The 244,233-nt window shown below is 42.5% G+C and overlaps 67 protein-coding genes and 1 non-coding gene across 68 annotated transcripts; 38 read left to right on the forward strand and 30 right to left on the reverse strand.

Moving 5' to 3' along the window:
- Nucleotides 1–43,390: 43,390 nt before the first annotated feature.
- Nucleotides 43,391–44,256, forward strand: HO173_001165 (uncharacterized protein; the record flags this gene model as incomplete). The annotated part of the gene is made up of 2 exons (XM_037303109.1): nt 43,391–43,580; nt 43,637–44,256. The coding sequence occupies 2 exons, from the start codon at nt 43,391–43,393 to the stop codon at nt 44,254–44,256; spliced, it is 810 nt and encodes a 269-aa protein (XP_037169756.1).
- A 409-nt stretch (nt 44,257–44,665) lies between these two features.
- HO173_001166 (uncharacterized protein) lies at nt 44,666–47,249 on the reverse strand (the record flags this gene model as incomplete). The annotated part of the gene is made up of 3 exons (XM_037303110.1): nt 44,666–46,366; nt 46,436–46,496; nt 46,555–47,249. The coding sequence occupies 3 exons, from the start codon at nt 47,247–47,249 to the stop codon at nt 44,666–44,668; spliced, it is 2,457 nt and encodes an 818-aa protein (XP_037169757.1).
- A 530-nt stretch (nt 47,250–47,779) lies between these two features.
- On the forward strand, nt 47,780–48,819 carry HO173_001167 (uncharacterized protein; the record flags this gene model as incomplete). The annotated part of the gene is made up of 3 exons (XM_037303111.1): nt 47,780–47,782; nt 47,859–48,351; nt 48,416–48,819. The coding sequence occupies 3 exons, from the start codon at nt 47,780–47,782 to the stop codon at nt 48,817–48,819; spliced, it is 900 nt and encodes a 299-aa protein (XP_037169758.1).
- A 228-nt stretch (nt 48,820–49,047) lies between these two features.
- HO173_001168 (uncharacterized protein) lies at nt 49,048–50,493 on the reverse strand (the record flags this gene model as incomplete). The annotated part of the gene is made up of 1 exon (XM_037303112.1): nt 49,048–50,493. The coding sequence occupies one exon, from the start codon at nt 50,491–50,493 to the stop codon at nt 49,048–49,050; it is 1,446 nt and encodes a 481-aa protein (XP_037169759.1).
- Nucleotides 50,494–51,051: 558 nt separating this feature from the next.
- On the reverse strand, nt 51,052–53,976 carry HO173_001169 (uncharacterized protein; the record flags this gene model as incomplete). The annotated part of the gene is made up of 2 exons (XM_037303113.1): nt 51,052–52,202; nt 52,257–53,976. 2 exons carry the CDS (start codon nt 53,974–53,976, stop codon nt 51,052–51,054), a joined length of 2,871 nt encoding a protein of 956 aa, XP_037169760.1.
- Nucleotides 53,977–54,625: 649 nt separating this feature from the next.
- HO173_001170 (uncharacterized protein) lies at nt 54,626–57,377 on the reverse strand (the record flags this gene model as incomplete). Its single annotated transcript, XM_037303114.1, has 3 exons — nt 54,626–55,816; nt 55,869–56,042; nt 56,184–57,377. 3 exons carry the CDS (start codon nt 57,375–57,377, stop codon nt 54,626–54,628), a joined length of 2,559 nt encoding a protein of 852 aa, XP_037169761.1.
- Nucleotides 57,378–58,247: 870 nt separating this feature from the next.
- On the reverse strand, nt 58,248–58,994 carry HO173_001171 (uncharacterized protein; the record flags this gene model as incomplete). Its single annotated transcript, XM_037303115.1, has 3 exons — nt 58,248–58,589; nt 58,613–58,818; nt 58,988–58,994. 3 exons carry the CDS (start codon nt 58,992–58,994, stop codon nt 58,248–58,250), a joined length of 555 nt encoding a protein of 184 aa, XP_037169762.1.
- A 705-nt stretch (nt 58,995–59,699) lies between these two features.
- On the reverse strand, nt 59,700–62,314 carry HO173_001172 (uncharacterized protein; the record flags this gene model as incomplete). Its single annotated transcript, XM_037303116.1, has 3 exons — nt 59,700–61,694; nt 61,745–62,109; nt 62,164–62,314. 3 exons carry the CDS (start codon nt 62,312–62,314, stop codon nt 59,700–59,702), a joined length of 2,511 nt encoding a protein of 836 aa, XP_037169763.1.
- Nucleotides 62,315–64,107: 1,793 nt separating this feature from the next.
- HO173_001173 (uncharacterized protein) lies at nt 64,108–65,229 on the forward strand (the record flags this gene model as incomplete). The annotated part of the gene is made up of 1 exon (XM_037303117.1): nt 64,108–65,229. The coding sequence occupies one exon, from the start codon at nt 64,108–64,110 to the stop codon at nt 65,227–65,229; it is 1,122 nt and encodes a 373-aa protein (XP_037169764.1).
- A 1,151-nt stretch (nt 65,230–66,380) lies between these two features.
- On the forward strand, nt 66,381–67,341 carry HO173_001174 (uncharacterized protein; the record flags this gene model as incomplete). Its single annotated transcript, XM_037303118.1, has 3 exons — nt 66,381–66,634; nt 66,687–66,986; nt 67,035–67,341. The coding sequence occupies 3 exons, from the start codon at nt 66,381–66,383 to the stop codon at nt 67,339–67,341; spliced, it is 861 nt and encodes a 286-aa protein (XP_037169765.1).
- Nucleotides 67,342–67,780: 439 nt separating this feature from the next.
- HO173_001175 (uncharacterized protein) lies at nt 67,781–69,019 on the forward strand (the record flags this gene model as incomplete). Its single annotated transcript, XM_037303119.1, has 1 exon — nt 67,781–69,019. The coding sequence occupies one exon, from the start codon at nt 67,781–67,783 to the stop codon at nt 69,017–69,019; it is 1,239 nt and encodes a 412-aa protein (XP_037169766.1).
- Nucleotides 69,020–70,244: 1,225 nt separating this feature from the next.
- HO173_001176 (uncharacterized protein) lies at nt 70,245–72,203 on the forward strand (the record flags this gene model as incomplete). The annotated part of the gene is made up of 6 exons (XM_037303120.1): nt 70,245–70,469; nt 70,519–71,033; nt 71,089–71,328; nt 71,379–71,744; nt 71,795–71,867; nt 71,922–72,203. 6 exons carry the CDS (start codon nt 70,245–70,247, stop codon nt 72,201–72,203), a joined length of 1,701 nt encoding a protein of 566 aa, XP_037169767.1.
- Nucleotides 72,204–73,018: 815 nt separating this feature from the next.
- HO173_001177 (uncharacterized protein) lies at nt 73,019–73,863 on the reverse strand (the record flags this gene model as incomplete). Its single annotated transcript, XM_037303121.1, has 3 exons — nt 73,019–73,230; nt 73,449–73,577; nt 73,623–73,863. 3 exons carry the CDS (start codon nt 73,861–73,863, stop codon nt 73,019–73,021), a joined length of 582 nt encoding a protein of 193 aa, XP_037169768.1.
- A 2,212-nt stretch (nt 73,864–76,075) lies between these two features.
- Nucleotides 76,076–76,877, forward strand: HO173_001178 (uncharacterized protein; the record flags this gene model as incomplete). The annotated part of the gene is made up of 2 exons (XM_037303122.1): nt 76,076–76,443; nt 76,574–76,877. 2 exons carry the CDS (start codon nt 76,076–76,078, stop codon nt 76,875–76,877), a joined length of 672 nt encoding a protein of 223 aa, XP_037169769.1.
- A 159-nt stretch (nt 76,878–77,036) lies between these two features.
- HO173_001179 (uncharacterized protein) lies at nt 77,037–78,755 on the reverse strand (the record flags this gene model as incomplete). Its single annotated transcript, XM_037303123.1, has 5 exons — nt 77,037–78,147; nt 78,198–78,338; nt 78,387–78,528; nt 78,596–78,626; nt 78,693–78,755. The coding sequence occupies 5 exons, from the start codon at nt 78,753–78,755 to the stop codon at nt 77,037–77,039; spliced, it is 1,488 nt and encodes a 495-aa protein (XP_037169770.1).
- A 1,054-nt stretch (nt 78,756–79,809) lies between these two features.
- Nucleotides 79,810–80,436, forward strand: HO173_001180 (uncharacterized protein; the record flags this gene model as incomplete). The annotated part of the gene is made up of 3 exons (XM_037303124.1): nt 79,810–79,821; nt 80,042–80,367; nt 80,421–80,436. The coding sequence occupies 3 exons, from the start codon at nt 79,810–79,812 to the stop codon at nt 80,434–80,436; spliced, it is 354 nt and encodes a 117-aa protein (XP_037169771.1).
- A 1,029-nt stretch (nt 80,437–81,465) lies between these two features.
- HO173_001181 (uncharacterized protein) lies at nt 81,466–83,344 on the forward strand (the record flags this gene model as incomplete). Its single annotated transcript, XM_037303125.1, has 4 exons — nt 81,466–81,738; nt 81,794–81,868; nt 81,920–83,002; nt 83,060–83,344. 4 exons carry the CDS (start codon nt 81,466–81,468, stop codon nt 83,342–83,344), a joined length of 1,716 nt encoding a protein of 571 aa, XP_037169772.1.
- Nucleotides 83,345–84,197: 853 nt separating this feature from the next.
- HO173_001182 (uncharacterized protein) lies at nt 84,198–86,497 on the forward strand (the record flags this gene model as incomplete). The annotated part of the gene is made up of 3 exons (XM_037303126.1): nt 84,198–84,909; nt 84,971–85,438; nt 85,491–86,497. The coding sequence occupies 3 exons, from the start codon at nt 84,198–84,200 to the stop codon at nt 86,495–86,497; spliced, it is 2,187 nt and encodes a 728-aa protein (XP_037169773.1).
- Nucleotides 86,498–87,547: 1,050 nt separating this feature from the next.
- On the forward strand, nt 87,548–89,781 carry HO173_001183 (uncharacterized protein; the record flags this gene model as incomplete). The annotated part of the gene is made up of 3 exons (XM_037303127.1): nt 87,548–87,808; nt 87,861–88,489; nt 88,542–89,781. 3 exons carry the CDS (start codon nt 87,548–87,550, stop codon nt 89,779–89,781), a joined length of 2,130 nt encoding a protein of 709 aa, XP_037169774.1.
- A 3,331-nt stretch (nt 89,782–93,112) lies between these two features.
- On the forward strand, nt 93,113–95,286 carry HO173_001184 (uncharacterized protein; the record flags this gene model as incomplete). The annotated part of the gene is made up of 3 exons (XM_037303128.1): nt 93,113–93,601; nt 93,658–94,753; nt 94,808–95,286. 3 exons carry the CDS (start codon nt 93,113–93,115, stop codon nt 95,284–95,286), a joined length of 2,064 nt encoding a protein of 687 aa, XP_037169775.1.
- A 705-nt stretch (nt 95,287–95,991) lies between these two features.
- Nucleotides 95,992–97,094, reverse strand: HO173_001185 (uncharacterized protein; the record flags this gene model as incomplete). The annotated part of the gene is made up of 2 exons (XM_037303129.1): nt 95,992–96,651; nt 96,714–97,094. The coding sequence occupies 2 exons, from the start codon at nt 97,092–97,094 to the stop codon at nt 95,992–95,994; spliced, it is 1,041 nt and encodes a 346-aa protein (XP_037169776.1).
- A 2,682-nt stretch (nt 97,095–99,776) lies between these two features.
- HO173_001186 (uncharacterized protein) lies at nt 99,777–103,190 on the reverse strand (the record flags this gene model as incomplete). The annotated part of the gene is made up of 2 exons (XM_037303130.1): nt 99,777–102,915; nt 103,006–103,190. 2 exons carry the CDS (start codon nt 103,188–103,190, stop codon nt 99,777–99,779), a joined length of 3,324 nt encoding a protein of 1,107 aa, XP_037169777.1.
- A 469-nt stretch (nt 103,191–103,659) lies between these two features.
- On the reverse strand, nt 103,660–106,025 carry HO173_001187 (uncharacterized protein; the record flags this gene model as incomplete). Its single annotated transcript, XM_037303131.1, has 3 exons — nt 103,660–104,046; nt 104,090–105,453; nt 105,515–106,025. The coding sequence occupies 3 exons, from the start codon at nt 106,023–106,025 to the stop codon at nt 103,660–103,662; spliced, it is 2,262 nt and encodes a 753-aa protein (XP_037169778.1).
- A 272-nt stretch (nt 106,026–106,297) lies between these two features.
- HO173_001188 (uncharacterized protein) lies at nt 106,298–106,724 on the forward strand (the record flags this gene model as incomplete). Its single annotated transcript, XM_037303132.1, has 3 exons — nt 106,298–106,300; nt 106,355–106,435; nt 106,533–106,724. The coding sequence occupies 3 exons, from the start codon at nt 106,298–106,300 to the stop codon at nt 106,722–106,724; spliced, it is 276 nt and encodes a 91-aa protein (XP_037169779.1).
- Nucleotides 106,725–107,292: 568 nt separating this feature from the next.
- HO173_001189 (uncharacterized protein) lies at nt 107,293–108,500 on the reverse strand (the record flags this gene model as incomplete). Its single annotated transcript, XM_037303133.1, has 2 exons — nt 107,293–108,350; nt 108,404–108,500. 2 exons carry the CDS (start codon nt 108,498–108,500, stop codon nt 107,293–107,295), a joined length of 1,155 nt encoding a protein of 384 aa, XP_037169780.1.
- Nucleotides 108,501–110,786: 2,286 nt separating this feature from the next.
- Nucleotides 110,787–111,572, reverse strand: HO173_001190 (uncharacterized protein; the record flags this gene model as incomplete). The annotated part of the gene is made up of 1 exon (XM_037303134.1): nt 110,787–111,572. The coding sequence occupies one exon, from the start codon at nt 111,570–111,572 to the stop codon at nt 110,787–110,789; it is 786 nt and encodes a 261-aa protein (XP_037169781.1).
- A 410-nt stretch (nt 111,573–111,982) lies between these two features.
- Nucleotides 111,983–112,354, reverse strand: HO173_001191 (uncharacterized protein; the record flags this gene model as incomplete). The annotated part of the gene is made up of 1 exon (XM_037303135.1): nt 111,983–112,354. The coding sequence occupies one exon, from the start codon at nt 112,352–112,354 to the stop codon at nt 111,983–111,985; it is 372 nt and encodes a 123-aa protein (XP_037169782.1).
- Nucleotides 112,355–113,442: 1,088 nt separating this feature from the next.
- On the reverse strand, nt 113,443–114,063 carry HO173_001192 (uncharacterized protein; the record flags this gene model as incomplete). The annotated part of the gene is made up of 1 exon (XM_037303136.1): nt 113,443–114,063. The coding sequence occupies one exon, from the start codon at nt 114,061–114,063 to the stop codon at nt 113,443–113,445; it is 621 nt and encodes a 206-aa protein (XP_037169783.1).
- Nucleotides 114,064–116,954: 2,891 nt separating this feature from the next.
- Nucleotides 116,955–117,826, forward strand: HO173_001193 (uncharacterized protein; the record flags this gene model as incomplete). Its single annotated transcript, XM_037303137.1, has 2 exons — nt 116,955–117,602; nt 117,662–117,826. 2 exons carry the CDS (start codon nt 116,955–116,957, stop codon nt 117,824–117,826), a joined length of 813 nt encoding a protein of 270 aa, XP_037169784.1.
- Nucleotides 117,827–119,095: 1,269 nt separating this feature from the next.
- On the forward strand, nt 119,096–119,810 carry HO173_001194 (uncharacterized protein; the record flags this gene model as incomplete). Its single annotated transcript, XM_037303138.1, has 2 exons — nt 119,096–119,372; nt 119,650–119,810. The coding sequence occupies 2 exons, from the start codon at nt 119,096–119,098 to the stop codon at nt 119,808–119,810; spliced, it is 438 nt and encodes a 145-aa protein (XP_037169785.1).
- Nucleotides 119,811–120,290: 480 nt separating this feature from the next.
- HO173_001195 (uncharacterized protein) lies at nt 120,291–121,661 on the forward strand (the record flags this gene model as incomplete). Its single annotated transcript, XM_037303139.1, has 1 exon — nt 120,291–121,661. The coding sequence occupies one exon, from the start codon at nt 120,291–120,293 to the stop codon at nt 121,659–121,661; it is 1,371 nt and encodes a 456-aa protein (XP_037169786.1).
- Nucleotides 121,662–122,766: 1,105 nt separating this feature from the next.
- HO173_001196 (uncharacterized protein) lies at nt 122,767–123,894 on the forward strand (the record flags this gene model as incomplete). The annotated part of the gene is made up of 1 exon (XM_037303140.1): nt 122,767–123,894. The coding sequence occupies one exon, from the start codon at nt 122,767–122,769 to the stop codon at nt 123,892–123,894; it is 1,128 nt and encodes a 375-aa protein (XP_037169787.1).
- A 913-nt stretch (nt 123,895–124,807) lies between these two features.
- Nucleotides 124,808–128,509, forward strand: HO173_001197 (uncharacterized protein; the record flags this gene model as incomplete). The annotated part of the gene is made up of 6 exons (XM_037303141.1): nt 124,808–124,965; nt 125,029–125,461; nt 125,513–127,862; nt 127,921–128,219; nt 128,317–128,445; nt 128,501–128,509. The coding sequence occupies 6 exons, from the start codon at nt 124,808–124,810 to the stop codon at nt 128,507–128,509; spliced, it is 3,378 nt and encodes a 1,125-aa protein (XP_037169788.1).
- A 592-nt stretch (nt 128,510–129,101) lies between these two features.
- HO173_001198 (uncharacterized protein) lies at nt 129,102–130,856 on the forward strand (the record flags this gene model as incomplete). Its single annotated transcript, XM_037303142.1, has 1 exon — nt 129,102–130,856. One exon carries the CDS (start codon nt 129,102–129,104, stop codon nt 130,854–130,856), a length of 1,755 nt encoding a protein of 584 aa, XP_037169789.1.
- Nucleotides 130,857–131,983: 1,127 nt separating this feature from the next.
- HO173_001199 (uncharacterized protein) lies at nt 131,984–133,235 on the reverse strand (the record flags this gene model as incomplete). The annotated part of the gene is made up of 4 exons (XM_037303143.1): nt 131,984–132,452; nt 132,516–132,649; nt 132,796–132,951; nt 133,011–133,235. The coding sequence occupies 4 exons, from the start codon at nt 133,233–133,235 to the stop codon at nt 131,984–131,986; spliced, it is 984 nt and encodes a 327-aa protein (XP_037169790.1).
- Nucleotides 133,236–133,497: 262 nt separating this feature from the next.
- Nucleotides 133,498–135,491, forward strand: HO173_001200 (uncharacterized protein; the record flags this gene model as incomplete). The annotated part of the gene is made up of 3 exons (XM_037303144.1): nt 133,498–133,676; nt 133,732–133,843; nt 133,944–135,491. The coding sequence occupies 3 exons, from the start codon at nt 133,498–133,500 to the stop codon at nt 135,489–135,491; spliced, it is 1,839 nt and encodes a 612-aa protein (XP_037169791.1).
- A 2,188-nt stretch (nt 135,492–137,679) lies between these two features.
- Nucleotides 137,680–138,728, reverse strand: HO173_001201 (uncharacterized protein; the record flags this gene model as incomplete). The annotated part of the gene is made up of 3 exons (XM_037303145.1): nt 137,680–137,855; nt 137,931–138,605; nt 138,662–138,728. 3 exons carry the CDS (start codon nt 138,726–138,728, stop codon nt 137,680–137,682), a joined length of 918 nt encoding a protein of 305 aa, XP_037169792.1.
- Nucleotides 138,729–139,090: 362 nt separating this feature from the next.
- Nucleotides 139,091–139,592, reverse strand: HO173_001202 (uncharacterized protein; the record flags this gene model as incomplete). The annotated part of the gene is made up of 3 exons (XM_037303146.1): nt 139,091–139,414; nt 139,464–139,517; nt 139,578–139,592. The coding sequence occupies 3 exons, from the start codon at nt 139,590–139,592 to the stop codon at nt 139,091–139,093; spliced, it is 393 nt and encodes a 130-aa protein (XP_037169793.1).
- Nucleotides 139,593–140,296: 704 nt separating this feature from the next.
- Nucleotides 140,297–140,965, reverse strand: HO173_001203 (uncharacterized protein; the record flags this gene model as incomplete). Its single annotated transcript, XM_037303147.1, has 4 exons — nt 140,297–140,423; nt 140,521–140,717; nt 140,792–140,863; nt 140,951–140,965. 4 exons carry the CDS (start codon nt 140,963–140,965, stop codon nt 140,297–140,299), a joined length of 411 nt encoding a protein of 136 aa, XP_037169794.1.
- Nucleotides 140,966–141,263: 298 nt separating this feature from the next.
- On the forward strand, nt 141,264–142,405 carry HO173_001204 (uncharacterized protein; the record flags this gene model as incomplete). Its single annotated transcript, XM_037303148.1, has 6 exons — nt 141,264–141,396; nt 141,562–141,695; nt 141,746–141,851; nt 141,903–141,926; nt 142,073–142,284; nt 142,331–142,405. 6 exons carry the CDS (start codon nt 141,264–141,266, stop codon nt 142,403–142,405), a joined length of 684 nt encoding a protein of 227 aa, XP_037169795.1.
- Nucleotides 142,406–145,213: 2,808 nt separating this feature from the next.
- HO173_001205 (uncharacterized protein) lies at nt 145,214–145,597 on the forward strand (the record flags this gene model as incomplete). Its single annotated transcript, XM_037303149.1, has 3 exons — nt 145,214–145,231; nt 145,321–145,462; nt 145,515–145,597. 3 exons carry the CDS (start codon nt 145,214–145,216, stop codon nt 145,595–145,597), a joined length of 243 nt encoding a protein of 80 aa, XP_037169796.1.
- Nucleotides 145,598–146,985: 1,388 nt separating this feature from the next.
- Nucleotides 146,986–148,319, forward strand: HO173_001206 (uncharacterized protein; the record flags this gene model as incomplete). The annotated part of the gene is made up of 4 exons (XM_037303150.1): nt 146,986–147,069; nt 147,123–147,287; nt 147,337–148,010; nt 148,064–148,319. 4 exons carry the CDS (start codon nt 146,986–146,988, stop codon nt 148,317–148,319), a joined length of 1,179 nt encoding a protein of 392 aa, XP_037169797.1.
- Nucleotides 148,320–150,687: 2,368 nt separating this feature from the next.
- On the forward strand, nt 150,688–151,213 carry HO173_001207 (uncharacterized protein; the record flags this gene model as incomplete). The annotated part of the gene is made up of 2 exons (XM_037303151.1): nt 150,688–150,904; nt 150,978–151,213. 2 exons carry the CDS (start codon nt 150,688–150,690, stop codon nt 151,211–151,213), a joined length of 453 nt encoding a protein of 150 aa, XP_037169798.1.
- A 1,031-nt stretch (nt 151,214–152,244) lies between these two features.
- Nucleotides 152,245–154,423, forward strand: HO173_001208 (uncharacterized protein; the record flags this gene model as incomplete). The annotated part of the gene is made up of 4 exons (XM_037303152.1): nt 152,245–152,912; nt 152,966–153,765; nt 153,834–154,317; nt 154,369–154,423. The coding sequence occupies 4 exons, from the start codon at nt 152,245–152,247 to the stop codon at nt 154,421–154,423; spliced, it is 2,007 nt and encodes a 668-aa protein (XP_037169799.1).
- Nucleotides 154,424–155,089: 666 nt separating this feature from the next.
- HO173_001209 (uncharacterized protein) lies at nt 155,090–156,079 on the reverse strand (the record flags this gene model as incomplete). The annotated part of the gene is made up of 1 exon (XM_037303153.1): nt 155,090–156,079. The coding sequence occupies one exon, from the start codon at nt 156,077–156,079 to the stop codon at nt 155,090–155,092; it is 990 nt and encodes a 329-aa protein (XP_037169800.1).
- A 974-nt stretch (nt 156,080–157,053) lies between these two features.
- Nucleotides 157,054–158,224, reverse strand: HO173_001210 (uncharacterized protein; the record flags this gene model as incomplete). The annotated part of the gene is made up of 4 exons (XM_037303154.1): nt 157,054–157,212; nt 157,321–157,906; nt 157,984–158,051; nt 158,105–158,224. 4 exons carry the CDS (start codon nt 158,222–158,224, stop codon nt 157,054–157,056), a joined length of 933 nt encoding a protein of 310 aa, XP_037169801.1.
- A 1,807-nt stretch (nt 158,225–160,031) lies between these two features.
- On the forward strand, nt 160,032–160,275 carry HO173_001211 (uncharacterized protein; the record flags this gene model as incomplete). Its single annotated transcript, XM_037303155.1, has 2 exons — nt 160,032–160,104; nt 160,163–160,275. 2 exons carry the CDS (start codon nt 160,032–160,034, stop codon nt 160,273–160,275), a joined length of 186 nt encoding a protein of 61 aa, XP_037169802.1.
- Nucleotides 160,276–160,939: 664 nt separating this feature from the next.
- HO173_001212 (uncharacterized protein) lies at nt 160,940–161,966 on the reverse strand (the record flags this gene model as incomplete). The annotated part of the gene is made up of 2 exons (XM_037303156.1): nt 160,940–161,391; nt 161,438–161,966. The coding sequence occupies 2 exons, from the start codon at nt 161,964–161,966 to the stop codon at nt 160,940–160,942; spliced, it is 981 nt and encodes a 326-aa protein (XP_037169803.1).
- Nucleotides 161,967–162,918: 952 nt separating this feature from the next.
- Nucleotides 162,919–163,446, forward strand: HO173_001213 (uncharacterized protein; the record flags this gene model as incomplete). The annotated part of the gene is made up of 1 exon (XM_037303157.1): nt 162,919–163,446. One exon carries the CDS (start codon nt 162,919–162,921, stop codon nt 163,444–163,446), a length of 528 nt encoding a protein of 175 aa, XP_037169804.1.
- Nucleotides 163,447–163,457: 11 nt separating this feature from the next.
- HO173_001214 (uncharacterized protein) lies at nt 163,458–163,658 on the forward strand (the record flags this gene model as incomplete). The annotated part of the gene is made up of 1 exon (XM_037303158.1): nt 163,458–163,658. The coding sequence occupies one exon, from the start codon at nt 163,458–163,460 to the stop codon at nt 163,656–163,658; it is 201 nt and encodes a 66-aa protein (XP_037169805.1).
- A 136-nt stretch (nt 163,659–163,794) lies between these two features.
- HO173_001215 (uncharacterized protein) lies at nt 163,795–164,929 on the forward strand (the record flags this gene model as incomplete). Its single annotated transcript, XM_037303159.1, has 2 exons — nt 163,795–163,821; nt 164,294–164,929. The coding sequence occupies 2 exons, from the start codon at nt 163,795–163,797 to the stop codon at nt 164,927–164,929; spliced, it is 663 nt and encodes a 220-aa protein (XP_037169806.1).
- A 5,138-nt stretch (nt 164,930–170,067) lies between these two features.
- Nucleotides 170,068–171,987, reverse strand: HO173_001216 (uncharacterized protein; the record flags this gene model as incomplete). Its single annotated transcript, XM_037303160.1, has 1 exon — nt 170,068–171,987. One exon carries the CDS (start codon nt 171,985–171,987, stop codon nt 170,068–170,070), a length of 1,920 nt encoding a protein of 639 aa, XP_037169807.1.
- Nucleotides 171,988–173,213: 1,226 nt separating this feature from the next.
- Nucleotides 173,214–173,766, forward strand: HO173_001217 (uncharacterized protein; the record flags this gene model as incomplete). The annotated part of the gene is made up of 2 exons (XM_037303161.1): nt 173,214–173,393; nt 173,431–173,766. The coding sequence occupies 2 exons, from the start codon at nt 173,214–173,216 to the stop codon at nt 173,764–173,766; spliced, it is 516 nt and encodes a 171-aa protein (XP_037169808.1).
- A 712-nt stretch (nt 173,767–174,478) lies between these two features.
- Nucleotides 174,479–174,584, forward strand: HO173_001218. Its single transcript has one exon. It is a non-coding gene; the product is annotated as a tRNA-Leu (tRNA).
- A 383-nt stretch (nt 174,585–174,967) lies between these two features.
- HO173_001219 (uncharacterized protein) lies at nt 174,968–176,512 on the forward strand (the record flags this gene model as incomplete). Its single annotated transcript, XM_037303162.1, has 4 exons — nt 174,968–175,111; nt 175,184–175,403; nt 175,454–176,001; nt 176,054–176,512. The coding sequence occupies 4 exons, from the start codon at nt 174,968–174,970 to the stop codon at nt 176,510–176,512; spliced, it is 1,371 nt and encodes a 456-aa protein (XP_037169809.1).
- A 2,625-nt stretch (nt 176,513–179,137) lies between these two features.
- On the reverse strand, nt 179,138–182,095 carry HO173_001220 (uncharacterized protein; the record flags this gene model as incomplete). Its single annotated transcript, XM_037303163.1, has 4 exons — nt 179,138–179,205; nt 179,263–179,515; nt 179,609–181,937; nt 182,007–182,095. The coding sequence occupies 4 exons, from the start codon at nt 182,093–182,095 to the stop codon at nt 179,138–179,140; spliced, it is 2,739 nt and encodes a 912-aa protein (XP_037169810.1).
- A 1,893-nt stretch (nt 182,096–183,988) lies between these two features.
- Nucleotides 183,989–185,042, forward strand: HO173_001221 (uncharacterized protein; the record flags this gene model as incomplete). The annotated part of the gene is made up of 3 exons (XM_037303164.1): nt 183,989–184,157; nt 184,220–184,887; nt 184,944–185,042. 3 exons carry the CDS (start codon nt 183,989–183,991, stop codon nt 185,040–185,042), a joined length of 936 nt encoding a protein of 311 aa, XP_037169811.1.
- Nucleotides 185,043–185,422: 380 nt separating this feature from the next.
- HO173_001222 (uncharacterized protein) lies at nt 185,423–188,075 on the forward strand (the record flags this gene model as incomplete). The annotated part of the gene is made up of 2 exons (XM_037303165.1): nt 185,423–186,000; nt 186,050–188,075. 2 exons carry the CDS (start codon nt 185,423–185,425, stop codon nt 188,073–188,075), a joined length of 2,604 nt encoding a protein of 867 aa, XP_037169812.1.
- A 498-nt stretch (nt 188,076–188,573) lies between these two features.
- Nucleotides 188,574–190,986, reverse strand: HO173_001223 (uncharacterized protein; the record flags this gene model as incomplete). The annotated part of the gene is made up of 3 exons (XM_037303166.1): nt 188,574–190,262; nt 190,315–190,460; nt 190,578–190,986. The coding sequence occupies 3 exons, from the start codon at nt 190,984–190,986 to the stop codon at nt 188,574–188,576; spliced, it is 2,244 nt and encodes a 747-aa protein (XP_037169813.1).
- Nucleotides 190,987–191,526: 540 nt separating this feature from the next.
- Nucleotides 191,527–192,948, reverse strand: HO173_001224 (uncharacterized protein; the record flags this gene model as incomplete). The annotated part of the gene is made up of 3 exons (XM_037303167.1): nt 191,527–191,704; nt 191,755–192,548; nt 192,598–192,948. The coding sequence occupies 3 exons, from the start codon at nt 192,946–192,948 to the stop codon at nt 191,527–191,529; spliced, it is 1,323 nt and encodes a 440-aa protein (XP_037169814.1).
- Nucleotides 192,949–193,633: 685 nt separating this feature from the next.
- Nucleotides 193,634–194,094, reverse strand: HO173_001225 (uncharacterized protein; the record flags this gene model as incomplete). The annotated part of the gene is made up of 2 exons (XM_037303168.1): nt 193,634–193,823; nt 193,886–194,094. 2 exons carry the CDS (start codon nt 194,092–194,094, stop codon nt 193,634–193,636), a joined length of 399 nt encoding a protein of 132 aa, XP_037169815.1.
- Nucleotides 194,095–194,933: 839 nt separating this feature from the next.
- On the forward strand, nt 194,934–196,646 carry HO173_001226 (uncharacterized protein; the record flags this gene model as incomplete). Its single annotated transcript, XM_037303169.1, has 4 exons — nt 194,934–195,242; nt 195,299–195,370; nt 195,430–196,417; nt 196,477–196,646. The coding sequence occupies 4 exons, from the start codon at nt 194,934–194,936 to the stop codon at nt 196,644–196,646; spliced, it is 1,539 nt and encodes a 512-aa protein (XP_037169816.1).
- A 1,236-nt stretch (nt 196,647–197,882) lies between these two features.
- Nucleotides 197,883–202,547, reverse strand: HO173_001227 (uncharacterized protein; the record flags this gene model as incomplete). The annotated part of the gene is made up of 4 exons (XM_037303170.1): nt 197,883–200,572; nt 200,696–201,204; nt 201,423–202,420; nt 202,476–202,547. 4 exons carry the CDS (start codon nt 202,545–202,547, stop codon nt 197,883–197,885), a joined length of 4,269 nt encoding a protein of 1,422 aa, XP_037169817.1.
- A 472-nt stretch (nt 202,548–203,019) lies between these two features.
- On the reverse strand, nt 203,020–209,758 carry HO173_001228 (uncharacterized protein; the record flags this gene model as incomplete). Its single annotated transcript, XM_037303171.1, has 7 exons — nt 203,020–203,133; nt 203,189–204,793; nt 204,847–205,110; nt 205,266–208,643; nt 208,693–209,165; nt 209,444–209,536; nt 209,665–209,758. The coding sequence occupies 7 exons, from the start codon at nt 209,756–209,758 to the stop codon at nt 203,020–203,022; spliced, it is 6,021 nt and encodes a 2,006-aa protein (XP_037169818.1).
- Nucleotides 209,759–210,598: 840 nt separating this feature from the next.
- Nucleotides 210,599–211,687, reverse strand: HO173_001229 (uncharacterized protein; the record flags this gene model as incomplete). Its single annotated transcript, XM_037303172.1, has 2 exons — nt 210,599–211,515; nt 211,564–211,687. The coding sequence occupies 2 exons, from the start codon at nt 211,685–211,687 to the stop codon at nt 210,599–210,601; spliced, it is 1,041 nt and encodes a 346-aa protein (XP_037169819.1).
- Nucleotides 211,688–224,899: 13,212 nt separating this feature from the next.
- Nucleotides 224,900–225,545, forward strand: HO173_001230 (uncharacterized protein; the record flags this gene model as incomplete). Its single annotated transcript, XM_037303173.1, has 2 exons — nt 224,900–224,905; nt 225,249–225,545. 2 exons carry the CDS (start codon nt 224,900–224,902, stop codon nt 225,543–225,545), a joined length of 303 nt encoding a protein of 100 aa, XP_037169820.1.
- An 83-nt stretch (nt 225,546–225,628) lies between these two features.
- Nucleotides 225,629–225,991, forward strand: HO173_001231 (uncharacterized protein; the record flags this gene model as incomplete). The annotated part of the gene is made up of 1 exon (XM_037303174.1): nt 225,629–225,991. The coding sequence occupies one exon, from the start codon at nt 225,629–225,631 to the stop codon at nt 225,989–225,991; it is 363 nt and encodes a 120-aa protein (XP_037169821.1).
- Nucleotides 225,992–232,581: 6,590 nt separating this feature from the next.
- On the forward strand, nt 232,582–233,644 carry HO173_001232 (uncharacterized protein; the record flags this gene model as incomplete). Its single annotated transcript, XM_037303175.1, has 4 exons — nt 232,582–232,677; nt 232,776–232,933; nt 233,030–233,101; nt 233,254–233,644. 4 exons carry the CDS (start codon nt 232,582–232,584, stop codon nt 233,642–233,644), a joined length of 717 nt encoding a protein of 238 aa, XP_037169822.1.
- Between the last annotated feature and the right edge of the window lie 10,589 nt (nt 233,645–244,233).

The raw sequence follows: 244,233 nt of genomic DNA on the forward strand, positions 1-244,233 counted from the left end.
TAGCGAATCTAGAGAATAAGATAAATTTAAATAAAATATACTAAACGATAATAAAAGCGTTAATCTTTAAATTTAGACTATTATTATTTTATCGAGATATTATAAGTTAGAGTATAATAGTAATTATTAGAAAGTATTAAAGATAGATTTTATTAGGGCTAGAAAAGAGAGATTATAAATAAATTATAATTTTTATATTAAGATTAATTATCTTCTAGTAAATTTTAGAAATAGTAAATTTATATAGCTTAATTCTTATTATATATACTTTCCCGCATAGCGATCTTTCTTCTTATTACTTTTTATCGATATTTTTACGTTAATCGCATCTTGCGAGACGTGAGCGCTATATAAAAATTATTAAGAATTACTAAGATTAGAGAACTTTAAGAGAGAAATTATAAATTATACGATATAAATGTTAGAATAAAAGCTTAAGATTAATAAGAGTAAAGAGTAATAAATAATTAAAGGTTTAAAATTGAAAATCTTACTTAAAAGTTCTAGAATTAAATTCGTTCTAACTTATTAGAGAGCCTTTTCTAGATAATATTTCTTATTTATTCTCGCATTAATAATACTAGTTAATAATATTCTATTATCGTAAAGATAGATATAGTACTATTCTATATCGAGTTATTTATCTCTTTATTTTAAGATAATTTTAAATGCGTTAAACGCGTTTATTTCTTTTGTAGTTTATAACCTATAGCGACTATATTCCCTTCTCTATTACTTTTATTATACGCTCTTTTACTAAACTTAACTTTTTATCTATTATTATTATTCTTATTTTTTTAAGAAAGTAGCTAGCTCTTACGTTATGCTAGTAAGTATAGCATCTAAATTTTAGATAATATAAGATCCTAGATACTTATAACTTTCTTAGATAAAATAAGTAATTTCTTTATATACTCTTCGATATAATATGGCGGGACTAATATAAATAAATTTATTAAGATTAAAATCGCTATTAATATCGATATAGCGTCTATACTATTAGATATAGGTCTATATCTTTAAATTCTTAATTTATTAACCTTCGAAAGTAATAAGAAGCTATCGATTTAGGGGAATTAGAAAATCTTTAAAATTAAAATAACTATTATAATCAATAACGATTTATTTAATTTCTCGAAAATAGAGGGCTTTTTAATAATCGAGTTTTTCGACAACGCTAATTATCGGAGTTAATAAGAGTTCTATATCGAATATTAACGATTATAATATCTATATACGAAGATTACTTATAATAATAAATATAAAGCTTTTTAAGCGTTTAAGTAATATTTTAACTAATTTAAATAGATAATAAGATATATAGCGAAATCTTAATATAAATATTAAATATATTAGATACTTATTAGATAATAACTTAAAATTATAAATTATTACTTTTTAGTTAGAGGAGAACTACGAAGGTAAGAGTAAGATAAAAAAAAGATATATTTACTTACTTTAAATAATAAAGATAAAAAGAGTTCTAATATCTTTTACGACGAGCTTGCCCTCTATAATAAATATAAAAATATATTATTCGATATAATTAATCTTAGCGATAACGATATCTTAGTAAAAATCTTGACGAGAAGTATATTAATAGATATTAAAATGAAATCTACGATGGCGAGAGTAGAAAGTAATTTAAAGACGCTTATAGCCTATCGATAAAGAGGCTCTAAACGCCCTCGATATTGCCGACATTATCGTTAAGGCTTCTTTTTTATTATTTTAGATTTTATAGATTATAATTAAGTTGGAGAAGTAATTAGCGATATCGTAGACCTTACTACTAATATTGCTATAGATACTCTAATTACTAATTTATTAAATTAAATTATTAAGGAAGTAATTATCGCTCTCTTTAAAAGTAGATTATCGCTAATAACGCTTTAGAATCTCGGCTAATTTCTATAATCTAGTTTTTTCTAATTTATTCTTAAACGTAAATCGATTAGCCGCTATAACAAATATTTAAGAGATTATTTAATAGAAGATATTTGATAACGCCTCTCATATATCGGTAATAATACGTATTATCTTTATCTATCATCTACGGTCTTAAAATACGTATTCTTCTACTTTTCTCGAGATTTATATAGTTAATATTAATAATAGAGTAATATTAAAAGAAAACGACTAATATCTTAGATAATTTTAATTATATAGCAATATACAATTTAGATATACTATCCTCGATTCTAAGTCTAAATAACTTCGATTTTATCGCTTTTCTAATTTAATATAATTAGAAATATTTAATAAGTATCTTAGTATATTACTTTATTTATAGAAACTCTATATTAAAAGTTACCTTAAAGAGCTGAATTAATAACTTCGTAAAAATTATATAAAGTAGAATATCGTAGTTATATGATTTATTATTAACTCGACTATTAAAAATAACGAAAGTAATAAGATCGCGATAATTAATTATAATAATAAGAAATATATTAAAGCTAGTAAAGCTAAATATATAGATAGTAATTCGCTATTATTATATAATTATCTTATATTTACACTTAATAGATACGCTCGCTATACTTAAGAACTATATTATCTAAATAAGATATCGACTTATTACTACCGCGCCCTTTAGTTATTATCTTTTACTTCTAGATTCTAAATATTAATATTAATTTCTTTTCTCTTTTATTAGAGATTTAATTATCTTATTAAACCTTAACGCTAAAGTATTCGATATTTATAATAAAGTTATTCTTAATCTAGATGAAGACTATAAGTTTATCGCTTATCTCGATATTTAATATTATAAAATATATAATCTCTTAGTTATCGATCTCTCATCCGCTATAATCTATAGACTTTTCATCTTCTTCGATATAAGCGAAGTTTCTCTTCTTATCGATATCGATATATTTGATAATATTATTAATACTATATCTATTAATAGCTAAGATAGCGCCTATATACCCGCTCTCTTCGCTAGTTTATTCGCCGCTCTCTTTAATAACGACTATATCTATCTCTTCTATAGCGATATATTTCTTTATCTATCGTTAGAAATATATTAAAAATAAAGCGAGCTAGGCTTTAAAATTAAAAATATGAATATTCTAACTATCTTCGTCGGCGGCTATAAACTCTAAATCTATTAAAAAGACATATTTATCGCTTATAACTCTCGCTTATAAGACTATATAATCGATTAATATATTATTAATTAATTCCCTCTTTCTAAATTCGATATCTTCTATAATTTCGCGGTTAATATATAAGCTATCGATTAAAACCATAATAGATAAGCTAAATTTACTATTTTAGACTCCTCGATTAGAGTCTAATCTTATTTACTATCTTTACTTTACTACGTCTTTAAGAGATAATATATAATACGATAGTATTAAAGAAGAGCTACTATTCACGTAATAATAGAATTAGACTTAGAGCGTAAAGTATTTTAATAGTAAAAATATGTGAATTTATGCGTAGACTTACGAAGATAAGAGAGACGCGATTATTAAGAATAAGATAAATGATTTAACTAGTGTATTATATAGAGATATATAGAGTTTTTCGAAATAGATTAAGTCGATATAGATATTGAAGGGAAGCTAAGGGAAAGAGAAGTAAAGTGTCTATTACTCGTATTGTGAAAAAGCTATTAGCCTCTTATTTAATAGCTTAGAATATATAAAAGCTTCGATTACGATATTTACGTCTGCTTTATCTTCTCCTCTATAGTATTTAATTATCTTATTAGCTATCTATTCGCTAGTCTTAATATATATTACTTTTATTTAATCTATATCTTAACTCTCTTTATTTCTTTTAGTTTATACGCTATTAAATCGTTAATCTATCTATCTCTCTAACGCTAGCTTTCTATTACTAAAATTAGAACGAAATATAATCTAAATCTTTAGACTTTTTAGCGTATGTAATTCGGTTAGAATACGCTAGAAATCCCCTTAGCGCTCGCGCTTAATGTTTTCTAATATCTATTCTCTTTCGAATTAAGAACTATTAGATTTAAAGATATTCTAGCCTAGCGCGTAGTAGATATATAAGAATTAAATATACTAAATCGATTAAAAGTATAAGAAATAAATAATAGACTTTAAACGAAATAAGGCGAGTAAATCGTATATTGACTATATTATACTATAATAAAAGATCGACGTAATTTCTTTATATATAGTTCTATACGTTAGTAGAATAGCTCTTATATTATAATTAAATAGCTTATAGACGTATTCGAAAGAATATTAACGTCGATCTTAAATAGTTTATTTATTCCCTTTATAGATAAAAGATAGCTTATTTAAATCGTTTAAATTAAAGATAGATAAGAAGAAATAACTAGAATAAGAGTTAATATTAGATATTTCTAGAGCGTAACGACGTAATAGAAGATCTTTATATGTGAAGGGTTATATAATATAAATAAGATTATATTAAAGAAGAAAGTAATAGTAGATTTAAAAATGGATTTCGCGCGTAAGAGCGGTAAGAAAGAGATATAAGAGGCTATTAAGAGAGTACGTAGGGTTTTAATATTTCGATAACGCGGAGAAGAATTATATAGTAAATTCTAGATTAAATTCTTTATAAGGCTTACTGGCCGGAAAGATATGGTATGGTATAAGATATTGACCTGCCATACCATACTCTGGCATGGTATAAGTTATTGAGATTTGCATGATCTCATACCTGGTATGGTATGGGATCTTGGCGGTATATCCCACGGTATGATATATCTGTGGTATCATACCATGGAATAATATATGTATGGGATATCCCCACTGAGATTTCTATATTTAGAAGTATAAGTAGCTATTCTGATCATCATTCTGGCTAACTATGGCTACCACTACCACTATCATGCCTGCCACTACTATGCCTGCCACTACCATGCCTGCCACTATCATGCCTGCCACTATCATGCCTGCCACTATCATGCCTGCCACTACCATGCCTGCCACTACCATGCCTGCCACTACCATGCCTGCCACTACCATGCCTGCCACTACCATGCCTGCCACTACTATGCCTACCACTACTATGCCTGCCACTACCATGCCTGCCACTATTATGCCTGCCACTACCATGCCTGCCACTACCATGCCTACCATCGAAATGTGACCCCCGCGCATCCCAGCCACCATGTTTTCCAGCGACCCAATTTTATACTATATTTAGAACCTAGCCTCGGAGAGGTTCTAAAGAATTGATCCGTTCGTTCTACACATTATATATCTGATATTCTAATAGCTACCACTATCATGGCTACCACTATCATAGCTACCACTATTTATTATTAAAATAGCCTACTATCATATGGTAGCCATGGTAGTGGTAGTTATGGTAGGGGTGGCCATGGTAGGGGTGGCTATGGTAGGGGCGGCCATGGTAGGGGCGGTTATGATAGGGGCGGTCATGGTAGGGGCGGCTATGATAGGGGCAGCCATGGTAGGGGCAGCTATGATAGGGGCAGTTATGGTAGTGGTAGCTATGGTAGATGATAGTAGTAGCCATGATACCGTGGGATATACCGTTAAGATCTCGAACTTATATTAGAAAAATGGTATGGTATCCGACTCTACTTATACCATACCCGGGTACGGTATAGTATCACTTGATATGGAATATCCCATGGGATATATTATACCTTTTCGGTTAGTAATAAGACTTTTTTACTTTATAAGACGCTAGAGTATATTATAAGTACTTATAAATTCTAATAAAATATAATAATTTTAAGTCGTATAAAGGTCGTTTAGAATAATATTATTTAGATCTAAGAATAATATAATACTTTATAAGAAAGTAAAAGATCTAATAGAAGTAGTTATAGATTTTATTAAGAATATCTTAATAACTATAAGAAGAAAATGACTAGCGCGTATATATATTTTAAGTTAATTTATCTTTACTTATTAATAGCTTCGTAAATATAAATAATTAAAGATTTAAAATTGGAAAACTTTCTAGAATTAAATTCGTCCTAACTTATTAGAGAACCTTTTATAGATAATATTTCTTATTTATTCTTATATTAATAATGTCATTTATATTCTAATTAAAATAATTTATCTCGCTTAAGAAATCTGAAATTAAATTATATAAGATTTATCTTCGTTTTTCGTAAAGAGCGTTACTTAGATATTTAAATTTAAGTTTAATAATAAATTATAGATTAAGTATATTTAAGTCTAAAGCGCTATCTTTTAAGATTTAGCTTAAATAATAAAAGTTAAAGAGAGGGAATTAATATTAATATTAATTGATTTAAGTTTAAGAGTCTATTATAATTATTAACGAACTTTAAATATAGTATATATAACTCTTTATACTTAAGTATATACTCGAATAACTAATACGTTTAAAGTCGATTTAAAGAATTTTAAACTATTTCTTAAGTACTTAATATTATACTTCTTTAATTTATCTATCTATGAAATTAAATTTAAATATAATATTACTCTTAATATATCGAAAGTTCGTAATTGCGACTCGATAGTAATTAAGCTTATAAAACTTTTAATCTATCGTTTTAAAGGCTTTTAATCGAAGTATTTAATATAAAATAATATTATATATAGTCTTCGATAGGTCGATTTAATCTTAGCTAAAAGATTATAAATATTAGTTATATAATTCGCTAATCTATATAAAGATTATTATCTACTTCTATTAGACTATTTAAATTCTTTTTATTATTTTATTAATATACTAGTATCGAAAGAGTATTAAAGAAGATTAGCGAAATAAAAGCGTTAATATTTAAAGGTACGCTAGTATATCTTTTCTAAAGATTTAAGAAGTCGCTAAGAAATTAAAATAAATAGTTATTAATTAACGTTAAGGATTAAATTTAATAATTAATTTAATTAAACTTCTAGTCTTCGTTATAATTTTTAATTCTATTAACTCTTATAATAAGTTATAAATATCGATATAAAGACTTTTATCTAAGAATTAAATATATTGCTAATTAGATATATTTAGAAAGCTCTCTTAGTAGAATTAATACTCGAAATAGTTGCTAATATCATATACGTTCGATAATAAGTTTTTTTAAGATCTCTTATATATTCTTATACACTTTATTAATACTACTATTAATATTATTATTAATATAATTTTGAAAGCGTCTTAGTTATTATATAAGTTTTATAAAGCTTTTATTTTCTTTAATAATAGTACTTCTTATCTATAGATTATCTAGATATATATAAGCGATAAAGTTCTCTATAGTAAGACTAACTAATAAATATACGACTAGACCTCTTTAGAAAGAATTTAATTATTTACTATTATCTACCGCGCTTAAGTTTAATAACTATACTTTTATACGCCTTTATCTATATTTTTAAAATCTACTATCTATTACTTAAGTCTTTTTATTTTATTTTAGATTATAATTCTTAATCTCGATATTAGATATTTAATAAGAGAGCGTTTACGTCGATTTTAAGAATACTATAACTTATTTAATTATATCTTTAATAACTAATAAAAAGATTATAATAAGAGCTAATAATTCTTTTAATAATAGTATTAACTAGTAGTTATTTTATAGATTAAACTTCGAAGACTATCTTTTTATATTAATAATAGAGTAATTTAATATTAGCGAGTTTTTTTATATAAGAGTTATTTTATTTAATAGCTAAGTTTAACTAATATTTATTAAGATATAAAAGATCTATAACTCTTTAAATCTTTCTTTAATAAGAAACTAACTTTTATTTTTCGATAGAATTCTACTTATATTAAGATTATTTCGAAATTAGAATATAGATGTAATATCGATAACTCGCTTTTAAACTTACTTCTTATAGTATAGATTATAGAGAGCTTCTCGAGATTGCGGCTATCGCCGTCTCGGCTATACTCTTATATTATCTACACTATTTATTTCTAAATATACTAAATTTCATTATAATATCGTATACTTATCTCTTATTTTCGTCGAATATACTATCGAGAATATAGAGGCGGATTTTATATTTTATAGTCTTATAAGTATAATAGATGATTAAGATAGATATATCGCGTTTTAACTATATATTTTAGTCGCGATATAAATTTATAATTTAGTTATTTAACGATTATAGTAGAATAGAGTTATATATAATTATATAGATTATTAAAGTATATAATTTATATACGCTTATCTCTATATAAGTTAATATCTTATTTATATTATTCTTTCTCTAACTTAAATAGTAGCTTTTTATACGCTTAAATAATATATTAAGAGAAGATTAATAAGAAAATTAGTAAGAAATAAGTAGTTAAGACTCGATGTAAATAGAAGTAATATTCGAGTTAAGTACTCTATATTCTCTTATTAATTAACGATATAACTTCTTATTTAAAGATCTTAAGAATAAGCTTAAATCGAATTTTAATAATTCGATAATTGAGAATAATATATACGATAATATTATAAATAATAAATCTATAGATATCTATAAACTTAGCTTATTCTTCGCTTAAATCTCACGTTACGGTAATAATAATGGATTCTAGAAAGAAGACGCGATAATTTCTTTTTTGTAGTTATTATAAGGCGTTAAAAGTCTAAGTTAATAGACTTAACTTAGAAAAGATCGATAAAATAGAAGATATTAGACTCGATTATATACTATATAATAAGCTTAATATAAATTTAATAGATTAATATATTTAAAAACTATAGAATTATAAATATTTAATTATATCTAAGAAAATTATTTCACGCTTAAATTTTATTATTCTAAAGTCTCTATACTCTTATAGCCTTTAACTACTCGTTAATTACGTTTATATTAAAATCTAATAAATTTCTCTTTATACTATTATAGTAGCTTTTATATAATATCTAAATTCTCTTTTTATATTTATATATCTTTTTAAGTAATTTTAAATTCTAAGCTTAAGATCGTAGCTCTATAACTCTTTATTTATTTTATAATTTATTTATCGTCTATAATTAAATTCTAAGTAGATATTATCTATATTCTCTTAAATAAGAATTAATTAATTTATTAAGTATTAGCGAAGTACTAATCTATATAGTTATATCGATATTTATTTAAACTATAATTAACTTTACTAGAGAGTCTTAATAGAGATAGATTATAATAGCTATTAATATCTAATAAGTTGTTAACTAATATAGCGAGCTCGTCGCCCTCTATATTTAATTTTTCTTTATAACGAGTAATTTAATTACTATTAGATTTTCTTCTTATAATTAATTCTACGCTTATATAGTAACTAATAAAATAAAGATATTAGATCGATCTCTAGCTTTATAATAAGTTATTAAATAGTTATAAGATTATTATATAAGTAGAGTTTTATTAATTCGATATTAGATTATTTTAAAAGCTATTAAGTATAATAGAAGTAGAGACTTAAGATCTTTATCTTAATCTCCCTTTTCATCTAGAATTAAGTCTACTATACTCGCTTTATACTTATATTATTATTTAATCTTTATAAAGACTATAATAAACTAACGCTATTAAGAATTCTCTAAGATCTATAATAAGAGATATATCTCTAATTAATCGACTTACTAAGTCTTCTCTAATTCTAAAAGCTCTATTAAGATTATTAACGATTTAAAAGAATAGATCTAATTTAAATAGTCGAGGTTATTCTTATAGTTAAGCTATACTAAGTCTTTAACTTCTTAATAAATATTAATTTTAACTCGATAATAATAATTAAGTTCGGCGAATTACTAATTTATTCTCGATAGCGTATTAAATCAAATCTTACTCTAAGAGACTTTATTAACTCTATCGAAGATCTAAAGAAATATATTAATTATAATTAATTGAGAATTCTCTCTCTAAATAGACTTAATAGATATTTTAAAGTAATAAGCTATCTTACTCTTTCTTAATTATAACCTTTAATTTATTAAATAAATAAGAAGGCTTTATAGATAGCCTTAGATATAATATAATATTAAATAAAGTTATAAAGATTAAGAGATTACGAATTTTTAATAATTATAAATCTTATGATAAAGATAAGAAAAGATATAAAAGACGTAGATTTATATAGACGAAATTTTACTTAATTTCTAGATTAAAGATCGCTAAGCTATTTATAATATAATAATATCGTTAAGAGAATTAGATTAAATAGAGTATCTTAAAACTTAATAGCTATTATCTAGTATTAGTTATTCTTATAATAATTTGTTTTAATTAAGATTGTCGATTAAGCGTAGCTTCGCCTTTATAATTATAAGCGTATTATCGCTAAACTTTAAATATTAAGTCTTTATGTTATACGATAAGTAATTAATAGAGATATTATAAGACGTTTAATTTATATAATTAACTTTATAGTATTAATTTTTAATCTTTCTACTTTAACTATATCTAGCGACTATTATATAAATTCTTACTTTTTAATCTCTATCGTTAATTTTAAATTTATAGTTTAAGAGGAAAGAGTAGAGAGTTAATAAATAAGATAGCTTATATTATAAAGCGACTAGAAGATATAACAAAAGAAACTAAAAGGAGTAAGCTATATAGCGATTTTTAGCTTTAAAAGATATCTTATAATTATTAAATAATCTAAGTTATTATAGAAGATAGATTAAGAGTCTTATTATCGTTAGAGAGACTCTTAAAGAGATAAGAATCGAATATTCTATTCTCGATCTAGAACCTCAATTGATAATTTAGATTAGTCGAAGATTATTAATAAAGATTAATAAGATATAACGAAGGCGAAGTATATTAGCTAGAAGTATATATAATATCTAATAATACTTTTAAAGTTAATAATAGCTTAATATAAATAATCTAATTAATTTAAGATAATAGAATATAAAGCTTAACTCTTAGATAGCGTAACGCTATAATCGCTTAAGAAATTTAAGAATAATTAAGAGGGATAAGAATAATAAGTATAAATATCTATAATCTCGATATACGTTGAATTAAAAAAATAGCGAGGGAAATAAAGTATATATTAATATTCTCGAGATAAAGTTAATAAAGCGACGAGGCATATTAAGTCTACGCTTATTCTATTATAGCCTCGCTAAATCCTTCCCCGTATTTTAAAATTTAAAAAAAAACGAAATAGCTAAAGGCTCTCGAGAACTATAAGACTCTTCTTATTAATTAATAGCTTCTACTTATAAAGAATATATCTAAGATTATTCTTAAGTATCTTAAGAGTAGTCTTACTAGTCGAAAAGATATAATATAATATAAGATATTAATCTACTATATCATACTCTAATATAATATAAATTATTAAGATTTATAGAATTCTATATCTAATATAATATGAGATCTTAACGATATATATTACGATATAATATATCTATAGAATTATATTATGATATAATATATATATAAAATATCTCGATTAAGATTTCTATATTTAGAAGTAGCTATTCTAATTATTATTCTAATTAATAACTACGCTAAATTAATAAGATATAAAATTAAATACGATTATATTTTATTACTTTATATATATAAAAGAAAGTAAGCTATATCTACTAATAATAAGAAAAACTTATTTTCCTCTAGTATTAACTACGCGAAATCCGTCGATACTTTATAATTAAAGCCGTCAACGATAATTTTATATATCTATTATGTATTTTCGATATCGCTATCTAATATAAAATTATACGTATTATAGTTATAATCTTTTTATTAAACTATTAATCTAGAAAAATTAATATATTTTTTAATATTCTTTTAAAAGTATCGCAGCTTAATATAATAAGTCATATTTTTTTAAGCTATCTTCTCGCGATATATAAAAAAAAGATTAGATATAGAAAGTATATAAAAGTATATTTAATAATTTTAAAATGAATTAGCGATATCTATAATAATAATTAAAATTAAGAATTAGATATACTTAAATAAGAGGTAGCTTTACGTTACTCGTATAATAGCGATAATAATAATTAAGATTAAAATATTAACTTAGATAACGTAGCTTTTGTAGTAAGCTTTTTATTACTATACGTTAAATTAATTATATATAAATAAAGATCTATAATTCCATCTTTTAGATGTAATTATATTTAATATTTTAAGATTTCTATAGTAGCTTGATACTTATTAACTAGCGCGTTAATATTATTATATCTAAATTACGATAGCGCTTATTATTAAGTTCTATATTACGCTCTTAAGTAGCTTAAAAGATAAGATCTATTTAATTATTAACGCGTATAATAGAATTATTCTTAATACTTATATCTTATTTAACTTCGATATTATTTATTTCTTTCTAATCTAAGCTTTTATCTTTATTTATATATATAATAATTTACGCGATAAGCGAAACTTTAAACTTCTTCGCAATTACGCTCGCGTATTTTTCTTATATAATATTATTAAAACGTAAGTTTATTAGAATAATAATTAGAACTAGAAATTACTTATCGCTTATTTATTATATCTTATTTAATCTATTTAAGAGCTTACTTCTATTATAATAACGATATATTAATATATTTAACTTTATACTTTTTAATAATTATAGTATAATTAATAACTAAGATATTAACTTTCTTTACTTTTTTAATTAACTTCTTCTTAAATATAAACGTATTTATTCGCTATCGCGATCTCTTAATATTTTTATTTTAATTAAATTTATTCTTTATTTTTTATTTTAGTTAAGAGCTTAATCGCCGTCTAATTAATTTATATTAAGACTCTTTAATATCATTATTATTATTAATATTTAATATTTATTATAATAAATTATTAGACTTAATCTCTTCTACTTTAATTATTATAAAAAGATAAATTAATAGATATATATAAAAGAATTAAAGGGCTTATACGAATATCTACGAATATTAAGCTATTCTTAATTTTAATTAAAGCTCGTTTTATTAAAAAGTGCGTTAATTCTAGTAAGTATTGATATTAGAAATAAAGAGGATATATATCGCGTATTATTATAAGTGTGTTATTATAAAGTCTAATTTAAAGAATAATTATTTCTATAAAGATAGTAAGACTTAAAGATAAGAAAGTAAGAATAAAATATATAAAAATTTTAATAAGTTATAGTAGTTTAATATTAGCTAAACTAGATAAAGATAATCGCTTATTAGCTCGCTCTCTTAAATCTTTTATCTTTTAATCTATACGGGCTATAATAATAATTATAATTACTATAGAAGTAGTTAAAATTATATTAGATAATAACGCTTAATAAGCGTAATTCGCTTAAATTTAAATCTTTAAAATTAAAAAGAAAGCATTTTATTAATATCTAATTTAAGCTAGATAATTTAAAGTAATCTAAAAATTTAATATACGCGATAGATATCTAAGCTTTCCTTTCTTTCTTCTTTTTCTCTAAGACTTTCTTTTTTATATTAACTCTTCTTATTATTAAATTATCTTCTTTATATATTAAACTTCTATTTAAATAATTTAATATTATTATAGCTATACTAAAAGTATAATATAATTATTAAGTCGTATATTTATTCTTTATTTTTTAATAACTTTAAGTTAATATATAGATAGACTACGCGAAGAGCTTAATTTATATATACTTAATCTATTATTAATAACTTTTCGAAAAAGCTAATACTATTCTAGAGTATTAAATATAATATTAAAATAAAGTTTTTATTAGATATTACTATCGCTTTAATTACTATCGTCGCTATTTTAATAAATATCGCTTTTACTTTAATAAATATTATCTTTATTTTAATAGTATTAAAACGTCGATAGAAATTAGATAATATATTCTTCTAGTTATTATTATACTTATTATATATAACTAATATAAGCTATAGCTCGAGCTTTACGCGAGATTTATCGCTATTAAAAATCAATTAATCTTATAATTTCGAAATTTCTCTTTTAGTACCTAGTTCGTTAGATTATATTTATTTAAAATCTATTAAAGCGTTATTATATTTAAAGATTTACTCTTAAAGCATTATATAAGATAATAGAAATTTTTCTAATTCGTTAGTTTAAAAGTAAGTTTTTTATTACTACGCTTTATAGTTAACTCTAATAATCTCTATTTAAATAAATATTTATCTTTATATAATATATAAAAAGCGAGTTATATTATAGAAAAAGAATTTAAATCTCGTAATTATCTTAATTAAGTTATTTAAATTAAAGATAAGAGTATACTTATCTTTATATAATTTAATTACTAAATTAATTAACTATTATAAATATAATTATAAGATATAATTATATATTATCGATTATCTTAATAATTATAAAAAGTATAAAAGAAATAAAATTATATAATTAAGTACTTATAAATTTTTCTCTTCTAAGTATTTATTTTAATTTAGAGTTTAATCGCTATCTAATTAAAAAAAAGATAAAATATAGAAAATATATAAAAGTAAATTTAATAATTCTAGAACGGATTAACGATATCTATAATAATAATTAGAATTAAAAATTAAATATATTTAAATAAAAGATAGCTTCGCGTTACTTATATAATAGTAAGAGTAATAATTAAGATTAAAGTATTAACTTAAATAGCGTAGCTTTTATAGTAAACTTTTTATTACTATATATTAAATTAATTACGTATTAATAAAAATTTATAATTTTATCTTTTAGACGTAATCGCGTTTAATATCTTAAGATTTTTATAATAGCTTAATACTTATTAGCTAACGCGTTAATACTTTTATATTTAAGCTATAATAAAGCTTATTATTAAATTCTATATCGCGCTTTCGAATAGCTTAAAAGATAAAGTCTACTTAATTATTAGCGCGTATAATAAAATTATTTTTAATACTTATATTTTATTTAGCTTCGATATTATTTATTTCCTTCTAATTCGAGCTTTTATCTTTATCTACGTATATAATAATTCGCGTAATAAGCGAAACTCTAGACTTTTTTTAAATTACGCTCGCGTATTTTTTTTATATAATATTATTAAAATATAAGTCTACTAGAATAATAACTAGAATTAGAAATTACTTATCGCTTATCTATTATATTTTATCTAATTTTCTTAAAAGCTTACTTTTATTTTAATTACGATATATTAATATATCTAGCTTTACGCTTATTACGGGCTATAGCGTAATTAATAATTAAGATATTAACTTTCTTTACTTTCTTAATTAGTTTCTTCTTAAATATAAATATATCTATTTACTATCGCGATTTCTTAATATTTTTATTTTTATTAAGCTTATTCTTCGCTTTTTATTTTAATTAAAGATTTAATCGCTATTTAACTAATTTATATTAAGACTCTTTAATATTATTATCATTATTAATATTTAATATTTATTATAATAAATTATTAGACTTAATATCTTCTACTTTAATCGTTATAAAAAGATAAATTAATAGATATATATAAAGAAATTAAAGAATTTATATAAATATCTATAGATATTAAGCTATACTTAATTTTAATTAATATTTATTTTATTAAAAAGTATATTAATTCTAGCAAGTATCGAAGTTAGAAATAAAGAGAATATATATCGCGTATTATTTTAATTATAGAATTTAAATTAAAAGAATAATTATTTATATAAAGAAAAGAAAATAAAAATAAAATACGCGAAAATTTTAATAAGTTATAATAGTTTTATTTTAATTAAGTTAGATAAGAATAATTATTTATTAACTCGCTCTTTTAGATATCTTATCTTTTAATCTATATAAGTTATAATAATAACTATAAATATTATAAAAGTAGATAAGATCGTATTAGATAATAATATTTAATAAATATAATTTATTTAAACTTAAATCTTTAAAATTAAAAAGAAAGCGTATTATTTATTAATACTTAAATTAAATTAGATAATATAAAATAATCTAAATATTTAGTATACGCGATAAATATATAAGCTTTTTCTTTTTCTAAGACTTTTTTTTTATATTAACTCTTCTTCTTATAAGACTATCTTCTTTATATCTTAAACTTCTATTTAAGTAATTTAATATTATTATAATAATATCTAAAGTATAATATAGACGTTAAATTATATATTTATTCTTTATCTATTAATAATTTTAAATTAATATATAGATAGATCGCGTAAAGAGCTTAACTTATATATATTTAATTTATTATTAATAGCTTCTTAAAAAAGCTAATATTATTTTAAATTACGCGAGGTAATAATCTATTTAAAAGTATTATAGTAAAGTATTTACTAGATATCGCCGCTACTTTAATAAATACCGCCGTTACTTTAATAGATATTATTACCACTTTAATAGATATCGTCTCTACTTTAATAATATTAAAGTATTAATAAAAATTAGATAGTATATTCTTCTAGCTATTATTATTCTTATTATATATTACTAACGCGAGCTATAACTTAAACTTTATACGAGATTTATCGCTATTAAATTTTAATTAATCTTATAATTTTAAAGCTTCTCTTTTAGCGCGTAATTCGTGAGATTTTATATTATATATATATTATATTATTCGACTATTATCTTTAAAATTTCGCTTTTAAAAGATAACTCTATATTCTTATAATAAATAAGATATTAAATAGAATAATTAATAGAATTTAATTTTTTATTTACTAGCTAGTAATAAGTCTTATAACTTATATATCTAATTATATTTAAAATTATAATTATAATTATCTTTATAATTAAAATTAATATAAGTTAAGACTTTTTATTAATATATAGCTTTTTTCGAAAGATTTATATAAGTGTAATTAAAGATTAATATTCTTCTTTTAAGCGTTAAACGCTTAGCGAGAAGTATTAGAAGATTTATATCTAGATATTTATTAACTATATATTAGAATTTACTTACTTTAAATTCTAGATATAAATATTTTTACTTTTAAATAAGATAAAGAAGCTATAGATTTAAGATCGAATATTATTAAGAGTTATCTACTATTTTCTATCATATTTTAGCTATTTACGATTATTAATATACTCGTTAATAAAAAAGATATATTATTATTATACGAATTTAGTCGCGATATTAATAATAACTATTAAAATTAAAGTTATCGAATATAAGGATACTCGCTAATAAGAAAGATATACTATTATTATACGAATTTAATCGCGATATTAATAATAACTATAGAAATTAAAACTATTAGATGTAAAGATACCCGCTAATAAAAAAGGCGTACTATTATTATACGAATTTAATCGCGATATTAATAATAATTATAAGAATTAAAGTTATTAAATATAGAGATACCCGCTAATAAGAAAGGCGTGCTATTATTATATGAATTTAATCGTAATATTAATAGTAATTATAGAAATTAAAGCTATTGAATATAGGAATATAATCTTTAATTTAGTATAGATTTTAGAATAAGAAGTCTCTTTTACTAGAGTAGTAGTATTTTTATAAGCGTATATTTATATTTAAATTAATTTAAGAAGTTTTATTCTATAAATATAAAATATATAAAGTTACTAGATTAAGTATAATAATTAAATATTATTAATTAAGCGTAATAAATAGAAAGATAATTAGAATATCTTATTCTTAACTTAGAATAGTTTTCCTTTTATTTATTATATATTTTCTTTTTATAAAAATTACGTCTAGACTTTAATAATACTATATTATTATTTATAAACTTATATCTTATTATAATTATCTAAAAAGCTATATATCTTTCAATTATAAAATAATTCTTTTTATATAAAATATATATAATTAAGCCGCTAAGTATTAGTTAGTAATTTTCTTTATTTATAATTACTAGAGAGTAAGTTATATTATTAAAATCGCTCGCTAATTTTATCTTTATAGCTTCTTAAAGTACGCCTAATATAGAGAATTAAATTCGAAGCGAATTAATCGAATTTAAAGTTATATAAATTAAGATCTTCTTTATTACTCGAGCGAATACGATTTGAGAAATAATTAAGTTTATTAATTTTTATAATTCGCGGATTTCTTTTAATGTATAGACTTTAAAGTCTAATTAGTAATAATATAATTAATATATATAATTAACTTATTATCTAGTTTAGATATATATAATTAATATAATTACGTACTTTTCTTATTTATAGTTATACTTCTTAAACTTCGTATATAATCTTCTAATTTTTACCTTCGCGAAGTTTTATCTTTACTTCGCTTCGATAATTTAAACGAGCCTAAATTAGTAGTTAATAAATTATTAAGAATTTCTTAAATTTTCGTAATTATCGAGTTAATAGCTTTAATAAATAATAATATTATATATTAATAAACTATAATTAGTATTATAATTAATTATTATATTAAGAGATATAGCGCTATTAAGCGTATACTTACTTTATAAAAATAATATTATTAATTTAATTTAATTATAAAATATAGAGAAAATAATTTTATTTTCTCTAGATATAGATAGTATTATAATAAATGAGTGTATTATAATATAAATACTATAATAATAGAAAGAATTTTTAAGAAAAAGAGGGTAGATTAGAAAAGAATAATATTAAATATTTATTATCGAGCTAACTAATATTATATAACTAAAATCTTATTAAAATAAAATATTATTTAAAGATAGATTAAGTCTAAACGTTAATTAGAAAGCTAATTAGAAAAAGAAATTAATTTCTTTTTTATTAATATATATCGTAGAGCTATATATAAGCGCTTCTTTCTATATTTTAAATATACTTTAGATATTCACAGCTATATATATATACCCCCTCTCATATTTCATATATATTTCGTATATTTCGATATTCTTTATATACGCGGTATATCTATTAAAGATAATCTTATTAATCTAACTAATTTCTATTTAATCTTACATTTATTAGTTATAAGAAAAGCTCTTTATTCTAATATTATAACTTTATTAATTCGTTATTCTTAAATATCGAGTCGTTTATAGCTTACGATTAATTTACTTACTTTCTTCTCTTCTTCTACTCTAAAGATAGAAGAAGATATTATTTCTTTTTCGCCTTCGCTTATAACGAACTAGTTATTATTTTTATAAGATTAAAGATATCGACTTAAAGATAAGACTATTTAATTAAAAGCGAAGAATATAATACTTTAATATTTTAACGCTCGAGTAAAAGATATTATAATATTACTCGAATAAAAGAGAGTTATATTAATAAGAAAGATTTTAAAATTTAAAAATAGTCTTAACGCGATAAAAGATTTAATTTTTATATATAAAAGATTTAGATAATAATTAGTTTAATTAATTAAATTATTAAAGCGTTTAAATTAGATTTTAATTCTATATTAATATCTAATAAAATTTATTTAATAGTTTTAAAATATTAATATACGCTTTTATTAATATAGCTAGCGATTAAAATATTAATTAAATAAATATAATCTCTAATTCTAATAGTTAAAATAATATAGTAATAAATAAGTAGTATTAAAGTAAATTAAGTATATATTATATTAAGTAGAAAAGCGTTAATAGCTAAACTAATTAGAGTTTTAAATTAATTAAATTAAATATTAATTCTATATTAGCGTTATTATATACTCTTAAATATATAATTACTAATTATAATATTAATTAGAAAGAATTAGTCTCTAATTTAAAATATTAAGAATAATATAGTAATATATTATTAAAGCGGTGTAAGTTATTAAAGCGATATAAGTTTCTATTATAGTAAGAAGATAGAATTTATATATTAAATATTAATCTTATTTTATTTCTAATATTTTATTCGTTTACGTATTTCTTTTAATTTCTCTTTAAATATCTTAATTTTAAGATATTAATTAGACCTTTATTTAGCGTAAGTTTAACTTTCTTAATTAACGATACTTAGTATAAGATATTAATAAGTATATTTCGACGTAAAGATAGTAATAAACCTTACTTTCTTTTTAATATTAATAATAAAAAATAATAAATATAGTAATAAATAAAGATAGTATAGATTATATAGAATTAGTTTAAATCTAATAGCGATTGTTAGCTTATTTATTAGGGCTTAGAAATTAGAAAATCTTAGAAGTAGATATAATTTAACGAATATACGCTTATCGATTTTAAGAAGTTATATATTATTTATCGTTATTACGATAAGATTTTAATTTACTTATTTATAGATTACGAAATAAGCGATATAATAGTATATATTAAGTCTAAGAAATATATTAAGAAATTTAATTTAAATAGTTTATAATAAACGAACCTAGTTAATAGTTATAAAAATTAGATATATTTCTAAATTAAACGATATAAACTATTAATAAATAAAATAATAAATAGAATATCTAATTTATTATTTACTCTAGAAAAGATAATATTAAGATTCTCTTATAATACTAGAAAGTCGAAAGCTTATACGCGAAGACTTTTTAAAATAATTTCATCGCTAAATTATAAATATTAATATTCTATTTACAGTCGCTAATAATTCTAAAATACTACGACTCTTACGCTATCTCGACTCTAATATATAATTAAAATTAATATTTATTATAAAGAATCGATTAATAAGAAAAGCTATAAAGCTAGAAATAGAATTATTAAAGAATTTACTAGTTAATAGCATTAAAGTCTCTCTAGCTCTAAATTATTAATTATCTTATAATTATTAATTATTTATAATAATCTTAATCTTTTTTATTAATATTAATTAGTAATAATATAAGATTCTTATAGACTTCGAGTATATCGAAGGTAAATATATTAATTAGAAACTTATAAGTATTATTAATCTAATTCTTATAGAATATAAGATTTAAAATTATATATTTAAACTTATAACTAATAATGTTAGTAATAATAATATACTCTTTAATAATTTAATTACTTATCTTTCTATTTTTATAATAAAAAATTCGTTTAATATTAAAGAATTTAAGTTTTTAAATTATTTATAATATATTTTCTATATAGCGTATATTATTTAACTAGCTTTAAAAGAACTTTTAGATAATATTAAGATTACTTTAATAAATAAGAAATTCTAGAGAAGCTAAGATAATAAAGAAGATAAGAATTAAGTTTAAATAAATACGATCGATTTATCGATAACCTTAGTAAAGATATAATATTTCTTATTATTATTCTAATTATTATATTATTAATTATATTAAAATTCGAAAAATCGCTATATATATTAATATTAGCGGCTAGCGTAAAGAGATCTTTTTTATATTATAAACTAAACGACTTTAAGATAAGAATATTTTAATATTAGACGAACGTTAATTTTCTAAAAAAAAGTAATATTATTAGAGACGCCCTCTTAAACTTTTTTAGAATATTAAAACTCGCTAAAATTTAACTTATTAGATATTAATCTATACTCTACTTCTTTATATTAATATTATATACTTCTTAAAAAATAGATTAACTATCTACTTAAGATTAAGTAATAAAAAATAATTATAAATAGAAATTATAATCTAGGCGTTTAAATAATTTTTAATTAATTTCTAATAGATTTAATATTTAATTTAGCTTATTAGATCTTTTTATAAATTTATAAAATTAATAAGTAAAGAAAAGAAGGCTATAATTTATTACGTCTTTAATATTTATAATTATCTATTTAACTATATAGATAAAGAGCTTAAAAAATTAAGAAGAAAGAGAATTTCTTAGAAAAAAGAACTTCTTAAAACTTTTAAGGCGGCTCGCGAGAAATTAATTATCTATTATAATTAAACTTAATTAGATTTAGACTATTTATATAAATAAATTATACTTTTATATCTAAGTTATAATAATATAAAGTTAAAGAAATTAAATTAAAAGATTAATATTAAAAAGAAGTTATAGACGAAGATCTATTAGAAAGCGCTTAAAAGAATATTTTAAAATTATTAAAATATTAATATAAGTAGTTAATTATAAAGAGCTAAGCGAATAAGTTAATTAAATAAAAATACGCTTAATTAAGCGATAAAATCTAAGATTAAAAATTTAAATAATAAGAATAGATATAATTAGCTTTAGTAATATAGACGAAATAATAAATCTTCTAATTATTATTCTAGTTATAATCTTATTTCTAATCTTTATAAAGCTTCTTTTAATAATCTAGCGAATCTTTTAATTCTAAAATAATAAAAGAAATTAAAGTCTAAATACGCTATAGTTGCTTAAATAGCTTATAATATTCTTTATTTTTTTATAGAGGCTATTACGTATAAGCGGTGCTTCTTAATAATTAAAAGATATTATAATACTTAGAAGTATTATTTATTAGCGATATTTTATATTTTAATAATAATTTTTTATATAAAGTATTAAGAAAACGAGCTTAAATAGGTTAAATTTGATTTTAAAGAAGATCTTAGTATATCGAATTAAATTAAAAGAGCTAATAGTACTTTATATAAAAATTTAATTAATAATTATAATAATTATATTAGTAAAGATAACGAGCTTATAAAAAGTACTTCGATAAGTTTAATATTTATAAGTTTATTAAGATATATCGCTAATACTCTATAATATATAAAGAGATAATTAATAAATTTATAATTAGAGAGAATTAGTAATAATAGATTTAATCTTAATAAAGAGATTTAAGATAATTTAAAAAGCGAATTTATTTATAAATAATTAATAAGTTTAATTAAATAAAGATAAACTTAAAATATTTAAAAGAATCGCGATAGAGTAGAATAGAAGAGTGGCGGAGAATTCGAGAGAAGAATAAATATAAAGTTTATTAAGCTTATTTAACGCGTTAAAACGAATATATAAATAGAGATAATTATAGAATTTTATTCTTATAATATTTAAAGATTTAAAATTTAGAATATTCTTTTATATTATAATTTTAAGAAGAAGAATAAAGACGCTTATAATTCTAATTATTATTCTAATTATTACTATTAATAAGAAGATAAATAGTTATATTAAATTATTCTTTATATTTTCTCTCTCTTAATAAAGAAGAATAAATATATTCTATATATCTTAATTGAATTATTCTATAAATATAGAAATCCCAACCGGGATATTTTATATATATATCATTCCATAATATAATATCACAAATATATCATACCGTGGAATATCCCGCCAAGATCCCGAATCCATACTAGAAAAATAGAATAATATCCGACCCTACCCATACCATATCCGAATACGATATAATATCACTTAATATGAAATATTCTATGAGATATATTATACCTTTCCGATTAGTAAGTAATCTTAATAATATTAAATGCGAGTATATATCTTATATGATCGTCGAAGCTCTACTTTATATAGTATCTTTAGTAATTATAAAAATAATCGATTAATTAAATAATAAAGAATTTCTTAACGCTATACTACGTCTAGAATAGTTTATTAAGCGTATCGAAGGCGATGTAATAACTATAAAGAATTCTATAGAAATAGTTATTATTAAAATTTAAAAATTTATAAAAGCGTAGATGAAAGGCCTTCTAGTCGCCTTCTTATCGCTATTATAAAGTATAATAATATTATATTTTATATAGCTAGTATTACTTTTAGATTTAGAGAATAAAAAAAATTATTAGATTATTATTAAAGTAAAGAATAATAATATCGCTAAAAGATTTTATATTAATACCCCGAAGCAGCTATAGAACTATATCGAAATTTATCTTAAGAAATATTTAATATTTAAAGCTATAGAGATCGAAGTAGTTAAATAACTTAAATCTAGAGATCTTTAACTTCTAATAAAAACTCGAGAGAACGTTGAAACTTTAAGAAATATTAAGAAAGCTAAGAAATGAGTAATATATTTCAAGAAAGATGCGTTTATTTTAATTTTTATATTTAATATAATAATCTATAATATCTCTATTAAAATCTATTAATTCTCGAGAGATATCGAGAGTCTCGTTAAAATCATTATCGATATTAATATATATAGAATTCTTAGAGCGGAAATTTAATATCTAGACTGGCTAAATAAAAATAAAATTAGAAATTTATCGATTAAGATCTCGACGATAGTCGTTAAGTTTATCGACTTATACTATATAAATATTATTCGAATAGATAATTTAAACTAAATATTATTAAGAGAAAATAAATATTATAATTACGTTAATTATATATAAGAGAGTAGAGTTATTAGATACTTTCGCTACTAAAAACTTAACTATATTATATCTTTATACGAAGCTAAAAAATCTATCTATATATACTACGTATAAAATTACGATTCTTATATATATGCGAAGCTTTAAAAATAGAATTTTAAATCTAAATATGTTAATTACTAAGGCTAATATATAGTATTTAATTTCGAGTATAAAAGAATAAAAAGTATCGTCGTAAAAGCGATTAAGAAAAGAATAGAACTCTAAGTTTAAGCTTTCTATCTCGAGAATAGTATTAGTTAATTACGAATTAAAAATACTTAATTATAAAACTTAGATATTAATATAACTATATCTCGAGATATAGAGTTAATTATATTTAAATCTAGAAAGATTAGAAAGTTTTATATTAAGAAATTTATAAAAGAATTAGATACGATAGAATTAACCGCGAAGGAATTTAGCGAGAAGACTATAATTATAAGCGTCGAAGATATCTTAATTAAGAAGTCTAAGAATCTCTCTTAATTAATATTAATATCTTAAATTAACGCTTAAAATATAAGTATTATAGCGATTACGGATATAGATACCCTCTCGTCTACTTTCGCGATTTTATAAAGTTTTAAAGAATACTTATAAAAGATAGTAAATACGGGGAAAAAGAGAAGGATAGATGCGAGAAACCCTCTCTCGTTATCGTATAAAGATCGCTATCGAAAGTAAAAGCTAAACGATAGAATAGTATTTTAAACGCCGTTAATAATCTAAATAAGAGCCCTTAACCGAGCGAATATAAGAGATATTATTTCCTTTAAAATTAGGCTTTCTTTATTATAAAAGTTTTATAATCTCTTCGAGAATATAGATAAAAAGAATTAGTTACCTATTATAACGATAAAGTTTATAAGTAAAAAAATCGATAAATTATTAAACTCTCTATATTAGAACTAGTATAGATACGATATTAGTATAAATGAGATAGAATTAGAATAATAAGACTATCGAACTATATATATAGAAAGAAGATATAATATAGTAGGGGATACCTCCGTTAAGGCCCGCTAGCTATAGGGCTAAGGAGTATATTAAGAATACGCTTATAATACTATCTCTCTCTCTTAAAGAGCTATGATTCTCATAGCTAATAGATCGAAGATATAGATCTATTACTTACCTTATATCTTTAAATATTCATAGTCGATATAGGCCTTAATCGAAGATGATTGAGATCTCGGAGATATAGTTACATCTTATCTACGTATCGATAAGATTCTCTAAGTTCTTCTCTCATTCAATCTGTCTATTATAGACCTTCGAAAGAAGTAAATAATTTCATTATATGCATATGTTTTATACTCGCTAAAAATCTATAAAAATAAAGAACTTTTAATATTAGTATACTAGGTTAAATTAATATCTTTCTTCGACGACGACGGCGATAGTAATATCGCATCTCGGAGATTCCGCTAGCGTATTGTCTTATACTTTATTATAGCGTTAAGAAGCTTTTAATTTAACGAGAATCTATAAAGAATTAAATAAATAATAATCGAAAAATGATTTACTATACGATAATCATCTAATTTTATATTTATAATAGAGAAGAAATCGATGAAATAATGTAATTTAATTAATTAAGGCCTTCTAAATCGAATCGAGCCGTAAGCGCTAAAACTCTAAATTAATATCAAATAATTCTAATATAAGTTTCTTCATAAGGTGTTATATAATCGATATCGATGAAGACTATCGACGGGGATAGTAAGGTCTATAGGTAATATATTATGGCTTCGGAGAATACTTGAGTATTCGTTAATAAGGGAAGCCTACTTAATAGATCTAATATAAGATTATTATTAAGCAATATAGGCCTAAGAAATCGATTTTACGAATGTAAAAAATAAGGCTATTATCGAGTTATATGCTAGTCTTAAGTTTATAGAAAGCCCTAATAACTAAGCTCGTATACTTCGTCGAAATTTATATCGGGCTTAGAGTATTTATTATACTTTTATATATAAGCCTAGTTCTCATCTATAAGATTCTCTATCTTAGTAAGACTTAAATTCTATATATTAAAAATAGGGCGAGTTATAATCGAGTATCTCTTCTTTATATTAGTCTCGACCTTTACTTTTATATATTACTCCGCGAATCTTTTAATCTTCTTCTCGACGAATTCCTTAATAAATTATTAATATTAAAGCTATATTCTTATAATATATTTCTTTAATTTAGATATAGTTTAATTTCTTATTAATAGATTAATTAAGTTATATAAACGAAGTTTTAATTTCTTTTATATATCGTTTATTAGACTATTATTTCTAAGATCGTTAAAACTATTATTTCTAAAATCATATTCGATATACTTGATGAGATCACCGTAGAATTTAAGAAATGATTAACTTTCTTAATTTATTTTGTCGTAAGTATATTAATAGGTTTCTCTAAGAACGAATAAGGGTATCTTATATACGTTACTTAAATAATCTAGAAGATTATCGACTATAGAGTATAAGCGATATCGTCGTCTGATAGATACGTGCTAACTGGCTTTCCCTTTAAGTCTCGCTATAACGTAAGTAATTTTGAAGGTATTAGTAAGGAAATAATCACTATTGTGGGTAAGCTTGTCTTGGATTCTCATTTTTCAGTTATCGAATGGTATTGAATTAGTGTCTGTGAAGATAGGTGGATCTGGTAGCCTTAGGCTAAGTGGTTGCCTGACTGGCTGTGGAGAGATTAGTCGATGTCGATGTGCTCTTAGTGCCTCAAAATCTCGTGGAGTGGGTGGTGGTGGGGACGGCGGTGGGAGGGCAGAGATGCCCGTCGAGTTTTGGCCCTGCGTCTCCTCTTGACTGGTGTGGAATGGGGAAGGGGGCGGAGGCGGAGCAGAGATGCCAGGCGAGTTTTGGCCTTGTGTCTCCGGTGCTCCGTGATATCGCTGGTGTAGGTCCTCAGCAGATAGAGATCGCTGCACACGTGGCATGTGAAGTCGTGGCGAATTTGGAGGCGAATATCTCGCATGTAGGTCTTCGTAAGTAAGATAAGGCTGGCCACGGTGTGTAGGAGATCGTGGTCTGGAGGGAGTATTCTCATGTCGACGGTGTGGAGGGCGATATCTTGGTGTTGATGTAGGTGGATTTGGTACAGGCTGGAGTAAACCATGTTCCCGATCGCGAGGTGTCTTAGTCCTCTGACAGGTGTAGCAATTCTGAATGTAGGTGGCCACTGTCGTCCTCATTCCTCGCCAGTAGTATTCCCTTTTGAGTAGTTTATAGGTACGTGCTACCTCGGGATGGCCGCAGGACGGTTGATCATGCACCTCTCGGATAACATCGGTGTACATATCATCGGATACCCACAAATGATCCTTGCGGTAAAGCACCCCGTCTTGTATGGAGCACTTATTGAGAGTGATCCCTCGAAACTTGTCCTTGCCTTCGGTGATAGCGTCACGGATTTCCGTACAATATTCGTCTTCCTTGTTGGCCCCTACTACTTTGTGGTAGATAGGGTCGTCGTATGTAAGATAGGGCTGGCCGCGGTATGTAGGTGATCGGCGATGTGGAGGTATGTATCTTGGTGTTGATGTAGGTGGATTTGAGTGAGAATTTGAGGAACTCATGATGTGTTGAATGTAGGTGAAAACAGAGCGGAGAAGATAGGCGTAACTCTGGAACTCCGGTACTATGAAGGCGTATGAGAGTCGAGAAAGGTGATAGATCTCTGTGTTGAGTGTTGAAATTTGGCTGTGACGCCCGAAATAGTGTGGTTTCTTCGCGGGAGTTCACAACACTCGTTTCTTGACCAATCAAGTCGCCGTGAAGTCTGTAAGTACTCTGAATAGTGTTCTTTCGAATGGTAGAAAGTCCGCCGGGGGTCTGTTGGCCGGTGATAAACTTTTTGCGGGGAACGGAGCGGAGAGATCGATGCGGAGCGGAGAAGGATTTCTTATATTCGGTGGAGGGGACTCGTTTTTTGATGGATTGGACTACCGTTGATAATGAAGGCTGTTTGATGTAGGTTCTTTCGAATGATATAGGTAGTTTGTAATTTAAATGTGTGGTGGGGCTTCTGTATGGTAGAAATACCCAGCGTTTTCTTTATCAGGCTCGATCGCTTGCTCCGAGCAGAAAGTAAAAAATACCCGTCAGTTCTCTTCGCCGGGGGGTATACGAAGGAGCCTTATTATAATGTCAGGACCAGCATAGGTGCGATACCAGTATGGGTGAGATAGAACTAGGATAATAAGGCTACCGAACTATGTATGTAGGAAGAAGATATGATATAGTAGGGGATGCCTCCGCCAAGGCCCGCTAGCCATAGGGCTGAGGGGTGTGTCAAGGGTACGCTCGTAACACTCTATTCTACAATAGATAGAAGAATATAAAAAAGACTTCGATGTAAAGAGAGACTAGGGAAAACTATATAGTATCTCTTAAAGAATCTAAATTAGAAATTATATAGAAAATATTAAGTAAGCGAACTTTTATCGAATCTAGCGATCGTATTACTTAAAGCGCTATTAAATTTATAAATATATTAAACTCTATAAGTATTATAATTAGTAAAAACTCTTAATAAGTATATATTCGAAAAAATAAGTAATAAAGCTATTAAAAATATAACTTAAGATATTATAATATAATATCGATAAGTTATTAAACGTAATAATTTCATTATTTCAAAATATTTTAAAGTTTAAATACGATATCCTCGCTATTTAGAAGCTCTAGAAGTACTCTTAAAAAAATTAAATATATTATTTAGCTTTAGCGAACTTTTATTTATACTATTTAAATTAAAAGAATATAACTAGAGTTTATATCTATATTAGTATCAAGATTCTAATAAATTAATAATACTCTCGAGTCTATAATAGCGATTTAATTATTATAATATTTAAATTATAAGAATTAAAATAAAGAATCTTATATATTTATAATATATATAACGTATCCCCCTTTTAAAGATAAAAAGCGTATTTTCGAAAATATAAAAATAAGATCGCTAGAGATTACTTAAAGATTATAACTCTTAATACTCTTTAAACCGCGATTATAAGAAATATAATCGATAAACATCTAATAATAAACGATTTTAATCTATATTATTCTCTATAGATTAATCTAAGAAAATATTAATATATAGAAGTAAATTAGCTAATAAATATAATCGATAAAATAAAACTTTAGCTTCTAACGTTTAAAGATTTATTAATCTTTAAATTGAGAAAGCGAAGCGACGCTATTATTATAGATTTAATATTCGCTATAACGACTATAATTAATAATATAATTAAATGCGATATTATAAAGAAATAAAACTTCGATTTAAATTACGAAGTAATTCTTATAGAATTAAATCGAAATATTTACTTTAAGCCTCTAAAAGAAACTTAAAATTAGAAAAAGATTAATATAATAGATTTTTAAATTAAGCTTTAGGCTAGATTATTAATTATAAATAAATTAATCGTAATAATTAAGAATCTCGATAAGTAGATATATTAACTTATTATAACTCTTATTAAAGCGACGATAAAGACTATCTTAATTAGTAGAATTATTATAAAATCTAAGCCCTTTATAAATAAAGAGAGTAAATAAATTATATCGAAGATTAGAAGCCTAAAATAAACGTAATAACTAACCCGCGATCGCTAAGATTAAAAAATATTAAATTAAGCCCGTAACGCTAAAAAGAGGCTTCTTAAAAATAAGAAAATCGAAAGCTAAAGATAATATATAAAAGAATACAATAGCGATGAGAAGCTATAAAGATTTAATAAATAAATTAAAAGTAAATAAATTAGAATCTCTTCTTTTACTCTCGAACTAGTAAAATTAAATAATACTATTATAATCGAAGTCGAGAAGAAGATAATACTTTTAAAGAATACTTTCTTTTTTTAAATAAAATAGGCTATACTAAATAATCTCGAAGAATATTACTATTTTATATTAAAGAAATTTTTAATTATTATAATCTAAGAGGTTTAATAGATAATACTTATAAGTTATTTAAATAAAACCGCGGGCGAGAATAAACTAATTTTTCGAATTTTATAACTCGCTCTAAAATATATAGAAATATAGCTAGAATATATTTATAATATATATATTAATTTAGAGTATTATTCGAAATACTTTCATTATTTAAAGATAGTAGTATTATAAAAGTTTAATAAGAATAACTATATTTAACTTAAACTATATTAATTAATTACTCTTCTTAATATACTAGAAAAGAGACTTAAAAAGATTATTATTATAAGAATTAGTTATCTAGTAGAGGAATATTAATTTCTTTTTAAGAAATATATAAATAAGCGAAAGCTATCGTTAATCGAGAACGTAATTTATATAATATTAGAAGAAATATATTATTATTATTATTATTATTATACTGGCCGGAAAGGTATAATATGATATGGGATATTGATCTGCCATACCATACTCTAATATAATATGAGTTATTGAGATTTACATGATCTTATACCTGGTATGATATGGGATCTTGGCGGGATATCCCACGGTATGGTATATCTATGGTATCATACCATGAAATGATATATGTATGGGATATCCCGTTGGGATTTCTATATTTAGAAGTATAAAGTAGCTATTCTAATCATTATTCTGGTCAACGGCTAATCGTATCTACCCCCATTCGAAATACTATTATACCTATCACTATCATGCCTGCTACTATTATACCTGCTACTATCATACCTGTTACTATCATGGCTACTACTATTTACTATTGAAATAGTCTACTGTTATATGGTAGCTATGGTAGTAGTAGTTATGATAGTGGTAGCTATAGTAGTGATAGTTATAATAGAGATGGCCATGATAGTGGCAGTTATAATAGTAACAGTTATAATAGATGATAGTAGTAGCCATAATTAGCTAGAATAATGATTAGAATAGCTACTTATACTTCTAAATATAGAAATCTCAGTAGGAATATCTCATATATATATTATTTCATGGTATAATACTACAGATATATCATACCGTGAGATATCCCGCCAAGATTTCGAATTCATACCAGAAAAATGATATAATATCCGACCCTATTTATATCATATTCGAGTACGATATAATATCACTTAGTATGAAATATTCTATGGAATATTTTATATCTTTTCGACTAGTAAATATATAAAGTCTAGAAGTTTAAGAATAATTAGATTATATTACTACTAATATTAAATATTAAGAATACTTTTAATAATATCTTCTACTCTTAACTAATTTATAATCTATAAAAACGAGATATTAGCGAAAAAGTTATTAAATAAATTAATAGCTTTCTAAGTAATAGATCTATAGTTATCGTTATACTCGAGAACGAGTCTCTTAAATATAAAGTAGAAATAGAAATCCCTTAAGAGTCCCCTATCTTCTCTATCCTCTATCTATTCTATAACGCCGATATTATCGATATATATAAAGAGAAAAATTATCTAATATCGATGTATATTAACGATATTAGCGTACTTATAAGAGGCTCTATAACTTAAGCTAATTATAAAATACTAAAGAAGATTTATATAAATATCTAGTAATAAGTATTAATATATATCTTAAAATTCGAGATAAATAAATATAAACTTATTTACTTCTAGTTAATTATAATAAGAATAATAAAGAAATAGTCGAATAATAACTTAAACGCGGAATTAGACTTAGATATTTATAAAGTTAAGTTTAATAAAATAATAAAGCTTCTAGACTTTATACTTAATCTTAAACTAACTTAAAAAAATTATATCGAGTTATTAAAAGTAAAAGTCGTTATAAAGTTAAATGAACTAGCGAACTATATAAGATCGACTTAGAAAATCTTATATAAAGATTTAAGAAAGCTCTATTAAAAAATAATCTTATTTACGCTATTATTTAAATATATTATATAATATATATTACTAGCTATGAAATATAAAGTTAAAGAGAAAAGAATCTTTAAAATACTAAGAGTTATATAAAAAAGGGCGATATATATTATTTTAGAAGAATTTAAAAACGTCGTAAACGATATCTTAAATATCGAATATTATTAGCTCTTAATATACTTAACTCTAAAGAAAGCTATTATAAAGATTACTCTTAGAATCTAGATTTACTTTAACTATAATTATTAGACCTAATACGTTATAAACCTTAGCGCTACTTATATTAAGATATCGATATCGTATATTCTACGTTAGAGTTTCTTTTAGAGTCTAGTTTTAATAATATATCTTATATACTTAGAGGCTTAACGAATATAGATTTACTTCGTATATCTCGAAGTTTTAGTATTTCTTAGAGATTAGTTCTACTATTAAATATACTATTAAACTTTATAATAATATTATATCTTTTATAGTCTATATCCGCTAATTAATCGCTAATAGATTACGCTTTTATAATTCTAATCTCTCTATCTTTTAAAGAAAAAGATCTATTATTATTACGATGTCGAGTTTATCTCTAAATTATATAATAGAAAATAAAAGTAATATCGAGAGTCGTTATAGCGTCGATAATAAGTTTAAGAATTTCTTATTAATAAAAGATCTTATTATAAAATAACGTTTTATAATTATTAGAGTCGAAAATTGTCGTTTAAAATAAGAATAAGAATTAGCTATATTAAAGATTTATAATTATAAACTTTATAACGCTAGCTTATTATTTATAATTAGCGAGAATTTATCTATATTAATTACTATCGCGTTTTTAGTAAATATATTAATTAAAACGAAAATACTTCGCTCTAAAAGAATATATTTTTATAAGAGTATTAATAAGAAAGAGTATCTACGCTAGTTTCGCGAAGTCGAAATTAAGTTTCTTATAAGTTCTAAATATTTTATTATTAATTAATTAAGAATTATTTATTATATATAATTCTTAGAAGACGATTTTAATATTTAATAATATAAATACTATTAAGTTTATAGTCTAGAGAATATAACTTTCGAATTTTTTAAGTAGTTTTTATTTAATTTAATAGCGAATTTAATAAATTACTATCTTCTCGTCTACGAAAAGTAGAAGAAAATTAAATAACGCTTTAATTAGAAGATATCTATTTTTAAGATCTATTTAAAAGAGTTAGAGGTTTATATAATCTTATTTTTTAAGAAGTATTAAGTTAATTTCTTTTTAGTTAAGCTTAAATTAGAGTTTAAGAATAAGATTCTAAGTACTAGTAATATATTAAAATAATAAAAAGAAATTCTTATCTAGACTATTATATAGAAAAAGATTTTAGAATATATACGCTTCGATGGCGATTCTTATTCGAAGTCTTTAAGAGAGTTCGCTAAGGATAAGCCTCTAAAAAATCGAATTTCGAAATCTAAATCGATTTTAAACGGCGGCGCTTACGTAGTATATATTTAAGACGATAATATAAAGTATAAAGTTGAATTCTTTAACTCTAATTATAAAAAGAATAGTTATTTTTATTATAAAAAATAGGATTATTAGATATTTAAGTATTTAGATTTTAATAAATCGCTTATAGTCTATATCGGCGTAATATTAATAAAAAAAGATTTAATCTCGTAATTATCTTAGAAGCGAGGTAAGAATAACGATTAATAGAGATAATTTCTTTTATTTTTACGAAGAAATAGATAAAGCTTTAAAATAAATAGAGGTAATTTATTACTCTACTTAATATTAAAGTATATATTAATTTAATTTTATAAAAATTCGTAGTTTAATAAGATTTAAAATCTTACGATGTTATTTTATTATAATTAAAAGCGCTAAGTAATTAAAGTATATATTACTATAGCGCGTATTAGCTAAATTATTAATTAGTAAATAGCTAGAGTTAAAATAAGAAATATAATATACTCTTCTATATTATTAATTAAAAAGATTTTAATATTATATTAAATATACTTAGATTAAATTAATTATAAATACTATTAGACTTAACGGCGAAGTAATAATAATTTAAGATTAACGCTAATAAATTATAGATTAAAAAATCGATTAAATTTACTCGAATTATTAAATAGAAATTAAATATATTTATAATTATATACGCTACGATAGCGTATAGCGAATCGGAAAATAAATATAGTCTAAAGCTTTCTTAGAAGTTACTAGAGTTTAATAACGTTTTTTTTAATAAAAAAGTAGAAATCTTATTTATACTTAAGTAGGGGGATTATATTATTAAGATTAAGAGCGGTAAAAAGTCGCTATATAGCCTCTTATATAATCTATCTTAAATAGAATTAATAAAACTATAACGCTATCTAGAGAACTCTCTTTAGAAAAACTAAATTCATTATTCGACTTCCTTAGCCGAAGTATTAATCCTTTTCATTTTTAAAAAGAATAAGAAACTTCATTTTTATATTAATTATTAAAGTCTAAATACGATAACTATTAAAAATTAATACTCGTTACTTCTAATTATTAAGACTCTAAATTACTTATATAACGTTAAAGTCTTTATAAAGCTAGATCTTAAAAATATCTATTATTAAATTCGAATTAAAGAAAGCGATAAGTAGAAAATAGCGTTTTATAATCGCTACGGCTACTTCGAATATTTAATTATACCTTTTAAACTCGCTAATATATTAATAATTTTTTAAGCGTATATTAATAGAGCTCTTACGGGTCTAGTGAATATAACGTATATAATATATTTAGATAATATTCTAATTTATAATATTAATCTAGCGAAATATTAGCGATACGTTAAGTAAGTACTTAAGTATTTACGCTAATTTTAATTATACGCTAATCTAAAGAAGTATTAATTCTATATTAAGCGAGTTAAGTTTCTAAGATTTATTATATTTATCGAAGGTATCGCGATAGATTAAAAATATATCGCTATTATTAAGAAGTAGTTAAAATTAAAAAGTTATCGAGATATATAAATCTTTTTAAACTTTATTAATTTCTATTAACGATTTATCTATAGCTATTTTAATATAATAATACTACTTATTAACTTATTTAAAGAGAGTAAGAATAATAAAAAACCTAGGTCGTTAGAGTGAATAAATAACGCTAAGTAGGCGTTTTAGTAGCTTCGAAATACTTTTATAATCGCGCTATTTCTATATTACTACGATCTAAATTTAAAGTTATATCTTAAAATTAACGCTTTTAACTTCGATATAAAGATTATACTTTTATAATTAAATAAGAATAGCTATTAGCGACTAGTAATATTTTAATTTAGAAAAATAATTTCTATAAAGTAAAACTATAAGATCTATAATTAAGAGTTACTCGCTATTATAGCGTTTATAAAATAATAATATTACTATCTAAAAGATAATATATTTTATATTAAGATTTTAACGAATTATAATAATCTTAAGAGCTTTATAAAGTAGAAGAAATTAAACTTTAGATAAGCTCGTTAAGCGCTAAAGTTAGCTATTTATAACTTTAAGATTTTTTATCGAATAGATAAATTAAACTCTATTAATTCGCTATCGCGACGCTCTAATTATAAGAGAATTTCGCTATTAAATATTAAACTTTTATTAATATTATAGAATAAGCTTATACTTTAAACTAGTAATAAGTAATTATAAAGAGATAAAAAGCTTATAGCGGTTATAGCGTCTATATTTCGTATTATTAGCGTTTAAATAATTATTTCTAAAAGAGAGTCTAAGATCGTATAAGAGATTATTTATAACGTATTTTAAAGGCTAATAAAAATATTAATTTAAGATTTATAAGTTTATAATAATTAGATAAACTCTTTTCGAATTAATATTAATAAGTTAGCGATTAAGCGTTATATACGTAGTTAAATATAAATCTTAAACTTTAAAAGATTATTAAGATATAATAATCGCCTTTATATCTTTAAAGATAAGATTTTAAGAGAAGAGCTTATTAGTAAATATTATAATAATTTATTATTAAGATACTTTAGCGCTATAAAAACGTATAAGCTACTTACTTATAAATATTATTAGAATAAAAATCTAAAGTAAGTTATCGATTATATTAAGATATATAATATTTATTAGCGAATTAAAGCTTCGCGATATTACTTATATAGCGAATTAAGCTCGCTTTTTATCGCTATTAAGTTATAAAAGAAAATTTCTATAGATTTTATTATTAACTTATTAGCGAGTAAGTATAAAGATATTATCTATAATACTATTCTAGTTATAGTAAATTAATTTATAAAAATAATAAGATATATTTCTATATCTATTATAATCGATGTCGCTTAGCTAGCGAAAGTATTTTATTTTAAAATAGTATATCGCTATAATATATTAAACGATATTATTAGTAATAGAGACTCTATATTTATTAATAGCTTCTAATTTATCATTTACTTTTATTTTAAAATTAAGCGATATCTAAGTATTACTTTTTACTCGTAAATTAATAGATAGATTAAATAATAAAATTAGATACTAAAATACTTCTTATATATATTCGCTAATAATAAGTAAAATATTTAAGCGAAATAACTATTAATAGTAGAGTTCGCTTATATAAATAATTAATATTCCTTTATCGAAATAATATTATTCTTTCTAATATATAAATATTATTCTAAAATTTATTAAGAGATTAAGAACGACTTTATCGAGGGGGAGATATCCGCTATAAATAATAGAATAAAGAAGTTATAAGTATTAAGGGATAAGATAGTAGAGCGCTTTCGCAGCGCTATTACGACTTAATTTAAGTATTATAATAAAATATATTAGTCTTAAAGCTATAAGATAGATAATTTAATAATATTAGCGATTAAAAATCTAAAGTAGAAATATCTAAATAAGAAGTTATTTTATAAATTTATAAAATTATTTTAAATTATAGATAAGATAGAAATATAAATATATTATCTACTTCTATTCTCGATATATAAAATTTATAATATCTTTTATATATTATTACTTAAGCTTTATTATCTTCGCGATTATAATAATATAGCGAAAGCCTTTATATAGATTTTTAATCTTATTAATAATAATAAGCTTTAAGAGATTAAAGAAATTATTAATAAGATTAAGTATAAGAAAGACGTTTAATATAAAATTAAATAAACTAATTAAGGCGAAGAGTATAATTAATAATTATTAAATAACGAACTTATTAATATTAGCGAGCTAATTTAAGTCTATAAATAAATAAATAATAAATAAAAGTATTAAGTAATAAATAATAAGTCTCTTATTATTAAAGAGCTTAATTAATTATATAAATTAATAGCGAGTAAGTAAAGGCGATAAAATAAGATATAATTATTAATTAGATTAGATATATTTCTAGATAATACTTATACTACGCGTATACTCCTCTATATTTACTACTATTAAAATATAAATTAATAAAATAATTATATTATTTAGCTATCTATTAAACTCTACTATAAAAGAGATTTATTATATTAGAGTATATACTATTAATATAAATATATTTTTATCTAAAGTAGTTATTAAAGAATCGTCTAAGAATCTTACGCTAGCGCTACTACTAAAAAAAGATCGTTATTTAAATATCCTTCGCTATCTTAGCGTTAGATTTTAAGTTAAATTTATTAATCTAATTCTTTAACGAGAAGATAGTTAAAGTATAGTCTTTAAGTTAATATTTATTAACGTTCGTTATATACTAATAGAGGCTCTCGAGCTCCTTCTTTAGTAACTCGTTTATTCTCTTTAATTTCTCTATACGCTTATATATTATTACGAGCTAGTCTTAGAGATTTATAATTATAATAAAGATAATCGAAGTTATTATTATTATATATTTCTATAACTTATACTATTAGATAATCTCTTTATTAAGCTTAACTCGTCGATAAGATAGCTTTCGAGATTATCTAACGCGGCGATAGCGTTATATTAATTTTCTTATTTATATTTAAAGATATAGAGAGATTTTAATATAGCGATTAATATCGCGCCTTTCGACTTTATAGTTATTATAAAAGAAAAACTTATCTTAAATATATAAATCGTCGTCTCGATAAAAGTAAATTCTATATAATAAATTAGATATTAGAATTTATTAATAATTATATATACGAAGCGATAGTAATAGAAATAATTAAGGGTTAATAATCGCGTCTATAAGACGACTATATACTTACTATTAAAGTTATTATTATTATTAAAAAAGAGTACTATAAAATTATTAGTCTACGTATTAATATAATTAATAATAATAAGATACTTATAATAAAGAGAAGTAGATTATTAGTATAATAAGATATACTATATTTATATTAGTATTAATATTAATATTATAACGCTAGAGTAAGTACTTATAAGAGAGATATTAAAAGTTATAAAGAATAAAAATAAATAATTTAAAAGAAGTTTTTATATTCTTTATCGTAGTATTAATATTAGCGAATAGTATCTAATAACGTAGATAGTAGCGATATAGTAATATTTCGCTATTATTTATAGAGTCGCGTCGCCTAGCTATTATTATTATTTCTACTATTATTATTAATTAATAATTAAGAGCGTTATCGCGAACGCGTCGCTCTATTAATTACTCCCTTTAAATTTTTATAATAAAGATTATTATTACGTTATTTCGCTATAAGTGTAATACGCTATAAAAACGACGTTATTTATAGAAAAACTCTTCTCTCTTCTTTTATCTATTAGATTTTTAAGATTTTATTATAAATTTTTAAATCTAATATTATTCGCTATAGAGATTATTAACTAGCGCTATAAGAATATTAATATTAAGCGTATTAACTTATTATAGATTATTATTAATTAATATTATAAAAGCGATATTATTCTTAAAGATAGTATTAATATTATTATATAATATATTAATTACGCGCCTACGGCGCGTAAGAATTAATTCTATTATATTATTAAAACGATATTATAATCTTAATAAATCGACTCTTTTCTCTTATTTCTCTATTAGAGTTTAAAGATTTTTTAATAAGTATTCTATTTTTACTTAAGCGTTTAAGAATTAAGATCTAGAAGAAAAAATAATTATTAAATCTAATACGTTATAGATCTTAGCGCTACTTATATTAAGATATTAATATTATATATTCTATATTAAAGTTCCTTTTAGAGTTTAATTTTAATAATATATCTTATATACTTAAGAGCTTAGCGGATATAGATCTACTTTATATATCTCGAAGTTTTAATATTTCTTAGAGATTAGTTCTATTATTAAATATACTATTAAATTCTATAACGATATTACGTCTTTTATAGCTTATATTTACTAGCTAACTACTAGTAAACTACGCCCTTATAATAATACTATTAAATTAATTCGAGTTATAAACGAACTATAAAAATCGATTAATAAATAAATAAAGTTTAAGAGTTCTCTAGAATAATTAGAGTTTAGAGTTTACGAATAATAGATATAAGGTGATATAAAGAGACGCGTTTTCTATATTACGCCTTTATAATAAAAATTATTAAGTATTAAGATATATAAAAATAGAGAAAAGATTATTAAAGAATATAATAAGATTATAAGTATAGATTATAACTTTTTATATATATATATCGATGATAGCGATATCGATAATAAAATAGGTATATTAATCTACGCTTCTTAAATAAATAAGACTTAAATATAATATCTCGATAATAGCGAATATTATATTATCTACTTCGAGAAACTTAAAGAAATTAATATAGTCTATGAGATCGCTATAGATATTATATTTCTAGCGCTTATTATTTAAATTAATAATTAGATAATAATATAATTAATAGCGAATCTATAGAGATAATTAGAATAATATATCTTTAAGAGAATTATAAAAAAGCTAGTTAAGCTAAGAGAGAAAAATATATTAATTACTCTACGCTAAATCGCCGTCTATAAAGACGTCTTAAATAATAAGATAGTAGATAAGCTTATAAAATGGGTATCGTAATAAGATATTAATAAGAATTAATACTATCTACTCTTAGCGACTAAATAGCGTATTAGAAAACTAATTAATATAAATTAAGAGGTACTCTAAAAGATATATATAAGAGGTATTAAGCTTAAAAAATATATTTTTAAATTATATTATAGTACTATAAATTTTTATATAGAAATAAAAAAGGTTATAAGCTTAGTAGTAATATAGCTACGAATAAAGATAGCTTTTAAAAATCTTCTTTATATATATCGAGTAATTAATATATTTAAATATATCTATAAGAAGAGTAATTAGACTTAAAATTATATTTTTAGAATATATCTCTTATTTAAGAAAGATAGACTAGTTACTTAAGATAACTAGTCAATTAATATTAAAGAGATTTTATCTAAATCGAATCTAATAATAAAAGCGATAAAATTTATAATAAAGATATAAACGCTGAAAGTTTTTAGTAAGATTAAGATCTAATATAAATATACGATATCGTATTAAGATTTTCTATATTAAAATAACTTATAATCTATATATTAAAGAATATAAAGATAATAATATATCTCTAAGAAGTTATAGATTAGAGTTAATCTATATATTTTAATATTCTTAAATAAATAATATTTAATCACTCTATCTATAGGTTATTTTATTAATATTATTAATATTATTTTCTTTTTCTTTTTATATTTATCTTCTACTCTTCGATATAATATTAATCGAAAGTACTAGATATAACGCTTCGAGAACTCTAAAAATCTTATAGACGTTAGCTTTTATAAGAAATATCTTTATTTATTATTACTCTCTAATAATAATAGAATATTATTATTAGAAGTTATTATTCTTACTATTAGAGATTAAATATAATACCTCTTATAACTTATTTAAAGGTAATTATTATATCTCTAAGTAAGCTAAAAATATATTAATTATATTAATTAGTCTTTTTATATTTAAAAACCCGATACGCGCTATAGCGGGGAGTCTTCTTAACTTAATAATTAAATATAATAGCCTTATAGTCTATAGAATAATAAATATATAAGTTTAATAGAATAAGTATAATATTAGAAGTAATAAGCGATATAAGAGATAAGGCTTTCGAGGATCTTAGAAAGAGAAGTAGATATCTTATAATTTTATTATAGTCTCGAATAGTAAAATAAAAGTAATATCTCGATTCTAATTTTATAAAATAAGATATATATTATATAGACTCGGGTATAGATTATAGGGCCTTTTTAATATTAATATTATTATCTTCTCGAGATAATCTCTATCGCGAGAATAATAATAAGAGAGAGAGCTTCTAAACTTAAGAAGATCGACTAAATCTTAAATTAATATAGAAGAATATAATGAATTTAATACTTATCTATAGTAATATAATCTTATCTCTTTAATCTTACTCTCTCGAGTAAATAGCTTATAATATATCTATCTATAGAATTAATAGACGAAATCGTATATATAAAATACTCTTATTATAGATAGTTACTAGAGAAATAATTACTCTATTAATAAAATAGTCGATAGTCGTAATTTATAATAAGAGATTATATATAATCTCGAAGCTTTTATCTTTCTTTTAATATAAATTATATCTAATTTTCAGCTCTTAAATCTTTATTTATATTAATAAATCTTAGATATAATCTCTAATCGATTAAGTTAAATCTTATTATTCTCGATCTTATCTATAATATCTTATAATATCTTTCTACTCTTAATAATAATTATCGTAATTAAGATATTTAAAGAGATATAAAAATACTATATTTTATATATAATATAGAATATATTAACGTTATTATATTTAAAGATAATCGTCTATAGCTTTAAATATAGTCGAGAAAATAGAACTAGAATCGAATATAATACTATTAAAGACTTATAAAATACTCTTTTAAAGAAGTATAATAATAATTATATCGCTTTATTAAGGGAGCTAGACAATTTATAACGAATAATTAAACTCGAATACCTTCGCTTTAAAGCTATAGCCTTTATATAAGACGAGAATTTAAAGAGATAATACGTTTTTATAATAAATATGAGTATAGACTCTCTTACGGAAGACTCTCTAGCGAAACTAGCCGATCTACCCCCGAGCGAATATATGATCTATTATTTCGAGGCGATATCATAGATAATAATTATTGATGTATGGAAAAGAATATATCTAATACTTACTTACTTACTATGCGATACGGTAGTAGTATACTTAGAGCCCCTTCGATAACCACATATTTTCAAATTATGCCAACATATTTTCAACTTAGCGTACTCTTAATACACGGTTACGTTCGGTAACCATATTTTCACTTCATATACCAGGCACATATTGCACATTAAAATATGTAAATTAAAGTTTAACCCAAAAAAAAAAGGCCCCCCCCAGCAACCCCCGGCCAAAATTATAAAAAAAAAAAACAGGCCCAAAACCCAAAAAAACAAACCCCCCAAACAAAATTTTTAAATTAAACTAATATTAAAACCTACATTCGATTCTTACTCAGCGAGATTACGAGGTTACCGAACCGAAACCGTACATATATTTAACATATTTTCAAGTGTCTACTAGTGCTGTTTTGAACCCACATTCCATTTGCCAAGAGGTGGGGTATTATACGTTGGCATATTTTGAAAATATGTGGTTACCGAAAGGGGCCCTTAGAGAAGCCGACGTAGAAAAAATCCTTAGGATGGATTTTTAGGAGCCTTTTTGTGAAAAAAAAAAAATTTAAAAATTAATAAAAAATTTATAAAAGGGGGGGGGTAAAAAAAAAATTTAAAAAAAGGGGGGAGGGGGGGGGAAAAAAAAAAAAAAAAAAAAAACCAAAAAAAAAAAAAAAAAAAAAAAAATATAAGAAGAAGGACCGCCTAAAAAAAAAAAAAACTTAAAAAAGGGTAATTTATAAAAAAAAAAAAAAAAAAAAAAAAAAAAAAAAAAAAAAAAAAAAGTTTAAAAAAACACCCCCCCCCCCAAAAAAAAAAAAAAAAAAAAAAAAAAAAAAAAAAAAAGGAAGAAAAAAAAAAAAAAAAAAAAAAAAAAAAAAAAAAAAAAAAAGAAAGAAAGAGAAAAAATGGGGGGTATGGCCCTGAAGATAACCCCTTTAATTAGCACTATTTCTTCTCTTCTCTTTTCTCTATATCTTTGTATATATCAGATATATGGGTTACTCTAGATAGCACATTGTATAAAAAAACCGGAACAGGCCAAAAGGCCGGGGGGGAAAAAACCCCCCCCCTCTTCCCTATATGGCTGGGGGGCCCCCCCCCAAAAAAAAAAACACACACACACACACACACCCAGGCCCCCCCCCCCCCCCCAAATTTTGACGCATCCCCGACCATCATCTCGACCACCAATCCCATTAAAACGATCATCAACCTGCGGAGATACTTCGATTGTGTCTTCTCAAAGCTCTCGAGCTCTCGTTAACCATGGCATGACTTTTCACACAACGTCCATCCTTCAAGCACTCCCTCCATGACCACGCGCCATGGCTTCTCCTCCGCCGCTCTCCGTCTTCTTCGCCGGCCACCACCGTCTGCCTCGTACGGCAGAAGCTTCAGCGCCTCTAGGCACCTGAAGGAGCAAGATCCGGAGGAAAACGATCCTCCCCCCGAAAAGACCGACTATGATTACCGGAAACCAAGCTATGCAGCTCGGCGCAACTGTATGCTCCACCGTTCCGAGCACCCTGTCGGATACTAATGACCCGTTCGACCGCAGTCCCGGCTCATATACGACACCTGATGCGCTCCACGCCGAATCCTCTCACCGTGATCACATCCCGTTGGCCACCCCAACAATCCCAAGACGATGCGTCTGGCGCATTGGGAAACCAGCGTGACGGACCGGCACCAGAGGTTCAGGGAAAGGACGCGGACCAGCTGCCCAAGACCGCGGGCCTTCTCGTCTCCTCGTTCAATACCGTCACGCTGACTCCCAAACCTTACGTCTCCTTCAACATCAGACTCCCCTCGAGTACTTACTTCGCCATCAAAGCCTCCTGCGAATTCACCGCCAGCGGCCTCAAAGATGCGCGGGTCGCCGATGCCTTCGTGAAGCGCAAAGTCGCGCGGGGGGATCCGTACGGTGAGAGCGTTTGGCATGGTTTGATCGAGAGTGACGGTCGCTTGAAGGAGGGCATGGGCGGAACGTGGTGGATGCGATGCAGGCTTTTGGGAGAGAAGTGCGTGGAGGTGGGAGACCACGTGGTCGTCGTGGCGAAGGTTGTGGAGTCTGGGGGCTACGAGGGCGGAGAGGGTATAGGGTTGGTTTATGCCGAAGGCGGTTACCGGAAGGTTGGGGACGTGGTGGGTGTGGACGAAGAGAAGGCCGATGGTTGAAGAGAAGATTGGATTTGTAAAGGCTATCTTTGCTGCTGACCGAATCTCTCGAGCTTCTAAATGCCACCCTGATCCATCTGACTGGAAGGGCAACATGGCGGACCACTTCATCCAGCTATACAGAGACGTTCCTCCTTGTTCCCTGGAGAAAGGATGTAGATCTTAAGAGGTGACTGCATATGTTAGCAGGGAATTGTGTTGCCATAGCTGTGAGGCATGCGGTAGAAGCATTGATTGAATCTGCTTTGCACGGGCAATACACCACTATTCACGGGGACACCTCGTCAACATAGCTCTCAGTAGTTTTACTACCATCCGCTCTTAGGGTATTTAGACTGCGTAAAACCTGGTCCACGGCAAAGCAAGTCACAACAAATCATTATCATCAATCGAAAAAGGCTATGAACAATCAGCTCGCTCTTCCCCTACCAGCTCTCACCCTAGCATCCAATCCCAGGCCCGCCATGTTCTCCACAGGACTATTTCCTGACTCACTGCTTTTCATAATCTCCCTCTTCGCCCTGAAGAAAGCCAGCTTGGCGAACCGGCCCAGCTGAGCCCAGAAGTGCCGTCCAACTTCATGTCCCATCATCCGCTCCAGCAGCTCGACAGTTGCTACCCTGACCCTGGCACCAGGATGGAAGAGACCTAGGCTGATGTAGAACAGACCCGCATTGCTCTCCGGCGTTACGCACAACAGCTGGCACACTTCATCGTACGTCTTCACCGAGGCTGAAAGCGCAAGGTAGATAGCAGCGCTTTCATCATGGCTAAGCTTCAGACTTCGAAGACGGTCGTGCTGATGAGCAAGATCCAGCGACCGGATTGGTCTACGTTCCCACATCGCAGCAAGATCTTGAATGAAAACATAGTAGCTACGAGTGTTTCGCCAGCCTTCGATCCGCCAGACATTAGCGCCTAGCTCGCGGGCTTTTGTCCCATCATCAGGCCAGACGTATCCATGGCCGCGGACACCGTGAGCGCCAGCATCAGCTTCCGAGGCTCCGATGTATAATGCAGACGCACCGTACACTGATTCCTCGAAGGCAGCAGCAATCCGAGTAAACTTGATGATGTAGTCTCTCCATTTTGATCGGATGGCTGATTCACCATGGCGAGAGCTAATGCTACGGACCGTGTCCTCAATAAAAGCAGTGTCGCCGGTCGGATCACCATTCGAGGCCAGAGCAGAGGCGGTTGAACCTACTCCGTTGGCGTTTGGAGCGTAAAGGGGATTTTGCTGCTGGAAATAGACCAAGCCGTCTGTTATGCCGGCATTTTCTATTCGGCTGCTAATCTTCATTCGACCCGTGGGAACATCACAAAGAAGATCCCACCATTCCGGATGATTGGCAAAGGTTGGATTTGTGACACCAGCGATGAATCCAGGCACGTTGAGTAGATCGTCTATTTTGGTGAGGTCCGTGTAGGGGAATGCATGCCGTGTGAAGCCTCGCAAGACGCCTCCAGATGCCAATGCACACGCAGCGAGGACCGCTTCAGCAACTTCACCAGAAGGTCTGTTGTGACCTAAAAAGATGACACGCTTCTGGGTAAGTAATGCGTTAACAAGGACAATGATTGGATGGGTATAGGCGCCGCTAGGAGTCAAATGAGGGTGTAGGGCGAAAGGCTGAGGTGTAGAAGTATGGGGCGCTGAGAAGGTCTGGATCAGCCTTATGAGAGAGAAGTCGCCGACAGTTTCCGGTGAGATGCCAGTGGGTACTTTGATTGGGACGGGGATTTGATTGTACACAACCTTGGACTCGAATTCGTGTGTATCCCGGGGGACAATGTATCGCGGTCGGTGACCAACAAGATCCGGGGAGGATTTTGATGGCGAGGGTCTTGATGGTGAGGGTCTTGATGGTGAGTCTGGCGACGATATTGCATCGTGTTTTGCCTCCTCCGCAAGACGTTGTTGTATCATGCGATCAAACTTTTCAACGAATAAATCTTTGGTGTCGCTCGCTAGCAGAATATGTCGTTCAAGCATAGATAGTCGTGGCATTAGGGATAAATCCATGGAATTAACTGCGTTGTATAGATGTTCTAAAGTCTCCGGGAAAGGCGATTTGAAATACTCCTCGAGGGCTAATAACAAAAGTGGCTTCAATCTCGGTCAGCTTCTGCACGAGATCTCCTCGATTGCCAGGAGGTAATTAAAGGGTTTGTGTACCTTGTAAATGTGAAGAAACGGATGCCGCGTACAAATCGCCATTGCTTTTACTACTGCACCTCTGCCAAAAGTGTGGGTTAGAACAGCATGTCCTTGGTTCGGACAGGGTACGGACACACCTTTTCGCTGATGCGTCATGTTTGGTGTTTACTAAATTTAGTACATAGATCAACGGCGGTCCTTCTCCTCCTTCTGCATCTTCTTCCTCTTCTTCCCCACCAGCCTCTGCTGTGTTCGCATCGCTGTCAACATCAGTGATGCTTTGTTCACCATCAGCACCTTCTGCATCATCCTCCGTAGCTGCTTCCTTCTCTGCACCGTCGCCTTCTGTCGCTTCCTCCTCTTCACTTGTGTCTTTATGCAGAAAAAAGATCGTCCAATCCTCCTTTCTATTGTGTACTTGGTCCGGTAACATGAGCTCCGCAAGCATATTTTCGTCACCGCTGATTGCTCCTGGATATTGATGTTCCATGATAGGCCCCCGGTCAACGTGGAAAGATGCAACAAGGATATACTCGACATGCTTCTCTGTCGTATCTGCAGGGTACTGCGATCTCAATATTCTTGCCGGCCGTGTCACACCATTGCGTTTGGGGGTCTGCTTGGTCGAGGAAGGGGTCGATGAAGTCTGTGAGCTGCTGACCGACTCCCGGTGGGGCAGACGGGGTATTGTGCTCGTACCATTGCGTATGGAAGGATTGGACGGTGTTCGAGTAGACGGAAAGGATGACAGAGAAGTCTGGCGATTAAGAACCGTGTTTGCACTACCAGTGGTGCCGCTTGTAGAAGGTCGATAGGATAGGACAGAGGTCATTTTCGGTCAATTCGCTGGCAGGACGGTATCTCAAAGGGTGTATACAAGAAGAGAAGCATGGAAAAGAGGTATTCACTTCGCCATTACTTATATTTTGATCAGCACAAAGTCTGGCGGTCTGACGGGAAGGCGCATACTTGTATGCATTCGACTCACAAACACCGAATAACGATAGCCAATTGCAGCATGTGTACTCATCACGGTCGTATCAACAGATTATGAAATAGATATTAAGGAGACACCACCACTATTAGTTCGTGCCACAACTTCCCGTCTAGGGTGACATGGTCGAATCGAGGGGTTCTGTGATCTTCAACGACCCTTGCAGCTCAGGGTTTCTACACCCTAATCTATAGATTGCGGCTGAACCCTTGGCGCGGGCTTGGCAGTAAATCGAAGCTCTGTTTACTTTTTGCCAATTTCGGGCCCCTACAAAAGTCCATACCGATTGACGCGATTTGAAGATACCCTGGCAACTTCGGCTCCGTATCAACTATCAGAGAGACATACATTGCTGCGCCGAGATCAAGATGGTGACCTCTCCACTTCCCCAATCCGTGCTCAAAACCCCCCATTGCACCCAAATCGACACTGACAAACAACCCCCAGTCCCTACCACCAGCCTACAAACCCTCCCCCCTCTCATACGGCTCCCCACGGACTTCCCCGTTCAAACGCCCGGAATCCCCCGCTTCACCTTTCCGCCGCCCGGAATCTCCTTCCCCACCTTCCCCAGCGAACCTCGCGACGACACCCACAACCTCCCCAACCAAGACCCCACAAACTCCACTCACGTCCCCTTTCAAACTACAAAATGCCGCCACGCCACCCTCCGCCTCCGGCAGCTGGACGCCGCGCGGTCCCACTCCCTCTCTGACAACGAGAGAACCCCCGATTTCTCCTACCCGCAGCTCCAGCACCGCTACCATGATAGCCGCGAATCAATCATACGCTACAGGAAAGCCGATGGTAAACGCTGACGCGTTGTCCAAACTGCCCGCTTCCCAAGTGCGCGAGATGCGCGAGGGGTTTCAGATTTTGGATCGGGACAATGATGGGTTGGTCAATAGGGACGATGTGGTGGACATGCTTACGAATCTTGGTGCGCGACTCCCGACAGACCTACATTCACAACACAGGATGCAGCCCGCTGATACGCAGGACAGGCCAAGATGCATCCACAACCGCAACTTCGCAATTCTTCCCGCCTGGGGCGCCACAAACGCTGCCTCTTCCCACATTTCTCTCAACGCTGTCGTCTCTCCTCGCGCCATTATCCTCGCAGACAGAATTGATAAATGCGTTGGCTGCATTTGATGATCATGACAGTGGAGAGATAGATGTAGGGGAGCTGAAAGATGCGTTGTTGCACACTGCGCCTGATCCGGGCGAGAGGGGAGTCAATGCTAGGGAGATAGAGGAGGTATTAGGTGGGTTTGTGGGGAGAAAGGCTTTTGGTAAGGAGATGAAAGGCTCCGGCGGCGGTGGTGGAAGAGGAGAGGTATTCCGGTATAGAGAGTGGGTTTGGGGGCTGATGGGTGGAGAGGACAAGAATGATGGGGAGAAATGAGGCTGCTAAAGTGCGAAACGATCGAGACGATATTCTACAAGCCAGAGATACGGAGTATAATCTGAGGGCTATACTAGCACATGTGCAATCTTTAACATAACAGATGAAGTCCAACCAAAGCCATGCCGCAAAATGCTCATGCAACGAAGGAGCGTGCAGTCACGTACTTATACATAGCAACACCCTTGCCATCAAACTGACCCGCCAGCCTAAAAGATCCCTACCGCCTCATTTCGACGCCGTTCGGAGCTTAACCTTTGCTGCAGTGCTTAGCCTCTGCGATTCCCTGTTGCTCGGCACGTTCTCTTTCTTAATCTCGGTTCGTTCTTCTCCTCTACCATCCAACCCTTGGACCTCATCCTTGCCCCGGCTCTCTTTGCTGCCCTCCTTAGTCTTCTCAAGACAAGCGAGGAACTTATCCAAATTTCTATGCTTCGCATCGAATTCCGCCATGCACACCCCACAGATTCTCAGCGCGCACCATATGCATTTCCACCTCGCTTCGCCCTCCGTCTCCCCACACGTCATGCACGGGACCGGATTGACTTTGTTCCTCGACAACAATATACGTCTGTGTGATTGGTAGCATCTGTGATGGGTGATTGTCAGTGGCGGCGCAGGCACCGGAATCGGACCGTCCGGATATGTTTTTGGCAGGTGGATAAAGGCTGGTATCACCGAATTTCGAGAGTTAAAGGAATGCGCTTGCGATGAAGCTGATGAGAGCTGAGAGGTGGAGAGTGGGGGAGAAAGCAATGGTGGAGAGAGGAAGGCTGGTGATAGCGTCTCACGTTTTTGTACCTCGATCGTGGGCGTTGTGTCGCTGGAAGATGTCACGATGGTGGTGATGGGGCGTCTTGTCTCTGAAAGAATGCTTGGCCGACGGCGCGGCTCCGTAAGTGTACTCGCTCTATGTTGCAAATTTTGATGCTGAGGGTCAGGTGTCTCGAAGTGGGAGCTGTCGAGATGAAGGACGGTCAAGGAAGAGCGCCGCCGCGGCACATTGACTATGATGGAAGATCCGCGTGCTGGGAAGGTCGCCGGCTGTTGTGCTCCAGTAGACGCCTGCTTGCGTGATGGTCCAGGAGATTTATCTGGGTCCGTGGTGATTGTCGCTGAGCTCTGCTTACCCTCGGGTGGAATAGGTTTCCTGAGCACCGTCGAGGCTTTGTTGCCCATACTCTTCCGCTGTACAGGAGAGCCTGATTCGAGTAGTTGAAACGCGGGGTGCTTTGCCGGCGACGGTGTTGTTGCGTAAGTAGAATCGTTTGAGATGCCACTCTTATCAATGGGAAGTGATTCGACACTGGAACCGCGAGAGTGTTGCAACCCGGAACCTGACGGTAAGGGAAAGCCCGGGTCTTTAGCTGCAATCGGGTGCCTCACTTCTCCATCTTTTGGCGGAGAGCAACCGTGAGAGTATGGCTGCTGGTACGTAGCTGTTGGAAGCGTGTGAAGTGTCTGGCGTGAGGAGGATCTAGCAAGCTCTCTAATCGATGAGAAGCCGAGGGCGCGATGAGGATGCTGAGTTCTTGCTAGATTGGATGGAGATCGAGATGGGTTGTTCGCTGGTCGAAACCAGCTCTGAGGTGATCGATTCGGAATCCGCTGGTCTGATGACGTGGGAGGGTCAGGCGGTTGCGGTGGCCGACGCTTCTGGAGGAGTGGAGACATACTCGTTCTTTTTCACTGACATGAAAGAGCAAGAAGTCAGTCGCTCCTAGGCTTGGGGTCTGACCTTAAATTGTCACGATGAGAGAAGTATTTAGATCCGGAGTGCCCTGTAAAGATTCATTGCGAGAGATAGATACCGTGAGTAATTACTTGCAAACTTTTGGGGCAGGAGCGAAGCGAGAATTAGGATACATCAAAGTCGTTTGGTGAGATGATCTTGGTCGAAGGCAAAACTTGATTAGTGGAAAGACGATCTGTTCTTGCAGTTATGCTCAGGTCTGCATGTTATATTATGAAAAGCATGTCACTCGATCATGGAGGACATGATATTAGAGGAGGAGCTATACTCAAGGCTTCCACATGGGCAATGGAGATTTTCGAGGTTCTTACCAACCATCCTAGTCTAAGACGGCATCAGAACAGCATCCGATCCCTGATTTCCAGTTAGTATTCCATAGAATTGATTCACGTAGATCACACAGGATATATGAAGATAGACTGCTTGCTTGACTTCTGGAAATGCCTACGACGAGAGCGGTAGCGCAGCTTGCATCATACTCAATGATTCCATACTGGACTTCTCTTGCCCGGACTCAGCAGTGCAGCACTACCCACGATCGGACTCGCTGGATCACGCTGACTACCAGAACTACCACTGCCACTGCCTCCACTCTGTTTCCTACCCCTCTCTCTAATCACTTCTACGGCTCTGGGCGGCATCGGTGGTGCTGGATCTTGGTCTTCAAAGTCAGCATAAACACTGTTGCCGGAAAGCATGGAAGTTGAGCGCGGTCGATTGTCGCTGTGTCGGAAAGAGCCCGAATGGCTGCGGATGCCGTTGGGTGGATCTGGAGAGCCAAAGGCTGGGAAGCGGAACGCTGGTGCACCGCTATGATGAGGTACGGTACCAGGAAGGTCACCTTCGGGTGTGATTGGACGTTCTTCGTCCGGAGTGCTCATCATTTGCTGCTCATGAAATGCGCTTTCAACTGTTTGGGCTTGGTGCCAGATTTGCTGAGTCACATGTCGACTATCTTGTATGGTTTGTCGGCAGTGCGCCATTTGATCGACGGACCTGTGCTCGATCTGAAGGCGCTCCACATCTTTTGCAGCTTGCTCAGAGTTCTTGCGCTGCCTTTCGTCGAGACCCTGGCTGGTAGCTGACTCAAGTCTGTCGTGTTGATCATTGAGTTTGGACTTTCGTGCAACCAAGCGCTCCTTTTTCTGCTGTGTCGAAGTAGCTTCAGCATGGATAGAAGACTTCACTTGATGCGCAGATTCTTTGCAACGGAAGAGGTCGTCTCTCGTAGCCGTTTGATGCGTCCTTGCCTCGTCCCAGCCGGCTTTCCTTTCTTTGGATACTCTGATCTCATCTTCCGGAAGGCAGCCCATTGATTCAATTTCCCATGAGAGGGACGCGACTGCTTCATCCGCTTGCCGGGTATGCTGGTTCCACTGCAAGTGACGATTCAGATGAGCCTTGTCCTCGCCTCCGAGTTTGGAAATTTTAGCACTGAAAACTTCGATATCTTTCTTGAGGGACGCAGACGCTGTCTTATTATCCTTTTTACTCCTTTTCTGGCGAGCTTGAGCTTCGCTAAGACTCGACTCGAACGCTGCAATTGAGTTCTTCAAGGTCGTCGTGGGACTTGTAGGCGACGATGGGCGGTGTGGTCGATGGGCAGGGAGGGCTGACGATACGTAAGAATCTGGCAATAAATTAGCCAATTGAAATTGCCAAGATACAAATGGCCTGGCAGTACCGTTCTCGGCAGGGAGCGAGGGTGGTGTGGTGACTATTACAGAATGGACTACCGCACCATCCTCGCTCTGGACGAAGCTGCACTTGTAGCTGGAAGACGGCGAAAGTCCGAAGACTTCGCCAGTCCACTGGCCATCTGCGCTCTCGTCCGTTGCAGTCGCCTCGAATGTCGTCGATGTCCAATCAGTGTCATTAATGCGCACATAGAGGGGTTTCGAACGATCAATGCCAGCACTGGAGTTGATAATTAGTTTTTCGGGACCAGGAACACCCGACCTCGGCATTGTGAAGGAGCTTGCGTTGAAGCGAAAGCTGGTGGGCAGCACATCCGATATCCAAACACAACCGTCCTCGGAAACAAATGGAGCACTCCCAAGGTTTCTTGTATCGATAGCATTGGCCCCTGAGACTTCTGAATGGGTATGTGACTGCTCGTACTCGCGCAATATTGTAATCTTAGTGTGAGCGAATGCGGCCCACAGAGGTTGCTGACTTCGGACATAGGTGCCCTGCTTTCGCTTCTTTTTGCCGCTTGAGATTTTGTCTCGTGCTTCTTTTGTGCTCGCCGATGGAATTTTCGCCACGGAATCAGGAGCAACGGAAACACCCTGAGTACTTGGCTCGGCAGAGGCTATGACGGTGGGACGGACTGGGGAGCCCGCTCTTGCCTCCGGGTCCATTTTGTTGTTGGCAGAGACTGGCTGAGAGTATTCTCGCTTCTGGATCCATCTCCTGGCAATGTGGACCAACCCTTGAATTAATACGTGAAGCGCAATCAGAATACGAAACCAGCCAGCTGGCGAACGTGTTGGTATGAAATCATTCGTAGAGAATAACGTGGGACTTTTCGATGCATAGGGTATGGAAGATAGGATAGCGGACCAGTCGTAGCCGAATAGTCGTTTTGGTATCCATTGATGACGGGCCATGTGACTAGCTGTTACTATGCCCATGCAGAGCAGAGTCCGATCCGAGCCCTTCTTCTTACTGGCGTTGCCGCCCCCTAACTGTGTCGCTACCACGGCTTGTGCCAATTCGATGCAAAGCGTTTGCATTGGTGCCCATATGACCAACCATAGAAACAAGCCGAAAACATCCGTCACAATGATTGTGGCCAACGAAGGAGTGCCTCCTGACCCTTGGAAGATATCGCCGAAGCTGGTTGGTAAAGATGACGAGCCAGTGGGAGTGATGAAGGTCAGCACGGCAAACAGAGCATTGGTGACAGTCAACATTGTTGGAGGCAGCGAGAGAAGGAAGATGAGGATCGCAAGGGTGTCGCCAAGTGGACAAGATCTAAGAATTGTGAGAGCGAGGTGCCATATGCTATGATCGTGGACCATAGGATTCTTTGCGGCATTCACATCGATCTTGCGATGTGCGTGCTCGACGGAGCCGTTGGTACAATTCATTTCACTTGACTGTCTCTCTGAAGCCTCGGGCAAACTCTCTATTGGCCCCTTCTCTTCCGCGTGTTGATAACCACCTTGTGTATTTGAGGACTCATCGTTCGTCCTTGTGTCAGGCAGCCGCGTTGTCGTGCGAGCAGCAGAAGAGGGTGAAGTCGGCAGAGGCTTTGAATGAGAGGTCCCATCGGCGCTCCCATTGAGATGACCATTCGACTTCTGCTTTGCTATTCTCTTGCCCGGGGCGACGACGCCGTTCTCATGGCGGGTGTTGTGCTGATTTAAACCTCGTGCTTTGTTTCCTGCTCGTGGCATGAAGAGGCTCTTCCTCCAGCTCAGTCAGATGCACTGAGGTCCCTCATCAGCTGTACGAACAGGTATAATATCCGCGCAGTTTGAGGAACAAGATTGGCGTGGGCCAGCTGTTGGTATTGTTATGGTTGTTGTTGAGGTTCAATCGGCAAAGCTTTGTGTCGCTTAACTTGTACGGAGGTCTAATTTTGAGTTTCGGGAAGCACGGACTATACGATGGCAGTTTTATTTCCTGCCAGCTCACAATTTGCTTGATGATTATCATCCATTCGAGGAGCCCATCAGTATTACCGTACATTGAGACCATTAAACTTATAACCCTCAGGAATCAGGATACGTGTTATCTTCATCAATATTGTGAGGCGGAGTATGCACTGTGCACCTCATCTCCGGCAGTGTACAGGCAGGCTGTCAGAACGAGTGGCCCAGGAAAAGTGGTAATGCATGTGTAGGTGCAGTCTTAAGGAGGCGTCTTGTGGACAGCAGACCTCTTCTGCTCTTTTCCTCGTTTCATTATCTATGGAAGTTTCGAGAAGATACACCTGCCGCAGCGCATTGAGTACGCCAAACCATCGACAATTCTAAGTATATTGTGGTCGAGCGTGAGGCTCTTCGGATAATCGCGGGTCTTCCTCCTTCCCACCGCTACTGTTTATAGCCGACTTGTCCTCTGCCGACCAAGCTCGCTGTACATACTCTCTATCGGACTCTTCATTTCGAAATCTGTCTGCCGCGAATGGCTCCGTTTGTGCGCGTGCTTTGGCACACCATTTCTGCTTTCAATGTATAAGTGCTCCCGCTCACTGTCGTGCATGATACGCCAAATTGCCCTGAACTGCTCTTTCTCTAGGCTACCTCCACAGCTACCGTCGACCACCGCGCTAGGTGGCGAATTGACGGATAGAGGGAACATATTCTGCGGTTCCATGAAATCCGTGATATGACTGCCGCTGATAACGAAATATACCAAGCAGAAGACGTTGGCGACAAAGACGACGACAAGCACAATATAGAACATACTCTGCCAGGTTTGATCTCCGCCAGATTGGTACTCTTGTGTCTTGAGCGTGGCGTTGAAAGCTTGATACTGCGGACCCGTCAGGATATTTTCCGGTGCCGTGTAGTTCCAGTAGTGGATGAAAGGTGCACCTTGGGAAGAGAGAATAAGCGTACAGCCCGCTAGCACGGCGAGCGCTTCAGAGATCGATGGAAGATCGGGGTCGAGCGCGCTCGTCGTGGGTATGAGCTGGGTGAGGAGCCGAGAGATGGCACCGTTTCCGTCGGTGATACCAGCATTTAAGCTCAATCCGAAGCCCCATTCCGAGGCGACATTGACCCAGTCTTTCTCCCAGAAGCCGTTGGGAGCTTTTGGTTCCGATTTACTGTATGCAAGGGGGAGATCGCCACAGTGCGAAGTTAAGGATCCTCCACTCATGCTGGCATTGTATTCCGTGAAGCAATCTGGTGACTGTGCCACACGCATCGAGCACATTGTATATGTGCCGGTTGCAGAAGTAGCGAGCAGATAAATTGATTCGTGACCATAGACACTTGAGACATTGAGGACAGTGTTGTTTAATTTCGGAAAATTGGAGAAGATCGGATGAGTCTGGATGTCGTCGAACTCAAAAAGATCGTCCACAGCTGTGTGAACCAGCGAGCTGGGAGTCGTGAGGTTATAATCAGTAGTCCAACTAGTCACGTTCGGGCTGCTACCATTGAGGTGTGCTGATGGCCACTCAGTAAAAACCATTGGAGCCATATCTTCGCTTGATACATCTGCGCAAAGAACATTGACAACAGGCGATGGAACCGAAGCCTGAACGGAATACGTGCCGAGCCCCTTGTAACAAATCAGATCAGAGAAGGGACTTCCTCCTCGGGTTTCGACTTACGTTGAGGTCCGATGGCTGTAGAATGCCATTGAGTGGATCCATCGCCGCTGCGACAACGCCAGCATGCGGCATTACCATAGTGACATTGTTTACGATTCTCCCGTAACGCTCCGAAAGAAGACTCATGTCCTGTAGATGTGTCCAGCTTCCTTTCAGAGTCGTATTGTCATAGAGCTACGCAGGACTTGGAGTTAGCACGTCTGTTTCAATGCATGAATTGAAATGATGAGATAGCTCTGGCGTGTGAAAACGAGCCTTCGCTCCCAGAACACTTCTTGCAATCTAAGCGTCGGTGCCAGTGAAGAGAACACGTACCATGCCCACTGGATCTGGCCGGTTTTTCATGTTGGCCGAGGTGTTCCCCGAGCTGATGTTATCCACCCAAGTTGTCAAGTATTGCATATAATTATGGAATGCTTGGCCCGCATGCTCTATTTGGATGCAAGTTTCGCCGTAAGCTTCAGGGTCCGTTGCCTGTTGAATCGGCGTATTGCACTTGTCCTCGATATAGTATTTGTTCGCAAATGACGTTGAGACTTTGCCATACATTAATCGATTTTCAGTCTGGCCAAACTTTAGTACTGGTGTCACTAGAGCGTCTGATGCTGTCGTATAGATCATTGCCATCAAAGCCACTAGCAGAGCAAAAACGCCTAATCCTGTAGCACCGGCGTACCGTACAGATCCCCAATGGCTGATCATCGTCCCAGGCTGCATGACCCATGATCTCATGGACATCTCTGCAATCGTGACGCCTTTTGGTTGAAAGAGCGCTCTTTTACTCAGGGCTTGCCCAATGAAAGCGACAAACACTGTGACGAAAGACAACTCAATCGTTTTCGCGAAAGCCGCAAACAGAGTAGATGCAGTTGTAAAAGGCAATCCGCCGGTTTTTGAGACAGTATGCCCATATCGTGGTCTTATGATCGCAATCGAGAGCCACAAACCCGAGAACACTGTTGAGTAAATTGACAGTATCAAAATCGAGACTGCCAACCAACTGCCGCGGCGGCTCTCCGGACGTTTCTTCAGTCTGCATTCGAAGTCCCCTTCGGAGCGAGGAAAGGCGTTATAGAGCGGTTCGTGATCTGAACTTGCCGTGAACGCTTGGTGCGATGAAAGGTTGGAGTCACTGTGGAGGTTTTCATCTTGCTCATCGTCACGGCGATCCTCCCCTGGTCGATATGCCGACATTGGTGAGAGCAGGTCAGCGGATCCAGGATTTATCGAGCTGCTTTTGCTTTCAACAGGTTTCCCAGTGATCGACACTCGTTTCTGCTCGTTGAGACTCGAAATGCCCAGCCCATGGCCGTCTTGCTGTGGTACGTCGGCTCTATGGTCTGAGGCATCTTCGTCAGCGACCGAGGTCGCTCGTCGATGACCGTGACGATGAAAAGGTGGCGAGGATGGAGAAGTCACTAGTGTAGAGTTGGAGTTGAGAGAGTAGTCCGACAGATGTGAGCTGGGTTGTCGAAGGAGGCCATCAGTTTGTTCGGAACCGTGCTCCATGATCAGAAGACGTTCATCAATACAGGGCAATGGCAAGAGCGATGGCAAGAAGGATTGCAAGAGGGATGACGTTGTTGTTTAGAGGACAAGGGATCTGAAGGATCATGCAATACATAAATGAACGACCAAGAAAATCAGAGAAGTGGTGCTTGGTGTAGGTCGCCAGATGCATCAAGCCTTTTCCTCGGGAAAAAGGAGATCTAGATAATCTTGAGACAAACAAACGGAAGACCCGAGACAGTACCATAAACAGCCCGGCACATCATGTAAGTGCATCGTGGCTGCACAAGCTTGGGTGCCTTTTGCACACTCCAATGTCACAGTCCATTTAGTTGCTGATGTTGCATGTTGCATGTTGCATGGTGCATTCTATGACGAAGATCACGGAGGCGTACGTCTAGACCCCTCGCAATCGGTGTTGATGCAGGCGCAGCATTGACCTGGATTGGCTCATGCAAGCCACCGGCGAGGAGGCCCAATTGGGCCTGAGGCAGCGCTCTGTGTGAGCCTCGTGTTCCACATCACTTATGCAGTAAGCATGCATACCTTTCTTTACTTTGTCTTCGATACTACTTTACTTTACAGCACCAGCAATTTTTCATTGGCTGACCTTCGATGTCTCAAGCGCGTTCCCGAGCGCCCGACTTCCCGAGACATGCGCCGCTTCTAAAAATGGCACTCTTTTCCTGTTGAAGGGATCGTCGTGCGTGTTTTGTATACATTAGATAATACATCGAAGAAGACTCAGTTCTTTATGCCATACTTTGTCTCTCTATTTGTGTAGGTCAATAACATGGATAGAAGTAACGTAATGTAAGAGCCTTTGACAGTCACTTTGAGATTCAATGACAAGCCAAACCAACCAAGGCTTCAAGCGCTTCCCATATCCTCCACAGCATCCGGCCTGTCCCAAACTTGCTTTTCGAGCCTTTGGACTCTCTGCAGCAGGTCTCTTACTCTCCTTTCATTCCGTATCCTTGATTGTTCCTGTAGCTCGAATGTCTCCCCGAGTTTCTCCACCATAAAATTTCTCAAAGGCGACTTGACCCCGCGCCGGTAGTCATAGACCACAATGTCCTCAACACATCTTGCCGCTGGGCGCTGATATCGCTCGGAGAGTATCAGCACATCCAGGATAAAAGAGTCTGTCGTAGCTGTGGGAGCTGCTCGAAGTTTGTGGTAAACTGATATCCGGTCTGGCCAGGCCATGGGCTGTTAAGGAGTCAGGGACCCACCGTCGGTAACGTCGTTCTTTTGGAGTATTCATGTACAAACTTGTAATCCGTCTTCATACTTCGTAGTATTAGTCCGTCACCCTTTGGTGTCCAAAGCTCAGACCATTCCTTCTTGTGCTTTGGATCTATGTGATTGGCAAAATTCTGAGCCCAGTTGATGCGAGCCGATTCAGCATATCGAACGTATGTGACGTTGTTCACGTGGCCTTGAAGATCGTGTCAGGGAGAAACATGAGTCACTGCGAGCGTGTTTTCGTACCCTTCCCTGGCGTTAAGTTCCATGGTTTATTGAGAAACGTAGATCAGAAGGACAAGATAGTTTGCATGGTCTTAGAGAAACTCAGACTTGGAGACACAGGCACATCAGAATTGGACCTGGCATGAGTGCAGCACGATACATAGCACAGTGTGTAGCAGGCACAAAAACAGCGCACCGTACCTCTTGACGAGAAATGAGAATTACTACTCACCATTACGTCCTAAACCAAACACCACCCGTCGAGTCAGCCAAGATCCCACCCATCACTCTCCTCGCCTCTCGTGACCCGAGGGCCTAGAAGACACTCACCATTTCCCCCCAAACCACCTCCCTTCCCTCACATCCCGCCCTGCCCCTTCCCGTAAGAAACCCTTCGGAGCCCGCGAGCAACTGCCGCCAATCTCTCGCCGCAATCCGTGTTATGTTCCCCACTTCGTCAATCTGCTCTTGGTTGAGGCCAAACATGATGCATTTCCCGATGCGTTGCTTGAGATCTGACAGCCAACGGGCTGGGAGGGCGGCTGTTACAGGAGCTTTAGGAGAGGCAGTGGAGGTAGATGAGAGGCGGCATGGTGAACATGTTGCAAGGCAGAAGGACGTGGAGAGCGGTCTAATGCAAAGCGGGCGTATTTGTGGGCGAGGCATTGTATGAACGATGGTGGAAGAATTCTTGGAGGCAAGGCTATTAATCTTGAGCCATTTTTGTAACAGTGTCCATGCTTATGCTGACTATTTTTACAGCTTCTAGACCAATATGAGAAGCAGAACGCCTCGCTATCAAATACATAATTCTTCCCTCAATCACGCCAGATCTCTCGCAAACCCCTACTATTCAAACTCAACGGTCTTCCCACCCTTTGCTTCTCTCGCTTGCTTCGCCTGTGCTCGCTCTGCTCTTCTTCTCCGCCGATTATTTGCATAGTCTGCGCTGGCTTCGGTGGTGTTGCCATCGTATGTTCCCGGGCTACCTATGCTAGCCGCCCGGGGAGGCCGTAGATTCGATGAGCTCTCAGGTATTGGCGGAGGTGCAGGCACGTTCATGGAGGTCTTCTGCTTCTGTGCTTGAGCCCTGGCTGCCGCCAGTCTCTCGGATTCGATCCTCATGGCCTCAGCTTGCTGTCGCTCCTGAAATTGGTTCCGTCTGAAACGGTCTCCACTGCCGTCCGTACCACTGAGGGAGCTGGCGCTGTCTCCTCTACGCCTACCAGATCGCTCTTGGGAACGTCGTCGCGCTTCTCGTGCTTCTCGCTCTGCGGCCGCTTCTGCCTCTGGCAGTCGTCGGAGGGTAACATGACGGCCATGGTCGTGCATCTTAACCTTGACGCTGACAGGCCGCGAGGCCACGCCGGGTGTGCCTCCACCGGCTGACTGACGACGGTCTCGTCGATCTCGGCGACTAGACGACGCTTCTGGAGCTTCTGCAGCAGCCAGACCGGTTGCTCCTCCTGCTATACCTGCTGCAGCAGCGTCACGACCGGCATGGTGCCGCCAATGATTTCTACCATCTTCGCCGATGTATACTTCGGAACCAGAAGAATCAGCATGGAAAATACCGTGCGGATCGGGTGGTATTGGTGGCATAGCGACCTGTCCATTACGGGGTATGCCACCTAAAGGCAACTCTTCGTTGCGGTTCCTATCGCGCTCGTGGGTAGCTACGGCAGCCCCAGCAGCGCCTGCAGGGTATGCACCTGCTGGGGTTGGTGGAATTCCACTACCGTGATGGGGACGGTTAATGCCAGTCAATGACGTAGTATCGCTGCTAATGCTTGATGAACCAGGTCGGTGGTGGCGAGGAGGACGGCCGTCGCCTGTAAGGTGTCCACCGTGGACTCGAGCTTCTTGTTCTTCCGCAAGCTGCTGATCTTGGTTGCGTTCTCGTCTTCTGTTGAAAATGCTCCGTGCCAAACCTAACACGCCAAGGGTTGCAATGCCATCTCGTAAGCCATGTCCTCTTCGAGGTTCGCCGCTGGCGCTTCCATAATTAGAGTAGGTCAAATCACTTGGGCGGCGATTGGGAGATCGTTGGCCGATAGGGAGATGTTGATTGGGAGGTCGTTGTCCGTGAGGAAAGGGTTCATTGAGAGGATGCTGGCCGTCAGGGAAAGGTTGATTGAGAGGGTGCCGATTCTCTGGTAGGGGCTGATTGAGAGGGATCGGCCCGCCAGGAGGTAGTCGACCTTCACCATGTCTACCTTCATTGATTGCGGTAGCTCCTCCGAGAGGTGGACCGTACTCTCCAACATCACTATCTCGATCCCGATACCTCCGATCAAAATATCTCGCAACCAATCCCGCTGCTCCAATTGGGGCGGCGATCCTTAATAACCTGTCTTCCCATACACCATCTCCCTCATGATCTCTGCTGTAGTCGGAGTATTTTTCGTCCTCAACGTAGGAGCTCGAATGCCTTCCATGTCCAACCACTTCGGGGCCACCACCAGGACCAACGCCAGGTGCGCCGACAGGATCAATTCGGCTTTTTGATCTTCGACGCCGGAATCGGTCGGCGAGTGCGTACAGGCCTACGCCGGCTATTGCGCCTTTGACTAGGTTCCCTGTCCGACCTCCTGTGCGCCCTTCATTTCGCCCAGGTCGTCGGTCTTCTACCACGCTTCCTGTACCATAGCTGTATCGACTGTCGTAGTCATTTCCACCTCGTCTTTCTCGCAGATGCGTCAAGATGAAATAAGTGACAAGAAGCACAAAGACGGCTAATGCATATAGTACAAACGGTGCAAGAGGAGACCCGTAAAGTGTAAGTCCCAAAGGTATCTGTGCGAGCCCTAGAAGAGCGATCAAGCGACCAATCCAGTGGTGGAACTACTTTTGTAAGTCGAGAATATAGAGATTTGTACTGTTGCAAAACGTACCATAACCTTCAATGGCTCATATAATCTCCTCTTCATCTTCTCTCTACGGTGAACCCACCAACCCCCAATGAATTGGAAGAGAACCAAAACGTATATTGCCAACCCAATTCCATGGTGAGGATTCGTTAAGCTTCTTGAGGGTCCTACGGCAAACCATCCCAAAACAAATATTACCGTCGTTAGAAGGAGTGTCAAAATCTGTAGCCATATATGGAACCTCAACGCCCATCTAGGGTTTCGGCCGTAGAACCGTACTATCAGAATAGCAGCAGGGACAATAGCGAGGAATGTGATTGCCGCAATGATTCCGTGGGCCCTGATAAGGTCATGGTAATGGGGTTGTTGTGCGAAACGGTTTCCCATGCCTGTGAAATGTCAGATCCCTATTCACGTGGGACTGGAATGTGCACGTGGCATACCGTTGTACCGCATTGTTGCGAAGTTTAATCCCACAAGGTTCGGTAGCAGGAACGTGTTCTTTGTAGTGTCCCATGTTCCATCCCCTACTGTCATTGAATTTGAAGAGTAAGAGCTGCTGCCCGCCGGGGCCAGCGTTGGGGACGGCGACATGACGAATGTACCCTACAAGGTGCCACGGTGAACTCCTGACTGGTATGGAGATTGTGATGGAGATATTTAGATCCCCTTCCTCTGTGAACCTCCCATGCGACAGCTCTACTTCTTATTTCGATTGTGGATGCAAAGACCAGGAAGTAGTGCAATTCGAAGGAGCGTCAATGGCGGTCAAGTACAAATCCAAGGCTTTCTGAGATGATGAGAGCTCGCAATCATTAGATCGCCAGTACCCTGAGTACTATTCATGAGATGCCTTGTAATTGAGAGAAAAGTTGGCCGGAGATATCTTGCCTAGCACCCTAGCAACCGTTGTCCCGAGGTCCCCTCAATCTTGCCAAGACCAAGCTCCCACTATCGATAAGCCGCTCATACATTTCGCCTACTCTAGGTTACTCGATCGATAATCTTGTCGAATGATGTATAGTAGTAATGTACTTCACAGACTCGACAGCTACCTCTACTATTTCACTGTGCTGAGATGTATGAGCTGTACATTCGACTGCGGCCCAAGTCTGCTACTTCCGGCGGGTCTAGTACATTTCCTCCTGGTGCCTCAATAGAATAGCATCCACTTGTTGAAAGTCCCAGAGCTGAGCTTTATTGGCTATTGGACTGCTACATGACAGCAAACCCAGTCACGCTGGAATTCAATCCGACAAAGCTGAATTGCGGGTTCCAGACCTTACTCGATGGGCAAGTCAATCGGCCAACAATCAAGCTACGAATCCTACACGTTAAAAGGTAAGCTCCGCGCGTTTTCCTCGCAGATCCGATTGGCAATACCTGCTACTTCAGGCAACAAGGGGCTTTGATTTCAAAGTGGCTTGCAATGAGCCGTCATGCCTGCAAATGCATAATACTGGCAAGTCATTGGTTCATGGTCGTATTCCACCCGTGTCTACTCCGTACTTCGTACGGACAGCGAGGTAGTCCGAACACCAGATTCAAGCAATTGTAGCTTAGTGAAGTCCATGAATCCTACTTTTGATGGATCGAGGGAAGGATGTTGAGACCGAGACCGAGGTCGAGAGAAGCATTCCAAACTTGTGAATTATATTGATTTGTTGAGTACCCTCGTACTCTACTTTGGCCCCCTTGAAAGTTTGTAAGTACGGCAACCCATTTGGACCAGAGGGTCAACCAACAAGTTTCGATTTTTGAATTTTGGCAAAAGGATAATTCGTTATCACAACGTATAAGACTATTTCGCGAGAGCGAGGCTAGAGCTAGAGTAGATATCTACACTAAATATTTATTACTAAGCAGTCTATACTCTTAGCGTATACTATTAATTATAGATATTACACTTATTAATAGCTATAACTATCTCGTCTACTATCATTATAATATAAAATATACGCTATAGAGATATACGCCACAGTTTATACTCCTTAGAATTCAAAGCAATACCTTATTATAATGTGGACGGCCTACACTGGTCCAAATGGGTTGCCGTAGTACGGTAGGCGATGGAGCCTCGGGCCGCAGAAAATAAAAAGCACCGCAACACCATTGTACCACCTTAGGAATCGAACCTAATACGAACTAAATACCCCCAACAACGGCCGCGTCATCACTAGCGCTTAGATTGGTTGGTCGATCATTAGTACCTACCTTAAGGTACACCTACCTTACCTACCTTACACTTGCCGGTCGTAGCCCCTTGCCAACGTGACAGTCGGATCTTTCATCATGCGACCTCCCCGTGCTCTTTTCTCGCATGAGCACCTTCCTAACATCCTTACGCTCTTCATCCCTCTCTTAGCATGAGGTGAAGCCCTTCGACTATGGCCCATTCGCAATCACTCAGCAATGATTCGTGGCTTCATTTCATCACCTCTAACCCGAGACGCGGTTGTAAATATCTTGGCTTCTGCGCATGTCTGGCCTTCATATTTTTGTCCTTGACCTGGTTGAGGGATGATGAAAGGCCAATTGACAAGCCATTATTGACGTCTACAAAACCTCCCGCAAATATTCCCTTTAAGGAAGCCCCTGTCTCATCGCCAGACTCGGAACCCGGTCTCGAAGACGCTGGACCGATCCTCAACAACTTAACAGTTGCATTCCCTCCTCTGCCACCGGCTGATGATGAAGAATACGTCTCGCTATGTCTCGCCATCAAAGACCAACCTGGTGACCTTGATGAGTTCTTAGCCCACTACTACTACCACCATGGTGTCCGCCGCTTTTATGTCATGGATGATGGCAGCGATCCTCCCCTCTCCTACACCCCTAATTTCGGCATTCCTCCCTTCGCCGTCCCTCGCTCCGCTGTTACATTCACATACATTCCGCGTGTCCCTGACCGCCCGCAGCCTTTCCAGCACACAATATACGCAGATTACTGCGTCAAGAACTTCGGCGAACGCCACACGTGGATGGGCTTCTTCGATGCCGACGAATTCCTCGAGATGCGGCGTGCAACTACCTTAGTGGACTGGTTACACCAATGGGAGAAGAATGAGACAGTCGGCGCGCTGTCTGTCAATTGGATCACTCATAACTCTGGAGGTCAGCAAAAACGACCGCAAAGCGACACTCGTAAGGGTTTCCGACGTTGCGTGGTCGACCGTCCAGATGGAAGAAACGCTGATGAGGAGAATTCTCATGTCAAGAGTTTTGCAAAGACAGCCCTCTTCGACGGCGTGAATAGTGTGCATAACATGAGAACTGCTTACGGGACTGTGTCGGTTGGGGAGAAGGGTGATGAGTGCATGATCAAGAGGGTCCCTATCACACATGATGTGTGGGCACTCCATCATTACTCTGTGAAATCGCGTGAGCAATTTCTCGAAAAGCAGCAGCGAGGCAGTCCGAACAATCACCACGCCGCAGGGGAGTTTTGGGATAGGATCGAGGACGCAGATGATTACGAATGTCCCGAATTAGCATCTTATGTGCCCTGAAGTCGATGACTCGTGAAGGACTAACGACCACACGTTTCGGCGCAGAATTAAGAGCGATATCTACGGGTTATCCAAATTATCACGACTGTGAATCTCCTGGCTTGAGGAGGGCCATCGTCAAGGAGCGTTGGGTTCAAATGATCCCTACGGCAAGATCCGCTCCAGCAGCTTCCTTTTCGTATGGACAAACATGGAAGAGAACAAGCTAGTAATCATCCGGGTTGGGGGAGGAATCTTTACTGGCCCAGGACAGCAGCGAGTTTTGGACATCATATCCCGGTGAAGCTCGACGGAGATAGATGTAACCGCTGGATAAAAGGACTGCGTGTGACATGAGGAGTTGAGGACGCTTAATGATTGTTCGCTGGGTATGCGGATTCAGAAAAGCTAAAGTGATGCTAAAGATGTCTGGATCCCTGTGAGAGTGGAGGTCTGTGGTCTACAAAGCGTTTGGTAGAGTGGGGCACCGTGGGGAACTGAAGATCTATCCATCTGATAGGAATGACTGATCTTGTCAACACGAATTTGATATTAGGATTTGTCATCGTACAGCAAGATCAATACATCGGTTGTCTCCGATTGTCAATCCTACTGCTCTTACAAAACCGCTGGTTTCGCTTCTGTTCTTGAAGATTGGGGACCATGCATGTATTTGATATTTGACTCTGACCCACATTTTGTTTCATTCGCCACTGCGCGTGATCCGGCATCGTTGAGAGTGTACTGGAGCTGGCCACATCCGATGTTGAAAAGTCTGTGGTTTACAACGTATCCAGGTAGACTAGTGGGGTTCTTAGGAATGGAGGGGATACAGTATGCCAAGTTTTTAACCCCGGCGAAACTAATTGCCCGTTTTTAGGCGCCCTGTTCAACTTTACCAGCGAATAGTGGGACCACGATTAGGAGTTAGGTCTGATCCTGCATGTAAGCTGCATATCATTCTGCTCCTCTCACTGGCCACAGCTCTCGCACTATGATCTCTCGGCGGCTACGGTGTTCTGCTCAACATCTCACGGGCGATTACCTCCTGTCCTCCTCAATCTCTGTTCCCATAACGCCATTTCAGCGACAGTGATAGAGACCTGAGCCAGCGGAGACTGGCGACAGCAGGGGTGCTATTCTAGAGGCATCTGTGAACATCCTCCGCAATCATGAGAGTTCCATCCTTTCTCTCCTCCATCCCACGGCAATGGCGCACACCAAAACTCGTCGTCGGCCTCTTTGTCTTCGAAATCCCCTTGACCATCGCTGCGCTTGCGCTATTTGGTATTGCCCAACCGGATCTATACCGCACCCGGTTTTGGCAAGAAGGAGCCGATCATGGATGGAATAGCAATCCCAATCAACTCATATACGCCATTGCAAACTACAGACCCATCAAGGCGCCATTGCCATGGAGACAATTGTTTGCATGCTCTACCCATGAGACCTGAAGGCTACCGGCTAACATGATCCAGCACCACCAACTACAACGTAGTGATCTCAGTCCTTTCTGTCTTCATCCTCCTTTGCAAAGGGATCATGTTCATCACATCGGTCTTCCACCCATTGGTATCCCTCCTGGCCCACGCTGCACTCGTCATCCTCTTTGCTATTAGCATCCACAACCAAGCAGGACCTGACATGAGCGATCCGGCGCATCCTCAACCAGGGGCTCCTTGGTACATTACCAGGAAGTGTGGGCCACCTGTCAGCTCAGATCTCATCGGATATTGCAAGCAGGCCAAGGCTGCCTTTGCCGTGACAATCCTTATGGTGTGAGTAGGACCCTGCCAGTCCGAGTCCACTTGTTCTAATTGCCTCAGCGCGCTATTCACGACCCAAATAATTCTCACCTTAATCACCCTCTGGTCTAGCAGACAATCCCGATCAGCCCACGGCTCCAGAACCTCGGATAAAGAGTCGGGTCAAGCGCCGTGGGAGATGATGGAGGCGCCAAGGACGCCTGGGACCGCGGGAGGTCTGAAGAGCCCCACTACTCCGAGAACCACGGCCTTTAATACCTTGTCTGGCAATGGGAAGGCTCCCGTAAGGCAAGGGAACCAAGGAATACCGCTAAGACACCATATCGGCATGGGCGAAGAGACGTATCAAGGTCCCAGTAGGAGGTAGATAGGATATAGGGTTTTATTTGGGTTCGACGACAGGCCCCGAAGGCCTTAAGGGTTTGCGGTTGGTAACTGGGCGTTCGGTTTGTAGGTTGATGCCCATGTATGGGAATTTAAGTGTCTGAATGATTGCTTTCAAAATCATCTTTGTGGACATAAACAGTCAAAGTGAGCGGAATGCATCCTGACTCACAAAATCCTAACCAACATAAATTTATGACCAAATGAGTGGTTGCTGATTTATCTGCGGCTACCCGACCTTTATGCCAATCACGTAGACTGTGTGCAGATTAATTACTTCGAAAGAAGCTGAGCAAGGCCTGCGCTAGTACTTTATCTTTGTTTCTGTGCACCGCCGAACTCATTCCTTATTCGCAAACCTCCAGTCCTGAATAGTATGCTTGGACAGATACACGGGTCTGCAGATTGTGATGACGGGCACCATGATCAATCTCTTGTTCAAGTATGCCTCGATATCGGCAGCAGTTTTGGTCGGTCTTTACGCTGGTCTTCTAGGACTTCTCACCACGTCTTCCTTCCAAGCCCATGTAGTCTATCTCCACAAAATCCAGATGACCTGGTTCAAAGATCTCGACGTCCCTGAAACATTTGGCTTTCTACGCAGCCAGACCACCCCGTTTTCGATACAGTCCTCCACTGGCGGAACGCTGTACGCCTGGCATGTTCTGCCCATCGAGTTGTATCGTCAGCACGAGTCCGCTCTCGTGGCGGAACCCTCTGGCTTCGCCTCGGATATCACATCCCGCCTTACTTTCAAGTTACTGCGCGATGACCATGATGCTCGATTGATCATTCACATGCACGGAGCCGGAGGTACTGTCGGGTCAGGCTACAGAGTCCCCAATTATCGCGCGCTGTCGGCAGGGCAGCCCAAAACGATTCACGTCTTGACATTCGACTATCGAGGTTTTGGACGCAGTCGCGGCACGCCATCCGAGCGTGGTCTTTGCCTTGATGCTATCGCGGTGGTCGACTGGGCGACAAATGTAGCCGGCATTCCACCGTCCCGGATCCTCATCTTTAGCCAATCTCTAGGCACTGCTGTGAGCCTTGCTGTATCTAAGCACTTTGCCTTGCAATCTCCTCCCGCAGTGTTTGCAGGCTCCATCCTAGTCGCACCGTTCGTCGACATGGCGACGCTCGTGGCAACGTATCGTATTGCAGGCTTCATCCCCATTCTGTCACCGCTGACAAGGTTTCCGCTGTTGTTCAACTACCTCAGCACCTTCATACAGGACAAATGGTTGAGCAAGCACCGTATTGCAGAATATATACGGGCCAGTGAAGCTAATGGACAGAAATACCGGCTGACTCTGATCCATGCCGAGGATGATCATGATATCCCGTGGAGTCACACCAAAGTGGTCTTCTGGCATGCCGTCAATGCTACGTTGCCCCAAGGGATCACCTACGACCAACTCGATGTTGTGAAAAAAAAGTCAAAATCGGATCTGGGCGCTGCAGGGTCAATTATGGAATGGCGAACGAAGAACGGCGTCATCAGAGAGGAGATATTAAAGACGGGCCTACACGATGTTGTCATGGGCAACCCGGTAGTCACCATGGCCGTCATGCGTATCTTTGAAGAAATGAGATCACAAGTAACAAGTAACAACGCAATCTATAAAGAAAAGAATCTTCCTCTATATGACAGGTCTTGACGTGTTCGACGTGTTCGGGAGTATCCACCAGTCACAGTAGGCAGCTTCTACGCGTAGAGCGCCTCTCCATAAAGCGTACAGCCATAGACTATGCTGCGTACAGCCCCGAGTCTACTAGACGTCCAGGCCTTGCGTACACCCGGGTTGCGGCCGAGAGTCTTCTTGTCTAGAAACTCGGTCATCGGGATGACTACTGCAGAGCTCGTGTGTCACCTTGTGATTTTCGCTGTGACCGTCCAAGTGTAGCTGTAGCTGTAGTACGACTCGATTCTTACCCATCACATTCATCTGTATCAGAGATGTTATTTACCAGACCCTCCTCTTCTTGCTTTTCTTTTCTGACTTATCGTTCCGATTACAACGTTCTCACGCCTTCTCGACGACTTTATTCTTGCTCAAAGTAGTGACACGGCCCTTGACCATGTCATAGTCTTGAGGCTCTGCATGTTGTTGTACGCGTAGGATAAAAGTGTCAGGAGAAATGTCCGTTCAGCCGCGATTTATGGCCATTACTGTTCATGGGGTGAGGGAAATATGGATGAGGGTGTATTATGCGAGTCAATTGTGTTTACTAATAAGGAGGACGCAATTCTTCATGATGCATCTCGACGGTAGGTAAAGCTTTAACTCCCGTCTCATCGAAGGCTAAGCCGATTTGGGGCATTGTATGTACAGTACCTAAGGTATCTTTGCCTAGTAAGATTGAAGCGATACTCTACGCGAAATAGACTATTTACATAGGGCTGCACGCGTAGGAGCTACTGTAAATTAGAGATATCTAGGTAGGTAGTGGCAGTGGAAAAATTACTCTATGGTAGATAGCAGCTGTACATCAAGGTAGGCGGCACTGTCCTTCTTGTCCTCACGCATCGCTCGAAGCAACGATTGAATAATTTTCAAGATTACCGGTCAATACCACCGTTAGATCGCTTCAAAATCTTAGTACACGACTACTCGTATACGAAGTATATGCGCCGACAACGTCTCCCACACGCGATTATTGGATTTATCCACATACCAACTCTTCTTCAACACCACTTACCCCTCACTTCAGCCAACTGCACCTCAGAATCTCTCTCCGCCTCTGAAGCTCATCCTTAATCATCTTTCTACCCAATCCTACTTACCTTGAAGCTCCTCTATCTTCTTCCTGCCCACGTCTGAAATTTGTCCCCACGTCTGAGCTCCACTCTTCAGATTCAAATTATCAGAACACATCTCAAATATGGAGGCTTTCGAGAGAATATACCTGGATCTTTCAAAGCAGCCGGGCAAATGCCGCCTGGCCGAAGCTGGGCTGGGGTGGAAGCCCTCAGGTGGGGGTGACACATTTACCCTAGACACGAACAACTTGGGGACAGCACAGTGGAGTCGTGCAGCTAGAGGATATGAGCTCAAGATCATGTCCCGAACCTCTGGCGTCGTACAGCTCGATGGCTTTGAGCAAGAAGTGCGTCGCCCCTGGGTTCACAGCAAGAATTTGGCTCATTGTGCTACAGGACTTCGACCGCGTCGCTAAGGCATTCAAGCTGTTCTACGGCATCAATCTAGAAACTAAAGAGCATGCACTACGTGGATGGAATTGGGGCAAAGGTGAATTTGGCAAAGCTGAGCTTGCGTTCAACGTCCAGAACCGTCCGGCCTTTGAGATCCCGTACTCTGAAATCTCCAACACCAATCTCGCGGGAAAGAATGAGGTGGCGGTGGAATTCTCGTTACCAGCAGGGGGCAACGAGACGGGCACAAACGGGCACCTTGGAGGAGCACGAAGCAGGGGCCGTAAAGCTGGTGCGGCAAAAGACCAGTTGGTGGAGATGCGGTTCTACATTCCCGGAACCGTCACGAAGAAAGAGAAGGATGAGGATGGTGAAGAGAAGAGCGTCGATGGGGATGAGGTCGAAGAGCAGAACGCTGCCAGTCTGTTCTACGACACTCTAATGGACAAGGCGGAGATTGGGGAGGTTGCTGGAGACACGTTCGCAACATTCCTGGATGTACTACATCTGACACCAAGGTGGGAACTGACAGGAGATTGTTTTTATGGCTTTATTAGACTAACATGGTCGCAGAGGACGTTTTGACATCGATATGTACGAAAACTCGTTCCGGTTACGTGGAAAGACCTATGACTACAAAATCCAATACGAGCACATCAAAAAATTCATGCTCCTCCCAAAGCCGGACGACTTACACACCTTGATCACTATCGGACTGGATCCGCCTCTGAGGCAGGGCCAAACGAGATATCCTTTCCTTGTAATGCAATTCAAGCGGGAGGAGGAGGTTATCATTGAGCTGAACATGACCGAGTACGAGGTTTAACTTTTTGTCTGCGGGATGAATAGCTAACAGGAGACAGGGAAATGCTGGAGGGGAAGTACAAGGACAAATTGATGCCCCGTTACGAACAACCACAGCATATGGTCGTTGCTCAGGTGTTCCGTGGTCTGACTGGGAAACGAGTTGTCACACCGTCGAAAGACTTCTCGAGCCACCATCAACAATCTGGGGTTAAATGCAGCATCAAGGCAAACGAAGGGCACCTATTCTGCCTCGACAAAAGCTTTATGTTTGTCCCAAAGCCAGCAACATACATATCCTTCGATACAATTTCGGTGATTGTCATGTCACGAGTTGGTGGCGCCATATCCGCAAGTAGGACTTTTGACATCACAATCACTACAAAGAACGCCGGTGGGGAGCACCAGTTTAGTAATATCAATCGGTATGTGATCCAAATGAAAACTCCTATGCTTTTGCTAATGCAGTACACAGAGAAGAGCAAAAGCCTCTAGAAGATTTTTTCGCAGCCAAAAATCTCAAAATCCGTAACGAGATGCTCGACGATGTAAGTTATGCATCTTGTCTCAGTCCTTAAAGTTTCCATGCTAATGGATCCTAGTCCTCTGCTCTCATTCAAGCCGCTCTCAACGAGGCTGATATCAATTCCTCGGAGGAAGAAGTCGTTGCTGCCCGCGCCGACCGTGGCTCAGCTGACGAAGACGACGAGAGCCTCGACGAAGACTTCCAATCTGATTCGGACTCCGATGTGGCCGAAGAGTATGACTCGGCACACGAGAGCAGTGGGAGTGACGAGGAGATGGCGGATGCGGATGGCGGGAAAGGCAGCGAGGATGAGAGAGCGGCGGAGCCCAAGAAAAAGAAGGCCAAAACAGCCAAGTGAGGGGCAGGCCAAGAGAAACCTGAAGAGAGGAGCGAAGCATGCATTGCGGCGGCGTTAGGGGACTTGGATGCCAGGGAAGTCCTGGGGACCTCGCAGTCATCCCTTCGCATCATGTGCCATGAACATCTGAGCGAAAGATCAAATAGCAAACAAAGACACTTGAAAATGCCAGCTCCGGAAGCACCTCCGGCCTCCAACTCCTGCAATTAACCCCACGTCGATCCGCCCATGTGTCCCATCTCCTATCGACCTTACAGAACTAACCATCGACTCTGCCACATCGAACAAGAAGCCGGAGCGCCAGACGAGCCCTAGCCCTGTCCATCAGTTCGTCTCTCCCCACTCGTGTATCAACTCCCCCGAAACCATCACGGATCCCGTGGGGATGTACGTGCGAATGAGAAACGGGTCCGTAAGAACGTGTGTTGTAGCGTGAGCCTTTTTTGATAAAGTGATTGGAGCGTGGTTGCGCTGTGACGGTGCCTGTCAAGGGGAATGTGTGTGTGCTTTATGGGTGCTTTGAACGTCCGATCGGTGGGGGCGGGTTTTTTGTTTTGAATCATGGATGCTTGATAGAAATGCATGTATGGTTCGTCACCTATGTGGTAGGATAATAGGTGACGAAGCGATGGAAGTCATGGCCGGAAGGATGCATGTGGATGGCACTACCCGTTTGGGTTGGAACTCGAAAGTCCAGACGCATGAGAACTTCGGAGAGCTTGCAACGGGGAAGGTGGGGAGGAGGTGGGGGGGGTATTTTTCTCATTATTAATCACCACCACCTCGTCCTACCGTGTCTCTTCATACCAAATCATTCAGGCCGCTTTCCCAGCCAGCAACCTAAGCCCCACGTGCCGTTTCCTTGCTCTATCGATCCTCTTGGTCAGTTCCATCAGCCCGTTGGAACATGCACCCATGTGTCCATTCACCGCCTTTTCCGTGAAAGTGAAGACTTTGTCACTCCGTGACGTCTGATCGAAAAGGACGGCGAGCGGCGCGTGACCCCTTTTCGGCTTTTGCCATACGCCTATGCAAATTTCGGAGTCAGCGTAGTTCTCTTTGGGTAGTAGAGGGAGAAAAGAAACACATTGGGAGAGCGGAAGATCCTTTCGCTGCCGAAACATGGCTTTTTACGGAAGGAACAACACAGTTCTGGAGGAGGGAAGGAGCCTTCTGTTCCCGAAATCTGGATTGTGGCTCGAATTTGCTACCAAACAGGAAGCATTTACTCCTAAATCTACGTACCAAGGTCGTCCATGAATTTCTTGATTGACGGCGATGCACTCTTAATCTTCTGCTCCGCTTCGTAGGTGCGGGAGACGGTGTCGAGTGATGGAGGTTTGCCTAGCTCGTGGGTCGTCCAGATGAGTTGGCCTGTATTATATTAGTGGCTGTTCGGCAAAGTGTGCAGCGACATACACAGAATGCAGAGAATTTCGGACAGCGGCGATAATATGGCCATGTACAGGCCCTTATCACCTGTCGGCTTCAGTAGAAATTCCATCTCGGACGGGAGATTCGTGCGCCAGGTGCGTAGGTTCATGGCAGTTTGTTTGCAGTCGCGTTGCAGAGACCCCGATTTTGGTATTCGTTCCGATAGACTTTCCGCCAGTTGGACGGCGATGGAGAGCAGCGCTTTGATAGAAGGGGTTGAAGACATCTTCCGTTCTCTGCTGTGTAGAATCTGGCGAGAGGATTGATGTGTATCAAGAAGAAAAGGTGGGAGCGCAGCTTCTCCTAAGGTCAAAGCGAAAAGGCGGTCAAGAAGCGAGGCTGTTTGCGACCGTTGGAGAACGCTCCAGAACAAACTGACAGCATGCTGACAGGTAAATCTGTACCCAGGTGCTGCACCAAAATCTTCAGCTTCTGCCTACGCAGGCATCAAGAATCCTTCAGCCTCATCGGGTCCCCCTCACCCGCACCATTGGAACCCAGGCTGCAACGTATATGAACACTATCGACGCTTTCCGAAGTTGTCTTCATTTAAAGTCGTTCACTTTGATGGGAGATATCTCCGTGCTTGAATCGATTTAGGAGCTGAGAGGCTGCTTGGCTCCATTTATATCATCACTTATCTTCCTTTTCCATGTCCTGGCGACCTGCGTGATGGAGTGCTTGGGTTGGGCTCCTGCAGTACGATAATATTTGAAATAGTAGTCTTGGTAGTATGATCCTCACTTACAGGGGTTTGGCCCCGTTCAACATCAGGAATCATGACATCGATTGTCATTGTTGGTTTTGATTTGTGAAGGGCCCAACCCCCGCTTAGAGTCTGTCCACCGCTCCTTGTTCGAAGCTTAGATTGATCATCCCCATCAGGTTAACCAAATCCTTACTCCTGTATCGAAGACCCTGCAAGGACATAGTTGTCACCTGCGGGGACTTCTCAACTGCCATGATTTTGGCAGCCCTTTGAGTCTGCGATTAGCCTCTTTCTCCAGTCTTTGCAATAACTTTTGGAACATAGATCCATATCCGGATTGTCCTCCACTCACATCTCGGCCAACCAACCGTTGAAAGGAAACGCAGTTGTGACGATGCATTAAAACAAAGGCCTGTGTCATTCCATACAGCACGGCATTCATTCGCTCTTGAATGATTGCTTGTGTCCAAGGTCCATTGGCAAGGGGTTTCGTTACCTCTATCAAGTAACAAGGCCCTCGTTTAGCATCTGAGATTGGGGTGGTTCTGCTAAGCCAGTCCAGCTTTCCCTTTGGAGCCTTTACCCACCTCAACACCACGCGATTGCTTAGCAGCCCGCAGAAAAGTACTTGATCAAGGATGCGGGAGAAATACCCAAGGCCGAAGTGCTGCTTGATCTGCTTGCGGCGAAGACTGGCGTGCGGTGACCAAGTGTCCCAGCTACGGAGGCTAGCGGCTTTGGTTGCTTTGGAATTTGTATGATATAGCATTGTTTTGGAATCCAGGCTGGCAAGTACGTTGCTTGAGGCTGCTGGAGATGAGGTCTGGTGAATGTTGATGGTCCTGGATTCTATGCATGACAAACGATGATGGCACAGTAGGAGAGCCTTGATTGAAGGCCCACAAGCTATGCTGGACGACGTCAACAGCCTAGCAGCGTGAACGCTCTGAGCTGCATATGAAAGACGAGGGACCATGGAGGGGCCAAATTCCCGGCCAATGATTTTGGAGGAGGGAAGTTTCCGAAGATAGAAGAGACAAGGCGATGACATTGCAGAGCAGTCTTGCTCTTTCTCATACAAAGTGCTGTGAGATGGACGATTTTACAGTGCTGAGAGGAGGGTAATGCTAACGCTGTGGCTATCTGGGAAAATCTGCCCATCTGAAGAAACAGGAAGTACCGGTCTTTGTAGACGAAGACATACATTACCATAGACTCCGAAAACGGCGTTCATGGGGCCTCTTTGTTCAAACCATTCTCTCCTGAAAACAGAAAAAGAGACCGAAGCTGGAATTTTAGGAGAATGGGAGGGGTGAAATTAGCATCATCGCAATGTATGATTAGATGAAAGCCAGGATCAGCGATTCTGGCAACGTCAATTGTACCAAAAAGGCTGCGCTCGAGCCCGGAAAGCAAGCCCACATGCGAGACAGGAATAATGGAATAGCAATGAGAGAAGCGCAAGAGTCACACGATCGAAGAGAATGTACGGAGACGGAGTACGTAGTTCATTGATGAAATGTTGAAGAAGGACCTTACTCGCTGGATGCTTTTCGACTCGAGGCTTCCCCACGTTTGAACCGGCGCTAGTGATCCGACTACGCGTCTGCAAGCGCGTAAACACAACTTTGGAGAAAGATCTTGATGTAAGGAGTTACTTGGAACTCATCTATAGGGGCATCAGTGATCATCAGGCTTCCAATTCAGCTCTGATACCACCCCCAATAGAATGGCGACAACCACCACGGACAACCGCTCCCCTTCCCCCGCCCCGCCCCCTCCCTCCGCCCAAACGCCCGGTCCCCGCGCCACAGCTCTCAACAACATGTTCACCGCAGCGCTCACGCACACGGTTCACACCTGTTCCTACGCCAACTTCGCCGCTTGTTTCCCGACGTCCGCCAAATCCGCCCCAGCGGTTTTGAACAACGTGTGGAGACAGATCGTTGGACAGGTGGAAGATAAGGCGAAGCGGGAATTTGAGGAAATTTTGGTCGAGAAGGATGTAGTGGGGGGATTGAATGAGCTGGAAAGGCTGGTGGGCACTGCAAAGGCAAGAAGGGAGGGGGGTGGGGAGGGAATGCTGCCGAATGAGCCGTGAGTATATTCTGGTCTATCTTCCCTGTTTGTTGGGGGGGGGGTTCCTGGACGTTCCTTGAGAATGCGAGACTTTGCGCAGAGCGAGTGCGAGAGCTTGCGCTGACTGGCAGCGATGGTTGAATTGCAGTCCGCACACGCTTCCCCCGCAATCCCTCTACCTAGCGCACCTGGCACCTTATCTTGCGTCTACACAATCGCAACTAGAGACCGAGCTACAGGCTGTACAAGTTGAAAACGAACAAGTGGCGAAGGGAGTAGAGAGACAGAGAGACGAAGTAGAGCGACTTGTCAGCGGTCTGGAAGCAGTGATTGCAGATCTGGACGGTGCGAATGGTGCCATGGGCGATGTTGTTGAGGGCAGCGAGATGAGAAAGGAGGCAATGGAAATGGATGGTGAGATTGGAGTGAGGGCGAGAGGAAGCCGGTTATGAAAGAACGACTTGGAAGGCTTGAAAGGTACTGGGCAAGGTGTTTGGAGTCATGCTGTCACTGGGCATGGGGCAATCCCCCAATCTGAAATGGTCGAAATAAGCAGCAAGTCTTGAATTACCATTGTGTGGGTTGATGGTTGTTGATACATACCCAGCACCTCATGCGAACATGCTTCCTATTTTCTGCAAACTTTTCTCGCCCAACAAGCCGTCATCTCTCATCTCCTCCACAATTGACTCTACAAGATGTCTTCGAGCCTTTACCAACAACGAAATCTTTTCTGTATCACCCGCCAGTCCTGCCATAATCGACTGTTTGACCTCTGCTTCGTTCTGCTCTTCTTCGTTACCCGCGTCCCTCTTTCCTAGATTTGCTGCACCACGGAAATATACTTCCGCGTTCTTGAGCAGTGTCGGAGCACTCTTGACAGCGAGATCATAATACAGAGGCGCGTCACCCAATTGCATCCGCAGTAGTTCGCAATCTCCTCGTCGAATGTGGATGCGTGGAAGATTCTGGGCATCAGGGAGCTTCGAAGCATCGGTGAGGCTGTCGAGCGCTTTGGTTATGTGCTTCCAGCATATGCTGCTTATTTGGGCCAGCTCAGAGGACTGTGCTTGTTGAACAGCGGCTTGAACACTCGCGATGAACGCCAGTTCTGCGTCTGCTTTGTCGCAAAGACTCGGAGGATCATTCGAAAGGTCGAGATCCAGACTGGTGAATGCAGCGTTCAGTTCCGTCTCATAGGTAGGCAGATCAAGTCGTCCACCTCGAAAGGCTGCGTCAGATAGTGCGCAAGTAAACCTTGCTTGTGCAAGCGCAGCTTCGTGGTGACGACTTGAACCATCGACATACAATGATACCTTATCTTTCAGCGTGGTGAGGTAATTTCCTTCCACCCATGCAAGGTCGGCGTGAGAAGGAGCCAGACTACAAACCGCTGTCAGGGTATCTAGTTGTGCTATAGTAGTATCGCATAGTGCGTCTTTCGTGACCGGCTCTTCCACGGAGGCCCAGACTTCTTCCTCCGACGCATTGGAGGCAGCACTACTAATGTTATCCACACTAGCACTGTCAGCATTAGGCAACTGTGCTTCTTGTGCGTCACTCTTTTGATCTTGAGTATGCTTGAATTCTTGGATGTTGAGACACCGTTGAAAGAGCTCTAAGGATTCTTGAAATAGACGAAGTGCATCGCCTCGAGATCCTGTCGGTTTCTTGCCTTCACTAATGGCTTCAGCCAGACTTGTCAGTACCTGAGCCGTATTGCTGCTAATGATGTCAGCCCCTGTCAACTTTGATATCCGGCGAATGCATACAAGAGAAGATCAGCATTATCTTGGTCGATTGTCAGTGCTCGCCTATGAGAGTCGAGAGTTGTTTGCAAGAGTTCAATTAGTGGAGTGGGTAAGTACTCGAGTAATCGAGGTTGCTGAGCAACTTCGTACTGCAGCCGAGCCCTGATGACCTTCAGTGACACTGACAGCTTGAAGAGGTCTGCATCTCACTTGTTATATGATAGGTCAAAAGACAGGGGGAAATTCCGAAGTCCGGCATCGTAGGTATCAATTGCACGGACGAAGAACCTCAAAGACTTGGCAGCATCTCCAGCCCGCCATTTCTCTCCAGCTTCTTCAAAATCGACACCGACTGCCCGGGAATTAGCTTGAGATCGGCTCAAGGTTACATCTTCGGGTGTGATTCTTCTTACTCGTACCTGCAAGAAATTCGTTGGCAGTTTCAATGACCTGCAGCTAGCATCAATAATCAAAAGCCAACACAGATTTGGTCGAGCGTTCTGGCAATTTGCGGACCTCGGGCTGCTTCTTCTTCCCTGTATGCTTCTTGGCACTCAGCAAATGCTTGTGCTTCGGCATTGTCGGACCCTTCAAATCACAGAGCTGGTCGAAAAGTCAATGCTCCGGATTTCCAAGGGACCTCCTCGTGACTTCATATTCTTCCTCGTGTAGCATCCGCCGTACCGGTACTTGATATGCGGCTTTCCAAAGCACGGGAGCGTCTCGATAACAATGGATACCGTAGTGAGGTAGTAGTAGTGTATCCTGATTGGATAAAGATCTTCAATTTCTTCCGCCGCTCGGCTACCCTCAATCCAGCCTAGAGGGCATCGAGATCCTTGCTGCCATGTGTTTGCCTGACCTTAATCTCGACCTTAGCTTCGCACTGCCCCTGGGCCGCAATTCTTTGTGTCTCGCGAGCTCCTCAAGACAGCAAGGAAGGTAGTAGTTGAGCGATAGGAGCGAGGAAGGTCAATTAATCACTTCTAAGTTTGATCTCCTGTCGGTGGATGATCCATGTACTAGTACTTAATGATAGGTGTTAGACTTGAGAGCATTTGTAAGATTTGATGACGGAGAGTGACGGAAACGGTATGTAAGAACTAAAGTACTTATGCGTAAGGTACTTTAGTCTGTAGAACAACATGGCGTGTGGCCGAGCAACGCAGCAGACTTTTGTGGCGATCATAATAACCAATAACCTGGGCTGAGCCAGAGCCAGTTTCTTGCAAGATACCTAGATACCTATTACATTATTATTTACCACCCAGTTCCCCCCCCCCAAAACCCCCAACAACCTTCTTTCCCTCAAATTCGTTTTCATACTTTAGAGTACTACTCTATCGTACCTCTACAAGCCGATTGCTCATCAAGCTTGGTGACGACCAGAGTTACATCGCTTCATCAAAATAAACTTCAGCAAACCCTGGATCGACGTCACCACCAGAGTTCACAGCTCACTCAATCCGGGTCAGACCTACCTTTCAGTGCGCTGATCCTCGGCTCCAAAAACAAGAAGCTTTCAATCATTCCACTACTCAAAGGCGCATCAGCTCCTCCCAAATTCATTCCGTCAAAGTCTTCTTCGTCGCTCCTTATGGGTCGGCATTCTCAGGAATCCGAGAGAGCAATTATGGCTCCATCTGTAAGTCTCACCTCTTTCTACCCGTCCGAATGGCTGTCTCACTCGAATCCACAACCCAATTCCAACGAACAATGCGTCTCAGACCATGCAAGAAGCTCTTCGTTGTTGATGTTGACCATCTCGGAACAATGAGGATTTGGACCGTTGCGACTGCCACATTCTCCGTCACCTAGCCTGGATCATCGACGACGCATCTCCGCTAACAGAGAATATTTTACAGGTCGCATCTAAACGAACGTCCAAACGATTCTCAACCTTTAGCGGAGTCTCGTCTCTCGCAGCCTCTGACAGCACCTCACACACCAACGCATCATCATCGAATGGCGATCCGCGGATGCAGGAGATCAAAGAGTGGACACAAGGCTTTGATCGCTTGGAGCAGAAACGTCTACAGCAGCAACGATACCAACCTACACCGGAAAAGACCGATAGCCTCAGCAAGCTGGCCTTGGGGGCAAAGGTCGAGCGCGCACTTGGTCGGAGGATGACGGATCAAGACGCGACATTCAGACCGAAGTTGATGGACGAGAAGGCGGGAATGGGGAGGTCAGTCACTACTGCGTTATGAGGTCGGGACCCGATCTCACTTCTAGAACAAGGTCACGGCTACGATGATGTTCTGTACCTCATTGTCTTTGCAACTCGTGTGGATAGCTGGCGCCTGAGTTGTCACCGGGTCGCCGCTCCAGCGATATTTCTTGATTGTTCGTTTGTGTACACGCCAATACCCAGCATTTCCATTGGTGTAAGAAGACTGCAAGCCGTGGAGTTTGGGAGGACATGTTCCTGTTGCATTTTCGTCGAACGTGGCAAGCATACCGGCGTGCTGCTCAATGTCAATTCAGTGACAAGAAACTCATTGATTCAGTCACACATCTACAGTATGGTCTGGCTGGATAGTAGCACCTTGCAGCATCAAACAGGTGGTAAAATGGATGCAGTACACGGCACAATTCCTTCTTGACTGTTGCCAGCCGACTGTTGTATACGACCTGCATCTAGCTTCATAGAAAACGACGTAGATCTTTGCTGGAGCATTCATGGGCGAGCATATATAACCGGATTTTCCACGAAGTGTTTCCCTAGTGTTCATAATCAAAAATACATAGGTCATCATGATATAAAGTCAGAGTGTCCAGTCTCGACAGTAAACGTCCCGCACCGCTAACAGGCGGCGGATAGGTACTTTAAGGAAATTTCGTCGGCGCTTGATTAAAAATACTGAAGGCACTCACTTGACACTTCACGTAGACACTCAAATATTAATTCTCTAATCACAAGGTCTTGGAAGGACGCAATTTCATAACTCACACCACTTGTCCGAGACATTACTCGGGTGTTTTCCACGAACTCGGAGCCTCGCACGATTAACTGGACGTATTTTTCGTTGCTAGGAAATCAATTGCATCCATAAAAGCGCTTCGGATTGTTTATTCTCATCCTCTTCCTGGTAATACACCCTCGAATCGGCCAATTTCGTCAGCTAATCCTCAATGATGTAGCTGTAAAAAAGTTTTGCCGCCCTGCTATCTTCGTGCAACCTCATCACCTAGCCTCATTACCTTCCGCGATCATTCAAGCTACCTTCGAGCATCCACTTCATATTCAGCGCCCGTCTCATCCCAGCTCATCCCAAAACCGAGAATGGCCGATAGTAAGACCGTCAACGGCAACTATGGGGCTCAATACCCGTACGGCCAGGCTGAATCCTTCGTCCCATCCCAAGGCCTGATCGCGTCGAATGGCAATACCCCAGCCGGAGTATCTGGTGAAGATGCGGCTGCTACGACAGCACCGACTTCTTCCGAACCTACTGGCGCCGTTGAAGCCAACAAAGCTCCTTCCAAGGATGAGGTCGGATGGTACTTTGTGGAATCGTATTACACGACTCTCAGCAAGAACCCGGAAACGCTCTATGTAAGACACCATGCGATCTAAAGTGTGAGATCCTTTGTAGCTCACAGGTCTTCAGCTGTACTACAACAAACGGTCTCAATTCGTTTCGGGGGTCGAAACGCAGAAAGTTGACGTCTCCGTCGGCCAGCGGGTACGCTTTCCTTTTTGCCCAAGGTAGAATGATTACTGACTTCACTTGCAGGCCATCAATGACCGCATAAAGCAACTGGACTTCCAAGACTGTAAGGTCAGAGTATCCAATGTAGACTCCCAGGAGTCTTTCAACAACATTGTCGTCCAGGTTATTGGGGAGATTAGCAACAAAGCGGCCGCGCATCGAAAGTTTGTCCAAACATTCGTTCTGGCAGAGCAACCGAAAGGGTACTTTGTACTCAACGACATCTTTCGGTACATTCTGGAAGACGAGGAAGAGGAGATGGAGAACGGGGAGGTACCCGAGGAGGCTGCCCCCAGTCAGGCTCTCGAGCCTGAGCCCGAATCAACAACCTTGACTAGCTCTGCTGATCCGGTCCAACAAGAGCACGATGCCGAGCAGATTGACAGGAAGCTGGAGGAGGAAGTTTTCCAGAAACCAACGTCAGACGAGGTTCTCCCCGCTGATGCAACACCAGCGAACGGCCATACCCCTACTGAGGCCGTTGATGTTGCTGAGGACGCCCCTGCCGCTGCTCCAGCGGTAAAGGAAGTGGACGAAGAAGTTGCAGATGCTCCTGAGCAGACAGCAGAGATAGCGGCCGTCGAGGACGAAGCACAGCCAGAAAAACCTCGGGACCCAGAACCTACACCGATTGCTTCTCCACCTAAGCCTGCCAAAGCAGCTCCGGTGGAGTCTGCAGCCTCTGCAACAGCTGCGGCACCTCCAAAGCCTGCTGCCCCAAAGACATGGGCAAAATTGGTTGCTGCTAACCGCGTCGCTGCACCAGCTGTGCCGAACGGTGCCTCTTCCAGCAATTCGACTGCCACACCTCCTGCACCTCAGTCCAAAGCCGCTCCATCCTCCACAAACCGATCAGTCACTCCTCCAACAACATCAAATGAGGATTCTCCAGCCAAGACACAGCAGAATGCCAATAGTGGCTGGCAGATGGCAGGTTCTGACAACAGTAAGAAGCAAGGCCGTCAGCACTCTCAGTCAGTATCTGGGAGCCAGGAGAACGTTCTGGGCTACGTGAAGAACGTCACCGACAAAGTTGATGCGTCTATTCTCAAGACCACGCTAGCTCAGTATGGTAAATTGGTGTATTTCGATGTCAGCCGTCCGAAGGTATGTATCTTACTGACACAGCCCTATCATGACTATGGAATTCTAACTCTTCAGCAGAATTGTGCTTTTGTGGAATTTGCCGACGCAGCTGCCTACATTGCTGCTGTCGCCGCTAACCCTCATTCTATTGGAGGCGAGCAGATCTACGTCGAAGAGCGCCGACCCCGTGCGAACGCGTATGGAGGCAACTTTGCGGGAAGAGGGGGGATGCGTGGTGGTCGTGGAGGTAACGAGGGCCGTCCAGGAAGCAGTTCGGGAAGGGGTGGCTTTCCAAAGGATGGAGGCCGCGGTGGTTATTCTCGTGGCGGACCGAGAGGCCGTGGTCAGCCTCCTGCTGCATGACCCGCTGGTGAGGCATCTCCAACAACACGAGCCTTTCAACCACCAACCCGGCGAGAGCTCAAGCCCAATTTCCATCTCTATTCACGCCGGATCTCGACCCTCGATACCAACATTCAAAGGCACCAAGCCGTCGATTCAGTATGATCTTCTGACTTTACTCCTGTCTAGCATAGCGAGTGCGGTGAAAATGTTTTGCAGACTGCATCCAGTTACGATTCTCCTTTTATAAACGGCGGCTTTGGTTACTTGGTACAGTACAGTCGCGAAGATACCTAGATGCGCTCAGGTCTGCAGGCTCGGTCGTTACTTGCGTGGTGCACGTCCATCTTTGCACGACTAAGGGTAGCTGGCTTTGTCAATATCTCTAGGTCATCAATTTCTTGCCAACTACGCTTCTTGGATGTACATAGTATTACTGAGAGCCTTTACATAAGTAGAGACAAAAGACTATGTCCGGATCTGATCTATATTCACTTTCACTTTCACTGGGACCATGATCGTACGCTATAGTAGATACCAACCCTTCTTGGTCGTGATCAGCTGTTTGAGACTAGTGACGAGCGGCTGCAGGGTACACTCGCTACCTAGGATAGCTTCAACAGACACCAAAATTTGACAGGCGCCACTTGCTAGAGTACATATTGACATGACCTTGCTGGCTGAAGCCTCCTCCTCTGCTATCTCTGGGACTTCGAAAATTTCATCGGTAGCGAAAGTGGGGCATGAGGGGCACCTACAATCTAAAACAGCGTCATTATACACGCAACCTCCAACGCAACCACCCTGCTCAGCTGAACATACCATCGGCGCAGAATCCTAATATTGCACGAGTGTTGTGTCGTCGGATGCAAAGATGCGCCCAGGCGCAGATGTGCTTGGGAGACGACCCCGAAAGGACCTCGATGCAGCGGGCCTCACCTCCACTGCAGGCCTCGCTCACAACGCGCCTACCTCTTTCCGTATGGTAAGTGAGGATGAGCTAGAAAGCTCGTCTGCGAAAGCGTCTGGGCCCGGCAGTGACAGCACATTCGGTGTACGAAGCTTGCAAGAGACAATCTCCGAGGCCTCTCCGCCTATAAAGACAGAGGACGACGACGAGGAAGATGACGAGGATGTGGGGAATGGTCACGAGGGGAGACGACGGTCTACACTGAGACCCAGGCCAAAGACTCGGGACAGCTCTCGCGGAAGCGTTGAGCAAGCTCCTGTCAATACCGGGAATTCATCACCGTACAATCCGAGTCAGGCAGATCACTTGGCCCCTAGCATGTCCCAATCATTTGCATCACTCTCATCTCAAGCTCCTTTGTCATCGATGCCGAGCAGCCCTAAGTCTTTTTCGAACCGTTCTTTCAGGCCTTCGGATGAGGATTCCATGGACGAGGGCGGTAGTCAAGCCATAGCCTCGAGCGAGGATGATGATGTTGAGCCTCAACATCAATCCTCCATGCAAGACAGTGCCCCTCAGCTCATCATGCCAAGCATCAAGATGCCCAGCCGAAGGCCATTCACTGAGCGGGGAAAAAGTCTCGGCAGGCTGAAGGTGCTGATCGCTGGAGACTCAGGTATGCGAATAGAAATCCCAGGAGGATCTCAAGACTACTTGATGCTTATAGTAAGTTACAGGAGTCGGAAAGACGTCTCTCATCAAGTCAATTGTGCAGACCTGCGAAGACATCGTGCACGTAGATCCCTTATCACCAAATATTCCTTCCATCGACCCGCTTTCATCTCGAAAATCCAAGAGCAAGCCAAGCAGCGCCAACATCAGGTCTACAAATAAGATCACAGAGGTATACGCAAGCACCAAGCCTTACCCAACATGGTGGTCAGATATCGAAGAAACCAAAGTCCTCCGCCGTCGAAAAAGTGTGGGCGATACTGTGCTTGAACGGAATCTTTGCTTCGTTGATACGCCAGGCTACAGTCACGGAATGTCGAGGATGGAGAGCATTGAGTCCGTCTTAAAGTACGTGGAGGCGCAATTCAACAAGCCTTTTGCAGACACTGTTGGAAGTCAAGGCGATTTCGTAAGCCTGTTGAGCGGAAGCGGTGGTGTAATGGTCGATGTGGTTTTTTACATGATAGCACAAGGCATGTCGTCTCGTTCATTTCCTGAAACAATGCCTGTTGACAGTTGCTACAGATCTCAAAGACGAGGACATTATCTTCCTCCAACGTCTAGCAGCACTTACCAATATTGTTCCTCTAATCGCAAAGTCAGACACACTATCCCCAGAAGAGACTGAGGTCCTAAGACGCTCTATCTTTGAAAAGCTGCAGCATGCGGATATCAGGCCTTTTGCTTTTGATGGTGAAGCTGCTATTGCATCACATCCATACACAGTGTGCGCGGCGCCTTCAGATGACAACGATAACATGGATGCCAGCATGTTAATGTCACCTCAATACGTTCGACCGCTCATCCCATCCGAGCTAGCCAATTTGGTACAGCAAGTCTTCGACCAAGACAACATTGCATGTATGAGGCACCTAGCGGCAAGAAAGCTTGTCCGCGCACAAGGCTCGAAGGCTCTCACTAAACCAAGTCTTTTTCCACGCCCTACTCCAAATCCTGCGCACAGTCGTCCTCTGGCATCCGTAACATCTACAACCTATTCTCCCACTACATCGCAGGCGATAGTCTCATATTCTAATGGAATGTCACCATATGCTCAATCTAGGATAGCGGACCATACTCAACAAGAAGAGAAATTAGCGCAAATCAGACTGGCCAGGTGGGCGGGTGAACTTCAAAGGAGTCTTCAAAACGAGCGAGCTAGATACGAGGCCATTTCTCGTGGCGAGAGAGCGGTCTGGCTCACAGAGAAGATTGGCGAGTGCATCGACGACGGGTCTCTTGTACCAACACAAGACTCATCCTTGGCCGCACGAACAGAGAAGGGGTTGGAAGCAACGAAGCTGGAACTCCCAAGGCTTTCAGGCCATCGTGGCTTGCTAGATCCCGGAGATCCACTTGGGCTACTGAGATGGAATGAAGTCATGAAACGAAAGGGTTGGATTGCATTCCAAGTCGTTGGATCCGTTGGGATCTTGGGCGCTATGGCGGTCTGGGTTTGGAGGACATGGGGCTCTGGCGATAATGGGTACTCAGCGACATTGAATCGGGGGTGGCTGGCAGGAAGAGCATAGATTCGCATGCACGATTGGGGGGATATCCTAAGCTCGACGAAGGGAAGGAGTCCGATGGATTGGGCTAGCATTTGCATTTGGCATAGCATGCTCAGGGAAATGATAGCCAGCCTTAATAATGTATTCGGATGCAAGGGTCTGCCATCATATGTACAAACTATCCTGCACCGTCTTTCTCGAGCTCTGATTTCAAGTGCTGCCATAAAGAGAGCGGCCCACAGAATCATGCATCTGCTTTTGCAGAATTGCCTTCGAGAGCAGTACTAGCCATTTCCAGACCATATTATTGCCTCACTTCGGGACATCTGTTTATAAACATGATCCAGAAGTATTTGTAGGCAATCAATGTCGGCATCCTGATGTAAGTAACGTTGGGCCTCCTTCGACCTGCGATACCATGATCCGGTCAATGCGTGAGCGATGGTCTCTTGGTGTGAGATAGATAGTCAAGTTGACAATTGGCCGTCGGCCGATCAGTATAGACGGGTCTCAAACTACTGGCGTTGGAGCAATTGAGAAATGTTTGTAGAGTAGTTCAGGCCTTGTGTCAGAGCCTGCGGACTCTACGGCCCTTTCTTATGAGAGGAAGTGCAATTGTGGATTCTGGGGTGCAGAGTGCAAAAGGAAGCGTAGAGGGAGGCGAAGAAGGGAGAGAAGGGGAAGAAGGGAGAGAAGGAGAAGAAGGGAGAGGAGAAGGAGAGGAGAAGAGGGAAGAGGAGAAGGAGAAGGAGAAGGATATTGCTCTTTCGGACATACCACTGGTATTTCCTGAATCGAAAGTCTCATCATGGATTATGGAACACTGATGAGAGTAAACAGTGGTCTCCTCCCAATACCAATAATACGTGTCACGTGTACCACGCGCTAGTGTATCTCAGCGCCCGAACTTAAGGTAGAAGCTTCTCGAATTTTTGACCTCTCAATTATTTATTCCTCAATTTCCAGCCTCACACACCACAACCTCCTGACCTTACCTCAGTCTTATCTCACATCGAGCTCTTCTAACTCCTGCTAGCTTCCTGATCATAAATCTACACAACTACCGCAATCATGGCCGCAGAAACATTCGCCTTCCAGGCGGAAATCTCTCAGCTCCTGTCCCTCATCATCAACACTGTGTACAGCAATAAGGAGATTTTCCTACGAGAACTCATCTCGAATTCCTCCGATGCCCTTGACAAGATCCGCTATTCTGCTCTTTCCGACCCAAGCATGCTCGACTCAGGCAAAGACCTCCGTGTCGACATCATTCCCGACAAAGAGAACAAGACCCTGACTATCCGTGATACTGGTATTGGCATGACCAAAGCCGTGAGTATAAAGCTCGCATTGCCGCAATCACATCAAGCTAATATGTCCTTAGGATCTCGTCAACAACCTTGGCACGATCGCCCGCTCCGGCACCAAGCAATTTATGGAAGCTCTTACCGCTGGTGCTGATATTTCCATGATTGGCCAATTCGGTGTTGGTTTCTACTCTGCCTACCTCGTTGCCGACAAAGTCACCGTCGTTTCCAAGCACAACGATGACGAGCAGTACATCTGGGAGTCCAGCGCTGGTGGTACCTTCACCCTGACACAGGATGAGGAGGGCGAGCAGCTCGGCCGTGGTACCAAGATCATCTTGTACTTGAAGGATGAGCAGACGGACTACTTGAACGAGAGCAAGATCAAGGAAGTCGTCAAGAAGCACTCCGAATTCATCTCTTACCCCATCTACCTTCACGTCATGAAAGAGACCGAGAAGGACGTCCCAGATGAGGACGCCGAGGAGTCTAAGGATGGCGAAGAAGAAGATGAGGAGAAGAAGGCTAAGATCGAGGAGGTAGAAGACGAGGATGAGGAGAAAGAAAAGAAGAAGCCGAAGACCAAGAAGGTCAAGGAGAGCAAGATCGAGGAAGAGGAGTTGAACAAGACGAAGCCCATCTGGACTCGGAATCCCCAAGACATCACTGCTGAGGAGTACGGATCTTTCTACAAAACACTGTCAAAGTAAGTCTGCTCTCTACCAGATACTGTCGAAAGTGTGCTGACATGGTTGCAGTGACTGGGAAGACCACTTGGCCGTCAAGCATTTCTCCGTTGAGGGTCAGCTTGAGTTCCGCGCTATCCTCTTCGTGCCAAAGCGTGCGCCGTTTGATCTCTTCGAGACTAAGAAGACAAAGAACAACATCAAACTCTATGTTCGACGTGTCTTCATCACTGACGACGCTACCGATCTTATCCCAGAGTGGCTCAGCTTCGTCAAGGGTGTTGTCGACTCTGAGGATCTTCCTCTAAACTTGTCCCGTGAGACCCTTCAACAGAACAAGATCATGAAGGTTATCAAGAAGAACATCGTCAAGAAGACGCTTGAGCTCTTCAACGAGATCGCCGAGGACCGTGAGCAATTCGACAAATTTTATACGGCCTTCAGCAAGAACATCAAGCTTGGCATTCACGAGGATTCGCAAAACCGTCAATCTCTCGCCAAGCTTCTCCGATTCAACTCCACCAAGTCTGGAGAGGAGACCACTTCGCTGGCTGACTACATCACTCGTATGCCCGAGCACCAGAAGAATATGTACTACATCACTGGCGAGTCCTTGAAGGCAGTCCAGAAATCGCCTTTCTTGGATTCCCTCAAGGAGAAGGGATTCGAGGTTCTGTTCCTCGTCGACCCTATCGATGAGTATGCCATGACTCAGCTCAAGGAATTCGAATCCAAGAAGCTTGTCGACATCACCAAAGACTTCGAGCTTGAGGAGACCGAGGACGAGAAGAAAGAGCGTGAGGCCGAAGAGAAGGAGTATGAGCCTCTCGCCAAGGCGCTAAAGAACGTACTTGGCGACAAGGTTGAGAAGGTCGTTGTTAGCCACAAGCTCACTGGTGCACCCTGCGCAATCCGCACCGGCCAATTCGGCTGGTCTGCCAACATGGAGCGTATCATGAAAGCCCAAGCTCTCCGTGACACCTCGATGAGTTCTTATATGTCATCGAAGAAGACCTTTGAGATCTCGCCCAAGTCATCCATCATCAAGGAACTCAGAAAGAAGGTCGATGCCGATGGCGAGAACGACCGTACCGTCAAGTCTATTACTCAACTCCTCTTCGAGACATCGCTACTGGTTTCCGGCTTCACCATTGATGAGCCAGCAGGCTTCGCCGAGCGTATCCACAAGCTTGTCTCACTGGGTCTGAACGTTGATGAGGAGGCAGAAACGAGCGAGGAGAAAGCTGCAGAGGAGAGTGCGGCGCCCGCTGAGGAGGGCGCGGGGGAGAGCGCGATGGAGGAAGTTGACTAGATGCTCAAGGCAGGTGTTTGTCAACTTATGCAATCATCCGGTGTTGTCATCTTTTATACACTTCTTCAATTCGCTTTTAATTCTTGCATCGTGGAGCTTTACACTCAGGATTACCGCTCGCAAGGGACAGTCTTTGATGTACTCGCTGACGATGGCTTTCACATGTAGCCTTTAGTATTTGCGTTGATAAGTACCTAAATAGAGCATCAAAAAGCAAGCGACATTCCCACTAAGCCTTTGTGTTCATACTTTTGCTACAAACAGCACCTAAAGTATCGTAGCTAGCGTAATTAGCATGCTATTCTTCCGACTTCGTACCTTTCCCACTTATCTCTTTGCCTTCATTTCCTCTCCCTCCTTGCTCGCTTACTTCCTTACCCCGATGTTCCTCATACAAACGTTGCCTGTGGGAAATACCCACGGTCATGCCGAATCCTCCTCGGCGCTCATTATCTTGCTTAGTCTTCTCTATCTGCCTGTCCAGTGTCAGAATCTTACCTCATCAACCACGTCAACGAGCTGCAAAACCTGTTATGTTTCTAATAGGGGCATCTAGCCTCTTGAATATAACACAACGGTCACAGCTCTTTTAGGTTGGTGCCACTGCTCAAGCTTGCGCCGTCTCGATTACACTGGTGAGCCTGAATCCGATGTCGATTCTTCCTCGGTGACTAATAGGGATATAGAATTATGAGACGAGCACTGACAAAGGCCGCGGGAAGAATGCTATTTTCGCTCCACTGTCGTCTTCTTCAGCATGCTTGCCTCTCTGCAAGACAACCATGGCATCATCGAAGATGGCCTCAGTCTCATCCCAAAACTCCACGCCTCAGGAGTCTAACCACGTTCATCGGTCTAAGTCATCAGTGCAAAGGTGTCTACAGCAAGTAGTACCTTCCTATCATCGACTTGCAGGAAATTTGCGCCCCCAGCTACTCCGGAGACATGCAAATTCGGTCCTGATCATGGCAGCCTATTCTGTCGCCCCTGTCCTATCCATTATACTGACCAATGGATTGTTTTGTGCACGACATCTTATGATGACGGAAATCCTGCCTACTAGTGTGGTGTCAACGACTACAGCCTGGACCCAACGACTACCACACTAACCCCGCAAAATGACGGGAACAACAAGCCAATTCCTGGATCTTGAGATGTAGAGGTATCGATTGCGGTTGGACTGACCGATGTACATGTGGCCGGCGCGCCAGATGGCAGTGTAGGTATACGCCTATGGAAGAGCTTCTATTGTGGCTTGTCGAGTCGCATTGTGGATGACGACTTTCGCACCTCGATGCTACTGTGACCCAGTGCCCATAAGTATGCAGCGAAGCCGGAGCAGGTATTGCACAACATCTCCGTGATGAAGACATCTCTGGACAAGAGCCAGTCGAATGCAATCATTATCTGCCGCCGTGGGTTATGACATCAAGTGCCTTACCTTCTACCACAGCTAGTACGACTTCTACGTCAACCTCTTCAGCAAGATCAGATACACCGACTATCATTCAACCAAATACTGACTTATTGATGTGAACGTCATGCGGGTATACGCCAGCCACATTACGTGAATGCCCTTTCATTTGCAGCGCTTGAGGTGCCGTCATCGGCGATATTTGATCTACGGAGGATTTCCTGTTCGAGTCATGTTGCGATGCTCCCTCCTGTGCTGTATCAACAGTGGCTGCTGCCCTATTTAATGACGGAGCTACTATAACGCCGACAAGCCTCACTTGCTCGACTATGGCCCCCAACGCCCTCGGCCCGACCGCCACCGTGAACGCAAATGAAGTTTTATTCAGATCCTCTTGCAAAGCTTCTGTGATGAATGCGTACGAGTGTCCTTATCTGTGCGGTGGAGCGGAAAGCCTAATCCTCAAAGAGTGCTTCCAGTGAGACTTGATAGGCATGACGCTCGGATTTCAGTAGCCCGTACTTGCAAGTATTGCTTACCGCGATGTGGAAGGAGTGTCCCTCCAACCTAGATGACTTTCACGCGGCCTCGGTGATTATAGCTGAAGATCAGTTGCCAAATAATGCAATAGAGATCATTGAAACAGCCCGCTTTCAGCTTTGCTGTGAAGATATAACCAAAGGAGTTGCTTGAATGCCCATTTCTATGTTGACGGTCGACCGGCGACTGTGTCGGGTGGAAGAACTCTTTAAGTTGTTGTGTAAAGCCGGACATAAGTAATTATGTCATGGGGACACCGAAGTGCACCGGATTTGCGGCGAAGCATCTGACTGTTGCTGGGGGGCGACTGTACGAGGGGACGGGCCCTGCCTCGGGGTTTGAGGTGTGGGCTCTTTGCATGATGGGGGTGTAATGCATGATCCGGCCCCTTGATGTGTGGGCCAGATCTTGCAAGAAGGACGCATCTTATCGTCAAAGGCTGAGAGTTGAAGGTGATTGGTCTGCTCGAGCTGCAAGGTGCTTAAGCATGATAATTGCGTTTATGTTTGACAAGCTGCTGGGCTCTGGGGTTGACCACAAGTGATGCAGTCTGCCGTGCCACAAAAGAAAGTAGGATCGCGCAAGCCGAGGGCAGTAGAGTAATCGTTATAATCATTCGATAAAAATTGATACCGTATAGGAACCCCGAAACCCCCACACCACCACACTTGAATCGCGTAATATTATTGTAGAGGATATGGGCCAACATGTTATTAGTAAACACTTGACTAGGTATTATCTTGGTCCAGACCAGGTGATGCCGTCTGATGCAAATATTGTGCAAGACACACCAAACGGAAGGATCTGCATCCCTTTTGTATGCTAGCGAGAGAGAGAAGTGTGGAGGCATCAGAAGTGTGTGCTCACTGCTCACGATAATTCATCCCATCAATCATCAATAAATGAATCTAGGTATTAGCCCCTCCACACCTCAAATAAGGAAGGCGTAGAGCAACATCCGCCGCGGAGATCTCTGATTGGCCGGCTAAGGTAGTCAAAGTAGCGACTAGCAGGTGCAGGTGCAGGTCCCATTCAGAAAGCATTATTCTGCAACCACTCTTCCGTCAAGCCGCAACAACCACGAGCTTCCATAACCTATACAACATCATCACCACTCTTGTCGACAAACACAATCTCTCACTTCAAGAGAGCCTGACATCTCTCCTGCTCCGCACCAGCCACGTGCGGCTTCAACATACTCTCGCTTGCTGAACAGACGGGACGCCCCTCCAACCCAAACCACAACTTGCTCTTTCGCACCCTACCCTTCCGCTTAAACACTCCCTAGCGAGCACAATTCTCCAGTCGCACACTCGACCGCACCGCGGTCGCTGCATACAGGCTTTGGCGAATGGAGCTTCATATCTGTGAATCGATATGAACGAAAACCTTCCCCCGCGTTGGTCTCCCATGGTTGGCCCCGAGGAAGAATTCGCAAACTTTCTCGACTTTACTGACCTCGGTTTCGGTGGCTACGATGCTGTGGATCTACAACAGGATGGAGCTGGGGCAATGGATACCTCCATGGAGGGTGCTGCCGGCATCCTTGGACTCGGGCAAGGGCATATGCAGCAACAGCAGCAGCCGCCGCCACCAGTGGATCAGCGGAATCATGCGACCCCCATAAACGGCTTTCATGGCTCGACAGAATCCTTTCCAGATCTTGCTATGCAGCAAGATCTTTTCGATCAACAGCAGCAACAACAGCTACACATGCAGGACCAGCAATATTACGGTCAGAATGTGGTACCACCTACACCTAACAGTTTGGAGATGCACGGAGGACATGCGCAGTACTATCGGACGCCGGCTGATCATCAGCAGCTGCGTATGTATGATCACTACAGGCGAATTCAGAAGGATCAGGTAGGACCTCCTTATTGAAGGGCGAAGTATGAAGAAGAAACTAATTTGCTTGACAGATGATTTTTACCCCTCTCGTATCTCCTGCAGTAACTCCACTCGATACGCAATTCCAGTACCCAGACTATGCTGCACCAGCAGATGCCTTCAGTCCGTTAACCTCGCCGGCTCTGAGAGCGCAAAACCAAGCTGCCCAACAATCTGTCTATGGAGCTGTTCGAGGCTCAGATACCTCCGATACGACGTCGCCCATAGACCCAAGTCTTGAGTTCTCCGCACCCACCACTGGGTCGACAGCAGCATCTTTGCGTAAGTCGAAACGGAAAACGTCTTCATCATCCACAAAAATTCAAGCCCGCGCTGTAAGACAGTCCCCCGCAATGAAGCCACAAAACAGGAAGAAGCAGCCTTCCAGCACAGTCATACCGCCAAAAGAGGTATCTGGGATCATTGAAGAAGCGAGGAGATCAAGCCAAACCAACAATACTCAGCAGAAGGCTGATGGAAAACTTCATCTTCCCTATGGTCAAGATAGCTCTGGACCGGACTCGGTCTCTCCCGAGCCATTGTCCGAGATTCTTATGCCACCACCTGCTACACCCAAATCTAGCTCTGCCAGCAGATCCCCTTACCTCCATGCCAAGCAAAATGGACACCAAGCGGGCCCCTTGCAGGACACAAACGGCGAGCCTGCAACTCCCGCATCATTGATGAAGATTCGTAAACAGGCTGGAAAAGTCAACGGCATGAATCGTTCGACGTCTAGCTTGAAAGAGCAGACGGCACTTGCAGAGGCGGACATGGAGCAAATTATGGAGGACATTCGTCTACCTGAGCCAACGAGTACATCGAGGAAACCGGCTCTGAAACCAATCAACACAGCAGGTGCAAACCTAGATCAATCATCGCCAACCATGGGTGCTCGGAAGACGCCCAAATGTGGCCCCGCAAGTGCACCAATCACCACGAACACCTCAGCATTTCCAAGCCCCCAGCTTGTTGCTTCGCCTACGAGCGCAGGAGCCATCAAACGTGTAGATTCTAGAATGAAGAGTAGGGATCCGAAGAAACGCAACAGCCAAGGCTCTGTGCATGTCAGCCCCGCCCTACGTCCCAAGATCTCTCCCAGCATTCAACCGTTGCTGCCAGAAGGAGGTAAGGGTCTCCCATTCCACCAGTTGATCTCAGCAGCTGACACATGGCCTCCAGTCATCGTCTCCGCAGAAACCTCTGCCCTTCTACTCGCATCCAAATCCAATTACCAGAACATCCTCGAAGGCACCCACCTGCCCGGAGTCTCCTACCCCGAAACTCTCTCCACAAACCTCACATCTAAGCGTACGTCACACAAGATTGCCGAGCAAGGCCGTCGCAACCGTATCAACACCGCGCTCCAGGAGATTGCAGGCCTCTTACCCCCTTCTACACCACAAGTCAACGGTCAATCTGGCGGTACGGGAGGAACGAGTCCCAGTCTTATGATGAGCGGAACGCTAGCACAGCAGAGCAATAGCAAGGCTAGTACGGTGGAATTGGCGATCGAGTACATTAAGAGCTTGCAAAAGGAGCTGAGCGAGGCAAAGGAGAAATTACGGGCAGCCGAGAGGGAAAGCGAGGCAAGAAAGGACAAGGATAAGGAAAAGGGAAATACCGCCATGAACGGAGACATGGAGACAGAAGCTACTTGAAAGACAGGCGGTTTGCTCAATCGATACCTTTGCTTGCGACATTTGCTTGCCAGCTATGATTTACGAGGGGGTAAGGGGCGTTTTATGGTGGTGATGGTGGGAATGCTGGAAATGGCGGGTATGAATGTGGGGATGATGCGTGCTATGCTGCTATGCTGTTCTACGCGATTTCCGAAAGTTCGAAGCTGGGTCCTGAAGCCGGGCTGGCTTGCTTATCAGGCAGTGGGAAAGCATTCTAGAGGAGTTTGCTATGCTATCAACGGCGAATGGTGACTCGGTATAAATAAAAGTAGAGTCGAGTGACTGTGAAATGTATTTGTATGGGGCGATCTATATTAATTAAATACCTATCTTGAAGACGTATATTTCGTTTCCGTGTTACGTGCATGTTTGTGATCTCTTTCCGTCCGATCAAGACAATCGAATCATTTGTTTCAAAAGTCTATATACAAATCACACCTGTGACGTTATCCACAAAAGAGGCCATAGATACATCCACGCTGTCCCCCCAAAAAAAGAGTAAAAAATATAGTCAACCATACGAAGAGAAGCGAAGAAGACAACAAAACCCTCCCCGACGCCAACGCTAAAAGTCCCCAAAGAGAAGAAGTAGCCATGTACACGTTCAGATGCTCGTAGGTGTGTGGGGGGAGGGATGTTTTCCCCCCACGGACACGGGCATGGTGCGAACGAAACCCCCTCCCATCACGACGCCGCGACCACGGCCGCCGCACCGACCAGCGCGCCCACCCAAGCCCCCCACGCCGCCCCGGCCCGCGACGCGGCGGACTTGCTCCCCCCGCCGCCGCCGCCGCCGGCGGCTCCGCCGGCGGCGGCCGGGACGCTCGCGTTGACGAAGGCGGGCCCGCACATCTCGTTGATCAGGGTGGCGGAGGCGACGTAGTCGAGGTTGAGCGGCTGGGTCCGGTTCGGGGCGGCGGCGGCGTAGACGGCCATGGTGGCGGCGAGGCAGGCGTCGCAGGTCGGCAGGCTGCCCGAGGGCAGGCCGATGCCCAGGGGCACGTAGTAGACGTAGCTGTCCGTCGGGGAGGAGGCGTTGGTGACGGCGTTGGCGAAGCAGTAGGCGCTGTTGTTGTTGGGGTTGTGGTTGTCCGCCGCCGCCGGGGGGTCCTTCAGGCAGGAGGCGGCGTAGGAGACGTCGTAGGCGAGGAGGCCGGCGTAGGCCTGGCGCACCTGCGGGTTCTCGCTGCCGTAGTCGGCCTGGCACGCGCTGGAGGAGCGCAGGGTGACGGCGAGGGAGGACATGAGGGCCGAGCAGGCGGGGAAGAAGACGGAGCAGGAGGCGTCGAGGACGGCGGTGATGGTGGAGGGGGTTCGGGTGGCGTCGAAGAAGGACATGGAGTTCTGGGGGACGGGAGGTTAGTTTGAGGGGGGAGGCTTTGAGGGGGGGAAGCGAGGTGACGTACTTGGAGGAGGAGGCTGAACGGTACGCAGGAGATGAAGGTGTCGTTGCTGACCATGGAGCGGAGGAAGGTGGGACAGCTGGGTTGGGTGAAGTTGGTACCGAACCCTCCGTCAAAGGCCCTCGGGAGTGATGTGGGCGTAGTTGAAGAATCCGAACTCGAGGAAGTCACAGCGACCTCGGCGGCTGTAGTCGTTGATGCAGTATCTGTGCTGGCTGAGTCGTCTCGACGGTGCAAAGCTGGCTGAGGTGCGGCTTTGTGGTCGAACATTATCCTTCCGTCCACAAAATGGCCTTTTACCGCTCGACTTTGAGAACCTGGATGTTCTGCTGCCTCGGTTGGCATGCACAGTTCCGAGAAAATCATCGCCATGAAGAGGAACATCTGGGTATAGATGAGCGGTAAGCGGTGCATTGAAAGCCGCCGCCGACCCGGTCGAGGTCTTTTGCGTGATGTTGTTATCGTCGCCGCGTGCTGCATATCTTCCCTTTTGCTGTTTGTGTGGTGTGATAGAAACGAATTATCCGTAGAGCAGACATCGAAAACCCCTTGGAGTCCGGCATCTCTGTGATACTCAGATCTATTCATTATTCGTGTTGTATGTGCCGCAATTCCAGCATTGCCACCCTGGGGCTGCCAAACAGCAGTCTTAGAGCGACGTCGATGTGTGAAGCTGTAGGTCTGCGGGTGTCGCAGGTCCTAAATGGGGTATCTCGTGTGGATTCGGTGTCAGACAGTGGAAGGATCTGGCTGAAGAGTGTTCCTTCCGGCTGTGAGATTGGGTTGTGAGGAAAGTTTTGGTAAAAAGAGTGACTTGAGTTGGCCTTGGGTATAAGAAAAGGCGTTCACATGGACATGAATGTGCTGGGCAATTGATTGATGGCAGGAAGAGGTCTATGAAAGGACAGACAAACTTGATGAAAAGGGAAGCAGGCGAAGTTTATTAGTATTGTCATCTCCATGTTGGTGGAGCGGCCGAACTTGTGTGCCTGCATGAAGATTAGACCGATTGAGTTTAGACAGATGGCTGAGCGCCGTGCGCTTGCACGCTTAGGACGCATATTTAGATGGTATTTCATGCAGAAATCATTTAAGTAGACAGTAGTCAGACATGCACACATCATACATGTAACCGTAGCTTACCATAGCTTGCAGCATCGGCCTCTTTTCGTGGGATGTTTAAATTAACTAGTGTCTCTTTAGACTCTTCAGTAGTGACTGGTAGTGTTCCTGGTGTCCATAAAACGTGGCTTGCGGCGTGCCCTAGAGTCCTATAGGCGTTTCGCAAGGGTCTCAGCCGATGAAGGCGAGCCGCTGGGACTCTTGGACTCATCGACTCGTGGGACATTTGTCGCAAAAGAGCGACTCCTCCTCATCTGCTTAGGCTTCGGGCAAGACTGTTATTCAGGCGTCCCGGTGGCACAGATATTCCTGCACCACGTGAGGTCGAAAATAAGTGCGCCTGCCCAAGTTGTCAGCATTCTGGAATCCCCACAAGCTTTGCCCTGTTGATCTCCCTTTGCTGATCCCCATCCCCGGTCCACCAAAACCCGTTTGAGGCTCGGCAGGATAGGTAGTACGAGTTCGTAAGATGCCTTATGTTGGTCCTTTCATATCGCATCGGTCTTCCCTACATGTATAGTACCAATACGAGGTAAGTCCATCGACCCACAGAGCTGCCGTGCCGCAGCCCGCCTTGTGATTAACCACAGCTGGTCCGTGCTTGGCTGTCAGCATGGATGTTGGCCATGGATGCTGCCTGCAACATCCTGCTCGATGTTTACTATGGCGGTGCCTAAGTCAAATTAAGCATGCCACGATCGATCGCATAGTAATATTAACGTTCGTTTAGTTTGGACAAATCTCTCGCAAGATCATGAGTGTACGTCGTAGTGCTCGCAGAAAATCTCTGGAAAGTCGCGCTATGAAAGGTACAAGTCGCATCGACTTCCATCTTTCAGATGTTTGCTCTTTTTCATCTGATGCCACGCAGAGAAGGCGGACGAGACAGGATACGAGAACGCGAGGCAAAAGTGGATCTGAAAAAAGGGTGGACAGTAGAGTACGAGCAGGAAAATTTCCGATAATGTTGGTTTTCCCGTCAGCGCTCAGGGCGGCTTCTCTTGGCCGAGCACCAACGGAAAAACCGCATGCTATTATTTCTCTCATTCCGTCTTTGTGTGTCACTTTCCTAGTACCTCGCAGTGACGAATATCCGCTCAACTCATCTCAGGCTTTCCTCGGCCGATCATCAACGGGCAAGTGCTGCGTTCCTGTGTTGGAGGTGTATGCAGTCCGGATGTATGCTTGTTGGATACCTTGCATGCATACCCCGTAGATATGCGCTCAGCTCAGATCTCAAATGCGTGTGCGACTGAATCAATCTTGCGTCTTTTCTCCGAGACATCTTTGGCCGCTGCGGTCCCGCGGTTGGCGGGGGATGATATACGTAGAAGCGACGGTCCTATCATGTGTATGCCGATGCAAGGGGATAAAAGTCTAAAAGTAGATTGCGGCTCTGCTGCTGCGCTTTGCGCGCCAAGTGCAGTAGGTTAATGGGTATGGAGAAGGACAAGGAGGGGGTAAGAGGTAGCCAGTAAAGTGGTTTTGGGCGAGAAGAGAACCGGGTCATCGAAGGGGTGGCATCACGGAGCATGCATCTTTGGCCCCGATTGGCAGGGTAAACGAACCACGGAAAATTCGTTGCTTGGACTCGAAACCCATCACGATGCGAATGCATTATGCGAAATGAACTTGAGGACTCGAGAATGGGCGAGCTTGACAAGATGTGCATTCATCACAGTAGGGACGGATGGACTCTGTAACTCATGAACATGACTTCCTCAACGGTCATCTGCTCGTATGAAGAATTGAACCATGCCAATTGTTTGCATCTGCGGATTTGGGAATAATTCGACAGTGGCGTCGAATGCACCAATGGCATGTACTATCAACCCTGAATCATACATTGTATCTATTCGCCAAAGTGACACCACCAATGATCATTGCATGATATGACATAGCAGCCCACCTCTTTCCATGTATGCAATTCCAACGCCATCTTGCCTAAACCCTCTCTTCCACAAAATCCAAAAACTCGCAGTCATCCTCGAAGATCTCGTCTTCTGTGCCCGCCACTGTCCCTTCGTCTTTCGTGCTGCGTTTTCGCCGAGTCGTTACGACGATTTGCTGGCCCTCCTCTGCATTGCCTTTCATACTAATGACATTCTCCATCCGCGATGGCGTAGCTTGTCCCAAACCTGGATCATCATCTTCGTGGCCGGTAGGGCCGACGCTGATCTTGATAGCGGGAACAGTCTCTCCAAATACCCAGGTGCTTGTCCCTTGAGATATAGTAGGAACGGCAGATGTGACCTCGTCACTGTAGATGTAGAGTTTGACTCGTCGATCTGTATGAAATGGTTGATAGGCCAGACTTGTGTCCAATTCGGCATAGGAAAGAGGGTGCGTTTCGAGTTTCGAGTTCGATAACACTGGTAAAGCAGGCTGTGGATGCCAGAACGAGCCATGAGGTGTTGAAGGCTCAGGTGACGATCGAGAATTGGGAAGCTGTTTACTCATAACGTGCTGTGTTGCGGCTGGCTCTTTTGGAAGACTGAACTCGACTGGTCTATCGCCAAAGACTGAGGGCCGTCGCTGTCGAGCTTTGGAGTTGCTGCTTTGGCGAATACTGTAGATCCGTACAAGGCCTCCACCAGTGACGGCGATGCGGCCTAGGCCCTTTCCACTAAGCCATCTGACGCAACCCGGGGCCACAGCACTCTGGGAACTTGGTAGAGCTAGACGATTCTCACCTAGATGGCGGATCGTATTCACAGTGCCTGCAGCTGCTGCACCGACAGATCTGTTGAAGCCAGCTGCCACGGCTCTTCCACTTTTCGCACCAATACCGGCGGTCAATGCCATACCGCCAAATCCGGAAAAGCCACTCCCCACGCTTGGACGACGCCCACGAACGGCATCGATAAGAGGTTGAGTCTTGCCGGTAAACATGCCGAAGGCCGAGGAAAAACCATTGCTAGCACCAGCCGATACAGGCCTTGCACTGTCGTCGTTTTTGGCACCAGTCGCACTTGAAGCGCTTGCGGAAATGCTACTACGTAAAATCCGACGAGGTGGTGGCCATTGAAATGCGGAAGGCGGTAGTTCGTTGATGTGGACAGTGCCTCTATCGGTGATGATAGCCAGTCGCTCTCCTTTGGGTTCCGTCCAAACAACGTCTACGATCCTGGCCTCAGTCATGCGAGTTATCTTTGCAACTTGGCGGACACTGGGACCTTTCGGAGATGCGTCAGGGTCTCCTGCACGTGCAGCTTCCCCATGCACCATGCGCATCAAGTCCCAGACATGCTCAACATCCCCTTTTGCACTTGCTGTCAGTAAGTGCAAGCCATTTGGAGAGAACGAGAGCAGACTACATCCAGTCGGCAGCGAGAAAGTGGCCAGCGGTTGTAAGATTGAAGCGGCTTTTGAGTGCTGACTCTTTGAAAGTTTTTCCAAATCAAAAATTGACACCAGCGCGGGCCGGTTTTTTGCTCGGTTGACTGGACTGTCCTGTGCATGAGTAGGAGGAAAGCTCTGCTGATTTGATAGCGCTGATAGATCAGGGGTAGAAGGAGGAGCTGCGGGTCCTTGCTGGCTTTGTTCGGACGGTTTGGACCAGTAATTACTCCATGCCTGCTTCCCTTCAAGCCCAACCCATTGAGCGGTCTTCAAGAACCCCTGTGCAATATCCCGAGCAGCTTTGTTGAGTAAGCCTTCGCCTTCTGGGGTGTCAAGATCACATGATATCTGAGGTTCCGCAGCGGGTGCATGGGAACTGACTCCGGGGGCTTTATGGCTTGGGCCGTCAGGCTCGGCTTCTCCATGGAGGGTAACCTGCGCCGAGGACGATGGTGGTGCGACAGCAAGCCATCGGTTGCTCAGAGAAAGAATAGTAGCACTGGATCGGCGGGTACCTGCAGCGAGTGCATCATGCAACCGTGCGGGTCCAGATTCACTGGAAGAGGTGGACACGCTGCGAGTCTTCCGGGACCCTATTCGTGTCCAGACCTTGCCTAAACATCTGAAGCTCGGCAACGTCTCGGAATTTCCATGGAGAATCCTCTCAAAGATGAAGACTTCCCCACTGATGCCCGAGCTGATGACTAAAAATCTTCCTTTCGCTTGGATACTTAGGTCTCCTACAGGATGAGGCATGGTAGAATGCAGACGTCCACCCATGATTTCGACCTTCGGACTCCTGAATAGCGTCCCTAAATGCTGTCCTTTCCTCAGAGAATAGATCTCCACAGTAGTCTGGTAATGAGTTATGGCTGCCGCCTGCAGAGCCTGCATCTCTGAGATCGAGGGTTCAAACTCTTCCTCTACCGCATGGCTGGTTCCAGGCCTGGATGGAGCACTTGATATAATGTATGGACCATGAACGATGACGGCGATTAATGGCTGGAGCGGTCGGTCACTGACGCATTGGGAGTGGAGTATTTTGGCACCAACTACAGATCCTCTAAGACCATCTAGGCGACCAACAAGGTCGAAGCGTTTCCTGCCAATATGATAGATATTCAAGCCATGGTCGAAACCCACTAATAAGACATTCTCTGTGTTTCCGGAGACTTCATGCCCAGAAGACAAGAGGCTGTCAAAAACACAGCAGAAACCCTCACCAGGCACGCCGTCTTCTGGTGCCGGCTCAGGATGACCCAAGTCAATTTCTGGCGCTGCGTAGTAATGCGCTTGCTGGTGGTGTGGCGGTGGTGGAAAGTGGGAGTTCTGAGAGTGCATAGACGGAGGCCTCCGGTTGGAAGGAGACGAACCCGCATAGTCCCCAAAGCTCTGATATTCGTTGGTCCGCTGTATAGGCTTGCGGTAGGCAGCTTTTGGCGAGGTTGGAGGCGAGGTGTGAGAGAATCCTCCTCGAAGCTCGGGATCAAGAGGTGGGCGATATTCTGGAGGGGATCCGGTTCGGCGGACTCCGTTACTAAAATCATGTGGAGGACTACGACCAAAAGGAATATTCTGAGCCCATTCTGTTGTAGTTTGGGCGGGTATGTCTGATGAACGTGTGGGAGCAGAAGCATCCCAAGCTTCTAGACGAGGGGACGAGACACCGTTGGAGACTGGAGGAGGAAGAGGAGGAGACATCGAATGACGTAGTTGTGAGAGAATGGAAGGAGGAGAGGTCCTTGAGTACGCAGACTGGTCAGCGTGTTTCTATCGTGGTTGACAAAGCCATCCCTGCTGCGTCCGCTGTCTTCCATTGATCTTGACTTACAACTCTTGGGGCAAATCCCTATGCGACCTCTCCGCATTCTCTCCACTGGCTTCATGCTTCTTCCGACTCTTACCCTGGCCCTTGCGAATTGGCGAAACCCTTCTTGAAGCTTCTTCTTGGTAGAAGGAACCGATCTCGACAGCCGGCTGCTGTTGGCTTGACGCTTGGTCTGACGACGGGGGCATTCAACTTGCAAAGAGGGGTTCGGAGTACGAATTGCGTAAAGGTGTCTTGTTCATGAGCTCCGAAATGAAGAGTGAGATTGCTGCTCGTCGTTCTCTCCGGGAGTCGATCAGCAGATGCAGGTACCCAAAAAGCTGGTGCCTGGATAGAGCTGGTGACGGGAACACGCGTGACGACTGGGTCCACTTGATCTAATCGTAAGCAGAAGGGTGTGTTGTCACACAAGCAAAGAGTGTCTGGGAGGTGAACCATGAGGGGTTGAGGAGTCTCGGCCGTGGGGGTGGGTCTGGTGCTCCGCAACTAGGTCATCGCAGGGGTTTGCCCTAGTCAAGCAGCGAGAATTGTTGGATTTGATATGATTGACAAGCACATATACGGGCATCTTGAAAATTGGTCTGCTTTCTTCATGGGTATCTATCTGCATTTCCAAGAATACATGGAAGTTGCACTTTTGAGCGCAACTCAATACCATCAATTCCCATGTATCCCCACAAGCCTCGAACCAGAAAACCCCTGACGATCATTCATTCTCGGCCCTTCAACTGTAACTTCTACGGCGACGATCTGATCTAGGAGGTGGTGTTCGGCTGCGAGATGAGTACGACGGGCTTCGCCTCCTGCGTTCTCTTCGGAGCGAAGGTGAACGAGAAATATCGGAAGGTGTAATCGATCTCGCTCGGCCAGCGCCACGTCTAGGCGGTGTTCGTCGCTCTCTACCCCTACCAGAGTCCCTCCGTGGAGGTGTTCGAGAGCGGCTTGGGGAGAATTGACGGCGCCGTGCTGTACGTGAGCGCGATGATGAACGTGATTTCGACCGCGAAGACGCAGTATACGACGAGTACGAAGAGTAGCTGGACACTGAGCTCTCTGAGTCTGACTCTGGGTCTGGAGGCACTATCACCGCGGCAGGCTTAGGAGCATTCTTCAGATGGTCTCTCATCTCCTCTGTCAGTCCGCCCATCCCAATGCTAGTAAAGTAATTGATGGAGAAACGTGTGTTGCGAGGATTGTCCAGCGGAAACAAGCCTTCGAAGTAAGGGCTTTGGAGAGGATCCTTGAGGCGGGTCTGGAGTTTTGCCATGCCGAGAGCTTCAGCCAGATCTTGAATCAGAATCTTGATGAATATGCGACTACTGCTAGTGGTTTCTTCTTCGTTCAGATGAATTATGGACAGCACATGCCATCCAGTCGCGTCGCTCGAGAGCATGTGGCCCCAAAATCGAGCGATGTTGCGAAGTCTATTGGTCTCGAAGCGATGAATTGTGCTGAAATAATGTTCAAAGCTTGCCTCGAACTCAGTGGCCCAAAGGCGATTGAGCTTCGCAAATCGTTCCCCCAGAAGACCGAAGAACTTAGAGTAGGTTTTCTCCTGACTGCAGCATTCCACGATCATGCTCGGAAGCTCGGATTCTTGCCCAGGGGGTAGATTAATCTTCATGAGCTTATGACAGGCTTCCTCAAAGTCAATGGAGCTCATGATTGTCAAATAGATCGTCCTGCGGAGGTTGACTAGGTCCGTATTTGTCTGATCTTTGATTTCCAACTCTCGTTCTGCGGTTTCCTCCGGGCCGCTCTCGGAGCCAGAACCGCTTTCATACTCGTCCCCATCGTCTTCGCCATCGGCTTCCCCAAGAATTTCGGATTTGAGCTTCCTATAAGCTTCTTCATGTTCTTCAAATTCAGCGTCGTATTTGAAGATGTTGAGGCCGTCCTCGACATCCAATTCATCATCTAGACCGATTCGATGAGTGATTTGATCTTCCTCCTCCACTAGGTCTAGGTCCTCGGGAATGCTGACGTTGTCCTTGTATTTGTCCTTGCGAATCTGGAACAGGACCTCTATCATAAATTGCGTGCGGTTCTCAATGTCTGAGTCATTCAATATATGCCGGAACTGGTCAAATATTGCATTGGCAATTGCAGGATTCATTTCTTCAAGATGCTGACCGCATTCCTGAGTCAAACTGACTGCAATCTCCACTGAGTCGTCTGTTGGATGGTGAAGCAACAATAAAAGGATCTGTGCCGCTATCATCTCGTGGCAGACCTGTACATTTGTGAGCTGGGCCAAAAAAGTTGTCGAAGCTCGCAAGACCGGCTTGTCGTTCCTTTTGAAAGCTTTCTTGAACTGTACGACTAGACGTTTCACTAGGAGCTCGCCAACCTGAGGAAGCTTTGTGTTGACTATAGCTACCATTGCCGCGTACACCGGTGAAAATGGAAGAGCCTGGGCCTGGGAGCGTTGGATACTTCTGCAAAACAACCCTGTGATGAGGTCAATACGCTGTATATGAGGTATTGGGAATGATATCCTAGAAACAATTACCTTTTCCTCGTATAAGGTTTTCTCCGAAGAGCTCTGGCACAATGTTCTTGATATTGCCAACATTAACCTTATTGACGAGCCCATTGATACTCTTCTTCAGCGCCTCCCACGCCATACGCTGGTACTCTTTACTAGCCTTATCCGTAACCTGACTCTGCAACGCCCGTAGCCGCGCAGGCGGCACATAGGTCCCTCCAGAGCGGGCACTCAGTAGCTTATTGTATTCCTTCTTCGCGAGCTCTTGCTTGTCCTCGGCGGTAAGGGGTTTCGAATCCACAGGCTCTGCAGCACGCTGGCGCAGACGCTCTGTGAGATGGCGCACGCGCTCATCCGCATTCTTTGAGCTGGGATCTTTTAGGAAGGAGCCTCCACCGAATCCATTTCGCGGTGGTGAACGACGACGGACTGGGGAGGGTGAGCGGGATGGGGGGGAGCGCTTGCGGGGGTTGAACGATGATGGGTAGGTGTCTTGGGGAGGAGGGGTGGGCAGGCGGACGGCTGAGAGCATCATAATGGTGCTCCGAGCGTATGGTGAGGGATTTTGGGATATTGATTTGAAGTTGTTTAGTGAGCCATGGCAGGATTTCTTGTGTTTGGTGTGAGCCGGCGGTCAAGTGCACTAGTGCCGATTCAGCCCTAAGGTACCAGTACTTGTATGGCACATTGAGATTCTTGCTGGCCCAAATTTGAATAATTTCAACAGAGGCATACTTTTCTGACACATTACACGAGGTCTCTCTCTCGCTATTGCTGGATAGCATACACTCCTTCACCCATTCCGCCATGGTTTGATACTCCCAACCCACGCAAACGCCTGACCCGCTGACGTCTCCTTCCCAGCTTGACAGACTAGTCGGGCTAGCAATGCTCATTGTAGCGACTACAGTCTTTCTCTACTATACCACATGGACGCTTCTCATGGTACGCCCTATGGAAGATTCGAACCGCTACCTCTGTCTTTTACTCTACATCCCTCTCCCGTCTCTTCATAAACGTCTGCTGATACCTCTGCCCCTAGCCCTTCGTCGACCAAGGGCACCCCCTCCACGACTTCTTTCCGCCCCGCGTCTGGGCTATTCGCATACCAGTCATTCTCATCCTTCTCGCTTCGGCAGTTGTCGGGAGCTTTTTGAGCGTGGTCATGATACGGAGTAATCGGAAGAAAACAGCGAAGGCAAGGGCGGCAGAGGCTGGGAAGAAGAAGGCTTAGGGGACAGGCAAAGAGGAGGTGTGATATGGATGGAGATCGGAGCTTTCTGTGCGATCTGTACAGTATCTACAGGATTTGCAAGGCATAAATGCAACCGCTTCTGAGCCGGCTGTGCATTTCGGCATCAATACACTAATTATGCGGTCAATGAAGGGGCTGAGAGACAAGAACTGTGCTCCTGGACATCTCAAAGTTTGGTATTTGGAAGAATTCATGTGGGCTGTGAAGTTCATGGTCAATCATTGCTCCCGACAGAGGCAGGTTGGCGGTTGAATGCTCTTTCAATTATCCCTCTCAAACTCGTCAGGTTCTTGAAATGATGAGATCGCTGGAAGCACAGAGGGGTAACGGTCGAGAGGCCCGGAAAGAATAGGCACTCGCGTCGCCATGCGTTGGAGACAGAATTAAGCTGCAGGGTAATGTGGAGAACTGAGTTCTGTGCGTTGGATCAACTATGTAACCATTACTTCAAATCTGGTACTCAGCGCCAAATCCCGAAAAAGAAGAGGGAAGTTAATGTCCTGTGGTGATGGCCCGAGCGCGACTGACGGTACCTTGGGTTAGAGGGCTAACCTGGAAGAGATCCATCAACAATGGTTGGCCCCCGGGCAGTGGACGAAGAGCTCGCACCAAGGATGGGAGCGCCGCTACCCTTGTGTCTTCGAGCAGCCCCACTAGTGTCCGGTATCACCTGCAACTTCTTCCCTTGGAAAGAACATTCTGAACATCCTCTCAGTCTCTCTACAGCTGTATTGGCATGCGCCTCTTTTGAAAATGTAACAGACCACTTGTTGTCTTCACCTGGCTTGGGCTTCTTGTGCTGCACGTACCGAGGCATCATTTTATTAAGGAGCTTACTGAGGTCCTCCGGAGTCACTCCAGGCCCGACGTGCCGGATGATGATTTTATAGCCTTGGTCACGTTCGGTTCCTTGAGATATGCCCAGGGGTCCAGATTGACTTGGGGAACTTGATGGCGTGCCGGGGTACGCGTGGCTACGTTCGCTTGAAGTACTCACATTGTGAGAGGCGTAAGGGGTTCCCGGAATGCTTGTGGTGCCATCATCTGTTAGCGCAACGTAACTGGAGCCACAGGACGCTAAGAGGGTGTTGGACATGGTCGAGATGCTCGAAGATCTTGATGTTCCAGCAATTTCGGGTGAGTTGTATAGATATGGCGGGGCTTGGCCATAAAATCGTGGGCAGGATTTTACACCAGCAGCACCGGGTGAAAGTTGAGATGCTGGTATGATGCCAGTTTGCACGGAGGAGTCGGCCATTGGAGAGACAAAAGCTGGGGGTGGCGGCATAAAATCCCACGAGGGTGGGTACGGGTTCGCAAGGGTTGCTTTAAATGCGTGGCCAGGAGCTGATCTGGGACCCCGTTGGTTTGCGGACCTACGATTCCCCTGTATAGAACCTGATGGGCGCACTCCTGGGTGAGCGTGCATGGTACCCGCTGGTACGAAGTTGACAGGTTGCGATACAAACGTCGATGGTATAGCCCCATCGAACCCGAATTCAGTGAGCGGTTTCATGTTGCCAGTTGTCTTGTCGAACAGATACAGCGAGGCTTGCAGTACGGTCTCGTACCCTTCATGACGCCATACATAGTGATGAATTTTGTCTGAAACAACAATTTCAGCGAGGGCCTATCTTAGAAAATTGCAAAATTCTCACAGTATGCGTCCCAGGCATCGGCTTTGTTCCTGAATGGACACATTGCCTTATCTTTATGTAACACGTTATTTATTGGCAGGCCGACGTCGAGTCTCATGTTGTCTGGATAATCCACAACCCCCCGCATCAGGTCCTTGACCGGTTTAAAGCTTACCTCGGGGGGTAAACGCCATACATTCTCCGGCAACTAATCGCAAGAGGAGTCATCAGCGAATCCGCACCTCTCGAAACATACTGAACGCAGAATTTACATTGGCAAGAATTAACTTGAACTCCCCGCTGGAATCCCGACTACTTCGAGACCCAGACATTGCGGGGGCCGAAGACTCGACGGCCAATCAGCGCCTCCAAAGGGTCTTAGAATCTGGACTCGCGGCTTCCGTTGTTGCCCCGGATTATGATGCTGTGGTATTCGATGGCCGGCGGTCTTTTCTTGGCTCGGACACCTTCGGAGACCGTGTCTGGAATCTTGAGGCTTAGGTGACACCTTTGTTTGGGGGCTGAGGGGACGATTTGGGCAACCCGGACTGAGAGACCGAGAGCAGATTCAAAATCTAAAATGCCGACATTCGCACAGCGATGGCCAGAACACCTGAATTCTAGCCCGAGCACATTTAGAAAGATGAGCGGCGACGAATAGACCCAACCTAGCGCATCGATGTCAGTCTTCCAATGTGAACGGACATAGGAAAGCAGCTGGTGACACCCGATTGTTTGGAATGGATTGTGGCATGTGATGGGCAGGACGAACAGGACGAACAGGACTCCCAGCCCATGAACCATATTGTAGCGTGGGAGTCCCTAGTCATAAGAGAATCTGAATGTCTGGGCCTCGTCAAAGGCTCTATTTGCACATTACAGCCCTAGAACTAAGCTAACCAGGCAACGATGATGAACACTCTCAACGAAGAGCGTTTGCTCACCTTGAGTGTAAAGCCAAGCCCTGCAATGCCCGAAGTTTTTCAAAAATGCACAACAGCCCGAAGAAATGTGGAGGATAGAGATGAACGCTCTATGTTAATGCACTTTACGATTCGAAGCATAAGGAGAAGTTGTCAGGCTAAGGATGGAGGATCAAAGTTTGGCTGTGAAAAGAATTGACCAAGGAGCACAGTATATATGAAGAGGACTTTTCAAAAGTCCGAGGTATTGCACCCGCTCCTCGATTCTGGGGGGCATATAGAAATACCTCAATCGGGAAAATGTCTCTGATGCCTTGGGTCGATTTGGGGGAGGTAGGCAGGCAGGCCGCGGAGTGTCCCGAGCTGTTGGGTAGCACGCTTCATGCACGTCAAAGGCCGTACAATTGTGATGGACATCTGGGACAACAATCGGAACACGGCAGATGAGATATTTCCATGTCTCCGATGGGAGAACTTGATCATTTCCGAATGAACTCGTCATATGATCAACTAACGCTGGATAGAGGATTTGACAACAGTGACAGCGCAGCAATATTGAGAGTTGGAAGTACACAAGCACAATTGTGACTCTACCGAGACATAAAAACGTTTCATGTCTTGTTTCCTATTTCATGTCGTGTTTCCTAACACGCAATCCGGGGAAGAAGGAACTTCTTCATGTTTGCTATGAAATCAAGCATGCGGCGCAAGCGGTCCGCTGCCCCTTCGCCAGACCGTATCCATTTCTGGGCTATAAAATATTGTCGGCGTCAATCATTGGCGCAGCAGAAATGGCGGTGAACGACATTGAGAAAGTGTGGGGGAATGATTGAGAGAGTTGGACCCTTGGGGTAGTCGAGAGACAAGGATATCCCCAGGAAGTTCGCCTCTCGACTATGCATCGGGACTCTTTATGCTACCTGGAGGTTCCGTGGTAAGCAGGAGGGGCTAACCCGAAGGGGCTTAGCCAGCGAAGAATGAGCTTAGCACGCTCTGAGGGACTGAAGCAAGACATCGACGAACACTTGGCGGTTCGGCATGTCATATCGTGCTTTGCGAAGGGAACCGAAAACGCATAGCTGCAGGAGTCGAACCCTAAGACCGCGAGATGCAGAACCTCGAACTCAATAAACGCGCAGAACAATGAAGTGTCGGCACGAAGAACGTCAAGACATGGAGACTTAGCTGGCGATCGTAAGTATTGAACGAGAAAAATCAAAAGGTTCAGGCAAAAGCAGAGATATGCGCTGGAGAAATGTCCAATATGGAGATTTTGGGGAGCAAAGGAGAGAGGCACACGTACGAGGATCAGCACTCTAGACACCTGGAACTCACATTGGAAGTTAAAGGTATAGGGACACTTTCATAATGTGTCAACGCCAGGGACGCCCTGCTTCATTCTAAACATACTGTTGCCGACCTCTTGACCATGCGGCTGGATCCATACGGTCGAAAGCCCCGGTGCATAGCGGCCGGATTACTCACAAGCTTCCTCTCCTGGGAAAACTGACCCCTTGGACAGCTCCGTGATCTGTAAACCATGACACCTTCTCCGCTCCGCCTTCATTGACCAATCCGCATGGCAGGCTCCTTCCTTCCTCTGTATCCAGAATCTTACTCAAGATCTCCCTCTTGCCTTCACCCGTTGCCACGAAAGCTATCTTGATCCCTCCCGTCACGACTGGTAGCGTCAGCGTGATTCTCTTCTTTGGCGGCTTCGGGCTGTCTTCGATGGGTGCTACCCAGGCATCTGATTCGCGCAAGAGTTCGTGATTGGGGAAGAGCGAGCATGTATGTCCGTCCGGTCCGCAGCCCAGGAGAAGGAGGTCAAAGATGGGGATCTTGACGCTGTCTTTGGCTGCGAAGGACTTCATGAGAGCGTCTTGGTATTGGTCTGCCATCTCTTGCACGTCACCCATATATTGCACGTCGATGGGATGGACGATGGGCTTGCCCATGCTCTCGGGTATCTTGTCCAACAACTCATCTTTCAGAACTTTGTAATTGCTGTCTTCATGGTCGAGGGGGACAGCCCGTTCATCTGCGAAGAAGACTTCCCATTTGGAGAAATCTACTTTCCCCGCTTCATCGTCTTGGGCAAGCAGGGCTTTTGTGAGAGTTTTGGGCAGCGAGCCACCCGATACGGCGACCTTGAAGGCGTTGTGGCGTTCGAAGCCGGCGCTTTGACACTGGAGGACATACTTTCGCAGGGCTGTAGCTAGGCTGTCGATGCCGTCAAACGAATACAGGTTGGGTTGCTTGCCCATGGTTCTGGTAGTTGAAGAGAAATGTGAGGTGTGAAATGTGAAATGTGAAATGTGAGCTGTGTGAAGTGTGAAGTGTGAATCGGTTTGGCGGGGTATGAAGATTAGGTGTGTACTTTTACCCGGTAGATAAGTCGGATCTGCAGTCACGATAAGTACTTTATCCATCCCCTCCATCTCTTGGCCTCTACGATCGAGAAATGGGCCCCGGGTTGGCACCCGGGGCCGGAACTCTCCTAGTGGGGCATAGCCTTTGAGCCTACTACTACTACTCCTCCATCTCTTGGCAACGGGTGTTCCCGCGAGACCCTCAGCTGCTTATTATTATAACAACTTTAACACGTAGTAACATTGCTTACATCGTTATTCAGAGTATGTCATTCTTCAATATGTCTTTCTTTCCATCTTACCTTCTAACCTTCTAGACTCGCGCTGCCCTCTCCACCAGGCAAAGGAGGAAGCGGCTTGTTAACAGACTTGAGCTTCTCATACAGCTGATCTCGCAACTCAATCCTCACCGCGCTAATCTCTTCATCTGTCCAATCCCTGACGCGGGCTACCCTGGTCATCTCGCGTCTCTCCTCGTGAAAGTCAGCTGTCATTTTCCTCTTCAACTCCTCCGCACATTTGGAACAGAATGATATCTGTGGGTCGAGGGAAGAGCTTTCGATGCGGCTGATCATCGTGGGGCACCGGTTGGGTCGGGGAGCCTCCCGGCAGAAGACGTACTCAATCTTGAGTGTGTGTCGACAATTGGACCCGAGGACGGAGACCAGTTTGCACATGTTTTCGTGCAAGTGTAGATGGTGAATCGGTGGGGTTTCTGTGATATTTGCTGTGCTTGTAGCCGATTTACTGAACTGATACGATGACTATCGGGATGCTGCCACGAGGCTACGAGGGATCTTATGGCGGCGGAGTCCATTGCTGAAAGGGAATTGGTGGCTTTGTTCCGTTGTACAAGTGACACAATTATCTTTGTGTTAGTGGTCAAACGATTTGCATTCGTGCCTCTACTGCATCTTGACTAGATCCTTACCTTTGTTCCCCTTCCGTTTGTCCAAAGTGGCGAATTGTGTGTACTTCGTAATAGTGAAAGCAAGGACGTCCGCTTCGCTGACTCATGCATACCTCAAGCGCCGGAAGTTGCGGTGCCAGCGGTATCATATCCCTGACGATGCTGATTTGCCTTTTGAAAGCGAGTATCGATGGACGAAATTGTTGAGACAGTCTTGGTATGCCTTGGCTCTGACTACTGAGAATCGAAAGTATAGTATGAAGGTACATGCTGACAGTATGAGGTCTTGAGTTTCCGTTGATTTTCTTTTCTTTCTTTTACATCCATAATGGATAAGACCATTAATTTCAGAACCCATCACTCCCACATCCTTGCTGTTAAACTTCTCATGTATTTCCTCGTATCCAATGCCTCGTGATTCAAGACATTGCGTGTGCAATAGTGAAGTCATACAACAACCACACAGGATAAGATGCTTCTTGAAAGCCACCTTTCCCTACTACAGCTTGACAGACTCCGTGCATCTGTCGACCACTGGTGCTCGTAGCTGATTTGCACGCTCTGTCGACACAACACCCCTGCAAATGTCGCTCTGGCGGCCACCAGAACGACTTCCGTTCCTACCGGGTACGGATTTATCGTGGCGATCGCCGTCAACGCGACAGCCGAAGGGACATACCCGCACCAACCTAGCAAGATTTGAGATCGAGTCTAGTACTAAGCCCAGGAGTACGGCAGAGCAGGGCATCAGGGGAGGAGCTCAAGGATCGAAAATGGCGTTCGAGATTCAGCCAACTATCCCGAAGTCACAAAAAAAATTAGCTCTCAGCGTCAGAGATGCTTGCAACACGCTTATCATTTTGCCTCTTCTTCTCTATCCACGTACGTTACATACCGGCTCTGGTCCCGGTGCCCGTCCAAAGTTCCGCGGCACCGCTCTCCGAATATCCCGTCGATTGCAACGCCCATGATTTCGGACGAGGTCTCCGCGCGTCCGACTGCGCATCGGCCATCGCCAAACTCCCCGCCGACCAACCCGGGGACGTACACATGGACCTCCAGAGGCACCGAATGATCTACCCAGAATTCAGCCCCGACGCTTTTGAAGATCGCCATCGGTTGCCTCTTGTCCGGGAGGCGGGAACTTGCGGTGTGAGCGTTCGCTTGGCGTCGCCTTCCATGTTTGATCATTCCTCCTGGCGGATCATTCGACTGAGGGTCATGGATGTCCTTCGCTGTTGTGTGGAGTTCGGGGATCTTGAAATTGGTGGATGTACTATCACGGGAGGGGCAAAGCGTGTGGAACTGACGCTTTATTCGACGAGCGAGTCGTCGGATCTGAGCTTGATGCTGTCGAATAACACGATTGCAGTTGGCCGATAAGAGAACAAGGTATGGTTGTGAGCTTGAAGATGTTTTACGAACGTCACCGCTGTCGCTCTGAGGAGCATTAAATCTTCGTGGTGGTTTCAGCATGTTGGGAAACAGTGAAATTCATGGTTCAACGATAGACCAGATACGATAATTGAAGAAATGGAAAGCTGTATAATCTTACATTTGAATGGATTAAGGTATCAAAATTCTTGCACCGTGGACCTCTGTACAGTAATTTTCCTTATCATCACCACGTTTTGAGTGGGATGGTTGATTAGTTCACGGCCATGTCACTGCTCCTATACGTAGAGTCGACCACGATTCCATATGTCCAGCTACTCTTCAGCTCACATACACTTCATTCGAGCAACACATCTTTACTACTCAGCTCACACCAGGTAGAATCCCCTGCTCTACTCTCACATCGCGCCTTCCGACCCACACAGATCGGCCCTTCTTTTCGCCATCAGCTCTCTACTACATCTAGAGTTCACCAGCCAGCCTCTCAACAAATCCTGATAACACCCACCATTGACTCAGGACGGAGCGTATACGGGAACGATACATCTTGTCCGGTAACCCACCAGATCCCACACCGCTGCATCTCAGGTCCTGCGGGTTCTTGCCCAATCGATGGTATCGTTGGCGTAGTACGCCGCATCGAGCACCCCGTGACCGGATGCGAGGTCGCCGCTTTCGCAATAGTCGGGATTGAACCAGTTGTTCAGACTGATCGAGGGGACCCAGGGGAGGTTCGATCCTGGATAAGAAGCTCATCGTCAGTATTCTCCCGATGAGGACGAGCGACCACAAGGGTAAAACAGGTTCTGTCAGTCCAGCGGAGGGTGCTATCGAGCTTGTATACTCTCCCTTTGTTAGGGTACTCCTGCGTTTTGATCGTGACCGAGCAGCTATCCATATAGTCTAGGATAAAGGAGAAAGAGCCGACGGGTACCCCGTTGTAACCGTCAGACCAGCAGTCCGCCTGCGTGGGACTGCACGAAACAGCCCTGGCAATCAGATCATCTGCAGCTTCAATGCCACTGTCGGCAGGTGCGGCCAATGTGGCTGTGGATAGGAACGCGAGAAATGTCAGAACTTGAAGACGGTGGAGACGGATGGTGCTCGGCTCGTGGAGTGCGAAGGTTGATGAGGGTGTGTAATGCGTTCGAAGAGGTGACCGAGAATGATGATCTGGCTCTGGGATTGTGGGCTTCGAGCTCAAGACGCAGAGTTGTGAGAAAGGGTTCGAGAAGCAATAGTGAGTTTGTTGGGATGAGCTGCTAGAACTTCTTTCGTTTTGCGGGAAACGGTCTTTTTATATCGAACGAGATGATACGAAATGACTTTTGGTTGCCAAGGTAAAGAGCTTGCAGCAGAGCCTTGAGAGATGCCTATATACTTACTCCTACGTACTCACCGCACACCGACTCTTCGTGAAAGAATATTTCCCAGTCTCAGGCGACCCTCTCATGTCTTTAGTGTCAAGGGATTCGTAGGTGGCTTTCCGAAGCTGAAGCGCGTTGACCGTATAACGAGAAGGCAGGTAAGACCTGGGAAAGCGAAACCGAAGCAACTGAACCAAACGGTCTTGACCCTTGAAAGCGGCTCGAAATATGGTAGCCAGTGACCGAAGTTTAGCCCATAGCAAACGACAATCCCGCGCTTGGACCGTGTTTTGCTTAGGACGAGTGCAGACTTGATAGTACTACCGACGTCCAATATAAGTTTTCGAGTTCAGCAAGCTAGATGACCGATGGAAGCCAACCTGGACACATGGTTATCAAGATCATGAAAGGCTTAGTGTCAATCTTTCTAGAAACCGGGTATGGTCATTTACTTTTGCTGAATGATTGTTTCATGATTTGTTGGCCTATCGATCTTGTTAAACGCAGGTTATATCAATACCATTCATTCATGTCCATCTACACTCCGACTCCTAGCTTCCTGAGAGTAAGACGTCTCTTTATGCGATAGACCGTGGAAATCTTCATCGAAAGAAACTTTCTTAGCCTCATCGAACGCTGCTTGAGAAGGTGATTCGCAATTAAGAAAAGGTAAGTCGAAGTGCGAAACAATATCGCTAAAGGGCATGTGCAGAGGAGGGGTGCGAATCACTAACCCTCAGGGTGATATCAAGTGGCTGAGACTCGGAAGCAAGCACCAAGATATATATTTTTCCCCGAGAGGCTGAAATAAGCCTGTGAGTGACTGTCCTATCATCTCGAGCGGTTGAAATGATTCGAGGGCGTTTGTAAAGTAAGCAATGGAAGGTTTCAGCAAGCGAATATTGGATTCCTCGATCTCGAACCTCGTGAAAACATAGCGACACTTATTTTATGTTCAGCATCTCTGGAAGAAGTCACCCTACGAAGCTGTATCGCACACTTGGGGATGACTAGAATAAAAGGAGGGAAATGAGTTGCAATGATCAACTGGCCACAGTCCCCGAGAGTCTGTCCTATGCTCTCCGATCCCTACTCTGGGGAACGAGCTTTTTCTTTTAAGAAAAAGCAGGTAAGGTGGACGTGTCAACTACACTGACGACTAGACCTCTCCCTTTGTTGGCTCCGTGGTAACTGTTTCAATAATATCAATCAATTCGTAGTTATTCTCCAGCACCCAGTCCAGCTTATCGTTCTGTCTCAAAACCGCACCTCTATACGAAATCAGCAAGTAGTAAACGTGCTAAGAAACCAGGAGCCTATCATGTGTCTATTGCGGAAGAAGAACACACCTGAATAGAAAAGCTCGTATATTTACTTGAAGTCTAGAACTTGATCTAGATCGCATACACAGAGCACGAAAAAGTCCTTGATACGGATCGAAGACCCTTCGGCAGCGTAAATAAAGACGTGTACAAAAGAAGGGAGAGAAGTCATATACTATGAAATACTTCATCCTGAAGCATTGATATGTCTATGGGCGGTTAGTCTTTTCCACGAAAGGAGATGGTAAGATTAGACGGTGCACCCCTCAGACCGTGGCCGACAATGGCTTCGAATGGTTCTCGAGCGCTACAGATCCCAACACGACCATTCTACTCGCAAGGACGCCAGAAGGAGGCGTCTCGGCTTTCTGTGCACCTATGCGGCGGACTGTCCACCGTAGTGAGAGCTTGGATTCTTCAAACCAAAGTACAAAAGCTCAATGGCGTAACGATTCAGCGGCGGGGATGTAAACATGGGACTCGTCCAGTCCCGACCGCCGAGCTTCGCCGTGCCAACACACGCACCGGTCTTGTCGGGACCCTCGGCCAAGGGACAAAGGAGATCAGCACAATTCTCAACGCCACTCGAGTACACGATGCAGTCAGCGCGTGCGGGCTGGGGGGCCGCGGTCTCGTGATCAGCCGGGTATTTGCCCGCGCGCGCTACGTACGTGGGACGTCGTCGATAGATCTACCTGCAGGATGCCGGACGATGGCAAAATGGGATGTGGAGTATCGAGCGAACATGCAGTTAATGTTCTCAGCCGTCGCATTACTGGGAACATCGGAGCAATCTGTCAGCAGTCAAGCATCTGTCTCTTCCGCAGCCGCTTTCGTGCCGAAGAAACCCGCGCCGATGTTACCGTTGAGGGTGCTGACTCCAACTATGAAAGCTCTGATGGCCAAAGCGGCCATTTCGGGCCTAGGGAATGTATGGAGTCTCTCGGCGGCAGTGGCTATATCGATTCTATCTGATCGCTAGACGTCGAGACCAACATCGCACGCGTTTACCGCGATGCCAATGCTTTGAGACATTTGGGGAGGTACAACAGACACGTTATGGCTGATGACACGGTCTACGTATTGAAAGGCAAATGGGGTGCGGAAGTGCTCGGGCCGTCGGAGAATTGGGTGGGCGCGGGTGCGGAGCGATGAAAAACTGCAGAAAAGGCCGACGCGGCTTGCTCTCGTGCCGTATGGTATTTTTGGCGGCAATGGGTTGCCAATATTAAGAATAGAGGGGCACAGGAGTTGAGGGTACATGGGAGATAGCTTATGGAGGGTTTCGGAAGGGGTGGTATGTGCGGTCTCGTTGGTGGAAGACGCAGCGAGCGATGGAGATCAAGTGGCTTGCGAGGTTGCAAAAAGGTGGATTGGGGAACAAAGTGAGAGTGATAAGATGAATGAAGAGAGATGGAAGACGGATATTGAGTGGGATCGAAGAATTGTGTTCGGTGGGTGGGGTATGGAGCCATTAGCGAGACTTTGATCACTCCAAGGTCTGTCAAAAAGCCATTTGAAATGGCATGAATGATGGCTAGGGAGAGCCGGAACCGTAATGGAAAGTATTCAATTGAGTATATGGTATATGGCTTCCGCGGAGAATAGAAGAGTAAATCACCCGTCAGCTTCAATCCCGTTGCCACTCCCGACCTTTTTGCGAGCCACGAAACTCTCGCTCTTCTGGACTTGACCAATGCTTACGAGTACCTCGAATTTGGAGCCACGGGCCATTCGCACATCCCATGGTATGGCCAAGAGATTGTAGCACAGTCACTGTGACCGGGAGCCAAAGTGTCGGACGTTGTGGAAAGCTTCACGAAGTTGTCCTATGAATAATAATAATAATTGGTGCGAATCATCTTCATTCCACGTATGAGAGGCGTTTGATGCAAGGTACGAAGAGTGAGGTCGTCATCGTACTCGCGTCTTTCTTTTGCCGGACCCTTGCCGACCCTAGTGTTACTGTCGCATCATGGGCGGAGGAATCGGCGATGTGTCAGCCTGTAGGCGGAATGTGAGTTCCGAATCTCCGACCTCTGACTGAAATCATGAGTGAATTTCGGTCGAGAACACCATGTCCATACCGGACGGATGTCCCATACCGGGCTTATGCGAAAGATAAAAAGTGGGTGTGCAGGTGGGGGCTTACATCAGCCATAGAAGACATTTCAATTGGTCAATGCAGCTGATTGAAAAGGGTGACGAATATAATTATATCTTTGATCCATCTCTTTAAATACCAATTTTTCGACTCTCTTTTCCCTCGCCAAAAAGTCCTCCAATCTCATAACATTCACATTCATCTATTCATCTATTCATCATTAGCTATTCCGCCATTTTCAACCAAGACCAATCAACCTCTAGAGAGCCCACCACTTCACGGACCTTCCCCTATCTTTGACGGAAACTCTTCTGGACACCATGTCCGCCTCAAACTTCCTCCAACTACAAACTCGAGCGGCTTACCCACCCGGGAGACCCCAAATCCAACCTGACAAAGACATCCAATTCGGTACATCTCGCTCTTCCAGCACATCCGCCTCTTCTCCACGATCATCCCCCGAGTCATCGCCTTCCCACTCACCCTCGACAGACTGGGCCCGCTGCTCTCGCTGTCATCGCTCTGTCAGTGTCGACGGCTCACTTCCTTCAATGACTGGCGTCAGCTTTGGAACCAACTCATACTATTGCCAACGATGTGCGAAACTGGTCGGCTACGGAACGTGAGACACGTCACAGAGCACCACCCAGAACATTCCCCACGTGCAGACGTTTGCATCCAACAGATCCGCTCGTTCTCTAGTACAGCAAACGCCATCTGTGTCCTACGATTCACGATTACAATGCGCCTGAGATACCTACCAAGGCTATTACCAACACCCCTGCTTGTACTCCCGCTCTTTACTGCTCGGGTATCGGGAGCGGGAGTCATCGGATTCATCGGGTTAACATACATACTTGATGGTGATGATCAGCTCGGCCGGCAATACACGTCGGTCTTCTGCCAGTGATGGCATTACAGACACGAAGGAAGGCAGGAGACGCAATGACGGATGAGATGATGGAAAATCTGTTATGCGTACAGACACGAGCTAAAGGCAATGCCATGCTGAGCGCAGTACGCCAATGCGATTGAGAGATTCGCCCTGTCTTGATAGCGGAACGGCACGTGATGTCCCCGGGTTGAATTGGATAGCCTTAATAACGAATTAGCATAGATGTTGTTGAACCTCAAAGCAATTCAATCAATGAGACAGTTCAATCCTCAAAGCAAATCTCCATAAACAAATTAGTTCTCTAAACTCCGTAATGTCTAAGACCAGCCCATACTTGCCCTACGACGCTAAACAGATCATCCGGTAGGTTATAATAGTGGCGCGCTTTTGATAGTAGTGCACGTGATTTAAATAGATAAACAAAAATGGGCACTCTTACAACATCTCATCTCCCACACCTCCAGTATCCTACTCTCAATCCTCATGACCGCCGTCTCTATCTAACCAGCGGCCTTGTGCAAGAGCCTCATTGCCATACTGCGTTGACTCAGGGGGTATAAGACTGGTGCCTTTGTTGATCACCACCGCAAAACTACGTGTTTACAATAGCCTCCCAAGACATGGACAAAGCAATAGCCCAAGGTGATCGACCTTTGCGTCGAAGAAGTATGCTTCCTCAGAAGACTAGCATCAAGCCATTCTCAAAGCCGATGGGTTCTCTTCCCGAGCAAGACGGCTACGAAGCTGAAGGGCAGCCTGCTGCATTCGGGGAAATACAGGCTTCGGCAGTATCTCCCACGGCTCAAAACAAGGCTGCTACTATGCTGCCATCCAGAAAACTGCTGCCATATGCTGGTATGCCGCCGCCTGTCAGTCTCGGACGAACAAGTTCGAAACGAGACTCTGCAAAAATTGGCCATCTTCCGAGGCAACCTTCAACCAGCCGCAAATCAAGCAGGGGCAGCAATGGCAATGGAGCATATCCAAGTCAGGATCACAGAAATCTGTCCCAGCCACGTCTTCCAGTAAGGACAAGCTCTACGGGATCAGATCCGCAGTCAAACGCCAGAGAGTCCTATCATGGCCGGTCCTTGAGCCAGCAGGTGAGACCCACTGCCACATCGAACCCTCTGCCCTCGAAAGTCTTCACTCACAGAGAGTCATCTATAAAACATCCAAGACCTGCATTTTCGGCCATGCAGCAGCACTTTAGCCCGAAGAAAAACAGACAGCCAGATCCCCCTATCCTGTCGTCCCAGCCGGCGAGCAAGGACGAGACTCCATCTGCTGAGGTTCTTGATCTGCAAATGGAGATGGCTCAATTGCACCTTTTGCACCGTTCCGCCATGTCTGTACAAGTTCAATGGGAGAAAAGCGCCAAAAGGTCTTTTGAGCACCGGTTCAGTGCTCTCTACGAACAGCATACTGAGCTCAAGGAGGTCGCTCACCAGCAACAGAGCCTTATTAACCAGTCATCGTTAGTCCAATGGTCTCAAGGTAGACCAGGTGTCCAAATTGCCGAGAAGGCGCAGCTCTTGTCACACAACCTTTCGGAAATCTGTAATCTCTTGGATTCAGAAGGAAAATATACTCACATCCTCAATATTTTTGAGTCGTGGTTCGCACAAGCTCTACGAGTCCGTGGTCAACGTGAATCTAATGGTCGAAAGACCGGTAGAGACTTCGACTTCATTGAAGGCATTGGGGATGGTTGGAAGGCCGAAGCTATGGTTCTGGAAAGGGAATTGACATACTCTGCCCGCGATCTTGAAAGCTTTGGAGAGGTCCAAAGTCCTTCAAACCTATGCCGAATACTGTCTATGTACAGAAAGCTGATAATTGGGCTGCTTGAGGAACTCGACCTCATCCAGTGGATTGAGAATGAGGTCATGAATCGGGAGACCTCGTGGGTTGAGAGCACAATCCGCAATCTCGCCTCCAATGTTAGCGAGAACATCGTTTCTATGGGCCCAGACCGGAAAGCTGCCTAATATTGAGAGTATGGCCCATGCGCGAAGGCGAAGGACGCGTTGGACATGAAAAGAATGTGTTCCTTCACGGTCGCACCCAAGCAGCACTTGCCCCGTTGACTTGGGGCTGAGTGGGATGGACTCGCTTTTGTAAGTTGAACATTATTGAGCAGTAATCAGATAAGTTGAAATCCTGACCACATCTCCAATACTAGCCATCCTGGGCGCCCACTATCCGGGTTGTCCGCCCATCCCCTTCGACTTTCGCTTTTGCCCTCCAACTATCAAACCATCCGAACCATGGCAATACTATGGCTAGCCGCCCCCGCACCAGCGTCGCTCATCTTACAGAGTACCCTAAAGAAAGATGCAATTAGTGGCACGCCACCACGCCGGGCTCGCTTGACGTGCGAGTTATCCTCTATATAACGTAACAAGCGATACTAGACGTAACAAGCGATACTGGATGTTAATGTCAGGCTCACCCTCTCATTGACCAGGCATTCAAAGATCTCGTCGAATTTTCGAACGGCGTGGGCTTTAGCCTGCAGACGTTGAGTCAGCACTATAATTAACGAGCTGATTACTCAGGAATCCCAACGCGCCTCGTACATCGATCTAGCCCTTTTGGATACCTTGGATATTCTTAAAGAGATCGACATGCATTACAAGCTTCAACGCTGATGGTCTTTGGAGCGTTAGTCCGGCGGGAGTATCCTCCTACTCGGAGACTCCACCTGGGCAGATTGGGGCTAGAATTGATACCTCATACATACGCAGCGGCTAGAAAGAGGATATGGAGGCCCATGGCCGCGAATTATATCGGTCCTGAGGGGACTTCGCCCAGAAGTTGAGGAGTTCGTGACGGGATAGCGTCTGCCGGGCTTATTTGCTATTGCGCCGGCGTACATTTCTGCAGGTGCGCTGATCCATTTATCAGCTATCTGCCCGAGCCCAGCGCCCACTAACATCCAATATCCAGCACTCCTGTAGAATCTGTTTCGTCCTCCAGGCTCAAACCTTCAAGCTGGTATTGTTGAAACCCTTCCCCCCCCAACTCAGAGTGTGCGCGTGCCCCACAGATTGTGAGATATTCCAGATGCTGGGCGTAGCGCACATCTCCAATATGAACCAACCGAACCGCCTGCCTTCAGGACTAAAGAGGAGGTCTGATTTCACTGACCCTGGACGCCTGGGAAGCTACCATTTGCCTCGTCCGCAACAATCACATACCTCCCAGTCCTCCGACGCATCTACAAGCCCGCACAGCTCCCAAGCAGGACAGACGCCAAAGGCTGTTGGGCAATTGTCATCTCTCACGACCCGACAGGGGATCTCGTCTGACGTGGTCCCGACCCGAATAGATCCGTCCTTTCACGCTTCGTCGCCTAAGATGAGGCTACCATCCCCATCGCCAACGTCATCTGCTACGTTCGCACTCCCCCCTATAGCACTATCATCATCCACACCCGCATCATACACACCTTACTCTGGCAATCCGCCTCACATATTTGGAACGGACTATCTTAACATCCAGATGCTACAGCGCGAGAACACAGACCTGGCCTCTGCCTACGCCCAAGCTCAAATTCACATAGCAGACCTGGACGCAAGGGTTCAAGCCTCTCGCGCGGAGAATGGGAAACTAGCCATTGAACGACAAAATTTGACAAGTAAAATAGAGCTTCTTGACGCACAACTGGAAGAACTGGAGCAAAGCATACAGCAGACCCAAGAGCATACAGCAGCTAAGGACGCTCAATACTCACGTATTGTGGAATTGTCCACGAGGCTACAGGTTCAAGGTGCAGCAGAGTCTCAAGCCCGAAAGGCGGAAAAACATGAGTGGTGCTCTGAGAAGAAGAGCATGCAGAGTGGGATCGACTCCCTGAAAAACGAGGTAAAGTGTCTACGCAAGGCCAGCTACGCCCAATTCACCGACCTAACGCCCTCACATATTGATGATTATCCCAATAGAATCGAATGCAACCCTGATTTGGCAGCCAAGTCTTTGTCAGATGGACTCATTGCAGAAATGGAGGCACTCGGACGTGCCAATGCGAGGATGGAAGATGCTTTAGCCGGGGTTCGAGGGGATAATGCCCAGCTTGCTGAGTATATTGAGAAGCTGGGCAGTGTAGAGAGAAACATTCAAATGCAGTTGCAGAGGGTGGAGACCGCAAGAGGCATGATGGACGTTCTTGACGGTGAAAGGGCGACGGTGAAAGGGCGACGGCGAAGGAACGAGGATTGAAGGGGAAGAAGTGAAGATTGACGGAGGAAGCTAACCTTGGCCCTTGATGTGAGTTGGGGATGGAACTCTCGGTTGATACTCCATTTAGGGAATCAGGGGTACGTTGGCACATTCATGACCATGCTCACCATCTCCAAAAAGTGTATAGGTGACAGATGAATGGATCAACGGCAGTTTTAACAAGCTGGAATATTTATAAGTCCTAGATGCTGACATGCTCGCTATGCTCTACTGAGCACCCGAGAACCCCTGTTGCAATCAAGGCTTCTGTTAAAAGCCGATTTTCGCGTCTTAAAAAGTCTTCGGATTTATTGGCATTGGTCTTCTCCCCAACTTCCGTCGGTTTAAATCGCTCTTTACAAAGTAAACTCCTTATCGCCGCGGCTCCAAAGCTATCAAAGTATTAAGAAAATCAGTAAGTAAGTGATGTCTCCATAGTTACGAATTTCTAAGGATTTTGCGTCAAGCGGATCACTTCACTCGAGGGCATCTCCTTTCTCTTAACTTCTAGATTCCACTAAGATTGTAATTCGAAATTTATCCTTCAATACACCAGCTTATTTTGAGACATATCTTGCGACTACAACGTCGCTAGGATTTTTACACTCCGACTTATAGTTGTGGAGTTGATCATTTGGATCGATGCGTTGCGTGATAACCCAGTGCCAAGATTGGAAAAGGATTTTGCATACGCTAAATGATTCACCGAGAGCGGCCCAATACCGTCTTACCTCTTTCCAAAAGAGCTGTATACTTCAACCTCGAGAATTCAATGAGCTAAAAATAAGGATATCGTCCATGCCATGACTGAACGCATAATCCCCATCTGCTGGTGCCCAGAATTCTGTATAGGCTGACCATTCGACCTTTGCTTTTCTCGTACACCATACTTTCGTCATTGCAAGACCTCAGTATGCAGCCTACATTACAAGACCGCCTCTTGCGGCGGGAGCTTGGCAATAGGTCGAATTACTCAGCTATCAGTGGGATGTATGGAGACAGAAGCTGGATAAATGATTTAGACATTGTCAACGAACTCGGTGGACATTCAGGATGTGTCAATGCATTAAGGCAAGTAATTTGTTGTTGCTTGCTTCGGTAAGGAAGAAGACGGTACTGACATAGCCGTTGCAGCTGGTCGACATCTGGAAGGCTCCTGGCTTCCGGCAGTGATGACCAGCATCTCAATATCCACACATACCAACCGGACTCATCAGTAGCACCGTTTGCCCTTACTACGACAGTCGCCACGGGCCATACTGCCAACATATTCTCCGTCAAATTCATGCCACACTCTAACGACCGCACCCTCATTACGGCAGCTGGAGACGCCGAAGTCCGGGTCTTTGATATCGAGTACAGTGGGAGGTCTGTCGAACCGTCTATGGGGCCCAATATGGCAACTGCTGGACGTGGGCAAAGGTTCCAAAATATGTACAGGGGTGTGAAATATCTGAGTGATGGAAATACGAACGCAAGGATTTATAGATCACATGCTGATCGAGTGAAGAGGATTGTGACGGAGTCATCTCCCAATCTCTTCTTGACTTGCTCAGAAGATGGGGAGGTCAGACCCTTAGATCTGCCACCAAACAGTATATGCTGAAGGCTATGACAGGTACGCCAATTCGATCTACGATTACCCTCCTCTTCGTATCCGCCTCCGAGAGGTGGTCGAGGCTTCCTAGCTCATAGAGCAGACCATGACAATACGAACGTTCCTCCACCCCTGATATCCTACAAAAGGTTCAATCTCGACCTCAATACCATTTCTTGCTCAGCAAGCCAGCCTCACTACATCGCACTAGGCGGCGCACATCTCCATTGCTTCCTACATGACCGCAGAATGCTCGGGAGGAACAAAGAGGAAGAGCATGGGATTCCTGGTAGAGCTTCTCCGGCCAACAGCATGTCTTCGCAAGAAAACGAGATGATGGGACAGGCCACGCGTTGTGTTCGCAAATTTGCACCTGAGGGGCGAAGGAAGATGAGAAGAACGGATAACGGCCATATCACGGCCTGCAAAATTAGTGATGCTAATCCCAATGAAATGATTGCTAGTTGGTCAGGAGACCATATCTACAGCTTTGATTTGGTTCGGTCTCCAGATGTGAGAGAAGGGGAAACAAATAGTGTCAATGCTTCGATGAGTGGAAAGGGAAAAGGCAAGGTTAGGGAATCTGAGGATCGAAAGCGCAAGCGGAAGAAGCAAGGATCGACAACTTCACTCGAAGCGGGCATGACCAGCTCAAAGTCGAGGCGTGCAAAAGAGCACTCGGATGAAGACGGTGACCTAGCACTGCGCGTACGATACGAAAATGGGCAAAGTGAAGACATCGTCGTGGGCGATGCTGTCCCAAGTCTTCCTCTCTACATGGTTGAAAAGGCAAGGGAATCCGTTCTGAGCGAGTCTCAAAAGAGGAGTTTCAAAATTGCCAAAAGCCTTGTTAAGATACGCAAATTAATGTTTTCTCTTGGAGCATCTCGTGATGCCTCACCATCTTCTGAGCCCTCTCATCACATCCCGTCTTTCACGGCCGCCCTCGGGCTTGCTGCTACTTGCTTACCGGAGATGGATGAGATCTCACGGTCTTGGAGGTATCCGGTCAATCCTCTCCACGAGGACGTAATGTTGCAGCAAACGCTCCGAGCGAATCGAGATTCGTCTCGTCGCATTGTACAAGCCGCAGGGACTTTGGCGCGAATGCTTGGTGGCAAAATCCAGACCGCTAGTCCGATACCAAGTCCTGCTCTCGATTTGTTCCAAGAGATTGGTGCTGCGCCACATGAAGGACCAAATCCGTCCGAGAGAGAGATCTTCAATTATGATTTCCTTAGAGCGATCATGCTCTGGCTTGAGGGAGGCCCTGACGCTCTATTGCAAGGCTTCAAAAGACCACAGAACCAGCGAAGGCATAACCCGCGATACCCAATACCAGACGGCGCCGAGCTTTCTGGTGTTGATGAATGGCTCATCCCCTATCTACTCGGTCTGGCTACAGGAAAGGCAATCCCGAATCTTGATGCATCAAGATTTGAAAGAGATGAAACACGGAAGATATTTGAGACTGATACCGCTGCAGTTATTGCTTTCGCCAATGCTGTTAAGATGCCCCTAGAAGATCTATCGAGCGCGATTGTGCCCGTGCCTGGAAGCGCGGATAACGGGCCAAGGCCTTATATTCAAGTCAAGAAGACGGCCACGAAGTACTGGGCTTTTAAGGTTGGAAGGGGCCTTCTGATGAATGCTGGAGAGGGTGTCAATTTTCAATTCGCCGACACTGCTTTCGGTGGGCTGGGTACTGCCCAAATCGAGGAAGACAAGGCGCAAGAGGATATAGATCCTGATGAAGAGGAAGATGTTGCTGAAGGAGTTAGCCTGATCAGACGATCTGGAGAAGCTTCGACGATTCGCGGCACCGCAACAAGTCCCGACGGAATGATGGAGAGCCCCGTCGCCGGCGACGGTATGGCCGTGGATGCTTCGCATTCATCCTCCGTGCGAGCCTCTGGATCCGATATCGACATAGAAGATGCTGGCTCAGACGCTGATGTGATACTGATTGATGATCTGCATAATGAGATTGCGGAGCACATGGCTGATGAGGACGCCAACGAAGATGACGAAGACCACGGCGATAATGACGGCGGCGATAGCGATGCGGACGATGATGACGACGACGATGGAGACATTACGGCGGAAGAGCGACAATTCATGTTTCAGTCCGCTTCAGATAGGGGCAAATTGCGAGAAAAGGTCGAGAATGGTGTGCCATGCTCGACCCATAGCCGCCAGTATCGTGGGCATTGCAACGTCAAGACCGTTAAGGACGCCAATTTCTTTGGTTTACAAGATGAATATGTTGTGAGCGGCAGTGATGGTGGTCACTTATTCATCTGGGATAAGAAGACGTCTGCGCTGGTCAATATTCTTGAAGGAGACAATGAGGTCGTGAACGTTGTGCAAGGTGAGTTCTTATCAAGAGCTCTACAAGGAGGTCTATTTCTAACACCCATCAACTTTAGGCCACCCATACGAGCCTGTTCTAGCTGTTTCCGGCATCGATCACACCATTAAAATCTTCTCGCCGGACCACCGTGCCCAAGAAGACGCTCAAGCAGGCATCAACATCAGCTCAGCCACCAATGGCTCGTCCGGTTTTTCTTCTATAACCGGCCGACGGAGAGCTGGCCGCGGCTCCAACAACGAGGACGAACCTCGAGAACAAGGATTATCGAGCCGAAAGAGGATGCATCAAAGCTATCAGATCGTCAGCCAGAATGATATGCAAAGAAAAGGCGGGATGAGAGATACTTTCATCACGGTACGTGCTGATGGTCCCTTTATGAGAATGCGAGCAGTACAAGTTGGGTTCGCAGAGTGGGTCAGTTGGTTCGTTGACTGATTGACTGGTACTTCAGAGAAATATGCTGGCGCAATTGGCTGCGAGATTGCGGGCTAGACAGGGCGGTGCTGGAGATCTAGGTGGGGGTGAGGGAGTGGTATTGGGAGAGGACGGGGAAGCAATTTTGATGGATGATAATTGCACGGTAAGCTTGGTCTTTGCTGCTGAGGACGACTAAATGGCCGCTAATTGAAAGGCAGATAATGTGACACGGCCCATGAGTGAACCTCATGGTATCAGATGGACGATCATATACGATCAGGTCAGATCAGGTCAGGGTCAGGTCAGGTAAAGAACTTGGCAGGCATGGATGTTAGGTGTCTATCAGATTGAGCATTTACGGTCAGGCAAGGCGAAGAAGTCTATGACCAGCATTAACGTTAAGCATGTAATATATGGAGACCAGAACAAGTTCAACCTTGCTACAGTACGCCTGCACATGATGTTCACAAATGGAGATATGGCGCAAAGAGAAAGAGAGAGTGTAATACTTGTACTCTAGCCTTAATTGCCCTCTCGTTCTGGTTTTTCCGAACTCAGTTAAGCTCATTTCCGGCTTTTTGAATTAGAGATTTCGCACTTTCGCAGTGACTGACTTTACATACGAGTAGAGGAAGATTCTACCAACGCACCATGAGAGGATATCTCTTCTAAAGCTCTTGAATCAAGCCTTTACAATCCGACTATGACTTTCCCCCTCGCGCCGACAACAGCCCAATTGCCTCACTCACTAAATTAGCGTCTGCAGAAACTTCACATTGCCATTCTCGAACGTCATGGCGGGTCATTCTTTCTTCAGAAATGCTGGACGAAAAACGCCATTGGCTCGACGAGAGACGCATATGTACTGTTCACATTGAGGAAAGCCCTTACGACTGCGATCCGTATGTACGAAGAGCTGTGTGCCATGAGAAGCTCGGATACCCTGATCTTGCCGCCGGCGATGCTTATCGGGCGTTACTTTTGACGGATGAGCTGCTGGATGAGTCAGGAGAATGGCATGAGTTGGCTGTTGAGGCTATCGAGTCTAGCGCCAGAAAAGAGGACGGGGTGCTGGTCAATGGCGCTACGAATGGATTGAATAGAAATGGAGCAATGACCGGGGATGGGCACTCTGGGGGGACCCGAAATGAGGAGGGTTCAAAGGGAGTAAATGGCAAGGAGAAGGAAGACCTATGGTACAATGTGATAGCAGAGGATTATGCACGACGAAGTTATGAGATACTGGCCCGCACGCTGTCGGATTGTGGGGACCTGAAGGCTGCCTATGACTTTACAGAAAGGAGTCTGAAAGTCTTCCCGGGCCACCACATATTAAAGGGGCTACAGGAGCAGATAATGGATAAGCACCGCCAAAGCCAACTCCAGAAAGACCCGACGTGGGACAAATCGGAGTTCAATCCTCGAACAGAACTCCCGGAAAACGGTTCGGCCAAGCGAGAGATCTATCCGTGGAACAAGCATGAGATCGATCGCTTTTCAGAAGACAGCATGTCATTTCTCAACGCAGAGATCATGAAGGCGGCTCCAAAATGCAAGGTTCGCGCCGTAGAACTCCCGGTTCTCAATACGCAAGCCTTGTACCAGGAAAACCAGAAGCCAGCGACAATCACTCAACTGGGTGTCTTCGCTACTACAGAAATTTCTCCCAATGAGACCGTCCTCGTTGAGCCCTCGGTCCTTACGTCATCCACCCGCCTCTTCGACCCTCTCTGCGACGCCTGCTCCTCTGCGCTCCCCGTGGTCGATCGAGACCATCCACTACCATGTTGTCCCGACTGCGACGACATCGTCTTCTGCTCCGAACCCTGCCTCACTCGCGCCCAGGATCTCTACCATCCCGCCGTCTGCGGACTTTTAGATTTCGACATCGTTGCTAATGACCCTTCCCCCTTCGCCGCCTCAAATGCCCTCTATACTCTTCTAATAGCCCGGACCCTCGCAATGGCTGAAACGCAAGATATCCACCCGCTCGATCTACCACAAGTCAAATACCTCTGGGGTGACTTCACACCGCCCGGATCTCCCGCCGTCCGCACCCTGCCTTTCAGCTTCGAGAACAACATTGCTCAACCTCTGCATTTACTATCCAAACTAGACAGAGACCCCTTCGCCCCTGAGATCTTTGGAAGATACGATACCTGGGTCATCAACACTCTCCTCGCCAAATTCAGAGGCGTAGCAAACGCAAAAATGAATGAGCGCACCGGTATGCCAGAAGTTGCAGGTGTACACTGGCTATGGAGTCTAAGTAACCATAGCTGCGCACCTAACATGAGATGGGCGTGGGAGAAAGGGGGGATGGGATTAGTGGCGAGAGGACCAGATGATGCTGTGAGGTGGGGTGAGGATATGGATGCGGAGGGGATGTGGAAGGGTGGTATCAAAAAGGGAGATGAGGTGCTGACGCATTACTGTGATGTGGAGCTGGGTGTGAGGCAGAGGAGGGAGTGGGCGGTGGGACCCCTGGGTGGCCTTTGTGTTTGTGAGAGGTGTGTTTGGGAAGAGCGGGAGGAGAGAAGGAAGGAAGGGGAAGATGGAAAAGGGGACGCTTGATGGAAAGGGCCTTTTGGAAAATCATTGGCAGGAGATTGGGTGAGGTTTGTATTAGGATGTCATAGACATTGACGCATGTAGTACCCATCATAAATATACCACGGTGGTGGTCGCCTTGACGGCGATTCATTCTCCACCCATGGGCTCTTTCGGCTGGGTACCTTCTACGCCATACTCCCATCCCATTAGCCTTTCGACCTCTCAAAATATATCCGTCTCCCCGATCCCACATCCCACAAAACACCACCCCAAGCCCCTTCTTCTTCTCTTCTTCTTCAATTACCCTCCCAACCCCTCCCTCCCTCCCTCCCTCCCAACACCAACTCCTCCTCCACACCCTCTCTCTCCCCCCCTCGCACAAACCCCCAGCAACGCAACCGGCCCTCCGAAATCCCCACAGTCTGTCTCGTCTCGTCTCGTCTCGTCTCGTCTCCTGCTGCGTCGCGCTCGTCGTCGTCGTCGTCGTCGGTATCCGGCCGATTGGAAAGTAGATTGGGATTGAGATTGATTGCCGCGGACGGGAGGGGGAGATGGTTGGATGTGGGGGAGATGGATAGGGGAAAGGAGCAGGTCAGGAGATGGATGGCAGTGTTGGGAGACGGGTTGGTGCTTTGGGGGCAAGGGATTTTGAGAAGCTCGAGGGGATGGACGTTCAAGGAGGAGGACTAACGGCGGGGGGGTGGGCAGAGTGTGATGGAGGGGCTGGGAAAAGGTCGTGCGGGTTGTGGAGTGTGGGTGACTGGAGATGAACCTCGAGAGAGTGGAAATGGGAGTAATGGAAGGATGTTGTGAGTCCATGGTATTTTGGTACCGGTCAGACGTTGGAACACGAGAAGAATGCTCCCGTCATCGGACGGATCGCAACGACCTGGGCCTCGGGGATCTGATCACATCGGTGCGAATTGAGAGATTGTGGCAGAAGTCATGCATGGATGGATGCTCAAGATTCCAAGTCCGCGAGGCAGATCGGCAGGGAAAGTGGCAACCTTGAGAGCTCCCATCTTTTGGTTTTTGCATACTTCTGTGGGTAACAATCAGAATGAAACGACTGTTCATATTGACTCAGTGGAATTTGGGATCTTCGCCGGGGTAATGGCACCTCTATGCATGACTTTTGCTCGATCCTCTTACCACCACTTCTCACACAGCACTCTCGCCTGATCCATGCCTTTCGACCTGTTCAGCACATCAACGGCCCAGTCGGTCATTCTCGGTGGTCCGCAAACATATGCTACAGTGTTTCCTCTCTCTTCTACAGGGCCCAGTGCTGTCTCCAAGTCTTTCTGCTCAAAGCGGCGGTATTCGATGCTTTGGTGCTCACCAACGTAATGCATATCTCCGCTCCGTTCCCGAATGACATTTGAGCGTTTTTCTCCGCTATGAGATGTTGAAGGTAGGGCGAATGGGGCTGTGCAGAATAGAGTGTAGTGATGACGTTTTTGAGGAAGGTCTCTTTGGAACAACTCGTGGATCCGCTTCACGAAGAGGATCGATGATATGTTGCCGGAGGGGCCTTTCCGCGAGGTGTAGAGGAGCTCGATCTGTCCGTGGTAGTCCGAGTGCAGAATAAGATGGGTGATGATCGATAGCAGAGGGCTGGCAGTGGCATGGCATCAGCATGGACGATATTGAGGCATTGTTCGTGCACGCAAGACGTACTTTATGCCCACGCCACCTGCAACCAAGACCACTTTGTGGACCTGATTCGTATCGATTCCTGGTGGAGGCCAGACGAAGCTCCCTCCAACTCTGATCTGTAATTCTGTACCCAGTATCTTTTTCTCTCTTTGCCACTACAAGTTCTCCGGTCAGTTATCCGCTTTTCAAGATCAAAATTTGAGTTATAAGAAGTTGCGGAAGTCAATTTACTCTCGTAATTTTTCTTGCGGATCAAGTCAGAGTATGGATTGGAAAACAAAGAGCTGGGGAGGTTGCTTACAAGCCACGCAGCAGGCGGATTGTTCGGTGAATGCTGAACAGCAAGTTCTAGATACGGTTCGTCCTTCTTAAGATCGTCAGGCGTAGACGTGATAGTGAAGCCTCCGGCTTGAGGTATACGGGGGACGTGGACGTCAAGCCATTGGCCTGGGAGGAACTGTACTGTAGAGGTTCGATCTAAATTCGTGGGTCGCTTCAACGGATCAGGTCTCTTGCCTTAGGCTTTTCACCGCGGGGTCCCAGTTTCAACAAGCGAATGTTCATATTGACCTGTTCGATCTTGTCGAGGACCACCGTATGCAGGCCTGGCTCACGGCGATCTGCTGCTGTTCGCTCTTCATGGCTCGTCTTGGATGTCATAGCTCTGCGGGGAGTGATATCTTGCAAGGGAAGTCTTGCCAATATGCTCAGAGAGCGGAGGGCACGGAGGCGACTACCCATAATTCGGTGGTACACGTAGGAGTTCGACAGAGCTTCATTGATGCGTGTCGCTTCAGGGAGAGGGCAGACTAGAGTGGCAGGATGGCGCAAAGCGGCATCATCCGAGGGATCGACAGCGAGGCGAAGCGAGGATTCCGCCGCCAAGATATCCCAACCTACGCGACGCGACTCTTCTTCACCTTCACCTTCTTGGACACCAGTATGGATTATTAGTTTATCACTTATTTAGTACCTTGTTACGTTAGGTCTGTCTACCAACACTATGGAGAGCAACGAGCATGCTCCAATGTCATCGGCCTCACAAGACACAACAACAGGCAGCTCAGAGGGTCCTAAGGGCAGCTATGCATTCCTTGTTCATTCTCAGGACTCTGTGGGTCAGATTACGCCTCCACAAATTGAGGATCAGCGTCTTGCTCGGCAGAAGCGCCGCCGTACAAGGTACTCATAGTCCAATATAAAGAAAACACTGTTTGTTGACTGATCACTTCTGCAGCCCTGAAGATCATGCAATCCTCGAAGCCGAGTACGAGCGTAACTCCAAGCCTGATAAAGCTGCAAGAGTTAATATTGTCAACCGGGTCTCCCTTGGAGAGAAGGAGGTACAGGTTAGTAAAAGCGAAGACTGCGGTCACTTATCGTGGTTCAGGACATATCCAAATTCGCGAGGCACCTCTGGTGGGGCATGAGCTGATTCTTGGTACCTAGATTTGGTTCCAGAACCGTCGTCAAATGACGCGTCGCAAGTCGAGGCCACTGCTGCCACACGAGGTCTTCTCTAACCTTCAGTCGAGCCAAGAGGATGCTGGACACGCAAGTTCCTCGAGCTTGTCTGCAAACGAAAGCAGTGAGCAGCAGCACTCTTCGAGTCAAAGCACTGCCTTCCCCAGCCAGTCAACGGTGCAGAGTCTCCATACCACGTGGCAAGTCAAGGCACCGGTAGACGCGGTTGTCAACGAGTCAGCAACTCTCCCGGAGATAGGAGGAAGCTTAGGAGGCAACGATGTGGCACGAGGCCCAGGAAACATTTCTGAAGGTTCTGCGAAGCCTTCGTACACGTCAGCCTCCTTCGACAACAAAGACGACAATGGTCAAGCTTCGATCACAAGTCTGATCCGGTCTTTATCCCAGACAGCTTCAACTAAACGACGCCCTGGCTATCTCGCGAACCGCCGCAGTGCTTCCTTTGTGATCCATGACGAAAGCAGGAATGGCCTCTCTCCATCGTCGCTGGCATCTAGCCTACCTTCGATTGGACCAGCAAAAGGCGCCAGCGATGTCTCAGGATCTGCACAGACCCTCAAACGAGCCTCATCGCATGTGAGATTGTCGATGTCACTCGATGGAAAAGCCGAAGTCACCACCCGCACAGGGAATACACCATCTCCTCCACGCTCTCAGCCCGTACCAACAGCTATCAATCCAGTCCCTCGACCGAAGACTAGCCTCCAACGCAGCTACAGTGCTCTTGAACCTGGCAACAAATCCGTTCCCAACAAATCTGTTTCTGACGTCGTCCCTGTTCTATACACCAGGCGATCGATGACTGGGAGGTCGCGAGATGCTAGAACCTGGGAATTCTACTGCGACAGCGATGCTCGCAACGCATTGACAGAACAAGCCGAACGCGAAGAAAGCGGATCGGCCACAGCGGCCATTGGATTGATTAGATCACAAAGTAACAACAACAAAGTCATGACTCCCAACCCCAACAAGCGCAATGCCCACTCCCAGAAGCCTGACTCAACCAAGAGATTGAAAGCAGACGTTCAAAGGACCGACAAACCAAAACTTGCTCGCGCCATTTCCTCGGTTGCTAGACTGCAGACCGCCAACAGCAGTGGGCAGACACAGAAGGCTATGAAGGAGGGAGAGAAGAAGTTGAAAGGAGCCTCGCAGTCAGCGATGTGGCAAGAGTATGAAGACGACTCGGACAAAGAGAATTGGGAACCCGGCACTCAGTCCAGCAACCCTCGAAGGCGCAGACCTAGACATTCTCACCAGGCTGTTTGTATCTTGGAAGAGAGCTTCCGGGTTCCCAGCCAGTCCTCTAGCCTAGACGCTATGATGAACGGTGAGAGCACCACATCTCGCCGCTCCAATACGAAGAGCTCCAGCAGCGCAGAGAAGGAAAATAGTGGCCCCGAAGTGGATGATGAGATTGCAGCTTTCATGGACGAATCCGGACCGCGTGGAGTGGAGGACCTGGACTGTGTACAGAATCTGTTGTCGCTGAGTCAGGCCGCATGGCAGTGAGTATGTCCACGATTATGATCATGACAGAGATGGACCGTTGTTTCATGTGATAGTGATAGAGGGGTTCTTCCAGGGGTACGTTTGGTTGAAGTTATCATCTTGTATTTCGTTTGTCTCTCCAACGTGGGCTCGAAGCACAACACTGTGCTGTTTATCTTCTCGGGGGGCTCATATTGACCAATTGTCTTCGGTACGATGCCCGCCATCTTCATTGTTGAGGGGGGTAGGAAGTGAGTAGTCAGAGGAAGCAGGTGGGGGCTCGGGGGGTTCGGAAGTCGAAAGCCGGCGGCTCGGCGCTTAGCCTCGATCCAAACCGACATCAGAGAATGATAGAAGTCTTTATTCATAGCAACCCAGCATACTAAGAATCAATCGAGTTGATTCTGTCATCTTTCCCTCAAATACGCTTCCACATTGATGCATGGGCTCTCAATCTTTGCCCATTCTGTATTGCCGTCAAGCCATGATCCCTCTCAGACTGACCTACCTAACAACGCACATGAACCATCACTGGAAAGACAAATGATCTTCGGCTAGAAGTTAAGGGGTTGAGTACTAGGCAAGCTCGCTAACAATTGCTACCTCCTAAAGGTGCTCCTGCTTGCAGTTTGTGCTGGACATGCCATTGACCGTTCCTTCCTTGAATATTGCACTGCGTTCTTGCGCAAAACACATACCCTGCTTCCCCATGATTGAATGTGACTTGCGACATGGTTGAGATTATGTGATGACCTCGTAAAACAAGACAAAAGTATATACGCTGTTCGAACGTGGAGCTTTAAGCACATAATTTGGTGCCTCTCACGCAGCTCATCAGCTTCCAAAATCAAATATGAGCGATAGCATTGCAAGATACAACATGACAGAAACCTTTAGTTAAGAAGCGGCTGTGATCGACTCGGCGAGCAAAACATGAACAATTTGTGGTCGAACACTCGAATTTGGGGTTGGTTTAAATATGAAAATAGCGGCCCTACTTTCTAAGTCCAGTTGGTGCAGTGGTTAGGAGTGACCACGAATCTTCCTGGCTACCTAAGAAAGCACCGGGGACGTGAAAGCGTTTAAAGATCCCACCGCCTCTTCTACTTAGGTACGCACACCGCAGCGAAAAAGGGCCAGTAGTACTCCTCAGCCTGAATTTCCTATACCTTCCACCCCTGAATCAGGGCTGGTTGGGAATCCTTTTGCCATTTTGAATTACTGGATTTGTGAGTTCTGAATGGGGGCGGAGGGTTCGAGTCTACGTTGTGGACGGCTTTTTTTGGTTTCATTATTTTTTTACCCCTACTTTCTCACTTATCTTCTATGATCCAATATTTGCCCATGAGTTCTTTTTGCAAATCTCGTGGCTGCTAGAGAGACTCCTGAAGCTTGGTGCTTACCCAGCAGCGTCTTTCTCCCCTTACCAAAGTGCCCCCCAAGCCAAGCATCCCCAAAATCCCTCCGACTCTTCTGCGCTAAGGCCCTCACCCCAGATCTCCAACTCTTTCAAACCATCCCCTAAGTTTCCTAACAGCATTATCCCTTCCACAGAAGGCCTAATTAGTGCAATGGTGAAGGAGTGACCATGAATCTTTCTGGCCACCAGAGGGCATCCGTCTCGCCTTGTGCTGGTCCTTTGAGTGCACATACCTAATGGTGTGAAACTGGCGATAAATCATTCCTGAGAAGCCTACTTCCTGTGTTTCCCACCCCTCAGGACTGGTTAAGAGTCGTTTTGCCAGTTTGGAATACTGGAAATGCGGATAAAAAAGAAGGGGCGTTCGAGGGCGGGTTAGAGAGGGGATTTTGAGGGGGATCTTTTGTACTTTTTCTTCGTCTGATTTTGAAGATGCAAGTCTTTATTGTAACTGCTGTGCAAATATACAATCCAGAAAGCCCTTTGCCGGGGTAAGAGCCACAGAAAGGGACTACAGCTCTAGTAACCTATTGCTCGCGGAGATAGTCATCTCTCTGGGATAGAGCAGTGGCAGACAGAGAAACCTAAGCACAAATGAAGGCACAAGCACTGCACATGTTCTCAAACTTCTGGGCACGAAGGATTGGCAAGACTGCTCGAATTATACGTAGTCTCATCTGTCTGTCAGAAAAATTGGAAACGGACAATCTATCTCTCTCTCGCTCTAAACTACGATCATAACTTTTCCTCAACCCTTCCCACACGAAATCAGCCCTCCCAATCAAGTGTTCACGGCGTGCCTGTGGTGTCTTCCACTCCTATCTCCAAATCCGTCGCAATGAACGTGACAGCAGCCGGACCCGCATCATCGGGTCCATTGTCCGACGGGTCCTCTATATCAATCTCCAACAGTTCGCGGCCGCTCGTGGGAGGGGCTGGGAAATCGGTGCAGGAACCGTATACACCTATTCAGAAAGGATTAGGTCGTTTCTCCACGTTGTCGATCCTTCGACGCATATCTCCAGTCGAAGAAGACTTACTCGCGGCATAGTACACGTAGTTGTTCGCGTTCAACCTCGACTGCTCGGCCGCGAGGCGGAAACATTTGTTCGCGTCGTTCGTGTTGGTGATGGTCAGGAGCCCCGTGGACGCGAAGAGGTAGTAATGCGTGATCATCTCCAGCACGATCCACATCTTGTAGAGCCAGAAACTCTGCCCGTCGCCGTGGAATCTGTTGATGTAGGTGTTGACCGTCAAGCAGGTGTTGGGCGGCGGGACGGACACGATGGCGCTGGTGAAGAATGACGGACAGAGGATGATGTACTGCTTGGGCGGAAGGAAGCCGACGTAGTTGGACGTCGCGGTCGGGTTGGCCAGGCACTCGGCGTAGGCGTCCTTCTGGCCATCGAGTTTGTACATGAACTGTCCGGGTTCCGTCACGCAGAGGAGAGTGGGCGCGCCGTTGAGGGAATAGGGTGCGGGGGGGGTCAAAGCGACGCCGCTCGTGACGTTGGTGAGGAGCGCGGATACAAAGGGGGCGGAGGAAGGGTCTTTGAAGAACGCGGCGTAGGCGGGGCTTGTGTTGGTGGATTTGGCGTCTTCAATCACGGGCAGGAGAGTGGTGTAGAGCCTGTCGAGGAGGTGGACGACGAGGGACGTGTTTCCTCCGCAGTTGGCGACGGTGTACTGGCCGGTCATGAACATGTCGTAGTTGGCTGCGACACCTCGAAGTTAGCATCGAGAAGAGTTTGTGGTCCTGGAACGGACAAACATCGTTTCGCATCTGGCGAGGCATTTGCTAATGCTAGCAAGCCGAGGGTAGAGAGACGCATGAGCATGTTGGATGTTGGTGTGAAGACTGAAGAAGCTTTGATCCTGGAGAAGGATGGTTCTGCAGTCTAATAAGGAGACTCATATTCATATCGCATAATGCGCATAAAGGTAGTAGCGAATTGCGTGCATGTCGCTATGATCAAGGCCGAGCCGGGCTAATAACCTGGCAACTAAAGAAAATCAAAGCCTTGCATAGTAGTAAGGGCATGAAAAGTGAAGGGTACAAACAGTACTGTACAAGACGGCGTTCGCCAAAGACGTATACGACTTCAAGACCACGGAGACCAGCGCTTTAGGATCAGACTCTCTCACTCAATATTAATCGCAACAATGGGAGATGACTCTAAGCCAACAGCCATGCTCTGCTCTAATCCGCAGTACACTGCAAGAAATCATTTCCAGTAGCCCCAGTGTGTGTGATCACGCCCTCGTACGTCCCATCTCCGGTGAAGATGACCCGATCGGCTCCCGGACTGCCTCCAGTATACACCTGCTCATCACTCAGGACGGGGAATTCGTAATAGGGTCCAGCGTCTGGGAAGGTGAAGCCCTCGTAGTCTTTGTACTGGTGAGGATATTCATCGTTGCCCACCGTGGTCCCGTCCTCGTAGTAGCCGTAGCCTTGTTGCACGGCCGCGTTGATGTCATCTTGCGAGTAGCATGTATTGCCGCAAGTTTCAGCGCATTGGCGCTGGTCGATGTTAGATCGAGGCGAGGGAGATGTAGAAAGGGTGACGAACACGAAGGAGGGGGTTCGTGAGGACGGGCACGGCAAAGGCCAGTGCGACGAGAACCTGTGGACTGTTGATAGGTGGAAGAATCAGAGGAACAGCAATGCTTGAGTTCATACATACCTTAAATGCATGCATGTTGTGGAAATTTGGCTATTCGTTCTTTGGTTTGTGAATCTGTTGTCCGAGTGCTGGTCGCGTATTGACCATGCCCAAAGCTACGGGAGCTTCAGCATCTTTATATGCTATTCTTCTCCATAATCTTGAACATTCATTCCCCTGAGACGTCATAGCAGGTGTTCCTGACATACTCAGCGCGGTGGGCATTGCCCGGAATGGATGCCAAAGCCGACGTATGTCGTCGATCTTGTGGGAGCAAAAGAATGGCAGGCAGTGGAGGCATGGCAGCGAGAAGCCAGTCAGTGGCCAGGTTAGCAGCACATGCCATCAAGGACAAAGCGCAAAGCAGTATGATGGCCGGAGCGAAGTATCCAGTAAAGCGGACTTCGACGCTTTTTGGAAGGTCGGGTGTGCGCAAGCTACCCGCTCAGCTCGGCGGCCGGCCCCACAAGCATCCGCAAAGGGACGGATAATTTCCAATGGAAAAATAAAACAACAAACGTTGGTGTGCGAAAAGCGAAGGCGAAAGGATCGGGCGTTCATGGACCAATCGAAAGCTTGGTCTTACGTATGGAAAACCTCTTGAACCTTTTGAATCCGGGGCTACCGCAAACCTATCAGAAAAGCACGAGTACCTCTGCAAGTCTCAAGGTTAAGTTGTGAATGGCTTTGTGGACTCTAGCTCTATCTAACACTCGTCTTTCCAACGACATGAGAGTACATTACTCGTCGTCATCCTCATCTGCATCATTCACCACATTGAAGAACCTCAGCTCGTAGACACCCTGGGATGTGGAGACCACACGGAGCCAATCTCGCAGCTGTTGCTTCTTGAGAAACTTCTTTGTCCTAGAGTCCTAGTGTAAGCCAACCCGAAGATCTTCTTCGTGGCCTGTGGGCTTTTGCTTTTCCTTTCTTCCCAGGTATGAGAGGTGAAGGCACTCACAAGTACTTGAGGTATCTCCCGGAGAATTGAGTGTGCGCAATGACCTCAATCTTCCCTTCACCCTGCTGGCTAATTTGGATCGTGTCGCCTAAGTTACCCACGCGGTTGTCGACCTTGATCTTATCGTGGAGGAACTTCTCGAAGGCGGAAACGTCGAAGATCTTGTCTGAGGCGGGCTGGGAGGCGTTGATGATGAACTGAAAAAAGGAGCCGCAACGTTAGCGATTGCTTGGGAACGCTGAAGATGGGAGAGCATGAGAGTTCGCTATACCTTCTTGGTGATCTTGCCAGGCTTTTGGCCTTTGGGGGGTGCTTGTCGCAGAGCGCTGGTGCGCTGAGTTTTCTACATTGCGGAGGTAACACTTAGCCTACTGCTCTTAATGCCCCAGCGCTAGGCATGGGGAGAACAGCAAAGCAGTGCAATACATACTGTAGCTCCAGCCATCTTGAACGCAAAGAGGTTTGATCCTGCGCTCTTGTTGTTGTTGATATGGATGTTCGTTGACTATGGAGAGAAAGGCAAATCATGGCGGAATTCGTGTGCTCGCTTGATTGGCGCTAGAAGCTAGCCTGCAGCCCTGTTCGTGAGCTCCGCTGAGTGACCCAAAACACCTCCCAACCTATCCTTGATTCTTTGATGGGCAGCAGATTTTCACTGACATTTGCTATCCTAAAAATCCGCCTTTAAAAAATGCCCTGCATTTGTAGTTAGCTAGCAGTTCTCAGCTTCCTCGACTACTGTCATGGCAAGCTCAGACTCAGTGCCGAAGAGCATGTTTAGCCCGGCGATTTTCGAGCATCTCCAAGCAAAGCTCGATGAGGATGCTCAGGTTCGTGAAGAGCTCCGCAATATCGTACAGGCTATGGAACGGCAAGGTATTTGCCAATCTACAGCTTGCGACCTGCTTCATGCCTACTAAACTTCTCAAAGACAGGACTACAATGTCAATTCTCTCTCGAGCCCACTCCATACCTCAGGCAGACCGTCAGCTATAGCTCTCCATCATCTCGCCGTGATCTACTGCTGATCTACATGAGCAGTTAGCAGCACTCTTTCCGAGGCCTGGGAATCCATTAGCAAACAAGTCGAAACCATTGGCAAGCTCAATGAGGTAGCATCGAAGCATCCATACTACAGATACAACAACATGTGGTCAAGAGAAATGCAGAATGCAGTATGCAGGCCAGCAACACAGCTTTCGAATAATGTACTGACCAGGAACAGAGTTTCGCTATCGTTCTTTGGGGTTGGCTTCGCAGCCATATGCCGGACTACAATGGGCAGAAGGGGGAGCTGTTCGCAATTGAGGAGGTGGGTAAGCTGCTCTACGGTAAGCAGCGCCGCAATCATGCAAAGTCCAATCGTACTGACGCAAGCCCAGTGCCGGTTAGCCTTAAAACACAAGGTTCGTACATATCGCAATGATTTCCTTCCTTTTAGGATCAGAACCCGAGTTGCGAGGTTTCGTGACCAAAGAAATCCCTGTGGTAGTAGGACCATACCTCAGATTCGCGGCTTGAAGAAGCAATGCTGACTCCGATTTGTGCTCAGATGTCTTCCACATGACAATCGAAGAATACCTTCACTCTCTTATAAGTCTCATCGAAGAGCTGGCACGCCTAGCTGTCAACTCCGTGACGCTTGGCGACTACCACCGACCTCTAGAAATCAGTCGATTCGTCAAGGACCTCCACGCTGGTTTTCAAATCCTGAACCTGAAAAACGACACGCTGCGCAAGCGAAGCGATAGTATCAAATACAATGTGAGTACAGTTGTCAATTGGGATCCATACGACCTAAAAATCATAGGTGAAGAAGATCGAAGACGTCGTCTATGACCTCTCGCTACGAAACCTCGTGCCTCGAGGGACAGCGGGAGCTTGAGGCCCCTCCAGCAAATCTTAGCAATCATCTGAGCAATGATAGTGCACAAATCTTAGCGGAGAATAATCTGCAAGGGTAGCGATGTCTCGTGTACCTACGGTACTGAGCTACCGCTCTTGCAGATATAGCAAGGGAAGCCCACGCACCAAAACTCCCCTCATAGAGGCGAGGAAATTGCTTAGCCCATTGATGAGCCCACGCCAAGCGAACTTGATTATGGCCTACGGTATCTAGGGAGGTACAGATGGTCCTTGCGTAGGTGGAACTACAATCAAGATGTCCAGCCAACTACCGAAACACGGTTCTTGCGCAAAGTGCCGAAAGCTTGAATCCAACCCGCAGCATCGCTATTGCACCGGATCGAATGTGAAGCCAAATTCAGGGTACCATTGAACAGCGTAATACTAAGATCATTGTCTTAGTTATTATCCTTTCTCTCCTCTCCTCTCCTCTCCTCTAAGGCATGTTGCGATTCGGGCAGCGATCTTGTACAGGAACCGATTTCGCCCAGGTGATCTCCTGCCGTCCGTAGACTTACCCTCCTCCTTCGAGCCCTGCCGCTCCGCACATCGAAGCGAAAGGCTTGGCTGCTAATTTTCTGCCAGTATCAACGCTAGCCTTTTTCCAAGAGGATTGGGCGCTGATGCTCGGAGTCCATTCCTGACCTTCTGTCTTAACAATGGGCCATGAGAATGCGGCTGCATCAAAAGGCGCGCGTCAAGAACCACACAGGCGAGGATTCCTCGCCTGCCTGGTGCTGCTCTTCTGCATGTTCCTTAGTGCATGCGTTGCTGTCCCGCTCTCACCTGGATGCTTTGTACTTGGTACTAGGCTGCAGGTCACTACCGTACAGGTTGCGGAGCTCTCTGCCGCGGAGACGGCGATGTCGAGTCCACTGATAGCCAGATGTTCCATTCGCCGAGAGTTTGAATGGTGTCTGGATAGCCCTGATAGTAGTGTCGCCACTGGAGATTTGGGACATGAGAATCGCCATTGACGAACAAGTCTAAGGCAAAGAAAAGAAAGTCGCATCATTAAGGGTTGGCGCAGCCTCCCCGGGGACATCCAGGTCCTTGAGCACCACTTACTAAAATATTATCGCAGATACCCTCATAGTATGCATCACCGCCAAATTTAGGGTCAGAGCATTTCTGCATTTGCAGGCCATACCTCTCGGGGCAGATAATACTGATGAATTAAATCATTTTAGAAGGTCCATTGTGCTGCATATCCGGTCGACATAGATAGTAGATCTCACACAGTCCTTGGGCTCGAGACCATGGCGTTATCAGACCATTTAGACTGTGCTCCTGTTCAGTTGAGCTAGGAAGAAAAAAGCGGGACGCTTTGAGTGTACCGAGCATTGTCACAAACTCCTTTCACCTTCGAGTCTCCTTCGCAGTATGAGCAATACTGTCGTCCCTCTCAAAAAAAACTCGGTGCAAGGGTTGACGATAAACGGGGCCTGTCACTTCTCTAGGCCCGACAATCTCGTGGTAGGTGATGTGATTCGACGTTGTAGGACTTAGCCACAGAGCAGGCTGCAAAGCGAATAAGTGCTGCACCTACGAGAACGCGAACAAGGTCGTGCATATTTCCCTGCCCGCAAGGAAATCAAATGTTAAGAGGTAGAACCGTGTTGTTGTATGGGAAGGAGAATTGCCGATCAAGGGTAGGAGAAAACGGTACTTGTTTGGACACTTGCGAACACTTTATGACCAAGAGTCCGCAGCAAGCAAAGGGTATGAACGAGATATCCTTGAAAGTTCTGTTGTACTGTGCGGACAGCCAGAAGTATTTGTACAAATTTCCATCACATGAAAAGCCTCAAAATGCTCCCTCTTATCTAGCAACAAGGTATTGCAGCAAGTTGGAAACCTCCAACATATTTGATATGGTTGTTTACTGATCAACCTGAAACGATGGCGACTCAGACCTCTTGAGTAATGTAGGTAGTTTCGGTCTATTCTAATTTTTGAGAAACAGCGGGCAATAAAAGTGATTTGTTCTCGACAAGAGTCACGTATTCACTCGAGCTCACGTTACCCATATCTCAATTTTCCAGAGGTGGTTCGCATCAGATACATCAAGCTTCAAGATAGGCTTACTTTGAGGGAAGTACTACTGTAGCACCAACCAATAGTCAAAGCGCGTTGGCTTTGTTCAAGCTTTCTATGACAACGCAAAGGACTTTATTCTGATACCATATGTCGGTGTTTGCTGGCATATCAAGGCGATCAACTCGGAACATTCAATTGTTTAGGATGCCTCCAACCTACAATACTTGGTCCCTCGCTACTTGGGTCTTCGCGTATGTCTTTTGTCAGAGAGCAGACACGAGACTAGTGACTACCGGGCAACAGTGAAATAAGAGTGTAATCTTTGTATCGCTTCTCCGTCTTCCCTCGACGTAGCATCGTCACTCCATATCTAGAAACAATGGTGTCGCGCAGGATAGTGAAATCTGAGCCGGCTTGTCATCAATTCTAGTACTGATCGCAGGCGTGCAAGCCTGTTACTTGCACCCAAATTGCCAATCCATACCATTCTTGGTCATCCGTCGAGCAAAGTTTTCGGTGGGCCGATACAATTGTGAAGTTGGCCAAGAAGGGCAACCCATACCTCAGAACAAGTGGTACCAACCTTTTCAAGGAGAGCCAATATCTCAAAAAGGCGCTGGGTGAGTCCCAAGATCAACAGCAAGGGATTGTCTCCCTCTGAAATACATGTATAGGTCATCTGCGGGGTCTTGCGAAGGCTTCGGAATACGAAAGCTGAGACCCTCTTGCTTCTGTCAAGCTGGCGCAAATGGGCAAAGATGAATTCGTGAGTGATGCGTCACCTCACGAAGGCTCTTCTCAGACTTCAAGATCATCATCTGCGGTTTTAACGACCTGACTGAAACAATAAACAAGGAGGGCAAGACAGAATGGTGCAATTTGAAGCTGGGATTTGGGCAATTAGCGGATCCGGAGGGGATATTCATGAAGTGCAAAAACAGCGATATATCCCAAGGATGGATGGTCAATGCGTACGTAGCACCGACGAGGCATGCTGGTAAGCAGACTCTTCGTTTCATCCTATGAGACAAGACTGATGCGCAGGCCAGATGTCATCAGGATATGCCCACCCTTTCCATCATATGCTGCAGAAAAGATGGGGCCGGATGCTTCGAAGGTCGACCCTCAGTAAGATACTTTTTCTTTTAGCTAAGAATCATACGGCTGCGTGCATCAACTGCCGATCACCATCGTTCTTGTCAGATGGTTGGTCGATGTCCCTACGGATGTTGGTAAAACCAGAATATCTAGGATTTACGATAATAATTCCACCAAACCATAGGCCAAGGACATATTGGAAAGAAAATATCTACTCACTATCGATTTACACGCCTTTTTCGAGAAGGTTTTGCTGCATAAGATGACGCACACCAATGTGGGTGGTGCAACTCTGGATCTCAAGGGTGGTGTCTTGACGGGAAACACCTTAGGCTATAGATACGCGGCATCGTTGGGATTTTCGGCATGGAAAGACGCAGAAGGCAATGCTTACCTTGGCCTCCTCGGCTGATTATTGTACAAAGGCCTTGCGTTCCAAAATGGTAATCTCGTAGATATCGAGCCGCAAACGAAGACGGGCAACCCTGCACCATAAAAGACGGGTAAACAAGCTGTGCATTGGACAGGTTGGATACAGTAAAAAACATAGATGTTTTGGGTCAGGAAGAGGCATGAAAAATTGCTTCCAACGGTGTACGCCGGAGATGCTGGAGGATTGCTCATCACTTGCGCCTATGCTGAGATGTAACATGGTTCAGCCTGCATTGATTTGTTTGATGTCGCTGAATTTCTTTTATTCTTCCAAGCAATGCAACGTCGGGATTAGTACCCCGCTGGATTTCATGAGCAGACCTTTTGTTCCTGAAGAAACCAAAACACAAAATGCCTTTGACGGACCTCGACACGAAAGCTTTCCCCATATTTCTCAACTCAATGCTCTCGCATGGCCTAGCCCATCCCCTCACGTCCCACTGCGAAAGCCTTACAACTGACTGGCCAGCTATCAAGTCCCCCAGGTATGGGGAATGTAGTGTCAGCTTGTGGCGAGGCAGAAAGACTTGCAAACCTCGTCAGGCAACTCAGGATTCTGGACCATTTCAATGGAGATATAATGGAGAGACATGCTGCCATCTTACGTTCATCGACTGAGTAATCGTAGCAGGGAATCTGCCGGGGTGGAGGAGATGAGAGAAAGAGCAGGCGAGCTCCTAGAAGAAGTGGCAGCTTCCGCCGTTCAAATTCCTTAGAGATCTGAAAACAGTAGCACTATTGTAGAGAAGATTTGATCTGCCACACAATGATCTATTTGATCTAAAACATTTTTCAATAGAAACAAGAGATATTAATGTATCTACGAGCTGAGGTGAGAGGGCTCGGAGGGACACCTTGAAAGTCAGCCCTACAGTAAGGCTGGTGGGGCTAAAAATAAGCGAGGGCCACCAAAAATTACACGCGAGTTCTTGATAGACAACCTTCCTCCCCTCACTCTTATTACTCGACTACAACAGATTGTCATTCAAGATGTCGCATAGAAAGTTTGAGGCACCCCGTCATGGCTCCCTGGCCTTCCTGCCGAGGAAGCGTGCAAGCAGACACCGTGGCAAGGTAAAATCAATGGGCTCAATTCCCACGGCCATCTTTGCTAAATTGATGTCCAGGTCAAGAGCTTCCCCAAAGACAACCCCAAGGAGCCAGTCCACTTGACCGCCGCTATGGGATACAAAGCTGGTATGACTACAATCGTCCGAGATCTTGATCGTCCAGGTGCGAAGATGCACAAGAAGGAGGTCGTTGAAGCCGTCACTGTCATTGAGACACCTCCCGTAGGCTTAACCCCTCTCCTTCATTACATGAACTGAACGAAGAATTCAGATGATGGTCGTCGGTCTCGTGGGTTACATCGAAACTCCTCGTGGTCTTCGCTCTCTTACCACTGTCTGGGCTGAGCATCTGAGCGACGAAGTCAAGCGACGCTTCTACAAGAACTGGTACAAATCGAAGAAGAAGGCTTTCACCAAGTACGCCAAGAAGCACGCAGAGGAGTCCGGCCGGCCCATTAACCGCGAACTCGAGCGCATCAAGAAGTACTGTACCGTTGTCCGCGTTCTCGCACATACTCAGATCAGCAAGACACCTCTCAAGCAGAAGAAGGCACACTTGATGGAGATCCAGGTCAACGGTGGTAGCGTGGCTGAAAAGGTGGACTTTGGCAAGGGCCTATTCGAGAAGCCAGTGGAGATCAACTCGGTCTTCGAGAAGGATGAGATGGTCGATGCCATTGCTGTTACAAAAGGACATGGCTTTACAGGTGTCACGGCCAGATGGGGTACTAAGAAGCTTCCGAGGAAGACGCACAAGGGTCTGCGCAAGGTTGCGTGTATTGGAGCGTGGCATCCTTCGCACGTGCAATGGACTGTCGCCCGTGCTGGTCAGAATGGATATCACCATCGTACTTCCGTCAATCATAAAGTCTACCGCATTGGCTCTGGAGAAGCAGCTGACAATGCTTCAACTGAATTCGATGTCTCAAAGAAGCAGATCACTCCGTAAGTCACCCGAGTCTTGCTACTACTACAGACTTCAACTGACCAATACCTAGTATGGGTGGTTTCGTGCGGTATGGTGAGGTCAAGAGCGACTTCATCATTCTCAAGGGTGCAATCCCTGGCGTCAAGAAGCGAATCGTCACGCTACGCAAATCGATGTTCGTCCACACGAGTCGGAAAGCGCTGGAGAAGGTAGATCTCAAATGGATCGATACGTCGTCCAAGTTCGGACACGGAGCATACCAGACTCCAGCAGAGAAGAAGCAATACCTGGGGAAGTTGAAGAAGGACTTGCCTATTGCTGCTTAGCCTTCCTTGTGTTTACTTCATACTCAGAGCTAGTGTCGAACGAGAATACCACATGCATTGCTGGAATGGAAAGGAAATCCACTTTAGTGGGTCGGTCAATAAGATGACACAAAAAAAGCAAAGGCCTTCATCCTATTCAGGCCTCTATGATTATTATCACACGTTTGTCTGCTTGACGAGCCAAGCTGACAGAGATCTGTCCCGGCCTAGGTAGGGTGAGCGCGCCGAACATCAATCATGCGACGTACACTAGCCTAATCTGCTATGTTCTCAATGAGGAAATTCCCGTGGATCACAGGTCCCTTTGCATGTGCTCGGCTTGAGCATCACAATGTCTATTTTAAATGATCATTTGGAGTGACATTTTCCGCCTGTAAGTAGACAGAAGTCATCTTTCCTTCTGTAAGCCTTCATCGAGTACATCACACCCTCCTCTCTCACTTCGGCTGCCACCCAACAATGCAGTACCCTCAAGCCACCCATTGATCTGGAAACTGCATAAGAGGACGGACGTATAATTATCCATTTCCGGGTTTCATTATGCCGTGATAGTGAACACCACGCTGCGTCAGCCTGACAGACTCCAAGCCATCGGTCGAGAAACCCTGCCTTCTTCACTAACAGCCTGTTGCTACATGTCCTACATGCAGCCGAGGTCTCAAAAGCCCTGCATGGTGTCAAGACTTTACACCCCTGAACCCTTGCGATACCATGCTGCTCCACGGCGTAGCGTACCCTTTTCATACAAGCTCGAAGATGTCTGCTTCCTTTGCCTTTTATGTTGGACCGCAATGTTTCAGCTCCGTTGCTCGTCTCGTACTTCGCATGTGTACTTGGGATTCAAAAGGACGGCCTCCTGCTGCTCTGGCACACTATTGCTTGAATTTCAAAGCCCGAATTAGGGTAATCAATCGATTTGCTCGTTATTACATCCTCACAAGCTCGTATGTATCTAGTTTCACGGCTCAAAGATTTGAGGAGCAAAGATTGGGCAAAAAAGGATAAGAAAGGCTCCTCGCAGCCTCCCACGCCCTAGATGCTCCAATCGCCCCAGCAGAGGTTCGCATAGCTTCTATCTGTCAATTTCACCACCAGAATGCAAACGGGTTCTACTGGCGCAACCTTTCGGCTGACTGGGTCTTCTTCTATTTACTAGTCATCAGTCGTCGCCACCCGTGAGACAGATTCTCAACACTTAGCAAAGGCGTGCGCTAATGAATTCCTCAGATGCAATATGTATAATACAGAGCCAACCGAGTCAGCCGGGCTAGCCGCCTCAGATCATCAATATTTATCACGAAATTTCTCCAGAGAAGAAGAAACAGGAGGGCTGTTGTGGCTCCATGTGTTCGTGTTGTATTTGGACGCTCAAGTCTCTGATGTGCTGTGAAAACAATTTTGGCGATGACTAGAGAATGATGCAGGAGCTCTGATGATTACATTTGTGAAAGTCCATCTCGCTATTAGTGCAGAAATTGCGACGGGTACTTAGATGCGAAGGAGCTCTGGGTAATGGTTGGGAAAATAGCGCTGCCTTGTTTGGTTACTTTGAACGAACATGCGCGAGTCCTCGGATGCCGTCTCGTCAGCCAATCGTTGTGATATCAGATGTACCTCGAGGCTAGCGTTGGAGAGAACGTCCAAACATTCAAGCACGTTGAAGACGTGGGAAAGCGGAAAGCTAATGGTAAATAATCAGGCTATATGGAGATCTCAATCATATTACCAAGTAGATCGTTGGTCCTTGGTCATTGACCTCCGAACTGTATCGCATGTACGGAAGTGGAGGCCATGAAGAACTTTGATAGTGTCCCTCGATTCTGTTGTTGTTGAGTAAGGACAAGAAAATACCGTAGGGTAGAAGAGCACCGTTGGATAATAGAATGTTGCAGAGTAGAGAGTATCACAGGATAGGAGAGTGTCGTAGGGTGAATAACTATCGCATGATAAGAGAGTACAGCAAAATAAAAGACTCTAAGGCCTATCTCTCCTTGCAGGTTTTGAATACCCTGCGTGCCTGATGAGATCTTTACTCGTGCTCTAGAGTTTCGAGTGAGCCAAGCCCTAATCGATAAGATTAAGACCTCTGGGGCCAGGCTGAAAGCCATTTTACTCGCTTTCAAAGTCCATGCCCTGACATGAGCAAAGAGGCTTTTGAATGTTAGTATCTTCCTTCACCCGACGTGCTATCAACTCTTGTCCTCGAAGCTTGATCAAGCGCACTAAGGGTAATCGCGCTTCTTTGCGTCATATCATAGCTCGCGTAGAACTTGCCGGCAGTGTCCAATTTGCAAATTCCCAATTCTTTTGCAGGCACACGCAGTTCAAACGGCATCAGCCAAGTCACCTCAAGGAATCATTGAGAACCATGTCTGACGACGCCTACTCTTCTTTCCTCGACCAAGCCAACCAGGACACTGGTGCGAGCAAAGCCTCTACGAGATCCAAATCGGCAGCCACAAAAGCCGTGGACACCGATGTGCCGGTCACGTTGCAGAAGGTGGATCAGTACTACACGTCTGAGTCTGACGAACCTTTTGAGCCTGTGAGCTTGAAATGGAGTGGGAAAAATATGCCATCAGAGAGTATGCAGCCACAACAGGCAGCCTCTTTACGCCCGGACAGACGTGAATGTACGCTAACAGCGCCTTCCTGAAGACGAGTTTGGGAAACTCATAGAGCACGATTCCGAGGTCTCGACCTTGACCGCGAAAGAATTCGACCCGCAGGGAGAGTACAAGAAGGTCATGGAAGCAGTCGAGCAGTCGGGGGATGGCAAGACAAGGATATATCGGGTAAAGCATGGCAAGACGAGACTGGAATACTATGTCGTTGGCTTCGATAAAGAAGGCGGAAGGGTCGTGGGATTGAAGGCTAAGGCTGTAGAAAGCTGAGGGATTGAGGTATCCTGTCAATTAAGGTTTGCTAGGCACAGACATTGATTGTCACCTCTATAGGATCGAGGGCGCAAACGATTGAGGATAGCAAATATAGCTATTCAAGCGCGGTACATGACGAAGCATGTGCCATGGCCTGGGGAGGACCTTTGACAAACTCCGGTTCTTTGTCCTTGTTGTTCTGATCTGATTTGCTTTTCTTTCTTGTTCCTTCCTTCCACTTTCCCAATCCTTTTTCACCTTCAAATCTCGTTCAGACCAAAGCTTCCAGAAACGAAAAAGGAATGTCCCATATTTCACATGTACATGTGATGGCCAGGAGTCAGAAACATAGATAGGAAGAGGCGTTGGGATGGATTAGTTTTCTATGTCGTGCAGAGGGATGGTACCCGTAGATGTATGATATTTAGCCAGCAGATCTGCTTGCGCACGTAGAGTAGATTGGAGATGCTGTTGGAGTGGCAATACAGTACTAATTGCTATGCTGCTTACTACATGTATAAATAGAAATGAGGCTCCACCACTACTTTAGGCATGATCGCTTGTCCAACTACCTTAGGGCCGGGTAGCCGGGCCCCATTTCGATAGACTAAGGTAGTGATAGTCACCGTCAAATCTTGCTGAGCCTTGGCACTGATTTGGCACTCCTTTTCACACTGCTGTCACGCGCACTCTACCAAAAAAACATACTCTACGTACCACCTCAAAACCATACAACTTGCATACAAATTCTACAGTACTCGGCTCTCTTGCCTCTTACCTTCGTTTGAGCCTTCATCTGCACCTTCGAATCCCTTTCACAGCTGTCTCATCCTTTCAATCATACCATTGATCCTATTGTTGCTGTTCGTCTGACATTATCACCGAGACCGATGATCTTACCACACTCCCACCCAGCTATTTTCCAACGATAACGCCAAGGCGGGGGGGAGGCTGGCCTTCACCATCTCGCCATATTGGGGCTCTCTATTAATCCTCTGACCCTAGAAGGCGACCTTCGTTGACCGAGCTTCGATCAATCTCGCAAGATGGCTGACAGTCGATCAACATCGCCGCCTGGCACCCCAATAGAGAGAGATATGCCTCATGTGCGCCTCAACAGCTCGCAAAACAATCTCCTCGCAAATGATGTCCTCAACAACCGACCGACAGGGCCAAGCAGGCAGAAGTCCGCGCGATCCCTACTCCCTCCACCAAGACCCTTGACGGCGCCGTCAGTAAGAAACAATCCCACTCTGAATCGCATGTACAATGGCGGTCCCATGGATTCAGCCGAGAGCCTGCTCATTCCACCAACACGATCAAGAACACACAGATTCAGAGACGAAGAGTCAGTTCCCGGATCGCCGGTGGAGGGGATATCGCGAAGAACCAGTTTCAGCTCAGATGGCAGAGGTTACGGAAGGGACCCTTTTGCAGATTCAAGAGCAACATCACGAGCTCCATCAAGAGCGGGCAGCGACGATGAGCATGTCAACACCCAAACAGTATCTGAAAAGTATAACATATTGCCCTCGGCTGGACTTCTCTTATTCCCAGAAGATGTAGAAAAAGATGACTGGTTACATAATCCTGATCCAAACGAGAAGGAGTCGAGGGAGTGTAATATCTTCACTAAACGAGGAGTAGCCAACATCGGTGGTCTTGGTCTTGTGGTCCTAGGACTATTGGTCCTCTTCATTGGCTATCCTATACTGTAGGAACCATTGATCTATCGCGTACTTGGCGCCTATGCTGACAAGTGCGTAGAACATTCGTGCAAAGATTCGAACCTCCACCAAATGAGTGCGCCTCGGATCCAGACTGTATTGATGTTGGGAAGATACCTCTGTTGAAAAACATTCGCACCAGCTTAATAGATCCGGACACACCGAGCGATATGAAGACAAAGACGGCTGCAGACGGGACGACGTTGAATCTGGTCTTCTCGGACGAGTTCAACACAGATGGCCGCACTTTCTATCCTGGAGACGACCCCTTCTTTACTGCCGTGAACTTGTGGTATGGTGTAACTCAAGATTTGGAGTGGTACGACCCAGACGCCGTCACGACCAAAGGTGGTGTTCTCGAGCTCAGATTTGATGCTTTCGAGAACCACGGGTTGAACTATCGCTCGGGGATGGTACAGTCGTGGAATCAGATGTGTTTCACTGGTGGGCTTCTCGAGGCTTCCTTATCTTTACCTGGGCGAGGAGACGTACAAGGCTTCTGGCCTGGGTTCTGGGCTATGGGAAACCTGGGGAGACCAGGCTATGCAGCTACGACGGACGGAATGTGGCCATTCAGTTATGGTAATACCTGCGACCCTGGGATAACAGCAAATCAGAGCTCGAATGATGGGATCAGCTACCAGCCAGGAATGCGATTGCCGGCTTGTACATGCGCAGGCCAAGATCACCCAACACCAGGCAAATCACGGTCGGCGCCTGAACTTGACGTGCTCGAAGCTACGGTTTCCCCCCTGGGCCTCGATAACACCGATATGACAGGTGTGGTGTCTCAGAGTTGCCAGCTTGCTCCCTTCGACATCTGGTACCAGCCAAATACTGGTAGGTGACGCCATTCCATTCTTATGTGTAATTCCTCTCCCTCTGCATCGAAGCTGACAAAGACACAGAATTCATCGAAGTCTATGATAATTCTATCACACTTCTCAATACTTACCAGGGAGCGCCATTCCAACAAGCCTTGTCCGGCCTGACGAATATCAACAATGACTGGTACGACGGCAATGGTTATGCAACGTATAATTTTTACTACACCCCCGGACCAACTGGCCGTGTAACGTGGTCTGTAGCCGATATTGAGGCATGGACTCTGGATGCTCGAGCTATTGGCCCCAACGGCAACGTGGGACAACGAGTCATACCAGTGGAGCCCATGGCAGTCGTCATGAACTTTGGCATGTCCACTGGGTTTTCTAACGTCGATCTCCCGGGCATTGAAGCTACCCTACCTGCAACCATGCGCTTTGACTACGTCCGCATCTACCAGGATCCTTCCTCTTCGTCCAGTGTCACGTGTGATCCCGAAGGGTATGAGACAACGGATTACATCGCCAACCACATGAACGCTTACACGAATCCGAATTTGACACAATGGTATGTGAATGTACACTGCTCGCTGCGCTTTGCTAACACGCTGGTGGTCAGGCATCAAACCTCACATTCGTGGCCAAGTAACACATTCGTGAACGACTGTAAATGACTGCGCCTCCTTTGTCCCTTCTCCCAAAGGACGCTGCTTCAAGCATTGCGAATGAACCCTTTGACCCAACTTCTCTAAATCTTATCCACAATATGCATAGCGGGGTCGGCGTTTTCCATCCTAACGGCCTCGTGTCCTCGGACACGATCATCATGGCTGCGTATTCATCAGTGCAACGAAACTACATACAACGGCTCTTACACAGTAATCTAATTCTCGTTAGCCTTGATGGCTGATCGCTTGGGTTTTGCATTTGAGTTTCTGCTTCGCTGTGTACAATACCATCACAACGTTGTCGAAATGTGCAGGAGGCAGTGTCCTGTTTTTTGGGTTTGAGTTTGGGGTTAGAGTTGGGTGGAAGCTCTCGAGCCACATGCATTATAGTGAAGCTTCAGCTATAGCCAGCATCACGTGCTGGTTGACTTGCAGAACCAGAAATATGATCAACAAACAGCAATTCAACCGCGACTTCCTCGTAGCTATGCTGAAGTGTTCCAGACGCCCAGAGCCAAAAAGGTTTGTCCTTGGGTATCATGTATCCAAACAAAAAGAAGCCCACTGATCCAGCGACCCATGCAATGCAAATCATCCAATTGCGTAAAGTCGTCAAAAACCCCAGTCCTCACAGCACATAGAATGCTTCCCAATTTCACATCATCATCATCATCAAACCCCAACCCTCAGCATGCAAAACGCGATGTTCACCAACACCCCCGTCACCACCCCCACCTGCCGCCGCTTCGTCCACACCCCTTCCTCCCGCACCAACCACACAATCGCCCCCACCGCCCAGAAAAACCCCATCACGTTCCCCCACAGCATGTCCTCCAGCCCGCCCCCGCCGCCCCCTTCCTCGTCCCCGTCCGCGCGCCCTCCCCCGTCCAAAGGCGTCCCCGCGTCCAGCCAGCGCTCCTCCAGCGCCCGCAGCTCGGCCCCCGACGGCATCGCGTCCGGCGTGTGCGTGTGCGCCTGCACGGCGAGGAACTGCGACCGCAGGGCGGCGATCTCGGCCGCCGAGAGGCCGGCGGAGAGGAGCCGGTCGAACCCTTGCGCCGGGGGCGGCAGGCTCGGTCGTCGGTAGTCGTCGTCGTCGTCGTCGGCGGTGCGGGCGGGAGCAGATGACGACGCACGCTCGTCCCGGCCATCGGTGTCGTGTTGGGAGAGCGCGACGGCGGCGGTTTCGGCCTCGGCGTCGAGCTCGGCGGGCGACAGCCGCGCGCCGGTCGCGATGGAACAGTGGACGTAGAGGCGGGCGGGCGGGGGGCCGGTCGCGGAGAGGCGGAGCGAGGCGTGGAGGGGGGCGGTGGGCGGGAGGAGGGCGCCGGCGTGGATGAGGCGGAGCGGGCAGCCGGCGAGGGCGGGGGGCAGGTGCGGCCGGATGAGGGTGGCGAGCGTGGTGGGGGTCGTGGCGCGGGGGTGGGCGATGGGCAGGGGGAGGTCGGGGAGGGAGGTCGTGAAGCGGATTATGAGGGTCAGAGGGGGCGGGGGGGGGGGGGGGTGGGAGGCATGGTTGCTTTGGTTGGGTGGTTGTGGGTGTGGTGTGGTGTTTGGCGGGGGCGGGTTCGTGTGCTGGGTGGGTGGAGAGCTTGGTTGTGGTCTTGCGCCGAGTCGTGAGAATATGTGTCTCTGTTGTTTGGAGGAGGCAATACGGTTCATCGACTGATCGGATGAGTTAGGGCTGAAACTACGGAGGTCGGCACCAAAAGTCCTGCAGATACGCTAAAAAGCTTGGCAGTCTTCGCAAACATTTCTGCGTAGACACGTAGACCATTGTCTAATGGAGATGCTTCATGTGGTTACGTATGTACTCATCAGCCCGCACATTCGAATCATACGGTCATATCATCCCTCCCTGATTGCCTACCCTATACGCGTTGCCGCCCTTCAGACGAATGATCTATATGCCTGGGCATAAGCTCTATCCAATTCTGAATTCTCTTCTGAGAGGGTTCCTGTGTCCAGCACTTCTTCCAACCCCCCTCGGCCTCTTTTCAAATCCTGGATGCGCCATCCTAAGTAGTATACATAACGCTAGGTTCAAGGCTAGCATAACTCAATGCAATTGAGATCGGACTAATTCCCGCCTCATGGCATTCTGGGAATATCGACTGATAAGAAGACTAATTTTTGGCATACGCCGAAGCCTTGCCCTCCACTACCTTCCTGTCGAGTCGGTAACGCTTGTATTCCTGAGCGGTCTTGAGGAGTTTGAGGATACGGACCTTCTTTTGATAGCGATATCAGTTGATTCCGCCTTTCCCGTGGTAGTGACCTTTCCAGTCCTCGAAGTGAAACGCCACTCGCGCTCTCTTACCAGAAGGGCTCATTAAGCCCATATGCCGTACGCCCGTCTCGAACTCCCATTGAGCTTTGACCTTGATTTCAAATGCGGCGTTGATTTTGGCGAGATCCTCGGCATGCTTGCTGAAAAAAGGGCAGTTCCTTTGCTTGATTTTTATGCAATAGAAGATTTGAGAATCGCCGTGGGTTCACAAGCTTCGTAAGGCAGAACCCCTAGAACCAGGTAGAATCAACGGAAGGTCCTCTGGGCGATTCCGTGTATATAAATCGGAGCATGACCACCTTCATACTTTCTTCCTTATGTTCTTAATGGCGTTGCTTATGCTCCCTCACACAGCCTTTTCTCCGAAGTGCTTTCTCGCTTGCGCCTGCTGGATGCCTTCTAGATCTTTCAGACATGGGGCGAACAGAAGCTTTCCCATAGCGAGCTTGCGCACAGTTTCACAAGCGACCATGATCCAGAGCAGCGTCACGAAGATGGAGAAGATCTGACCACAGTCACGTATCAATTTGTGTCATAATCAAGATCTCGTCTTACTCGCGGCTGCATACAGCCAGCCATTGTTTGCCAAGGAAATTCAGATGGGAATACGTACTGTACCAAGCACCTCGAAGAACATCGACGGTATCTCTTTCCCTAGTGTCGTCGTTGAAACGGTGAATACACCGAGCGGGAAAGTAAAGCCCCACCAGCCCATATTGAACGGAAACTTGCTGCGGCTGATGCTGGCGAGGGCAAAGAAAAGCCAGACGATGGCAAAGCCCCACATGATGAGCGCTATCAACCAGCCCACAACATACAAAATTTCTCCGGCATTTCCGGCAGCCATGTCAAGTGTGTGGGTCTCTGGAAAGACGCGAAGAGCCACTTTCCCCAACTGCATAATGCCAAAGCCGCCTTGGCCCAGCGGACCCAGCGGCAGAAATACGGAAACGATGACCTCACGTGCAGGTAGCTTGTGTACGGTGAGGCGTTGGAAATATATTACTAAGACGACCATGGCGAGAGGGATACCGGTGCCCCAGAGGATATAAGATACTATAACGGTCCACAGAGCGTGATTAGGGTTAGGCAAGACTTCAGCGACAACACCTCCGGAAGCTGCCGCGACGATTGTTGCGACAATCGGTAACAGCCAAGCCGCTGTCATTGTAGAAAGCTCGGTTTTGTGGAAGTACATACTGTATTGGAAGTGATAAGCCGGCTGAGCTTTTCCATTGAGACATTGAGATATGGGGAAGTGCGCAGAGCTACTCACATCACGAATGGGAGATAGAAACAGGTGAAGACGGCCATCACAGCGTCCACCCACCACAATGCCCAAGCCTAATGCTGTCAGAATCTTGACTTGCATGTCAGCACAACGGTTTTGCACTTACGAGGTAGATGGCCCAGGTTCCCCATGCGGGGACGCAAACGAAGACAATCATATTGATGATAGTCGCAAGACCCATTGGAAAGGTGCCAAGAAAGAGTGACTGTGCTGGATGGCGAACCATTGCGAACCAGATTTCCGGATATATAGTGTAACGCAGGATTGATATGAGGAGGAAAACGCTGAAGAGGAACACGTTTAAGGCGAAAATGATGACAGATATCCAGTAGAGCCATGATCCGTTATAGGGAAGATTGTGGAGTAGTATCGATACAATGCCGGTGCCCATTATGACCGAGAACCATCTGATTGAATAATCTACATTCAGCCAATTTTTTTCTCAGACCACGTCATGAAAGTGAATATAAGGAACGACGAAAGGCAACTCGTCTGCCCAAAGGTACGCCGGGGGATATATCAAAATTTGAGCTCACGATGGAGTGAAGTTTCTGATAACATTTCTCCAGCCCCTCTGTTCCTTGGTCTTTTCTATCGACTCTTCGGCCTTTTGTTCGCGAAATTCAGCATTCGATGCCTGCAGCCCACAGTCTGGCTCCTGGTCGGAGTCTGTATCTTGCGCTACGGGTGCTTTGAGAGAATCTTGAGACATATCAGGAAAGGCAGCTGTGAAGGGTGAACCCTTTGCATTTGACTGGTTAATGGTATGTTGAATCTGACCATTTGTGCCAGCGAGTGAGGGAATCATCTTACGTTGGGAACCTTGTCGGAGGGTGATGGAGAAGATATGAGTATGGCTGCATCATAGTCTTAAGGAGGATGATAATAGTTTTTCCGCGAGTTGATCTGCGACATGTGGATGATTGAACGTACTAGCGTGTGCAGAAAACGTTGGAATACTTGGCACTAAGAAAATCGCACACACACCTACTCGTGTTGGAGTCTCGCTTAATAGCGCCGGGGAGTTGACCAATCAAACTACTCAGTTCTCCGCGAAAATCGTAGTTTGATTGGTCAACTCTCCGGCGCTATTAAGCGGTAACTCTCCTGACAGCACGATTAGTATTCACTAGGATTTGCAATCTACTAGGATTTGCGTAATTATCTTAAACCCGATAAATCCGACGTAGATAGCTACCACTACCATGGCTAATAAGAAGTTTTTCTCCAACTGACCAAGTATTCCAATGTTTTCTACACACGCTAATACCTGGATAACAATAATTACCAATAATAAAGATGCGCAATGACGACGCCGCCACCACCACTGAGTGACCTTGGATCCGAGGGGTCCGTTTATCTTACCGGCTTCCCCGGAGGCTACGAGGAAGGCTCGGAACGTACTCTAGCGTGTTCTACCCCACACTTCAGAATCTCATGTTTTAAACTTTGCGGAGCTATCGGATGCTAGTGTACAACAATATTGGCGATGGATGCTAAAGTACTGAATCGGCGATGGTGCGAGGGGCACCTTGGTTGCGCGTGGATGCCACAACCAAAACATCTGCGACGCCGCTATGTAGCCCCACTGCCCCACTGTCCTACAGAAGGATCCCAGATTACATACCTGACCTCCACAACCTCTACAATTTCCCGCATCTCCTCAGGGATGATATGCTCCGCAGCAATTGAGAGAGCATGTCCCCCCAAACAACCTATACAACCCGGCTCTACTTCGCCAGACGCCTTCTTCTCACCAGTCAAAGGCCCTTTCTCTCCCAAACGTCATCAAGACACATTTCCACCTTCCCGCCTCTTCGAAATCCAAAACAGCCACCGCTACGACCGGCAGAAATCGACCGGGCCTGCGGTGCTCCTCTAGATTCAACTGAAGCCGGGCCCCCTCACCAGCCGGTATTTTAAGGCCAGAAGCGTTGTGGGTCTCACTGATCGAGCTGCTGTCATTCAGGATATTGGTGTGCTGATTAGATAACACTTCCTATAGGATTATCGGCGCAGGTGCAATACTGACTATGGCGGGGCTTTACTTCTTCATCCCGAGCTCTTCTTCGTTCTCCGGCCAAGCTATGCAAAAGAACATACTCGGTACGAATGCTGGACCGTTTTCTTCACGACCTGTGGCTGATACAGTTGCCGGCTCAAGGTCAGCGGCAAGCGCTAGAGCGGCATGAAGGCGATAGAGAGGAAGAGGAAACTGATGCGGAGAAAGCGGAGGAAGCGGAGATGATAAAGATACAGCGAGGGAGGAAAGGGTAAAAGGAACGAAGACACGAGGGTAGAATCGCTTTCTGCAAGAACACCATTGTGATCAGGATATCTCTTTCTTTATGGTGAACTAAGTTATTCTTGGGAAGCCTCGGAGGAGGTTACGGCTCCAATTTTATCTGCCCAATTACATTGTCCTTTATGGACTGATTGCCTTTTATCACAGAGGGCATGCTACCTGTACGCTTACTGAAGCTCTTCAATGGCGGTCTAGGAACCGTGCATTACCTAAATTCACGGTCTTGCGGCTTGCAGCATAAGCATAGCTCGATCATCAGGCATTACAGGACCGCAGACGTGAGCTAAAAGCATTTGTCTGTGTAAAATACACTGCTAACGCTGACCTGATAGAATGCCATCCTTTAGCGAACCATTCCGCACAGCAGTCCAGAACAGCCATTTGTCGAAGTCAGAAAGAGAGAGATGAGAATTGTCCTGAGGCTGCGTAAATGTGATAACCCCCAGCGACCCGGAACAGGACATCAGCACAAACATCTTGGACGCTTACGATGACGGTTCCCGATTGCGTGGAATGTTTGGCATGCAACAGGTCATGATCGAGTGAAGTCCATTCTACTACTGAATACTTCACAGGTGTCGTCTAGTGCTGGAGCTCCCTGTCATATATGCGCTGTCGTTTTGTTGTTGTCATACTCTAGCTTGTCGACTCGTCCGCGGCCTCAATAGGCTTGAGTCCGCTGTTTTCCTTGCGGTACGCCATCAGAAACATCTCCTTCATCTTCTCCGGCGTCAACACCGTTTGCCCACCTGCGATCGCTCCACCCGTGGCTGCCAATGCTACACCTCCACCTACCGCGCCACAGGCAATGATCCCATTAACAGCTGCTCCGCCCCCCATGGCCGCGCTTTGACACCACGCAAATAAGCTACCGGCTTGTGCAATTCCGATGGACGATTGCCAAGCGGTCACCGCTGTACCAGCAACAGGACCAGTTGCTGCAAACCCAGCTAGTCCCAGGGCAGGGAGTGCAATGACTGAAGCTGTCATAGCGACTCCACCTACGACCTGGGAGGCAAGAAGGAAGGGATGAGCTTTGGCGTACGCACGAAATCGACCACCAATTGGTACTTGGCCGGATTCAGCGACTAGGGAACGTCAACAATGCTCGAATAGCCTACACGAACTACTTACGGAGTCTCTCCATCTCTTTCTCGAATTCCAGACTCCAGCACCCAAGGATATAAGGCCCCATCGCCATGTAGAAGACGTCATCTGGGAAAATGCCATGACGGTAATGGTCCTGCACCTCCTCCTCGCTCAGCTCCTCGAAGGGTTCTTTTGCTGTCATGACCTCGTAGAGCAGAGTACCTAATGCAAACCTCTCCGCTCGCGTCACCCTCTCTCCCTCGTCAAGCCCGAGGACGTTGTGAGGAGGGATCCGGAAACGAGAGGGGTAGAAGCTCCGACCTCCCTTTTCTGACGACAATGCCACGACGGAACCATGTTGGTGCAGAAGGATATCCCAGGGTCTGATGGCCGCAATTGGACCGGGGTTTGATAAGAATAACCTCACGATCTCTTCAGCCCATCGTTGTTGCAATTCTTTTGTCATATCGGGTAAATCTTTGATATCTTTCAAGCTTCGTATGGCGTGTACATGGGGAACATCACCGCTCCCCCATCTGACTCGAATCCGACATGTTGTTGGTTCAGGATCCATGCTGCGTCGGTCAGTTGTGGTTCTGTGAGCCACCCGTTTATTCGAGAGGGAAGGTTTTGTGTTGCAACGACGATGTTGTGGAATTCATGGATGATGTCCGTAGGATTGTTCAATTCTACGAGTGCTTGTGTAGCATCGGACGTGCGCGACCAGCAAACAGGCAACAGTGCATTTGATTGGACAAGAAGTCGCTCTTGCATGCGAGACCCCGCGCTCCGAGTCTGATGTCAGCGTGTGCAGGATGCTTATAATTCTTGGCATCCTGATTTGATCCCACACCGCCAAACCGCCTACAACAATGATAACCAAGATTTTGATCAGTGCCCTACTCACGATAAGAAGAACACAACGGTAAGCTCAAGCATCTTCTTGATAGACATTTCTCCAATGCTAAAGTACTCGTTCCCTTTCCCTCGGGAAATAATCTCACAATTAGAATACTCTACTAATCATTGATTGTTGGTCTCTACAGACCAAGTGTATACTATCGATCTCTGTCTCATACACATTGATTGTCTCAGCGCCAGATATTATGATATAGACCAGTGCGGGTGGGAGACAGACGAAGGTGCCAAGCCTTGATATCCTTTTTGCAGCCCCCACCCTACAAGGAACATCCCCTCGTCCCAACTCAGTCGTGAATAGACTTCCGTCTTCCTGGGGCGCCGAGATGTGGAATAGTCATGGTTTATGAGACCCTTTCGTGCGGAGCTGTCAGCGCGTCCGCCTCGCCGAATGATACTTCCCATGTGGATTTCTCATCGCAACTGGAGGGGATTTTCTCGAATTGAAGGGTCCCATATCCTGCGAGACTGGTCAGCTCTCGTTGACGAAACGGTATGTGATTGGGTGTGGGACGGTGCGATGACCCCGTTTGGGATCGCGGCGACTTGGGGACGCAGCGATTGAGGGGGTTGAGTGTGGCTATGGAAGATTCAACGGACCTCCTCGGATGGGGCAGTTGGCTTTTCTGACCGGGCACCGCTTGATCGGCGTCAAGTCCAGACGGGTACTAGACTCCTCATGGTTTGAGGGAAGACGGAATTCTATTTTTGGCTATCTGTATATAGATGAACGACTAGGCCAGCCGCGACCGAGATGCTTTTCCCACTGCTCACCACCGCCATCACCACCACCGGCCTATGATCGCAACGACCTTCACTCCGGCATGCCGAGGTACGGCCTCAAGTCAGCAGCTCCCCCTTTCCCTGCCGCCCGGGCCCCTGAATCCCAAACGCACCCACCATGGAGTTCCCGCGCTCTGGAGCTCCAATCCGCCCGCATTCGAAACACCCGTGCTGATGATTTGATTGGACGACCCTTTGCGGATGTCCCCGTTCCAGGACGTGAGATGAGCATCGGACATCACCTAGACGATCATACACTGGCAGTTCCCGGGGGGGTCTCGTTGGCACGGCGGGTCGGCACTGAGGGTGAGATTCAACGGCCGCGGCAAAGCCGGTGCGGTACGTCCGGGTGAAGTAGTCGAGCATGGCGGTGGAACCGCTCAAGGCATCTCCTGCCCTCTGGGTTCAGGTTGGGCGCCAGATCTTCGGATCGTCGGAACCGGGGGCGGGGTTGACGACTGTTTTGGACGTTGGCCTCGTCCGCGATGGCTGCACCGCGGACGCTGAGAGCCGGGAGGGTGCTAAGGGCGGTGATGCGGTTGAGTTTGACTATGATCGTGAGTGATGGCTCTGATCTTTTAGTTTGAAGGGGACATTTCTTGTTAGAGGGTTGATCGCGAGAGGAGTAATGAGGGCATGTCGCGCTCTTGGAGTATCCCACTCCAAAACACCTCTTCATGTCCCATCGCCTTAATATTCTCATGTTTGAGCACAACGTGGGGGGCATAGTGCGCATGATGTGACATCTTGCCGTCTATACTCGGAAGCTCTGCTTCCTCTCCCTCGCCCCTTTACTCACTCCCGTTCGCATCATCACAACGCTGCTTATGTAGCCGAGTCTTTCCCTGGCCACGTTACGCTGATCTCTGACTGTATCGTTTGGTGTTGTGTATTGCTATGTGGCGATACTAGTATACGTTACGTTTTAGATAGTAACAGACCTTTAGCAACCACCCTTCTGCTCCAGTCGCAACGGTTCGCGGAATCCGTCTCGGCCTTTCTTTTGGATAACGAGAAGCATCATGCAGCTCCGGTCGGCCGATATCATCTTCCAAGCCCCAAGATGGCTACGCCTGCGAGATGTCCCACAACGTTCAACCTCGCAGGCTTGCGGGCGCTGATGCGAATCACGGACCGCGTCTTCATTTCCTTGTGAGATTTTTCCCTCGTCGACTTCGACTCGGTGTAGAGGGTCGGTAGCGATGGCAGTCTGCTGCTTCGTACCTCGCGAATGGAAGACTGCGGTCGGTTTCCTCGGCTGGGACTATCGGGGGTGAGAGTCCATCGAATCTTCCGCCTGCAGGAAGCTGTGAGGCGGACGGCTCCACGCTCGTTTTTCCGGTTCTTCGCCGCGATCAGGACGACGAGCTGGTCTCGTTCCTGCAAAGTGGCCAGGGGGAGGCGGAATGGTTTGTTTGGCTTGTGGTTTTGAGTGATATCGGAAGGAGGTCCTTTTCTGGTTGGGTCAGGGGCTCTATCGAGGATGTGCCGGATCTTGACGTGGAATTCGAGCCGAATGGAGTATTATGGCAATCTGTATTTTGGTGTCTGACAGCTATCGCGCTGAACACCATGGCCCAACCTTCGGGTATGATACTCAGGTTATTCCCTTCCAAATATGGCTTCGTCCTACGGTCTTCGCCTATCATCCGCGTCTTGGACGCACTCCGTATGGTGTTTCGTGTTATTTTCGACAGCATCAGCGTTAATGTGATGGAACTACGATTCCGTGGCATGGGCGATCGGGCTGAAGAGGGTAGCCTCACTAGTCTACAGAGAAACACCCCTTTTCGGCTCGTATCGTTCGCATTCGGTGCGGTCCCTCAGATGATCTGACTCTACGCCGTGAGTGGAGTTCCGACAACGCCATGGTGAGGCAGTATATTCTTGAGCTCTTTCGTCGTCCTCGAATTTATGGTTCGAATGTCCGAGGGAAACTGGCATAAGTCTATTCCGTTTTTCGACCAAATCAATTCGGGTAAAACGATTGAAACCGAAATCTCCGGTCGCCTTACTTATTTCGTCGTCAGCGCGACGCCATTCATGGGTCTTCCGAGCTTGTTAGTTCAGAGGACCCACAGAGAAGATAGCTACGAAGACGAAATAAGCATGTTCCTTCACCTTCTAAGTCTTTCGGTAACTTTGGTAGTCGAACTCACTTTGTCGGACAAGAGATTTGAAAGCAATTCTTAGTTCGCTTTGGTGCTGTTGTGCCCAATTACCCTATCTGTAAATGTCACTGTATTGGTTGAGATTTCTGGTAAAGGCGGATTTGCCCAACAGCTCACAACTGGCGGTAGAGACCTTGCGATGACCGCCAGCACAATCTTGTGGTTCCGCAAACATTTGAGCCGAGAGAAAGCGGGCTATCTAGAGCTTGGTTTGCAGGTATGCAGCTTGGTTTGCAGGTATGCATTTTTGCTGGTACATTTTCTGGCCGCACTGCTAGGGTATCAAATCTGGTTCTATAGAGGTGATACCTGGAAACCTTCTTGGACCGATGCACTGGATTGAGAACAAGCGCTTCGTTGCGGGATAACCCATGAAGCGTTAGGGTAGTTCTGGGCATTGCAGAGAGAGCCTGAGATAAAGGGAAAATTGGATGATGGTGAAGACATCGCGGTAGCGATAATGGATTTGACGGCGGTTGAGAAGGTGACATCAATCAAATGGCATACAACAGTGGAAGCTTTTTAGAGCACTCCGGGGGCTTGTTGGATTTGGAAAGCAAATGTGTAACGCTAGGAAAATATGAGTGAGACTGTATCTTGCTACATCGTAATGTGGGAGTCTCAAAATCGAGTTCTGCTCTCTCTTTCGGACGAATCTCGGTATTGCGTGCTCTTGTTTTCGATCCATCTAGGGTTCTATTCCGTAATCCCTATTCGTAAGAGGTAACCTTGTGTGAACCGTTGAAACTACAACGTCTCCGGACTGCTTCGGTAATCGTCGAGTTCGATTCTCAAAGGTCCACTGCGGAGCCATTGACCGGCGCTTCCAGTGTCGGGAATGTGAACCGTGGCTCATCAGCTTCAATTAGTCGATCTTCTTCAGAACCTGTAGACCAGATGAATACTCCAATGCTCTGATATGCGCCTTCGCCGATTCAAAGACGAGGATGAGAATGTCAGCCGTGAACTCGGGTACAGATGCATAACAACACATGTAGGACAAGGACCGTGAGAGTATTGAAGCAAGAAATTCGGGAGAGTGGATGACAGAGATCTCACCTGTTAGCTGCCACCCCACCTTTCCCTGACTTTCGATACAATTTTTAACCAAGCCTTTGGCTACTTTCCAGATATTATAGTAGGTCGTCGTGTCCGATGTTAATCCCGTCTTCGAGCCCCCGGGCAGCTGAGCGGGATCTGGGAAATCTGAAAGCATGACTATCGCCAGCGTACATGTGCCTAGTTCAAGGAAAGGATGTTAGCAGCAAACGGTGGCTTTTGGAACAATTCGACCTTGACACTCTGGAACCATGATGATTCCGTGGTGGAATGGATGCCAAAGAAGTAGTGAAATGACAGCATTATCATTGGTGGATAAGCCTTACGGAATGTGTATTTTCGAGGAGTCCGTTGCGGCGGTGAATGTGTAGTTTTCTTTGCGCCTGGAGCCCTGAACTCTTTTGATTTGCGGTGGCCTTCGTCATATGTCTCGAGATAGAAATAATCGAGCACTCCCAAACAGTCGTCGGGTTCCAGTTTCGGGAGAGACCAACTTTCAATCTTGGTACAATATTGCATCCGAAAATTACTTTCCGCCACGGAAGTATGAGAGGAACTTCGGAGATGCGTGGATGTCAGGTTCGAGACAGTTGAGCTTCTGGTGATATTGATCGTTGAAGGAACGAAGGCAGAGCTCGTGCATGCTAGAGATCCTACAACAAGGAGAAAGCGTGGGATCATCCTGATGAAGCAATGAAAAGAGGGTTCGCGTTCAAAGTAGAGGACCACGGGACATGGAGAATGAGTCCATGGTCACGACTGCTCCTAGAGATCCATAAAAGCATGGGTTTTTGAGTGCGTATAAGCGAAATGCGCTTGTCGAGGCGGTCAAGCTGCTGTTGAGCGCGTGTTGATGGGGAGATATCCTACAAGCGTGGTACTGACTGACATGTCCCAGTTATGATGGCAATCTACATAAGAGAATAGGAATGCCACATCTCGAAAGATGCGCGTTTTAAAGGACTGTTTTCGTAGTTGACAGATCATATAGTTGAGGTTTTGGATTTTCGGAAAGAAAGAAGAAGGAAAATAAGCGAGAACGAAAAGGAACGTTATAATATCCTCATTCACTTACTATGTTTGTACTCGATAGAGTTCACTCGTTTGAGCCAACATCTTCAGAGGCTTGTAGACTGCACATCTCTGGCAACATCAGTCAGACCCTAATAGCCCAATCAATCACAACCCCTGAGGTTGTCAAATCTTCTACCTCCAACTTGAAGGACGTAACAAAACCCTCAACCAAGTCCATCGACGATGGCCTCACTGTTCTGGCCGCCTTGGATGTAGATATATGCAAGTCGGCTCAAGGGATCTCATCCATCCATGCTCGACTTGACGGCGTCCTATCTGCGACGGAGTCTGTTGGTCAAGCGCGGCTAGTTTTGCTGGAGGAAGAGGTTCACGCAGAGCGAACCCGTTGAGGGCAAGATAGCATCAAACGTTCTGCGGGTACTGCTCCGGAGATTGTTCTGTTTGTGGACCAATGATTCGTCTTGTGTACATGAGGGGAGGAGTACTTGCTCCTCAGAGTTGGGATTTTGATTGTGACCGAGCTTCGTGTTGGTTTTTGGTGGCTTATGGCCACTAGCCCTGGCTTGGGACAGATAGCTCACTCGACGTTCAAGTGGATTCAAGGCGCCAGGGAGGCTGAGATGCGGTCCCTGCAGCTGCCTATATTACTGTGAGCCACAGACTGACTGCTTAGAGGGGAAAAGTCTCAAGTGGGTCTGCATATATAATCCGGAGTATGCCCGCCTGCACGCCTTCCCTCCTTATGTTGATGCAGACCAGTCACATATCTCCAGCCATAACAGACATTCGGTATAGTCTATAATCTATTCGCTTGCACCAACACTTCCGCAAAGTCAGAAGAGTCACTGAGGTCTTGAGGAATTCGTGAAGCAACGAGATGATTGCAGCCATGGGTAGACAAACCTTCTGCAGTCCTAGGCTTTGAAGGAATGGAGCATTTGGTACAGAACTGTGTCGATTGTTTCAATGAGAATTCAAGGGAAGGAGGGCTGGGGAAAAAGACGAGTGTAGGGATATGCCAAGCAGGTAGAAGAAGAGCTGGTCCAATTGACGGACCACTTGGATGTGCTACATTTCCTTGGTAATCCTGCAGCTAGAGCGTTGCACTTTTCATACATCTGAGCCGTAAGGCTCCTGTAGCCTGGCTTCCTCTGCTTTATACCTCTCTTTCTCAGTGCGCCTTTACTGATCTCAATCGTCATCTTCATCCTCCCCCAGCTTTCCAGGAAAGCAAATGGACAGCAATGTAACGCCAATGCCTGGATATTCTTTCTTGACCGCCATTCAGAGAGCCCATGGCCTATTCTCCGAGAAAGTATTCGCGGTATGTTAGAGGAATTCCGAATGCAGACGGCGAACGAGATTTGCCTGCCACAACAAGTGTGTGTATCATCCCCTGAGCCCCAATACCGACTAAGAACCAGGACTGGTCCTTGACTCCAGAGACCGTTATTAACAAAACGACCCATGTAGCAGTTAAACTAGCCATGATCCATCGAGTATTGTTCCCCGTTGATATGCCCTCACCCGTGCTTGCTAAATCTTTCCGGAGTAAGACAGGGAGTCCATATACCATGCTGCAATTCGGAGATACGAGTGATCCGAATATGTAGCCGATGCGATGGCCATGTGCAAAAAGCAGACTTGAAGCCTTTTCCAAGCGATTGCCGTATTGTTATACTGGTATAGGTGGTTCAGGAAGCTTCTTGCAATTTCGACGATAGAGACACTTGGGTTATAGTCGAGTGGCTTAACGCTGTGATTTTCCCATTTCGCGGGTTGGTATCTGACCCTCGGAGAGCAGGCGATAATAGCGAGTTGCACCAATAGCCTGCCTTGCGCACGAGACCTTTCTCTCTCTACCTACATGCTGTGGGCGCAACGCTCCCTTGTCAAATATCAACGGGGATGCGGCTTGAGGATGATAATCGCGCCACTTCCGTAACTGGGAATACCTGTCGACTGCGCCCAAAGGATCAATCCATGCACGATACGCCATTCAAAAGTCATCTCGAACTGTAAGCCTTACCCAGCGAATCCAGCCGTATTCTATGTTACGTCCCGCTTGAATCCCAGCAATGCCCGGGGAATAGTCAACAAATTCGGTGTTTCGTTTCACTGACTGGTGAGTCGAGCTCGTCGATACCTGCTTGGTATTGGCGAATCCATCCGGAGCTCTATAGCAGGATCTTAATCTGCAACTCCATACATTACCATGGATAGAGTCCCATTCATACTCTACGACATTCCGATACACGCCATTGAGAAATGTAATAATATTCGAGACCACTCAGAGGCGGGATCAACGAACGTGTTGAGCTCAATATCCAAACTCCCCAAGTACCTTCGCCGTCTTTCCTTGACATTTTCTTGGAAGACTTGAGGGGAGGTCTGGGGCTCAATGAACAACTCTTGAGAACCTATGCATTCGGGACAAGAATGCAGTTGCTTTGCGAAGCATTCTGCTCAAGTGTTGGTAAACGTTCTCTCTTCCATTCGATGGAGCCCCTTTTGTTTTGAAAGAGAATAGAGCCTGGACGTGCATTCGAGCTGGACAGCCTCCTCCTCATGATGCTAGCTTTGACCTGCCTTTGTGTAAGCGCATCAACGGTCTGGGCTCGCAGCAAACTCCTGATGCAGTCTTGAGGACATGTCGAGTCTGCCAAAAATGGGACTGCCAGATTTTGGGAAGACTACAGCGTTAGCGATCTATTCAAAGAGTCCTGAAAGCAATTTCCAGTCGTTGGCATTACCCTCCAGTAAGTCATTCTGTAGTGCAGAATTCTGGCCGGAGGCTGTCTGACCAAGGTCCCAGATACAGATTCCCGACCTACTCCACACCTCTGCATTCGTTTTCTGGATCAGTATCAAGCCAATATTGAAGCGATCACCATTGAACTCGGAGTTACTACCTCCCGCCAGCTTCCACCAACCTTCAGTATGCTGGTCGTCGCTGAAACGGCCTAATAGTAAGACATATATCGAAAGCCCTTGCCGGGAACAAAGGGTGACCAACTCGGCTGCCAGTCTATGCTGTCGTTCATCTCTTGGTATATCTTGTGTGGGGTCATCAGTGAAAAGAGAAAATGGCAATAGCGCCGATGAGTCCACTATAATCTGCTGTGTGCTCTTCTTCCCAGTTCTCCTCCTAGGAAGTATATGACGATCCATGGAGCTCCAGGCTTTTTGTAGAATTTCGAAGGAGCAGATCTTGCCTACGAATGAGGCACAAGAGTTGCCATCAACCTTTGTAGATGAGAATTGGCATAAACATTTGTGATCCCCTAGAAAGCTGCTAGTGACAAAATAACCTACTTTGGAAGCCAGCTCAGGAACTCTCGAGTCACTGCTGACTCTCCAGGCCTGACCTTGCCTTGCAGGCTGGGTGTGAACATGCAGTTGGCTCATAATAGGATACTTCGTAAGTAAATCCTGTCCAAGCTGTAACTCCAGCTCTGGCAAATTGGGGCTCGCCCCCTTGTCTGCGTGGGGTGCTGAGATGCCCAGTTGAAAATCAAAAACTTGCATGATTCCGTAAACGCGATCTACGGGTCTTGAAGTCAGGCGATTTGATGCCACAGTGTAAAGAGCCATAGGATTCTCCATAGCAAGCGCCGCAAGACCACTCCGCTCAATCATGTCAATGAGGCGAACTTCTGTATCTGCTGTCGGCAGACTCAGCGCCTGCTTATAAGCTACACTTCTTTTGCATACAGCATTGAGAGTCTCGCATGCCGTGAAGATATCTCTGAGCTGTGGAGAACCAACGCGAAGAGCTTCCACTTCTCCAGAGATTACATAAGCCCACTGGCTGAGGAAGGCCTCCTGTAGCGTCCACAACGAGCTGAACCATCGTTCTTCGGTTAACAAAGTAATGTTCTCTAGTGCTGAGGCTAGCCATTGCTCATCACCTTGGAGGAGCATCCGACGGGTGTTTGCCACTATTCCAAACCAGTTTTCCTTGATCTTTGCCTTGGTTTCTTTTATCATTGAGGCTAGCCATCGTTCATTTCTAAGCAGGGTCATCTTGAACTTTGATCCTGGTATGCTGGTCCATTGATCCTCAGGGCGAAGAGTCTGGGTCAGGCGCGGCTCAGCAGTTGCTGCAGCTGCAACAATGCCGTTAATCTCTCTCTCAAGGCCTTGCAGTGTGGCTTGGTTGAGCCACACGATAACATGTTTGGCCTTTCTGAAGATTCGTGCTTGGCGCCCTATCTCGACTGCCATTTGAGGATGACTGGGTATTTGATTAATACAAGCAACATCAAGCCAGACGAACTCGATTTTAGAAGGGGTGAAGGCAGGATTGTGACCGGAGTAGGAGTTGGGCTCAATACTTCGACGGATGAGCTCCTCAAATTGCCCTACAGTGAAATGAGAGTCATCAATCCGTGGGATCTCCCAGTCCACCCCATCGAGCTCGATGGGCTTGACATGAGGTCTCTCGAGGGCTGAGTTCAGTCGATAGCGACCCCAGGTGTACGAAATTGCGCTGTATCTGGGCTTGATGTGCCCCCCGTATACGTGGCCGGCTTGCCATTCATAGGAAGTCATGGTAGGTACGTGCAACAACCTCTGCGGCCAATCGCCAATTGAACCGTCGGCATCAGTCTGAGACGATATCTCCATGAGACTTGTATCGAGAATGCTGATTGTGTCCCCGAAGGAGAAGATTGCATCTGATATTTGGTCGGTGAGATTGACTGATTCTCGGGAAGAGATTACACAGCCTTTCAAACGTTCGATTCAACGAGCGGCGTGTCCCCGCGGCTCGCGAGTGTTTGGCATTGGGGACTAGGTAATGATAGGCAGATGCATGAATTCTTTGAATCGGCGCTACATAGCTCCAGTAATTAGCATTTGCTACGCGGAGAGAATGCCTGCTTAGCATTCTACGGTTCCAAGGTGGCTTGCAATTGTAGGGCGATGACTTGACGTCTGACTCAGCTCCACCATCATTGGTCAGAGGCTTCGCCTAGCGGGAAAGGGGTTAGATCCAATCCTCAGCAAGATGAAGATAATCTTAGGTACCTCAGTTTTCCTCGTAAGTACCAACCTCCTTCCGTCCTATTTGAGTGCTTATGTGCTTTTGCTCATCAGTCACAACTAACTATTATTCGAAGAAAGATCAATACGCATACCCATGGTCAACATGTGTAACCCATGACCTTAGCATGTAGTCCATCCATGATTATGGCTGCAGAGTCTACTTGGTATCGATGATGAGGGAGTGGTAGTAATTTTCATGTCAAAGAAGCTAGAGTTGGCGACATACTGCTTGCCTCCATGAACCACTCTGACAGCAATTTGCGGGGCTTTTCTTGACTTTTCGAGTTCGTGAGCTTGGGCTTCAAAAAGAGATGGATGAGAGTAAAAGCAATCATCACAAGGACAGGCAGTGACAGGGTGCCGTTAGTTGTCGGACTTGGCATTATTCACGTAACCCTTCAGGCGGAGCACTATTCGAGATCTTGGCGTGCAGCACTTTTAGTGCTGACCTCCGTAAGCTTTGCATGAGGCTTTCGCGTCCTTGATGCATGTGGTAGGCTGTGCTGCTGCACCAACCCTTGCTCTTACCCCGACGCCTCATGTTTGCGCGCATCGAGGAACAGCTCCCTTTTGAAAAGTCCAGAAAGCCCCGCATCGTTCGTTTTACAGTTCTCAAATGCCGGTAGCAGGACTTTGATCAATATTGCCAACATCAACTGGCCGGGCGTTGTTGCCCTTAGTCCTGTGGATATCATATTTTTGTATATTAAAGCTGATTTTGTATCTGAATGCCTTCCCTCTTTTCAAGTCTTTTTCTAGATTGCAATTGCCTTCAGATCCTAGAAAATTGGAACCTTTGATTCAGCATGGCTTTCGAGGGCCTTGCTGCTCTTGGCGTTGCGAGCAATACAGTCCAATTCATGGATTCTGGCTGCCGGCTAGTATCCCAAAACCAAGAATTGTACATGTCTTCCAATGGTCTAGCAGATGAAAGTGTGGAGCTCGAGAGCATCACCCAGTCTCTTGGCCGCTTGAGTAACGATCTGGTGGTTGAGCATTCGTTCGAGAACTAACCTTCATCAGATGATGCTTGATGTCATATTGGAAGATATCCTACCTCTTGGGCCTGCAAAGGCGCTTGAGAAATATTGTGGCCAAGTCGACGTCATGCTGAGAGCCAAAGACTGCAAGAAGATAGCAGATGAGCTCTTAGATGCCTTGGATCAGCTCAAAATCAGAGATCCCAGGAAAAGGTGGCAGTGTTTTCAAGTCAGCCTGAAAAAGATATGGAAGCCCGAGATAATTGACGGCATGGCAAGGAAAATAGAACGTTTCACTAGCCAACTGACTATATGTTTGGTCAAAATCCTCAATTATTGCAAATACACTCCAATTCACCGAACCCCCACTACCAGGTAACAATTGATTGCATAGTACGAAGCCGTCGGAGCTTTCCTCATCTCTTCGCACTCTTGTCTAAAACAAGCGAGCTATTAGTATCTACCACAGCATTAACATTTCGAGAGCATGAGACACATTACGCTCAATTCATGAATGACCACGGGATTGCCTCATCCAACTCCAGTGGATACTAGTAGATGGCCTCGTGCACACATGAATGAGAGGTGAAAACGTGATATTCAGGCCTTCGTATTCCCTCGAGACACGTCCTATCTTGCTGAATCATTGAGGCGCGCCTGATCGTCGCATTTGCAACAGCAAGTATCATCTAACGTCCATATAGATGTTGGGTGCTTTTTTTGTATACACACAGGAAATGAAAGAACACTTACAGAAGGTAGAGAGCAGAGAAGGCGGTTATAGACTATGATGAACATTCTAACCAATCATGTTAAGAATCAAAACATAGCAGCAGCGAAGACATTCCTCTGTGATTATGTAAGCAAAAGGACACTCGATAACATTTGTAGGTTGCAACCCTACAAGATTGATGAAGTGATCCAAAATCCCAAATCGACTGACTGTTATTGGCGAGGGAATGCTTGAATCTCGAGATATTGATGTCACCCATATTATAATGTGTGGTATATATTCAAATAAGAAATTTCTGCATAATCAACATCCTGGACAGATGGCCGAGTGTATGTTGTTTCGCAATGGAATTAATTGTGATCAAAGACTAACAATTCCCCAGTGGTTATGGCGCCAGGTTAAGGTTACCTTGACATTATATCCTGGTCACGTAAGTGGCGAGGGTTCGAATCCCTCTCTGTTCATCAAAATCTTTCCTTTCCCGTGGGAAATTTCTCTTTTTGGCAGCTGTAACGATGGTGTCATGATATAGGTGGGACGGTGCAAAGATATTTTGAAACATAGAATAAATCTTGTAGACTAAGGTAGGTTATGGCGGTACTTCAGCCTAAAGTAATCACCCAGCTCAGTCATTAAAAGCGGCAGGGCTTGAGTGAGCGAGGCGCCCTCGGAAAACTCCGAGATGCTCTGTGCTTCAATCGCGTGCACAACCATACCTATACCAATCCAAACAAATTACCCAACATCCATGACACTTCAGAGTAATCTCTCCTGCCTACACCAAGCACTCGTACGCCAAGATCGTTAAGCGATCAAGAGCTTGCCGTCTCTTCCAACCTCTCTCGTAATGGTCACAATCAGCGAGGTCAAGGGCAACTCGCGCGAACACAGAACTGCAGCTCATACCCACATCAAAGGCCTGGGTTTAAGGAGCGATGGCTACGCAGAGAGCGCAAGCGGTGGCTTTGTCGGCCAGCTGGCTGCAAGAGAAGTATGTCAAGGCCATTCAGTCGTTGCAGGCTTGCAAATAATGAACATAGCTAATCTTCTCGAACCACAACAGGCATGCGGCGTTGTGGTGGATCTCATAAAGTCCAAGAAGATGTCAGGGCGCGCAGTCCTACTAGCTGGTGGACCGGGCACAGGAAAAACAGCACTGGCTCTGGCTGTTTCACAAGAGCTTGGGACCAAGGTGCCATTTTGCCCGATAGTCGGCAGCGAGGTCTACTCGACCGAGGTCAAGAAGACCGAAGCATTGATGGAAAATTTCCGGAGGGCTATCGGTTCGTACTTAACCTTGGCATTGACATTGTGTAGCTGATCAGGAGCCTAGGTCTACGAGTTCGGGAGACTAAGGAGGTCTACGAAGGAGAGGTAACCGAGCTCACGCCAGAAGAATCCGACAACCCTTTAGGAGGCTATGGAAAAACAATCAGCCATCTACTCATTGGTCTCAAATCTTACAAAGGCACCAAGAAGCTGCGCTTAGATCCTTCAATCTACGAAGCAATACAAAAAGAGCGGGTTGTCGTTGGGGATGTAATCTACATTGAGGCCAACACCGGAGCTTGCAAAAGGGTCGGGAGATCGGATGCATATGCTACGGAATTCGACCTAGAGGCGGAGGAGTATGTGCCGATACCCAAGGGCGAAGTGCATAAGAAGAAAGAGATAGTGCAGGACGTGACGTTACATGACCTCGATATAGCGAATGCAAGGCCGCAGGGCGGACAAGATATCATGAGCATGATGGGTCAGCTCATGAAGCCGAAAAAGACAGAGATCACAGACAAGCTACGAGAGGAGATCAACAAAGTCGTAAGCCGGTATATCGATCAAGGGGTCGCTGAGCTTGTGCCAGGTGTGCTCTTCATTGACGAGGTAGGCCGACACCGTTGTGCAAAGATGCTTCGTGACTGACGAATCTGCGAAGGTGCACATGCTTGACATCGAATGTTTCACCTACCTCAACCGCGCCCTCGAATCTCCCATTTCACCCATTGTCATACTTGCCTCAAATCGTGGAAAATGCACCATACGAGGCACAGAAGATATCGTCGCCGCTCATGGGATCCCACCGGATCTCCTCGCCCGCATACTGATCGTACCCACCAATACATACACCCCAGGGGAAGTCAAGCTCATCGTCCGCTTACGAACGAAAACGGAGGGCTTGGCAATCACCGAGCCAGCCCTCGAGAAGATTTCTGAACATGGAGTCAAAGTCAGTCTACGATACGCGCTGCAGTTGCTCACGCCTGCAAATATTCTGGCACGAGTCAATCACAAGAAGGAGATCGATCTCGACGACGTTGCCGAGTGCGAAGATCTTTTCATCGATGCTAGAAGAAGCGCAAGCATTGTCAATGCTGGAGATGGGTTCATATCGTGACGCAGTAGAACAGATGCGATATAGGTCTCTCGATCGGCCACAAGAAGGTGTGCAACAAGCAGGCTGAGGAAAGCAGTGCTAGAGGAAGCCGCCAGCCCTCAATCATGTCCACAGCCACAGCGCTTTTTCGGTGACTCGCAGGCTATGCGAAAGCACCTTTGCTCACTCTCCATCTAGCATGGCAATCTGGAATAATGGGGTACGGTCAAATATGGCTGCCTGGAGTATCTGGCCTGGATAAAAGCGTGCATCTGGATACCCACAATGGCCTATTGTCTCCTGTAGGAATAGCAGCGAAGATAGTGTTGCAATCTATTAGATAGTCTGGCTCCTCTTCCAATCAATCACAACATCACGCTCAACAAGCGAGACTGAGGTGTAGCCATGGTGTCCCGATTCCCGCTCCGTCTGACCGCTTCGATGCACCGACTATGCGTAAACTGCGAGGCACTCTGCAAGCCGTGAGACTTGTCTCATTAGTAGTCGATGTTCCAGACCGTTTGTTGTAACCAACGAGTCCTTTTTATCCAACATCCTCGTTCCCTTGGAGTCATGTCGAGATCCTACAACATGCATCGTTGAAGCGCCCCCAAATCTCTCCCATTCTCGTCACCCAGCGTGGTTGAATGTTTAACTTGCACAAGTCTTCTGTAAGAGAGACGGCCCGACTTGTGCGTAGTGAGGCCGGAAAGACGATGCCGGGCACAGGTAAGACTTGCGGATTGTCGAGCTCCGGCCTTGATGTCCGAGGCGACGAAGGAGTCAGTCGGGAATGGGAATACATGATGAGCGTTTCCCTTCTCGATGACACCGGTCCAGTCTTCAGGGCCGCGTTTCAGTCTGCAACGCAGGGAGAAGCCATGTACCTTTTCCGGTGCAGCAAACGGACCAAATGTCTTCCCACCCTTCATACAATGCAAACGAGTAGAAGCTCATGACGCCAGAAAGCACACGGCGGAAAAGGGGGGTATCTCGTACAAGCACCGATGCACCCAACCCAAGCAAAGAAAGCCTCACGAACCCTCGAGACCACGCCATGGCACCCTCTCCCCACAACGAGAACACGTAACCCAACCCCCAACCCGGTTCCCCCCCACCCCTCACCATCAACCCGGTTCCCCCACCCCTCACCACCCAACCCGTTCCCCCACCCCCCCCTCACCATCCCCCCCCCCCTCAAAGAAGCTCCCTCCCTCCCATCTCCCCCCCCACAACCCCAACGACCCACTCCAAACACTCCTCCACCCCCCACCTCGGATCCGAACAATAAACCCGCTGCCCAAAACTCCCCTCCCCCCTCCACGACCCCATCCCCCTCCCCTTCCCCCCCGTCCACCATGCCCCCATGCTCCGCGACATAATTCGGCCACACGACCCGATCGAAATAACCCTCCGGATCGTGCCAGAACCCCTCGAGCGTCACGTACGCGCCCCTGCCCGCCCGCCGCGCCCGCGCCTGCCCCCGCCCCGCCCGCAGCAGCACCTTGACGTCGAACAGGTCCCGCACCCCGCCCGGCACGCTCCGCCCGAAGAGCAGGAACCCCTCCACCACGACGAGGGTCCGCCCGTCCCCCCGCGCCGCCGCCGCCGCCCTCCTCAGCCGCTCCACCGTCGCCGCGCTGATGCCGCCGGTGGTGGGGGGGGCGCCGTGCACGCCGTCGGGGGCGAAGTTGCCCTGGCGCAGCAGGCGCGCGGGCGCGGGACCGCCGGACCGGAGGCCGTGGAGGACGGCGGCCAGGGCCGCCAGGTCGAGGCTGCCGGCGCAGTCCCAGTCCTGGAGGCCGTCGTGGGTGGTGGGGATTTCGGAGTCGGGTCTGTAGAAGTCGTCGGCGTGGATGGTGAGGGAGTGGGGCGGGGGGAAGATGGCGTGGAGGGCGGCGGCGAGGGTGGTTTTGCCGGAGGAGGTGGGGCCGGAGAGGGCGAGGAGGATGGGTGGGAGGGGGGGTTGGGCGGTGTCGGGGGGCGGCGGGGAGGATGTGGGGTCCGGGGGCCCGGAGGTGGGCATGGTTGGTGGAGAGGATGGTGGAGGTTATGTTTTGGGGATGGATTGAACGTGCGATTGGAGGAGGGGAAACATTTGGGGTTATCAGGCAGTAGTCGAGAAGGTGTGTGGGAATATGGCGATGGATTTAGATGTTTTGTTACTGGGGGAACTAATCAGAATGCATAGATGATAGTAGTCCTCTCGGCGTTAGGGATTAGCAAGTTGCGGTAGTCCATTGGAGAGCGATGCCATGTCATTAGGACTGTGTGATCAACGCTATAGCTCGAAGTAACATGCTAGGTGTTTGCTACTCGAGAGCCGCAAAGCCCACTACCAATCTGTACATACGAATAGAGCTGGGTAACATTTTCGTCCACTGCAGGAAGAGAAGATCAGTCTTTGCTCATCACCGTCGTTCGTTGCTTGCTTTTGCAAGCCAGCTTTTCTTTCAAGTCCACAGCGCTCGCTAATGTTCAGCCTCATTTTTCCAGCACCTAATTCTTTGGAGTTGACCGATGAAGTAATAGAATACAAGGAGGGTTCATAGTGTTGGTCAGTGTGTTTCGGTCTCGCAAAACACGGTGAAGCCCAATCGAGGCCGACACAGATCGTGAGATGGCTGCCGATCAGGAATAAGGCCTTCACTCTTCTTCACTCTCGGAGCTCTCGTCTTCTCCACTGCTCTCCTGACCTGCCACTGGGTCGTCATCTGCATCGAAGGGTAAGCATGGAGTCACGTATAGCCATCCCGAGAAGAGTAACTTACAGCCGGGAGCAGAGCCTCCCTTCTGGAATGCAGACAGACCGCTCTGGACTTGTGCAATCCTAGCTTCTTGCTCAGTCTTGCTCATGGGCTTGTTCTTTTTCCGTGTCGGTGCTGCGCTAGATGCTGCCGGAGCCGGTCGAGCGGGAGCGTCGTCGGAACGGGGTGCATGCTTTCGTACAAAGACAAGAAGTTTGTGGAGAACTTCGTCGGATAGCTCGTCAATGTCAAGCTCAAGTTCATCGTCCTGCACGCCCTGCTTTTGATTTAGATTAGTGTCTATTTCATATTCTAAGATGGCTTCGTTGGATAGATATAAAAAAAATCTCTTGTCTGGATTAAGTCTCACCTGTAGATTTGGCATGTTGTCCCGGATGATCCTGAGCGCAGTCGCCATTTTGGTTTCGGACAAGCTGTTGATGCGATTCGAAATATCTTGCTTCTGCTCATAGGTTACATATGGCGTCTTCTCCTTTTTGGCTGGCTTTGAAACCGCTTTTTTCTCCGCTCTGGCGGGCGCAGCAGTTTTTTTCGTGTCTTTGCGGACAGGCTTGGCTCCTTTTGTGGCCTTCTTGCTAGACACTGGAGGTGACTTCTTTTTTTGTGTGATTAACTCGACCTGCCTCGACATCGCGGCAATTTGCTGCTGTAGTTTCGAAAGCTGAGTCTGCTCTTCCTCCTCTTCATCCTCCTCCTCCTCTTCTTCATCGCTGTCTTCGGGCTCAGAGCTACCAGCGGATTGAGGACCAGAGCCGGGCGTATTCGCCTCAATCCAGTCCCGCTTCTTGGCCCATTCACTATCGAATACGGCTTCGAATTGATGCCCGGTATGGTTGATAGGGTCACTTTGGGGGTTGAAGCGATAGCAGTTTTGGAACACCTGACGAGCGTCGGCCTCGAACTCCTTGGCATTTTCATACTCGCCCTGATCCAGCTTCAACTTCATACTACCAAAATCCATGGGCTTCTTGATGATGCTATGATAGGTTGGGATGTTCAGGGCAACGGGGTCGACTGCAGTCATGAAAGGCCATGAGAGGTGATTGTACTTCGGCTTCGAAAGCTCGGTCAAAACCTTTTCACAGAACTTCAACTCCCATTGGTACTTCTTCTTTTTTGGCTTCTGGTTTGCGTAGGGTAGATCCCGTGGTGCAGGTGGATGGATCTCTCGCTTTGGTCGACCGTCTCCGAAAGTTGAATCGCGACGAATCAGAGGTACGCCTTGAGGATTCAAAGCGAATGTTTGCGGAGAGCCTGTCGATACAGGTGATCGTGCAGGGCCCGGCAACGAAGATCGTGATTCTCGTCGAGGCGGTGCCACCTTGGCTGCTGGCGGTATAATTGCCTTCTTCTTTCTGTCGGCCGGACTTGGCTCCACGACATCAGGTCCCGGTATTTTTGACATGTTCTTGTCGAAGGAGGCTTTCATCTCATTCGCGAACTTCGTGAAAGTGCTCTCACGGCCATTGAAGGCCTCGCAGTTCTGTACTATCTGATTGAAATCCGCTGTGAACGCGTCAACCGTAGCATACTTGTTTTCCTTCAGATTCTCTTCCAGGGTTCTCAAATCCATAGGTTTTCTGATGATATTTGGGTAGCTTGGGATGTTCAATACCAAATAGTCGACCGGCTGTCTGAAGGCGGTAGATGACTGAATACGCTTGACGTTTTGGATAGTCCTCATACAGTGCTTGTGCTGGAGTTGGGTCATTGGAGGTGCTGATGTTTGGGGCGCATCTGTATGCGTGCCATTGACCTGCGTATTGATCGCTGGCCGCTCAGGAACCTTGAAATCCGCGGTAGCATCCTGTTCAGTCTTTGAGCGCTTCGCCGCTGGTCCATCTTCTAGGTCATCGCCTTCCCGCTCCCTGGCCACTTTCGCGGGAGAAGATGGCACGTCCTGCATGACCTGGTCCTTTGACTGACTCTCTGTCTCCGTCACTGGTGATGACTTCTCTGCTGGAAGAGCCGGCGACGGCGCCGGATCTATGGGTGCCTCAGTTGATGCACCTTCGGGTACAGGGACTGGTGGATGGTGCGGGAGGTTTGTAGTAGGTATTGAGGCAAACTCTTTTGAAGGCTGCAGAGCAGAAGCGTTGTCCTCGCTGAGCGATGGAGCTACTGCAGGCTCCGGAGACATTGTGGCACTCATCTGAGGCTGTTGAAAGATTAAGGCCGCAGTAGAGTCTGTCTGTGGTGGTAGCTCTGAATTCACTGGGATCGGATCCGATGCGCCGGCAACCAATCCGTTGGCTAAATCGGGATCATTGATGAGATGTTGCTGCAATTTTTGCTCCTTGATCTCGGCGGTCTGCTCCTGACTTACAGGCTGAGTTTCTTCACGAAGATCAGAAGTTGGCTGCTGAACAAGCGCTGATGAAGTTTCAACTGGGGTGGCGTCTAGCTTTATTGAAGAGTGATCGACAATATCATCGGGCGCAGACTGACTCGATGAGAATAGTAGGCTGTCCCCAGTCTCGCCAGAATTCGGAAGACTTGAGCTTGGCTCAAGGGATGCCTGAGTGTCATTCAAGTGAATATCTGCGTGATCAATACCATTGGTCATAGATGATGTAAAGTCGTGCGCACTTATTTGCGCGTTTGCGTCGTGAGCTGAGGTGTTCAAGGAGGTGGAGGAGTTCAGTGATGAGTCTTTGGGGTGGTGAACATTTTGTAATCTATAAACACAAGTACCTTATCAGCAACTCACTGTAGACAACAAGATGTGCATGAGTGAGTTGACTCACGCATGATCGTGTGTACCAAAATCCATCTCGTCCTGCTCAAGGCCGAACTTGCCCTCGAATGCGCCGCGCTCCGGCTCCGATAACGCCATGGGCTTCTTGTGAAGGCAGTTGCGACGGGTGATGAAGCAACCCAAGACCAGGCTTGTTGAGATGGGAACGACGGAGGTGAGGGCTAAAGGGTTGGGAGTGCGCGATTGTGTGAGTGTTGAGTGTCAAGTACTGAGGTATTGAGACAGCGATCGCAATTTATTGTATTGTTCTAGGTCCTTCCAATGCTTCAACAGCCAACAAGATTATGCTGAGAAATCAAGTGAAAGGGATATGGCGCAACGCTTGGAAGAAATATTGGATTGGGTGTGAAAGGTCAATAATTGTTGATCTTGACACGAAAGGTCTTGGCGGTTTTGTATGGCCTCAATATTGCCGGGTGTGTTTTGAGGGGACTAGAGGCGCGCAAGGTCTTACTAATTAAAGCGACCGCGTTCAAGTCGGCTCAGATTAGGGCTGTGGCTGAGGCAGACCAATGAATGAATAAATAAGCCAGTGAAAGGTGAAAAGTGAAAAGTTATGCAGGTCACGAGACTTAATGCTTCGATAGGATGCGTTGGCCAGAGGTCGGAGGACATGGGCGGGCGGCCGAGGCTGTTAAGTAGTAGTATGACTGGCAATTTTGGGGGCAACTTGCGAGGGGGGAAAAGAGAAAATTACAGCTTAAGTTCGTTTATGTATGAGAATAACAACGCACTTGCTTTTTAGCGGCTTAGCCCGCGGCTGCAGGGATAAGGTAGGTCTAAAAAGCTTGAAGTCTGTTTACAATTCCCCCCCTATCTTTCGCGTTCCCTTTTAATTATAAGCCCCCTCCCGAGTCCACTTCACTTTCATTGCGTCATGTGTCTTCCTTCAGCAACCACCACCACCTCTCTTTCACCAGCGACGTATTATTTTTCATCCGTCTCAAGATGCTGTATCTCATCCTTCCTTAACTTTCCACTCATACCCACGGGCCGTTCTCTTCCGAGCAAGCCCCGCATTTGACTCACACATTCGTTCCGAAGGCAAAAAAGTAGCCTGCCGTCTGTATCCTTATCACGTAAGAAACACGCGATATGATGCCTCTAAAATTGGTAGATATCAGTCAGTGGAGAGTTGAAGCTAGGTACCGCCACGATGACACTTCTATCGCGCGTTTCTCCATCATCATAGCAGTGGCAGCCTCGCGTACTCATAGTGGCTGAGAACAGGCAACAACGATCAGATACCTGCTGCTTGAGAGGAACAGAAGGACACCCGTAGAATTGTACCTAGTAGAAACAGTATTCAGAGATGAACAACAATGTTGGATTGTTGTTGAGACATTTTGAAGTTGGAACTGGCACCACTGCTGTTCTCTGACAGAGCTGAGAGGTTGGATTCGTGGCCGAGGAGGTGATTCCTTCCAACACGGACGAGGCGCTGAGTGAATTACATCAGATTTATGGAAGAGAATTAGTTAGACAGAGACACCATGGAAGACACGGCGGTCATGTTCCCTCACATGCAGTGGGAATGGAAGAGATGATGCGGAGTAGAGAGTGGTAGGTAGGTAAGGTAGAGAGAGCACAGATAACAGGCGTGACTTCTTGCAGGCTTTTGCAGCTAGTCCATATGTAGTATAGCTCGGCCTGGTGGGATAAATATCCTGCTGCCGTAGGCTTCCATAGATTCTATATCCTTTGCTACCCACATAGTAGAACTGTTTCGTTCAACTGGAGGTCTTGCCCAGATGGTAATCGTGGCCTTGCAAGTGATCTTGTTGTTATACGTTCGTTTGAAGTCTTTCACAGCCGTTCATTGGCTGGTTAGTGATTTATTCTCCAAATCATTCATTTTACCTCAGTGGAGAGCTCGGAGAGCCCCTCTCCCATTATTGCCATTTCACCTTCGTCAAGCTGGCCCATCTCAGTGGCAGTCTCCTATTAGATCTTGCTAAGTCTATGGCAAGCATGGCCTACAAGTCGACTGGTCCTCAATTCACTCGCAGTGATTGCTTCTTCGGCAATGGAGTATCCGCTACTCAATGGCTAAAACACTTTCACACCATAATATCCGGCTACGAGTATACATTAAAGCAGTACCTCGAATGGCTTGATTTACTTCTTATGGACGACGCTGGTAACTGAGCCGACACGAATTCTAACGCTATCCGTCTTCTTAACGAGTTAGCTCCGTCTCAGCAGACTATCATAGCTTTACAAGCTTGTTCTATACACGATTTGAGTCCCTTATCGAGTTCCACAGCGGAGTACGAGACCAGCCACCACAGCTACCGGAGCAGCCTATCGTACCAGAGCAGCCTATCACATCCGAGCAGCCTACCTTACCTGAGCAGCCTACCGTACCACAGCTGTCAGAGCCTGCTCCAAAGCTATCAGAGCAGCCTACATTACAGCTACCAGAGCAGCCCGTCGTAATACAGTCAGCTCCATCAGTACCAGAGCAGCCTGCTCCGAGCTACCAAAGCCTACTCCACAGCTACCAAAGCCTACTCCAGAGCTACCAAAGCAGCTTACCCCAGAGCTACCAGAGCAGTCTATGCCAGTCATACCACAGTCAGCTCCATCAGTACCAGAGCAGCCTACTCCAGAGCTACCAAAGTCTACCCTACAGTTACCGAGCAGCCCGTCATATCACAGTCAGCTCCATCAGTACCACAGCAGCCTACTCCACAGTACCGAGCAGCCTACTCCACAAATACCAGAGCAGCCTATCGTACCAAAGAAGCCTGTCATACCAGAGCAGCCTATCTACAGCTACCAAAGCCTACTTTGCAGCTACCGAGCAGCTCACCACCTCACTCAGCAGTCCGGTACTACCTACACCATTAGATCTGGCCTATCATAGGGTTGGTTGCTTGATATGCTACGAAAGCAGACTTAGTGCTTACAGAAGGCTTCCTAGCTGCTTGCTACGATGCTATTTGTTTATGATGCATTTTTGCTAAGTACATCTTTCGGGGCTTATTTTGCTATGGCTTTGCTTGCTACCTTGTTGGTATAGCTTCATATATTTGTTAGTCGGGGGCTCCGTCTTGTTTGTGTGGGATAGTTAACAGACGTACTTCCTTCAGGCTTTTGCAGCTAGTCCACATGAATACTGCTCCGTAGGCTTCCATTTCTCATCCTTTGCTACCCCTTAGTAGAACTGTTCCGTTCAAAGAGCACAGAGCAGTGGTGGCAGTGCTTAAATCCTAGTGATCCCGAGATCCCTCGGACTTGGCTTGGCGGCATGGACTCGCCTCGCCTAGCGCAACTATTATCAAAAAAATCATTCCAGAAAATCACGGAGGAAAAATCCAGCAGCCTCATGCGTGAATTGAGAACCTCCTGCTGATCCGTTCTCAAGGGCCAGTACAATATCTGCAGTCAACATCCATCATAATGGGGAATAAAAAGGCACCCAAGGCGGTAGCCTCCAACGTCTCCTCAGTCGCAAATCCTGCAGCGTCTTCCAACACACAAACCGCCAACAGATCCTCCATCCTCCGATCGTCCTTCTCTCCCTCTCATTTCCAGCTCTCCTTATTCGCTTCGGTCATCCAAGGTTTTGATGCGCAGCATCTTCGCATACATGACACCAACACTGGCCGGTTACGTTGCGAGCACACGATCAATTCAAAGGCCTCGATAACCTGCTTGGATTGGGGCTACTATGGCGAAAACCACCGAGACCGGCATCACCAAGAATCCAAGAAGAAGCGGAAACGTAGTGATCTGGTCAACGGAGATGTGCCCAAGGATCAAGCCAGGAACGTTGTGGTGGCATTAGGGACGAGTGACTCGGAGGTGCAGATGTTCTCACCCGCAGAGGCGAAAACTGTGGGAGCATTGAGAGAGGCACACACACATGGCATAAGAGATTTCCGGTTTGCTAATATTGGGGTCTATGCCGAGGGGTGGAGCATAGGCGGAGATGGGAGGCTCGTGCAGTGGGATTTGAGGAAGAACAGAGTGTTAAGGTTGGAAGGTCCTGACTCTTCGATTCATGGGCCAAACTGACAGTTCCAGAACTGTTATACTGCCAAATGGACCTGCAAATACTCTGCGGCCATTGCCATCATCTGTAATTTGTGCCTCCCATCACGCCTACATCTTGGACCCAGAGTCTAAGGAGCAGCCGCCAGTCTTCAATGCGTCCACCAACACTGTTCACAGTATAGTGAACTCTGCACCTAGGGCTTCGAGCGGCGTTACGTTCTTGACTGCTGCCGAAAGCGATCGTTTTATCAACGTCTTCAACGGCGACTCTCCCACACTGATTGGCTCATTGCGTACCGAAAACGAAGTCATTTCCCTCGACCTTTACTCCGGACTGGGCTACTTGACTAAGGCCGAAAAGCCTAGTGATCTTTCGGTCCGAATGGTTCAACCACAGGAGGTGCTTGCTGCTGTCAACAAGGATGGAGTGCTCGAGATCTTCCCTGAACCATTCGATTTCGGTAACGCTTCTTCGAATAAAGAGTCCGAGAGCTTAAAAGCTAGGATGAAGCAAAGGACACGGAAAGCGGCTGCCCAAATCAGGATGAGAAGGCCTGACAAATTCTCCAGTATTGTGCCACTTCTCAATGCTTCGTTTCAAGGGAATGACATTGCTTTGGCTTGGGCGGAAGGAGGCGTCAACCTTCTCTTTGATACGGTCCATTGGCGAGACGAGGGTACTGGCAATCTCTTATTGAACGAGATGACGGACATTGTCAAGGCGAAGAGTGGCGCTGGTGTTGGAGCTGTAGTCATGAATGGCGTCAAGGATATGGGAAAGAATCATGTCGACGAATCTCGGACGCTGGTGGCAAATGGCGGAGGCACAGCGGATGTGCCAATGAAGGATGATCCACCAGAAGTCATAGATATCTCAAGCGGAAAAGAGGAAAGCGAGTTTGAAGAAGATGATGTTCCAGCCCAAGTAGGCGAGGCCAGTGCGCGGGAAGGAGAGAAGGAATCAGGATCTGAAGATGATGTTGAGATGGAGGATGTGGAAGCTAAGGAAGATGCCGCGCAAGAAGATCTAGACACTGATATTGCGCCTGGACATGACGAAGAAGTAGGGGAGCCGTCCTTTGGGGACCTCATCCGAGTTAATGCCCTTGAGGCTGTCGACGTTCAAGCTAGCTTCATAGACCCAGATGCGCAAAGTCTCGTGCCGGCCGGCGATCGAAGTCTGCAGCAGCTTCCCTCCGGAATGTCGCTTGGTACGGTTCTAACGCAATCTCTCCGCACAAATGATACCAACCTTCTCGAGACTTGTTTTCATGTCAAGGATCTTGCCACGGTCCGTGCCACCATCGAACGTCTCGATTCATCATTCGCCACATTGCTGTTACAACGCCTAGCAGAGCGTCTCCATAGCCGACCAGGTCGAGCTGGGAGTCTCATGGTCTGGATACAGTGGACCCTCGTTGCTCACGGAGGTTATCTCGCGGGGCAGCCAGAGGTCATGAAAAAGCTCGCGTCACTCCATCGTGTTGTCAAAGACCGCGCAAATAGCTTGCATTCGTTGCTTTCATTGAAGGGCAAGCTGGATATGCTTGAGGCGCAAATGAACTTGAGGAAGAGCATGCAAGCGCGGTCAAGGGCAGCCAATGCTATTGACGAGGACGATGAGGAAGGCGTGATTTATGTGGAGGGGCAGGAAGAGTCGAGCTCTGAAGAGGAAGGGCAGGACCAGATAGCGGAGAACGCAAGTGATTTACCGCAGTCGAAAGCCGGAGCGAAGGGTCAAGACTTGACCGGACAGGTAGATTACGATACAATTGGCAGCGACGGAGACAGCGACGAGGAGGATAGCGAAGAGGAGATGCCCACGACTATAAATGGCACCGCTGATGCAGAGGATGAAGACAGCGAGAGCGAAGAGGAGGGACTCTTCGACGAAGAAGCGTCATCGACAGACAACGACTCAGTCGACGAAGCCTCGGAGGATGACATTGACCACGACTCCATTGATACCGACTCGAGCGACGCGGAAACCTCCCCGCCGCCCAAAAGGCCGGCAAAGTCGAAGCTGAGCAATGGCATTGGTGCTAAGAAGCGATAATTCCTTAGCCTACAATAACCACGACAAAACAACGACTGGACTTGCCTATCTCGTTCAGTGCGAAGCAGATGCGTCACTCCTGCCATGACGGACGTAAATTTCTTTCCATCTATTCTCATTCGGACCATTCATTGGCTAGCATGCAACTGCAGCGGGGCAAGAAGAAGCATTGAATAGGCCGAGTCGAGTTAATCTTGACTGTATTCTATGCATGATGACACGAGTGCATGGGTCAGGCGTACTGTGGATTGCCCTTGGCGAGAGGCATGCATGATATCCCCGGAGTTTTTTGTTGTTTGTGTCACATAGGGAGCTCACAGTCCAGAAGGTTGACGACAGCCGAAGATATCTGAGATGCATATACGGCTATCCAGGCCATCCAAAGAGAGAAGTACAGAACAATACATGCTCACGGAGACGAAATATATCCCGAAGACCATCCACGTTCGAAGCGTCCAACAATCCAGAACGCTATGCTATTAAAACGAACCAAGACATCTAAAGTACATCACCACTCCTATCCAACCCCCTCCCTTCCCACCATCCTAACTCCCCCTCCTCGCCGCCCTCTCCTCCCTCTCCTCCCACCCCCTCACCCACTCCCCAATCTCGAACCCCACCCTCCTCAACCCCCCCTCCGCGACCCCGCCGTCCCTCTCCCCCCTCACAATCACCGCCCTCGCCTCCTCCAACCTCACCTCCCACCCCGCCCCCGTTCCTCCCCTTCTCGTGCCCCGCCCTCGGCCCATCCTTCACCGCCGCCTCACCGGCTCCCTTGCCCTTCCCCTCCCCCTCCCCCGCCCTGTCCGGCGACGACGACGACGACGGTTCCGGCCCCACCGCGACGGCGACGGGCGCCTGCACCGCGACCGTCACGTCCGCCCCGACCACGTTCCGCCACAGCGTCGCCCCCCACTGCCAGTGGTCCATCGGGCTGTACGCGTCCCGGATCTCGACCCGGCTCGCGAACCAGTCGCTCCACGTCACCTGCCAGCCCGGCACGATGGCGACGGGGATCCCGGGGGTCGGCCCCGCGGCGGGTTTCGGCGCCGGGAACGATTTCGGCGACACGGGCGAGGGCGAGTCCATCGGGGCGTCGGCGTCGCGCTCGGGGCCGGGGGTGCCGGCGGTGGTGATGTGGTCGATGATCTGGGCGGAGAGGGTGTGGTGGTCGTCCATGAGGCGGAGGTAGGATTGGAAGGTGGCGGGGGCGTCGGGCGGGGGTTTCGGGGTCCGGAAGACGCGGGGCGCGTGGGAGGACAGGGTCGCTTCGACGGTGGCGGTCAGGGCGTCGAGGGCGGCGGCGTCGGCGGCGTCGAGGGCGATGACGAGGCCGCGGGGCCGGCGGGCGGCGGGGGACGCGGGGCTCGGGGGCGCCAGGGGGGGGGAGATTTTGGAGAGGACGCGGATTTTGCCCAGGGTGGGGATGGAGAGGATCATTGCTTCGAGGGATTTGGCTTGCGTGTCGATGCCCATGTTGTTGTTGTTGTTGTTGTTGTTGTTGCTGCTGCCGGATTGGGGGTTTTGGAAGGGGGCGAGGGTGAGGGAGGTTTCGGGGTGGTGTTGGGTGTGGTGTGGGCGTGGAGGTGGGCCCATTGTGAACGGGCTGTTGATGCTGGGGCCCATGAAGTCGGCGCGGGGGAGGGATTGGCGCCGCTGGCCGGTGGGGAAGGGGAAGGGCGTCGTCGGATTGTTGGCGGCCCGGACGGGGGCGTAGGAGGCGTTGGTCACCCGGCGACGCTTGGGATCTGGGCTTCTCGGAGAAATCTGGCTCGGTTCCGGGCGCTTGAAGCGCGGTGAGGGCTGTCCGGAGTCCTGGCGCTTGTACCGTGGGGAGCTCAGAGTGAGCGATGCAACATTGGCTGTCGATGGGCGATGGCGGTATCCGGCGGCGGGGTTGCCCCCTGGATTGCTGGTAGGAGGGCTGCCCAGACTTCGCATGAAGCGGCCGGCGCTCGTGGCGGAGTTGGGAGGTTGGTTTGGGGAGTATGGCGTCGCTGGGTTCGGGAATCCCGGACCGGACATCATGGTGGATGCGGCGATGCTGCGCCCTCCGCACTTTTGGCACCTGCGTTGGTCGCCTTCAGCCGAGTTTGCTGCGGGACCGGCGATGGAGCTGTTGCGGGTGCTACGTCGAGGCTGATATCTGTAGTCAGGGTATTGCTTCTGGTGGCGGAGTTTCTCTTCCTGATTGAGATCAGCACCATGTGTACTGCACTGGGACAGATCGTCCTCTTACCTCTGCTAGCAGCTTCCAATGATCTCTGTTTTCTGTCGATGAGTTTCTCCAGTGGTCGCCGATGATTTTCGAGATTTCAGGATTCGCGAGACCCGGATTCTGAGCGACTACGGCCTGTTGGTGGTGCTGGCGGTAAAGGATAAAAGCTGCAGAATAGGGATATCAGTCAACAGGCACCATCAAATCAGTGACAGTAGTAAAGACGAGTAATGAGGAGGTAGACGACCGCAATTAGGAAGCATGTGGGAATGTGAGGTAAGTACCGTTTCTTGGTCGTGGAACCTTAGGGTCCGGCTGACAGAGACAGATCGAGCTTGGTGAATCTTCTTGCCACTTCTCTACCACACTCTTCCTCGGAACCGACAACTGTTCTGTTCTGGAAGGGCGGCTGCTGGTCCTAGCTGCTTGGGACAAGGAATGAGTACGGTACTTCGGTGATTCGTAGTCCTCCAGTGACTCCTCGCCCGGTGATTTCTGGACTCCTTCTTCTGGCGGGGAAGAAAGGCTTCTCGGAGTAGGGGTCGGAGACTGGTTTTCACTCGCTGCAGCTTTCGGCGTCTCGTCGGGCATGATCTTGGAGCTTATGAGGGTGTCTGGTTGAATGGCCCATCGGTCTCTGAGTGCTTGGTCGGAGAGGGCTGGGAGTAGAGGCAGTACTCGATGGAAGGACATTTGAAAAGACACATTGACATTGATAAGGAAGGAATCCTATAATGCTTTGATGCTGGCAATGCAAGTCTGCAATCGTGTATGAGGATTGTCAAAAACGAGTGGAATGTAGAGCAAAAGAGGTTTCTTTGTCTGCATCATCCATTTCTTCGTCATAGCGTCTTTTGATGCCTTGTCTCTTGGAGAAGCTAGTCTTGATTGCCTCGCACCTCTAGTGGTCGGTTGCGGAAATTTGCTTGAATCCTGAAGCCGTTTTCTTTGTTCATTGTCTCTGCCGAACACGGAAGTGGGCTTGATGAGACATTCCTACCAAGGAAATGCAAGAATGCGACAAAGAATGTACGTAGGCAGGCGTATTCAAGGCAAACAATCATCGGCTAGCTCCATCATATTTTCAGTCTCGTGCTTTGTACATACAGTGGGTATCATTTAATGCGATATATACGCTTTCGTCAAAATCCTTTCCGAGTTAAAAATGCCCTTGGAGTCAATGCCGTTACTTATGAAATACATACTTGCAACCTTTTTATAGGTTGTTTGTCATTACGTAGGTGAATCTTCACGATGAGGGTCTTGAGGTAGCGGAGCTTCTTCATCTTCATCTTCATATGACTCCTCTACCGCGTGGGCAAACCAAGATGTGGCGCGATTCGCAGCGATGTCTTGAGCTATGCCTTGTCCTATCATTTTCATAGCCTCAGGCCCCAAGTGCATGTCGTCCCTAACTCAATGTTAGCAAGGCTGCGCCAGAATTGGGGCAGATGGACTAACCAGAAGAGGTATGTGGTCGGATCAGAGCAGCGACCCGCAGTCGGATCCTCTCCCAGCACGTCGTAGGCTTTGTAGTTGGATGCGACACAGCCAGAACGCACGTTGTTCCATGGAGATTGGTTGGCGCCCATGCCATTGGCATCGCTCAAGTGTGCAGTGGATAGCTGTTGCTCACGCACCTGATCAAGGAGCCATACGTTGGTGTTGTAGATGTACATCGAGCCCCCTCTCCACCTGACAGCCCTCATGTCCAACCCTCGATTCCATTGCTCGACAAGAAGAACGGCGCTCCTCTGCTTTTCGCCGAGGGGATCTGAGCCCCGAGGGCCAGTCCTCATGGTGTGCCAGCCTGGTAAGAACGTGGTATCGATGGCTTCGGGTATGATGAGCTTCATCTCCGAAGGCCAATTCTCCGCGATCACGTCGAGTTGTTCAAACAGCGCGTCCATGGTCTTTGCCACAGCGGCTTCGGCTTCTGCAAGGGTCTTTTCGGAGTAATACCACAAATCCCATAATGAGAACCAGACGATGAAAACCGTACCACTTCGCTCAATTTCGCTTACTCGGCTGTTGGCATACTGCTTCTTCTCGAATGCCAGCCAGTGCTGTACTTGAGTCTTCAGATCTGCGAGCGGCTCGGCCCATTCGATGTCTGTGATGAAGGTGCTATTTGATAATGTAGTATTCGACAAGGTGCTGTTTAGTAAATTGCTGTCAACGACTGCACCACTGTACCCACTGTCCCATACATGAGGTAGCGATCTTGCAAAATTGTCATGATGAGTACACGAGATCTGAAGGTACGTCAGCGATCGACCACCAGGACCATTCCGAGAGACTCACGCTGGAGCAGAGCCAATCTGTCCAGATTTTGCCTTGCGCGTCATTTCGTGTGGGCGTCTGCTCGCGCGGTGGTGGATTGACGGGGTATTGACCGTTGTCGCTCCAAGAGTCACCAAAAACGATCAATCGGCGAGGGGAATCGTTCCAGTGTAGCTTGATCTCTGTGTTGACGGATACACCGGGGAGTAACCGCTCCAATTTGGCCTTAACGGTATAGGTGGGGAAGGAACGTTTGAGGTAGAGGATGCTCCATAGGCTGACGATGACGACCGCTGCCAGACTTGTTGATCGAATGATCAGTTTGGAAGGAACCTGGTGGTGCGCTGGTCGAGTTGAAAAGCTGGAGAGCATAGCTGGCAGTAAGGTGACCTTGGCGCTCTCCTGTCCCAAGGGTACCTCAGCGGAGAGGCGAACGATCGAGGTTCTCACTTGGCTATCTCCTCGAAAGCATGACAGTATAGTTTAGAAGAAGATTGAAGCAACATTTGCTGGGCACGTTGCTAGATCGTAGTATCATCAGTCGTATATATCATTATCATAGTAGTGTACATGGGTTAGGAATGAAAAGTCCAAGAACAATGATGAAGCTGATACAGGCGATGGGTGGCATGGTGAGGGCAAAAAACAAGAGCAAGGATACGTCAGCTGCGCCATGGACGGAAAGAGACTGGTCAACGCGGGCAACTCTTGCCGAGTCAGCCGTGAATAGAGTTGAGAAGCAAATAATGCGAGTATCCGTGTCCAAGACCTGAAATCCGTGACGATAAACAACATCAGAGTCAAGAGTTGTTTGAATCTATCTCTGAGCACTAGAGTAGATATTGGATACACGTCTCAAAATTCCTCCCCAACCTTACGAGTATTTAGCCTTGCCGTCGACCAAGCTTTCTTGCCGCAAAAGCTTGGTATCAACGCCAACGCTCGCACGTGTGGCGCTGGCATAGGTAAGTAACTTGCAAGCAATGTCTTGTCAATTCGAAACATTGTACCAGCATCTCTTGATTCATTCTCATTTTACATGATGAATACGATGAGCTCAACTCCTTGTCAATACTTCCACTACTTCCTCGAAATCTTCAATATCCACCTTGCGACTCGCAATGTCATCTACCCATTCTTTTCGGGAGTTGGCCGTCCTCAAGCCTCTCTCTTCCATGACGACGTGTAAACAACCCAGCGCAACGGCCCTTGCTGGAAAGAGATTGGTCAACTGGTAGTTCTTGCACCTGTAACATCAATATCAGCTGTCTTTTCAATGCACGTCTTGAGCTCCCATCTATTCACTCACGCGCTGACAGCCTTGGTTCTGCAGGCCCTTCCAAAGGATGTGTCCATGGCATCTTTCACAACCCCATATTCTTCTTTGTCTTCGTTTCCCCAAGAGTCATAATTTTCACTTGCACCTGTAACATCCCCCATTGCACGCTCGAGATAACGCGGCAGGTAGTCCAGAGGCAGCGGAATGCGTAATTCGAAGCCAAGTGTTCGCAGGAGCATGAGCTCCGCTTGAACAAGTGTTGCGCGAAGAGAATCGTATATAGTAGAGGGCACTGCTAAGGGTTGATTGATAGGGTCCGAAGAGGCTCCGCTGTGCTGGTGAAGCAGACGGTGGGCCGGAAAGAGTATCTCTCGCGTCCTTCGTGGGCTTTCAGTCGACTTTGATGCAAGGGAAAGGCATGCTAAGGCCAATGTCTTGAGGAGGCCAGGCCTTCGTCAGTGGTCGTAGAGGTTGAGCGAGGACGAATCCGGCGGGAGACAGACATACGAGTCTAGAGGATCCGGTGGTGTCGAGGAGCTCTGAAACCGCTGGTACCTGTTGAGGTAGACATAGGACATGGCTAGAGTCTCATCAGGTCTCAAGGTTGGGCGTCAGCCAAATGCGCCTACAATGCTTGAGGATGATGCTCTCACAAGCGGAGGATATCTGCCATTGTATCCGTGAAGCTCGTCGAATCCTTTGGTATAGGCATCGTTGTAAGAGGGTGTAATTTTAAGGGATCATGCAGCAGACGTCTGGAATACCAGGGTAGTGAATGATGGAATTGTAGGTATGCTAGGAGGATGTGCGCCGCTGACCATATCAGGATTTCTCCGCTTTTCTGGCGTCTGGACTCGGTCCTCCAGTGTAGATGTATTTGTGAAAATTATATGGCTTTACCAGGAGGACTAGTTCAAGTATTGGAGAATCTGAGTAGTCATTGTAGCGTGATCCATTGTCAGCCAATCAACGCTCGCTTATCTCCGTCCATGACCTCCATTACATTGTCCGCAAAACTTTGGCCACTCACCGTTGAACAACCATTCCTCACCTTTCGCCTTTCTCCATAGTCATCACAATGATCTCGTCGCGGGCTGCCACACCTAAACCCCTCGGTGTCCTTTGTCACCACATACACCCTTCAATCACTTCCGCCTCCCGGGTCAATGGATCCGCTCCTACACCAAAACAACAGCAATGCCGAGGCTTAGCTACTGTCCAAGATGGACCGGCACAACCACCTAAGAGGACACACTTCGGTGGACTGAAGGACCAGGATAGGATATTTCAGAATCTTTACGGGCATCATGGCGCGGACCTGAAGAGTGCGATGAAGTACGGCGACTGGTATAAGACAAAGGAGATAATACTGAAAGGTCATGATTGGGTCTGTCGGCATGGGCCTCTGGTCTGTCAATCCAAATGCTAATCCGAGAATAATAGATTATCTCTGAGATCAAAGCCTCGGGCCTCCGAGGTCGAGGTGGCGCTGGATTTCCGTCTGGGATGAAGTGGGTAAGGATGGATGCTACGACTACTGGTATTATATCTAAGGCGCATGCTGATTGCCATAGTCTTTCATGAACTTCAAGGATTGGGACAAGGACACCAAGCCCCGCTATCTAGTCGTCAACGCTGATGAGGGTGAACCGGGAACCTGCAAAGACCGAGAGATCATGCGGAAAGACCCACACAAGCTCATTGAAGGATGTCTAGTCGCCGGCCGAGCAATGAATACCAGCGCAGCCTACATCTATATCCGAGGAGAATTCTATCACGAGGCAACAGTACTTCAGCGGGCAATCCAAGAAGCTTATAAAGCGGGCTTCATTGGAAAGAATGCATGTGGCAGTGGATATGATTTCGACGTGTACATCCATCGAGGGATGGGTGCCTACGTCTGTGGCGAGGAGACCTCTCTGATAGAGTCACTGGAAGGCAAGCCTGGCAAGCCCCGCCTAAAGCCTCCGTTCCCAGCCGCTGTCGGTCTTTTTGGATGCCCTTCCACGGTCGCCAACGTCGAAACTATTGCTGTCGCTCCTACAATCGTACGCCGTGGCGCCAATTGGTTCAACTCTTTCGGACGCGAGCGTAATGCTGGTACAAAGCTCTTCTGCATTTCTGGTCACGTTAACAACCCCTGCACCGTCGAGGAAGAAATGTCAATCTCACTTAAGGAGCTCATCGATAAGCACGCCGGCGGCGTTCGAGGCGGCTGGGACAATCTGAAGGCTATCATACCTGGCGGCTCTTCCACGCCCATTCTCCCCAAGACAACCTGCGATGAACAATTGATGGACTTTGATGCCCTCAAGGATAGCCAGTCAGGGTTGGGCACGGCGGCAGTCATCGTAATGGACAAGAGCACGGACGTTGTAAGAGCTATATCGAGATTGGCATCGTTCTACAAACACGAGAGTTGCGGACAATGCACGCCTTGCAGAGAGGGCAGCAAATGGACGGAGCAAATCATGAAGAGATTCGAGGCTGGGCAAGCAAGAGCAAGAGAGATTGATATGTTGCAGGAGTTGACGAAACAGGTTGAGGGGCACACCATTTGCGGTACGTCTTCTCCCAACTTATTCTACCCCAATACAAGCATATACTGATCTTTTCTGTAGCTTTGGGCGAAGCCTTCGCGTGGCCACTACAAGGTCTAGTACGTCACTTCAGACCTGAGCTTGAGCAAAGAGTCAAGGGTTATGCCGAGAAGCATGGCGGTGAAGCAAGAGCAGGTGGATGGGCTCACGACGCCCAGAAACAAGGCATGCTCATTGCTCCAGGCCAGTAATTCTCCAAGAAGCAGAGTGTACATAGCGATTTGGCGTTATGGGAGTCGAAGATGCGACAGAAGGTCGTCCGGGTCCAGCATCAACATGGTTTATTGCAATATCGTTTCACAAGACACCAGCTCGACCATGGTCGTAGAAATCTGTCCTCGCTGTCCGACTTGGTGTTTCTCATCGTGGCTCCCCTTGCACAGTCTCCTTTCCTTTTCCTTGTCGCGCTCTAACGGCAACCCTTGAGGATCAAAGACGTCACGGTTCGTCGGTCTGCGCCACACCACGATCAAGACCAGAAATAGTTGTGACGCTTGGCGTCTTCTGAATCCCGCATTGCGACCTTTCACCACACGATACTCCACGACTGATGCCAAATAAGGCAGGTATCGCACCCAGTTTTCCACCTTCATCTATCGCAGCATCATCAATGATCTCGCATACTCACCTCATTTATCTACAAAGAGGACAACCATCTTTCCCCCTTCCTCTCTCTCTCTCTCTTTCAACCCCCCCCCAAAAAACCCCATGTCCACCTCCATCCCCTCCCCCTCCCCCTTCCCCTCGCCCTCACCATCCCAGTCGCCGGCGCCGCCTTCTCCATCCACCGTTACCGCGACCGGGTCGCCAAAGGCGGCTCCGCCACGGACCGGTAGCGCGCCAACCCTTACCCCTGGACGTTCGAGTATGGGAACCCGTTGACGAACGAACCGGCGCCCGATCGGAGGAGGGGGGATGGGAGTGCGGGGTGGTATCGGGCGCGGGTGTGAGCGGAGGCAGGTGAGTAGAAGTGGGAAGGTTGGGATTTTGTGTGTGGGGGGGGGGGAAGCTATTCGTGATATATTCGTGGGTGTCTTCGGATTGTAGAAGCTCGGATCACGCAAAGGGTTCTGCTTTCATGCTTTTTCAATGCTTGGATTCGGGTGCAGAATTTTAGGCCTCGGTCGCAGTGGTAATGTTCTTAGGCAAAAGAGGTGATGTGGGGACCAATTCCTTGGGTCGAATTTCTCTCTGAAGGACTGCACGCGGGGAATTCTGGTACAAAGTCATGTGCATAGTATTGGAGGACTGCCCCTTCTATCTTATGAGTACACTACGAGCATGAGAAGGTCTTCCCTAATAGCTTGTTGTATCTTACAATGCAGACTTCCGGGGTATCATCATGAGCCAGATGCTATGCCGCCCCAAACGCCAATGATCATGCACATAATCATAACTTCATCACACCCCCTATAATAATTCCGGCCCTAGGAAGAGGAAGCACTTCCGCCAAACAAGCTTTGGGGCTCATCGCTTCTCTTACCCAAGTCGAAGCCTACTCTTCTCGGAGGACGGCGATCAGCCATGACCGTGGTTGATGGGGTCTGATGCACCGGGATTACTGTTGACGCCGGCACTGAATCGTAGGCTGTCGAGCTTGCCGGCACATCATTCTCCGTGGAACCAGAGATGCCAGAAGTGCGGAAAGTGAGTGTTCTTCTCCTAGGAGGTGGTGACGCTGTGAGGTCTGGGGCATACTCAGAATCGCTCTTTCGCTTGCGGAACGGGTCGTGAGCTGTCGAGCTTTCAGGCGCATTAGCTTCTCCAATAGTTCGAATGGGCATATTCGCCGCCATGCTTCTGGGAGATGGCGGTCTAGTCAGCTCCGAAGCATGCTCAAAGTCGCTTTTCTGTTGGTATGCCATGTCGGGGGCCGCTGAGCTTTCCGCCAGACGAGTTCCTACACTAAAGTGAAGATTGGAATCCGTTGAGCTTCGTCTTGGAGGAGGCGACTCTCTCAGATCCGGGGCATAGTCAGACATCAAAATGTCAACTTGCCGCTTCCGACTCGATTTCTTCGACTGTGATGAGTCCAAAATCAGATCTGCGTCTGGATCGTCGAGATCTCGGTCACTTGCAGCAACTCGCCCAAACAATTGCTGAGGGGCGGACAATTTTGCTACTTGCTTGTCGGCATCATGTATGTGGTCCTTCGTAAACGGTATGAAATGGGCATTCTTGATAATGGTACTCATGGTCTCGTCATCCAGCAAACTCTTCTCGGCCTTCTGATGCTCCTGTGCAGTCATACCCTTCCTCCTCTGTAGCATATGATCCTCCAAAGTGTCTTTCAGCACAAGGGTTTCTACGTAAACCGGCCGTACCTGTCCAATACGATGGGCACGTTTGATCGCCTGAGCTTCGACATTAGGCTGCCAGACGGGATTGACGAAAAACACACGGGATGCAGTGGCAATATGAAGACCGTGAGCTGCTTGATACACGTTCATGAGGAGGACACGAAAAGTCTCGGTAGTGTTGAACGTTGTGATGTAGGCGTTCTGACGTGCCAGAGAAAGCGTTCTAGTATAGATCAGGTACCGAACGTCGACAAGATCAAAGGCCTGAGCTATGTAGTACGCAATGTGGTCGCCTTCATAGAAAATGAGGATCTTTTCGTCTTGGTGGAGTGCGACGACTCTATCGAGCAAATAGCTCAGCTTGGCGGATGCGGTACCACTGATTGTGCTCTTTCCTAAAGCGGAGTCCGGTGGAAATGGATCCGTGGTTTGCTCTTTCGAAAATGACTTGAGAGCAGACTTAAGAGCGGGTTTAAGACTTATTGGCTTGCTAGAATCTGATGCGTTGAACTGGATATTCTTGGTCTGTCGTGGGCTCGGACTGGCTTTTGCACGAGATACAGTCTGCTTCTCGGTCAATTTCGGCGTTCCGTTGATTCCCGATTTCGACTTCTTCTTAAACTTTCTTCCAGCATCATTGTCTTCTCCATCAAGAGAATTGTCCGGAAGTATCTGCACTGCTTGCTGCTGTACGCCGTGCCACAGCTTTTGCATGGTGGCGGTCCCCACCCCTGCGAGACCATGCGAGGGATTGTTTACATAAAGATGGGAGTTCACCCAATTTTGAGCTTTGCTAAGTTGCGTAGCTCCGATAAGTAGAAGCTCGTCTCCAGTTCGATGTACCAATGACCAAGCATCTCGAGCATTCTCAGGGAAACGCTCAACGAACATCCCCATCTCATGCAGGTCGGCAAATGACCTCCATGATGGAGATTCTAATGCAACCTCTCCAATTTCTATTGCCTGCTTCAGTAGTAGCTGATCAGCCTCGTAGTAGACAGAGTCAGGATTCCGTTGCTCCTCTAGGTATGCTCGCGAAACCTTGACGGTCTTGGCAATATCACCTGGAGAAAAACTTGTCCAATAGAAACCCGATTGCCGTAAGTTGTTGATCAGCTTATTAAGTTCTCGTCTATTCTTTGTGTGGAACATATAGTCTTCGTCAACGCGCTCGGAAGTCACTGCATTCACGATTAAAGCTTGTATGAAGAGATTCAGGCTGAGCTTATCGTGCCAGCTTGGTTGCAGATAGACGACTCGGTTGTGCAGTGGAGGTAATTGAATATCCGCTTCAATGTCTTCAATGCGGTGACGCACCACAAGACTGTTTAGTAGTGTCTTCAATGATCTAGCTTTCCTTCTTCCATCACTGTAAGGCATGATGTACCTGGACCATGAGGCAGGATCATGCTCCTTGCTATTGGCCCATGGCTTTAATTGCAGGAAACCCGCCACAATGACGCCCAGTTTCTCAAGGTCCTTGCGTTCTTGGATTAGCGCAGACTCGTTCCTTCGGGCTTCAAGCAGGTCTGAATTGGTCAAACGATGGTCGTCATCAGCCGCAGAGTGTGAAGTCTCGAAGGTAGCTGTCCCAACTTCAACGCCTAAAAGTCCGCTCGCAGGTGTTCCGCTTACAATCCATTTCCTATCCACGCAAAGCTTCTGTAGTGCCCAATAGGCGCTGTTTTTGCGTCCAGAAGAGGAGAATTCATGGCCTTCATCCATGATGATTCGTAGAAAGTGGACCTCCATTAGTGGCGATTGGTGCTCTTCTGCGGAGCAGTGACAATCTTCGTCCAGTGAGCAATTACAGCCACCTATCATGATTTCGAGTCAGCCATCCTTCTCGAAAGCAGAAAGACGAATACTGAGACAGCCCAAGGGGTGATCGACCCGTGAATTGGCCCAGAAGAGGGAACGTTTGCTCGCGACGTACACACCTTTGAACCTGGACTTGGACTTGGACTGCGCCTTTGCGCTCCCTTTGGGAACCATTTCTCGCTCGAATCGCTGTCTCGACATGAGGATGATATCGTATTTCATCAATTTGGCTGCTGACGGGACTGTGATTGTGTCAGAATCGAGGTAAAATACCTTCAGAAGATGTTCTTCGACATGCAGGCTGATCTCGTCCTTCCATTGGCTCAAAAGGTTCTGGGGCACTATGATCAAAGTAGCGGTAGTGAGGTGTATCGTCTTTCCTTTCTGTATTTGTGACGGGCGGTGACTGCGTCTAGTGACTGACGGAGAGATGACATAGGAGCCAACATTGTCTTCCAAAAGAGCAAGACAATTCTTGTGGTCTTCGCCTTCATGGGATAGATCATGGAAAATGGCCCTCCAAGGTACTTGAGCACGACCAACAGCAGCTGCGGCCATCTGCATGAGCGACCCAACTTCCGACCGCACGGGGAGTAATCCAAGCGAGTGTTCAGGAGGTATCTCTGGCCTACACAAAGTTTGGAATCAGCGCTGCTCTTTTTAGGTAAGAAACCGAGAAACAAGACACGTTTGAGGAGTAGAAAAATCCTTGCGCTGTCGAAGTACCGCTTCTCAACTAAGCGATAAGACAGGTCTGGAGAATGAGGATGCTTTCTACTCCCGAAAGATGGCATGTAGCCCAGTTACGCTACCAAACAGGAAATATTTACACCGAAATGTACGTACCAATGTCCCTTGGTAGCAAGTATCGTGGCTAGACAGATCAGTGTCTTACCAAGACCCATGGATTCGCCCAGTATGCCGCCACGCGCCTCCTCATACGTTCGTTGGTCGCGGAGTAAGACTCCCGTCTCTCTGTCATAGTAGAAAGGCTGTCCGGTAGGTCCTTCTAATGACTGCAATCTTGAGTCTAATGCTTTTCGGGGCTCGACCTCTCTCTTGATCATCGAAGCGACAGTACGCCTCTGGTATGGATAGAGCTTGGTCTTCAGACCTCGCAGCTCATCGGACTCAAGAACGGACTGTATGGCTTCATGGGATATGGGACATGACACGGATGGAGGGTGTGCAGCTGGAGAAGGTATTGTGTTAAAAAGGTAAAAGAGTGAGTCGTCGTTGCTTGACTCTCCATTGTAATGCTCGAGGTGGTTTTCAGATGGATTTCGCCCTTCCCACGATAGAGGAGATCTGTCAAGCCCATTCAACAACTTCATCAAGTAATTCCGGAGGTGACCATTATCTCTGTCGATATATCGTCTTCCAACGTCATCAGGCAAAATGTAAACCCTTATGGTAGCCAGATCCCCGTTCTGTTGATGCTTCCGAGCAAAAGTCCGAGCCCAATTACAATTGGCCAATGTCCGTGCGGACAAAGCTGGATGAGCATCCTCGAGATCGCAGCAATCGTGAAAAGCCAACCAGATGTCGCTTGACTCTCTCCAACGTGTCTGGTGAAGATAGGCTCCGCCGCCGATGCTAGGTCTTAATGTCAAGCTACCCAAAGCGATGTAATTCCGTAGGTCCTCCAAAAACTCCCTCTTACCATCTTTAGCTACAGTCGGTTTCGATCGAGGTACCATTTCTCGAGGGTGGAGGACGACGTTGCGCTTTTTAGAGCAAGTAGAGGTTTGGGGCTCTAGACCTGGAGTTGTGGCGCTCGATTGGCTAGATGGGCTGGATGCAAGGTCTACGGAGGTGGTCCTTGTAGACTTGGGTGTGGGAATCTGACAACAGATCAATTAGGGAAGTTCGCGAGGGACAAGGATGAGGCTTAAGTACTTGGGAATTTCCATCGGAGTCGCTTGAATGCCCCAGTGCTGGCAATGGCTCTTTACCATGGGGAGCGCCCATGGCGAAGGGTAGCTGAGCAGCTAAGCAGCTTCAACGAGCGTTACTATATCGATCAATACCCTCCAATCCATACTGTAGGCTGAAGAGAGATGAGTGAGTCCAGAAAGTAAGAGTGTATCCTAGTGTTGCGGCGCAAACATATGTCTCGGGTAAGTTTCCTCGACTAGCATTCAGGGTATCCAGAGCTCATCTTTTAGCGTCCGAGGAGTTTTGTGGCAATCTTTATGGCGCAGGCGAGAAGCTGCATGAGGACCATGATTTTGGATGTAATGAGCCTTTAAACACTATCTACTGAACGCTTTGCTATGCTGAGAACTGATATGCTCAGCTATCCAGTCGCTGCGCCATTGCAACCGCCGAAATAAACGCAAACAGCCAGATAGCTGCCCCAGAGTGCTGGATAGAATTGAATAACCTCCGTCTTGGAAGCGAGTGCTCCTGCTAGACCAAGTGATCGCTTTGTCCATCATGCTCATTTTCCACCCGTCATTACAGCCTTGTAGTATTGCAAGCTTAGATCCATCGTGTGCTTCAAGTACGCGTCCTCGGTGAGTGGTAGCTGCAGGACTCTGGCACCTTCCATACCCTGGCACCAACACGTCAGCGTTGTCTAACTATAGCAGAAATGTAGATCGACTGACCTTCTCTTTCATAGCCAGAACCTCTTTGCCCACGAATCCGCTGATCTCCTGCACGGCAACCGTCTCCTTCAAGTCCCGCTTTCCACCCCGCATCATCATTGGCAGCGCGCCTAGAAGCCTTTGGAGCAGCTCTTCCTTTTCATGCCCCTCGACCCCTTTCATCAAGCTCAGATAATCATCATAGACCTGGCCACCCATTCCCCATTCCGCAATCTGCTCTTTGCAGTCCATGAAGCTGTCGAGCACACCTTGCAACGTGTCCCAGTCTTGCTCCACCACAGTCGATGGGCCCACTTCTTTTCGAAATACCTCGTGAGCCTCTTTCCAATCCTGTGCCTTGACCAGGAGATCGACCTCTTGGACATGATCTTGCAGGACACTCCGGGCATACAACGCTTTGGCCTCCCATATCCATGCGACCGGTATCTTGCACAATTCTGTTAGGGTTTCGAAGAGCTCACTCTTGCTGTCACTAGGAATGGCTTCAGCGTGTTGGATGAGGAGGGACTGTATTGCTAAGTGGCGTTGACGGTAGGAGGAGAGGTGGAGGAGAGAGAAAAGAGCCCAGTACCACTCCCCAGCTGAGTCTAGCTGAGCAGCAAAAGTCTGGGCGAGATAGTCGGCTTTCGACGGGTCAGCGATCGCAGGGAAGCGCGCGTTGATGGCGTGGTACAGCTGGAAGGAAAGGCGAGCGTCAACAGGGTTGCCAGTGATGTTTTCGGGAGCCAAAATCCCTGCGAGAGAGCTGGTAGGAAGCGCAGATTTGGAGGCGGCGTAGATTTTGAGCAGACCCCACAGGACGTCCTCGCGTTGGGCAGTCTTGGGGTCGTCCCACGGAGCGCCTGTTTTTTCTTCAACGAAGCGAGGGACCGGCTTTTTGCCCTCGTCGGATTGGAGGTCGTGCTCGAATTTTACGACGGCAGCTTCGATAGTATCTTCAGCAAGGATGGCGTAAAACAGTCTCAACCCAAATGCACGCTTCCAGTCCAGGTTGAAACGTTCACTGATAACAAAAGTCTTTGCTCTATCCTCAGTCGGGCCCTTCTTTCCCTCGCAGACACAGGTGTCACCAGCAAGCAACGAGTACAAGGCTCGTATGGGCTCGGTGATCTCGGACAGTACGTTCAGCTCCCTCCACTTCGCAATCTGAGCAGTCACATCATCGCGCATGATCTGATCACCGCCAATTTGGGCAACCAGAGTCGCCAGCCTAAAGTCCCTTCCTTGCACGAGCGCGTCACAAGCTTCCACGACGTTGTTTGCTGAGAGGTGAGCGATGGCGCGCTCTTCGGCATTTGGTGCTGCACTGACGGCCTTCATCGCCGTTTCCTGGCATTGTCGCTTCCAGAAATGGATCAGGCGGTCTTTGCGGATGCGATGGTCGTAGGTGGCTTTATAAGCTGCGGGCACACCATAGGCTTCTGAGTTCTGATCATCAAACAGAATGGACGCGAGCTCCCAAACAGATTGCTCATACTGCGAAGGTGGCTGGACGAGTGACGCGATGTTTTTGAACGGGGTCTGTTGAAGCTTTGCCATCGGTACTCCGCGTTCAAGGGAGAACTTGGTGCGAGCTTGTTGCTGTGCGAGAATTGTTGGAACGAGCTAAGCGTTTGATCAGCATGGATTGTGTTGACTCTAAAACAAGACGCGCTTACATTAGGAGTCTTCGCAAATTTCGCAAATCGAATGTCCCTCCCTTCAGACACAATGGATCCCTTCAGCTTTTGCAAGATTGGGTCTGTTTGTGCAGATTTGTTGCTGGAGCTACCGACTTTGCCAGGTATCGCGTAGAGTAATGTCTCCCCAGGGCCCCAAGCTGGCTTATAAGAGTCACGCCACTCTCTTTCCATTTGTTGTTGTTCCGGTGTCATGTTGCTCATAGCGTCGTCATTGATGTTCGACCTCTTCGAATAAGGCCACTAAATGCAACAAAAATTCAGCTTTAAATTCTTTCCATTCATTGCTACATACATTGAAAAATATGAAGCCATCCATAATCAATCGGTACCCTCTTGGATATCATGCCGGAAGAAACGGCCAGTGGATGGTAACAAGTTGGAGAAGGAGTTCAGACCTTGACAACTTTTCCCTTCGTGGCTTGCTTGGCATTCCGCCCATCCCTCCGCGCTTGCTCCTGCCCGAATAGAGAATTCATCAAATCAATGGATGTTGCCAATTTGGATCCTGTGACTTTCCCGCTCCTTTTCGCATTTGGTGTCTTTTCCTCATCCACATCACGATCCTTCAACAAGTGCACCTGCGTCTCACGAAGAGCTTGTCGGTCCTGTTTCCTTGGGCTGATAGTGCGTTGTAGTTCTTCGGCCCAGTCACCGCCAACGTTGAACGTTGCTTTCCCTGGCGTACCGTAGCCTAGCTGGAGAAATGATTTGGGCGGTGCTTCATCAAGATCGGGTGAGGGAAACGCTCCAGCCATCTCTATCTCCATATCCTGTTCCTCGTCACGAACCACAAGTGATCGATCTTCAATACCACCTTTCACACGTCGTAACTCGCTTGGCTCGTCTTCGCCACTATCAGAAGGCGAGGCGGCCAAGCGCTCATCTAAAAAAGACTCGTCGTTGCGAACTTGTTCCATCCCATCGTGTTCGTTGTCAGAGATTTCTTCCTGGTCCTCAAATGCACCTGGCAAGATCTTCTTTTTCCGGAACTCGAAAGTATCTTCCGGACTTGAGCTGATACCGGAGGACTCATTGGCGGACGTCAAAGAGCGTTGTGTGGAAGTGGTCGCTGTTGGTGTACGATCATTCCTCATTGCCCGTGACACTGGCGTTGGAGTACCTGGAAGTTCGCTTAGCATGCTTGTTTGGAGGCTCTCTCCTTCGCTAGCGTCGTCATCCTCGTAGTCAAAACCGTATTTTGTAAAATGCGGCACTCTGAATACCCAAATTCCAGTGTCTTTTTCGTATCTCACGAACTCTGTGCCACCAACCTTGCGAAGACGATCGACATGCCTGTTGAAACGTGGGCCACTCTTCTCGGGTAGTAAAGTCCTCCTATCCTTCTGTCTGGGCCAAGAGTTTGCCAGATAAATGGTAGATGGCACATTCAGCCCCTTCCCTAGTGCCGGCTTCTTGGTTTGGTCAGGATAAACGGTAAGTGAACGAAGCTCAACGAGAACAATATTGCCGTAGATTTCCTTCAAGTCTGTGAAAGAGAGATCGACAGGCGTATTGAATTCAACACGGCCACAGCCATCACGCCCAACACTGAAATTTCTGATTTGCTTTCGTTGGTCTTTGGGCAATTTTTGTAATTCGGTTTCCGATGGTTTCATCCAATAAGCTCCTGGTTGCTCATCGTCTTGGGGCATTTGGAAAGGCGCTCGTGCGTTGGACGTGCTCGAAGGCTCTGAAGACTCGTCTTCATGGACAACGGCAAGCTCATTGCCTCTCACCTGTTCCATCTCAGGCTGTTGTACGACGCCATTTGACTTTGCCCCAGCAAGTCTACCTTGTCCTCGTGAGGGTGTCCGGAGGAAGCCTTGCTCTTCGGCGCTGGGGGTAGCCGAGCTTGTCATATCTGCTCCATTGACAGCGATGGCACCATTGACCTGAACACCGTTCGGGTTCTCTCCGTTGCCACCAACAGTGCTAGCATCGAAGCTGACTTTCTTCTTCAAAATGCCGGGCTGCTTCGACTGATCGCTCTTTTCTGGACTTGGCAAAGCCGGAAGGGCACCTTTGTCACCAAAAAGATCTGGCGTGCGTAAGCTACGATCGATAGTCAGTCTCTTCAAGCTTCCTGCGCCGCCATACCGGGAGCTTCCAGCAGAAAAAGCACCCGGCGTGAGAATGCTCTCTGAGTCACTGTCCAAGTTTCGACGAAGGTTGCTAGTGGACAAGCTCTTGCCGAGACCTCGGCCAACGCTACCAAACATCAAACTGCTGCCGAGGCCGCCAGGCGTGCTTGCATTGCTTGTGGCGCTACCAGGGGTCCCGTAGGTCGAATAAGAAAAGCCGAATCCGCGCTTTTGGGGAGTGACGAGCCGTGAGGCTGCATTTGGAGCCATCTTGTAGTGTGGCAAGACAGCATTCTTCTTCGTCTTCTGCTTGATATTGATCGGAGTAGCAATAGGGCCTACTGCCACTGGCGGCGGTGGCAGACCTGAAAATATCGAAGGACTACCGTATGCGTTGTTAGGATCAATCAAAGATGCGTTGAAGACCGGCGGCGGCGCTAGTGCGTTTGGCTGCTGCTGTTGTTGCTGTGAACTGCCAAAAAGGCTTGAACCCTGGTTATTATTGGTGTTGCCGAAGAGGCTTCCACCTTGCTGTTGCTGCTGTTGATTGTTCGAGCCGAACAAGCTGCCACCCGTGGGCTGTTGGTTGTTGTTGTTCAGGTTGCTAAACAGGCCACTGCCTGTGCTTCCTGTAGAGCCGCTAAACAGACTTCCGGGCTTTTGCTGTTGATTGTTGTTGTTACCGAACAGGCCGCCGGCTTGGTTTTGCTGGTTCTGGTTGGCATTGTTATTGTTGTTGCCAAAACCCGGGAAGAGGCCACCGCCCTGGTTTGAATTGCCTGTGTTGGTCGTCCCGAAAAGGCTACCACCTGTCGCAGCTGGCTTGGGCGCGAAGAGCGAACTTCCGGACGACTGGTTGTTGTTGTTAGTTCCAAAAAGACCTCCTGAAGAGCCCTGTGGTTGATTGTTCTGGTTCAGATTCCCAAACAGGCCACCCCCCCCTGTGTTATTTGCAGTTTGGCCGCCGAATATACCGCCTGGCTTTTGCTCTTGTTGCTGCTGGGTACCAAAGCCTCCGAAAGGTGGTTGGCTATTGCTCTGGTTTTGATTTTGAGTCCCAAAGCCGCCGAATGGGTTTTGTTGAGCGGGCTGCTGCTGAGTTTGCCCAAAAGGAGTGTTGGTCTGGCCAGCATTGCCGAATATACCACCGCTGGTGTTGGTTGTAGTATTGTTATTGGTACCGAACCCACTGCTGCCAGTCCCAAAACCTCCTCCAGTCGTGGCAGTTGTCCCACCAAATGAGAATGGTTTCGACTGTTGTTGCTGTTGTTCATTGTTGCCACCAAATATACCGCCTCCACCACCAAATCCGGACCCAGTGCCAGCTCCTGAGCCGAATCCGGCATTTGTTCCTCCGGTAGTACCAAAAATGCCACCACTTTGCTGGGACGTCGAAGCAGCGTTGCTTTGCCCAAAGAGACTGCCATTGGTTCCAGGTTTTGAACCAAAGAGGCCGCCACCAGTGCCGGTGCCAAAACCAGATTGAGCTGGCTGAGTACTGCCGAAAGGAGAGGATGATGCCGTAGGGGGTTGACCAAAGAGCCCGCCTCCTGTGTTTGCTGGTTGGCCAAAACCACCTGTCGTATTCTGTGGTTGTCCAAACCCTCCGAAGTTGGTCTGTCCGAATGCTGCAGGCTGGCCGCTGGCATTACCGAAGCGTCTTCCTTGGTTGTAATCCGCTAGACGCAGCTCCTGCGAATGGTCAGTCTTGGGTCTCGCACACTAGGATGAAGGCACTAACCTCGAAAGAGAAATTCTTATATGGCTGCATAAAGCTGACGCTTTGGAAGTGATTGTTCGTGTTGCCCGTACCCTCCTTCTCAGTGTACGCCGAGAACGGCGTGCTGCCGGTACCCTGACATTCAGCATTGTTCGTGCCAAGAGCCGAGCTAATAGGGGCTCCAAATGCACCGGTTTGCTGCTGGTTGTTGGTCGAACCAAACCCTCCCCCCGCGTTGCCAGTGCCGAATAAGCCCCCTCCGGTGTTCCCACCTCCAAAGGCTGGCTTCTGAGTCGACCCGAACAAGCCTCCACCAGAAGTATTGTTGTTGTTGGTAGTGCTGCCAAATCCTCCGAATCCACTAGTAGGTCCTGCGGTAGCTGTACCACTGCCGAAAAGGCCAGTTCCGCCTGTAGTAGTTGAAGCGCCAAAGGCTGGGCGATTTTGTCCAAACGGAGTGGTGTTAGTCGTGGCAACTCCAAAGCTTCCCGTACCTGTAACAGATTTCCCGTTAGCTCGGTGTTCGGGAAGAGCTTAGCAATGGATGGAAGTTTTCGCGTGGATCAAAGGAGCCGGAAGACAAGTGGCGTGACATCTTCTTCAATCATACAAGGTCTGCGCAGATGTTGGATCCTATCATAAAGATGGCGATCACAGCGACTGCAAAGATGCCCAGAAGAAGTGCTGCCCTTTCCAAGTTCCACTTCAAGGATCACCGCGAATGTACTAGCATTCGAAGGTCGATCCGAGACAGCTTGAACCATGAACGTACCTGATCCAAAGCCACCGCCAGTATTTGTGCTGCTGCCGAAGAGTGTTGAGCCACTGCCAGTACCGAAGCCGCTGTTCTGTGGTTGACCGAAGCCTAGATGCCATAAGATGGGGGAGTCAGACGGTGATATTCCCGGGGCGTCGTGATGGTACCAGTGGGCGCCGATGGAAGCCCGTGGACCAGCTTCGGCGCCATGAAGGGGAGATTGAGAAATGACCTACCTGTGCCTGTAGTATTATTGTTTGAGCCAAACCCACCAAAGCCGGCGCTCTGCTGCGGCTGGTTGCTATTCTGTCCAAATCCTGAGAAAGACATCGTTGCTGATTATATCGGCGATGGTTGTGTGTGCCTTCAAAGGGGTGGGATTAGTGGAGATGCGGAATACAAGTGTTAAAACATGAGAGACGAGAGACGAAGTGTCCAGTCACACGATGAACGCGCAGGCAGAGCGCAATATGTCCAGCAGTAGAAAGGTCTAGCACCCCGCTTAAAGGCGCATAGTGTAGTTTGCAAAAAGTAATGAGTTGGGGAGAGAGACTTGGAGCTTAGATTAGAGGAGAATGAAGACGCGCTTTGTATTGCGATTTGAGTAGAGGTGGAATTACGCTAAGAATTCCACACTAGAGCAAAGTTTCGATACGGTAAGGCTGAGGCTTTAGCAATCAGCTCCGGCAGGCACCCTCACAGGCAACCAAAATGTTGGGGGGAGCCTTCACTCAATACTCAATTTTATCTTCCAGACCGTGAAGAATGGCATCGATTGGAAAGACAGCCATTCCTCTGATGGTCCAGCATTGATTGGTAGTCACGCTCAGAGACTCATCATCTAGTATGTGGAAGGGTCCGTGGATTTGATTGGTCTATGTGCTGATCGACTCCTTTCTTCTACCCGAATTGAACTTCATGCTTTATTGATGCTGTAAATCGCTTCAAGACCATGCTCTGGATGACTACAAACTCCACGAATGCCGCGAATTCTCCTTCTCCTTATGCGACACGAGCTGAGAACGCCCGGTTGTAGTAAGAATCGAAAGGTACTCCATGGTCGATACCCATGACGCGTGTACTGTCTTAGGGTGCAAAGGTCATCCTGACGATTGCTTATCCAATGGTTAGATTCTCAGACTTCTCTCCAGCCACCATCCGGCTTTCGTGCTATTTCTTTTGACCAATACCCTTCTTCCTTCCCTTTCCCCCTCTCACAACCCTCTTCCTTGTCTTGGCCGGCTGCACTTCTTCTTCATCCTCGTCCTCAGATACCGGAGTAGCGTTTTCCAGGTCTATCTCCTCTTCGTCCTCATCATAGTCTTCAGGTTGTGCTGCCTTCTGCTTCTTCTGTTGGCTTCTCTGGAAAAGCTCTTCGGGAGGTTCCTCGAGCTTTCTCTTCTTTCCATTCTGGCGCTTGGCACTACTCCTTTTTGGTTCCACGTACTTGGCTTCAAGATCATCGAGGAATGTGTCTGCTCTGCTTCTCTGTCTCTGCTGTATCAGCTCCGTAAGATCTGGGCCTTCATCCTGTTTCGACCCCTTCTTGTTCGATTTGCCAGAACCATCACCGAAGATTTGATCGTACTTTCCCAACTTCTTCGCATAATCTTCGGCCTCCTTCCCATCTCTCTTTGCTCTTGCCTGTCGTTGATCTCTTTGCTTCTGGGGTTCTTTGGCGTACGCGTCGTATGCCTCGACCTCGCCATCCTCAATCGCGTGATCTATGTATTCACGGAATCGATCTTCGTCATGGAGAGGGTTGCTGAGCATGACTTGACTGAATACAGAGTTGAGCTTGCCCTGAGCTTGGGTATAAGAGACTAGAACATCACGTTTCTCTTCATCTGAGCCCTGGTATCTATCTTTGAAGCTGCCTATGGTAGTCGACGTAACAGTATCCGCCCACTGTGCCCGGAAGAAATCAGTCCAATTGAAGTCGTCGTCTTCGAGATCAAGAGACTCTGAGGTATTTCCCGTAGTATCGTAGCGTTTGCGCCGTCGCTCGTCCGAGAGAATGGCGTACGCGAAGGCAATTTCTTGGAACTTGGCGTGGGCAGTGTCTTTGGCATCGGGATGCGCCTTGTCTGAGAGCTCGTAAGCGTTGGACGTTATGCCATGCTATCTGAGCATACCTGGATGATATCGTAAAGCTAGCTTCTTGTATGCGGACTTGACATCGCCGGACGTGGCAGTGTTCTCGATCTCAAGGACTTCGTACGGGTTGATGTCCGTGGGAGGGTCTGACAAGTCCTCCATATTCGATTTGATTGACAGACGTGTCCACACAGATGTGACCCAAGAGTACTGAAGCTCTCTACACCACGAGAAGATTGCAGGATGATTGAGGTCTAAGGAGTTGAATATGGTTGCACTTGGGTGTCGAATTTGGGGGTGACGCGACTCGCGATATACCGGAATTATATTATATTTTTAAATCTATTATAACTCTTAATCTATAAATATTTCAAGTAATTATTAAATATTATATCTCTATTATTAATTCTTTTTATTAGATTTATATAATTATTTATTATATAATTTCTTAAGATTAAGATTTTTTTTTTTTTATAATCTCGAATTTATAGTATAAATTTCTTAATTTTAAAAAAATTTAATTTAAATTTAAATCTTATTTTATTTATAAAATTCAAATTTCTTAAATTTAGTTTAATATTAAGTTAAACTATTTTATATTAATAATTAATTCTTAACTTAATTTTCTTTAATTTTTTAACTTAGTTTCTTTTAATTTTTAACTCTATATTTTAATTTTTTTATTCTAAAAATAAAGTTTTATAGTTAATAATATTATTTAAATCTATCTTTAAAAGATATAAAAAATAAAGCTAAGATTAATCTTTTAATATTATTTAAATTATTTTAAATTTTATATTAATTCTTATACTTAATCTCTTTTAATTCTTTAATTAAATTAAAAAAATTATTAAAATAAGATATAATTCTTTTATTAATTTTAGTAAATCTAAAATTCGATTTAATAATAAAGAAGTTAGTATTAAGTTAAAATATTCTTAATCTTTAAACTCGCGGAAGTCTAGCGCTTATCGAGTCTAGAGGCTCTAGTATAAGGCCCTCGGGCCTTAAGATAACCCTCTATAGATTTAATAGAGTAAGGCAGAGGGGGAAAAAAAAAAAAAGTAAAAAACGTTTTATTAATATAGTATATCGTATCTAGCTAGTTAAATCGACGACGATTAAATAACGTCGTTATTCGTTAAATAGAAAGTTATAATTTATATAAGATAATAGATTAATATTTCGTTAAAGCGAGTAATAATTTCTTTACTCACTTATTACTACGACGCCATATTATATATTTATATCGCGTCTTCTATCTCTAGAGCTTCGTTTATATTACTATCTTTAAGCGTTAAATAATCTATAAATTCTATATCGTTAATCGATAAACTATCTCTTTCTTTCTTATTTTATATAGATATTAATTAAAAAGATATAATATAATATAGTATATTAATCTATTATACTATACTCTAATAAGATATAAAATATTAATATTTATATAATTTTATATCTAGTATAATATAGAATCTTAATAATATATATTACGATATAATATATCTATAATATTATATTATAAAATAATATATATATAAGATATTTTAACTAAGATTTCTATATTTAGAAGTATAAATAGCTATTCTAATTATTATTCTAGTTAACTATTATATTAGCTATTATTATTATAGTTATTACTATTATAACTATCTATTATAATTAATTCTATTATAACTAACTCTATTATAACTACTTCTATTATAGCTATTTCTATTATAGCTATTATTATTATAACTATTACTATTATAATTATTACTATTATAGCTATTATATAATTATAAACTATTTTAATAATAAATAGTAATAGCTATTAAAATATTTAAGAAGAATAAATTAATTACTCTAGAAGTACTCTAAAACGAGATTCTATATATAGGATAAATTTAGATAACTAATTTAATAAGGTAACTGAAAAGGCTAGAAAGCTTAAGGGCTAAGAATTTTAATAATTTTAATACGCCTCTATAGTTAAGCGTATTAGCCTATTAATAAAAAACATGTAATTATATAAATATCTTATCGCCTCTATAGCGTTATAGGCTCTTTAGATTCTATATTATTCTAATATTTATATCGTCTAGTATTCGTAAGCCCTTTAGACTCTATATTATTCTAGTATTTATATCATCTAATATTTATAAGTCTTTAGACTCTATATTATCTAATATTTAAAAAGAAAATATAATCGCTATAATAGTCTCGTTCTCGATACGCTTTCGCTTTATATCTCTTATTATCTTATAATATTACTTTAAAGTTAATTTCGAATACTCGATATAATATACTAGTCTATATATCTTATTATATATCTTATAACTCTTTCGATTATTACTTTTATTTATAACTCTTATATTTATAAATATACTAGCTATCTCCTTTATCTTCGTAAGCTTTAACTTTTTCTCCTTTCTCTCTCTCTTCTAGAAGTATATTTATCGCTTTATAAGCCGTTATATCGAGGGTAATAGCCTAGATTTTAATTAAATATTAAAGATAATCGAGAAGAAATATCGATAGATAAAGAATTATTTATTTATTAAGTGTAAGTTTAACGTTAATAGCTATAATACGCTCTTTAAATAACTTAATATAAGTAATATAGTCGATTACGAAGTCGAATTTATTATATTTAATAGTATAATATTATACGATAAAACGTATAAATTCATTATCCCCGATGAGATAATAGAGATTCGCGAGATAGAATATTATTTTAAAGTTATAATTGAACTTATTAGCTATAAGTCGTTATTTAATAAGATTATTAATAGTAAGTATTATCGTATTAGTAGTCTCTTTAAAAGAATTCTTTTATTTAGCTAGAGCTATAACGGTTAATATTCTAAAAGAGATCTCTTAAGTATATTTTTATAACTTTTATTTACGTAATAAGATATATACGTTAATAAGTTACTTTAAGTAGTTTATCTTAGTAAATTAATAAATAAATAACTTAAAGAATAAATCTAAGATAACTCGTTAGACTATAATTAATACTAGTACTAATACTAGTACTAGTATAATAAGTACTTGAAATTAATAGAAATTAGAGCTAGAGTTTATAAAGATATATAATAACGATAATATATATAGTAGCGTTATAAAAGCGTCGGAACCGAGCTTATAATCTATTAAAATATTTAAGAAGAATAGATTAATTACTTTAGAAGCACTCTAAGACGAGATTCTATATATAGAATAAATTTAGATAGCTAATTTAATAAGGTAACTAAGAAGACTAAAAAGCTTAAGGGCTAAGAATTTTAATAATTTTAATAATAGCTATAATAATAATAGTTATAGTAGTAATAGCTATTAAAATATTAGATATATAAGATATAGAATAAATAAATTAATTCTTTAAAGTCTCTTCGAGATTAGATTTTAAATATAGTATAAAATTAGATAATTAAAAAATATAATAACTAAGATATACGAGAATTATATTTCGATAATAAGTATAATAATAATAGATATAATAGTAATAATTATAATAGTAATAGCTATAATAGTAATAGTTATAGTAGTAAAATACTACGATATTATAGTTATACGATTAATCGTTAATTAAAATAATAATTAAAATAGCTACTTATACTTCTAAATATAGAAATCTTAATTAAAATATTTTATATATATATTAGTATATATAAAAGAATAAGATAGAGCTAAGTTATAAAATTTTAAATTTATATATATAATTAATTATAAATTTAGAGTTACTACGCTCTTTAATTAGATCGACTAAGTTATTATAAATAAATAAATTAGCGTTTATAACTATTAAAATCTCGCTCTCTTACGCCTTTCTTATTAAAAAATTAAGATACGTTATTCACAAATAGAATAACTTTTTTATTTTCTATTAAAATTTTGAGATTTTTCTTTTAAATTATAGAGCGTTATTTACGCTTTTCAAATTTTTAAGAATCTCAAAATTTGATATAATAATTATTAAAGCGCAAGGAATTCAAATATCGCTTACTAAAGTTCGCTCGATAGCCGGACAGCTCTAATTAAAAAACAGGTATACATTAATTGATTTTAGAATAACTTTTTTATTTTCTATTTAAATTTTAACATTTTTATAAAGATTATAGAACGAAATATAAGCTTTTAAATAAAAAAAGAATTCTTAAATATAGTCTTATAATTATTAAAGCGTAAGGAATTTAAATATCGCTTATCTATTTACTCGATAGCTCTAATTAAGAAAAAAATTATAAATTTAATTTATAGACCTTTACTCGTTCTATAATATAATATTATAGATATACTATATTATAATATATATCGTTAAGATTCTAAATTCATATTAGAAATATAATATAATATTCGATTCTATTTATATTATACTCGAATACGATATTATATTACTTAATATAAAATATTCTATAGAATATATTATATCTTTTCGATTAATATACGATATAGATAGATTTAATAAAGAATTTTAAAAGAATAATTTAAAGTAAAATTAATTCTATTTAACGATCGCTAGTTTAATTAAATAATATATTAAACTTAACGTAACGTAATTATATCTATTATAGTTTTCTATTACTTTATTTATTCTTTTTATTTTATTCTTTTTATACGAGTAAAGATCTATAAATTAAATTTAAATCTATTTTTTTAGATTAGAGCTATCGAGTAAATTTAATAAGCGATCTTTAATAAGCGATATTTAAACTTCTTATCTTTAAATATTTATTAGACTAAATTTAATTTTTCTTTTTTTATTTAAAAGCCTATATTACATTCTATAATTTAAAAGAAAAATTCTAAAATTTTAATAGAAAATAAAAAAGTTATTTTAAAATTAAATAATATATATCTATTTTTTAATTAGAGCTATCGAGCGAACTTTAATAAGCGAACTTTAATAAGCGATATTTGAGATCCTTATTCGTTAATAATTATAAGATAAAATTTTAAAACTTTTATATTATCGAAAAGCGTAATCTTTACTCTATAATTTAAAAAAATAATCTTAAAATTTTAATAGAAAATAGAAAAGCTATTCTATATGTAAATAACGTATATCTATTTATTTAATAAGAGATCTTAAGAGAGCTAGCGAGCTAACTTAAATAGTCTAATTAAAAAGCGTAATAATCTCGAATTTATAATTAACTATATATATAAATTTAAGTTTTTTTAATTTAAATCTATCTTATTCTTTTATATAAACTAATAAACTAATAAATATTTAAATATTTAACGAGTAAAGGCCTATGAATTAAATTCATAACCGTTTTATTTAATTAGGGCTGTCGAGTAAATTTGGTGAGCGGTCTTTGATAAGCGATCTTTAATGAAGGATATTTGAATTCCTTGCACTTTAATAATTATAAGATCGAATTTCATAATTATTATATTATTGAAAAGCGTAAAGTGCGATCTATAATTTAAAAAAAAAATTAATAGAAAATAGTAAAGTTATTTAAGGGTTAAAATTAGAGTAAGAGATTTTAATAGTTGCGAACGCTAATTTATTTATCCGCGATAACTTAGTTAGTCTAATTAAAAAGCGTAGCGAACTCGAATTTATAATTAGCTATATATATAAATTTAAGATTTTTTAGATTAATTCTATCTTATTCTTTTATATATATTAATAAGTAATATTTTATTTAAATCTTTTAATATAATAATAAACTATTTAAAGAAAATAACTTTATAACTAATAGTTAATTTTCTAATATAGAATTATATATTATATTATTAGAAAAGCTTAATAAAGTATATAATTTACTCTCGTTATTAATATCTTATTTTAAATTATTAATTATAATTTAATTAAGAGAAATACTTAAAAAAAAAATAAGTTTAAATTAAAAATATTAAGTTATTTATAATAAAAGAATAACTTCGCTATAAATTAATTTAAATAAAAACTTTAAATCTTATATTAAATTACTTTAAATATTTTTAAAAATATAAAGAAAGATAAAAGTTTTTAAAAAATCTTTATATCTTTTATAATAATTTTTATATTAATATTATTATTATTATTATTACTCGCTTTATTATTATAATAATAGCGAGAAAAAAAGATAAAATACTATTTCGCGATAATAATATAAATAAACTCTATTAAAGTCTTTATTATAGGTTTTATTATAATTATAATAATAGAATTAATAAGAAGATAAAAAAATAAAAGAGATAAAAGAGATAAAAGAGATAAAAGAGATAAAAGAGATAAAAGAGATAAAAGAGATAAAAGAGATAAAAGAGATAAAAGAGATAAAAGAGATAAAAGAGATAAAAGAGATAAAAGAGATAAAAGAGATAAAAGAGATAAAAGAGATAAAAGAGATAAAAGAGATAAAAGAGATAAAAGAGATAAAAGAAATAAAAGAAATAAAAGAGATAAAAGAGAAAAAGAAGATAGTAGAAAAAGAAAAGTAAAAAAAGAGGAAATTAAAGAAGATATAGTAAAATAAAAGATAATAAAAAGTAATAACAACGATCTATTTATTAATTAATAGATTACTTATTAATTTATTTATAATAGAAGCTTTAATAGTAGTAATAATCTAGTATTATATTATAAATATATTATATAAATTTAATAGAAAGTAGATATTTTAATATTACGTCGACTTTATCGAATTTTAACATTACGAATTTTCTACGTTTTCTTATAAAATTAAATAATAGAAGTAGATTAATACTCGAATATCGTATAGAAAGTAATAAAAGATCGATTTAACTTAGTTTAATTCGACTCTATAAATTTAATTTATAGATTTATACTTATTTTATATAAATAAGTAATTATAATCTTAATCTAACGTTTTAAAGAAATTATAGAAATAATAATATAATAGAATAAATTATAGATTTATATCTTATCTTATATTTTTATATCTTAATTAGTATATATAATAGAATAAGATAAAATTAAGCTTAAAAATTTAAAATTTATATATATAGTTAATTATAAATTTAAGATTATTACGTCTTTTAACTAGACTATCTAAGTTAGCTCGCTAGCTCTCTCGAGCTCTCTTATTAAAATAATAGATATATATTATTAATATATAGAATAACTTTTTTATTTTCTATTAAATCTTAAGATTTTTTTTTTAAATTATAAAATAAAATATAGACTTTTAGATAAAAAAAGAATTTCTAAATTTAGTCTTATAATTATTAAAGCGTAAGAAATTCAAATATCGTTTATTAGAGTTCGCTTAATAGTCGAATAATAATAATTAAAAAATAGATATATATTATTTAATTTTAAAATAACTTTTTATTTTCTATTAAAATTTTAAGATTTTTTTTAAATTATAGAACGAAATATAGGCTTTTAGAGAAAAAAAAAAATCTTTTAAATATAGTCTTATAATTATTAAAGCGTAAGGAATTCAAATATCGCTTATTAAAGTTCGCTTATTAAAGATTACTTATCTATTTACTCGATAGCTCTAATTAAAAAAATAATTATAAATTTAATTTATAAATCTTTACTCGTAGAGTATAAATTTATAAGATATTATTACTAGAAGTATAACTTTATAAGTTATCATCTATAGAGACGATTAATATTAGATATTATCTCTTCGAGAGCTTTATAAAGAATCTTATAAAGAATTAAATAGAGGTTTTTATAGCGTAAAGTATAAATATCTCTATTATACTAGTTTAGCGATAACTCGAATTAATAATAATTAAAGTTACTAGTTTAAAATTCTCTAAATATTATTTTAATAATTTATATAAGTTAATAATATCTTATATTTTCATATCTCTAAGAAATAATAACTTATAAATTTATATCTTAAAGACTAGTAACTTATAAATTTATATCTTATTTTTTTAATAAGATATAAATTTATAAGATATTATTAATAGAGATATAATTTTATAAGTTATTATCTATAGAGATATAATTTTATAAGTTATTATAGTAGTTTAGAATTATTATCTTTTTCTCGCGAGTAGCGTTAGTATTAAATAGAAACGAAGTTTTAAAATAAGATTTCGAGGTATAATAAGATAGATAGATAGTTTAAAATTCATCTTAAGTCGATAACCCGATAGTCTATTAATAGCTCGAGTTATCGCTAGACTAAAAAGCTATTCGATAAATATCGAGAGATAATAAATTATTTTCTTCGTACTATTATTTCGATTACTATTCTATTATATTAATATAATTTAATAAATATAGTCTAGATCTATTATATAGAGTTTAATTTTTTTTTATATAAAATCGTCTTACGTAATCTTCTTTACGATATAAAAAGATTTAATATACTTTATACTTCTCGTATATCTTAAGAGTATTATCTCTATTTCTACTAATCTCTTATCTAAAACCTCGATTTTAAATATTTTTACGATATATAAAGTATATTCGAATAGTCTTTAAGTCTTATTAATTATAATTATCTCGTAATATCTTTAATAGTATAGAGATAGAGAAAGAATTTATTAAAGTTATAGATATAATTCTATTAGTCTTCTAATAATTATAAATAGTAGAAAAGTAAAAAATTCTTATATAGATTAAAGATTTTAAGCTCTAATATAGTTATAGAGTATTAATAAGAATCGCGAGAACTTTAAATAGAGATATATAAATTAATATTATTTTAAAGTATTTTCTAAATAGTAGTAGTTTATATAAGATTAAATATAATACGTGAAGTAAGAAATAGATTACTTAAAAGATAATTAATAGCTATTTAATACTTAATTATTATTAATTAATACTCTAGAAGTAGTAGAATACGCTAGAGAAGATTATTACGTTTTTTAAGAAATATCTATCTCTTATTAATTTTTATAGCTTTTTTTTACTACTTTAAGGCTTAATTTAATTCGTTCTTATTAGAAGTAGATAGAGTAGTAATTTAAGATATATTAAATTATTAATAGTAAAGTTATTTAATAATTAAAATAAGAAAGCTATTAAATATAGAAAAAGAATCTCGATTAAATTTATTGCCTCGACGTCGACGTTTATCGAATATTCTAGAATATCTTATCTATACTCGTATTTACTAGAATTTGTAATCTACTAGAATATTAGTATTAGAATTAATATAGGTGCGATATTAGTATAGGTGAGATAGAACTAGAATAATAAGGCTATCGAACTATATATATGAAAAGGAGATATAATATAATAGAGAATGCCTTCGTTAAGGCCCGCTAGCTATAGGGCTAAGTGGTATATTAAGAATACGCTCGTAATACTACCCTCTCTCTCAAATAGCCATGGCCCTCTATGGCTGATAGATCGAAGATGTAGGCTCATTACTTGCCTTATATCTTCAAACATCCATAGTCGGTGTAGGCCTTGGCTGGAAGATGATTGAGATCCTCGGAGATATAGCTATATCTTGTATCGATAAGATTCTCTAAGTTCTTCTCCCGTCCAGCCTATCTATTATAGGCCTTCGAAAGAACTAAATAATTTCATCGCATACATATGTATTATGCTCGCTGAAAATTTATAAAAATAAAGAACTTTTAATATTAGTATATTAGGTTAAATTAGTATCTTTCTTCGACGGCGACGACGATAGTAATATCGCGTCCCGGAGATTCCGCTAGCGCGTTATCTTATACTTTATTATAGCGTTAAAAGACTTTTAATTTAACGAGAATTTATAAAGAATTAAATAAATAATAATCGAAAAATAATTTACTATACGATAATTATCTAATTCTATATTTATAATAAAGAAGAAATCGATAAAATAATATAATTTAATTAGTTAAGATCTCTCGAATCGAATCGAGCCGTAGGCGCTAAAACTCTAATTTAATATTAAGTGAGTTTCTTTATAGAATATTATATAATCGATATTAATAAAGACTATCGACGACGATAGTAAGATCTATAGATAACGTATTATAGCTTCGAAAGCTCTTTAGATATATAATAATAAGAGGAGTCTACTTAATAAATCTAATATAAGACTATTAATAAGTAATATAGGTCTAGGGAATCGATTTCTTAATATAAAAAAAGAAGGTAATTCTAATATCGAATGATTTTAATTCGTTTAAAAATACGATATTCGAAGTATTATCGAGTCGCTTATAGAAAGCCCTAGCAACTAAGCTCGTATACTTTATCGAAATCTATATCGAGTTCGAAGTATTTACTATACTTTTATATATAAGTCTAATTCTTATTCGTAAGATCCTCTATCTTAGTAAGACTTAAATTCTCTATATTAAAAGTAAGGCGAGTTATAATTAAGTATTTACTCTTCTTTATATTAGTCTTAGTCTTTACTTTTACGTATTACTCCGCGAATCTTTTAATCTTCTTCTTAGCGAATCCCTTAATAGATTATTAATATTAAAGCTATATTCTTATAATACGTTTCTTTAATTTAGATATAGTTTAATTTCTTATTAATAGATTAATTAAGTTATATAAACGAAGTTTCGATTTCTTTTATATATCGTTTATTAGACTATTATTCCTAAGATCGTTAAGACTATTATTTCTAAAATTACATTCGATATACTTAATAAGATCATCGTAGAATTTGAGAAATAATTGACTTCCTTAACTTATTTTATCGTAAGTATATTAATAGATTTCTCTAAGAACGAATAAGAGTATCTTATATACGTTACTTAAATAATCTAGAAGATTATCGACTATAGAGTATAAGCGATATCGTCGTCTAATAGATATATGCTAACTGGCTTCCCCTCTAAGTCTTATTATAACGTAGGTAATTTTAAAGATATCGATGAGAAAATAATCACCATTATGAGTAAGCTTGTCTTGAATTCTCATTTTCCAGTCATCGAATGATATTAAATTAGTGCCCGTGAAGATAGGTGGATCTGGTAGCCTTGGGCTGAGTGGCTGTCTGATTTGCGGTTGTCGATTTGCTCTAAGTGTCTCGAAATCTCGTGGTATGGGTGGTGGTGGGGATGGGGGTGGAAGGGCAGAGATGCTAGCCGAGTTTTGGCCCTGCGTCTCCTCTTGATGTCCTGGTATCTCCTCTTGATTGGTGTGAAATGGCGACGGGGGCGGAGCGGAGATGCCAGGCGGGTTTTGGCTTTGTGCCTCGGGTTCTTGAGCCTGATTCTCCCCTGGCTGACTCGATGTTCTACGATATCACTAATAAAGGTCCTCAGTAGATAGAGATCGCTGTATACGTGGTATGCGGAGTGATAGCGAGTTGGGAGGTGAATATCTTCTATGTAGGTCGTCGTATATAAGGTAAGGGTGGTCGCGGTATATAGGTGATCGGCGATGTGGAGGTATATATCTTGGTATTAATGTAGGTGGATTTGAGTAAGAATTTGAGAAACTCATGATGTGTTGAATGTAAGTGAAAATGGAGCGAAGAAGATAGGCGTAGAAATGGCGATTTTGGCTAGTAGTGTCTTTGTCGAGTGGAATAAAGAGATCTCTAGAACTCCGGTACTGTGAAGGCGTATACGAGTCGAGAAAGGTAGTAGATCTCTGTGTTGAGTGTTGAAATTTGGCTGTAATATCCGAAATAGTGTTATTTCTTCGCGGGAGTCTATAACACTCGTTTTTTGGCCAATTAAGTCGCGGTGAAGCCTATGAGTACTCTAAAGAGTGTTCTTTTAAATGGTAGAAAGTCCGCCGGGCGTCTATTGACTAGTGATAAACTTTTTGCGGGGAATGAAGCGGAGAAGGATTTCTTGTATTCGATGTAGGGAACTCGTTTTTTAATAAATTGAGTTACCGTTAATGATGTAGGTTGTTTAATATAGGTTCTTTCGAATAATATAGGTAATTTGTGATTTAAATATGTAGTAGGGCTTCTATATAATAGAAATACCCAGCGTTTTCTTTATTAGGCTCGGTCGCTTGCTCTAAGCAGAAAGTGAAAAATACTTATTAGTTCTCTTCGTCAGGGGATATACGAAGAAACTTTATTATAATATTAGAATTAGTATAAATGCGATATTAGTATAGGTGAGATAGATCTAGAATAATAAGGCTATCGAACTATATAAGTGGAAAGAAGATATAATATAGTAGAGAATATCTTCGTTAAGGCTCGCTAGCTATAGGGCTAAGTGGTATATTAAGAATACGCTCGTAATAATTAGAAACTTAATAATATATATAATAACTCTTTATTATAGTATAGAGAGAATATTAGTTATATGAAATTATTATGAGTATAGATTTTATAGTAGAGTAGAAAGACTAAAAGATTCTAATACGCTAAGTTTAATTAATCTTTCTTCTATTAAGAATAAGTAAGATTTATTAAAGATATAATAATTTTAAAATATTTTATAATAAACTTTTAATAGAAATTAGCGAATCTTAGAAATACTTATATATCTTTATTATATAATATATCTATTTCTACTTTTTTTATTATAATAATTAATTTTAGATATTTAACTTTTTTAATATAAAAATTTTTTTTTTTAATTTTAAAAAAGAGATAACTTTTTTAAATTTTTTTTTTTTTTTTTTTTTTTTTTTAAATTAATATTTTTTTTATTTTTTTTAAAAAAAAAAATTTTTTTTAAAAAAAAAAAAAAAAAAATTTAAAAATTTTTAAAAAAAATTTTAAAAAATATTTAAAAAATAAAAAAAAAAATTATAAAACAAAAAAAAAAATTTAAATAAATAAAAAAAAAAAAAAAAAAAAAAAAATATAATTTTTTTATAATTCTTTTTTACTCTTTTTTCATTTAAAGATACTATAAAATAAAATTTAATTTTTTTTTTTTAAAATATATTTTAATAATAAATTTTTTTTTAAAAAAAAAAATATTTAAAAAAAATAAAAAAAAAAAAAAAAATAAAATATAAATTAAATATTAAAAAAAAAAAATATAAATTTAATATTTATAATAAAAATATAAAAAAAAAAAAAAAAAATATATTAAATAATATTTTATATAAATATTTAATAATATTTTTATTTTAAAATAAAATTTTTAAATTTTTAAAAAAAATTTAAAAAATTAAAAAATTAATTTTTTAATTTTTTATTTTTTATTTAAAAAAAAAAAAAAAAAAAAAAATAAAAAAAATTTAAAAATAAAAAAATAAAAAAATTTATATAATATAAATATATAAAAAAAAAAAAAAAAAGATAGGATTTTTTTTTAACCTTGAATTTGTAAAGTGCAGCCAATCATCAATTCGGGTCCTATACGCTTTTTAGTTAGACCGGCTGAGTCAGCCCGATAGCCCTCCCGTATCTCCCTCATCAAAAATTTGTATATAGAAGTTTTACACTTTGAAGTACTCAGCCTGCGATACATACAGTTTCTTCATAATTCCTCAAATTGTAGAGCTCGCTTTGCGCTTTCTAACGCTGTAAAAATTATGAAGTTTGGCCTACTATTGGTGGATTAAATGGACATTCAAATATGGTAGTCATGGTAGTCACACCAGACGCGTCCGGGATCGGATAATAATCCTTCCACCTGTTTGTTATTCTTCCACCATTCTACTAATTCTACCAATTCTACCAATTCTACCAATTCCACCAATATAAATATAATCGTCTTCGGTACCCCTCGCCTAAAGGTTACTCAACGTCTAAGGCACGTATACCTCTTTACCCGCCTCTTAGAGCCCCTACTAACGCCCCCAGGCGATGCTACCTCCCAAGACGCGTCGCAGCCAGTCACTCAGTCATCCACTCAGTCAGCCACTCAGCTAGCTACTCAGTCTGATACTCTACAAGAGAAGAAGTAAGAGGAGGAACTACAACAGGTAAATGCGGAGAACACTGCGGAGAAACCAAGCGGCAACAAGGCCACCATCGTCAAGAACACGGCTCAGCTCTCCAAGATCCCACGTCATATCATATCCACTCAGTCAGCCACTCAGCTAGCCACTCAGTCTAATACTCTACAAGAGGAGGAGCAAGAGGAGGAACTACAACAGGCAAATGCGGAGAACACTGCGGAGAAACCAAGCGGCAACAAGGCCACCATCGTCAAGAACACGGCTCAGCTCTCCAAGATCCCACGTCATATCAATTATCCACTCAGTCAGCCACTCAGCTAGCCACTCAGTCTGATACTCTACAAGAGGAGGAGCAAGAGGAGGAACTACAACAGGCAAATGCGGAGAACACTGCGGAGAACACTATGGAGAACACTGCGGAGAAACCAAGCGGCAATAAGGCCACCATCGTCAGGAACACGGCTCAGCTCTCCAAGATCCCACGTCATATACTCTCCACGGTTCCATATCAAATCATCACTCAGCAAGCGGAGAACACCACTGCAACTTGGCCTGTCATCCCCACTGTATTGAGGAGCAAGAGGAGGAACTACAACAGGCAAATGCGGAGAACACTGCGGAGAAACCAAGCGGCAACAAGGCCCCCAGCACCAAGAACAGGCTCAGCTCTCCAAGATCCCACGTCATATACTCTCCACGATTCCACATCAAATCATCACTTAGCAAGCGGAGAACATCACTGTAACTTAGCCTGTTATCCCCACTGAATTGAGGAGTAAGAGGAGGAACTACAACAGGCAAATGCGGAGAACACTACGGAGAAACCAAGCGGCAACAAGGCCACCATCGTCAAGAACACGGCTCAGCTCTCCAAGATCCCACGTCATATGCTCTCCACGGTTCTACATCAAATCATCACTCAGCAAGCGGAGAACACCACTGCAACTTGGCCGTTCCACATCAAATCATCACTCAGCAAGCGGAGAACACCACTGCAACTTGGCCTGTCATCCCCACTACATTGAGGAGTAAGAGGAGGAACTACAACAGGCAAATGCGGAGAACACTGCGGAGAACACTATGGAGAACACTGCGGAGAAACCAAGCGGCAACAAGGCCACCATCGTCAAGAACACGGCTCAGCTCTCCAAGATCCCACGTCATATCAGTCATCCACTCAGTCAGCCACTCAGCTAGCCACTCAGTCTGATACTCTACAAGAGGAGGAGTAAGAGGAGGAACTACAACAGGCAAATGCGGAGAACACTGCGGAGAAACCAAGCGGCAACAAGGCCACCATCGTCAAGAACACGGCTCAGCTCTCCAAGATCCCACGTTATATGCTCTCCACGGTTCCACATCAAATCATCACTCCGGAACGATGCATATTTGGACGAATTGAAACCGTCCGATGTCTATAGCTATTTCATTATTCGAAAAATTTCACTGCGGCAGGAGATATTATGGGATTCACACCACTAATTGACACGTTGTCTCCATTTCTTTCCGGTATTTCGATACTTCTTGCCATAAGGATATAGCCTTTCTCTATTTTTTATAGGTAATTATTACACCTTCCTAATTAGGCCTTAGCGCGCCTCTCTCCGCACATATATGCCTATATACTATATAGATTAAATTAATTTTATAGTGATGAAAGTAGGTTAAAAACGCATAGCAAGCGATTAGAGTTCGATTTAACTTAGGGCTAGGGCTAAAATTCGATTTAACTTAGAAAAATCCAACTCTATGAATTTAATTCATGGGCCTTTACTTGTATATTATAAAAACTTATTTCTATAGCTATTTTATAATTAAAGATTTCTTTTTTAGCTTATAAAAGAATTTCTTATAATCTTTTATTATAATAGTAATAATATTAATAGTAAACTTTACTTTTTTATTAATAGAATTAAAAAGTTATTTAAAATCTTAAAATTATATAATAATAATTTAATTCTCTAATTTCTTAGTTATCTTAATAAAAATATAAATAAAAATTTCTATTATATTCTTTTCTTTAAATATAATCTTTACTATATAATTTAAATTCTTTTTTAAAAACTTATTATTACTTTAAATAATAATAAATTTACTATATAATAAATAGTTAAATATATAATAATCTAAATTAAATATTTAAATATAATAATTCTAAATCTAAAGAATATATAAAAGTTATACTATTTTAGTTATAATATATTTAAAATAATATTAAATTATTTTAATAAGATAATTAAGTATTAAAGTTCTTTTATATAATCTTCTAAAATAAGTTTTATTAAGATTATATATATAATATTAGAAATAAAGATAGATTTATTATTAATTAATTATAATCTATAAAGTTATATTAATATTACTTTAAATAGCTTATTTAATTAAATAATAGATATATTTATAAAGCTTAATATTAAAGCTTCGATATTCGAGAAATAATTAATTTTAATCTATTCTCTTAATATAATAATTTTCTTATAAAAGTTTAATTAGCGTTTAATTTATAAAGAGATTTTAATAGTAATAATATAACCGAATAGAGAGATGAAAGCGATTATTCTTTCTCTTTCTAACTCTTTACTTCTTATATATAAGACTTTTAAATTTTTAATAGCGACTTAATTAGAGATATTTAGTTTCTCAATTTTTATAATAATTCGATAAGAATATTTTTCTTAATATTAACGACTTTTAGAATTATATTAACTTATTCTTCTATTAATAAATTTATATTTTTATATAAAATATTATTATCGCTAGAATAATATCTAGTCTTTAAATATTTAAAATATTTATCTTCTTTTTAAATTCTATTTATTAATAATTTAAGATATTTATATTCTTATATATAGAAATTTTCGATAATAGTATTACTATTTTTTCTAGTAGAGAAAGTATTATATTAATTATTTAAGAGAGTAAAGTTTATATAATTATTATTAATTTATTAATTTATTTTTTATTCTTTAAATCTAATATATTATTAATAGCTTAAAGATTTATATTTAATACTTATAGAAAAATAACTAATTCTCGAAAAGTACTAAAAGATTATTTTAAAATTCGATATTTTAGATATATAGAGATTAATCGTTTTAGATTAAATATCTTATAAATATTAGTAGATCTTAAGAAAGTAATAGCTATAGAGAATTATATATAAAAATTCTTAAACGATTCTTCTTATCTACTATTCTTATATTAAATTTAAATTTAAATATCTTAATATTCGATTTAGTAGTTTTATTATATATTCTAAATATATTATCTAATTTATTAATTATTTCTTAAACAATTTAATAAAAGTTTAATATATTTTTATCTACTTTTATTTTAATAATATTATATATAGTAAACTTATAATAAACTTATATATAATCGATTTTCTTAAGTTTAATAAAGAAGATTATAGCGTTTTATTTAAATTTCGCTTTAAAGTATTAACGCTAGCTATTCTACTTATCTTAATTATTAATACTATAGAAATTCGAAATATCGAAATATTATTTATTTAATTCTATATTCTCTACGCGATCTATAATAAAAATATAATATAAGTTTTAATAAATACTATTAATAAGAATACTCGACTAATAAGATATAATCTTTATATTCTTTTTATTAAAGTTTTTTAAATTAACTAATATATAAGATTATTACTTTATTAACTATTATTCTTTATATTTTAAATTTTATTTAAATTTCTTATTTTCTTTAATAAATTTCGTAATACTAATATAATATCTATTACGTAAATCTTAAAGTCTATTATTAATTTCTCGCTTATAGAATAATTAATTATTATTATTATTTAATTAAGTAATAATTATTAATATCTTTATCTTAGCTTAAATAATATTATAATTAAATTTTTTATTTTATTATTAAAATATCTTAATATTATAATTAATAATTCGAAAGTTTTCTATTAAAATCTTTAATTTATTATATTAAATATTAGAAATTTTAATAACGCTTTTTATAAAATTCTATAAATTAATAATAGAGATAAAGATTATAATTAACTCTTTTTCGATAATATTTATAAGTTATACTTCGATATAATTTAAATTAAATTTAATAATATATCTTTTAAAGATAGAACGCTTTTTTTTATATCGTGCGAATAATATAATAATATTTAAGATCTTTTTATCGAAGTTTTTAAGTTCTTCTAAATAATAATATATTTATAAATTATTTCTAATAGTTTAACTTTAAATATTATCTAGATTTAGAATTAAGAGTTTTATAGCTAATATTAAACTCGTAAAAATATAAAGAAAATTTAATTTAAGATCTATTTCTTTTAGTATATTAAAGATATTTATTTTCTTTAAATTTTTATTTAATTTAGCTAAATTAGTCTTTACGAGTACATTTGCAAATCTGAAAAGTTCCTACTAAATTTCAAATTGCTGATCTTGCGAATAGGGCTGAAATTAAGAATTCCGCCGGTTTAGTAACTATCTTAAAAATCAGCCAAAATTCCGCCGGTTCAATAACTATCTTAATCTTTTTCGTTAGTTCTACTAGTTTAGTAGTAATATATATAAAAAAGAAAAGTTCTAATAATCGACGTTGCGATGATAAGGTTCTACGACGATAAGTATTAACGCTAACTCAAATTTAGTTATAGAATTAGATAATTTAATGAAATTAGTTACGTGAATAATACTCTAATATAGCGTATAATAATGCGTATATTGATAATGATATATATTGATATTATATATACCCCGTATATAGAATAGTACTTAGAGTACATTACGTAAAATTTTTGAAGTTACTGAAAATTTTTTAAAGTTACTAAATTGATAGAACTAGCGAAAAGAGTTAAATATAGATAAAGTCTACTTAATAGGCTAAATCGTACTAAATCGTACTTATGATGCGGACTCGGCGAAAATTATACGGAAAGGAACTTTTGATTTGCAGATGTAAAGGCCTATAAATTAAATTTATAATTATTTTTTTAATTAGAGCTATCGAGTAAATAGATAAGCGATCTTTAATAAGCGATATTTAAATTCCTTACGCTTTAATAATTATAAGATAAATTTTTAAAATTCTTAAAAATTCGAAAAGCGTAAATAGCGCTTTAAACTTTTAGAAAAAAATCAAAATTTTAATAGAAAATAAAAAAGTTATTACTATTATAAATAACGTACATCTATTTTTTTAATATGGGAGGCGCGGGAGGGCGAGATTTTGATAGTTGCGGACGTCTCTTTATTTATTCGCGATAACTTAGCTAATCTAATTAAGAAGCGTAGTAACTTTAAATTTATAATTAACTATATATATAAATTTAAAATTTTTAAGCTTAGCTCTATCTTATTCTTTTATATATACTAATATAAATAAAAGATTTTTTTTTAAATAATCTTTTAAGTAGTAAGCTTCTTTAGCTATAACTATTAACTTCTTAATAATATACTTTCTTCTTAACTATATATTTAATATAATTAATAAATAAATTACTATCGCTTTAGAAGAAAAATAGATAATATTATATTAGAGACTTAATAGTATATATAATAACTCTATATTATAATATAAAGAGAATATTATTTATATAGAATTATTATAAATATAAATTTTATAATAGAGTAGAAAGATTAAAAGATCTTAATACGCTAAGCTTAATTAAATTATAATATAAGTAAGATTATTAAAATCGTAATAAAGAATTTATAATCTTTAAAATCTAATTCTTATAATTTATTATTTTATAATAATATAATTTAAAACTAGAAAAAAAAGTTAAAAGAATATAAAATATAATTATTGTAGTTTCATTTTTTTTATAATTAAGCTTAAATTGATAAAGTTATATAGTAATTTATTAAGATATAGTTATTAAAGTTTATTTCGCTATTATATAAATTAATCATTATTACCTCGATTTTAAAAACTCTTAAAAATATTAAAGTCGTATTTTATATTCTTTTAGATTTTCTTCGAGTTTTTTATTATAAAGTTATAAAATAATAAATTATAAAGATTAAATTTTAGAGATTATAAATTCTAGTAAATACGAGTAGCGTAAAGTATAGATACTCTTAGATATAGCTTTTTAGTCTCTTAGTCGATATAAGAGATAACTACATCTATAAGTTAATAATATCTTATATTTTTATACTTTAAGAAATAATAACTTATAAATTTATACTCCAAAGACTAGCAACTTACAAATTCATATCTTATTTTTTTTAGTAAGGGGTATAAAAATGTAATTGACTCTATAATAGATATTTATAAATTACGTTTCTTAATGTGAGAGATATTAGCTCGAATACTAATTTGTAATAATAACGAATATACGAGTAATGAGGTAAGTAGGGTCATCGACAATCGATGAATATAAAGTTGGGGCGAATTACATTTTCATACCTTAAACTATGAAATTCTTACAAATTTATACTCTATCTTACATTTTCATACCTTAATAAAGTATGAATTTATAAGATATCATTGATAGGGGTATGATTTTGTAAGATATTATTTATAGAGGTATGATTTTGTAAGTTACCATCTATAGGGCGGGTTGGTATTAGGAATTATTCCTTCGAGAGCCCTGCGGGGCTTCTTAGAGGTGTCTACAGCGTGAAGTGTAAATACCCCTATTTAACCCTTTAGCGGTAACTCGGGTTACTATCAATTGGGGTAGATAGCCTGAAATACCCTAAAATACCCTTCTAATGATTTATAGGTATAGGGATGTTGTGTTAGCAACTCAGCCAAAAAAACGTGGTCCCGGGGGTCACTGCGCTTGACAGCCAGACACTCCTATTTGGACCTAAATGGGGCCCCGTAGGGCTCCCGTAGGGACGTCGCAGGGCCCCCGTGAGGGCTGCTGCTAATATGGTATCTTACATTTTCATACCCCGAGAAATGGTAACTTACAAATTCATACCCCAAAGACTGGCAACTTACAAATTCATACCCCATTTTTTTGGTGAGGGGTATGAAAATGTAAGATGGGGTATGAATTTGTAAGGATCGCATAGTTTGGGGTATGAATTTGTAATTTGCCCTACAAAGTTGAGACTTGTGGCAACTAGTCAACAAAGAACTGGGTACCATCGGATGCGTAGATGACGGCAGTGTGCATCAAAATTACTAAATAGGCTCATCAAGGCGTTTTATCTATTTTGTATGCACGATGATGCAAATGGTGCAGGGCAGTCTTGCTCACTGTTCAAAAACAGGTCCCATCGTCTTTTCTCTGCATTCCCAATCCTTCCTCTGAGAATCACTCCAATTGTCCCGTTGACTTGAAATCTGCAACACTTCTCTTGATCCTTTCATCAACTCTAAAGTCACAAAAAGCACAGGCAAGTCAGCTACATTGATGGCTGCCACATCAGAAACACTTCCTCACCTCTTCGACGTCGTCAGAGCAAGATACCCCGAGTCTCTCGGGCCAGAAAGATGGTACCTCATAGCCGTAAGCCATGGCGACATTTTACTCCTAGTCCAGAACCCTCACACGCTCTCTCTTTTCGTTTCTAGCTACATTAATTGACAATCGCTTCCAACTATCAGGCATCGGCTCTCATAACGAATTCCGACCCTTCCAATCTTGGTCAACTATGGGTCTATCTTATCAATCAACCCGAATACAAAAGTCTCGAGAAAAGAAAGACGCTCAACACGCGATTGCGAGAGTTTCTGTTGAAACAATGGATTACGATAGGGGTGCCGTGCGTATTTACAGTCCTCGCCGCGTTTTACCGTTCCCAGACTCAATATTGAGACAAATTTGGGACCAGCGAAGTTGATTGAAATTCGTCATCTAGGAAAGTGGCCGTTGCTCTGTTTTCCTTGATCAAGGAGGAGCAAACAGGCGATGCGGATCTAAATTTCACAAAGTATGTCACACCATTATTTTTCACCTTGTTCTATCTCTTGAAGATTGTTATTCGAGCATATCGAGTCTTCTACCAAGTCTGCTAGTCAATCGTTGACGTCAATCTATTTCCCTCGAAATGCCTCCCACAGTCACTGAATAACCATCTCTCAGACAATCCACCGCCCTCACTCCCGCCAACCGGGCTCAAGGCGAGCGTTATCTCGCCCACCTTTACACTCAGGAGCAAATGACGACCATGTGGACTTCTTGGGGCCAAAACTTCGAATGGCTGACCAAGGATGTCGTTTACGGCATGTTTTGGGGCGATCACACCGTCCTCGACACCGTCGACACACAACTTATCAATTACACCGCCATCGTCAGCCAGGGATTAGAAGTCACGGTGCGTACTCATTTGAAGGGATTGTCAAACATGGGATTGAATGTTGAGGAGATTGAGGGCGTGACGAAGTGTGGCGAAATAATTGCGAAGTGGGCGGGGGTTGATACGGCAGGCTGGCCAGATGTGAAAGGGATTGCGGCTGACTTTGAGAAGAAGTGAATGAGTGATGGTGCATGTAAGAGATCTTTGGAATGGGGAACGGAGGATTTGTATTTGAGTACTGGCTGTCACCGAGGCCAGCCTTGATCTTGATTTTGAACGTAATGCAGTGAATCGAACGAGCATATTCGGAGAACAGATCGGAGCGACTACAAAAGAAAAACAAAGCCGCGCACACGCGTTCTTCCTTTTAGCAACACATCAATTCTTATTCTATGCCTTTTTGGATCTCGGCCTGTTGGAATTAAAGAGAGGTTATGGATTGATTATCTATAGAGTGATATGTAGGCTACTTATATACTATGTGAAGCCTATACTAATTTGCCACCTACGGGGTAGCTATAACACACTATAGTACTGTAGTATAATTTCTAACACACCCCTACAATGCAGCACCATTAACTATACTATTGAGATTAGTCAATAGAAGGCTAGCATAGCTATACTACTAAGTTTTAAATAGATATTATAACTACTTCTTATAGTAGTAATAATATAAGTAATAAATAGTCTTAGCGTAGGCTTCACATTATAAATAGATAATTTACCTCTATTATTTTTATATACTTTATAAAATATAATAATAGAATAAGTTTAGACTTATAAATTAAATTTATAAAAAGTAATTTATTTTTAAATCTAATTTCGAGATTAAATTCGATTCTCGAAGAGTAAAAATATTTTAATTTAAGATTTATTTAGAATTATAATATTAAATTTTAAAAATTTTAAATTATTAGAAAGCGTAAATTAAGTTCTATAATTTAAAAAAAAAGTAATAAAATTTTAATAGAAAAAGAAGAAGTTATATTAATAATAGATTTCTAGAAAATTAATTAACTTTAAATTAATTTTAATATCTAATATAATCTTTTTACTTTAATTACTATAACTTTTATTTTTATATATTATTTTTACGAATTCTACGATTTTATTATTCTACGATTTTACGATTTTTTAGCGAGAGAGATTAATAAATTCGAACCGAGGACGAAGCGAAATAGTTTCGAAATTTATTAAAATTATTACTACTCGATAATCTAAGTTTATATAAAAGAGTATTCTTAATAAAATAAATAAGTTTTTAATAAGCGATATTTAGATCCCCTACTTTTAAATATTTATAAGATTTAATTTAGTAATTTTTTTTTATTTAAAAGCTTATATTTTATTCTATAATTAAAAATAAAATCTTAAAATTTTAATAGAAAATAAAAAAGTTATTTTAAAATTAAATAATATATATCTAATTAGAGTTATTCGACTATCGAGCGAACTTTAATAAGCGATATTTAAATTTCTTACGCTTTAATAATTATAAGACTAAATTTAGAATTCTTTTTTTATTCGAAAGTCTATATTTTATTCTATAATCTAAAAATAAAATCTAAGAATTTTAATAGAAAATAAAAAGATTATTTTAAAATTAAATAATATATAACTAATTGAGATTATTCGACTATCGAGCGAACTTTAATAAGTAATATTTAAATTTCTTACGCTTTAATAATTATTAGATTAAATTTAAAAACTCTTTTTTTATTTAAAAGCCTATATCTTATTCTATAATTTAAAAAAATCTTAAGTTTTAATAGAAAATAAAAAGGTTATTCTATATAATATAAGATTATTAAATATATATATTATCTAATAGATTATAAGTATAAAATTTCGCTATTATAATCTCTATATCGTTAATTAAAAAAAAGCTATCTACTTAATAAATTAATATTAAAAGAGTTAAAGAAATATTCTTATATTCTTATTATATATTTCTATTTACTTTTTTATTTTTTATAAATAGCTAAATAAGATAATTACTACGTAGACGTTTAATATATATACTACTATATTAATCTAAATCTAAAAATTTCTAAAGCTTAAAAAGAAGAAAAATTATTAGTTAACGAATTATAAAACGTGGTCGAATAAAAATTAATATTATTTTTAAATAATTTATTAGAGAAAGTTATTATTAGAGAGTAATTAGCTAATAAAATTCTACGTATAAAAATTATTATATTAAGATCTATTAATTAATAAATTAAGACTTATAATATTAATATAAAAATCTAGAAAAATCTTAATAATTAAATATCGAAACTTATTTACTCGATATATAAGAATAAACTAGTCGAAGTAATAGAAGATAAAGAAATAGTTATAATAAGATAAAATATTCTTTAAACGAACTATATTAACTTCGAATTTATTCTATACTTTATTAAATTATATAAATTATAGAATATTATTATAGCTAATAGTAATAATTTAATTTAGACTTATATTATTAATATATATATAAAATCTAAGAATCTTAAGCGTATAAGAGTTTTAATTAATAAGTAAATTCTTATTATTCTATTAGTATATTAATATTAGTATATATAATAGAATAAGATAGAGCTAAGCTTAAAAATCTTAAATTTATATATATAGTTAATTATTAATTTAAGTTCGCTACGCTCTTTAATTAAATCGACTAAGTTAGCTCGATAGCCCTTTTACGCTTCTCTTATTAAAAATTTATATATAGAAGTTTTATACTTTAAAGTACTTAGCTTACGATATATATAGTTACTTTATAATTTCTTAAATTATAAAGCTCGCTTTACGCTTTCTAACGCTATAAAAATTATAAAGTTTAATCTACTATTAATGAATTAAATAAATATTTAAATATGATAGTTATGATAGTTATATTAGACGCGTCTAGAATCGAATAATAATCCTTTCACCTATTTATTATTCTTTTACTATTCTATTAATTCTATTAATTCTATTAATTCTATTAATTCTATTAATTCTATTAATTCTATTAATTCTATTAATTTCATTAATATAAATATAATTATCTTCGATACTTCTCGTCTAATTAGAGCCCCTTACTAACGCCCTTAGATTATCTCTCGATAAATTCGCTATTACTAATAATCGAGGTTATAAATAAATTTAATAGCTATTTACTACTACTTATAAACGTATTAGAAAATTCTTAAAAAGAGTTTAAACGAATATATCTTCCCCTATATACTCCTCTCAAGCTAGCGATAGATAAATTAAATTAATATTCAAATATTATAGTTATATCAAACGCGTCTAAAAGTTATATACTCTCTCATAATTCCATATTAAATTATTACTTAGCAAGCGGAGAATACCACTATAACTTGGCCTATTATCCCCACTATATTGAGGAGTAAGAGGAGGAACTACAATAGACAAATACGGAGAACACTGCGGAGAAACCAAGCGGTAATAAGGCCACCATCGTCAAGAACACGGCTCAGCTCTCCAAGATCCCACGTTATATGCTCTCCACGGTTCCATATTAAATCATCACTTAGCAAGCGGAGAACACCACTATAACTTGGCCGTTCCATATCAAATCATCACTCAGCAAGCGGAGAACACCACTGTAACTTGGCCTATCATCCCCACTACATTGAGGAGTAAGAGGAGGAACTACAACAGGCAAATGCGGAGAACACTGCGGAGAAACCAAGCGGCAATAAGGCCACCATCGTCAAGAACACGGCTCAGCTCTCCAAGATCCCACGTCATATCAGTCATCCACTCAGTCAGCCACTCAGCTAGCCACCCAGTCTAATACTCTACAAGAGGTGGAGCAAGAGGAGGAACTACAACAGGCAAATGCGGAGAACACTGCGGAGAAACCAAGCGGCAACAAGGCCACCATCGTCAAGAACACGGCTCAGCTCTCCAAGATCCCACGTCATATGCTCTCCACGGTTCCACATCAAATCATCACTCAGCAAGCGGAGAACACCACTGCAACTTGGCCGTTCCACATCAAATCATCACTCAGCAAGCGGAGAACACCACTGCAACTTGGCCTGTCATCCCCACTACATTAAGGAGCAAGAGAAGTCACTACAGCAGGCGAATACGGAGAACACTACGGAGAAATCAAGCGATAACAAGGCCCCCAGCACCAAGAACAGGCTCAGCTCTCCAAGATCCCACGTCATATACTCTCCACGGTTCCACATCAAATCATCACTCAGCAAGCGAAGAACACCACTGCAACTTAGCCTGTCATCCCCACTACATTGAGAAGCAAGAGGAGGAACTACAACAGGCAAATACGGAGAACACTGCGGAGAAACCAAGCGGCAACAAGGCCACCATCGTCAAGAACACGGCTCAGCTCTCCAAGATCCCACGTCATATGCTCTCCACGGTTCCACATCAAATCATCACTCAACAAGCGGAGAACACCACTGCAACTTGGCTTATTATCCCTACTGCATTGATATAGTATATTACTACGGCCTCTACAGAAGGAACATCGAACGATACATATTTGGATGAATTGAAACCGTCCGATGTCTTGCTCTGATAGCTATTTCATTATTCGAAATATTTTACTGCGGCAGGAGATAATGTGGGATTCACACCACTAATTAGCATGTTGTCTCCATTTCTTTCCGATATTTCGATACTTCTTGCCATAAGGACATGCATGGCCTTTCTCTGTTTTTTATAGGCAATTATTACGGATTAATCCTTTACACTCGATACACCTTCCTAATTAGGCCTTAGCGCGCCTCTCTCCGCACATATGTGCCTATATGTAGGTCAAAAACGCACAGCTAAAATTCCATTTGACTTAGAAAAATGAAAAATCCAACTCTATGAATTTAATTCATAGGTCTTTACTTATATATAAAAGAATAAGATAAAGCTAAGCTTAAAAATCTTAAATTAATATATATAGCTAATTATAAATTTAAGTTTATTACGCTCTTTAATTAGATCGACTAAGTTAGCCCGCTAGCTCTCTTAAGTTTTTTTATTAAAAATTTATATATAGAAGTTTTATACTTTAAAGTACTTAGCTTACGATATATATAATTACTTTATAATTTCTTAAATTATAAAACTCGCTTTACGCTTTCTAACGCTATAAAAATTATAAAGTTTAATCTACTATTAATAAATTAAATAAATATTTAAATATAATAGTTATAATAGTTATATTAGATATATCTAAGATCGAATAATAATTCTTTTACTATTTATATAATTATATTTCTTTTATAATTTTATTAATTTATTAATTATAAATATATTCGCTCTTAATATCTCTTATCTAAATATTACTAAATATCTAAAATATATATTTCTTTTACTTATCTTTTAAATCTCTTATTAATACTCTTAGACTATTTTTTAATAAATTCGTTACTACTAGTAATCGAGGCCGTAAGCGAGTTTAATAGCTATCTACTACTACTTATAAACGCGTTAAAAGACCTTTAAAAAGAGCTCGAATAGAATATATTCTTCTCTATATACTTCTCTTAAGTTAGCGATAGATAAGTTAAATTAATATTTAAATATTATAATTATATTAAACGCGTTTAGTTTAAATATATATATTTCTTTTATTCGCCTCTTAGAGTCTCTACTAACGCTTTTAGATTATTTTTTAATAAATTTATTATTACTAGTAATCGAGGCTATAAGCGAGCTTATTAGCTATCTATTACTATTTATAAACGTATTAAAAAATACTTAAAAAGGGCTTAAACGAATTTATAGTTATCGTTCTCTTCTATATATTACTTAATTAGCCGCTTAATTAATACTACTTATTTTATTAGCTTAATAATTTAATTTAATTAGATCGTTAGCTAGTTACTTAGTTATTTACTTAATTAGTTATTTAACTAGTTACTTAATCTAATACTTTATAAAAGAAAGAGTAAAAGAAGAAACTATAATAGACGAATACGGAGAATATTATAAAGAATATTATAGAGATAGTTATTAGTAGTAGTAATATAATAGATTTACTCTCTACGATCTTATATTAATTTACTTAGTTAGAATAAGAGAAGTTACGATAGTAGGCGAATACGGAGAATACTACGGAGAATACTACGAAGATAGTTATTAGTAGTAGTAATATAATAGATCTACTCTTCACGATCTTATATTAATTCACTTAGTTAGAATAAGAGAAGTTACGATAGTAAGCGAATACGAAGAATACTATAAAGAATATTACGGAGATAGTTATTAATAGTAGTAATATAATAAGCCTACTCTCTACGATCTTATACTAATTTACTTAATTAATATAAGAGAAGTTATAATAGTAGACGAATACGAAGAATATTACGAAGAAATTAAGCGGTAATAAGACTCTTAATATTAAGAATACGACTTAGCTCTTTAAGATTCCACGTTATATACTCTCTATGATTTTATATTAAATTATTACTTAGTAAGCGAAGAATACTACTATAACTTAGTCTATTATTCTTATTATATTAATATAATATATTACTATAATAACGTTATAAGAAGAGAATTTACTATAATAATTATAATTAATTAAGTCTCTATAGAAAAAATATCGAATAATATATATTTAGATAAATTAAAATCGTTCGATATCTATAGTTATTTCATTATTCGAAAAATTTTACTACGATAGAGAGATATTATAGAATTTATATCACTAATTAATACGTTATCTCTATTTCTTTCTAATATTTTAATACTTCTTACTATAAGAATATAGCCTTTCTCTATTTTTTATAGATAATTATTATAAATTAATTCTTTATACTTAATATACCTTCCTAATTAAGCCTTAGCGCGCCTCTCTTCGTATATATATACTTATATATTATATAGATTAAATTAATTTTATAGTAATAGAAGTAGATTAAAAACGTATAGTAAGCGATTAGAGTTCGATTTAACTTAGAACTAAAGCTAAAATTCGATTTAACTTAGAAAAATCCAACTTCATTTAACTTAGAAAAATGAAAAATTTAACTTCATAAATTTAATTTATAGGTCTTTTCCGCCTTTACTTATAAATAAATAAATTAATATTTATAACTATTAAAAAATAGATATATATTATTTATAAATAGAATAACTTTTTTATTTTCTATTAAAATTTGAATTTTTTTCTTAAAACTATAGAGCGCGACTTACACTTTTTACTAATAAATCTTTTTAAAATTTAATCTTATAGATATTTAAAGATAAGAAATTTAAATATCGTCTATTAAAAGTTCGCTTGTTAAATTTACTCGATAGCTCTAATTAAAAAATAGATATATATTATTTAATTTTAGAATAACTTTTTTATTTTCTATTAAAATTTTAGACTTTTTCTTTTAATTATAGAATAAAATTTAGACTTTTAAATAAAAAAAATTAAAAGATTATAAATATTTAAAGATAGAGAATTTAAATATTACTTATTAAATACTTATTTACTTTATTAAGAATATTCTTTTATATAAGCTTAAATAATCGAGTAATAATAATTTTAATAAAATTCGAAACTATTTCGCTCCGTTCTCAGTTCGAATCTATAAATCTCTCTCGCTAAAATCGTAAAATCGTGAAATTCGTAAAATTCGTAAAATTCGTAAAATTAATAAAAATTCTATAAATTATAAAATTAAAATTAAGAGTAATTAATATATATAAACTATAATAGATATTAAATTAAATTTCTTATTAATTTAATTTAAATTAATTTAAAGTTAATTAATTTTCTAAAAGCTTATTATTAATATTTTTTTTTTCTTTTTAAATTATAGAGTATAATTTACGCTTTTAAATAAAAAAGAAGTTATTGAAATTAATCTTATAAGTATTTAAAGATAAGAAATTTAAATATTACTTATTAAAAACTTATTTACTCTATTAAGAATATTCTATAATATAAGCTTAAATAATTAAGTAATAATAATTTTAATAAATTTTTAAACTACTTCGCTTCGTTCTCGATTTAAATCTATTAATCTCCCTCGCTAAAAAATCGTAAAAATTATAAAATCGTAAAATTATAAAAATTATAAAAATTATAAAAATTATAAAAATTATAAAAATTATAAAAATTATAAAAATTATAAAAATTATAAAAATTCTAAAAATTATAAAAATTATAAAAATTCTAAAAATTCTAAAAATTATAAAAATAATTAAAAATAAATAATCTATAATATATATTAAAATTAACTTCTTATTAATTAAATATAAATTAAATTAAAATTAATTAATTCTCTAGAAACTTATTATTAATATAACTTCTCTTTTTTCTATTAAAATTTTTATATTATTTTTACTAATTATACGAAGATCGATATTAAAAGTTCTATATATACGCTAAATCTCTTAATATACTTAACATTTTAATAAATCTAACCTTTCTTAAATAGCTTTATTTTTCTAGTGATAATGCTTTATATAACTACGTATATACTTATTTACTCTCCGTAGAGTTATAAGACCGTATATTACCTCTCTTATAGCCTTTCCTATACTCGTTACCGCTCTTAAGACGAATAACCTTCGTAATATATCTTAATATTCGCTCTATCTACTTCTAAATCCTCTTCTATATTAGCTCGTAATTTCAGTAATATAATATACGTCGTTATATATACTTCGTATATATATATCTTCTATATATAGTATTAACGTCGCTATTAAGTAAAAGTAGTAATATTGAGAATTAGAATATTTACTAAGCATATTAAGAGATTTAACATATGTATAGAACTTTAATATTACTCTCCGTAGAATATTTTTTATAATTTCTAATAATTTAAGATTTATAAAATTCGATTTTATAGTTCTAAGTAAATCTTAAATTAAAGTATTTACACTCTTCGAGAGTTAAATTTAATCTCGAAATTAGATTTAAAAATTAATTACTTTTTAAATTTTTTATTTATAGACTTAAACTTATTATTAAATAATTTAAATAAAAAGTAAAAAAAAACTTTATATATTATCTTATTATATTAGTATATACGAGTAAAGGCCTATGAATTAAATTCATAACCGTTTTTTTTAATCAGGGCTGTCGAGTAAATTTGGTGAGCGATCTTTGATGAGCGATCTTTGAATTCCTTGCCTTTAAATATCTATAAGACTAAATTTAGTAATTCTTTTTATCCGAAAGCCCATATTCCGATCTACAATTTAAAAAAACTTAAAACTTAATAGAAAAAAAAGTTATTCTATGTGTCAATAACGTACCCTATTTTTTGATGGTTGCGACGCTAATTTGTTTACCCGCGGTGCCTAACCAAAAGCGTAGACCTGCGAATTAATGATTGGTGCCATACAAATTCAAGGTTTTCTGTTCAGCTCTTCTTATTCTTTTATATATACTGATAATAGAATAAGATAAAATTAAGTTATAAAATCTTAAATATATATATATAGCTAATTATAAACTTAAGTTCGTTATACTCTTTAATTACTTAAATTAACTAAATTAACTCGCTAATACTTTTAAGCTCTCTTATTTAAAAAATAAATATATATTATTAATATATAAAATAACTTTTTTATTTTCTATTAAAATTTTAAGATTTTTTTTTAAATTATAGAATAAAATATAAGCTTTTAAATAAAAAAAGAATTTTTAAATTTAATCTTATAAATTTTTAAAGATAGAGAATTTAAATATCGCTTATTAAAAACTTATTTATTTTATTAAGAATATTTTTTCATATAAGTTTAGATAGTTAAATAATAATAATTCTAATAGATATTAAAACTATTTCGCTTCGTTCTCGATTCGAATTTATTAATCTTTCTCGCTAAAAAATTATAAAATCGTAAAAATCGTAAAATCGTAAAATTATAAAATTATAAAAATCGTAAAAATTATAAAACTAATAAAATTTTTATAAATTATAAAAAATATTAATTATAGTAATTAAAATAAAAAGATTATTAGTATATATAAAAGAATAAGATAGGGCTGAGCTTGAAAACCTTGAATTTGTATGTGCAGCCAATTATAAATTTAGGGTCACTACGCTCTTTAGTTAGACCGGCTGAGTCAGCCCGCTAGCCCCCCCGAGCTCCCTTATTAAAAATTTGTATGTAGAAGTTTTACACTCTGAAATAACCAGCTCCCTACGGATGCTATTTCTTCATAATTTCGTAAATTGTAGAGCTCGCTTTGCGCTTTCTAACGCTGTAAAAATAATGAAGTTTGGCCTACTATTGGTGGATTAAATGAACATTCAAATATGGTAGTTATAGTAGTCACACCAGACGCGTCCGGGATCGGATAATAATCCTTCCACCTTTGTTTGTGTAACCATTATTCTTCCACCACTCTACCAATTCTACCAATTCCACCAATATGAACACAATCGTCTTCGGTACCCCTCGCCAAAGGTTACTCAACGTTTCAGGCACGTACACCCCTTTTGCCCGCCTCTTAGAGCCCCTACTAACGCCCCCAGGCGATCCGCTACTCTCCTAATCGAGGCCGCAATCGACCCCAATAGCCTTTTTACCCTTACTACTGCCTCATAAACGCGTGTTAGATCCTGAAGCATCCTCAAAAAGAAGCTCCGAACGAGATTCAGAGCCATGTAGAAGACCCTCTGTTACGATACTTACTCAGACTTTTTCAGCGACCCCTTTCGACAGCCCACACTCGTCAGCCAATCAGCTCAGTCATCCACTCAGTCAGCCACTCAGCTAGCTACTTAATCTGATACTCTACAAGAGAAGAAGCAAGAGGAGGAACTACAACAGGTGCGGGAACACTGCGGAGA

The sequence above is a fragment of the Letharia columbiana genome (assembly GCF_014066305.1).
Source record: "Letharia columbiana isolate WasteWater2 chromosome Unknown Sc0000002_s0, whole genome shotgun sequence".
Taxonomy (NCBI): domain Eukaryota; kingdom Fungi; phylum Ascomycota; class Lecanoromycetes; order Lecanorales; family Parmeliaceae; genus Letharia; species Letharia columbiana.